At 44.9% G+C, this 252,573-nt stretch overlaps 4 protein-coding genes and 1 non-coding gene across 7 annotated transcripts; 2 read left to right on the top strand and 3 right to left on the bottom strand.

Moving 5' to 3' along the window:
• Nucleotides 1-6,430: 6,430 nt before the first annotated feature.
• On the top strand, nt 6,431-54,039 carry Rab5a (RAB5A, member RAS oncogene family). Of its 2 annotated transcripts, none has more exons than XM_045136047.1 (6): nt 6,431-6,569; nt 12,499-12,749; nt 37,508-37,659; nt 38,186-38,308; nt 40,924-41,017; nt 52,171-54,039. In XM_045136047.1, exons 2-6 carry the CDS (start codon nt 12,587-12,589, stop codon nt 52,284-52,286), a joined length of 648 nt encoding a protein of 215 aa, XP_044991982.1. In that variant the 5' UTR covers nt 6,431-6,569; nt 12,499-12,586; the 3' UTR covers nt 52,287-54,039. The 2 variants fall into 2 exon arrangements, with proteins under 2 accessions (XP_044991982.1, XP_044991983.1); XM_045136048.1 differs by lacking the exon at nt 6,431-6,569 and adding an exon at nt 9,264-9,357.
• Pp2d1 (protein phosphatase 2C like domain containing 1) lies at nt 53,206-58,547 on the bottom strand (the record flags this gene model as incomplete). The annotated part of the gene is made up of 2 exons (XM_004661260.2): nt 53,206-54,501; nt 57,626-58,547. Coding segments are annotated over 2 exons (1,659 nt in total), but the record flags the coding sequence as incomplete, so codon positions are not given.
• Nucleotides 58,548-77,974: 19,427 nt separating this feature from the next.
• Kat2b (lysine acetyltransferase 2B) lies at nt 77,975-183,594 on the top strand. The gene is made up of 18 exons (XM_045136024.1): nt 77,975-78,327; nt 104,285-104,411; nt 120,481-120,626; nt 131,098-131,190; nt 134,766-134,947; nt 148,710-148,901; nt 154,391-154,497; nt 158,801-158,926; nt 159,732-159,868; nt 164,763-164,971; nt 166,671-166,797; nt 172,157-172,267; nt 174,108-174,251; nt 175,507-175,621; nt 178,719-178,755; nt 178,978-179,038; nt 179,128-179,212; nt 181,717-183,594. The coding sequence occupies exons 1-18, from the start codon at nt 78,013-78,015 to the stop codon at nt 181,908-181,910; spliced, it is 2,508 nt and encodes an 835-aa protein (XP_044991959.1). The 5' UTR covers nt 77,975-78,012; the 3' UTR covers nt 181,911-183,594.
• On the bottom strand, nt 153,038-153,165 carry LOC123455445. Its single transcript, XR_006633917.1, has one exon. It is a non-coding gene; the product is annotated as a small nucleolar RNA SNORA33 (small nucleolar RNA).
• A 4,915-nt stretch (nt 183,595-188,509) lies between the features above and the next one.
• On the bottom strand, nt 188,510-211,058 carry Sgo1 (shugoshin 1). Of its 2 annotated transcripts, none has more exons than XM_045136174.1 (10): nt 210,974-211,058; nt 205,394-205,542; nt 205,117-205,313; nt 201,118-201,194; nt 198,429-198,487; nt 196,090-196,896; nt 193,308-193,491; nt 191,457-191,515; nt 189,794-189,983; nt 188,510-189,413 (listed from the first exon to the last, which is right to left on the bottom strand). In XM_045136174.1, the coding sequence occupies exons 2-10, from the start codon at nt 205,533-205,535 to the stop codon at nt 189,296-189,298; spliced, it is 1,833 nt and encodes a 610-aa protein (XP_044992109.1). In that variant the 5' UTR covers nt 205,536-205,542; nt 210,974-211,058; the 3' UTR covers nt 188,510-189,295. The 2 variants fall into 2 exon arrangements, with proteins under 2 accessions (XP_044992109.1, XP_044992110.1); XM_045136175.1 differs by having other exon boundaries at nt 210,934-210,981.
• Nucleotides 211,059-252,573: the final 41,515 nt, after the last annotated feature.

Raw genomic sequence — 252,573 nt, 5'->3', positions numbered from 1 at the left:
GTTGTTGTTGTTGTTTATTTGTCATTGCTGTTGTTTTCTGGTTTATTAAGTATAAAGTTTGTGTGGAAACATCCTATGTTAGTACCATCATTTCCTTCCTCCCTGCCCCCACTCCCCTGGAGGCCCTCCTCAGGGGGATTGCTGGTGTTCTCTGTGGGGCCGTGGGTGATGAGTTGTGAGAGCAGCAGTCAGTCCTTGTCCTTGGGGGGTGGGGACAAAGAAGGCAGGGTTTTCCTTTGATGTCAATGAGTCCTATTCATTCTGTAGCTTGTTTAACAAATTCTATTACCTAGTAGGATTCATATTTGACAATAAAATATAATTGCCACCGGGCGTGGTGGTGCATGCCTTTGATCCCAGCACTCGGGAGGCAGAGGTAGGAGGATTACCATGAGTTCGAGGCCACTCTGAGACTACATAGTGAGTTCCAGGTCAGACTGGGCTACAGTAAAATCCTACCTTGAAAAACCACTATATATATATATATAGTTACCAGCCCTCTTCCAGCTATTTGGGATTAGGGGGAAAAAAAAACGGGCATGTTGTAAGTGGCAGCTCAATAGCAAAGCTTTACTGAGGCACTGGCTATTCTTTAAAATTGCTATTAAAGGGCTGGAGAGATGGCTCAGCAATTAAGGTGCTTGCTTGCAAAGTCTTATGGCTTGGTTTCAATTCCTCAGTACCCACATAAAGCCAGATACAAAAAGTGGCAATGCATCTAGAGTTCACTTACAGTGGCTTATCTCCTCTTCTCTTCTTTTTCTCTTCTCTCTCGCTTCTTACAAATAAATAAAATTGCCATTAAACAGAGAATCTAAGCATGTGGAAATCCCCGAGTTTAATTCCTAACAACAACTCCCAAAAAACTACCATGAGATCTCTGGAAGTGGTAGACATTAGGTCAGCACACTCCCAGGTAGACATTATGACTAAATTGTCTATGTATATTCATGAAGGTGAATTAAAAGACACAATCACTATACAGAAATGAAGGAGGAAGCAATATGCAAGAATGATGAAATACAGAACTCATAGCAATTCATAAATTTCAACATCCATTATGAAGATGAGGTCTTAAACATTCATCATTCTAAACATAATTACATTCACAAATATTTTTGGAGTTCCTGAGTATAACAAACAAAGCTCTTCTGTGAGGGACTAAAGGTTCTGCTCTTTAAAAACTTTGTAATCAGGGCTAGAGAGATGGCTTAGCAGTTAAGTTGCTTGCCTGCAAAGACTAAGGACCCAGTTTCATTACCCCAGTACCCACATAAGCCAGATGCACATGGTGGCACATGTGTCTGGAGTTCATTTACAGTGGCTAGAGGTCCTGGTATGCCCATATTCTTTCTCTCTCTAACAAACAAATAAAAATGAAATAAACATTATTTAAAAAATCTTTGTGGGGGTGGGGAGGGAGGGAATTACCATGGGATATATTTTATAATCATGGAAAATGTTAATAAAAATTTTTAATTAAAAACATTTAAAAAATAAATAAATAAAAAATCTTTGGTGGGCTGGAGAGATGGCTTAGCGGTTAAGCGCTTGCCTGTGAAGCCTAAGGACCCCGGTTCGACTCACCAGGACCCACGTTAGCCAGATGCATAAGGGAGCGCATGCGTCTGGAGTTCGGTTTGCAGTGGCTGGAGGCCCTGGCGCGCCCATTCTCTCTCCTTCTCTCTATCTGCCTCTTTCTGTCCCTCTCTGTCTCTCTCAAATAAATAAAAATAAATAAATAAAAATCTTTGGGGCTAGAGAGATGGCTTAGTGGTTAAGGCATTTGCCTGCAAAGCCAAAGGACCCAGGTTCTATCCCCCAGGACCCACATTAGCCAGATGCACAAGGGGGTGCATGCGTCTGGAGTTCGTTTGCAGTGGCTGGAGACTCTGCCGTGCCCATTCTCTCTCTCTCTCTCAAATAAATAAATAAAAATAAAGCATTTAAAAAATCTTTGTAATCAAAAGGGAATGAAAGGCTAGGGAAAAGCTAACTATAAAATATGGCAGACAGACCATGTGTCGTGGTGCACGCCTTTAATCCCAGCACTTGGGAGGCAGAAGTAGTAGGATTGCTGTGAGTTCAAGGCCACCCTGAGGATATATAGTGAATTCCAGGTCATCCTGGGCTAGAGTGAGACCCTACCTCAAGAAACCAAATATATATATAGCAGACAGAGCTGGAGAGATAGCTCACAGTTTAAGGCACTTGCCTGTGAAGGCTGAGGACCCAGGTTCAATTCCCCAGTACCCATATGCAGCCTGATGTACAAGGTGGTGCATGCATCTGGAGTTTGTTTGCAGTGGGTAAAGGCCTTAGTTCACTCATTCTCTCACTCTCCCCCCACTCCTCATACATAAATTACATACATTTTTATTATTTATTTATTTACTTATTTATTTTTGAAGGAGGGAAAGAGGCAGAGTGACAGAGAGAATGGGCGGCACACCAGGGCTTCAGATGTGTGCACCCCCTTATACATCTAGCTTATGTGGGTACTGGGGAATCGAATCGAGGTCCTTTGGCTTTGCAGGTAAGTGACTTAACTGCTAAGCCATCTCCCCAGCCCCCTAAAAATCATTTTTAAATGTGTTGTAGTTAAGTTTCTCCAATCTCGGTAACTGAGGAATTATGTTAGTCACTAAGTGGAAGCCAGTTTGGTTTGGGGCCTGTTGTTGACATGACAAGCTGATGTGACATATCCTATTTCCTGATTCCTAGTGGGACAGTCCCCAGCTAGGAACATGACTAGTATATGGTAATGGAACAAGCCCCTGGGATAAAATGCCACAGACACCACTTTGTGTGACACATCTCTCTTCTGGAAACTGTTGATCTGAAAGGCTGGCTGTTCATCTTCATTGCACAATGTTGAATAAGCAACCACGTGAAACCTTAGCCCAGGTTTACCTCAGAGAAACAGGGCTACAAATTGTTATAAATTATAAGTTTATAACTGCAAATTGAAAAGTAGCCCTTCTTTAGAGGGAAATTTAACATCCTTATATTAAATTACTTTTGTTGTTTTGTTTGTTTTTGTTTTTCGAGGTAGGTTCTCACTCTAGCCCAGGCTGACCTGGAATTCACTATGTAGTCCCAGGGTGGCCTTGAACTCACAGCAATCCTCCTACCTTTGCTTCTCAAATGCTGGGATGAAAGGGGGTAACAACACCTGGCTTAAATGACTATGTTTGGTTTGTTTTGGTTGATTTGGAGTATGTATGGTGGGGAGGCTAGCCACAGAAGTAGGTTTCAAAGTGGGTACAGCATGGAGGGCTGTCGCAGAAAACTTTTCCTCTGGGGAGATGTTCCCACATGTATAACAACCAAAAGATAGAGAGAATGGGCCTACCAGGGTCTCTAGCCACTGCAAATGAATTCTAGACACATGCGCCACCATGGGCATCTGGCTTAGGTGGGTATTAGGGAATCCATCCTTGATCCTTAGGTTTCACAGGCAAGCGCCTTAACTGCTAAACCAATTCTCCAGCCTGCAAACATGTCTTAGGCTCAGATGGCAAATCAAAATACAATTATAGCAATACCACTTCAGTGAACCAATGAGTTTATTGGGGATCACTTACAGAGCTTGGAGAGGGGTTAGTTATAGGATCTGGGGACCCCCTGAGCAGCCACTTTGATGGAGTTCTGTGTGTCAAGGTTACTCCTTGAAGCCAGGTATGGTGGCACATGCCTTTAAATCCCAGCACTGGAGAGGCAGAGGTAGGAGGATCACCGTGAGTTTGAGGCCACCCTGAGACTACATAGTGAATTCCAGGTCATCCTGGACTAGAGTGAGACCCTACATTGAAAAACAAAACAAAACAAAACAAAACAAAACAAAACAAAACAAAACACTCCTCCTTGGATGCTTGGACTTAGATTGTATGGGGACTCCAGAGCAGCTGCACCACAAGAAGTCTCATCCCTCTCTCCATGACAACTTCCCTGTAGTCACATCCAGAAGCTTCTAGTCCATGTCCAGGAGTATGAGACCACAGAGCAGACCTTCAATGGGGCTCACTCGACCAGGATTACCCACATGGATGCTCCTCCCTCAGCCTCCAGGTGAGGACTTACTTACAGAGCATGAGACCCCCTCCCAAAGAAGCCACCTCAGCGGAGATCATTGTTCCTTGAACTTCTGCCCTCTTATATAATCTACATTTCCCTGAGGCCACAAGACCTCCTAAGCTTTTGTACAGCGGCACCTGAGACCTCAGATATCTGATGACCCTCCTCATACCTTTTCTCATGAGTTGTCCCAACTGCTTTTTTAATATCAAAATATATTTTATTCTGGACCTCTTGCAGATCTGATTCAAATTATAGTCATCAAAGCAATACAATACAAAGGGAAACCGCAAAGTCAAAAGCTGTGCCTGGAAGGATTGAAGGTCATGGGGACAAATCATTGTGTGGTTAACATGGTTCAGGACAGCATAGATCAGCTCTATTGGTGTTCCTCACATAAGAATCATGAAGACTGAACAGGAAGGTTCTTAACATGTACAGAAAACTGTCGTGGGCTGGCTTTTATACTTTTGCAACAGTTTAAAAGTTACTGGATAACTAAAGAAACGATACAGACATTTTAATCCAGTGCTATAGGTAGGCTCACAGAATTAGACCCAAAGAATTTGTAAAAATCAAAATGAAAACATTATATAGTCCAAGTCAGGAGAACACAAAATTACTTCTGTATTTAAGATTCACACAGCTACAAAATGCAGTCTGCCTTTTGATAAAGCTGGCAATAACTGGTCACTGCTTTCAATGTGGCGAAATACAAGGGCTGAACATTTTGGGTTGCCTGCTTTAAAAAAAGCGAAAATTATATCCAATATTTATTTATTTATTTGCAAGCAGGGGTGGGGCAGAGAATGGGCAGGCAGGGCTTCTAGCTGCTGCACATGACCTCTGTGGGTACTAGAGGATCAAATTCGGGTCGTTTCGTTTGGCAGTGCCTTAACCGCTGAGCCATCTCTCCAGCCCAATGAATTGCCTTTCAGTGGCATCTGAAGAATTCTTGTTCCCAATCCAGCTGCAGGACAGAATCTAGCTACATCACTACCCAGGCAGTGACCTCCTCCGCCAAGTTACTCAACATCTTCCGCCTCAAATTCTTTACCTGTAAAACAGGTAGGGCCATTCATTCATCCCACAAGCATGATCCGCTCTTGGCTGGCAGGCACTGTGAACATACTGGTTTCCAGTGCTGCGGAGGATCACTTTTAGGAGTTATGATGTCAGGAGACAGGCTCGCCAGCACATTTCGGGATGAAAAACTGCTAAAGCAGTTAAGTACATCCCTCAAAGGGAAATTCTAATTCAAAGCTAGTTTGGGGAATTACCCTATGAAAATCAGATAAACTCCCAATAAATGAAAATTATTTGTAGTTTCACTGCCCCAGGGAAGCCTGAGAGGTGGAGATGAAGACTGGCTCCTCTGGGGCTGGAAAGGATGACTCAGCCATTCCAGGGGCTTACTTGCAAAGCCTGCCAGCCACGGGTTCGATCCCCCAGTACCCGGGTAAAGACGGATGCACAAAGTGATGCATGTACCTGAAGTTCCTTTGCAGGGGCAAAAGGCCCTGACATGCCCATAGTCTCTCTCTTTCTCTGTTGGGAAATAAACTAAAGTGAAACAAGAATTTTAAAATACTGTATGTATTTGTGTGAGATGGAGGGAAGGGAGGGAGGAGATGATAGAGCCAGGGCCTCTAGCCTTTGCAAACAAACTCCAGATACATGCACCACCTTGTAGATTTGGCCTTCGAACCAATTGGACTTCGAAGCGACGTCCTTGGGCTTTGCAAGAAACTGCTAAGCGATCACTCCAGCTCCCAAATAATTTTTTTTTTTAAAGACTGGCTGCTCTCTATCGACACGCCCATCCCCTGGCGACACGTGGGGGGCATCGCAACTGTCACTCTAAATCCTCAGAAGCTCCTTGTGCGGCGCAGCCGGGTGGCGGGAGCGTGGGACAGCGCACCTCCCCAGGTCACACCCCGCGCGCCCCTCAGCAAGCCCCTCCGCCCGGATAACAATGGCGCCGGCCGAGGGGCGGGCCCTCGTGACGTCACGCCCCACGTCCCCATCCGGCCCGCCCCCTGGGAAGGGAGCGAATGGAGCGGGCGGGCGTGTCGGGCGCCGGCCGGAAGTGACGTCGCCGCGCAGTTCGGTCCGTGCAGCGACGTGGCCGACGCCGCGACGCCGGAAGTGGTTGCGGAGCGCTGGGAGTGGAGTGTTTGTGTTTTGGTTCGGGAAGGGAAGGAAGGGAGCCGGCGGGCCGGCGTGAAGGGGAGGAGGCGGAGGAGGGAGGAGGAGGAGGAGGAAGAACCGGTGGGAACTCCGACGGCGGCGGCGGAGGAGGAGAAAAGGAAGGAGGAGGAAGGCGGAGCGGACGGAGGCGGAGACGGAGCCCGGCAGGGGCGGGCACCACGGTCGGAAGCCCGCGCCGCCGGCCAGAGCGAGAGGGGAGCGGCGAGGAGGTGACGCCGCAGCCGCAGCTCGCCCGCCCGCCCGTCCGTCCGTCCTCGGGGCTCCGGGCGGCTCGGGCGCAGGTAAGCCCCGTCCTGCCCCGGCGCCGGGCGGGCCGCGTGCCTGCCTGCCTCTCCGCAGCGCTGTCCCTGGCCGGCCCGCGGACGGAGCGGTCGCCCTCGGGCTCGGACCCCGGTGACTCATCCCACCGGGATCGGCGGGGACTCGAGCCGCGGAAGCGACGGCTGTCAGCCTCTTCCCTTCTCAAGATGGCGCCGTGGGAAGAAACCCTCGGAGGCCGCCGGTGGTGTCTGGCCCGCGTCCTGGGGATGGCCGGGGCCAAAGCCAGGCCTGGGGATCGGGAGCGGGGCACGATGGACCCCGGGTGTGTGTGTGCTGGGGGGAGGGGGGTCCGGTGAGCATCGCTGCCCATGCATCCCGGAAGCTGACCCTCGGGGTGCTCCACGCACGGGCACCCTCCCTCCGGTTTCTCTTCCCACCTCTCCCCCGGACCTAGGGCAGGTGTGCTTTGGGGAGCTCCGCCTCCCTCTCCGGACTTGCAGAGCCGGAGAATGCAAACAGTGGGAGGTTCGTTCAAACTTGGTGGTTCATCCACCTCTGGGGGTGGTGAGGAAGCCGGGGTGTTCAAAGAGAAGTCCTGGTAACGAGGGCGCGGAACTCCCTGCGTGGGGAGAGACCGGCGCAAGAGGGGAGGGTGTTCCCTGCAGACCTTGGAGAAGTTGAAAGCATAGTTGGCTTGTATTTTTGGTCCGACTGGAGTGGAATGCAAAGGCTGAATCGGTTGCCTGACACCTAAGAAAAAAAAACACATCCCTGGGAATACACAACACTGCCCATCATCTTTTAAAACAATATATATTTTCTCTATTTTTTTGTAAACAGAAAAAGAATGGGGGGGGGGGGAACGGCAGAGCTTCTTGCCACTGTAAACAAACTTCCGGATGCATGTGCTACTTTCTGCCTATGGCTTAAGTAGTTAATAAATCGAGCCCTGGCCGTCAGGCTTTGCAGGCAAGCGCCTTTGACCTTTGAGCCATCTCTACAGCCCATCTATTTTTTCCCCTTAACATAAAACCTGAACTTGTAGCGTTGGTGTAAGCACAGTAGACCTGGAACAAGCAAGTTTAGAGCCTAAAGGACTTTAGAATACTCCTTATTTTCAAGATTAAAATTTTTTATTTAAGCCAGGCATGATGGCGCATGCCTTTAATCCCAGCACTCGGGTGGAAGAGGCAGGAGGATCGCCGAGAGTTCAAGGCCACCCTGAGACTACATAGTGAATTCCTGGTCAGCTTGAGCTGGAGTGAGACCCTACCTCGTAAAAAAAAAAAAAAAAAAAAAAAAAAAAAAAAATTATGCAGAGTTGAGTTTGGCAGAAAGAGACGTAAGTTTCAATAAGTAATGAGTACAGATAATTGCATGTAATTTTTTTCTCCTTTTTTGTGCAAGGGATTAAGTTGAACCCACTGCTACTGATTACAAATTAGGAGCCCTACTGCGCTACCCCTCCCCCAGCCCTTGTATATAATTTTAAAAATTTTTGTTTATTTTTATTTATTTACTTGAGAGCGATAGACAGAAAGAAAGAGGCAGGTAGAGAGAGAGAATGGGCGCCCCAGGGCCTCCAGCCAGTGCAAACGAACTTCGGATGCATGCGCCACCTTGTGCATCTGTGGGTCCTGGGGAATCGAGCCTGAAACTGAGGTCCTTAGGCCTCACAGGCAAGCACTTAATGGCTAAGCCATCTCTCCAGCTCCTTGTATGTAATTTTTAATCTTAGTGTTATGTTGTTTCTTTATAATTTGACACATTTCCTGTTTGCCATCTTTGTTCGTAATGATTTATTAGCTTTAAAATCATAAAAGGGGTTGGGTGTTATCCCAGCACTCTGGAGGCTGAGGCAGGAGGATTGCCAATACCAGCCCAGGAAGGCTACATAGTAAGGCCCTGTTTCAAACCAAAAAGAAGCAGGCCCAGGCCTACGATCCCAACATGGAAGTTAGCACTCACTTGGACTAAAAGACACTCAAAAAAACAAAAGAAATGAAATATCCACGGCAAAGCTAAATCAGAATTCTGGGTGGTTTTCATGCTTCTCCTCCCTCGGCCTCTTCAGTTTCCTCCCTCAGTGCACCACAACCTACTTGGTTGTTTTTATTTATTTATTTATTTTGTGGAAATCTGATGATTGCCCTCAAGTTTTGGACAGTCTACAGAAATTGAGAGTAAGTTGTCCTCCATAAGTCATCTATTGTTTTTGTGGCTAACAGACAGTTTAAAGTGTTAAAGTATGTGTCTGGTCTGTTCTCAAGCATTTTCTTTATTATTTGAGAGAAAGAGGCAGGTAGGTAGAGAATGGGTGTGCCACTTTGTGCCTCTGGCTTTATGTGGATACTGGGGTATAGAACCTGGGTCCTTGGGTTTTGTAGGTAAGCCCCTTAGCTCCTCAGCCCTGCTCATGTATTTTCTGTTGGTATAACTATCTGTTGTTGCTTAAGCATTAGCTCATCAATGGGCACTTTAATTGCTACTGTGTACTCAGTAGGCACTGTGTTAGAGATTATTTACATATGTCACTTAATTCTCATCCACAGCTATGCATGTTATTGTTTTATTATGGAAATAGGAATTTGGAAATTAAAGAATTTCTCCAGCAGAAACTGGCCTAGCCAAGATTAGATTCTGAAATCTGTTTTGTTTTGTGGGGTGAGGTGAAATGGTAGTTCTTTTGTTTGTTTTGAAACAGGATCTTGCTATGTAACCCTGACCAGCCTCCTGCTCACACTATAGCCCAGGCTGGACGTAAGTCACAGCACGCCTTCTACCTTGACCTCAGGAAGTGCTGGAATTGTAAGCACTTGGGACTGGATGGATAATAGGGGTTTTGATTGATGGGTGGATTAATTTTTTTTCTAATTTATGAGAGAGAGAATGATGAACTCCGAATGCTTGTGCCACCATCTGCATCTGGCTTACATGGTGTGGTGGTTTGTTTCGGGTGTCCCCCATAAACTTAAGTATTCTGAATGCTAGATTCCCAGCTGATGGCGATTTGTGAATGAACACCTCCTGGAGGCAGTGTATTGTTGGGGTCAAGCTTATGGGTGTTGTCAGTGTTTGTCTCACACTCCTGTTGTTGTCTACCTGATGTTGGCAAGGAGGTAATGTCCACCGTCTTCATGCTGTCATTTTCCCCTGCCATCATGGAGCTTCTCCTTGAGTCTGTAAGCCAAAATAGACCTTTCCCCCACAAGCTGGGGAATCTAACCTAGCTCCTTAGGCTTCTCAGGAAAGTGCCCTAACTGCTAAGCCATCTCTCCAACCCTCATTTTGTGTTTGTTTTTGGTTTTTGGGTTGTTTTTTGTTTTTTGTTTTTTGTTTTTTTTTTTTTTTTTTTTTGAGGTAGGGTTTCACTCTGGCCTAGGCTGACCTGGAATTCACTATATAGTCTCAGGGTGGCCTTGAACTTACGGTGATCCTCCTATCTCTGCCTCCCGAGTGCTGGGATTACAGGTGTGTGCCACCACGCCCAGCTTTCATTTGGGTTTTGAGGTAGGGTCTCAAGACTAAGCTGACCTGGAACTCACTCAATAGCGCCAGGCTGTCCTGTAACTCTCGGGGGTTCTCTGTTTCAGCCTCCAGGTGTCTGGGATTAAAGGCGCGACTTTATGCCCGACTTTAGTGTGTTCTAATAACCACTGGGGTTTGTTCATGTGTTATTTTGAGATAGGGTCTGTTTAGCTGGTGCTGGCCTCAAGGACCTCACAGTCCTCCTCCCTCCACTTTCCAGGAGCTGCAGTCACAGGCTTGCCACTGTATCAGCTCTATAGTTTGATAAAAGGTGGGAGTGAACCATTAAGATTGTCTTGTGAGTAAACTGAAAAATAAAGTGCTTCAAATATTTACTGATTGCGTTGAGCCTGACAGCTCACGCTGGCTGTGCTGGGCGACTCCAGTCCCAGTGCTACCCGGCTCTGAATGGAGGAGGAGGAACATCACCAGCCTAGTACTTAGAGCCAGGATTGCTGCTCAGGCTAGCTTTATCCACATGTGCTGTTTAACAGAAAACAATAGCATATGTGTTGTTGGTCCAAAAACTACAGAAATTTTGTGTAAGGGAGTAAATCATTCTACAGCCCATCAAAGAATCTTGTATCAACTAGATAATGAAACTGGAAGACTAAATATATCTGTTGTTTGCGCTGGAGAGATGGCTTAGGACCCCAGTTCAAGGCTCGATTCTCAGGACCCACGTAAACCAGATGTACAAAGGGGCACATGCATCTGGAGTTCATTTGTAGTGGCTGGAAGCCCTGTCACACCTATTCTATCCCTTTCTCCCTCCTCCCTCCCTCCCTCTCCTTCCCTCTCCCTCTCTCTCCCTCCCTGTCTGTCATTCTCAAATAAATAAACAAACAAGAAATTTTTTAAAAATCGGTTGCTCCAAAACGTATTGTTTCACAGCGGCCTTCAGATACTAAACTGCAGGCTTGGTTCTCTAGAGCTTGCCATTTACTAACAACTTTGCTCAGAGCAAGTTCAACCCAAGTAGTGTGACTTAAGAGTTAGAGGGGTTTTGTTTGTTTGTTTTTAATTTTATTGATTTATTTTTGGTTTTTCAAGGTTGGCTCTCACTCTAGCTCAGGCTGACCTGGAATTCACTATGTCATCTCAGGGTGGCCTCGAACTCAACGGTGATCCTCCTACCTCTGCATGGTGGGATTAAAGGCGTGCACCACCATGCCCAGCAAAGCCTAAATTCTTAAGTCAACTACCAGGTTACCTGGGCTTGAAACTCAGGTGTCACATGTCTGTCAGTTACTGTATGTCCTCGGTCATGTTTTCTGTGTCTGTCCTCATTCATAAGAATTATTGTAGTGCTTTTTCTTGTTGAGTGGTGGGGTTAAGTGTATTGCATACCTGGTACAGAGACAAGTCTTTGACGGCGCTCCTCTCTGCTAGGCGAGCATTCTTCTAGTGGGCTGTGTTGCTAGTCTTTAATGAAGGTTAGTTGGGGAGGGGCATGTTTTGCCAACTGTTCTAGGCTGGCCTTAATTTCTTGCCTCTGCCTCGTCAAGCACTGGCATTAAAGGTGTGAAACACTATGTCTCATGTAGCCTTTTTTTTTTTTAAATTGATTTTTTGGTTAGTATACAAGGAAATGGATTTCACTGTGACATTTTCATACATGTGTATCATTATACTATGTTCTTATTTGTCCTCCCACTGCTCCCCTCCCCCAAAATAGGCCCCCCTTCTGCTTTTATTACATGTTCCACTACTCTCTTTGTCATTTCTGTTTTCCCTTTCAATCCTCTGTTGTTTCCTTTTTAAAAAAAAAATTATTTATTTAATAGAGAATGGGCACACTAGGGCCTCCAGCCACTACAAAGAATTCCAGACACATGCACCACCTGTGCATCTGACTTACATGGGTACTGGGGAATCAAACCTGAGTCCTTAGGCTTTGCAGGCAAGTGCTTTAACCACCAAGGCCTTTCTCCAGCCTTCTAAGTTTCTTTTTGAAGGTTTGCATTAAAAAAAAATTCATGCAAAGAGGACTGGGGATTTCTCAGTGGTTAAGGTATTTGCCTTTAAAGCCTAACAACCCAGGTTTGATTCCTCAGTACTCATGTAAAGCCAGATGCACAAGGTGGTACATTCACCTGAAGTTTGTTAGGCTTTGCTAGAAGCCCTGGCATGCCCATATACTCATTTATTCACCCTACCTCCCTCTCTCCTCTCTTTCTCTCCTTCACCCCCCCCATCTGTATCTCTCTGCTTGCAAATGAATAAAGAGCCCTAAAAATTATAGCATGATTTTAGACTTAACTCCTATGCCCTTAAGTTACTTCCGTAAAAAGGCAATGAAATAAAATAAATAACATTAGATTTTCAGTTGAGATTATAATTGCATAATATGCTATGGACACAGCTTACTGATGTGACTAATACTGGATTGCCTTGATTTAATTTACTGTTTCTTTACAGGTGTCCTTTCCTCCAGAAAGAAAAATCGACACTTTGCACCCTGGAAGTTCATTCAGGAGTTTGACATTAGGGACTTTCAAATTTGGACATGGCTAATCGGGGAGCAACAAGACCCAACGGGCCAAATACTGGAAATAAAATATGCCAGTTTAAGCTGGTGCTTCTGGGAGAGTCTGCTGTCGGCAAGTCAAGCCTAGTGCTCCGATTCGTGAAAGGCCAGTTTCATGAATTTCAAGAGAGCACCATTGGGGGTGAGCTTCTCTTCCTTGTCATCACTGAATTGAGTTATACATTAATACATACTCTGATTTTGTGGCTAGGAATAACTAAATTAGATCAGATGAGGAAGAATATGCTTTCAGAAGGCTTCAGATTTAAAAACTACTTTGTGTGTTTTAAGGTTTGTTTTGGCTTTTTGAGGTAGGTCCTCATTGTAGCTCAGGGTGGCCTTGAACTCACGGTGATCCTCCTACCTTTGCCTCCTGAGTGCTGGGATTAAAGATGTGCACCACCATGCCCAGCCCTCCTTTTTCTTCTTTTTTTAAAAAATATTTTACTTATTTATTTGAGAGAGAGAATGGGTGCACCAGGGCCTCCAGCCACTGCAAACAAACTCCACATGCATGTGCCCTCTTGTGCATCTGGCTTATGTGGGGGGTCCTTAGGCTTCAGAGACAAATGCCCTAGCCACTAAGCCATTTCTTCAGTCCCTGGCCCTTCTTTTTAATGTGTGTGTGTGTGTGTGTGTGTGTGTGTGTGTGTGTGTGTGTGTCTGTCTGTCTGTCTGTCTGTCTGTCTGTCTTTTGCTCAGATGTGGAAATGGGCAGTGCCAGAGCCCCTTTCCTCTGCTAATAAACACCAGACACTTGAGTGACTGTTGTGGGTGGTTGGGGAATTGAACCCAGGTCCCCAGGTTTGCAAGCAAGTGCTTACAACAGTTAAGCAATCTTCCCATGCCCCTCTGTGCTTTTTAAAATATTTTATTTATTTACTTATTTGAGAGGTAGGGACAGATAGACAGAATGGGCATGCCATAGCCTCCAGCCACAGAAAACAAACTACAGATGCATGTGCTTCAGGCTTATGTGGGTAGTGGGGAATCAAACCTGGATCTTTAGGTTTCATAGGCAAGTGCCTTAACCGCATAGCCATCTCTCCAGCCCCTGTGTTTTGTTTTTGAAGCAGGCTTCAAAAGTAGCCCAGGCTTGTATTCAGTTCCTAAGCCTCTTGCAGCCACCTCCTGATTTCTGGAACTATGGGTGTATATCACCATCCCTGATGTTTGCAGCATTGATGATGGAACTTAGGCCTCCTGTACACTGGGCAAAGACGACCACCTGAGCCATACCCCCAGTCCTCAGAAAAGTTCCTTTAACATGATCTTTGAGCCCTCTGTTCTAGATCCAGTGCCCACTAGTTTGTGCTCTCAGTCAGCTGCATTCACATTTGTTTGCCTCTTTTTTTGAAGAAATATTTTATTTATTAAAGAGAATTAGCATATAGAGAATTGAACATGCCACTGCGAACAAACTACAGACACATGTGCCATCCTGTGCATCTGGCTTATGTGGGTCCTGGGGAATTAAACCGGGGTCCTTTGGCTTTGCAGGCAAATGGCTCAACCATTAAGCCATTGCTCCAGCCCCACTTGTTTAACTCTTAAATGAGAATTAAATGATCTACATAAAATTTTTCCTGATGTCTGGCAGGAAATAAAATGCTTGTTAAGTATTAGCTAATGGAAACAGCTTTTTGCTGAGTCACTTTTATCACTAGCTACTTTTGTGCTTTCATGGGGTAAGGAATGATGAGTTTGACAATTTACAAATTTTTAGCATTTGGAAGTTTTAAAAACCTGTAGGCCCAGACTTAATTTGGATGATTGTTTCTTACCAGAGTTTGCAGTAACAAGCTACAGGTGATCATGCCTGTAATCTTAGCAATTAAATGAAGGCTTGTCGGGCGTGGTGGCGCATGCCTTTAATCCCAGCACTTGGGAGGCAGAGGTAGGAGGATTGCCGTGAGTTCTAGGCCACCCTGAGACTACAGAGTTAATTCCAGGTCAGCCTGGGCTAGAGTGAGACCCTACCTTGAAAAACTAAAAAAAAAAAAGAAAGAAAGGAAGGCTTGAACATGCACCTGGAGTTCATTTGCAGTGGTTTGAGGGCCTGGCCTGCCCATTCTCTCTTTCTGCCTGCCTCTTTCTCTCAAATAAATGAAATAAAAATTTTAACATATATGTTTAAAAAGAGAGAGAGAAATGAAGGCTTGAGCCAAGTGTGGTGGCACCCGCCTTTAATCCCAGCACTTGGGAGGCAGAGGTAGGAGGACCACTGTGAGTTCCAGGCCACCCTGAGACTATAGTGAATTCCACGTTAGCCTGGGCTAGAGTGAGACCCTACCTCCAAAAAAAAAAAAAAAAAATTGAAGGCTTGGGCTGGGGTTAGGCTTACTGGTTAAGGCGTTTGTCTGTGAAGCCTAAGGACCCTAGTTTGATTCCCCAGGACCCATGTAAGCCAGATGCATAAGACGGCGCATGCATCTGGAGTTCGTTTGCAGTGGCTGGAGGCCCTGGCACATCCATTCTCTCTCTCTCTGCCTCCCCCCCACAAATAAGTCAATAAAATATTTTCTAAAAAATGAAGGCTTGAGCCACCTTGTGCATCTGGCTTATGTGGGTCCTGGGGAATTGGACCCCAGGTCCTTAGGCTTTGCAGGCAAGCACCTTTAACCACTTAAGCTATCTCTCCAGCCTGTAAGTTTACTTAAAAAAAAAAAATCTGTTTAATCCCAGCACTCAGGTGGCAGAGGTAGGAGGATTGCCATGAGTTCAAGGCCACTCTGAGATAACAGAGTTAATTCTAGGTCAGCCTGGAGCAGAGTGAGACCCTACCTCGAAAAACCAAAAAAAAAAATCTGTCTCTGTGTGTGTGTGTGTGTGTGTGTGTGTGTATGTGTGTGTGTCTATATATATACATACACACACACACACACACACATATTTATTTATTTATTTGAGAGAGAATGTGGGCACACCGGGGACCTCTAGCCATCACAAGCAATCTCCAGACACAAGTTCCACCTTGTGTATCTAGCTTTACTTGGGTACTGTAGACCTGAGTCCTTAGGCTTGGCAAGCAAGTGCCTTAGCCACCAAGCCATTTCTCCAGCCCTTAAAGTTTACTTTTTTAAGGTTAACTTTTAAACAAAGAGGAGGCCAGACATGGTGATGCACACCTTTTATCCCAGAATTTGGGAGGCAAATGTAGGAGGATGGTTCTGAGTATAAGGCCACCTTGAGATTACATAAGGAATTCCAGGATTCTAGGTTAGCCTGGGCTAGAGGAGACCCTACTTAGGGGAAAAATAGAAGAAGAAGAAGGCTTGCTGGGTTAATCCCAGTTCTTGGAAGGCTGAGGTAGGATCACTGAGTTCCAGGTCAGCCCTTACCTTTAAAAATTATATTCAGGGCTGGAGAGTTGGCTTTGTGGTTAAGGCGCTTGCCTTCAAAGCCAAGGACCCAAGTTTGATTCCCCAGGACCCACATAAAGCCAGATGCACAATGTGGCACATGTGTCTGGAGTTCATTTGCTGTGGTTGGAGGCCCTGGCACACCCATATATATTCGTTCTCTCTCTATATATGTTTATTCCTTTCTCTCTCAAATAAATAAAGGAAAAATATTTTTAAAAAAAAATTTAAGATGAAGCCAAGCATGGAGTCACACTCCTTTAATCCCAAACTTGGGAGACAGGTAGGAGGAGGATCCCTGTGAGTTCAAGGCCATCATCCTGAGATTCCATAGTAAATTCCAGGTCAGCCTGGGATAGGGTGAAACCCTACCTTGAAAAAACAAAAAAAGGGGGACTGGAGAGACAGCTTAGCAGTTAAGCGCTCGCCTGTGAAGCCTATGGACCCCGGTTCGAAGCTCAATTCCCCAGGTCCCACGTTAGCCAGATGCACAAGGGGGCGCATGTGTCTGGAGTTCGTTTGCAGTGGTTGGAAGCCCTGGCGCGCTCATTCTCTCTCTCTCCCTCTTATCTGTCTTTGTCTGTGTCTGTCGCTCTGAAATAAATAAATAAATAAATAAATAAATAAATAAATAAAATGAACAAATATATTTTAAAAAAGAAAAAGAAAAACCAAAAAAAAAAGATGTTCCCAGAGAAATTGCTTAGGACTTACAGGCACTTGTGTGCAAAGCCTAAGGACACAGGTTGGATTCCCCAAGACCCACATAAAGCCAGAGGCAGGAGGTATAGTATGTGCATCTGGAGCTCATTTGCAGGGGCTAAGGTCCCAGTATACCCATTCTCTCTTCTTCTTTCATAAATAAGTAAAATACCTTTAAAAATTAAGAATAGAGTCTGGAGGAATGGCTACAAGAAACCCAGTCTCAAAAATGGGTGGATTGCTGGCCTTAGTGTCTCACATCTTTGTAATAGAGTCTGAGGTAGGAGTTCAAAGCCAACCTGAGTTTACATAGTGAATTCCAGATTAACCTGTGCTAGAGTAAGACCCTACCTCAATGGGAAAAATTAAAGGAAAGATGGCTGTTGGCTCAGATAGGAAAGTCTTTTCAGGCCTAGAGAGATGGCTCAGCAGTTAAGGCTCTTGCCTGCAAAGTCTTAATGGCCTGGGTTTGAGTCACCAGTACCCATGCAAAGCCAGGTGCACAAAGTGGCATGTGCATCTGGAGTTTGCAGTGCATAGAGGCCCTGGTGCACATATTCTTAATCATATTTTCTCTCTCTGTGTCTGTCTTTTTTTGTTTGCATGTATGTATGTATGTATGTATATAAATTTTTTTACTTTTTCGAGGTAGGGTCTCACTATGGTCCAGTCTGACCTGGAATTAACTGTGTGGTCTCAGGGAGGCCTCAAACTCACGGTGATCCTCCTACCTGTGCCTTCTGAGTGCTGGGATTAAAGGCATGCACCACCACACCCAGCTCTAAATTCTTTTTTTTTTATTATTATTTCTTTATGAAAAGAAGAAAGCAAGCCCTTTTGCCTTGTAAGCATGAAGACCCGAGTTTGGGTCTCCCACCATCCATGTACAAGTTGAGGAGGGAACACTCCTGTAGCCCTAGTGTTCAGAAGGCAGAAGCAGGTAGATTCCTGGGGCAGCCAGCTAAGCCAGACAAGCCACAGTGGTGACGAGTCCTTGTCTCAGATAAGGTGAACCCTGATTGAGGGGGACATCTGACATCCACCTCAGGCCTCCATACACGTGTAGCACATGTATACATACGTGTGTGGATGCCACTTAACCAGTCCCTCTCCCACTGCCCGGAAACAAACAAACAGTAACAGCAGGGCATGGTGGTACACACCTTTAATCCCAGTACTTTGGAGGATGGCTGTGAGTTTGAGGCCAGCCCGACACTACGTAGTGAATTCCAGGTCAGCTGGGGCTAGGACAAGACCTTACCTTGAAAAACCAAATTAAATGAATAAATTACAGCAAGAAATGAGATTTAAAAAAAAAAAAAAAAACTGTTTTGGTTTTTCAAGCTGGGGTTTCACCTCTAGTCCAGGCTGACCTGGAATTCACTATATAGTCTCAGGTTGGCCTTGAACTCACAGCGATCCTCCTACCTTGGCTTCCAGAGTGACGGGATTAATGGTGTGCACTACCATGCCCGGCTAAATACTACAGTTGATAATGTACAATTGAAAAGTACTAAGATTGCTGGGGGGAGGGCTTAGCATTTATTTGCCATTTGTGTGTGTGTGTGTGTGTTTCTGGTTCTACCTGCGCTCTCTTCTGTTAACTAGTATTTTAGTATTGCTTGTTTTTTCTAGGTTCCTTTTATGTGTGCTTTTCCTTTTCTTCAGCATGGAGGATTCTATCAAGTATTTTCTGTAGAGCTGGTTTTGTCTTCAAATACTCCTTTACCCTGCTTTTGTCATGGAATGTCTTTATTTCTCCATCTATTTGAATGGATAACTTTGCAGGATAAAGTAACCTTGGTTGACAGTTGTTATCTTTCAGAACTTAGAATATATCACTCCAAGCCCTTCTGGCTTTAAAAGTATGTGTTGAATAATCTGCTGTAATCCTGATGGGCTTGCTTTTGTAGGTAACTTGATTTTTCTCTCTAACTGCTTTCAATATTGTTTCTTTGGTGTGTGTGTTTGGAAGTTTGATTATAATATGGCGAGGAGAGGTTCTTTCTGGGTTTTGTCTGGCTGGGGTTCTAAAGGCTTCCTGTATCTGCATTGGCACCTCTTTCCCAATTTGGGGGAAATTTTCTTCTATGATTTTGTTGAAGACGCCTACTATGCCTCTGGTGTGGAGTTCTTCTACTATGCCCTGAATTCTTATATTGGATCTTTTCATAGTGTCCCGAATATCTTGAAATTCCCACTCATACTTTTCTATAAGTTTGTCTTTCTCTTTGTTGTACTGCATTAGGTCTGCCACCTGGTCTTCTAGCTTAGATATTCTGTCCTCTCCCTCATCCATCCTACTGGTGAGATTTTCTACAGAGTTTTTTGTTTCATTAACTGTGTTCTTCATTGCTAGTAATTCTGACTGGTTTTTCTTTATTATTTCTATTTCCTTATTTATGTCTTGTATTGCCTTCTTTATTTCATGAAATTGGTGTCCTGCATCTTCTTTGATTCCTTTGATTTCCTCTTTAAGTTCCTCTTTGACTCCTTTGATTTGTTCTCTGACTTCTTTGAACATATTTACAATCATTCTTTTGAACTCTTTCTCAGGCATTTCCTCTTATTCTTTCTCACTGGAGGACATTTCTGATGCATTAATACTTTTAGGTGGGTTTATATCGTCTTGCTTTTTAGTGTTTCTTGTGTTATAATATATATATTTTTGCATCTTGGATTAAGTTAATGCTTGGATTTTCTAGCTAGCTGTGTATTCTTAGCTGTATCAATTGATTTGATGTAATATATTTTCAGGGTAGGACTAAACACTCTACACATTCAATCAAAAACAGCCCCAAGTATGTATGCAAGAGTAGTTATTATAACGACCAGACCCTCTATCAACAAAGAGGTTAAGATTTCTGGTCTGTTGAGGGATCCAAGTCAGCTTGCGACCAAGTGAGACCCTTCCCTGGTGCAATCCCAGTTACCTTGGATGATTTTGGTCTCAGTCAAGTTGCTGCCTGGGCCGTCGGGCTGCTATTCTGATTTCTGGAGCTGGGCACTTGCTTTTCCTGCGGGGCAAACCGAGCCTGGCAAGTGTGGCCCTGCAGATCAGCACCCCTACTGGAACTGCTGCTGCTCAAGCTGCCCCTGCTGGGACTGTAGCCACTGCTGCTGAAGGTGTTGCTGCTGGACCCACCGCTGCTGCTGCTGTAGCTGCCACTGCTGGAGCCACCACTGCTGCTGAAGCTGCTGCTGCTGTGTAGGGCTTGGCATTTATAAAGGCACTTGATTGCAAATCCTGCTTGCTTGGGTTCAGTGCCCCAGCACCCAGATCACAAAGTGGTGCATATATCTGGAGTTTGTTTGCACCAGCAAAAGGCCCTGGCTCTGTCTCAAATAAATTAAAAAATTACAAAAACAAAAAAGGCAGTTGGATTTAAAAAGAGCTGAAAGTATACCTCTTAAATGCTCTCCCAATTAAAAATGGTGTAAGAGGTAGTGGATATGTTACGTGTTTTTGAGGCATTGTCTTGCTTTAGCCCAGGCTGACCTCAAACTCATGGCCATCTTTCCCCAGACACCCAACTGAGATTGCAGACACAAGCCGCAATGCCATTGATTTTTTTCATTTCTTGTGGCAAGAATCTTTTTTTTTTTTTTTTTTTTTGAGTGACAGGCACAGGGAGAAAGACAGATAGAGGGAGGGAGAGAGAATGGGCTGGGCGCGCCAGGGCTTCCAGCCTCTGCAAACGAACTCCAGACGCGTGCGCCCCCTTGTGCATCTGGCTAACGTGGGACCTGGGGAACCGAGCCTCGAATCGGGGTCCTTAGGCTTCACAGGCAAGCGCTTAACCGCTAAGCCGTCTCTCCAGCCCCGGCAAGAATCTTAACTGTGGTCTCTACTGGCCTTGAACGCACTGTGCGCTCTTTCTGGCCTCAGGCTCCTGTTTCATCCTCACAAGTGCTGGGGTTATAGGCGTACACTAATGTACTAGACTTAATTGTCTAATTAAATTCAGTGTTGACTGGTATGTGATACAGTGTAGATGAATGCTTCCAGACACCACTGATGTCACAAATATTTAACTTTTATCAGTTATGCCTTACATCTAGGGATGGAAATAAATTTTCTTGCTAAGCAAAAACAATGCCACACAGAAAATTTAAGTTTTGACTTTCTGCTTTTGAGACAAGGTGTCTGTATCCTGGGCTGGAAACTCAGAGCAGTCCTCCTGCCCTCCGGCCTCAGCCTTCCAGGTGCTGGGATTACAGGGTTGAGCCACCTCTCCAGCCCCACTCATGGGCTCTATGCAGCATTTTCCCTGGTCTCACCTAGATGTGAGCATGACTACATGTAAGTGACAACTGCATAGGTGAAGAGACAAAGGCAAACATTTCAAGGAGTTTGCCTGTTTTGTTTTTTTTTAATTTTTAAAAATTTATTTGACAGAGAAAGAGGGAGAGAGAGAGAATGGGTGCAGCAGGCAGGGCCTCCAGCCACTGCAAAAGAGCTCCAGACGCATGTGCTACCTTGTACATATGGCTTATGTGGGTACTGGGGAATCAAACCTGGGTCCATAGGCTTCACAGGCCAGCATCTTAACTGCTAAGTCATCTATCCATCCCTTGACCTACTCAGTTCTTCTCTTAGAGATCTCTTTGTTGTGTATTCTTCAAGGTTGCTGTTATTAAAATTGAAAAGCCTTTTATACCCTTTTTACAAAATTTTGTTTGTTTTTTCTGAGGTATGGGTTCTCTCTGGTCCAGGGTGGCCTTGAACTCGCGGCAGTCCTCCTACCCCTGCCTCCTGAGAGCCGGGATTAAAGGCTTGTGCCGCCATGCCTGGCATCCTGTTTACAGAATTTGAAACATCAGCCCTATTATAATTTTTCTTTACTTTTAATTCTCCTGCAGTCTTCTATTGCTGCACAACAAAATGAACCCAGAACTCAGAGACTGAAACTACTTTTTATCTTCATGGCTTTTATTTTTTGTTGGTGGTAAGATTTCTCTCTACTTAGTTTAGTAACTTGTGATTCATCTATTCATGATTTTTTTTCCCAGCCCCTTCCTGTACCCTGGTGGTGCTGGTGTATCAAGCCCAAGGCCTGGGCAAATTTGACAAACTCCACCCTGAGCAGTGTCCCCAGCCCTGTCGCTCTTCTTTGTTGGTTAGATACGAATTTAATAGTGGACGTCATCTTAGCATTTTTCTTCCTTAGCTAATGTCTGTAATAGTTTTTACATAAGGTTATAGAATCAGAAGTAGGGTTTGTTTGTTTATTTATTCTATTCTACAGAGAAAGAGGGAGAGAGAATGGGCACGCCAGGGCTTCCAGCCACTGGTAACAAACTCCAGACAGGTGCACCCCCTTGTGCATCTGGCTAACGTGGGTCCTGGGGAATTGAACCTGGGTTCTTTGGCTTTGTAGGCAAGCGCCTTAGCTGCTAAGCCATCCCTCCAGCCCCAGAAGTACTTCTGTTCATAACTGATACCTAAGGGAATCCATTCTTCCAAGCTTTTCTCCCTCAGGGCTCTTCTAACTTGCGCTGCTTGACATAGACAATTTGGTCGTGTCTGCTTGTTTTGAGTACAAGGTCTCATTGTGCAGCCTAGGCTGGCTTGGAACTCAGCCTTCTCCCACTGCTGCCATTGCAGGTGTGCGCGCCATTGCAGCAGCAGCGCCCTGTGTCCACCGCGGTGCTGCAGTCCCAGCGCACGGGGACAAGCTCTGGGCCAGCACCGCTGCGTCAGGAGATCTTGTCTAGAACAGACAAAAATGAAGGTCTTCCCCTTCTGCCTTAGCTATGTAGTCTCAGGCTGGCCTCACACTCACAGTGATCCGCCTGCCTAGGCCTCCTGAGTGCTGGGACTAAAGGCATGCACCATCATGCCCGACTTTATTGTTCTTTTTTCAATATTTTATAGAATAAACTTTTTTATTTAAAATTCACATAATCCCCTCCCATCACCCTTCACTGAAATCTCACTTCTATTTCCTCCTTACTCTATATTGATGGGTCTTTCCCCCTTCTCTGTCATCCTGTTGGTGGGTTCAGTGTGACGGTCTTGGTAGATATGATAGCTGCTGTGGTGTCATGAATACAACCACCACTATTGTCAGGACTTTGAAACTTACCTCAAGCATGAAGGATTCTTTTTCAAGGTCAGTAACGTCTTAAAGGTCTGGAAAATGTATTGTGGACGTGTGCATCTTGGTGGGGCAGAGGGTTGGGTGTCCTTTAGAAGACAGCCACAGTACTACCTGTGGTGGTTTGAGTCAGACGTGCCCCATAAACTGTGCCCATAAACCGTCTGCTTTGAATGCTTGATTCCCTAGCTGATGGCAGTTTAGGAGGTGGAGCCTTGCTGGAAGAGGTGAGGTGAGTTGTTCGTGTGCACTTGGGATGTTAGGACCAGTTCCCCTGTGCTAGAGCTTGGTTATTCTCCTGCTGCTGTTGACAAGGAGGTGATGCCTAGCCTCTGTTCTACCGGCATCCGTCTTACCTGCCATCATGGAGCTTCTGCTTGAGTCTGTAAGCCAATTTTAAATTTTTATTTGCAAGCAGAGAGAATGAATGGGTGTGCCAGGGCCTCCAGCCACTGCAAATGAACTCTAGACATATACCCCATTTTGTGCATCTGGCTTTATGTGGGTACTGTGGAATTGAAGCTGGGTTATTAGGAACTACCTCCCCACCCTGTTTTATGTATAAATTATATATATATGTTTTTTGAGGTAGGGTCTCACTGGTCTAGCCGGGTTGACCTGAAATTTACTCTGTAGTGTCAGGGTTGCCTTGAGCTCACAGTGATCCTCCTGCCTCTGCCTCCTGAGTGCTGGGACTAAAGGCTTGTGGCACCACACCTGGCTTGTTTTATATTTTTTATTTGAGGTGGAGGAAGAGAAAGAGGCAGACTGAAAGAGAGTGGGTATGGACACATCACGGCCTTCTGCCACAGCAAACAGAACTCCAAGCACATGTGCCACTTCATCCATCTGGCTTTACATGGATACTGGGGAATTGAACCCAGACCAGCAAGCTTTTGTAAGCAAGTGCCTTTAACCACTGAACTATCTCTCCAGCATCATATTCCTATTTTTAAATTCTTGCCGGGCATGGAGGCATATGCCTTTAATCCCAGCACTCAGGAGGTAGGGGTAGGAGTGAATTCCATGTCATCCTGGGCTGACCCTACTTGAAAAATAATAATAATAATAATAATCTTTTGTTTGTTGTGGCACACACCTTTAATCCTAGCACTTGGGAGGCAGAGGTAGAAGGATTGCTATGAGTTCGAGGCCACCCTGAGATAACAGCAAATTCCAGGTTAGCCTGAGCTAGAGCAAGACGCTACCTTGAAAAACCAAAAAAGGAAATCTTTTGTTTTGGTTTGTCAAGGGAGGGTCTGTCTCTAGCCCAGGCTGGTCTTGAATGAACTCATGGCAGTCCTCCTACCTGTGCCTCCTGGGCTGGGATTTGTGGCGTGCATCATCATGCCCAAATTAAAAAAAAAAGAAATTCTTGCTGGACACGGTTGCGCACACCTTTAATCCCAGCACTGGTGAAGCAGAGATAGGTGGATCACTTTGAGTTCGAGGCCACTCTGAGAATAAAGTGAATTCCAGGTCAGCCTGGGCTAGAATGAAACTCTGACTTAAGAAAGGGGGGGCTGGAGAGATGGCCTGGTAGTTAAGCGCTTGCCTGTGAAGCCTAAGGACCCCGGTTTGAGGCTCGATTCCCCAGAACCCACATTAGCCAGATGCACAAGGGGGTCCTTGGCGCACCCATTCTCACTCTCTTATCTGCCTCTTTCTCTGTCTGTTGCTCTCAAATAAAAAGAAATAATAAAATTTTTAAAAATTCTTGTACTGTGAACAAAGTCTTTCTAAGGGCTGTGCTGAAGTAACTACTGGCTTCTAGCCCTGAAAGCTCAAATCATAGTTTGGTTTCTTTTGGTAGTTATTTTTGGCAGGGCATTGGCTAGCCTGGAGCTATGTAGATGAGGCTAGCCTAGAATTTGGAGCAATCCCCCTCCCTGTTCCTCCTGAGTGCTGGATTATGGGTCTGTGCCACCACTATCATCACCCATCCAGATAGTGATTGTGGCACTGTATAGTTCTGTGTGTGTCGTCTTCTGAGCTTGGCTGTGGAGGCCAGAGCAGTATATTGAGTTTCCTCCTATATCTGTCCTCTGCTACATTTCCCTGAGACAGTCTTGCTGAACCTGGAGCTTGTATCAGATTCCCATTACAGTGGCCACAGGGATCCTCCTGTCTCCAGCTCCTTCTGCGCTGGGGTTACAGACTGCTTACATGCATACAGGGGACAAATCCAGGTCCTCATGCCTGCATAGTAAGCCAAAGAGTACCTGGTTTTTTGTTGTTGTTTTAGGTAGGATCTTGCTGTAGCCCAGGCTGACCTAGAATTCAGTATGATGTTGTGGTGTCCTTGAACTCAAGGTGATCCTCCTACCTCTGCCTTCTAAGTGCTGGGATTAAAGGTGTGCGCCAACACGCCCGGCTAAACAGTGACTTGAGACTGCATGTGCTCACTGCTCACATAGTGACGTTGAGTACATCTGGTGGTTTGAATAGATGGCCCCCAATATATTTAGTTCTTTGTTGTTTGTAGTTTGCATCTGTAGCCACCTGGCTGGAGGCAGTGTCACTGGGTGGATCTTAAAGTGTGGTGGGTTTCAGATTTCAATCTAAAGATTTGCAAAATGTGCCTAGCTGGAGTTTCTGAAGTGTGTTGTGCCCTGTGGCTTTTGGCTTGTGCTTCTCTTTCTGCTTGGGCCTGTGAAGGCAGGCCAGCTTCTTCTGCCATTATGGAATTTCCCCTGGATCTGTAAGCTTCCATAAATATAACTCCCTCCATAGCTGTGCCTGGTCTGGAAGTTCATCTCATTGAACCTGAATCTGTCTGCTGCAACATCCATGCGTGTGCTTGCAGTACATGGTGTGTTTGTGTTCACACAGGGAGGTGGGTTGTCCGTGGGTGTGCTCACAGCATCTTTCTAGTGTAGCTGTGTTCCCATGAGGATATGATACGTCTGTGGTTGTGCCCACGATACCTGTGTGGTCATGTGCACACAGTGACGTGGAGACGTCTGTGGGTGGGTTCGCAGTGCCTAGTGTAGTCATGCTCAGTGACCAGGGCTGTCTTGGGTTCTGGCTAGGTGACTCCTTTACGGTAGTTGAGCCCTTTTGAAGGGTAGCTTTGCGGTTGGGTTTAATGGTGCACACTGGTCATCCAGCATTGCAGAAGCTGGGCCAGGAGGATAGCAGATCCCTTGAAGCCAACCTGGTTTGCATAACTCCAGAAGGAAGTGCAAGGTCTTGTTCCCTCCCCTAGAACATGTGACGGTCCTGTTAGTGTGTGTGCTTTTTTCTTTTTAATTTTATTTTTATTTATTTATTTATAAAAAGAGAATGGGCACACCAGGGCCTCCAGCCACTGCAAACAAACTCCAGATGCATGTGCCACCTTGTGCATCTGGTTTACATGGGTTCTGGGAATAATTACTCTGTCAGCATTCCCTCTGTCTCTAAATTTGACTATGAAATATACAGTATCTGTGCATTTGTGACTGGCTGCCACCCATTTATTTATATGAGAAAGAGGCAAACACAGAGAGTGAGGATGGGCATGCCAGGGCCTCCTGCCACTCCAAATGAACTCCATATGCATGTGCCACTTAGTGCCCCTCGCACTTTATCTAAAATTACATTTTTAAACTTTGTGTGGTGATGCACATCTTTAATCCCAGCACTGAGGAGGCAGAGGTAGGAGGTTTACCCTGAATTCAAGGCCACCCTGAGACTACATAGTGAATTCCGGGTAAACTGGACTAGAGTGAAACCCTATCTTGAAAAACAAAACAAAATTTATATTTTTTTAATGAGCTGACCAAAAAGTAGGATAGTATTAGGTTTGTTTGGTTAATCCTCCCTCCCTATGCCTTGACTTTTATCCTCATTTATGCGTTTTCACCCCATATTATTTTTTTTAATTAATTTTTTTGAGAGAAGGAGGCAGAGTGGGATGGGTGGGGGCGTGAGAGAACGGGAGCGCCAGGGCCTCCAGCCGCTGCAGATGGACTCCAGACACACGCGCCACTTGATGCATCTGGCTTACATGGGTCCTGGGGAATCGAAGTTGGGTCCTTTGGCTTAACTTCTGGGCCAACTCCAGCATGGTTTTTTTGCCTTCAATTTATGTTTTTTGGTGGTTGGTGTTTTTTTTGTTGTTTCAGGTTTGGTGCTGGGATTAAAGGTGTGCTTGTTTGTTTTTATTTCTCGAGGTAGAGTTTCACTCTGTCCCTAGGTGGCCTTGAGTTCATGGCAGTCCTCCTGTTTTGGCATCCCAAGTGCTGAGATTAACCGTGCTAGCCTTTGTGTTCTGTTTTTGCCATGCTGGGGGATGCTCCCAGGGCCTTGTGCATAATTAGTGAGCACTCTACCACCAAGCTATGTCTCAGCCCTTCTTTCTAAGATCAAGTGATACTTTGCTATGGGAAGACAGTACATTTGTTTGATCTCTTCATTCGTCTACTTGGGATCCTTGGGTTGCGTCTAGCTGTTGTGAGTAGCAGTGCCTGAACCCTGGAAAAAGCATTGTGTGAGGTTCTGTTTAACCCCGCAGTGGTCTGTGGGAGCTTGTGGTCACTCTGCAGTACCGGAGATCGAGACGGAGCCCGTGGAAAGCACCGGGTGCCGCAGGGCTGCCTGTCTTCAGCCCGCTCCCCTCTCGCAGCAGCTGCGCAGGGTGCAGTGTCTCCTCACCAGTACTCAGAGTTGTTGGTTTGGGTTGGTGTGATTTTTTTTTTTTTTTTTGAGGCAAAGTCTCTGTTTGTAGCCATATTATATTTTTCCCAGTAGTAGAAAGCTTTGTTATCCTTGCCATTAGTCTTCAGAAAGCCCATTCTAGAGCTGGCTTGGTGGCATGGCACAGGCCTGTAATCCCAGCTACTTGGAGAAGCCAAGACAGGAGATCTGCAAGTTCAAGGACTGCCTGGGTACTGAAAGATCTGTTTGTGTGAGGTTAATGCAGTGAATTCCCAATGCCTTCATCTTTCTGCTTACATACTTTCATGTCTCTGTTTTGAAGATACGTTTCACCATGTTACGCAGGTTGGCCTGGTGCTCCTGCTTCAGCACAGGAAGCTTCAGTGTAAATGAAGGGAGTGCGCCACTGTTTGTGGCTGGTAAAGGTGTTTGTGAGAGGACAGAAGATTGAGGGCGGATGATGCATATTTTAAAAATATTATTTATTTATTTATTTATTTGGTTTTGTGAGGTAGGGTCTCACTCTGGCCCAGGCTGACCTAGAATTCACTATGTAGTCGCAGGGTGGCCTCAGACTCACAGCGATCCTCCTACCTCTGCCTCCCGAGTGCTGGGATTAAAGGCGTGCACCACCACACCCAGCCTTTATTTTATTTTTTTTTATTTGAGAGCGATAAAGAGGCAGATAGGGAGAGAGAATGGGTGTGCCAGGGCCTCCAGCCAGTGCAAATGAACTCCACATATATGTACCACCTTTGCATATGGCTTACATGGGTCCTTGGGGAATCAAACTTTTGGGTCTTTTGGCTTTATAGGCAAGTGCCTTAACCACTAAGCAATCTCTCCAACCCTCAGGTTTTTTTGTGTGTTTTTTGTTTTTATTTTTATTTATTTATTTTTTCAAGGTACAATCTCACCTAGCTCAGGCTGACATGGAATTAGTCTCAGGGTGGCCTTGGATTCATGGCAATCCTCCTACCTCTTCCTTCCATGTGGTGGGATTAAAAGTATACACCACCATGCACAGCTATTTTTTTTAAGAATTTTTTTAATTATCTATTTATTTAGAAAGAGAGTTAGAGAGAATGTACATGCCAGGGCCTCCAGCCACTGCAAATGAACTCCAGACACATGTGCCACTTTGTGCATCTAATTTTATGTGGATATTGGAAGAGTGAATCCAGGTTGTCAGGCTTTGCAAGCAAACGCCTTTAACCTCTGAGTGGTTTGATTTTTTGTTTGTTTGTTTTTATTTGTTTATTTGACAGAGACAGAGGCAGATAGATAGAAAATGGGCATGCCAGGGCCTCCAGCCATTGCAAATGAACTCCAGATGCATGCGCCCCTTGTGCATCTGGCTTACGCAGGTCCTGGGGAATCGAGCCTCGACCTGGGGTCCCTAGGCTTCACAGGCAAGCACTCAAACACTAAGCCATCTCTCCAGCCTGGATTGATTTTTTTTTTTTTATTGATAATTTCCATGATTATAAACAGTATCACATGGTAATTCCCCCCTCACACTTTCCCCTTTGAAACTCACTCTCCATCATATCCCCTCCCCCTCTCAGTCTCTATTTTTAGCACATTGTAAGGAGTCCTCCCCCTCCTTTGCCTCTTACATTCTTCCCAGCACCTCTTCCGCAATGGACCCTGAGCCTCAAAAAGTGTGATAGAGATGTTTCAGTGCTGAGCACTCCTCTGTCACTACTACTTCTCAGTACCATGGTGCCTTCTGAGTCATCCCAAGGTCACTGCCATCAGAAAAGAGAAGGTTCTCTAACCAAGTAAGAGTAGCAGTAAGTGCTTACTGGGCAGTTTGGTGAGCATAATATATACTTTAGCTAGACACCAGTTGACGTTGCATGTCTAGGGCTCATGACTACCCCTGTTATAGGTTTTCAGTATCAGGGATGTATCCCTCCCAGGGAGTGGCCTTCAGTCCAGTTAGTTTCCCCCATAACAATCGTGCCACTGTTGCACCCGTTGGCTCATTTGGCCTGGCTAGCCACATATAAGGCTTCCAGTGTCCTGGTGGTTTCTCTGTCTCCCATTGAACTGCACGCAGCATGGCTTTTTCCAGCTTTCTGTCAGCTGGTCTACATGGAGGAGGTTATCAGCTCAGTTCCAACAGGATTTCTCAGTGGCCTTGCAGCCCAAGTATGTAGTCTTCAGCAGTAGGGTCTTACCATCGATTCCTGGTGGGAACCAAGGGCCTCAGCAGTGGCCTGTAATGTTTTGGGGGCATCAGGGACCTCCCTAGCCAACAACTCACTAGGTTTCCCTCCCTGGCACAGAAAATTTTCTAGTAACAGTCAATGGCTCCTGGGTGTTACGTTGTCCAAAAACGTAGGTTTCCATATGACTTACTTATATCCTCTTAGAATTTGGTTAGCCCTCCCTCCACCTTTCCTTTACTCATGTTCTTCCCCTGATCTCACTTAGTACTTTTCACCACCATTAATCTTTCCTACTTAAGATAGATGTATATTTGAGACAAGGTTTCCAACTCCGGATTTTTTTACGTTAACTTCCCAAGTGCTAGGATTATAGACCTGGACATCACACCAGCTTATATGAGCTTTCTACATGGTAAAGGTATTGAACCTTGGTATTCACTGTAGACGTTCTCCACAATGTGGTCACTTCTGTTTTGTGGATGTAGCACATGCTTTGGAAACTTGAAATTTTTTGTGGGGGTGTGTAGCTTTTCAAGTTGGCGTCTCTCTCTAGCCCCAGGCTATCCTGGAATTCACTATGTACTCTCAGGGTGGCTTCAATCTCATTACAATCCTGACTGCTGGGTTTAAAGGTATGCACCATCATGCCTGGTTGTTTGGTCAGTTCTGATAAAGTGACTTTTCTCTCTAGTTTATACATAACTCAGAAGTGTGGAGATGTAGCTTAGTAGCAAATTCTAGCCTAACATGAATAAAGCCTCAGGTTCTAGCCTGAGCTTTGCAAATGACAAGCCAGCCTGGGGGTAGGTTAAAGTATAGCAGCAGAGATTACTGTTTTCTGTGAATCCTTAGGTTGATGTCATCCATTTGAATACTTTCCACTCCTGGAAATATTACAGTGTCTTCTCACTAGTACTGGACCTTTGGTATTTGCAGACCGAACATTTCAGCTGACCCTGGGGTCTGGACACTTGTTTGTAGGTTTGCTAAGAATCAGAGGTTACTCCCTTGCAGCCAGGCTTGCAGATGGAGGCTTTCAGTATAGCTCAAAGAGGGAGTGGAGACAGGCTGCGCTTGTATCTCCACACAGTAACTCTTGGGTGACAAAAGCCGGTACTTCCTTTATTGTTTGTTTGTTTGTTTTGTTTTGCCTTTGAAGGTAGGGTCTTGCTCTAGCCCAGGCTGACATGGAATGTACTATCTCAGGTTGGTCTCAAACTCACAATGATCCTCCTACCCCTACCTCTTGCATGCTGGGATTAAAGGCTTCCCACACCCCACCCAGCAACATAAGCTGTGTTTTTGTGAACTGTAGGCCCCAAAAGAAAAACTAGACTGGTGATGGAAGTAAAGAGAAAACAGTCTAAGAAGGGGATGGTTCCTGTCACAGAATAGTTGTTTGGATAAATTCCATTGGTTTTGCAGATTCAGTTAAGTTTGTGGTTGATTGTTATGGCTTTGAGTGGTAGATTTTATTTTTAAATATTAAAAAAGATTATTAATAATACAGTTTTAGGAGCAATAAGAATTTGAAGACACTATTTCAGTTTCAGTTGTATGGCAATGAATTTTAGGGGAGTATTTAAAACTTGAACCGGTGTGGTGACTGACACACACCTGTGACCCCAGCATTCAGGAGGCTGTAGCAGGAGGTAAAGGCGGCCTCAGCTGTCCAGCAAGTTTGAGGCAGGTATGGCTACCTAAGACTGTCTCAGAGAGAGGGAGGAAATGGTAGCAAACAGAATAAAATTTTGATAACCTCACAGAATGATCTTAAGCTGTATTGTACAGATCAGCAGTTTATTTGGGGCATTCTGAGTCTTATCTGTCCTTTTCATGCTTGCTACAGCATTTTTTTTTTTTCTTTTTGCTTTGCAGGCAAGTACCTTAACCCGTGAGCCATCTCTCCAGCCCTTATTTATTTATTTATTTATTTATTGATTTGTTTTCTGATGTAGGGTCAGACTGACCTGGAATTCACAGGTGGCCTCCTACCTCTGCCTCCCAAGTGCTGGGATTAAAGGTGTGTACCACCGTGCCCAGCCAGCCCTCATTATATTTTATTATTTTTTTAAATTTTTTATTAGCATTTTCCATGATTATTAAAAAAAAATCCCATGGTAATTCCCCCCCTCCCCCCCCCACTTTTTTATTTTATTTTTCTAGAGAGAGTGAGTTGGTGCACCAGAGCCTCAGCCACTGCAGTTGAACTCCAGACGCTTGTGCCACGTAGTGGGCATATGCAACTTTGGTGTGACTGGCTTATGTAGGATATGGAGAGTCAAACATGGGGGTCCTTAGGCTTCGCAGGCAAGCACCTTAACTGCTAAAACATCCCTCCAGCCCTTTTTCAATTTAATTTTTTGTTTTTGGTTTTTCGAGGTAGAGTTTCATACTAGCCCAGGCTGACCTAGAATTCACTGTGAAGTCTCCATGGCCTTGAACTCATGGCAGTCCTCCTACTTCTGCCTCCCTAGTGCTGGGATTAAAGGCCTGCACCACCACGCCCAACTATTTATTTTTATATATTGTTATACTTCATTCCCTGGGTATCTAACATTGGTCATTTTATCCTTCAAACTGTTGAGAACACATGAACAATAGTACAATATTCTCAGGTTTAAAATATGAGTATTGGGCTGGTGAGATGGCTTCACATTTAAGGTGTTTGCCTACAAAGCCAGAGGACCTTGGTTTGAGTCCCCAGGACATAAGCCAGATGTACAAGGTTGTACATGCTTCCGTAGTGAGTTTGTGTTGGCTGTAGGCCCTGGAGTGCCCATTCTCATCCTCCCTCCCTCCCTCCCCCTTTCTCTCTCTAATACATTAAGTTTTAAAAGTTTTTAAATATTTATTATTTATTTATTAGAGAGAGGGGTCACACCAGGACCCCTAGCCGTTGCAAATGAACTTTAGAAGCATACACCACCATGTGCATCTGGCTTACTTGGGTTCTGAGGAGTAGAACCTGAGTCCTTAGGCTTTGCAGGCAAGTGCCTTAACCACTGAGCCATCTTTCTAGCCCTATTATAATGTATTTAAGTATATCCTGCTACTTACCCATTTGGAATATCACTTAATCAAAATGCTTGCAAAAAGTAATTCAGATTGTATGTAGGTTATTTTTCAGATGTGAAATATTTGCATATACAGTAATGACATATCTTGGCATTGAGACCCAGATGTAAACACTAAACTCAATTGTGCTTCATAGACACCTCACAGATACAGCCTGAAGGTGAATGTTATGTTGTTTTGTTTGTTTTTTTGAGGAAGTCTTACTCTAGCTCAGGCTGACCCTGGATCTCACTCTAACCCGGGCTGACCTCAAAGCCACAGCAGTGATTGTGCCTCAGCTCCCAAATGCTGGGCTTAAAGGGACCACACCTGGCTTCACGGTGCTGTATTTTCTATTATGGAAAATGTTGATGCTTGTAAATTTTATTTACTATTTATTTCTGGAGGTAGGGTCTCCCTCTAGCCCAGGCTGACCTACAATTCATTATGTAGTCTCAGGGTGGCCTCGAACTCACAGCGATCCTCCTACCTCTGCCTCCTTAGTGCTGGGATTAAAGGCATGGGCAACCACACTAGTTTTTTTGTGGTTTGTTAGGGTTTCATGTAACTGAATCTGAACTTGAACTCTTCATCTTCCTCCCTCCACCTCCCAAGTACTGAGATTACAAGTAGGCACCTGTGTGTGGGGAGGGGAGGGGAAGCAGGGAGAAGTACATTTTGTTTTGGTTTTTCAAGGTAGGGTCACTCTAGCACAGGCTGACCTGGAATTCACTCGGTGTACTCAGGGTAGCCTTGAACTCACGGGGATCCTTCTTCCTCTTCCTCCCAAGTTCTGGGATTAAAGGCATGAGCCACCACACCTGGCGATACTTCTATTTATTTTTTAACTTTATGTTTTATTTATTAGAGAGCAACAGAGAGAGAGAGAGAGAGAGAATGGGCACGCTAGGGCCTCTAGCCACTGCAAGTGAACTCCAGACGCGTGCGCCCCCTTGTGCATCTGGCTAACGTGGGACCTGGGGAATCGAATGTCAAACTGGGGCCTTTGGCTTCACAGGCAAGCGCTCAACCGCTAAGCCAGCGCTCCAGCCCAGTACTTGTATATGTTAAACAGCACTGGGTGATTGATTGCTTGGCAAGTGTCCTACTGTGGACCTATTCTTCTAGCCCTAGCTGAACTCCCTGAACATTTTATGAACCAGGATTTACATTTGTTGCTGGTTATAGAGAAGAGGAGCTGATAATCACTTCTCAGGTAACTGCAGCATAGGAAAAGTATAAGGTAAGCAAATGTTGTGGCTGATACCTGTAATCCCAACATGCAGGAAGCTGAGTCAGGAGTATTGCCTTCAGTTCCAGGCCAACCTGGGTTATGGGTAGACGGTCTCAAAACAATAGCAAAAGCAAGTAGCAACAATAGTCAAAACCAAGAGGGCTATAGCTCATTTGCCAGACATCTGCCTAGCATGTGTAAGACTTCAGATTCAATCCCAAGCACTGCCCAGAGAGAGAACATTTCAGGGGCTCAAGTGGGCTGGGATGAGAGGACTCTGAGTGTAGGGAATTTGGAAGCATCAACATTGCCTTTTTTTTTTTTTTTTTTTAAGTTTCATATGTATATGTGAATTCCAGGTCAGCCTGGGCTAGAGTGAGACCCTACTTTGAAAAAGACTGGGTATTGACTCATTCCCTTTGATAATTTTTCTAAATATAAGTTATTTTTCTTTCAGTCTATTGGTATAATAGTTTTGTATTTGCAAAAGAAGTTGTTGGGTTATTGTTCTACGTATACTTAAAAAGATAAGTGATCTTTTATTACTGTTTTAACTGGATTGAGCATTAGACCACATATTCATTAAAGAAACAATTATTTCTGCAGGTATATAGTTGATTTGAAGAAGTATAGACGAATTTATGTATCGAATACTTGATGGCTGGTTTTAAATCTATTTTATTGTTTACTTGAGAGTGAAACAGGCAGAGTGAGAGGGAGAGAGAATGGGCGCAGCAGGGCTTGCAGCCACTGCAAATGAAACACCTTAGTTAGCTCAGGTTTCCCTGAGACTTGCACCAATCCTCCTGCCTCAGTCATGAGTGTTGAGAAGATGACACGTGCAGGCTCCATGCCTGGCTCTGGGTTAGGGTATGGGTTTTTTATTTTATTTTATTTTATTTTATTTTCTGGCATTGTCTCAAACTCACAGTGATGCTTCTACTTGAGAGAGAGGAAGAGGCAAATAGAGAGAATGGGTGGATCAGGGCCTCCAGCTACTGCAAACAAACTCCAGACATATGTACCACTTTGATCTGGCTTACGTGGGTACTGGGAAATCAAACCTGGGTCCTTAGGCTTTACAGGCAACCACCTTAATGTTATTTTATTTATTTGAGAGCGAAAGAGGCAGAAAGAGAAAATGGGCGTGCCAGGGCCTCCAGCCACTGCAAATGAACTCCAGATGCATTGCCCCTTTGTACTGGGGTCCTCAGGCTTCACAGGCTTAAGCCATCTCACCAGCCCAGATTTTGGCTTCGTGGGGCAGGATCTCACTCTGCCCAGGCTAGCCAGTAACTCAGGGCTATTCTGCCGAATTTGGGGTGACAGGCATGAGTGTGCTTTGTGGTGATTCGTAATACCGGAAGTGCTGTCTGCCGCTCTGTGTAGACTCGGAGCACGACTGTAAGCAGCAGCTGGAGGTAAGGCAGGGGGAGCATAAATCTAAGGTCACACTTGGCTTCACGGGGAGCTTGAGGGCCCGCAGGGGCTGAGTAAGACTCAGAAGACAAGGGTTTGGGCTGGAGAGGTGGCTCAGCACCTAAAGGCACTTGCTTGCAAAGTCTACTGGCTCAGGTTCAATTCCTCAGGACCCATGTAAAGCCACATGCACAAAGTGGCACATGCATTTGGAGTTTTTTCCCCAGGCTGACCTGGAACTCTTGGTGATCCTCCTACCTCTACCTCCCAAGTGCTGGGATTAAAGGTGTTCACCACCACACCCGGCACCTACAAAATATTTTTTTTTTGAATGAGAGAATGAATATTGAAACTCTTTAGCAGCTATATTGAAGTATTATTATTATTATCACCAAATTAAAGTATAAATATTTTAAAAGCTATTAAGAAATTTCAATTTGCTAGTGATAAGCTGGGACTAAATCACTAATGTTGTCAGTTAAAAAACATGTCTTAGCCATGCATGGTGGCATACGCCTTTAATCCCAGCACTTGGGAGGTAGAGGTAGGAGGATCGCCATGAGTTCAAGGCCACCCTGATTTCACATAGAGAGTTCTAGGTTAGCCTGGGCTGCAGTGAGATCCTACCTTGAAAAACCAAACAATAATAATAATGTTCTAAATATGTACTGTTGCCTGGGTATCTGTAGATGGCTAGATCCAGGGTCTATCCTGAAAAGAAGCAGAGATGGGCTGTAGAGACAGCTTAGTGGTTAAGGTGCTTGCCTGCCAAGCCTAATGACCTGGGTTTGATTTTCTAGTGCCCACATGAAGCCGGATTCACAGTGCCACGTGCACTTGGAGTAAGTCTGTACTCTCTGTTGTTGTCGTGGCCCAGCCCCGCCTCCTAAGGTAGGGTTTCCCTGTAGTCCAGGCTGACCTGGAATTCACTATGTAGTCTGAGTGGCCGTGAACTCACAAGGATTCTCCTGCCTCTGCCACCCACATGCTGGGATTAAAGGCATGTGCCGGTTTGCACTCTTGCCTATGTATCTATAGAGTTGGGTCTAGAGACCCTCCTGCCCCTACCTTCCGCAAAGAAGCAAATATTTTCTTAGATTTTTATTTATTTATTTGAGACGGGTTGGAGAGAGCGACTGAAAATGGGTGCACCAGGGCTCTAGTTACTGCAAATGAACTCCAGATGCATGCACACCATGTTCATCTGACTTACATGGGATTTGGAGAATTGAACCTGGGTCCTGAGGCTTCATAAGCATGTGCCTTAACCTCTAATAAACCATCTCCAGCCCCTCCCATATATTTTTAAGTATCTAGATAATTTACAATGCCTAAAACAATGGAAATACTGTGTAATAGCAATGTTGTATTTTTAGCTAAGAATAGGGCCAGAGATGGCTCATTGGTTAAAGGCAATTGCTTACAAAGCCTGATGGCCTGGGTTCAGTTCCCCAGTACCCACATAAAGCCAGACACACAAATTGGTGAATTTGTATGAAGTTTGTTTGTAGTAGCAAGAGGCCCTGGGGTGCCCTTTCTCTCTCTTTCATTCCCCCTCCCTTTCTCTCTAATAAATAAATGGTTAATAATAACAAGGACGAAAGTGCGCGCACACACACATTTTGTTACAGAATTTTTTTTTCCAGTTACTTAAATCTATGCTTGCTTGAACTCGGGATACAGAACACTGGATATATTGTGGTTCCTTCCCTGCTCATTGATAGAGGGTGCAGTGTGTGTATGTGTACACATGCATGCTCTTCCTATGTTGTAAAACAATTTGGAAATTGATAAACTTAATATTATAACCAATTTTGGTGTGTACTGGGATTGAACTTGGGGCCTGGTATGCACACTAGGCAAACATTTCCACTGAGCCACACACCCAGCCACATAAGAAACTTTAAAATGTGACTTAAGAGCTGAGCCATCTCCAGCAGTAAAGGTACTTGCATGCAAAGCCAAAGCACCTAGGTTTGCTTCCACACAACCCATATAAAGCCAGACTCACAAGGTGGCACAAACCTATGGAGTTTGTTTGCAGTGGCTACATAAGAAAGAATGTATTTACCTAGTCTTGAAGCACAGTGTGCAATACTTACAGTCTGTATAAGCACTGGCATGCAGTATTATCAAGTGTACCAGGGGTTTTCTATAGTACAGAAACGGGAGAATGATAAACTTATTGCAGATACTCTCTTTTTCAGCTGCTTTTCTAACCCAAACTGTCTGTCTTGATGACACAACAGTCAAGTTTGAAATATGGGACACAGCTGGCCAAGAACGGTACCACAGCCTCGCACCAATGTACTACAGGGGAGCACAGGCCGCCATTGTTGTCTATGACGTCACAAACGAGGTGGGTGCAGAAGCCCCTCTACCTGAAGCCCCTCTGAACAGTTACCACAAGCGTTCAGAGTTGAGGCCAGTCCTATATACTCTTTTTTTATCAAAGCTTTTTAAAGCTTAGAGAGACTTACCAATTAGTCTAAATAAGTTTAATTTATTAGATTAAGAGAAGGAAAGGGGAGAGAGATGAAGAGTTCTTGCTCTTGGGAAGGCAGGAGAGGGCAAAGCCCCTCTACTTAGACTTTCGTGAATGAAAAGATAGGTGAAAGGGTCTCATGATACAGTCCTAAGCATTTCCCTTCCACAGGGTCCGCTGCAAACAAACTCCAGAACACACAGCCACTTTGTCTACCTGTCTTTACATGGATGCTAGGGAATTGAACTATAGCTAGCAGGCTTTGCAAGCAAGTGCTATTAGCCACTGAGCCATCTCTTCAGCCCCCATGGGGTCAGTTTTGAAGTCTTAAAGCTTATCCCATAGAAATGCCTCCTGGCTCTTTTGAGCTTGTGCCAAATTCCTTTTCCTTGTTTGACAGGAGTCCTTTGCGAGAGCAAAAAACTGGGTTAAAGAACTTCAAAGGCAAGCAAGCCCTAACATTGTAATAGCTTTATCTGGAAACAAGGCTGACCTAGCAAATAAAAGAGCTGTTGACTTCCAGGTATGTTGAATTTATCTTTCACTTGAAAGTGCACATTCTTTTTAATTTAATTTTTTTTTTAATGACAACTGCCATAATTACATTAACCCGTGGTAATTCCCTCCCTCCCTCCCACTTTTCCCTTTGCAACTAACTCCACTCTCCATCAAATCAGTCTTTTATTTTAATGCTATCTTTTTCTGCTGTTATTACAGTCTTGTGTAGGTAGTGTCAGGCACTGTGAAGTCACGGATATCCAGGCCTTTTTATGTGTGGAGGAGCACGTTGTAAGCAGTCCTACCCTTCCTTAGGCTCATACGTTCTTTCCACCACTTCTTCCGTAATAGACCCTGAGCCTTGGAAGGTGTGATGGAGATGTTTCAGTGCTGAGCACTCCTCTACTACTCAGCACCATGGTGCCTTCTGATTCATCCCAAGGTTACCACCATCTGAAAAAAGAAAGTGCATATTTTTTGTAAATAATTTTTGCCTTTTTGTTGTTGTTTGGTTTTCCAAGGTAGGTTCTCTATGTAGCTCAGGGTGGTCTGGAACATCAATCTCCTACCTCTGCCTCCGGAGTGAATACTGAGGTTAAAGGTGTGTGCCACCATGCTGGATGTTTTTTCTTGTTTTTGAAACAGTCCTAAATTCTGATCTTCTGCCTCCATCTCCCAAGTGCTGGAGTTACAGACACACACAAGCACACCCACCTGAAGCTGAATTTTTAACGCTTTTATTACAGTGTATAAGCTAAATAAAAAGATTTGTTGCCAGGATGGTGGTACACGTCTTTAATCCCAGCACTTGGGAGGCAGTGGTAGGAGGAACGCCGTGAGTTCAAGGCCACCCTGAGACTACAGAGTGAATTCCAGGTCAGCCTGAGCTAGAGTGAGACCCTACCTTGAAAAACCAAAGGAAAAGAAAAAAAAAGTTTTTGTTGACCTACCATTAGAAAATAATTGTTCACAGGCTTGAGTCAGGGTTTGTCGAGTATGCACAAAGCCCTGGGTTGGGTTCAAATCTACGTACCTCATAAACTAGGCATAACAGCACATGCCTTTAATTTCAGCAGAAGGGAGGTGGAGACAGGAAGGTCATGAGTTTAAAACATAGCAAGTTTAAGGCCAGCCTGGGCTACATGAGATGTTGTCTTATCTCACCACCACCACCCCCCAAAAAATCCACAAATAGTACAGAAATGTGTAAGTCAGAGTCATTGCCCTGTCCCTTCCAGCCCTCTACAGCCATGCAGACAGCCTAGAAAGGACGTTACTTCCTGCCCTTCCTTCTGTGCATCTGCCAGTACCTGGCAGCACTCACGCACACCCGCTTGCCTTTGTGTCCTTGCACGTGCGCCGAGCCAGGCGTGGTGCTGCACACCTTTAACCCCAGCACTCAGGAGGCTGAGGTAGGAGGACTGCTGTGAGGTTAAGGCCAGCCCGGAGCTGAAGTGTAAAAGAAAAGTCAAGGCCTACTACGCAAGGACTCTGCTGGCTGAGATAGGTCTAGATCCCCACCAAATACATCTTATTATTATACTTTTTACTTTATTTATTTATATAAGAGACACACACAGAGAGAATGGGTGCACCAGGGTATCTAGCCTTTGCAAACAAACTCCAAATGCTTGCGTCACCTTGTACATCTAGCTTTCGTGGGCCCTGGGGAATTGAACTTGGGTTATTTGGCTTTGCTGGCAAGTGCTTTAACCGCTAAGCCATCTCTCCAGCCCCTACTTTTTTAAATTGCCTCTGTTCTCATACTCAGGAAGATCCAGCTATGGTCAGGCGTATCTAATATCAGCAATGGTGTGATCTCTCTCTGGTGACAGTAGAGGAACTGAGAGTAAGGGCTACTGTAACTTTCAATAGTAAGCTGAGCATGGTGTACATGTGACTGCAACTGGTCATTCTGTGGCATGTGATGTGTACTATGTTAGGCTGCCCAAAACAGTTAATTTCCCAGGCATAAAGTGATAAAGTGAGAATTGCACTTAAAATCAAATGCAGTGCTCTGTCCTAAAACAGGTCAACGCAGCCTCTCTTTCATTGCCCGATGAGAAAAGAACTTGCTTGGTACTAGAACAGCTGTAAAGTGTGATAGAAACAGCAGGCAGTGATACAGTTTCCATTATTCTGTGGAATTTCACAGATGAACATGAGAGTGTCATTCAGTAGTTGCGTCCATGTTAGACATTTAATTTGTCTTCATTGCAGATAAAATGGACATAAGTAAATTTTCCATTGAGATGAAGGATTTTTATTTACAATATCCCTGACCTATAACTCAGTATTTGAAAGTAGATTTATATATTTATTTTCCAGGGTCGGGTTTCACTCTTGCTCAGGCTGACCTGGAATTGAACTCATGATTCTCCTACCTCTGCCTCCCAAGTGCTGGGATTAAAGGCGTGTACCACCAGGCCAGCTTGAAAGTACATTTAATCTTAGGTGAAGACCACAGTAATGCAAGACATGCAAGTGATAAGGCAAAGATCCCTTGGTGACTTAACCATGCCCTGCTTCTACCTTTGCTGAGGGTGTTTCATGCCCATTGGTGATAGATAACCAGTACCCTTTTTGTGAAGTAGACAGTGATCTATGTGCACGTATAAATCTCATTGTTTTGATACACAGGAAGCACAGTCGTACGCCGATGACAACAGTTTGTTATTCATGGAGACGTCAGCGAAGACGTCAGTGAATGTAAATGAAATATTCATGGCAATAGGTAAGATTAACACTTTTTTTTTTTCAATTAATTAACAGACAGGAGGGCCTCTCTGCAATGGCCTTCCTTTTGCTGTGGTCCTGAGGGTTGAGCCCAGGCGCTTGTGCCTACAACACACTCCATCCCTATGAACTACACTCCCAGTTTACAGATTGGTCTTCATTAGTGAACGTGACTATTTATGTTGTAATCCCAGCAAGTGATCGGGTTTTCCAACTTATCCACTGCCTGCTTTCTCTGTGCAGCTGCCCCTGTCTGGAGCTGTTGTAAAGTGCCAAGGCTTGGGATATGATGCCTTTTCCTTTGCTTTTGTTCCTTGGCTGGGAAATGAGCAGCCCTTTCTGTCTTCCCTAAGCATTCACCTGCTACTATAACTCTCACAGTTCAAGGGAACAACAAATCCAACAGGCACCTCTCTTCACAGTCTTTCACACATTGTCTCTGGCCCTGGAAATTGGTCCCAGTTCACTGAGCTATATAGCTCAGTGTGTAAGTCTGTTTGTCAAGGGTTTGGGTTTGCTTAGTTGTTTTGTGGGAGTGGGGAGTTACTCGGCTTTTTATAGTAGGGCTGTGCTGTGCATCCAGGCTGGCCTCAAACTGGAAAGTTCTCCCTGCCATAGACTGTTTTCACTGATGATGACTTCTGTCTCCCATAGGGCTGCATTCAGTGCACTTTTTCCATCTTTCACTTGGCTAGTCTGTAGGGATAAGATTTTCAGCTCAGCACCAGCTTGGTTTCTCAGTGCTTGCCACTCATGCATGTGAAGTCTTCAGCTATAATAGAGTCTTACCATCTCTTTCTCATGGGAAACCAAGGGCCTTGGCAACTACCTGTAATGGTGTGGAGGCAACAGGGGCCTCCCTGGTCAACAACTCACTAGAAGGTATCCCATCCCAGGCACTGAAAATTTTCTAGTAGCAATATATGGCTTCTGGATGTGCCATTATCCAAAAAAGTAGGCTTTCCTATGTATCATTCAGAATATCTGGAATTTTGATTGAACCTCCCCCCCACCCTTCTCTTAACTTAGTCCCTTCCCCTGGCCTCACTTAGGCCATTCCACTCCCTATAATCTGTTCTGCTACTAACATATATACAATACCATCCCCTAAAGTCCTTACCTCTCCTCCCTTCCTCATAGCCTTTTTCTAGCTTACTGGCTTCTGCTACTGATCTTTGGTTCCAGCTCATATACAAGTCTTAAACATTCGTAGCTAGGATCCACATATGAGGGAGAGAACATGGGATGTTTGGCTTTCGGGGCCTGGGTTACCTCACTTAATATAATCCTTTCAGATCCATCCATCTCCCTGCAAATTTCATTTTTCTTTACTGTTGAATAAAACTCCATTGTGTAAATGTACCACATGTTTATTATCCATTCATCTGTGGAAGGACATCTAGGCTGATTCCATTTCCTAGCTATTGTGATTAGAGCAGCAGTAAACATGGTTGTGCAAGTATCTCTAAGGTAGTGAGAAGAGTTATTAGGATATTCGTCTAGGAGTATTGCAGCTGGATCATGTAGTAAATCTATTTTTAGCTGTCTCAAGAAACTCCACACTGATTTACACAATGGCTGGACCAGATTGCTTTCCCACCTACAGTGTAGAAGGGTTTCCCCTTTTTCCTCATCCTCACCAACGTTTATTGTCATTTGTTTTCTTGATGATAGCCATTCTGACAAGAGTGAGATGGAATCTCAGAGTAGTTTTAATTTTTGCATTTCCCTGATGGCTAAGGATGTAGAACACATTTTTAGATATTTATATGCCATCTGTATTTTCTTCCTTTGTCTATTAGGTCCATTGCTCATTTCTTTAATTGGGTTGCTTCGTATTCTGTTTTTTGAGTTCTTTTTGTATTCTGGATATTAATCCTCTTTCAGATGTGTAGCTGGCAAAGATGTTCTCCCATTCTGTAGGTTGTCTCTTTGCTCTATTCACAATGTCCTGTGCTGTGCACAAACTTTGTCATTTTATGAGATCTCTTTGGCTGTTTAGTGGTTTTATTTTCTGAGCAATTTGGGGTGATACACAGAAGGTCATTGCCTCTGCTAATATGTGGAAGGGTTTTCCCTACCTTTTCCTCTAGCAGTTTGAGAGTTTCAGGTCTATTATTAATGTCTCTGATCCATTTGGACTTAATTCTTCTGCATGGAGAAGGACAAGAATCTATCTTCCTCCTTCTACATGTAGGGATATTCTTGTTGAAGAGGCTGCTTTTAATCCCATGAATATTTTTTGGCATTTTTGTCAAAAATCAGATGGCTGTGGCTGCCTGGCTTAAATCTGGAACCTCTGTTCTCTTCCATTGATGTATGTGTCTGTCTTTGTGCTAATACCATGCTGTTTTTGTTACTATGGCTTTGTAAGATTATTAAAATTGAGTATGGTGATGCCACCAGCCCTATTTTTGTGCTTCCAAATGTACTTGAGGATTGTTTTTTGTATTTCTGTGAAGAATGTCATTGGAATTTTAATGGGAATTGCATTAAATGTATAGATTGTTAAAATGGAAGTGAGGCTTTGTATGAGACTGTCAGCTGTTTTAAGAAAACCTGTCTACAACAGTAAATGAAGACAGCACTGTATATATGTAATACAGTGAAACAAAAACAATTCTGGTCTTCATAAAAATGATACAAAGGGGTTTTCCTGTGTCTGCAATTTAAACTCCTTGACTCTGACTTTTGTGTTTCACCCCAAGTTTAAAAAAATAAACAAGATTTTTTTTTAAATTTTTTTTAAAATTTATTTGAGAGAGAGAGAGAGGGAGAGAAAGGAAGAGAATGGGAATGCCAGGGCCTCTGGCCACTGCAAATGAACGAACTTCAGACGCATGTACCACCTTGTGCATCTGACTTATGTGGGTTCTGGGGAATCGAACTGAGGTACTTTGGCTTTTCAGGCAAACGCTTTAACTGCTAAACCATCTCTCCAGCCCAACAAGATATTTTTTAAAGAAAAAAAAAAAAGATTGACATTTTCACAATATTGATTCTTCCAATTCACAACATGGGATGTCTTTCCATTTCCTTGTGTTTTCTGCAACTTCTTTCTTGAGTGTTTTAAAGTTCTCATTGTAGAGATCCTTCACTATCTGGATTAGGTTTATTCCAAAGTACTTTATTTTTGTTTGAGGTAATTGTGAATGGGAGAGATTGCCTGATTTCATCCTTTGCATGGTGATTGTTAGTATATAAGAAAGCTACTGGGCTGGAGAGATAGCTTAGTGGTTGAGCGCTTGCCTACGAAGCCTAAGGACCACGGTTTGAGGCTCGATTCCCCAGGACCCACGTTAGCCCGATGCACAAGGGGGTACACATGTCTGGAGTTCGTTTGCAGTGGCTGGAAGCCCTGGCGCGCCCATTCTCTCTCTATCTGCCTTTCTCTCTCTGTCGCTCTGCCTCTTTCTGTCTGTCACTCTCAAATAAATAAATGAAAATAAACAAAAATTTAAAAAGAAAAGAAAAGAAAAGAAAGCTACTGTTGTCTGTGTGTTTATTTTGTATGTTGCTCTGTTGCTGAAAGTGTTTATTGGCTCTAACAGTTTGCTGTATAATCTTTAGGGTCCTTTATGTATAGAATCATATCATCTGCAAATAATAACTTGATCTCTTCCTTTCCAATTTGTATCCCTTTTATGACTTTATGCCTTATTGCTATAGCTAGGATTTCCAGTACTATATTAAATGAAGCTGGGGACAGTGGACACCCTGACTTGCTCTTGAATTTAGTGGAAAAGTTTCAAATTTTTCCCCATTTAGTATTACGTAGGCTGTAGGCTTGTCATAAATAGCCTTTATGATATTGAGATATATTCCTTCTATTCCCAGTTTTTGTAGTACTTTTGCCAGGAAAGGATATTGAGTTTTGTCAAATTCCTTTTCTGCATCTATTGAGATGATCATATTTTTTTTTCTTTCAGTCCATTTATATAGTGTATTACATTTATTGATTTGCGTATGTTGAACCATCCCTGCATCTCTGGGATAAAGCTTATTTGGTTGGGTTGAATAATCTTTCTGATAAATTCTTACATTCTGTTTGCCAATATTTTGTTGAGAATTTTGCATCTATCTATATTCATGAGGGAGATTGGTCTATAATTTTCTTTTTTTATTGTCTTTGTCTGGTTTTGGTATCAGGGTGATGCTGGCTTCATAGAAGGAGTTAGGTATAATTCCTTCCTTTTCTATTTTATAGAAAAGTTTGAGAAGCAGTACTATTAGTTCTTCCATGAAGGTGTGGTAAAATTTACTAGTGAATCCATCTTAGCCTGGACTTTTTTTGGTTGGGAGAATTTTTATAACTGCTTGGATCTCTGTACTTGTTATGGGTCTATTTAAATGGTTTGTCTCATCCTGATTTAATTTTGGCAGGTCATATGAATCAAGGAAATCATTCATTTATTTCAGATTTTCAAACTTATAGGCATACATATTCTTAAAATATGTCCTTAAGATTTTCTTTGGTGTCTATTGTAATGGTGCCTTTTATCTCTGATTTTATTTTTGTCTCTTCTCTCTTTATTCTGGTCAGATTTGCTAAGGGATTATAAAAATTGTTTGTCCTTTCAAAGAATCAACTCTTTGTTTCATTGACTCTTTGGATTTTTTTTTTTCTGTTTCATTAATTTCTGCACTAATCTTTATTATTTCTTCCCACCTACTGATTTTTGGTTTGCCTTGTTCTTTTTCCGGCACCGGTAAAGCAGTAAATTGTTTCCTTGTGAACTAATTTTCTCTCTCTTTCTCTCTTTTTGGTTTTGGTTTTGCAAAGTAAAGTTTCACTCTAGTCCAGGCTGACCTGGAATTCACTGTGTGTAGCCCCAGGGTGGCCTTGAACTCATGGTGATCCTCCTATTTCTGCCTCCTGAGTCCTGGGATTAAAGGCATGCGCCACCACACCTGGCTCTTTCTTTATTTTCTTTCTTTCTCTTTTTTTATTGTTGTTGCTGCTTATTTTTATTTATTTATTTGAGAGCAACAGACAGAGAAAGAGGCAGAGAGAGAGAATGGGCACACCAGGGCTTCCGTCCACTGCAAATGAACTCCAGAGCCCCCTTATGTATCTGACTGACGTGGGTCCTGGGAAATCAAGCCTCGAACCAGGGTCGTTAGGCTTCACAGGCAAGCAATTAACCACTAAGCCATCTCTCCAGCCCTCTTTCTCCTTTTTTTGATTACTTTGTTCTTTTATTTATTTGGGGGGGGGGATAGAATGGGCATACCAGGGCCTTCACCCACTGCATGTGCCAGCTTGTGCATCTGGCTTATGTGGATCCTGAGAAATCAAACCTGGGTTCTTTGGTTTCGCAGGCAAATGCCTTAACCACTAAGTAATTCCTCCAACAGTCTAATTTCTTTTTTCTTTTTTTTTTCCAATCCAAACAGCTACAACCAATTTATGACAACCATTTATTTGCATTTATTTTATTTTATTTTGTATATTTATTTATTTGACAGAGAATGAATGGGCGCGCCAGGGCCTCTAGCCACAGCAAATGAACTCTGGGCACATGTGCCCCTTGTGCATCTGGCTAACATAGGTTCTGGATTGAACCAGGGGTCCTTTGGCTTTGCAGACAAATGCCTTAACTGCTAAGCCATCCCTCTCCAGCCCTCTTAATATCTTAATATAGGCACTTAAAGTTATAAATTTCCCTCTTAGGACTGCCTTCATTTTGTCCCAATGGTTTTGGTATATTGTATTCTCATCATTTGATTCTATGAATTCATTGATTTCCTTTTTGATTTCTTTAATGACCCATGCATTGTTTAATAGTGGACTGTTTAGTCTTCATGAATTTCTGTATGCTCTGTAATTTTTGTTGTTGATTTGTAGTTGAATCCCATTGTAATCAGATAGTGTCCAAAGGATTATTTCAGTTTTCCTATAATTTGTTAAGATTTGCTTGGTGTCCTAATATATGGTCTAGCTGAGAAAATGTATATTTACAGCATTTGGGTGGAATTTTCTGTAGATACCTGCTAGGTCCATTTGTTCCATGACATCATTTAATCCAGGTGTCTCACTGTTCATTTTTTGCCGGGATGAGCTGTCAGTTGATGAGAGTGGGTTATTGAAGTCACCCAGTACAATTGTGTTCATTATCTGTGACCTGTGTGTTTGTTGGGAGCCCCCATGTTAGGTGCATATTGTTTAGGATTGTAATGTTTTCCTGTTAGAGTGTTTGTTTAATCAGTATAGACCTTCTTTATCTTTTCTCACTAATGTTGAAGTCTATCCTGTCAGATATTAGGATAGTTACCCCTCTTGTTCCCTAGGCCTATTTGCTTGAAATACCATTTTCCATTCTTTCACCCTAAGACAGTGTCTATTTTTTATTGAGATGTCAGTGTCTGGTGGCAACAAACAGCAGTGCCTTTTAATCCAGTCTGCAAGCCTATGTCTTTTGGTTGGAGCATTGAGGCCATTGATTAAGAATTATTATTGAAAGATATGTATTTATTCTCACCATTCTTCTTTTGTAGTACATTCTGTTTCTCTTTACTGTCTTGTTTTAACTGTTCTTTCTTTTTTTATTAGTTTTATTTATTTGAGAGTAACAGAGAGAGAGAGGGAGATAGAGAGGGAGAATAGGCACACCAGCTCCTCCAGCCACTGCAAACGAACTCCAGACACATGCGCCCCCTTATGCATCTGGCTAACATGGGTCCAGGGGAATCAAGCCTCGAACCGGGGTCCTCGGGCTTCATAGGCAAGCGCTTAACCACTAAGCCATCTCTCCAGCCCTAAACTGTTATTTGAGTATGGTTTATTTTATCCTCTTTCCTTTTGTGTGTGCTTTGCTTTCTCTTCAGCCTGAAGGATTCCTTCAAGTATTTTCTCTAGAGCTGGCTTAGTTGACATAAATTCCTTTAACCTGTTTTTGTTGTGGAATATCCTTATTTTTCCTTCACTTTGGAGAGATAGCTTTGAGGAAAAAGTATTCTTGGTTGACAATTGTTACCTTTTAACTTGGAATACATTATTCCAAGCCCTTCTGGATTTTAAAGTTTGTGTTGAGCAATCTGCTGTGATCTTGATGGGCTTGACTGTATAGCTGACTTGTTTTTTCTCTTTAACTGCTTTCAATATATTTTCTTTGGTTTGTGTGTTTAGTATTTTATTTATAACATGGCAAGGGGAAGTTCTTTCCAGGTTTTGTCTGTTTTGTGTTCTAAAAGCTTCTTGTATCTGCATTGGCATTTCTTTCCCAATTTGGGGAAACTTTTCTTCTTTGATTTTGTTGAAAAAGCCTCTGGCTTGAAATTCTTCGCCTACCCTGAATTCTTAAGTTAGATCTTTTCATAGTGTCCCAAACATCTTGAAATTCCCATTTATACCTTCCTATTAGCTTGTTTTACTCTTTGTTGGACTGTGTTAGATCTGCCATCTGGTCTTCTAGTTTAGATATTCTATTCTCTCCTTCATCAATTCTACTGGTGAGACTTTCCACAGAGTTTATTTGACTAGCTGGGTTTTTCAGAGCTAGAATTTCTGCCTGCAGTATTTTCTATTTCCTTACTCATGTCTTTTAATGACCTCATTTCATTAAGCTGAGTATAGGGATTGAAACAAACAGGTAACATTATAAAGCCAAAATATTGCCGGGCATGGTGGTGCACGCCTTTAATCCCAGCACTGGGGAGGCAGAGGTAGGATCACTGAGAGTACGAGGTCACCCTGAGACAACAGTGAATTCCAGGTCAGCCTGTGCTAAAGTGAGACCCTATCTCAGAAAACAATAATAATAATAGCAACAGAGGAAAAAGACAAAGGTCCTATGAATCTGAAAACATTAAAGGCAACAATAGTCAGCCCCCAAATATAGCTTGAGAATGGTAAAGCCAACCAAGAAAATGTAACCCATAACTGCCCTGACATGGAAAGAGAGATTAGCACTTCCAGTGCAGGCCTACATACCTACTTTGTTGTCAGTCGTCCTCATTACCTTTTGGGGTGGCTTACAATCTCACCAATGCTGAGTGCCCACCTTGATCCCTCTGTGTTGTGCTGTGGCACTGGAGCTCTGATCAGCTGTGCTGGATGCCCTGCCGCCCGGAGCTGAGTGTGTTCTCTGGGAAGCCGAGGTTCTGTCAGTTGGGGGATGGGAGAGTGCAGGAAGCCTGGAGTTGCACTGGAACTGCTCAGCTTATCCTCTTGCCTGTGTCCGGCTGTCTCCTCTTCAGATTTCTTGACTTTGTAAGGTGGCTGATGATGTTGGAAAATCCCCTTGTTTGCTCTCTGCTCCTGCAGCTGGGTGCCAGACAGGCACAGATCGGGTTCAGGTCTGCAAGCTCCTCTGTGGGATTTTGGCTAATTTCCTCCTTTCTGATAGACCCTACTCTCTCCTGCTTTTCCACTATGGCCAATAGAAACCTATATACCTTCCTTGTTTTTATTTTTATTTATTTTTTGTTTTGTTTTTCAAGTTAGGGTCTCTCTCTAGCCCAGGCTGACCTGAAATTCACTCTGTATTCTCAGGGAGGCCTTGAACTCAGGGCGATCCTCCTACCTGTGCCTCCCTAGTGCTGGGATTAAAGATGTGGGCCACCACGCCCTGCTAATTTTTACTTAAAAAAAAAAATTTGAGGGGACTGGAGAGATGGCTTAGCAGTTAAGGTGTTTGTCTGCAAAGCCAAAGGATCCCAGTTTAACTCTCCAGGAACCACATTAGCCAGATGCACTAAGGAGCACATGCATCTGGAATTAATTTGCCGTGGCCAGAGGCCCGGTCACTTCCATTCTCTCCTTCCTTCTCTGCCCTCCCAATCAATAAAAATAAAATTTAAAAAAATATTCGAGGACTGGAGAGATGGCTTAGCAGTTAAATGCTTACCTGCAAAGTCAGAGGACCCAAGTTTGACTCCCCAGGACCCATGTAAGCCTGGTGCACCCATTCTCTCTCCCCCTGCCTATTTCTGTATCTCTCTCTCAAATAAATAAAAATTTAAAAATATTAAAAATATTTGAGAGGGGCCGGGCGTGGTGGTGCATGTCTTTAATCCTAGCACTCGGGAGGCAGAGGTAGGAAGATTGCCGTGAGTTCGAGGCTACCCTGAGACTACATAGTGAATTCCAGGTCAGCCTGAGCTAGAGCAAGACCCCACCTCAAAGACAAAAAGAAAAAACAATATTCAAGAGGGGCAGAGAGAGAGAATGGGCACACGAAAGCTTCCAGATGCATGTGCCACAATGTGCATCTGGCTTACGTGGGTTCTGGGGAATTGAACCTGGTTCCTTTGGCTTTGCAGGCTAATCCATCTCTCCAGCCATCCCACCCCTCTTTTTTGAGATTGGGTCTCACTCTTGCCCAGGCTGACCTGGAACTCACAGTGATCCTCCTACCTCTGCCTCCCAAGTGCTGGGATTAAAGGCATGTGCCAACGTGCCTGGCAGTGATCTTAAATTTGAGATCCTTCTACCATCTAGACCTCTCAAATGCTGAGAGTAGAGAGTCACCACACCATTTATGTGGTACTGGGAAAAAAGTGGGACACCTCCTGCATGCTTGGTGAGCACCCTGTCACCTGTGCTACATTTGTAGCCCTGAAGTTAGTAAGACTTCTTCTAGGCCGCGTCATGAGCTCCACAGCCTGGACTAGAGTGAGGCCATGCCTCAAACCACCCTCCCTCCAGGAAAAAGAAATCAAACACTTGGCAGCTTTTCCTGGTATATTCAAATTGTCATTTTCCTACTCCATGGGGCCAGCATGGTCTGGGACTGAGCTGGCAACTCGCATCTATGTTATGGGTATGCTGACCCATGTCCAAGGCTCTTCCTGCTTCAGCGTCCCAAGTGCTTGAGTACAGGTGTTACAGACAGCTCATGGGAGGGAAGGGTTTCTTTCAGGCTAACAGAATCCAGGAAATGCATCAATGGCAAAAAAATAAAAAGTTTTAAAGAAAGATCCAAGCAGAGAGAAAAACCACAGCAAGCAAACACCAGCAGCAGCAACTGTGATCCTCCAAGCGCTCCAGCTGCTCTGAACATATCTAGTAGGGCTGGACTCCAAGAGGATCACTGAGTTCAAGGCCAGCCTGGGACTAAGAGTGAATGCCAAGTCAGCCTAAGCTAGATGAGACCCTACCTCAAAAAAAAAAAAAAAAGACTGGCTTTCTGGGGCCGTGCATTCAAACACCATGACAGACATGTACATTGCAACTCCAGCTAGCCTGCAGTTTAATTCATGAGAGTTTTAAGGCTTCCCTAGGCTGAGGATGTAGCTGTGTGCAGCATGTTTAGGGACCTGTGTTGTGAGCCAGTCCCGAAAACAAAAGATGACTCCAGATGTTGGTTAAAAGGTGGGTTGTGACTGCGCTAGACCCCTGGTGCGCACGCGCAAGTCCCAACTGCTCTGCCAGCAGCAGCAAAGCTCTGGTGCGAAGGCGGTCACAGTCACATGCACCTGCTGAGTCAGGGCTGCCCTGAAGGCCGTCAGCAGGGAAGCCCCTCTTCAGCACGAGCGTGCCCGTGCTCTTAGGCTCATGTAATACTGTAGTGCTCTCTCCCCTCAAGTTGAATTCAGCATTGCTCAGCAGAATACATCCAGCATGGAAGTCTTTAGTGGGGTGCGTGTTCCACAGATTAGCCTCTTTTGCTCTGTAGAACTTAGAAGTAAAGCCAGAAACGGTGAGGGGCTTTGGCCATATTTGATAAGCCACACTTACTTGACTCAAATGACATTGGGAACAATTTTCAGTACTAGGGCTCTCAAGTCATGCTTGTGCAGCAAGAATTTTATCTACAAGCAGGAGATGGGTAAGCAGTTAAAGGTGCTTGCTTGCAAGGCCTATTGGCCTTGGTTTGATTCCCCAACACTCACGTAAAACCAGATGCACTTAAAGCACAATTTGTTAAGGGCTTTACGAAAAGAATCGTGTATAAATGGGTTTGTTCTCACTGTATGTCTACACCTGGTCCTTCTAAACGCATATTCAGAATGTAGACTCCTTTACTACAGCAACCAAGGTTTAGTGTTTGCTTGTCTGTTTTGGCATTTAGTAGATGAAAAACATTTGAAAAAATAAATATAGTGATGTGCATGCCACATGAGGAACACCCCCAGTGAAAATGAAGCAGGTAGATGACAGTGATCTGTGTCAGTGAGAGGGTAATAGTTTACTGTGTGATTTCTCAGCTAAGAAGCTGCCGAAGAATGAGCCACAGAACCCCGGAGCCAGTTCTGCCCGGGGGAGAGGAGTGGACCTCAGTGAGCCCGCACAGCCCGCCAGGACCCAGTGCTGCAGTAACTGAGCTGCCCTCCCCGCGGAACTGCCGCCACTCCGCCTCCCGCGAGAGCGAGCGAGACACAGCCGTGGAGTTGGAGCGCTTAGCTGGCCCAGTATGACTTCCAAAAGAACAGACTTCTGATAGTCAAGTTTCTAATACAGAATTATTTTAAGTGTTTTGAACTTAATTTTTAATAACATGCATGTGTCCCTCCAACTAATGTTTCAGCAGTAGCAAGGGGAAATGAGAACTGTGTGTACTTGTTTCATGGGACGTTTGAGGGGATCATTCTCACCATTAGGGATAAGAACCGTGACCGTCTGGACCCACAGTTAACCACCCAGTTTCTCCAAAGTGGTACGGTAGTCATTTGTGAGAGGTCTGGAAATTGTTAGAAGACTCTAAAAATATTTATGCTTAGCTGCAGTATTCAAGCAAATGATAATTTCTTCAATTATCTAAAATGTACATTCCACATTTTATTAAGCCCCAGGAAAACAGTCCCACATCTCCCAGAAAGAAGGAATATTAGTGGCTTCTAAATTATACTCAGTACTGTTATTTTTTTTTAAGTGGGGTAAAAAAGTAAAATGTAACCCCATCATGTTTTAGGAATAAGATAACTGATGAATGCATTTTAATAGTGTCCCCTTCATGTGAGCTCTTCCACAAAACAATGAAATCAGCCAGGTGCGTGTGATTTCTAGTGAATCACTGTGGGCCATTACCCAGGCCTGTCGTTCAGGGGCAACGAGGGGCTCTTGTTCACTTGACACGATGTAGTCAGTGCACTAACAATTATGTCCATTCAAACTTGATTATTTTACATATGATCGATCCTCTGCTGTACTGTAAATAGGGTACTGCCTGTAGTCTCCATATGTTTATTATTTTTCTGTAATATTTAAGAATTGCTTAAAAGTATACAAAATGTACAGTTACTAAACAGCTAATGGTTTCTTTCTCTTCCCTCTGTGGAAGAAAGGAGCTTCAGTTGTTCCTACACAGCTAGAACCCTAACAATGTACCTGTAATTTGTAACATAAGTATTACAATGTCAGTAACAATCTTGCAGCCTTGTTTCTCAAAGTCCATTTTATTTTGATCAGTATATTGCACTAATTCTTTTAGGTTCATTCTGTGAAACTCTGCCGTGTGTGGGAGGAGATTGGCTCTACTTAAGTGTTGAACTGCTAACAGACCGTGGAGCTCTACAGTAACCCAGAACAAGGGGGGAAACAGTTCACCGTGTTTAGTTTTATACTGAGGTGCTCAGGTTGGAATAAAGTGGTATAAAAAGCAGCACTGGGTTCTCTCTCTTTTTAAGGGGTTGGGGACATAAAGCAGTGAAAGTAACATACCTGATACATAAAGCCTGTGGTCTGCTTTTGTATTTTCTTTACCTTCTTAAAAATATCTACATAGTGCTGTTATGTCCCCTTGACAGCTGGTTCATTGAGAGATTGTTCTAGCATCATGTTTTGGGCTGAGTAATTCAAGTTTCAATTTTGTGTCAGCTGCTGATACTCAGTGCCACTGAGAAATATCACGGTGACGGTGATGTTGTCTCTGGAGCCAGCTTCCAGAGCCGCAGTGACAAGTTCACGGCTCACATACTCGGCCGCGCCTTCGTAGAAACTTGAATCACGTGGCTCTTGCACACCATCTGTACTTGTGGGTATGTTGGGCTCTTTTTCACTGGAAGGTTCAGAATGAGCTCTTTTTGATGGAGATGTCTCTGTGTTTTTAGGGTAATAAAAGCAATATTCAGAATGTCTTGAATTTTTCATGAACTGTGTCATTGACCTGCATTCTTTAGACTCAGGTTTGTACTGAAACAGCACGTGGATCTGGGTCCCATCCTGTGGACCACCTCCTGAGAGAAGCACATTCTCTTTGTATGTCTGAAACAGTGTCATTGCCAGTGCAGTGACTTCCTTTACTTCAAAAACTTCCCAAAGTCCATTCGTAGCCAAGATTAGAAATTGGCACAGATTGTCTATGGGGACAGAAATGGTGGAAGGTGCTGGGATGACGGACTTCTTCAGTGTGGGGTCTCCGTGAAATCCAAGCCCCCGTGTGGTTTTGATGTACCCTTCCAGGAATCCAGTCGGTTCATCAGAACTAATCGTCACTCCATTCTCAAGGACCCTCTTCCTTTCGTTGACATTTCGTGTTGTATGTTCTTTGGTTAGACAAAAGCTTTTTCCATTTCTGCATAAGACCACTTGCACGTCACCTAAGTGATTATTTTTATAAAAAATGAAAAGTTTTATCCTAGGTACGTAACCAGGTGCATCAGAGTATGCCTTTCACTAATTCTTATTTTGGTTTTAGGGTCTCAGTCTAGCCCAGGCTGGCCTGGAGCTCACAGCAGTTGTTGACCTTGAATTCACTATGTAGTCTCAGGCTGGCCTAAAACTCTCACTGATGCACCTACTTCTGACTTCCCAGTGCTGGGATTAAAGGTGTACACCACCATGCCAGGTTACATTTTTTAAAAACAATGACTATTTATTTGTAAGCAAGAGAGACAGAATGGGCATGCCAGGGCCATTTGTTCCACTACCCATGCATGTGCCACTTTTTGCACCTGGGTTTACATAGATACTGGGGAATCTGATTAGGGCCATTAGATTTTGCAAGCAAGCACCTTCAACCACTGAGCTCTCTCTCTAGCCCTAAGTCTGTATTTTTAAAAAATATTTTTGTGCCAGGCATGGTGGCTCACAGTTTTAATCCCAGCACTTAGGAGGCAGAGGTAGGAGGATTGCCATGAGTTCAAGGCCACCCTGAGTCTACATAGTGAATTCTAGGTCAGTCTGGGCTGGAGTGAGACCTTATTCAACCTCACCCCTGCTCCCTCCCCCCAATCAGAAAAGAAAAATTGAGAGCTTGAGAGATGGCTTAGCAATTAAGCGCTTGCCTATGCAGCCTAAGGACCACGGTTCGAGGCTTGATTCCCCAGGACCCATGTTAGCCAGATACACAAGTGGATGCATGCATCTGGAGTTCATTTGCAGCAGCTGGAGGCCCTGTTGTGCCCATTCTATCCCTTTCTGTCTCCCCCCCCCCCCCCCGCTTTCCTCTGACTGCCTGTCGCTCTCAAATAAATAAAAATTTTTAAAAAACTTTTTTTTGTTTGTTTGTTTTTCTGAGGTAGTTTCTCACTCTGGTCCAGGCTGACCTGGAACTCACTATGGAGTCTCAGGGTGGCCTTGAACTCATGATCCTCCTACCTCTGCCGCCTGAGTGTTGGGATTAAAGGTGTGCGCCACCACACCTGGCTAATAATTTTTTTTTAAGTTGAGAGACATCCCAAATTACTTCAAAGAAAACCTATAAAACAACTACATGGAGGAAGACCTATTATGAACAGAAGGAGACGACAGAACAGCAAAGTAGGAAGACCATAAAGCAAGATTTTAACCTGCTGTAAGAACAAAATCTGACTCTTTGGAATTCTACACCAGTGTAACATTTGTTTCCAAAACTAGGAACTTAAATGTTAAGAACTAGTCAGGGGACTCAGTTGTTAAAAGTGCTTGCTTGCAAAGCGTGCCAGCCTGAGTTCAGGGCTCCAGCCACATACTGTAGGGAAGATCTCATTAGCAGTTCAAGGGTAACAGACAGCAACCATTACAGTCAGAGATTTCAATATAACCAAACTTGCCTGCAATCCTAGCACTTAGGAGACAAGACAGTAATGTTGCCTGAGTTTAGGACCAGCCTAGGCTACACCTAACCTTGCCTCAAGAAAAGAGGGGGAGGTGAAGAGATGATTTAACTGTTAAGGCATTTGCCTGCAAAGCCAAATGACCCCTCGCATGCTCATTCTCTCCCTCCACCCCCCTCTGCAAATACATAAAAGTTATTTTTAAAAAGGGGAGGGAGCTGTTGTACATGCCTTTAATCCCAGCACTCAGGAGGCAGAGAGGAGGGGGAGGCAGAGGTAGGAGTATGGCCATGAGTTTGAGGCCACCCTGAGACTACATAGCTAATTCCAGGTCAGCCTGGGCCAGAGTGAACCCCTACCTCGAAAAAAACAAGGGGTGTGGCTGGAGAGATGGTTAGTGGTTAAGGCATTTGCCTCCAAAGCCAAAAGGACCCCTTTTCGATTCTCCAGGACCCATGTAAGCCAGATGAACAAGGTGGCGATGCATCTGGAGTTACTTTACAGCACCTGGGGACCCTGGTGCACCCACTCTCTCCCTCTCTCAAAAAAAATTTTTTTTTAGGGGGTAGGTACATTGTTCAGTGCTTAAAAGCACTTGCTTGGAAAAGCCTGACAGCCAGGGTTCAATTCCCCAGTATTCACATAGAGCCAGATACGCACTGATGCATGAATCGAGTTCATTTGTAGCAGTGAGAGCCCCTGGTGTACCCATTCTCATTTTCTCAGTGTTCTTTTTCGCAAACAAAATATTTTTGGAATTTTTATTTGTGTGTGTGTGCGCGCGCGTGCGCCAAGGTGTCTTACTGCTAAAAATGAACACCCATTGAGCTTTACAGCTTTATATGGAATTGAACCTGGGTGTGCCCATTCTTTTTCTCTGACTCTACTTCTGGTAGTAAAGAAATATACTAAAAATCAGGGTTGAGTGGGGTGGTGCACACCTTTAATCCCAGCTGCTGTGAGTTCAAGGCCACCCTGAGACTTCATAGTGAATTCCAGGTCACCCTGGACTAAACTGAGACCCTATCAAAAAAATCAGGGCTGGCAAGATGGCTTGGTGTTTAAGGTGCTTGCCTGCAAAACCTAAGCACCCCTGTTCAATTCCCCAAAACCCACATAAGCCAGAGATGCACAATGGTGATTCATGCATCTGCAATTCGTTTGCAGTGGCTAGAAGCCCTGGTGTGCCCATTCTCTCCCCTTCCCACCATAAATAGGAATAAGATAGTTATAAATAATAGGCCAGGCATGGTGGCATACACCTTTAATCCCAGCACTTGGGAAGCAGAGGTAAGCAGATCACTGTGAGTTCAAGGCCCATGTGAGACTAGAGTGCCATGACCCTACCTAAAAAAAAAATATATATATATATATTTTTTTTTTTAATTAAATATATAAACTGTAGTGGTTTTGTTTTGTTTTTTGAGGTAGGGTCTCACTCTATCCCAGGCTCACTTGGAATTCACTCTGCAGTTTCAGGCTGCCTTTGAGCTCACAGCAATCTTCCTACCCTTGCCTCTCAAGTGCTGGGATTAAAGGTGTGAGCCACCAAGTCTGGCCCAAGTGTAGTTTTTTGTATCTTAAACTCAATGAAATTTTTAGGCATTAATAATCATTAAATAGTGGGCCATTACATGATTTGGAAGCCTGAGAGGTTTTCTGCCAGGAATCAAAACAACATACATACCAGTGTTGGCAACATGTAGCACTCCAGAAACTTCCCATGGCTTGTTGTGGAAAGCAAATCTCTGGGACCCCAGGCTGTTAGTTTCTGTCCCACCATGGTTTTTGATGCTACCCTCCAACATACAAGTGACCACAGAGCAGCCACTCCACCGAACCCTGGAAACTTCATTCCTCCCGAGCTCTAGGAGCCTGTCCATTCTCCAGTAGGCTTTGGCAAAGGCTTTGTGGATATCCTCAAACTTGTGTCCTTGGTTCTTCTTGATCTTAGGTGTAGAGAAGAAGGCATCTTCCTTGGAGGTGTACTCTTCCTGGAACATAATGTGAAAGGAATTGATCATGTGTTGTTCCTTGGCTGTCATTTGGTAGGAAGGGTCACATCTGGTCAGCTGATGGAGAAACAAAACCGGGAGCTCCTTGGAAGCCATGTCTGCCGCCGTGTCACCGCGGTGCCCATCAAACAAGCCAAAGAAACACACATTGGGCTTATTGCCAAAATCATTCACAATAGTGAATTTATCATTCATGTCAACTTTCCAGGTAGAATTCCTGTTTCCTGAGGTAGCTATCCCTTTAATTAACAGGTGACTAACTTTAGGTAAATATGTGGAGGTCCCATCAAGATTATCCAAAATCTTATAGTACACTGGCTTTTGCTTCTTCCAAAGTACTTCATAGGCATAATTAATTTTCTGGAGGGTCCTTTCAGAGAACATAAGAAAGGACAGGAGCCTAGAAACTATAAGCTGTCTCTGAGCAGCAATTTCAAAAGAACGGGGTTTCTTTTTGCCCATCCATTCCAGGCCCAGGGTCGCCAAAGCTCTGTGCTGCTTTTTATGGAAGAAAGAACGTGTTAAGTGAATTTCTTGTTGGCACACAGAACATGGAAAGGAGACCCTGTAGTCACAGAGCCGCTGCTCACCGGCGTCATCACTGTCACTTGAAGTTGCTGACTTTATCTTGGTAAAATGCTTTTTCCTGTTTAGAGATTGGATACTCTCATCTGAATGAATTGATTTTCGGGTATACATTTGTTTTGATTTCCAAACCACTCTGCAAGGAAGATAAAAGACACTTGCTGGTCAGAAATGATTCACAGCTAGGTTGGTAGCTCACACCTTTAATCCCAGAACGTGGGAGGCAGTGGTAAGTGAATCGCTGTGAGTTCGAGGCCAGCCTAGGACTACAGAGTAAGTTCCATATCAGCCTGGGCTAGAATGAGACCCTATCTCAAAAATAAAAGGGCTGGAAAGATGGCCTAGCAGTTAAGGATCTTGCCTGTAAAGCCTAAGGACCCAGCTTCAATTCCCCAGTATTCATATAAGTCAGAGGCACAAGGTGGTACATGTGTTGAGTTGATTTACAGTGGCTGGAGGCCCTTGGCATGTCTATTCTCTCCCTCTCCAATAAGTAAATAAATATTTAAAATAAATAAATAGGGCTGGAGAGATGGCTTAACAGTTAAGGCATTTGCCTACAAAGCCAAAGGATCACAGTTTAATTCTGCAGGACCCACATAAGCCAGATGCACAAAGGGGCACATGCTTTCAGAATTCATCTGCAGTGGCTGGAGGCCCAGTAAATTTGTGTGTGTGTGTGTGTGTGTGTGTGTAACTAAAATAAAATAAGGAAACAGGCTGGAGAGATGGCTTGACAGTTAAAGCATTTGCCTGGGAAGCCTAGGTCTTATTTCAATTCCCCAGAACCCATATAAGCCAGATATACAAGGTGGTGCATGCATCTGGAGTTCTTTTGAAGTGGCTAGAGGTCCTAGTGTGCCCATTCTCTATTTGCCTTTGTTTCTTTCAAATAAAAATAATAAAATATTTTTAAAAAGAAAAGAAAAAATAAAAATAAAAGGGAGATGATTCACAACCCTTCAAGGAAGCTGTTGACACTTAGATGGACTTTTGAAAATCTCATAGAGGGGCTAGGAGATGGATCAGCATGAAAAGCACTTAGGAACTTGCTCTGCAGAGCTTGCTGGTCCAGGTTCAGTTTCCCAGGGCCCAAATAAAGTCAGATGCACAATGTGGCACATGCACCTAGAGTTCATTTGCAGGGGTAAGAGACCCTGGCATACCCCCACAAACTCTCTCAAATAACTAATTTTTTTAAATTTAGGCCAGGCGAGATGGTGCACACCTTTAATCCTAGCACTAGGAGGGCAGAGGTAGGAAAGGTCAATGTGCATTTGAGACCAACCTGGGAATATAGAGTGGATTCCAGGTCAGCCTGGGCTAGAGTGAGACCCTACCTCAAAATAAACAAAATAAAAAATTAGCCAGGTGTGGCACATGCACCCACCCCCAGCACTTGGGAGGCAGAGGTAGGATTGTTGTGAGTTTGAGGCCACTCTTGAGAATATATAGTGAATTCCAGGTCAGCCTAGGCTAGAGCAAGACCCTACCTCAAAAAAAAAAAAAATAAAAATAAAAAAATAAACAAAGTCAGCTTGATATTTGAACAAATTATCAGAAAAAAATCATATTTTAGCCCAGGTGTGATTATAAGTATTTTAATCCTACAATTTTTTGCGGGGGGGATTCGAGGTAAAATTTCTAGCCCAGGCTGACTTGGAATTCACAATGTAGTCTTAGAGTGGCCTTGAACTCACGGAGATCCTCCTCTCTGCCTCCCGAGTGCTGGGATTAAAGGTGTGCACCACCATGCCTGGCAAGTTGTTTTGAATACCTTAAAATTGCCGGCCATGTTGGCTCAGACGTGCCACCTCAGCGCTTGGAGACTGAAGCAGGTGAAGTTCTACGAGATCCAGGCCGACCCAGGCTATGGGGTGAGATGGTGTCTGGAAAAAAGCAAATACCGTAACGCGTCATTAATGTCCATGTTCCTTTAGAAGTGGGAACTTTCTCCGTTGCTGCTTTATCCCATGTTCAGAGCCTTCAGCCGCAGCCCTGAAGTCCTGGAGGGGCGGTGAGAAGCTTCTGCAGCTCACCTAGAATGCTAACTACCTCACCAGGAACCTCAGTCATAAATCCCTTTGTGATTCAGAAAGGCTTCAAGCAGTGGGTCTTAAACTATTAACAAACTTCCCTTTGAATTTTTTTAAAATTTTTATTAACATTTTCCATGATTATAAAATATATCCCATGGATGAATTTTTTTTTTTTTTTTTTTGGTTTGTTTGTTTTTCAAGGTAGGGTCTCACTCTAGCCTAGGCTGACCTGGAATTCACTCTGAAGTCCCATGCTGGACTCAAACTTTCGGTGATCCTCCAACCTCTGCCTCCCAAGTGCTAGGATGAAAGACGTGTGCCACCATGCCCAGCAGAGTGTATTTATTTAATACATGGTGTTTCTTTTAGAAATCCCAAACTGGCGCATGCCAGTTCTCTCCAATTCTCTCTGTGTCTGTCTCTCTCCGCTTGCAAATAAATAAAAATAGGTTTCTTAAAAAAAAAGCCAGGCATGGTGGCACACGCCTTTAATCTCAGCACTCAGGAGGCAGAGGTAGGAGGATCGCTGTAAATTTGTGGCCATCCTGAGACTACATAGTTAATTCCAGGTCAGCCTGTACCAGAGTGAGACCCTACCTTGAAAAACCAAAAAAGACATCACAACCAGGTGTAGTGACGCGCGCCTTTAATCCCAGCACCTGGGAGGCAGAGGTAGGAAGATCACATGAGTTCAAGGCCATCCTGAGACTACAGAGTGAATTCCATTTCAGCCTGGGCTAGAGTGAGACCTACTTCTAAAAACCAAAAGAAAAAGAAAAAGAAAAAAAAAAAAAGACCTCGCTTTGTATAAGATTTTCTGGTCTCCACTCCCCATAGCACTGGGGTCACAAACATGCATGGCCTCTCCCAGCTGTTTACATAGGGCCTAAAAATTCAAACTAATGTAATGTCAAGGCCTCTTCAGAGGCCCTAATTGTGAACCCCAGTTCTTAGGCTTCGCAAGGAAACACCTTAAGCACTGAGCCATCTCTCCAGCTCCAAAGCAAGATCTTAATCAGTGATGCTTTCTTTTTTGTGATTGTTGTTTGTGGTTTTTTTGAGGTGGGGTCTTACCCTAGCCCAGGATGACCTGGAATTCACTATGTAGTCTCAGGGTGGCCTTGAACTCATGCTGATCCTCCTACCTCTGCCTCCCAAGTACTGGGATAAAAGACATGTACCACCACACCCAGAAAGAAGCCCAATAATTCTAACCAGCAACAAGTCTCTGGAGTTCCAATTCCACCCCTCCAGCTAGGCTACTCACAGTCCTGGAAAACTTCATCTGTGGAGGGCAGCTCTCCTTAGCAGCCATCTCATGATCCGGCTTCTCCACTGGGTCTCCACTGCATCCCATGGTCCATCTTCACAGCTCCATTGGGTCTCGATGCAGGCAATCCTGCTTCACGCTGCCCATGGCTGTTTCCAAAACACAAGACCATGTTGCACATTCAATGATCATCTCTTTCCTGCATTCAGCATTCAGGCCCCTTCAAAAGACTGCATTTTTGGATGTGAGGGCGATCTGGCCACAATATCTGTCACCCCATTGATCGCCAGGGTTAACGGAGCTGATCTGGCTGGCTGGGCGGGTGTCCCCTTCCTCCCTCGCCGCTCCATGTGCATCCCTCCCAAAGCTGCATCATTCGAAGAGTACAACCTTCCCCGAATAGAGGAGAGCCAGGCTTCGGTCAAGGGTATACTAGTGACTGTGCTCCCCTACTAGAACCTCCAAACAAGCTCTCAAAAGACTGCAGTCCTTCTGTTTTCCAATGCAGGTCATCTGGTCCAGTCGCAATGGTTATAATCTCTCATACAATTACAGCTGAATGGGCAGAAGTTCAGACCAAATATTTCATGTCTGTGCTATATCCCTCTGCTCACTCCAGTCCATTTCTATGCAATGCAACCCTGCACAAGTTCTCAGGACACAGGCATAACAGCAAGCCTCTCACACAAACTGCTTCTAGCCCAGTCCAGGCAAAGCTCTTTCTCACCCTTATAAGCCAAACCTCACAGTCCATAGTTCTTACTGCATTCAAGTCTTTCAACTCTGGCCAGAATAGTCCATCAAGCTGTTACTTACAGCACTGCAAGGTGTCTCTTAGGCCAAGATTGTAAATTCTCCCACATTCCTTTTGAAAATCAGCTCTAAGCCTGGCGTGGTGGCGCACGCCTTTAATCCCAGCACTCGGGAGGCATTGGTAGGAGGATCACAGTGAGTTCGAGGCCACCCTGAGATTACATAGTGAATTCCAGGTCAGCCTGAGCTAGAGTGAAACCCTACCTCGAAAAACCAAAAAAAAAAAAAAAAAAGAAGAAAGAAAAAAGAAAATCAGCTCCAAAAGGCTAAAGCCACACAGTCAGGTGTCTAGCAGCAATCTCACTCATCTGGTACCAACTTTACTGCTGCAGTCAGGTTTGCATTGCTGGCAGAAATCACCCGACCAAGAGCAGCTTGTGAGAACAAAGGGTTTATTTTGGCTTACAGACTTGAGGGGAAGCTCCATGATGGCAGGGGGAAATGATGGTATGAGCAGAGGGTGGACATCACCTCCTGGTCAACATCAGATGGACAACAGCAACAGGAGAGTGTTTCAAACACTGTCAAGGGGAAATTGGCTATAATATCCAAAAGCCTGCTCCTAAAAATACACTGCCTCCAGGAGGTGTTAATTCCCAAATCTCCGTCAGCTGGGAACCTAGCATTCACAATACCTAACTTTATGGGGTACACCTGAATCAAGCCACCACATGGATGGATCTGGAAAAGATTATATTTAGTAAGGTAACCCAGGCCCAGAAAGCCAAGTGCTGCATGTTATCTCTCATATGTGGATCCTAAATGTTTAGACTTGTATGTGAGTTGGAATAAAACGGTAGCAGAGGCCAGTAAGCTAGAAAGGGGATATGGAGGAGGGAGGACTCAAGGGATGGTATTGTATCTATGTGAGTAGATGAACAGATTACTGGGGGTGGAAAGGCCTAAGTAAGGTCAGGGGAAGAGATTGAGTAAATGAAGGGTGGGGAGAGGGTTAATCAAAACCTAAGAGGGCATAAATAAGTCATCTGGAGACCTACTTTTTAGGACAACGGTGCAGAAGCCATAGATTGTTAATAGAAAAATTTCAGTCCAGGAATGAAATACCTTCCAGTGTATTGGCCAGGGAGGTCCCTGATGCCCCCCAAACATTACAGGTTACTGTCAAGGCTCTTGGTTTCCCACCAGGAATAGATGGTAAAACCCTATTGCTGAAAACTACATGCTGATATCCAAATACCAGAGAGACTAGTTGAGAGGGGGCAGGGATATGGTGGAGAGTGGATTTGTGAAGGGGAAAGTAAAGAAGGGTGTGGGGCCTTCAGAGGCCCTGTCGCGAGGCCTAGTGGAACTTCCTGAGCTAGCGAAAGTTTGGCGGCCTGTCTCCGGCCAGCTAGGACTCAGCAGGGCGCCAGATGGCCTCTGGCCTGCTGCTTCTGCAGAAAAGTTAGAGTTCCCGCGCGCTTAAGAACCAATCATTTCCAACGTCCTGATATGCAGTTGGCCCTTACACCTCACCCTTTCCTGAGATCCCCGCCTTCGTTCTCAACGCTATATAAGCACCTGCCTGTGACAATAAGGTGAGATCCTGCTTCGACAAGTCTCCCGACTCAGTGTGTTTCTCTCCGGTGACGAGGAGGGGGCCGGGGGTCGACACTCACCATCCCAGGGAGAGACCGGCGGGACCCGCTCTCCTACAGCCCTACCTGCCCGAGGACCTGGCAGGGGAAGATGTAATTATGATATCTACAATTATGGAAGTTGTCAATAAGAAAAGTTTAAAAAAAAAAAAAAGGCTGGAGAGAGATGGTTTAGCAGTTAAGGTACTTGTCTGCAAAGCCAAAGGACCCAGGTTCAATTCCCCCGGACCCATGGAAAGCCAGATGCCCAGGGTGGCCCTAGCAGCTGGAGTTCATCTGCAGCAGCTAGAGGTCCTAGCATGCCCATTTGCTCCCTCTCTTTCTCTCTCCCTCCCTCCCTCTGTCTCTCATGTAAATTAAAAAAAAAAAAAAAAAAAAAAAGCCAGGCCTGGTGGCGAACGCCTTTAATCCCAGCACTCAGGAGGCAGAGGTGGGAGGATCAGCATGAGTCAAAGGCCACCCTGAGACTGCATAGTGAGTACTAGGTCAGCCTGGACTAGAGTGAAACCCTACCTCCGGAAAAAAAAAAAAAAATCTGTAAACCTAAAACTGTCCCTAGATAATCTTTATTAGTAAAATATGGGGCTGGACAAATGAGCCAACGGGTGTAATAGTAGCACGTCTGTTATAGGGAAACCAACTGCCCTCTAATTTGATGGGAGGCCTGCTTCATGGGAGGGAATACATCCCTGATACTGAAAACCTACAATGGGGTAGTCATGAGCCCTAGGGGTGTAATGTCTGCTGATGTCTGGCTAAATGTATATACTATGCTTATAAAACTGCCCAGTAAGCACTTCTCTTAATGTTCATACCCATATATTAATGCTACTCTCACTTTTGATTAGGGAACCTTCTCCTTTCAGATGGGAGTGACCTTGGGATGACTCAGAAGGCACCATGATGCTGAGAAGTGACAGAGGAGTGCTCAGCACTGAAATATCTCAATCACACCTTCCATGGCTCAGGGTCTATTGCAGAAGAGGTGGTGGAAAGAATGTAAGAGCCAAAGGAAGGGTAGGACTCCTTACAACATGCTCCTCCAGACACAAAATGGCCTGGATATCCATGACCTCACAGTGCCTGACACTACCTACACAAGACCATCATAAGAGGAGGGAAAGATTATAACATCAAAATAAAAGAGAGGTGGGGAGGGAGGGCATTACCATGGGATACTTTTTATAATCATGGAAAATGTTAATAAAAATTGAGAAAAAAATAAAAGACTGATTGAGAGGGGGAGGCAATATGATGGAGAGTGGAGTTTCAAAGGGGAGAGTGGGGGTAGGGAGCGCATTACCATGGGATATTGCTTACAATCATGGAAGTTGTTAGTTATAAAAACTTAAAAATTTTTTAAACTATGGTGCTGGAAAGATGGCTCAGCAATTAAGGCTCTTGCCTATGAGACCTAAGGACCCAGGTTCAATTCTCCGGGACCCATGTAAGCCAGATGCACAAGATGGTGTATGTGTCTGGAGTTTGTTTACCTTGGCTAGAGGCCCTGGTGCAGCCATTGTCTTTCTCTCTCGTAAATAAATTAAAATTTAAAAATATTTTTTAAAGTAAAATAAAAATATGGACATGTGTGTTTGTGTAAATGCAATCATTCTAGGAAAACAGCTTCCTGGAAGTGCATTCAGTAACTGGCCTTCCCCTGATTTATGTGTCAGATAGTTGCAAATATCAGACATTGCAAAAAAAAAAAAAAAAAAAAACAAAAAAAAAGGCCCAGTGTGGGGGCACACGACTTTAATCCCAGCACTTGGGAGGCAGAGGTAGGAGGCTCACCATCTATGAGTTTGAGGCTACCCTGAAACTTCATAGTGAATCCCAGGTCAGCCTGGACTAGAGTGAAACCCTGCCTGAAAAAAAAAAAAAAAAAAAAAAAAAAGAAAGAAAGAAAGAAAGAAAGAAAAAAAGGTAGAAAACACACTACTATCTTGGGGAATACCAAAATAAGTGTTCCCTTCCTTGTTTGCATCAGAAATCATTTTGTGGCCGGCCTTCCTTCCTTCCTTCCTTCCTTCCTTCCTTCCTTCCTTTCTTTCTTTCTTTCTTTTCTCCATTTTTCGATCTAGGATCTTCTTGGAGCCAAGGCTGACCTGGAATTCACTTTGTAGTCTCAGGATGGCCTTGAATTCATGGTGATCCTCCTGAGTAATCATTTTGTGTTTGTGAGCACCTGCAAGGTAGGCCTTAGATGGAAAGCTCAAGGGGCAGGTGTCTTTGCTGCATGAGGCCAGCATGGTAGGGAAGACAGACCCACAGACAGAAGTTAGGCTAAAAGGGCATCTCTCCACTCAGCCAGTGAGGAGACCTCATGGAGTGGCCATGGCCAAGGCAGACACACACACACACACACACACACACACACACACACACAGATATACTTCTAGAAAACAGTCTCACTACTTACCATGTGCTAGAACTTTCTGAAAACATACACTCACATTGTCTCCCACCCACACACCCACTCTGCCAGAAGGCATGAGTAGCTCACTTTCTCCACAGTTGCAGAGGGTGAGTTAATATGATCACAGGAAGTGGCAGAGTTGTTATATTGACCAGCAAAATGAGTTTCTGTTTTATTTTTGATTGTTTTTTTGTTTTTCAAGGTAGGGTCTCATTCTAACCAAGGCTGACCTGGAATTCACTATGTAGTCTCAGGGTGGCCTTGAACTCACAGCAATCCTCTACCTCTTCTTTTCTTTTCTTTTCTTTTTTTTTTTTCTTTTTGGTTTTTCAAGGTAGGGTCTCACTCTAGCCCAGGCTGACCTGGAATTCACTATGGAGTCTCAGGGTGGCCTCGAACTCACGGCGATCCTCCTACCTCTGCCTCCCGAGGGCTGGGATTAAAGGCGTGCGCCACCACGCCCGGCTCTCCTACCTCTTCTTCTCAAGTGCTGGGATTGAAGGCACATACAACCACGCCCATCTAATGAGTGACTTTTCTATATATTTTTTTTCCGAGATAGGACCTTACTGTAGCTCAGGGTAAACTAGAATTTACTATGTAGTCTGTGGGTGGCCTTGAACTCATGGTGATCTTCCTGCATCTGCCTCCCCAGTGCTGGGATTAAAGGCATGTGCCACCACACCTGGCTGACTTTTTTTATTATGCTAAGGACAGAGGTATAAGTCAATTCATAGCCCAGTGTGGTGGTGCACACCTTTAATCCCAGAATTTGGGAGACTGAGGTAGAAAGGTTGCTGTGAGTTCTAGGCCAGCCTGGGCTACAGTGAGAATCTGCCTCAAAAAAAAAAGGATCCCCTCAGGGAGGGGTTGGAGTGATGGCTTAGTGATTAAGGCACTTGCCTGTGAAGCCAAAGGACCCAGCTTCGATTCCCCAGGGCCCATGTAAGCCAGATGCACAAAGTGGTACAAGTGTCTGTGGAGTTTGTTTCCATTGGCTGAAGGCCCATTCTCTCCCTCCCTCTCTCTCAATCTCTCTCTCTACCTCTCTTTCTCTCTTGCTCACTGTCTCTCAAATAAACAAATATTTTTTAAAAATACTCTTCCCTTCAGGCTTCTATGTTGGGGGTGGGGCTTCATGCATGCATTTTTACCCTCCAGTGCAAACCAGCTAGTCTTTCCTGCTTTTCCAAAAGTGAAGGTTGTCAACATTGGAAAAGTCATTCCAAACTGGATGTGGTGATGCATACCTTAGATCCAGCACCGAGGAAGCAGAGAAAGGAGAATTTCTTCCAATTAAAGACCAGCCTGGGCTACAGAATGAGTCCCTAACCGCCCCCCACAAAAAAAGATGGGCTGGAGGGATGGCTTAGCAGTTAAGGTGTTTGCCTGCAAAGCCAAAGGACCCAGGTTTGATTCCCCAGGACCCACGTTAACCAGATGCACAAGGGGGCGCATGCATCTGGAGTTCGTTTGCTGTGGCTGGAGGTCTTGGGGCGCCCATTCTCTCCCTCTTTCTCTGTCTCTCTGTCAAATTAATTAATTTAAATAAATTTTAAAAATTAATTTAAAACAACAAAAAAAATCAGGGGCTGGAGAGATGGCTTAGCAATTAAGGCACTTGCCTGTGAAGCCAAAGAATCCCTAGGTTCAATTCCCCAGGACCCACATAAGCCAGATGTACTAGGTGGCACATGCGTCTGGAGTTTGTTTGCAGTGGCTGGAGGCCCTGGCATGCCCATTCACCCTCTCACTGTCTGCCTCTTTTTCTCTCTCTCTCAAATTAAAAAAATAAAAAAAAAAAAAAGAAAGAAATCAGGTGGTGGTGCATTCCTTTAATCCCAAAGAGGATTGCCGTGAGTTCAGAGCAAACTTGAGACTACATAGTGAATTCTAGATCAGCTTGGGCTAGAGCAAGACCCTACCTCAGAAAACCAAGAAGAAAGAAAGAAAGAAAGAAAGAAAGAAAGAAAGAAAGAAAGAAAGAAAGAAAGAAAGAAAGAAAGAAAGAAAGAAAGAAAGAAGACAAAAACAAGCCAGATATGGTGGCACACACCTTTTTTTTGGGGGGGGGTGTCTATTTTTTATTTATTTATTTGAGAGCGACAGACACAGAGAGAAAGACAGACAGAGGGAGAGAGAGAGAATGGGTGCGCCAGGGCTTCCAGCCATTGCAAACGAACTCCAGACGCGTACGCCCCCTTGTGCATCTGGCTAACGTGGGACCTGGGGAACTGAGCCTCGAACCAGGGTCCTTAGGCTTCACAGGCAAGCGCTTAACCACTAAGCCATCTCTCTAGCCCGGTGGCACACACCTTTAATCCCAATATTTAAGAGGCAGAGGTAAGAGGATCACCGTGAGTTTGAGGCCAGCCTGAGACTACATAGTGAATTCCAGATACAATTTTTTTCAAGGTAGGCTCTCTCTCTAGGCCAACTGACCTGGAATGAACTGTATATTCTCAGGCTGGCCTCGAACTCACGGTGATCCTCCTACCTCTGCCTCCCAAGTGTTTGGATTAAAGGCACATGCCACCGAGCATTACAGTATATTTTAAAAATTGTTTTTACTTATCTCTTCTTGTTCCTAATTAATTAACCTTGAACATGGGCACAAATGAGTCGAACATACAGACTCTGCCTTTCCCGCTGTCAAGCATCCACAGGCGGTCTTGGGATGTATCCTCCATGGGTGAGGGAAGGGAACTCAGGGTGCCCTGAGGATCCAGCTACCATGCAGTACTGATGTTGTTTTTTGTTGTTCTTGTATTTTCGAAGTAGATTTACTCTAGCCAAGGCTGGCTTTGAATTCACAGTAATCCCCCCAGTAGCTGGGACTAAAGTCATGCACCAAAACTCTACCTTGGGCATCTAGCTTATGTGGGTCCTGGAAAATTGAATCTGGGTCCTTAGGCTTCGGAGGCAAGTGCCTTAACCACCGAGTTATCTCTCCAGCCTCATTATCATTTCCTCTCCTTCTTCTTGTTTATTTATTTATTTTGGTTTTTGAGGTAGGGTCTCATTCTAACTCAGGCTGACCTGGAATTCACTATGTAGTTGCAGGGTGGTCTCGAACTCTCTGCAGTCCTCCTGCCTCTGCCTCCCAAGTGCTGGGATTGAAGGAAGGCATACACCAACATCTAATATTGGCTAATATTGTTTGTTTGTTTTTTTTCTTTTTCCTTTTTTCTTCTTTTGAGGTAGGGTTTCAATCTAGCTCAGGCTGACCTGGATTTCACTATGTAGACTCAGGGTAGCCTTGAACTCATGGTGATCCTCCTACCTGTGCCTCCCAAGTGCTGAGATTAAAAGTTTTGGAAACAAGCATCTTAACCACTAAGCCATCTCTCCAGCCCTAAAAGAATAAAATTTGTCTCTTTTTTTCTTTTATAAAGGAGAAAGGTCTTATTTCAGCTTACAGTTCAAGGCACTGTTTCATCATAAGGATGGTATTGTTGATGACACTGCATTATCTTATGTAGTTTTTTATATTATTTATTTGAGGGGAGGAGAGTGGGTCTGCCAGGACCTTTAGCCACTGCAAGCGAACTCTAGATGCATTTACCACCTGGTGCATCTGGCTTACATGGGTCCTGGGGAATTGAACTTGGGTCCTTTGGCTTTGTAGGCAAGTGCCTTAACCACTAAGCCATTTCTGCAGCCCTATGTAGTTTTTTGTTTCTGTTTTTGTTTTTTGAGGTAGGGTCTCACTCTAGTTCAGGCTGACCTGGAATTCACTATGTCATCTCAGGGTGATCTTGATGAACTCAGTGCGATCCTTCTACCACTGCCTCCCAAGTGCTGGGATTAAAGGTGTGAGGCAAGTTTTTTTTTTAAAAAAAAAAAACTAATTTATTTGCAAGGGGAGAGAGAATGAGGGAAGAATGAGAATGGTTGGGCACCCCAGGGCCTCTAGCTGCTGCAAATGAACTCTAAATACACGCACCACTATATGCATCCGGCTTAATGTGAGTACTGGGGAATTGAACCCAGGCAAGCGCCTTCACTACTGAGCCATCTCTCCAGCCCATCTAATGTAGTCTTACAAAGCTGTTTAGATTTTTCCTCTATTCGTGGAACCCTCATGGGGCACCTCCTGCATTTCACGTTCCCATCCCTGCACATGTAAACCTGAGGGTGACATGATCAGTTATCTCATGTTCTTGGCCAGCCTGCCACATGCGCGCACCCTGCGCTGATTCCCGGGACTCCTCACGGCCGTGAACCGGAACACAAAGAAAAGACAGAAAGGGCAGCTCAGCGCTCTGGGAGCGAGCGCTTCATTATGCAAGATCCTCGTGCATTCCCGCTCAGAGAGAGTGAGGCTTGACAAGTTAATTCATCTGTCTTTTCTCTTACCTAAGTGCATCTGCCACTCAAATTCTTCCAGCGTGGCAAAGCCAGCCTCTTACCCCAACATTGAGCATTCTAGCACTACACATTTTGTTTTAAAGATCTAGGGCAAGAAGAGAGAGAGAGAGAGAGGTGTCTGTCTGAGGCAGGATGGTGAGCATCTAGAATGAACATCAAGTGACAGACAACCCCACACCCACCCATCTTCCAGTGTTTGTAACAAGAGGCACACTCTTTTTTTTTTATTAACAACTTCCATGCTTCCATGATTGTAAACAATATCCCATGGTAATGCCCTCCCCCACACTTTCCCCTTTGAAACTCTGCTCTCCATCACATCCCCTCCCCCTCTCAATCAGTCTCTCTTTTATTTTGATGTCATGATCTTTTCCTCCCATTATGATGGTATTGTCTAGATAGTGTCAGGCACTGTGAGGTCATGGAGATCCAGGCCATTTTGTGTCTGGAGGAACACTTTGTAAGGAGTCCTACCCTTCCTTTGGCTCTTACATTCTTTCCACCACCTTTTCCCCAATGGACCCTGAGCCTTGGAAGATGTGATAGAGATACTGCAATGCTGAGCACTCCTGTCACTTCTTCCCAACACCATGGTGCCTCAAACAACAACAAAAAAATTGGAGCAGGATATGCTTGTTGAAGGGTTAATAGCCTTCCCTGAAAACTAAAGGGAACTAAAGAGTTAATAACTCTCCCTAAAGCCCACAGGCAATAAAGAAGCAACAGAGGTATTCAACCTCATTAAGTTTGACCCCTTTCCTGACTGATGTACTCCCTTTAGCTAGATGGCCTTGAAGGACCAGAGACCATCTGAGCATCCTCCATGAGACAATCCTGGCTGAAGAAACCCATTCTGAACAAGGACACAAACAGCTACACATCCCTGGTACAGTCTCTTTTTCTTAGATCCTCCTTATATAAGTTTGAACCCCAGCCTGGCTCAGGGCTTCAGCCTTCATCCCACAGAATGAATACATAGCCTGTCCTTGGAGGTCAAGTCCGGTGTTCTCTTTAGCTTTTCTCACTACACTTTCCTTACACTTGGAATCTGAGTACTTGTCAGGCTGAGACAGGAAGATGGCCATGAACTTAAGGCCACCCTGGACTACAAAGTGAGACCTTATCTCAAAAACAAACAGGGTTTGGGTTTCTGTGTGGATGGCTCAGAGGTTAGAGGCACTTGCTTTCAAAGTCTACTGGCCTGGGTTCACCTCCCCAGTATCCAGGTCAAGCCAGATGCACGTGGGTCTGGAGTACCACTTTTGCAATGGCACGATGCCCTGATGAGTCAGTCTGTCCTCACTCTTTCTTAAATAAGTGAATCTAAAATAAGCCAGGCATGGTGAGGCACATCTATAATCCCAGCACTTGGGAGGCTGAAGTAGGAGGGTCACTGAGTTTGAGGCCAGCCTGAGACTACATAGTGAATTCCAGACCAACCTGGGGTAGAGTGAGACCCTACCTGGAAGAAAAAAAAAACCCCAGCCGAACATGCTGGTGCACATCTTTAGTCCCAGCACTTGGGAGGCAGAGGTAGGAGGATCGTCATGAGTTTGAGACCAGCCTGAGACCACATAGGGAATTCCAGGTCAGCCTGGCCGAGAGTGATACCCTACCTTAAAAAAAAAAAAAAATTAAAAAATAAAATAAAGAGGGCCCCCAGTCTCTGCAAACAAAACAAACTCCAGATGAATGTGCCACCTTGTGCATCTGCCTCACATGGTGAAGGGTTAACAGCCTTCCCAGAAAACGAGAGGGAGCGACAGGGTTAATAACTGTCCCTAAGACTAGCAGGCCATAAAGAAGCCTCAGCGGCCGGAGCGCTCCCCTGACTGATAGATAACCTCGCTTAGCTCAGAAAACCTTGAAGGAACAGAAATGGTCCAAGGGAGCCTCCTACCAGAGACAACCGTGGCTGAAGAAGCCTGTTCTGAACAAGGACACGAGCAGCTGCGAGGTCCTTATCCACTGCACCTGCTGCAGCCTGTTTGTCTTAGGCTCCTCCGTATAAGTCTGAACCCCAGCCTGGCTCAGGGCTTCAGCCTTCATCCCACGGGAAGGCTGCTGTTCCTCAATGTTCCTCTCAATAAACAGTCTGTCTGCAGAGATCAAGTCTGATGTTCTCTTTGGCTTTTTTCTTACACTTTCTTTACACATGGGTACTGAGGAATTGAACCTGGGTCCATTGGCTTTGCGGTAAGTGCCTTAACTGCTAAACTATTTCTTCCAGCCTCCTCTCCCACTGTTTTTGTTTTTGTTTTTTGAGATTAGGGTCTCATTCTAGACCAGGCTGACCTGGAATTCACTATGGAGTCTCAGGGTTGCCTCGAACTCATGGCAATCCTCCTTCCTCTGCCTCCTGAATGCTTGGATTAAAGGCGTGCACCACCGCACCCGACACCTTTTACAACTTTTGTTTGGATTTTCCTGCGCTTGGAGAGGGGACAGATGCACATCTATGAGTGTTGGGTTTTGTCAGATAAGAGTAAGAACAGGGGCTGGATGGATGGCTTAATGGTTAAGGAGTTTGCCTGCAAAGCCAAAGGGTCCTGGTTTGAGTCACCAGGACCCACGTAAGCCAGATGCACACGGGGAGTACGTGTGTGGAGTTCATCTGCAGTGGTTAGAGGCCCTGGAGCCCCCATTCTCTTTCTTGCTCGCTTTCTCTCTCTCTCTCCCCCTCTCTCTCTGTGTCTGCCTCTTTCCCTCTTACCTTCCCAAGTAAATAAATAAAAATAATTTTAAAAAGGTAAGAACAGGCAGCTGTCTTGTGAGATAAGGTTCAGCAGTCACAGAACTCTTGTTAGCTACCATCAGAGGATTCTCCCCTGCTGCAGTTTCAGAGGAGGGAAGGGCAAAATCTTTCGCTTCACTAAAAGTCTGATGTACATTTACATTTCTTTTTTTTTTTAATTTTTTATTTATTTATTTGAGAGTGACAGACAGAGAGAAAGACAGATAGAGGGAGAGAGAGAGAATAGGCGCGCCAGGGCTTCCAGCCTCTGCAAACGAACTCCAGACGCGTGCACCCCCTTGTGCATCTGGCTAACGTGGGACCTGGGGAACCGAGCCTCGAACCGGGGTCCTTAGGCTTCACAGGCAAGCGCTTAACCACTAAGCCATCTCTCCAGCCCAACATTTACATTTCTTATAGATACATTGATTATACTCTATCTAAACTAATATTATCTAGAAACATTAGATATATGGTATTTCTTCAATAGTTTCCTTCCTTTTGAAGTCTTGTCTTTAACCTTTATAAATCCGTCTTTTTGTTCACTGGACCATAGTAAGTCTTCACAGCTGAGAGGTGTAGTGGTTATAAGCCTAGTTAGGAGGTTCAAAATGTAAGGCCAAATAATAACTTCTTTTTTCATGTTTTTATTTATTTGCAAGCAGAGGGAGATTGAAGAGAGTGACAGGCAGAATGGGCATGCCACGTCCTCCAGCCACTGCAAGCGAGCTCCAGACGCGTGTGCCACTTTGTGCATTTGGCTCTTATATGGGTACTGGGGAACTGAACCTAGGTCCTTTGACTTAGCCAGCAGGCATCTTAAATGCTGAGCCATTCCTCCAGCCCCCAAATAATTATTTTAATATTTTTGTTTTTGTTTTTTGAGGGAGGGTCTCACTCTAGCCCAGGCTGACCTGGAATTCACTATGTAATTTCAGGGTGGCTTTGAACTCAAGACAATTATCCTACTTCTGCCTCCCAAGTACTGGGATTAAAGGTGTGTGCCACCACACCCAGCCTAAAATGTTAATATTTTTGTTAGTCATCTGATCAGGGGCATAGACTAGTTAGCCCAAAGCCAATAGCTGTCAAGGCATATTTACATTTTCTCTTTTTTTTTTTTGTTGTTGTTGGTTTGTTTGTTTTTCTCACTCTAATCAGGCTGACCTGGAATTCACTATGTAGTATCAGGTGGCCTCAAACTCATGGGTGATCCTCCGACCTCTACCTCCCAAGTGCTGGGATTAATGGCATGCGCCCCACACCTGGCTGTTATTTTTTATTTCTTGTTCTTGGAAATTTTATTTTCAATGTGGCAAAATTGGGCCTGAGGGCATAGTAGCATTCAAGTTTAGTTCCAGTCTCCTAGAGCTCCCTGACTGGGCGTGGTGGCGTACACCATTAAGCCCAGCGCTGAGGAGGCAGAGGTAGGAGGATCACAGTGAGTTTGAGGCCACCCTGAGACTAACTCGGGTCAGCCTGAGCTAGTGTGAGATCCTATCTCAGAAAAACAAACAAGCAAACAAAAAAGAGCTCCCTGAATTCAAGGTCAGCCTAGGGTAGAAAGAGACCCTGTCTAGAAACAAACAAACAAAGTAGGTAATGGGTTCCATGATCCTAAATTTGACTTTTTTTTTTTAAATTTTTTATTTATTTATTTGAGAGTGACAGACACAGAGAGAAAGACATATAGAGGGAGAGAGAAAGAATGGGCGCGCCAGGGCTTCCAGCCTCTGCAAACGAACTCTAGACGTGTGCGCCCCCTTGTGCATCTGGCTAACGTGGGACCTAGGGAACCGAGCCTCGAACCGGGGTCCTTAGGCTTCACAGGCAAGCGCTTAACCGCTAAGCCATCTCTCCAGCCCGTAAATTTGACTTTTTGACTTCGGTTTACTGACGTGCAGTTTAGGTTTACATGGAAACAAAAGGTTACATTGCCGGGCGTGGTGGCCCGTACCTTTAGGTAGGAGGACTGCTCTCAGTTCCAGGCCACCCTGAGATTACACAGTGAATTCTTCCAGGTCCGCCTGAGCGAGAGTGAGACCCAATTTGAAAAACAAACAATGAACAAAACAAAACAAACAAGGGCTATGTGCACATGCCTTTAATCCCAGCCCTGGGAGGCCAAGTTCAAGGCCATCCTGTCATCTAGGAGACCCTACCTCGAAAAATCAAAAAAACAAACAAAAAACAAAAAAGGTTATATGCATATTATGCATAATTAAGCGAGCTCTTGTTCCAGCCTCCAGGGTGCTAGGCTTGCAGGTATGCAACACCATGTCAGGGACTCTTCATTTTATTATAATTTTTTTGGGGGGTCTTGTTTTTTGAGGGAGGGTCTTGCTCTAGGCCTGGTTGACCTGGAATTCACTATGTAGTCTTAGTCAAACTCACAGGAATCTTCCTACATAGACTTCCCGAGTACTGGGATTAAAGGCATGGCACACCAAGCCTGCTGTATCATTTTTATTAATTTAATTACTTACTGTGGTCTGGAGACATGTTGTTACCATGAACCCTGGCTGGTCTGGAACTGTAGTAGGTTAGCCTTGAAATTTTTGGTGATGTTTCTGTCTCTGTTTTCTGAGTGCTGGACAGTGCCAAGCTATATATATGTTTGGTTTATCCTTATAGAGTCTCACTCTAGCCCAGGCTGACCTGGGATTCACTATGCAGTCTCAGGGTGGCCTCGAACTCACGGTGCTCCACCTACCTCTACCACGATGCCTGGCTTAGGTATATCGATCTATCTATCTATATCTATCTATCTATCTCTCTCTATATATTTTATTTATTTGAGAGAGCCACTGCAAGCAAACAAACTCTAGACACATGCGCCACCTTGTGCCTCTTGCTTATGTGGGTACTGGGGAATCGAACCCAGGTCCTTTGGCTTTGCTGGCAAACATCTTAACAGCTAAGGCGTCTCTTCAGCCAGCCTGTCTGTCTGCCTTTCTTTTTTTTCTTTACCCCTTTATCTCCCCAGTCTTTCCTTCCTTCCTTCCTTTCTTCCTCCTCCCTCCTTTCTTTCTTTCTTAGATTTTCCAACTAGTGTTTCTCTCTAGCCGAGGCTGACCTGGAATTCACTCTGTAGTCCCAGGCTGGTTTCGAACTCACAGTGATCCTCCTACCTCTGCCAATAGAGCGCTGGAATTAAGGGCGTGAGCCACCAGCCAGGCTTCCTATTTTGAAAGCTGCTTAACATGAAAGAAAATGGCAACAGACTTTGTAATCCTACTACCCCGAGGCCATCCCTGCGGACAAACTTGAATCTAACTTTTCCCAGTGCGGCCGAGTCCTCCTTTGGACAATACTTTAAGTCTGTCGCTCTTTCCCCAACACCACTTTCCTATAAAAATTATAGAAACCCTCGCAGAGTTTTTGTTCTTTCACAGAGAGACTTTCCTTCTTTTTAAGCAGATTCGGTCCCCACATTGCTAGGGAGAAGAGGAAGAGGACAGAACCTTGGCTGTTTTCAAAGCCAAAGTTTGCCAAGTCGTGAGCGCCACGGCCCAACAACATCACGCCATGAGCAACAAAGAAAAGCACTGGCACGGATGGCTCTTTTTAAAAAATAAAAAATAAATAAAAATAAATATAATTCCTTTCCTCGGGCTCCCGCTAGGGTGGCTGGAGGAGGAAGTTGGGTCGGCTGGCTTGCAGGGGGTGGGTGGAAGCGTCGAGGGACCCGAGGCTGCGGTGCTAAGGCCCACCCTAGCCTGGGGGTGGGGGTGGAGGGCGCGCAGTGGCCACAGGGGCGCCCCGCGGTGGCCGGCAGGTGCCTGGGTTCCCCAGGGTGGTGTGGGGACCCCGCTGCAGCCAGGGTGTCACCGTGATCGGCCAGGCCCCCTGGCGGACGGGAGGACGGACGGGCTCGGGGAAAGGCCGTGGGGCTCCGGCGCAGGAGGAGGAGGAGGAGGAGGAGGAGGATGTCCGCGCGCCCCGGAGCCCCGGGCAGCGGAGGGCGCGCGCGGTGGCGGTGGCGGTGGCGGTGGCTCGGGGCGCGGAGCCGCTAGTGTCCTTGCTGTCCCCTCCCTCCTGCCAGCGACCCGCCCGCCCTCCCGGGGCCGAGCTATAGCGGCGGGGCTTAAGGGGGGGTGGGGGGCGGGGAGGGTGGGCGGAGGACCGGTGGGGGGAGGGGAGGGTCTCGAGCTCGGGCGCCCTCCGGGACAGTGTGTGTGGGGGGGAGGGACCCTGGTGGCGGTGGTGGTGCCCGACACTCGGGGTGGCATGGCCGAGGTTGGTGGAGCCGGGACACCCGTGCCACCACCACCCCCACCACCACCACCCCAGCACGGTTCCCCGGGGGTCGTGGCCACCGCTGCTGCCACCACCGCCGCCGCCGCCGCCGCCGCCGCCGCTGCCGCTGCTGCAGCCGCCGGGGGCTCAGCTGCCTGCGGACCAGCGACCGCGGTGGCGGCGGCGGGGACAGCCGAAGGACCGGGAGGTGGCGGCTCGGCCAGGATCGCCGTGAAGAAGGCGCAACTGCGCTCCGCTCCGCGGGCCAAGAAACTGGAGAAACTCGGGGTGTACTCTGCTTGCAAGGTACGGCTGGGCAACAGGGCCTAACCGAGGACCCCCACCCACTCTCCCTCTCTCCCTCCTTGTCCCGGTCCCCTCCCCATCCCGTCCCCTCCCTTCCCCCTCCCGCCCCACCTCCCCGTCTCCCGCCTGGGGCCGCTGCACCGCGGAAGTACAGCGGAGCCCGCGCGCAATGTCGCCGCTGCTCCCCGGGGGCAGCGTCCCCTGGGCTCAGGGCTCAAGGCCCTGTCCCATCCCCCCAACCCCAACACCCTTTGCAAGGACTGAGCCTCGGGCACCCTACACACACACACACACACACACACACACACACTCACACACACACTCACACACACACACTCACACACACACACAGCCTGGGGCTCTGGAGCCTGCCCCAGGACTTTGACCCCCAGGAGTAGAACTCTACTCAGCGGAGATGGTGGACCGGGCTTGGAAAGCAGCTTTTTTTTTTTTTTTTTATAATGGGAGGGGGTGGAGGAGGATGTGCATCTGAGTTGTCCCCATGGGCCTCGAACTCTCCGCTGTGCATGTCTCGGATGCGGTCGGTTCAGGAGTTGAGAGGAATCAAAAGTCCCAGAAACCGAAGTGGGGTAGGAGCGCGCGGCATGTCAAGTTAGGTGGGCAAAGTCCGAGGCCAGGGGGTCCCCTCCGTGGCGCCTGGCGGGTCCTGGAAGTACGGTGACAACCCTGTCATTATTGCATTATTACTTGTTTAGTGCAAACGCCAGTCCCAGCTGCTTGGGGTGTGTAAACAGGCTTTGGCAAGGTGACAGCCCAGCGTGGCCAGGGCTAGTAGTGAGTTTGAGGACACCGTTTCTTCTCACCCTAACTCTTCCCCCTGGTTCCAGGCATCCTGTACCCTCCCCCCTCCCAGCTGCAAGATGCACTTGTTGGAGGGGAGGGGGCTGAGCTCTCAAGGCCCCGGGGTCAGACGGGCCCTGACGCTGTCAGCGGTGGCTTTGTTTTGACAGGGTGACAGCTGAGGGGGCGGGGACTTGGCCTCCTCACTGCGGCCTGTGGCTGAGTCCGGAAAGGGAATGCACTCACCCTCACCTCCAGGCTGCTGCAAACAGGTCAGGTTCCCTGCTTGCAAGCGTGCACCCCGCCCCCCTGCTTCCCAGGGGGCGGGTGATGACTCCTACTGGACAGCAGCATCCCTCCCTGGTGGTTGTGTCTGCACATGACCCGCGCTCGCCCTTCCGTACCATCGCCTCCTGGGTGCGTGGTGTGTCCTGCTGGATGACATCAAGACTGTGGTCCCCAAACTTCAGCGCACTGGGGAGTGCTGGGCTGGTTGCTTCTGAGAAAGTCCCCCCATATCCATATCCCAGGGAGTCCACAGTACTTCTTAACATGTAGTGTGACCCTAGTTCGGACCTGCACAGCCGAGATCGTGACTGACAGTTGTCACATGGCGTTTACCAGAAAGGAGATAAGAGTGTGCATCCAAGGGTCGGTTTCCGAGGGCGACGGGCTAATGTGAAGACCACCAGAGAGTACGGTAAACGCAGGGGAGAGCTGACCACAGGCCCAAGAGCAAGTTCAAGGACTTACTGGATGGTTCTTCAGCTACAGTGGGCTGGCTCCTCTGAGAACTCTTGTCTTGCTGTGGCTTTTAGATTTTAAGGGGAAAAAGCCAGTTAAAACGTGATGCACATATAATAGTTCTGCTTAGAAAAAGCTGTACGTGTAAATACATAGACTCCAGGCCGTTTACAGCTGTGTGCTTGGGACCTTCTGACCAGCGCCTTCTCCTGCCTTCTGGGGCTGTGATAGCTGAAAGCTTCTCTCAAGTTTTGTTCTGAAACCGTGCAAACGCATGCCCTGCCTTGACAGTTTTTCTTTGCTTTCCTTCCTCTCTCCTTCCCTTCATTTTGACAGTACAGCCCAGGCTGTCCCTGACCTCATGACCCTCCTGCCTGGCTCCTTAGTTGGGATCATAGACCATTGCAGCCGCCTGCAACATGTGTTGACAACTTCTTTTGATCTTTTATATTTTCCTTTTTTATTTCAAGGAGAGAGGAGAGGAGAATGGGTACACCAGGGCCTTTAGCCACTGCACACCAATTTCATGCACCACTTTGTGCATCTGGCTGTACATGGGTAGTGGGGGATTGAACCCAGGTTGCTAGGCTTTGTAGGCAAGCACTTTAACCACAGAGTCAACTCTCCAGCCCTCAGATCTTTTAAATTTAACTTAATGTTTCCTCGCCGCCCCCCAAGATAGGGTCTCACTCTAGCTCAGACTGACCTAGAACTCACTCTGGAGTCCCAGGCTGGCCTCAAACTCACAGTGACCCTCCTGCCTCTACCTCCCTTCCGTGAGCTGGGATTAAAGGCGGGGGCCACCACTCCTAGCTTGGAGCGCTGCTGGGCTTCATTCTGTGCAAAGGAAAGGAGACTGTCATTAAAGTTCTTTTTTCCCCACCGCTGTCGGGTGTCTCTGGAAGTATGAATTTTGTTTTGCTGAGGCACAGGGCTTTGCTGGGTAACCCTAGTTCACCTGGAACTCATGACCTGCGCGCTGGGATTAGGCACGGCTCAGGTTTTGTTTTCTTCATTTTTAAAAAAATATTTTATTTTTGTATTTTATTTATTTGACAGAGAGAAAGAGGGAGAAAGAGAGAGAGAGAGAATGAGTGCACCAGGGCTCCAGCCCCTGTAAACGAACTCCAGATGCATATGCCCCCTTGTGTATTTGTCTTACGTGGGTCCTGAGGAATTGAACCTGGGTCCTATGGCTTTGCTGAGAAATGCCTTAACCACCAAGCCATCCCTCCAGTCCAAGGGTCAGGCTTTTTTTTTTTTTTTTTTTTTTTTGGTTTTTTGAGGTAGGGTCTCACTCTAGCTCAGGCTGACCTGGAATTCACTATGTAGTCTCAGGGTGGTCTTGAACTCATGGTGATGCTCAGTGCTGGGATTAAAGGCATGCTCCACCACACCTGGCAAGGGTCGGGTTTTTTTTAATTGACTGATCTGTTCAATAAGCATTTCAAGGGATCCCACTTGGTTGTTGCTAGCTAGCCTTTTGTTAAGTGCTGGGGTTATGACACCAGTCACTGTCTGTTCTGGAATTGACTGAGCCTGTGGGGTGTGTGTGTGTGTGTGTGTGTGTGTGTGTGTGTGTGTGTGCATGTTTTTATGTAGGCTTGTGTTGGGGTTCTAGGGAGAAAGTTAGTGAACCAGTTTCAGTGCAGTTCGGGAAACCCTTGTAATAGTTAGGGACCTGGTACTGGGCAGCTCTGGGCTGGAGCTGGGGGATGGGGGTGATTTCCTGAGGAACTGTCACCCACTGTTAAGGACTCTTGGCTGGCTGGGGTGGGGAGGGGCGGGGCTTCTTAAAAGGGGAGAGAAACTGAAAGCTGTTCTGAAAAGCTTGGAGCTGGGCCAGCCCAAACCAGGCCTCCTTAGCCTAGGGGCCATGGGGTTGGGGGAGGGGTAGATGTGGCCCTGATGGGTCCTAGGGAATCCAGGACACCATCTGGAAGGGACAGTGATCTCAGATTTCCACCTCCCTTTTAGTAAACTGGGCTTCATTGGGCCTGACAAGGTTGCGAGGGCAGAATCTGTGGTATTTTCTCTGCTCTTAAAACGAGCAGACCCCCGAAGGACAGACGGCTCTCTGTCTTAGCCTCAGGCCCATTGGCCACTTGGAGAAAAGTTGGGATAAAGGGGGGGGCTGGGCATGGGGGAGAGAAGTTGGGGGCAAACTTGTTTTGCAGGCTCCAGTGGGGTGTTTTTTGACCTGTGTCCTGGCAAGGTTGCGTCAGTCACTTGGCATATATGACAGTTCAGAGCGATCATAAAAGCGCAGGTCTGAAGGTGGTACCTGCGTCCGTGCCCGCAACTTCTCACAGGGCCACAGGCCTTGGGAAGCACGGCCAGTGCCGGCGCCTGGCGGACACTGCTTCTTGGCCACCTCAGGGCCTTAGTGTATGCTGGTCACTGGGACATGAACTCCTCTCTCTACTTATTTGTTTGTTTGTTTGTTTTTCAAGGTAGGATCTCGTTCTAACCCAGGCTGACCTGGAATGCACTATGTAGTCTCAGGGCGGCCTTGAACTCACAGTGATTCTCCTACCTCTGCCTCTAGAGTGTTGGGATTAAAGGCACGCTCCTCCCTCCACTTTAAAATATTTTTTTTGTTCATTTTTTTAAAATCTATTTATTTATTTATTTGAGAGCGACAGACACAGGGAGAAAGACAGATAGAGGGAGAGAGAATGGGCGCGCCAGGGCTTCCAGCCTCTGCAAACAAACTCCAGACGCGTGCGCCCCCCTGTGCATCTGGCTAATGTGGGACCTGGGGAACCGAGCCTCGAACCGGGGTCCTTAGGCTTCACAGGCAAGCGCTTAACCGCTAAGCCATCTCTCTAGCCCTCCCTCCACTTTTATTTTTTTTTTGTTTTTTATTTTTTTGGTTTTTCGAGGTAGGGTCTCACTCTGGTCCAGGCTGACCTGGAATTAACTCTGTAGTCTCAGGATGGCCTTGAACTCATGGCGATCCTCCTACCTCTGCCTCCCGAGTGCTGGGATTAAAGGCGTGCACCACCACACCCGGCCCTCCCTCCACTTTTAAAACAAACCCACCACTCCCAGGGGCTGGAGAGATGTGTCAGCGATTAAGGCGCTTGCCTGCAAAGCTTAATGACCCATGTTCGATTCCCCGGTAACCACGTAAAGACAGATGAACAAGGTGGCGCTTGCATCCAGAGTTACTTTGCGGTGTCTGGAGGCCCTGTTGCACCCATTCTGTCTCTGTCTGCCTCTCTCTCACTAATAAATAAATAAAATGAACTCTGCAGCCTGGGGATGTAGTTCAGCATTTGTCAAGCTGAGGTTCTAGTTTGGCTTGTGCCAAGTGTGCTCAGTATGTGCGTCGCGTGAGCCCATTAGGAGTGACCCGGGGTTGGGGGGCTGTCTCAGTCGTTTTGCAGGTGCTTGCTTGCAGAGCCTGCCAGCACATGCTCAATTCCCCAACCACCCACGTACAGCTGGCAAGTAACCCTGGCATGTGCACACACACAAATTCAAATCATTTATTTTTAAATGAAATTGCCTAAGTTCAGATAGGTGCTGTGGCTCATGCACTTGGGAGGCTGAAGTAGGAGGATTGCTGTGAGTTTGATGCCAGCCTAGGCTACAAAATGAGTTCCAGTTCAGTTTGGGCTAAAGTGAGACCCTGCCTCAAAAAAAAGGGGGGGGGTCTCGACAGATGGCTTAGTGGTTAAGCGCTTGCCTGTGAAGCCTAAGGACTCCAGTTTGAGGCTTTATTCCCCAGGACCCACATAAGCCAGATGCACAAGGGGGTGCACGCATCTGGAGTTCGTTTGCAGTGGCTGGAAGCCCTGCACGCCCATTCTCTCCCTGCCTTTCTCTCTGTGCCTGTCACTCTCAAATAAATAAATAAAAATAAACAAAAAATTATTTTAAAAAATCCAGGGGCTGGAGAGCTGTCTCAGTGGCTAAGTCACTTGCCTGTAAAACCTAAGGACCCTGGTTCAATTCCCCAGTACCTATGTAAAGCCAGATGCACAAAGTGGCCTGTGTATCTGAAGTTTATTCGCAGTAGCTAGAGGCCCTGGCATGCCCATTCTCTTATCTCTCCTTGCCAAAACAAAAAAACCCTGACCCATCAACACCTGTGGGAAACAACCCAGAAATGACCAATATGAAAAATCCTGCTCATTTGTGGAGGCACCCAAGGTAAGAAAGAGCCTACAGTGACTCTCCTAACAGCGGGTGACTTCTTCCGTCTTCTGGCCTGCAGTCTATTCACTCACTTAAAAACCATACCATGCAATCTATTCAGCTATTTTACACACATATAGATCACACTTCAGTGCCCACTAGCAATCCCTGCATTCAGAAGGTGGAACCAGGAAGAGCTTCAATTCCAGTTTATACTTTATTTATTTATTTATTTTGAGGTAGGGTCTCACTCTGGTCCAGGCTGACCTAGAATTAACTATATAGTCTCAGGGTGGCCTGGAACTCATGGCGATCCTCCTACCTCTGCCTCCCGAGTGCTGGGATTAAAGGCGTGCGCCACCACTTCTGGCCTTCCAGTTTACACTTTAAAAAGGCCCTGAGTTCAATTCCCCAGTACTTACCTAAAGCCAGATGCATAAATGGGTGCATGCCTCTGGAGTTTGTTTTTAGTGGCAGAAGGTTCTGGCGTGCCCATGTTCACACGGTGACACACATTCTGTCTCCCTGTGCCTCTCTCAAATAAATAAATAAATAAATATATTTAGCTGAGTGTGGTGGTGCCAGCACTCAGAAGGCAGAGGTAGGAGGATCACCATGAGTTCGAGGCCACCCTGCGATTACATAGTGAATTCCAGGTCAGCCTGGGCTAGAGTGAGACCCTACTTTGAAAAAAATAATTTAGCCTATATATTTTTTATTTTTATTTTTAATTTTTTTATTAACAACTTCCATGATTATAAAAAATTCCCCATGGTAATACCCTCCCTCCCCCCACTTACCCCTTTGAAACTAATTTAGCCTATATTTAACACATGTCTAATTCCAGCACTCAGGAGGCAGAGGTAGAATTGTCATGAGTTCAAGATCAGCCTGGGCTAGAGTGAGACCCTACCTCAAAAAAAAGAAAGTACATTAAAAGGGGTTGGGGTAGGTGTGTGGCATGAACTCTGCCCAGAAGGGTAGAGACAGGAGGATCGGAAGTTCAATGTCATCCTCAGCTCCATAATGAGCCCGAAGCCAGTTGGGGCTACATGAGATTCTGCCTCAAAAAGAAAAAAGAAAGAGAAAAACAAGGTGAGAAAAATGGATCTGCAGTTGAGAGCACATGCTTGATGCTTGCAAGCCCCCCTGCCCAGGTGTCTGGGGTTCGGAGGCTCCACTCCTCCAGCACCCAATGAGCCTAACAAGCTCACAACAGCGACAGGAGGCACCAGGAGAATCCAAGCATGCAGGCCCGCTAAGTTGGTGATGTGGCCATTGTCTGCAGTGGCCAGTGACCCTATCTCCAAGGCAGAGGACACGTACACACCACTGTGCATGCACACAAACAAGTAAATAAATGTTTAAAAATCACATAATTACACCTCACACACAAATATGCAAGAAAAAGTTGAGTTATTTTATTTTACTTTGAATTTTTTTTTTACAATATTTATTTATGAGAGAGAGAATGGGTGTGCCAGGACCTTCAGCCACTGCAGATGAACTCCAGATAAATGCATAGGCAGGTGCCTTTAGCCATCCCTCTCACCTGGGTCAGAATTTTTTTTTCTTTTCCCCTCAAGGTAGGGTCCTGCTATATCCCAGGCTGACCTGGAATTCACAATGTAGTCTCACACTGGCCTCAAACTCACAACGATCCTCCTACCTCAGCCTCCTGAGTACTGGGATTCAAGGTGTGCGACACCAAGCCTGGCAAAACCAGGGCTTCTTGAATGCCAGGCAAGCCCTCTGCCAACTGAGCCACACCCCTAGCCTGCTCCTCCTCCATTCTTTATTTTTATTTATTTATTTGTGAGCGACAGAGAGAGAAAGAGGCAGATAGAGAATGGGCACGATAGGGCCTCCAGCCACTGCAAACAAACTCCAGATGCACGTGCCCCCTTGTGCATCTGGCTAACGTGGGTCCTGGGGAATGGAGCCTCACTCAAACCGGGGTACTTAGGCTTCACAGGCAAGCGCTTAACCACTAAGCCATCTCTCCAGCCCCTCCTCCTCCATTATTTTATTTATCTTTTCCTCTTGTTTGTCCAGGTAAGGTCTCACTCACTCTAGCCCAGGGTGACCTGACCTGGAATTCTCTATGTAGTATTAGGGAGGCCTCAAACTCACTGTGACCCTCCTATCTCTGCCTCCCTGAGATTAAAGGAGTGTGCCGCCACGCCCAACATTTTTGCTTGTTTGTTTGTCTTTTTCTTGAGACTGTCTCAGTAGCCCTCACTGATCTCCAACTTTCCATGGCCCCCCTGCCTTTGCCTCCCAGGTGCTGGGATTACAGGCTTGCACCACCACACCTGGCTTAAAGGATTATTCTCCAGCTACACAAGTCTACAGCACACAGTTATTCCATAGGTGATGACGCCTCTGAAACCCAGAAAGTAACTAGAGCGCCTAACCCTCCCCCCACCCTGCAAGTGTCTTTTGGCAGCTTGGGAACAAAAAGCCCGAGGAAAAACAAATCCAAATTAAATTCTGTGTTCTCATAAAGTTTCCAGGAAGATGCAACTTGAAGCTTGCCAGAAAAAAAAAAAACAAAACACAACAACCAACCTTCAGCTAACAGTCTGTAGTTTTCTGTACCCGTGAGGCCGGTTTCCAGGGTAAAGCAGCAGGATCTGTGGAGGACTGGTGTGTTTCTGGAAGTGAGTTTGCAGATACCTTTAATTTAATTTACTTAAGAGATACAGTGACCATGGCCATGTCAGGACCTCCTTCCATGGCAAATGAACTCGACATGTACCACTTCTTTCTTTTCACGGTAGGGTCTCGCTCAAGCTCTGGCTGACCGGGAATTAACTATGTAGTCTCAGGACAGCCTAGAACTCTCCGCGATCCTCCTACCTCTGCCTCCCAAGGGCTGGGATTAAAGGCGTGCGCCACCACGCCTGGCTCCTTTAATTGTTTGTTTGGGTCTCACTCTAGCCCAGGCTGACCTGGAATTCACTATGTAGTTTCGGGCTGACCTCGAACTCACAGCCATCCTCCTACCTCTGCCTCCTGAGCGTCACCACAACCAGCCATCATCATCATCATTATTTTATTATGATTATTAATGGACAATGTTGTAGCTTTTTATTATTATTTTTTTAATCTGAATCCCAGGTTGTCCTGGGACTTACCATCTTGTCTCAGCCTCCTGAGAGCTGACATGCATGTGTCATCCACCCCCCCCCCCGCCCCCCAGTGGATTTCAATTAGGCTCTTGAAAGAATGGGTGGGGATTTGCATCATGCAGGTGTGCTCGGAGGGACCCTTGAGGCAGGAATGTGCACAAGATCTCACGAAGTGCTTGGCCAAGCAGATGTGGAAAGGAATGGAATGAGGGGGGTGGGTGCTTGCCTGTGACGTCACAGCTGCTGGAATGTACAGCCTGCAGTTCCTTCTCCTTGCAGGCCCTGGTGGCGAGTCCTTAAATGGTAAATGCCACGTGAAGTCCTGCTGCCACTGCCCCTGGAGGGCTTCTGGTCACCCTTTGTGTTCCACGAGCCGTGTGGACCAAGGGGGTGGGAGTGGCAGTGTTTGCACATAAAGTTTAGGCAACATTACTTCTGCCATGTTGGCTCAGAAAATTCTAGAAAGGTCCTCAGAGTTGATTCTGAGCCCTGGGAAGGGCAGTGAGAAACACCTGCCACTCCACACTTTTCCCATTACACTAAAAGCTACTATAGGGTTGGAGAGCTGGCTTAGCAGTTAAGGTGATTGCCTGTGAAGCCTAAGGACCCAGGTTCAGTTCCACAGTTGCCAAGTAAGCCAGATGCACGAGGTGTTGCATGCATCTGGAATTCATTTGCAGTGGCCAGAGGCCCTGGTGCACCCATTCTCTATCTGCCTCTTTCTCAGTATCTCAAATAAATAAATATTTTTTTAAAGGAAGCTAGTCAGGCTGGAGAGATGGTTTAGCTGTTAAATCGCTTGCCTGTGAAGCCCAAGGACACAGGTTCCATTCCCCAGTACCCATATATGCCAGATGCACAAGGTGGCACATGGATGTGGAGTTCTTTTGCAGTATCTAGAGCCCCTGGTGCACCCATTCTCTCTCTCAAATAAATAAAAAAGTTTTTTAAGAAGCTGGTATAATATGAGCTTACATAATGGGACCATGTGGACCATCCACCTGTCAGTTAATCTCCCATAATTGATGCATTGAACCAAGTGAGATTTTCATTGCTGAACTCTGAAGTCAGAGTGCGCATGTGAGCCGTCGTTCTGGAGAGCTTTACCTGTTTCCATTCCTCACTTAACAGTACATGTTCACCTCCAACTCGCTAGGTTCTGAAACTGGCCTTGAACTCCCTCCCTATCCTCCTGCCTCCTCATCCCAAGTGCAGGCACCACTATGCCCAGTATACATGGTGCAGGGGATTACACCCAGGGCTTTTATTTATTTGTTTGCAAGGAGAGTGCGTAAGGTTGAGCATGGGTGCACCTGGGCCTCCTGACGTCACACGTCACGTGTCAGGAGCGCCACCTGTGCATCTGGTTTACGGGGACACTAGGGAGTCAAACCCAGGTTAGGTTTTGTAAGCAAGCACCTTAACCACTGAGCAATCTCCCCAGCTCAGGGTTGGTTTATTAATTTTTTTCTTTTGAGGTAACGTCTTGCTCTAGCTCAGGCTGACCTGGAATTCACTATGTAGCTGCTGGGTGGCCCTGAACTCAAGGTGGTCCTCTACCTCTGCCTCCTGAGTGCTGGGATTAAAGGCAAACACTGAGGCCTCTAGCCCCTGTAATCGAACTTCCAATGCTTGCGCGACTTTGTGTACTTGCGTCACCTTGTGTGTCTGGCTTAAGTGGGTCCTGGAGAGTGGAACATGGGCCCTTAGGTTTTTAAGGCAAGCACCTTAACCACTAAGCCATCTCTCCAGCCCATGGGTCTTTTTTTTTTAAAGATTTATTTATTTATTAGAGATGGGTGGGGGGAGAGAGAAACAGAGAATGGTCATGACAGGGCCTCCAGCCACTGCAAACGAACTCCAGATGCATGAACCACCATGTGCATCTGGCTTACATGGGACCTGGAGAATCAAACCTTGGTCCTTCGGCTTTGCAGGCTAAGCCATCTCTTCAGCCTGAGTCTTTTTTTTTTTTTTTTTTATACGGTGTCTCATATCCCAGGATGGCCTTAAACTTGCTTTATTATGATTGTTCATTAAATCTTATTTTGGGAAAATAGTGACTAATGTCCTTCTCTTTTCCCTCTGAATGAACTCTGCCTAGTTTCAGGGGGAGGTGTACTAAAGTTATGCCTTGGGGACAATCAGGACACTATGGGTTTGAGATGTACCTACTAGTAAATTTCACTGGCCTATCAGTGCCCATCTGTTGCCATTGTGTGGCTTGCTGCAGCCCTCTGGGAGGTTTGCATGGTATGCAGGAGATTCAGAAGGACAGGGAACAGACCCTAGGACTGTCACAGTCACTGTCACAGTGATGGATGGTGGCTGTGCTAATTTGCATCCTCTCTAACAAGCTGGTGTTGAAACTGCCTGGCATAATGCCAGGCAAGCCGAGGTCAGCATTCCTTGAAATAATGAAGTGAGTCATGGAGCCTAGGCTTTGCACAACGCTACTGGACCGAGTACCCGAGCCTCCTGGCCTCTGACGAACATTTGTGGGTTTGGTCAGGCCCCTGCCGGAGCTGTGTGTATGGCAGGAAGCAAAGCCACAAGGTGCCCTTCTTCTTGCTGGGGAAACAGACACTTGAGGGAAGAGAAAAATTAAAGTGAAGCTGGCATGGTGGTGCAGGCTTTTTAACTGAGCATTCAGTAGGCAGAGGTAGGAGGATTGTCATGAATTTGAGGCCACCCTGAGACTATATAGTGAATTCAAGGTCAGTCTGGTCTAGAGCCAAGACCACTACCTCAAAAAACCAAAAACATTAAAAAAATGTTAAAAAAAAAGAAAGTAAATAATCAAGTGTAAGGTCCTTGTAGAGAGAAAACGTCCGGCGTCAGGAGCAGGTGTCCACCGAGACGGCGCACAGGGGTGTGAACTGAACGAAAACCAACTTGCGCCTGCATGTGTGGTCACATGAACTCATTACCTATACTGAAATTCCAAAAAATAATTTTTATTTATTTATTAGAGTCAGAGAAAAATAGGAAGGGAGAAAGAGAAAATAGGCACACCAGGGCTTCGAGCCACTGCAAACAAACTCCAGATGCGTGCGCCCCCTTATGCATCTGGCTAATGTGGGTCCTGGGGAATCAAACATGGGTCCTTTGGCTTTGCAGGCAAGTGACTTAATCACTAAGCCATCCCTCCAGTCCCCCCCCACTTTTTTTTAAAAACTTGAAAAATTTTTTTCATTTACTAGAGAGTCAAGACAGACAGAGAATGGATGCTCCAGGGCCTCTAGCCACTGCAAACTAACTCTAGACACATGCACCACCTTGTGCATCTGGCTTACTTGGGTTCTGGGGAATCGAACCAGGTTCCTTAGGTTTCACAGGCCTTAACTATTAAGCCATTTTCCCAGCACCCCCCTTTTTCCCCCAACATGTCTTTGTTTGCAAGGAGAAAGAGAGACAGACAGAGAAAGGGCCAACGCACTGCTTTGTACATGTGAACTCGGGTCCTTTGGCTTCGTAGGCCTTAACCGCTAAGCCATCTCTCCAGCCCTGGAATGGGTTTCTTATTTATTTTTTTCTTGTCAATTTTTTTTTATTAACAACTTCCATGATTATAAAAAATTCCCCATGGTAATGCCCCCCTCCCACTTTCCCCTTTGAAACTCCATTCTCTATCATATCCCCTCCCCCTCTCAATCAGTCTCTCTTTTATTTTGATGTCAGCATCTTTTCCTCCTCTTATGATGGTCTTGTGTAGGTAGTGTCAGGCACTACGAGGTCATGGATATCCAGGCCATTTTGTGTCTGGAGGGAGCACGTTGTAAAGAGTCCTACCCTTCCTTTGGCTCTTACATTCTTTCCACCACCTCTTCTGCAATAGACCCTGAGCCTTGGAAGGTGTGATAGAGATATTGCAGTACTGAGCACTCCAGTCACTTTTTTCCAGCACCATGATACCTTCTGAGTCATCCCAAGGTTACTGCCATATGAAAAGAGAAGATTCTTTACCAAAAGTGAGAGTAGCATTAATATAAGGGTATGAACAGGAAGAGAAGTGCTTACTGGGCAATTTGACAAGTATAGTATATAGATTTAGTCAGACAGCAGCAGACGTTACACCCCTAGGGCTCATGACTACCCCTGTTTTGGGATCTATTCCCTCCCATGGAGTGGGCCTCCAGTCCAATTAGGGGGCAGCTGGTTTTCACCATGACAGACGTGCCACTATTGCACCCGTTGGCTCATTTGGCCTGGCTGGCCAAATATAAGGCTTGCAAAGTCTGCTGTTGAGTGTCCTCACTGGTGATTTCCTCTCTCTCCCATTGAATTGCATGCAGAATGGTTTCTTCCAGCTTTCTGTCAGCTGGTCTACATGGAGGAGGTTATCAGCTCAGCTCTACCAGGATTTCAGTGGTCTTGTAGCCCAAGTATGTGGAGTCTTCAGCAATAGGGTTTTATTTTTTTAATTTTTTTTGTCTTTTTTTATTAATTTATTTGAGAGCAACAGACAGAAAGAGAGAGAGAGAGAGAAAGAGAGAGAGAAAGAGAGAGCATCGGGCCCTCCAGCTACTGCAAAAGAACTGCAGATGCATGCACCACCTTGTGCATCTGACTTATGTGGGTACTGGGGAATCAAGCCTTGAACCAGGGTCCTTAGGCTTCATAGGCAAGTGCTTAACCGCTAAGCCATCTCCAGCGGGTTTTATTTTTTATTTTGGTTTTTCATGGTAGGGTCTCACTCTAGCCCAGACTAACCTGGAATTTACTATGTAGTCTCAGGGTGGCTTCAAACTCTTCGCAATCCTCCTACCTCTGCCTCCCAAGTGCTGGGATTAAAGGTGTGCGCCACCACGCTTGGCTTTGGAATGGGTTTTATAACTGTGAATTATAGATAGTGACATACCAGCCTTTTCCCTTCTTTTACCACATTATTACTCAGGCTGCCAGGCGTTGAGTTTGCCTGGGGGTGTAGTGACAGATGGGTCTTTATTGGGTAGAGCATTCTGGTAGTGGAAGCAAAAGGTAAACAAGAGAATAACAGAATGTGGGAAGTGTTACACACAGAAGAGAAACAGAGCAGCTAATGAGGGTGCCTGGGGAATTCCTTCTGACCCATGCCCAGCGCTGGCGGAGGTCTAGACGAAAGCTCAGGGAGAGTAAGGGTGCAAGGAGCAGGGGCGCAAAGCCCCTGTGTCCAGGAATGGCTGGAAGTCACTCGGTAGGCAGAGGTAGGAGGAGCGCCGTGAGCTTAAGGCCACCCTGAGACTACATAGTGAATTCCAGGCCAGCCTTGGTTAGAGACCTTACCTTTAAAAAACAAACAAACAAATAAAAAAAAGAGGGCTGGAGAAATGGCATAACACTTAAAGGTACCTGATTGCAAAGCCAGAAGGCCTGGATTTGATTCCTCAGTGCCCACATAAGGCCAGATGCACAAAGTGCCAAAATGCATCTGCAGTTGTTGGTAGTGGCAAGAGGTTCTGGGCCCCCATTCTCATTTTTAATTTCTTTGCTTGACAATAAATAAATAAAATTAAAAAAATAAAAATGAAAGAAAGATGGCCTGGAACATTTTTCTTCTCTCTCTCTCTCTTTTTGGTTTATTACTATTTATTTATTTGTGAGCAACAGACAGAGAGAGAAGGAGTCAGAGAGAGAGTATGGGTGCATTAGGGCCTCCAGCCACTGCAAACAAAGCCAGACGCATGCGCCCCCTTGTGCATCTGGCATATGTGGGTCCTGGGGAATTGAACCGGAGTCCTTAGGCTTTGCAGGCCTTAACTGCTAAGCCATTTCCCCAGCCCTGTTCTCTCTCTTTTTAAAATAAATATTTATTTGCAAGTAGAGAGAGAGAGAATGAGCAAACCAGGGCCTCCAGGTGCTGCAAATAAACTCCAGATGCATGCGCTACTTTGTGCATCTGGCTTTTACATGGGTACTGGGGAATCAAACCCTGGGCGGAACCAACTCTCCAGTTCACCAACATTGAACTCTTGATCTTCCTGTGTTTGCCTCCCAAGTGCTGCGTGACAAGTGGCTGCCTCCATTTCCAGCTCTGTGCCCCTGCACCTTAAGATACTTTATACCAGAGAATTCGAGTGTGGGCCTGGCTCCTTGCGCTTAGCTAGCCGGGTGAACTCAGCCACACCCTCTGTGGGCACTGAGTTATTCACCCCGTCTCAGCCAGGGTGTTGGGAAGGAAGATGACTTCAGCAGAAATCAGCTTGGACAAAATAATAATGATGATAATCAAAGCTCCACATTGTTTTTAAAGAGAGATTGGGAGTGGACTGCTGTGAGTGGGTATCAGGTCCAGGGGTGGGAGGGAAGTTTCAAGGGGAGAGGGGAGGAAGTTCTTCCAACCCTGACAGAGCCTGCAGGGCCTTGGCAGTGAGAGTGAGCCGGAGAGGCTCTGAAGGAAGAGTCAGAGGCCTGTGGGCGGTGGTGCATGCTGGGAGAAGGGTCATGGGATGAAGGGCTAAGGGAGTTGACAGGGAGGTACTTGGTGCCCAGGCTAGAGAGCTGGTGTGGGCAGTGGGGAATGTGGGCTGCCACGCAGGTCGGGCTGGTTATGTGGCTTTGAGAGTCATCGGCCCAGATATTCACTGATACCATGAGAACGTGAGCTGTCCGCAGAAACCACACGTCAGGCTTTATTTTGCTCTGCTCATCCCTCTTGAGCTGGTTCCAGAACAGCAGGCCAAAGGAGCCTGGCATTCAGGCAGTCAGCTGGGTGTCAGAGTGGCCCTGTGCCAACAATAGCTGGAGGTGGCTTTCTACTGTGTTGAACACTGGGCAGACTTCTATGGCATCGTTGCCCATCAAGTTTGAGAATGTGTGTGCAATTAAAAGAGATTTTTTTTTTTTCCTTTTTAAAATGTATTGATTGGAGAGACAGAGAGGAAGGGAGGAGGAGAGGGGGAGAGGGAGAATGAAGATGGATGCACCAGAGCCTCTGACTACTGCAAATGAACTCCAGACCGAATGTGCCCTCATGACCTTGTGCATCTGGCTTGCATGGGTTCTGAGGAATCGAACCTGGGTCCTTAGGCTTTATAGGCAAGCTCCTTAATTGCTAAGCCACCTCTTCAGCCTGAAATCTATTTTAAAACAATTATTATTTTTTATTTATTTGAGGAAGAGAGGGAGAGAAAGAGATAGATAGATAGATAGATAGATAGATAGATAGATAGAATGCCAGGGCCTCTGGTTGCTGTAAACGAACTCCAGATGTATGTGCCACCTTCTGCATCTGGTTTACATAGGTTCTGGGGAATCGAACCTGGGTCCTTAGGCTTTGCAGGCAAGTTCCTTTATTGCTAAGCCATCACTCTAGCGTCTACCCCTCCCAATTATTTATTTGCAAGGAGTGCGAGAGAAAATGATCACTCTAGGGCTTCTTGTCACTATAAACAAATTTTAAGTTCTTTTTTTTTTTTAAATATTTTTTTAAAAATTTTTATTTATTTATTTATTTATTTGAGAGTGACAGACACAGAGAGAAAGACAGATAGAGGGAGAGAGAGAGAATGGGCGCGCCAGGGCTTCCAGCCTCTGCAAACGAACTCCAGACGCGTGCGCCCCCTTGTGCATCTGGCTAACGTGGGACCTGGGGAAACGAGCCTCGAACCAGGGTCCTTAGGCTTCACAGGCAAGCGCTTAACCGCTAAGCCATCTCTCCAGCCCAGTTCTTTTCTTTTTGTTTTTGTTTTTCAAGGTAGGGTCTTCTAGCTCAGGCTGACCTAGAATTCACTATGAGATCTCAGGTGGTCTTGAAGTTGATCCTCCTACCTTTGTCTTCCGAGTGGTGGGATTAAAGGTGTGCACCACCACACCCGGCTATAAACAAACTCTAGACGTGCATTTTGTGCATCTGGCTTTTCATGGCTACTAGGGAATTGAACCCAGGCTGTCAGACTTTGAAAGCAAGTTTCTTTAACTGCCGAACCATCTTTCCAGCCCCAGGAAATCCTCTTGAAGCCTGGATGTAGTGTGATACACTTGGAATCCCAGTACTTGGGAGCCAGAGACAGGAGGATTGCTGTGAGTCTGAGGACAGCCTAGGGTACAATGTGAGGCACAAGTTGGAGGCCAGCCTGGGCTCCCTGAGACCCTGTTGAGGTGGTTGGAGCGGTCTTGTATTTAATGTTCTGGGGCACCAGCTTCTAAGTTCTGGCGTCTCTCAGGCCCCCCTGGTAGAGCTTTGGGTGTGGTTCAGGAGAGGTGGCTCAGATGTAATGAATCTTGCCAAATCCTAGGCTGGTTTGGTAGCTGCTGGAGTTACTCCTGGCTGCCTCTGGTTGTGGGCCTTCCATTCTGCCAGACATAATTACCAAATTGTTTTCCATAGGCAGGGAGGGAGGGGTATATTTGTTCCTCATTCATCTTGAGTTGTAAGGACTTATATAGATAGGAATGTCAAGACAATGAGCTCTGTTTTTCTTTCTTTTATATAATGTTACTTTATTTTTTATTTACTTATTAGGCAGAGAGAGGGAGAAAGAATGGGCACGCCAGGGCCTCCAGCCACTGCAAACAAACTCCAGATGCATGCGCCCCCTTGTGCATCTGGCTGACGTGGGTCCTGGGGAGTCAAGTCAAATTGAGGTCTTTTGACTTTGCAGGCAAACACCTTAACCACCCTTTTTGTTTGTTTGTTTGTTTGTTTTTATTTATTCATTTGAAAGTGACAGACAGAGAAAGAGGGAGAGAGAGAGAGAGAAAATGGTTGTGCCAGGATCTCTAGCCACTGCAAACAAACTCGACACGTGCGCCCCCTTGTGCATCTGGCTAACATGGGTCCTGGGGAACTGAGCCTCAAACCGGGGTCCTTAGGCTTCACAGGCAAGCACTTAACCACTAAGCCATCTCTCCAGCCCTTAACCACCTTTTTTTTTTTTTTTTTTTTTTTTGGTTTTTCTAGGTAAAGTCTCACTGTAGCCCAGGCTAGTCTGGTGGAATTCACTATGTAGTCTCAGGGTGGGCTCAAACTCACAGCGATCCTCCTACCTCTGCCTCCCCAGGGCTGGGATTAAAGGCATGTACCAACACACCTGGCCTGTTTTTTTTAAATATATTTTTTATTTTTATTTATTTGAGAGAGAAAGAGAGAGAGAGAAGTAGATAGATAGACAGACAGACTAGAGAGAATGGGTACTCCAGGGCCTTCAGCTGCTGCAAACAAACTCCAGACGTATGGACCACTTTGTGCATCTGGCTTACATGGGTCCTTTGGTTTTTCAAGGAACATGCCTCAACCACTAAGCCATTCCTCCAGCACTCTTTTTCTTTAATATGTTTTTATTAATTTATTGGCAAGTGGGGGGGGTGAAGAGTGAGAGAGAGAGATTAAGAATTGGAACGCCAGGGCCTCTAACTGCTGCAAATGAGCTCCAGATGCATGTGCCACTGTGCATTTGGGAAATGGAACCTGGGTTGGAATTGAACCTGGGTCATTAGGTTTTGCTCTAGCTCATTCCCCCTTTCCCCTTTTATTTATTTATTTGTAAGCAGACAGAGACAAAGAGACACATAGAGAATGGGAACACCAGGGTCCCCAAATGCTGCAAACGTACTCCAGATGCAAATATTACATATTTCACATAATACCCCACTGTGTGTATGTGCCAGGTTTTATTTATCATTTGTGTGTTATTTCCACCTTTTGGCTATTGTTCTAAATAAAGCTGTTAAACATGGGTGTTCAAGTATCTCAACTTCTTGATATAAATCCCCCCCCCCACTGAGGCTTGAACCCAGGGCCTCATGCATGACAGGCAAGCACTATATTGTTGACCCCTTCCCCACTTTTATTTTTCTGGGTGTATAAAAGTAGTGGAGTTGTTGGACCATATGGCAATCTTATTATTAGTATTAAAAATTATCTTATTTAGGGGCTGAAGAGATGGCTTAGCAGTTAAGGTATTTGCCTGCAAAACCAAAGGACCTTGGTTTGACTCCCCAGGACCCATGTAAGCCAGATGCTCAAGGGGACATGCATATGGAGTTCATTTGCAGTGGCTGGAGACCCTGGTATGCCCATTCTCTCTCTCTCTCTGCTTCTTTCTCTCTCTCTCTCTCTCTCAAATAAATAAAAATAAAGTTTAAATAAATGTTATTTATTCGAGAGAGAGAGGTAGATAATAGAGAATGGGCACACCAGAGCCTCCAGCCCCTGCAAACAACCTGCAGACACATGTGCCCACCTCGTGCATCTGGCTTTTCATGGGTAGTGGGGAATGGAACCTGCATTGTTTGACTTTGCCAACAAACACCTTAACTGTTAAGCCATGGCTCCAGCCTCCTCATTGTTAGTTTTGGGGGGACTGTTTTTCACAGCAGCTATACCATGCCATATTCCCACCTGTCGTGCATGAGGGTTCCAATTTCTCTTCTTTCTCTTCTCTTCTCTTCTCTTCTCTTCTCTTCTCTTCTCTTCTCTTCTCTTCTCTTCTCTTCTCTTCTCTTCTCTTCTCTTCACTTCTCTTCTCTTCTCCCCTCCCCTCCCTTCCCCTCCCCCCTCCCCCCTCCCCTCCCTTCCCCTCCCCCCTCCCCCTCTCCTCCCCTCCCCTTCTCTCCCCTCCTCTTTCTTTCCTTTTCTTTTATATTTTGAGAGAGAGAGAGAGAATGGGTGCACCAGGACCTTTAGCCTGCTGTGAATGAACTCCAGACATGTGTGCCCCCTTATGTACATGTGTGATATTGCATGCTTATGACACTGTGTGTCTGGCTATCTGGGACCTGGAGATTCAAGTCATCTTTCTAGCCTTTCAGCCCAGGGTTCCAATTGCTTTTTTGTTTTTGGTTTTTCAAAGTAGGGTCTATAGCTCAGGCGGACCTGAATTCACTATGTAGTCTCAGGGTGGCCTCAAACTCATGGTGATTCTCCTACCTCTGCCTCCCGTTTGCTGGGATTAAAGACACACACCACCACACCCGGCGAGTTCCAGTTTCTATGCATCCTTGCCAACAGTTTTTTCTTTTCCCTTGTAGCCGTGCTAATGAGCGTCAAGGGCATGTTATTATAGTTTTGGTTTGCTTGTCCATAATGATTGATGCTGAGCATGTTTTCCTGTTTTGATTGTCTGTTGGTATACATTTGGAGAAATTTCTTTTTAAGGCCTGTATACTTTCCTTCATCGCCCCCCCCCCGCCCTCCCCCTCCCACCTCCATTTCTCTCCTAGAAGACAGAATCTCATGTAACCCAGACTGCTCTTGAACTCACTATAAAGCCTTTGCTCTCTGCGTCCCAAATAGTGCTGCCAGGACCGGTCCGATTTATAGCTTTAATTCTTTGGTAGAATTTGATTTTGTTTTTTCAAGGTAGGGTCTCACTGCAGCTTAGGCTGACCTGGACTGGACTCTGTAGCTCAGCCAGCATTTTCTGCCACATGCTCTGAGCTGCAGACAGCAAGCCTTCTGGGCTGGCCTCAAACTCAAGATGAACTTCCTACCTCTGCCTCCCAAGCACTGGGACTAAAGGTGTGCGCCACCATGCCTGACATGAACCATTCTGAATTCATTAAAAATTAGTTATTATATTTTATTTGTAAGCAGAAGGTGGGGAGAAGAGAGAGAATGGTATACCAGGGCCTCTAGCCACTGCAAATAAACTCTAGTTTCAAGCACTACTTTGTGCATCTGGCTTTACATGGGTATTGGGGAGTTGCCCAGGCTTGCAAGCCCAGGTTGTTAGGCTTTGCAGGCAAGCATGTTAACCATTGAGCAATCTCTGCAGCCCTTGAATTAATTTTTAAATTATTTTTATTTTTTTATTTTTTTGAGAAAGAAGTATGTAGAAAGAGAGAGAATGGGCATGTGAGGACCTTCAGCTGCTGCAACCAACTCCCAATACATGCGCCACCTTATTCATTTTGGCTTACATGGATCCTGTGGAATTGAATCTGGGTCCTTTGGCTTTGCAGGCAAGCAACTTAACTGCTAAGCCAACTGTCCAGCCCTAATTTTTTTTTTTTCCCAAGGGGGGATTCAATTGTATTTATTCTTCTTATACAGAATGAGAGAAGTCAAAACTTGTACCAAACTCCAGAGAAAAGGGTTTGACTGAATAGATTTGGCTGTGTATTTTCTGCATGTACTGAACATTCTGAATTAAGAATAAACACACATGTGCCATTACAAATGTAGAAATAATTTTTTAAAGAAGTTAAAGTATGAGCACATAAATGATTGTGTTGTGAAAATGATCTTTGCCAATCACCCATTTTCCCAATAAAATTAATCTACTGTTTCCTTTCCCCAACAGCTTGTATCTTTCCATAAAAGTTGTACTTCCAGAAGTTTCTTTCTAATTACATCATGAGAACAGGACTCGCAGTTAGGGATGCCTCCCATCCCCGCGCACACGGCTCTCCTGCCATCTCGGAGAGCAGCTCCAGGACGGAAGCTTCGCTCTCTCAGTGCTTCCCGCATAGGCTGCAGTCAGCGCAGAGATGCCCTCCTGTCCTGAACCCTAGCGTGAGACATTGCCTGCCAACCACATAGTCTTAAAAGAATTACACATAGGTCTTGACTATTTATTTGCTATACGAAAATTTATTTCCTGATAAAATGAATTTTTGTCAGAAAAAAAAAAAAAAACTTACTGAGGGCTGGAGAGATGGCTTCGCGGTTAAGCACTTGCCTGTGAAGCCTAAGGACCCTGGTTCGAGGCTCGATTCTCCAGGGCCCACGTTAGCCAGATGCACAAGGGGGCACATGCATCTGGAGTTCATTTGCAGTGGCCGGAGGCCCTGGTGCGCCCATTCTCTCTCTCTCTCTCCCTCTTTCTCTCTCTGTCACTCTCAAATAAATAAATAAGAATGGACAACAACAAAAAAATCTTACTGAAAAAAATTCTTGAAATCATCTATTTAATTTTGCCTTTTCTGTGACAAAATTTGGGGGTGAGATGGTGAAATTTATTGATGAGTTTCAGGCTATTCTGATACTTGTCTTATAATAACAAATATACATAGCACCTGTTATGAACTTTGACAGGGTGTCCTTGCTTGTAATAATACTCAAGGACCATTAAAGCTCGCTGCAAAGGCTGAGGATATAGCTCAGTACAAGGTGCCTGCCTAGCATGTACAAAGTCTTGCCAGCCTTAAATTTTTGTATTTATTTGCAAAGAGAGAGGGAGAGGGAGATGGGCACAGCAGGACCTCCAGTTGCTGCAAACAAACTCTGCAGACACATGAACCACTTTGCGCATCTGGCTTTATGTGGGTACCAGGGAATTCCCCAGCCCTTATGTTTAACTTTCAAACTGCCACCAGCTTACATAGCATGTGTAGCAAGACTGTGTGCCTGTGATCCCAGTTGCCAGGAAACTGAGGCAGGAGGATTGTGAGTTTGAAGTCAGCTTGGGCCACATCATGAGCAAAATAAGAGCTAGGGGTGTTTCTCAGTGGTCAAGTGCTCCTCAGCTCTTGCTCCTCTAGTCTGGAATCTGGGTGTGACCACTGACCTCTTCCCTTTGGACCTTTCTTCGGCATACTCTAAAGAGAATCATTGCACCCTCTCTTTTCATCTACCCTGAGATTTTTTTTTTCTTAAAGATTTTACTTTATTTATTAATTAGAGACAGAGAAAGGAGGGGAGAGAGAGAGAGAGAATGAGAATGGGCGTGCCAGGGCCTCCAGCCGCTGCAAACGAACTCCAGGCACATGTACCCCTTGTGCATCTGGCTACTGTGGGACCTGGAGAATCAAACCGGGGTCCTTAGGCTTCATAGGCATGTGCCTTAACCGCTAAGCCATCTCTCTAGCCCTGGGATTCTTATTATCTATTTATTTATTTGTAAGCAGAGAGATACAGACAGACACACAGAGAAACTATAGCCATACTGGGGCCTCTAGCCACTGCAAACAATCTCCATATGCATGCGCCATGTTTTAAATTATTATTGTTTGTTTTGTTTTTGTTCTTTTGCATCTGACTGTACCTGGCTACCGGGGACTCAAACCCTGGTCCTTAGGCTTTGCAGGCAAGCGCCTTAACCGCTGAGCCAGCTCTCCGGCCTCCGCCCTGGGATTCTGTTAGGAGGAAACCGTTTTTACCTGAGACTCTGGACAACGTTGCTGTGGCTTTTTGCTGCTCTGGCAGCTTGCTCTGGGGAGGTGACGTCACCTGGCCAGACTGCTGCTCCTTGGGCCCAGGTTGCTTGCTGCTGCCTTAATTGGGTTGGCACCAGACTCCCTCCAAGGTCGTCCTTCAGCTGGTGCTTCGTTAAGGCTGCAAGGCTGGCCCGCCGGGAGCTCCCTGAGACGGCGGCTGCCATGCCTCGTTACCAAGAAGCACGGGAGAGGCGTTTTGAAGGAGACCTCTTATCTCAAAGAGCCGCTGGCTGGCCAGTCTGGAGCATTTTGGGGGGTGGGGTGGGGGAGATGAAGGGCGGGCAAGGTGGGAGGGCACGCTGTCTGCGGCTTTTGCTGGTGGACAAGGACAATGGTACGCCACCCCCCCCCCCCCCCGTGGTGGGGACGGGGCTTGACAAGTGCCTTTGCACCTGCTAGGCAAACACTGTCACTGGGTTATGTTCTCGCAGCCGTCCTGGGTGTTTCTTAAGTTTTATTTATCTGAGAGAGAGACAGAGTAAGTACGGGCTTGCCAGGGCCGCCTCTTGCTGCAAACAAACTCCAGATGTGTGCACCACTTTGTGCGTCTGGCTGTACGTGGGTACTGGGGAATTGAACTCTGATCGTTAGGTTTTGTAGGCAAGTGCCTTAATCACTGCGACATCTGGCCAGCCCTCATGATTATTTCTTTAATTTACTTTTTTTATTATTGAAAACTTCCATAATTATAGACAATAAACCATGATAATTCCCTCCCTCCCCCACTTTCCCCTTCACAACTCTACTCTCCATCATATAACCCTCCCTCTCTCAATCAGTCTCTCTCTTATTTCCAAGTCATCATCTTTTCCTCCTATTATAGTGGTCTGTGTAGGTAATGCCATGCACTGTGAGGTCATGGATATCCAGGCCATTCTGGATCTGGAAGAGTGCATCATAAGGAGTCCTACCCTTCCTTTGGCTCTTACATTCTTCCTATCACCTCTTCCATAATGGACCCTGAGCCTCAGAAGGTGTGATAGAGATACTCAGTGCTGAGCACTCCTGTCACTTCTCAGCACCATGATGCCTTCTGAGGCATCTGAAGGTCACTGCCATCTGAAAAGAAAAGCTTTTCTAACAAAAAGTGAGAGTAGCATTACTACATGGGTATGACCATTAAGAGAAGTGCTTACTGGGCAGTTTGGTGAGCATTTGGCCAGACGCCAGCAGGTGTTACACCCCTTGGGCTCACGATTTCCCGCTTCATACATTTTCAGAATCAGGCATGCATTCCCTCCCGTGGAGCGGGCCTCCAGTCCAATGATTATTTCTTTTTTTAAAAAAATTATTTATTTATTTGAGAGAGACAGAGAAAGAAAGAAAGAAGAGAAAACGAGCAAGCCAGGGCCTCCAGCCACTGCAAATGAACTCCAGATGCATGGGCCCCTCTTGTGTATCTGGCTTACATAGGTCCTGGAGAATCAAACTGTTATCCTTTGGCTTTGCAGGCAAACGCCTTCGCCTCTAAGCATCTCTCCCGCCCGCAGTGATCATTTCTTAAAGCACCCACTTCCCTCTTTAGCTGGGTGGGCAGTAAGGTCCTCATGTTAGCAGCTCTGTAGCCTTGGTGTTCATGGGACTGCTTTCCACGTCCTGCCCAGAAGAGCCCCCAAGCCCATGAGCAGTGTCGCCCGTGGATCATGGGGTAGGTGTGGTGTTCTTACCCACTTAGGGATGATGAAGCCATTCCGTGCCTGAACTATTAGGGTGTGTGAAGACTGGGAGTTTGGGGTAGAGTCTCTGCCTTCGGGTACAGTCATAGCCCATAGAGTTATAGTGAGAGACTACGTAATGAAATCCTCTCCATTTCTCTCTCTCTCTCTTTAAGATTTATTTACTTATTTATTAGAGAGAGAGAGAGAGAGATACAGACAGAGAGACAGAGAGAATGAGAATGGGCACACCAGGGCCTCCAGCCACTGCAAATGAACTCCAAACGCATGTGCCACCATGTGCATCTGGCTTATGTGGGACCTGGAGAATAGAACCTGGGTCCTTAGGCTTCGTGGGCATGCACCATAACTGCTAAGCCATCACTCCAGCCCTCTCTCTCTCTTTCTTTTAAATTTTATTTGAGAGAGAGAGAATGGGAGTGCCAGGGCCTTCAGCCACTGCAAACTCCAGACGTATGCACCACCACCTTGTGCATCAGGCTTACGTGGATCCTAAGGAATAGAACCTGGGTCCTTTGACTTTGCACCAAGTGCCTTAACTTCTAAGCCATCTCCCCAGCCCCTTTTTTTAATTAATTTTTTTAAATTTATTTTTAGTTTTCGAGGTAGGGTCTCACTCTAGCCCAGACTGACCTATTCACTGTGGAGTCTCAGGGTGGCTTTGAACTCACAGAAATCCTCCTACCTCTGCCTCCCAAGTGCTGGGATTAAAGGCACGCGCTACCACACCCAGCTCGCCAGCCCTTTTATGTTTTTAATCAAGGTTGGGTCTTACTGTAGCCCAGGCTGACCTGGAACTCACTCAGTAGTCTCAGGCTGGCCTTGAACTCATAGTGATCCTCCCACCCTTGCTGGGATTAAAGGCATATGCCCAGCAATTTTTATTATTTTTAAAATATTTTATTTATTTGAGAGAGAGAGAATAGGTGTGCCACAGCCTCTTGCCACTGCAAACGAACTCCAAATGCATTTGCTACCTTTTGCTTCTGGCTTTATGGTGGTACTGTGGAATCAAACTCGGGCCATTAGGCTTTGTAGGCAAGCGCCTTAACCACTGAGCCATCTCTCCAGCCCCAGTTTTGTTTCTTTTTACATATATAGTCCAGGCATAGTTGTAAATGCCTTTTATCCCAGCAGTTAGGAGGAAGAAATAGGATTGCTATATGAAGCCAGCCTGGGACTACAGAGTGTGTTCCAAGAGTGACACCCTACCTCAAAAAAATCAAACAAAGAATCTTTTCCATATATGAACAATTCCACCGTTAGACACTGTGTATGTGACGTGTAACTGTCATGTAACTAGTGTGCATCATTCTCCTGCACAAGGCTTGTTTGTGGCTGCCTGTTAACATGTCGGTTTCTCTATTTTCTTTTTAGGCTGAGGAATCCTGCAAATGTAACGGCTGGAAGAACCCCAACCCCTCTCCCACTCCCCCCAGAGCTGACCTTCAGCAGATCATCGTCAGCCTGACAGAATCCTGCCGGAGCTGTAGCCATGCCCTTGGTGAGTTCCTGAGCTCTCAGATCTTCCAGGGAGCTAGCAAGCTCACGGAGCCCGGACAGCCTTCACTGTGTTCTGGGCATGAACTCAACTTGGATGAAACGTGCTTACCCTGGAGGGCTTCACTGGGGAGGCCTTCCTTCTTCCAGAGCTGGGTGCCCAGGCTGTGCCGTGGGGTAAACGTGGCAGAGGTGCTGTTTGGGATAGAGGATGTGTAGTGTGTTCTGTTGGGTGGCTGAGGGGCCTTGACCCAAGGGTTGACACCTTCGCTAACTTGATGTATGCTTCCTTCCTTCTGTACTTTAATTGTTGATTTTGAAAGATGTAGAGAAGAGAGAATGGGCACACCAGGGCCTCTGGCCACTGCAAAAAAAAAAACAAAAAAAAACACCCAACTCCAGACATATGTGCCACCTTGTGCATCTGGCTTACATGGGCCCTGGGGAATTGAGCCTGGGTCCTTTGGCTTTGTGGGAAAGTGCCTTAACCACTAAGCCATTTCTCTAGCCCTAGAGATATAGTTTTTAAAATATTTTTAAATTTTTATTTATTTATTTATTTGAAGGAGAGAGAAAGAGAGGCAGAGAAAGGGAGAGGAATGGGCACTCCAGGGCCTCCAGCCATTGCAAACAAACTCCAGACATATGTACCACCTTGTGCATCTGGCTTATGTGGGTCCTGGAAAATCAAACCTGAGTCCTTTGGCTTTGGAGGCAAATGCCTTAAACTGCTAAGCCATTGCTCTAGCTTAAGGTGTAGTTAAAAATAATTATTATTATTATTTATTTGCAAGGAGAGAGAGAGAAAAAAAATTGGTGTACCAGGGCCTTCAGACACTGCAGATGAACTCCAGATGCATGTACCACCTTGTGCATCTGGCTTATGTGGGTCCTGGGGAATCATATTTGGGTCCTTTGCCATTGCAGGCAAACGCCTTAACTGCTAAGCCATCCATCCCTCCAGCCCAAGGTGTTCTTTTTTTTTTTTTTTCTTGCTCTTACCCAGGCTGACCTGGAATTCACTGTGAAGTCTCAGGATGGCCTCACACTCACGGCAATCCTCCTACCTCTGCCTCCTGAGGGCTGGGATTAAAGGTGTGCACCACCACACTGGGCATGAGGTATATTTTTTAAAAAATATATTTTTATGTATTTGCAAGGAGAAAGTGAGAGAGAGAGAGAATGGGTGCACCAGGGTCGTCAGCCACTGTAAATGATCTCCAGATGCATGAACCACTTTGTACATCTGGCTTTATGTGGGTACTGGGGAATCAAACCCAGGTTGTTAAGCTTTGTAGGAAAGTGTCTTAACTGCTGAGCCATCTCTCCAGCCCCTTAAAGGTATATTTTGTGAAGGGCCTAGATACATTACCTGCACTTTTTTTTTTAACCTGTACTTTTGTCCTTCTTTTACACTGGTGCCAAAGGCGAGAGGCCCAGCTTACTGTTCAGCATGGCAGCGACAGTGCCAGGCCGAGTGTGCTCTCTGGGGTCCTGCCCTGCTCTTTCCATGACCGTGTGAAAGGGAGATGGCTTCTTGAACACTCATCCTTCTCTGAGACTTTCCTACAGTTTATTTTTTTTTCAAGGTAGCCTAGGCTGACCTGGAATTTACTGTATTGTCTCAGACTGGTCTTGAACTCATGGAGATCCTCCTACTTTAGCCTCCTGAGTGCTGAGATTAAAGGCATGTGCTGCTACACCTGGCTTCCTACAGGTTTAAATGATACAGCCCACCTCCATGACTGCATGGTGGTTTGTTGGGTGGGAAGTTTTGTTCTGTACTTAGAATACAGATAAGTGTATTCTAACTCTGCAGCTTGTCAAAGGAAACAACCCAGACCTCACCAAAGAGATAAACAAAGGAATAAATACAACATTGTGCTGTTTGATCTGGATATAAAATGACTAATCTGTGATTAAAAGAAAAATCTTGCCAGGAGTGGTGGTGTACATCTTTAATCCCAGCACTCCGAAGGCAGAGGTAGGAGGATCTCCATGAGTTCAAGGCCACCCTGAGACTGCATAGTGAATTCCAGGTCAGCCTGGGTTAAGGTGAGAGCCTACCTCAAAAAAAACAAACAACAACAAAAAATCTTTTGGGGCTGGAGAGATGGCTTAGCAGTTAAGGCACGCAAAGCCTAAGGATCCAAATTCCATTCCTCAGTACCCACATAAGCCAGAGGCACAAGGGTTGCACATATGTCTGGAGTTTGTTTGCAGTGGGTGGAGACCTTTGTGCACTCATTCCCTCCTTCCCTCTCTCTTTGCCTTTCTCTCTTTCTTAAAACAAGTAAATAAATAAAATATGAGTTAAAAAATATAAATTGGGCTGGAGCGATGGCTTAGTGGTTAAAGTGTTTTCCCACAAAGCCAAAGGACCCAGGTTTGGTTCTCCAGGACCCATGTAAAGCAGATGCAAAGTGGCACAGGTGTCTGGAGTTTGTTTGCAATGACTAGAGGCCTTGGTGTGTCCATTCTTTCTCTCTATCTGCCTCTTTCTCTCTCTCAAATAAAGAAATTAAAATTTTTTTAAATTTTTTATTTATTTATTTGAGAGCGTCAGACACAGAGAGAAAGACAGAGAGAGGGAGAGAGAGAGAATGGGCGCGCCAGGGCTTCTAGCCTCTGCAAACGAACTCCAGATGCGTGCGCCCCCTTGTGCATCTGGCTAACGTGGGACGTGGGGAACCAAGCCTCGAACCAGGGTCCTTAGGCTTCACAGGCAAATGCTTAACCGCTAAGCCATCTCTCCAGCCCAAGAAATTAAATTTAAAAAATTTTAAATGGTAAATCTTTTCATTGCAAACAACATTTTGAGGGGGAGTCCTGGGGGGAGGGGGTCCTTGCTAGCATGCAGGAGGCCCTGGGTTCTGTCTCAAGCACCACAGTGGGGCACCTTCAGGAAGAGGAGACTCGAGGATCAGAACTCCAGTCATCATCCCCCACTTGAAACCCTGTCTCAAGATAAAAAAAAAATGAGGGGCTGGAGAGATGGCTCAATGGTTAAGCTACTATCCTGCGAAGCCTGGGTTTGATTCCCCAGGACCCATGTAAAGCCAGATGTGCAAGGTGGCACATGAGTCTGTAGTCTGTTTGCAGTGGCTGAAGGCCATTCTTTCTCTCTCTTCTATCTCTTTGTTCTTGAAAATAAATAAACATGCATTTTTAAAAATGAGGTCTCTCTCTGGGTTGCTTGCTTGTAGTGGCCTCAGAGTTATCACTCAAGACAGCCTCGTGCCTCAGCCTCCGTAGCAGCAGGAACTTAGAGAACTGCTGACTCTGGTAGTTGGGCTGCCTGTCCCAGGCTGACCCGGAACTCTGTGGCCATAGGCTGGCCTTGAACTCATTACATTATTTATTTGAGAGCGAGAAGGAGAGAGATAATGGGCACTCCAGGCCCTCCTGTGCTGCCAAGCATCTGGCTTTACTGGGGAATTGAAATGTCTTTAACCTCTGAGCCATCTCTCCAGCGCCCCTCCCCCCTCCCCCCTTTTTCCCCTTTTTCCTTTTTTTGTTATTTCAGGGTGGGATCTAGCCAGTAGTAGTTGGCCTTTTTAGCCCAGGCTGATCTGGAATTCACTGTGTAGTCTCAGGATGGCCTTGAACTCACCAGTACTTCTCCCTCAGCCTCCTAAATGTTGGGGTTACAGGTGGGCATCATCACACCCAGCTTTCTTTTTAAACCTATGACTTAAAAAAAAAAGGCAGTACAAAGGGGAAAAAATTCCAAAAGTTAGGGAGGTATCATTGTTTATGATTCGTCAATTGTACAATCATCTCTTGAATGAATAGACTTTATGCCCTTTAGAATCGCCTCGGGGAATATGATGCAATAAACAACAAGCTCAAGAAATCCTTCAGAACTGGGCATGGTGGTGCATACCTTTAACCCCAGCACTCGGGAGGCAGAGGTAGGAGGATCACTGTGAGTTCAAGGCCACCCTGAGACTCCATAGTGAATTCCAGGTCAGCTTGGGCTAGAGTGAGACCCTACCTCGAAAAAAAAAAAGAAATCCTTCAGCCTGGGCTTGAACTGTCAACTGGATTGATTGGGAAATCCTATTACACCCATCAGTTAATATTTAAAATCAAAATCTTTCTTTGAGAGCCTCCCAGAGGGTACTTGACTGGTAGAAGTTGCCGAAACCATGTGACAAAGAGCAGCTGCCTCTCTTCCCTGGTGTTTTTTTTCCCCTGTTTCTGTTTTTCACGGTAGGGTCTCACTCTAACCCAGGCTGACCTGGAATTCACTATGTAGTCTCAGACTGGCCTTGAACTCACAGCCATCCTACCTCTGGCTCCTGAGTGCTGGGATTAAAGGTATGGTAGGGTTATCCTCTTTTATCCCCTCGCCCCAGTTCCCTTTCCCCTGGGCGCCCTCCTCAGTGGGGTTATGATAATCGCATGTTGGCCTCAGTCATCCCTTTGGGGTAAGAGGTAAGGTGAGGACCATGCCTTATCGTATTTCTACTCACTCGGTGGCTCTTAGAATCGTTCTATATGTTTTGTTTTGTTTTGTTTTTGCTCTGGCCTTGAAATTGTGGCCATCCTTTTGCGTTAGCCTCCTAAGGGCTGAGGTTACAGGCATGTCCCACCATGTCTAACTCATGTGGCTATTAAACATATTTATAGCCGGGCGTGGTGGCGCAGCCTGTAATCCCAGCACTCGGGAGGCAGAGGTAGGAGGATCGCTGTGACTCCAAGGCCACCCTGAGACTCCATAGTGAATTCCAGGTCAGCCTGGGCTAGAGGAAGACCCTACCTGGAAAAACAAAAACAAAAAAACAACAAAAAATGTGTTTGCAATAATTTAAGATATTCTTAACATATTACTGAAAAATAAAGCCAGCTTTGGGGGCTAGGGAGTGTTAGTCATTGGTAGAGCACTTTTAGCATAGGCAAGATGTATGTGACGTAGTCCGCCTTTCCCCAATGCCACCTGACAAGAATAAAGAACACGAGGCTGGAGAGATGGTTCAGTGCTTATGGTACTTGCCGTCAAAGCCTAGCGATCTGGGTTTAATTCCCCAGTACCCACACATGCACAAGGTGGCAGATGCGTCTGGAGTTTGTTTATAGTGGCTGGTAGCACTGGTGTGCCCATTCTTTTTCTCACCTCTGCCTATCAAATAAACAAATAAATGAAAGGAAATGAAAAAAAAAATCCAAACAGCTTAGGTCATATGGTAGCTTAACTGGAGTTTCTATATTTTAGGTCTAAATTATAGGATGTGTCAGACTGATTTAAATTCTGGTTGTATAAACACTAGCTGTGGGTACGGACACATTCCTTAATCTATCTACATCTCTGCCTTTTCACCTCTGTAATGATCTACCTCACAGGATCCTTGTGAGGGTCAGAGGAAGAGGCCCAATTTTAGTTTTATTTATTAATTGATTGATTCATTGCAAGCAGAGATAGAGAGGAGAGACAGAGAGAATGGGTACGCCAGGGCCTCCAGTCACTGCGAACCAACTCCAGATGCATGTGCCACTTTGTGCATCTGACTTACATGGGTACAGGGGAATTGAACTTGGGTTGTTAGGCTTCATAGGTAAGTGCCTTAGCGCTAAGTCATCTCTTGAGCCTTTTTTTTTTTTTTTTAGTTTTTTTCAGGTAGGGCCTCATTCTAGCCCAGACTGACTTGGAATTTACTATGTAGTCTCAGGCTGGCCTCGAACTCACAGTAATCCTACCTACCTCTGCCTCCCCAGTGCTGGGATTAAAGATGTGTGCCACTATGCTTGGCCTTTTATTTATTTGTGGGGGGAGGGCAAAGAAAGACAATGGGCCTCCACACACACCATTTGCACTGCAAACAAACTCCAGATGCACACACCTCTTAGTGCATCTGGCTTTATGTGGGTACTGGGGACTCGAACCAAGTAGGCTTTGCAAGTAAGTTTCTAACCACTGAGCAACCTCCCCAGGCCCCCGCATCAGCATTTTAGAAGCACGTCTGGGGCCTCACTGTGCTGTCGGCTCTTATTCTCAGTACAGTAGGACGCCGTCACAGTTCCTTCCCTGCCAGCCTCACATAAAGAACTCGGTGAGAAAGCAGTCCCTGGAAGCTGAAAAGACGTCTCTGTTTAGTTTGGAGGTTTTGTCTGTGATGTGCCCAAGGGAGGATCCACCCTCAGAGAACGTGTGCACACAAAATGCCGGAGCATGGAGTCAGCAGAGTTTGCACTTTTATGAGCACAGCTCCGTTTTGTTTGTTTATTTTTTAAAAACATTTTACTTTTATGTATTTATTTGACAGAGAAAGAGGGAGAGAGAGAGAGAGAAAGGGCTCGCCAGGGCCTCTAGCCACTGCAAACGAACTCCAGATGTGTGCACCCCTTGTGCATCTGGCTAACGTGGGTGCTGGGGAATCGAACCTGGGTCCTGTAGTTTTGCAGGGAAATGTCTTAACTGCTAAGCCATCGCTCCAGCCCTGTTTGTTTATTTTAGTTTTTTTGAGGAAGGGTCTCACACTATCCCAGGCTGACCTGGAATTCACTCTATTCTCAGGGTTCCCTCAAACTCACAATGATCCTCTGCCTCCCAAATGCTGGGATTTAAAGATGTTGGCCACCACACCAGGGTTTTTTTCTTTCTTTTCTTTTCTTTTCTTTTTTTTTGGTTTTTCAAGGTAGGGTCTCACTCGGGTCCAGGCTGACCTGGAATTAACTCTGTAGTCTCAGGGTGGCCTTGAACTCATGGTGATCCTCCTACCTCTGCCTCCCGAGTGCTGGGATTAAAGGCGTGCGCCACCACGCCCGGCTCTTTTCTTTTCTTTTCTTTTTTTTTTTTTTTTTTGTCATTGCTGAGTTTATAAATCAGTTTTGTTTTTTTTCCTTTTCAAATTTTTTTTTATTAACAATTTCCATGATTATAAAAAATATCCCATGGTAATGCCCTCTCCCCCACTTTGAAACTCCATTCTCTATCATAACCCTGCCCCCTCTCACTCAGTCTCTCTTTTATTTTGATGTCATGATTTTTTCCTCTTATTAGATGGTCTTGTATCAGACACTGTGAGGTTAGGTTATCCAGGCCATTTTGTGTTTGGGGGGAGCATGTTGTAAGAAGTCCTACCCTTCCTTTGGCTCTTACATTCTTTCTGCCACCTCTTCCGCAATAGACCCTGAGCCTTGGAAGGTGTGATAGAGATATTGCAGTACTCAGCACTCCGGTCACTTCTTTCCAGCACCATGATGCCTTCTGAATCATCCCAAGGTCACTGCCATCTGAAAAGAGAAGATTCTTTACCAAAAGTGAGAGTAGCATTAATATAAGAAAAGAACATTAAGAGAAGTGCTGACTGGGCAGTTTGGTAAACATAGTATATACATTTAGCCAGACAGCAGCAGACGTTACACTCCTAGGGCTCATGACTACCTCTGTTTTAAGTTTTCAGTATCAGGGATGTATTCCCTCCCATGGAGCGGACCTCCAGTCCAATTAGAGGGCAGTTGGTTTCCACCAACACCAGGGTTTTTGTTGTTGTTATTATTTATTTATTTTTTCAAGGTAGGGTCTCATTCTAGCTCAGCCTGACCTGGAATTCACTATGTAGTCTCAGGGTGGCCTTGAACTCATGGCGATCCTCCTATCTCTGCTTCCCAAGTGCCACGATTAAAGACGTGCGCCTCCACATCTGGCTTTTTTGTTTTTTATTTATTTATTTATTTATTTATTTATTTTTAATTTTTATTAGCATTTTCCATGATTACAAAAAAAATCCCGTGTTAATTCCCTCCCCTCCCACTTTCTCCTTTGAAATTCCATTCTCCATCATATTACCTCCCCATAACAATCATTGTATTTACATATATACAATATCAACCTTATTTTTTTGTTTTTGAGGTAGGGTTTCACTCTATCTTAGTCTGACTCTGTAGTCTCAGGCTGGCCTCGAATTCAGAACAATCCTCTTACCTCTGCCTCCCAAGTGCTGGGATTAAAGGTGTGTAGCACCATGTTTGGCTTTTTTTTTAAATTGTTGTTGTTAAAGTGGGGTTTTATGCTGTCCTATAGTTCCAGGCTGGCCTCGAACTCACAGCGATCCTCCTACTTCTGCCTCCCGAGTGCTGGGATGAAAGACGTGCTAGGCTGGAGAGATGACTTAGTGGTTAAGGCACTTGCCTGCAAAGCCTAAGGACCTGGGTTTGATTCCCCAGTGCCCACATAAAGCCAGGTGCACAAGGTGGTGCATATGTCTGGAGTTAGTTTGCAGTGGCTAAAGGCTCTAATGTGCCCTTTCTCATTCTTTGTGTCTCTCAAATAATCTTTATTTATTTATTTATTTGAGAGCGACAGACACAGAGAGAAAGACAGATAGAGGGGGAGAGAGAGAATGGGCACGCCAGGGCTTCCAGCCTCTGCAAACGAACTCCAGACGCGTGCGCCCCCTTGTGCATCTGGCTAACGTGGGACCTGGGGAACCGAGCCTCGAACCGGGGTCCTTAGGCTTCACAGGCAAGCGCTTAACCTCTAAGCCATCTCTCCAGCCCATCTCAATTTTTAAAAATTTTTTAAAAAATTTTTTAAAGTTTTAAAACTATATATATATATTTTTTAAAAAGGCATGTGCCACCACTCCTAGTTTATTTCTTTATTTGAAGCAGGATCTCACTGTAGCCCAGACTGATGTGGAACTTGCTGTGTAGCTCAGGCTGGCCTCACAGCAATCCTCCTACCTCTGTCTCCCTGTTGCTGGGATTCAAGGTGTGTGCCACCACACCTGAGCAGCTTGTTTGGAAAATACACCCTTGTAGGGTCGGTGAGTGTAGTGGTTTGAATTTTCGGCCCCCATAAACTCATGTGTTCTGCATGCTCGGTCCTCAGCTGAGGGCAGTTTGGAAGTTGGAGCCTTGGTGGTGGTCTGTTGCTGGGGGCGGGCTTATGGGCGTTATAGCCAGCTCCCCTTGCTAGTGTGTGGCTCACTCTCCTGCTGCAGTTGCCCCCTCGTGTTGGCCAGGTGGTAGTGTCCACCCTCTGCCCAGGCCATCGTCTCCCCTGCCCTCATGGAGCTTCCCCTCGGGTCTATCAGCCAAAATAAACCCCTTCCTCCCACAAGCGGCTTTTGGTCTAGTGTTTGTCCTAGCAAAAAGAAGGTGCAACAGTGATACAACAGGAATGTAGGGCGTCTTTGAGAGCGATGGTTCCCCTCTCTACCTTAGAGTGGGCTTCTTACGGAGGCGTTCGAGTTCAGGATACTCGGGTTCACACACCGCTTACGCCGCGTCCATAGTCTCCAAGTTCTTGTCTGTGAGTTTCATACATGAAATCCACCGGCCGCCCAGGGTGATGTTTAGAAAAAGCTAAGACACAGAAGGCAGACCTTCTCTATAGTATAAGGGGCCCTAGAAATGGAATACTGGGGAAGAAAGCAAAGCAGAGAGCTCCTGGTTCCGAGGGGGCCTGCGAAGCGGTAATAAGGCTTTCTCCTGGACAAGGGATGAACTGGTTAGTCCAGTTCCTATGACAGGTTTCTGTGTACCTAGTACTTACAGCCTTGCATTTCTAGGAAAGGGAACCCTTTCAGGGAAAAAGAAAGTAAGGGAAAACAACATCAATAAAAACAACAGACCCAAGCTGGGCGTGATGGCGCACGCCTTTAATCCCAGCACTCAGGAGGCTGAGGTAGGAGGATTGCCATGAGTTCGAGGCCATCCTGAGACTCCATAGTGAATTCCAGGTCAGCCTGAGCAAGAGTAAGACCCTATCTCGAAAAACCAAAAAAACAAAACAAAACAAAACCAAAACAAAATAGACCCTCTAGCAGGGTGGAGGCTTATAGGAGGGCACCACTAGGGAAAAGAGATAAGAAAAAGCTGGGGGCTGGAGAGAAAACTCACAGGTCTGCAAAGTATTACCAACCTTGGTTCGTTTCCCCAGTACCCATGTGAAGCCAGATGCACAAAGTGGCACATGCATCTGGAGTTTGTTTAAGCAGCTAGAGGCCCTGGCATGCCCATTCTCTCTCTCTCTCTCCAAGGTGTGGTGGTGTGCGCCTTTAAGTCCAGCACAGGTAGGAGAGTTGCTGAGTTCAAGACCAGCCTGAGACTACATAGTGAATTCCACGTCAAACTGGGCTAGAGTGAGTCACTACCTCGAAACTCCTCTCCCCCTACAAAAAACCCCAAAGTTATAAGGGAAATATTGAACACCTCCCCCTCACAGGATCAAGAACATTTCTCCTCTTCAGCCAAGAGAAAAAATACTGTTCATTTTCAGGTCCTGTGACTCGAAACTGTCTAGCCAATCGCTAGCAGCTCATCTTCAGTGACACAGCTTGGTTGGTAGAGCGCCTGTGTAGCGTGCACGAGGCCCTGGGTTTGACTCCCCAGCACCCGTAACACTGGCCGTGGAAGTGCTTGCCTGTAATTCCAGCGCTCGCTCGGGAGGTCGGAGGCAAGAGGACACAGCAAAGCCAAGCTGAGCTACATGAGACCCTATCTCAAAAAGAGAAAGAAAATTATAACATAGTATAGGAAAAGAATGTTTTTAAGTTTTTGTTCTGTTTTGTTTCTTTGTCTCTGTGTATCCCAGACTGGCCTCAAATTTGTGATCCTCCTGCCTCAGCTTGCAGAATGCTGGCATTACAAGTGTGCGCCATCACATCTGGCTCTAAAAAAACTTTAAAAAAATTATGTATTTATTAGAGAAAGAGGGGAAGAGAGAGGAGAGAGAGAATGGGTGCACCAGTGCCTCTAGCCACTGCAAATGAACTCAAGACACATGTGCCACCTTGTGCATCTGGTTTACATGGGTACTGGGGAATTGAACCTGTGTCCTTTGGCTTTGCATACATCGGCCTTAATTACTAATCCATCTCTCCAGCCCGTAAATAGTTTTTTGAGAGTGATTATGTCTTCTTCTTCTTCTTCTTCTACTTATTTATGTTTTTTAGTTTTTCAAGGTAGATCTCACTCTAGCTCAGGCTGACGTGAAATTCACTAAGTAGTCTCAGGGTGGCCTCAAACTCAGTGATCCTCCTACCTCTGCCTCTGCCTTCCAAGTGCTGGATTAAAGGCGAGTGCCACCACGCTTGGCTTCATCTTCCTCTTTTTCCTGCTTCAAAATAAATGTCATCATGGGGGGGAGGACTGGAGAGATGGTTCAGTGGTTAAAGGCCTTGGCTTATAAAGCCTCATGGCCTGGGTTCAATTCCCAAGTACTCACATAAAGCTAGATGTACAAAGCAGTGCATGTGTCTGGACTTAGCAGTGGCAAGAGACCCTGGTGTTTCCATTCTCTCTCTCTTAAACAAACAAATAAATAAAAATGTCATCACGGAAAGTTTCAAACACACATAAAAGTGGACAGACTAGATTAACAAGCTGCTATAACTATCACCCAACTTTAATCATCATTAGCATTTGCCAGTTTTGTCTTATCTAATGTCCACCACTCCTTGCTATCCCTTCATCACTTTCTCCAGAGTATTTCAAGTAAGTTCCAGGACTTTTATCTTAGTCATACAGATTACCTGTGCATGTCTATGTGTTTGTGCATGCTAGGACTTGAACATGCGGCCCCATGCATGTTAAACAAGTGCTCTATCATTGAGTTATATCCTCAGCCACCCTCACTTTTTTTTTTTTTTCCCCAAGGGTCTCACTCTAGTCCGGATTGACCTGGAACTCACTTTGTAGTCCCAGGCTGACCTTGAACTCCACAGAGATCCTCTTATCTCTGCTTCCCAAGTGCTGGGATTAAAGTCTTTTTTTTTTTTTGTTTGCATATTTTTGTTTTTTTGAGGTAGGGTCTCGCTGTAGCTCAGGCTGACCTGGAATTCACTATGTAGTCTCAGGGTGGCCTTGAACTCACAGCGATCCTCCTACCTCTGCCTCCCGAGTGCCACCATGTCCGGCTTGTTTTTGTGGCAGGGTCTCACTCTAGCCCAACCTAACTTGAAACTTTCTCTGTAGCTCTTGGCCCAGCCCTATTAGAAAATGCTTATTTAAACCAGGTATAGTGGTGCACGCCTTTAATCCCAACACTCAGGAGGCAGAGGTAGGAGGATCACTGTGAGTTCCAGGCCACCCTGAGACTACATAGTGAATTCCAGGTCAGCCGGGATCAGAGTGAGACCCAGCCTCGAAAAACAAAAAAAAAAAAAAAAAAAAAAAGAAAGAAAAGAAAAGGTTTATTTACTATTTATTTGAGTGGGGGTCCTCTTACCTCAGCCAGCTAGCCCTAGGGCTCTCCACCTCTGCCTTCTGAGTGCTGCGGTTACAGATGCATAGTCCACACCCACCTTTACATGTGTGCTGGGAGCCTAACCCAGGTCTTCATGCTTGAGGGCTAAGTGGTATGGAGCCATCTCCTCAGTCCTCTGCCCTTTTATCTATTAAGTATTTGAGATAGGAGCTCACCGAGTTGCCCAGGCTGGTTTTGAACTCCCAATCCTTCTGCCTCAGCCTGTAATTACAGATGTCAGGTGACATCTTTTTTATTTATTTTTATTTTTTATGCTTTTGGTTTTTCAAGGTAAGGTCTTAACTCTAGGCCAGGCTGACCTGGAATTCACTGTGTAGTCTCAGGGTAGCCTTGGAGTCACAGCGATCCTCCTACCTCTGCCTCCTGAGTGCTGGGATTAAAGGCATGCGCCACCACATCAAGATAGACATTTAAAAAAAAATTACATATTTGTTGGGCTAGAGGGATGGCTTAGTGGTTAAGGCGTTTGCCTGTGAAGCCTAAGGACCCAGGTTCGATTTTCCAGAATCCACATAAAGCCAGATGTGCCACGGTAGCGCATGCATCTGGAATTTGTTTGCAATGGCTTGAGCCTCACTCTCTCTCTCTCAAATAAATAAATAAATATTTAAAATGCTTTCATCTATTTACATGTGTGAGAGAGAAACAGAGAGAAAGTGCATAGGTGTTCCGAAGGGCAGGTGCTTTTGCTTTCCCCTGCACAGCCCATAAGCATTTGCACAGGCTGCGACAGGGTAAAGCTAAGCACCTACAGACCTTTTAAGACAGTAAGAGACGTCAACATCCTAAAACAGAACTGCCAGGACCCGGAGGCCCTTTCCAGTGGGCGGCACCATGAAAACAGACTGCTCCCAGGCCGCCGCGCAGATCAGCCAAGCACAGGCAAGGGCAGTCGCTAACTTCCGCAGACTGCTTGAGTTACTGAGCAGGAGCCCGGCGGGGGGAGAGGGGAAGGGGATTCTCCCACTCTGTGGGTATCCTGATGCCATGTTCACGAGGGGTGTTAGGAAAACACACATCACTGCTTAAAATAGCAGTGCCCCAGCCCTGCTTGGCAGGCTCCTAAACCTGAGGCCAGCCAGAATTACATAGTACGCTGTAAGATGCTGCTGTCTCAAACAAAACAAAACAAAACAAAACAAAACAAAAAACCCGAAAATCAAAAAACAACAAAAACATAGCACACACACTTTTAAAAAAAATTTTTAAATTTTTATTAGCATTTTCCATGATTATAAAAAAAATCCCATGTTAATTCCCTCCCTTCCCCCCACACTTTCTCCTTTGAAATTCCATTCTCCATCATATTACCTCCCCATTTTTTTTTTTTTTTTGCCTTTACAGCTATCCTTATTTAATGAAAACTTCTTAAATATTTAAGCTCAAATATCTTGGAAATTTTTAGAATTATAAGAACAAAAACAATATAGTACACACCATAATATCTTAAGATAAAGTTGAAAGATTTGGAGTATGCAGTCATTTTTAATTTTAACCAAATAGATAATTTCATATTACATTGAGTGCCAAGTCTATCCACTCATTATTGATAAAGTTTTTAGAAATATTTTCTATAAAATTGCAGTATTTGACTGAGAACTAAACCATTATAACATTTCTTCAGGTTCAGACTTCCCAACAATATCCCCAATATTATTTTGATAAACTTGAAAAATACAGAAAGTATAAAAAATAAGACAAGATAACCATATACCACAACTGAGAATTAGCCAGGATCTTTATATATTTACCTGCAGTCTTTATGAGAACTGGATGTTTATATAAGAAGCTGACACCCCCTTCCCACCCACCTCCCTCATCTATTTCACTCCCTTCTCCAAACTTCACAGGCCACCACTAAACGGAGTTTGGTCTGTATCCTTCTGACTCATCTCAGAAACATTTACATATTGTAGCACACACTCCTTTAATCCCAGCACTCAGGAGGGTAGGAGGATTGTTGTGAGTTCGAGGCCACCCTGAGACTACATAGTGAATTCCAGGTCAGCCTGGGCTAGAGCGAGACCCTACCTCGAAAAACAAAAACAAAATAAAACAAAGAAAAAACCCCAACATCAAAGCAAAACAAAAAAACAAAGAAACAAACAGAAGTAGGAATTAATTACAGGAACCTAAATAACGGTTGGGAGCTGGCCCAGTGGCTGAAGGCACTTAGTCAAAGCCTGACTGGGGGTCATTCCCCAGTACCTACACAAAGACAGATGCATAAAATGGTGCATGCATCTGGAGTTTGCCATGGCAGGAGGTCCTGGAGGGCCCATTCTCTCTCTCCTTTTCTTTATCACCTCTATCTCCAAATAAAAAAGTAAAAAAAAAAAAAAACAACAGAGCGCAAATAATTTGCATCAGAGTAAAATCATGCATGTGTGTGTAAACACGAAAGTAATGCTCACAGGGCTCGGTTGGGCACGCCTTCAATCCCAGCACTTGGGAGGCAGAGGTAGGAAGATTACCATGAGTTCAAGGCCACCCTGAGACTACATAGCGAATTTCAGGTCAGCCAGGGCCAGAGCCAGACCCTACTTGAAAAAAACAAAACAACAAAACCCAACAAAACATGAAACAGGACCGAAGAGACAGATCAGCAGTTAAGGCACTTACCTGCAAAGCCAAAGGACACCAGCTGTATTCCCCGGTACCCTTGTAAAGCCAGATGCGCAAAGTGGCACATGCATCTGGAGTTTGATTGCAGTGGCTGGTGGCCCTGGTACACCCATTCTCTCCCTCTGTTTCTGCTTGCAAATTAATAAAAGCATGCAACAAAAAAATTACACAAATAAAATATTAGAATAAGGATTTTGTCATTGACAATTTGGTTGTATTCCTTTCTATAACATACCTAAAATTAGACTTATTTTAGGTTTAATGTTGGTCGGGTCACTTTTTAGTCTTCTATGAGGTCAGTTAGAAGCCTTTGGGGGACAGCTCTCATTCTGGAGAGAACTAGGCCAAACTATTTATGCCAGCTATTTGCAGAGATATGGAATGGCAAGGTTTTTTTAAATATAGTTTTATTTATTTGAGAGATAGAGAAAGAGCGGGAGAGAATGGGCACGCCAGGGCCTCCAGGCACATGTGCCACCTTGTGCATCTGGCTTATGTGCATCCTGGGGAATAAAACCTGAGATGTCAGCCTTTCCAGACAAGTGCCTTAACTGCTGAGCCATCTATCTAGCCCAGGAATGGCCAGGCTTTTTTTTTTTTTTTAGTTTTTTAAAAAGTATATTTTATTCAGTCAGTAGTGCTGGCGCACACCTTTAATCCCAGCACTTGGGAGGCAGTGGCAGAGGGACAGCTGTGAGTTCGAGGCCACCCTGAGACTACATAGTGAATTCCAGGTCAGTCTAGTCTACAGTGAGACCTTACCTCAAAAAATAACAACAACAAATTTAATTATTTATTTACAAATAGGCATATATATATGGAGAGAGAGAGAGAATGGGTGCTCCAGGGCTTTTAACCACTGCAAAGGAACTCTAGAAACGTCCACCACCTTGTGCATCTAGCTTATATGGGCACTGGTAAATCAAACCCAAGTCATTAGGCTTTGCAGACAAGCACTTTAACCACTGAGCCATTTCTCCAGCCCACTGAACTTCCTGTTTTATTTATTTATTTTGTTTTCTTGAGGTAAGGTCTCACTCTTGCCTAGGCTGACCTGGAATTCACTATGTAGTCTCAGGGTGGCCTCGAACTCACAGCGATCCTCCTACCTCTGCCTCCCGAGTGCTGGGATTAAAGGTGTGCGCCACCACGCCGGGCTTGAACTTTCTGTTTTAAATCAGGGCAGGTTTGCGTCTTTCTGGTGTCCTCACACATATTTGTCTCACCTTAGCTGCTCATGTCTCCCACCTGGAGAATGTTTCAGAAGAAGAGATGAACAGACTCCTGGGAATTGTGCTCGATGTGGAGTATCTCTTTACCTGTGTCCACAAAGAGGAAGACGCAGATACCAAACAGGTTTATTTCTATCTTTTCAAGGTGAGATTTTTCTAAAAATATATGCATATTTTTTTTGTGTTAGGGTCTTATCTGGCTTTATGTGGGTACTGGGGAATCTAACCTGGGCCTTCAGGCTATACAAGCAAGTGCTTTTAAACACTGAGCCATCTCTCCAGTTTGAGAAATTTCTTTCTTTTTTTTTTCTTTTTTTTTTTTTTGAGGTCGGTCTGGCTCTAGCCCAGGCTGACCTGGAATTCACTATGTAGTCTTAGGGTGGCCTTGAACTCATGGCAATACTCCTGCCTCTACCTTCTGAGTGTTGGGATTACAGGTGTGCGCCACCACCACGCCTGGATGAAATTAGATTTGTTTCTTTTTTGCTCTTTTTTTTTATATTTAAAAGTTATTTATTTATTTTGGTTTTTCAAGGTAGGGTCTCCCTCTAGCCCAGGCTGACCTGGAATTACTATGTAGTCTCAGGCTGGCCTTGAACTCACTGTGATCCTCCTACCTCAGCCTCCCAACTGCTGGGATTAAAGGTGTGTGCCACCACACCCAGTTTAACTTTTTTTGCTTTTCAAGGTAGGGTCTCACTCTAGTCCAGGCTACTATGCAGAGGATGGCCTCGAACTCATGGGTGATCCTCCTACCTTTGCCTCTCAGGTGCTGGGATTAAATATGTGCTCTGCCACACTTGGCTAAAATTAGATGTTGTGGGGGGAGCAGTTTCAAGGTAGGGTCTTGCTCTAGCTCAGGCTGACCTGGAATTCACTATTTGTCTCAGGGTGGCCTCAAACTCATGACAATCCTCCTACCTATGCCTCCCGAGTGCTATGAAATTAAGGTTTTTAAATATTTATTTATTTATTTTTGCTTTTTCAAGGTAGGGGCTTGCTCTAGCTCAGGCTGACCTGGAATTCACTCTGAATTCTGAGGGTGGCCTCGAACTCTTGGCAGTCCTCCTACCTCTGCTGGGACTAATAGCAGGCACCACCATGCCTAGCTATTTTTTGATGTTTATTTATTCACTGGAGAGAGAGGCAGAGAGCTAGAGAGAGACGGAGAGAATGGGTGAGCCAGGGCCTCCAGCTACTGCAAACGCACTGGAGGTGCATGTGTCACGTGTGTATTTGGTTTTATGTGGGGCCTGGGAGGATTGAACCTGGGTCCTTCGGCTTTGCAGGCAAGCACCTTAACCGCTAAGCCATCCCTTCAGCTCTGAATTTAGATTTTTTTTTTTCCCCCTGCGGTAGGGTCTCACTCTAGTGCAGGCTGACCTAGAATTCACTCTGTAGTCTCAGAGTGTCCTTGAACTCACGGTGATCCTCCTACCCCTGCCTCCTGAGTGCTGGGATTAAAGGTGTGTGTCACCATGCCTGGCTCTGAATTTAGATTTTTTAAAGTATAGTTTTTTAAAATTTATTTGAGAGAGAGAGAGAAAGAGACTGAGAGAAAGAGAGAATGGGTGTGTCAGGATCTCTAGCCATTGCAAATGAACTCCAGACACCTGTGTCCCCTTGAACATCTGGCTTACGTGGGTCATGGGGAATTGAACTGGGGTCCTTTGGCTTTGCAGCAAATGTCTTAACTGCTAAGCCATCTCTCATCCCCCTTGAATTTAGATTTAAATTTTTTAAAAAATATTTTATTTCTATTTATTTTCTTGAGAGAAAGAGAAAGAATGGGCTTCCAGCCACTGAAAACGACCTCCAGACACATGGGCCACCTTGTGCATCTGGCTTACGTGGGTCCTGGGGAATCAAACCCGGGTCCTTTGGCTTTGCAGGCAAGCGCCTTAACCGCTAAGCCATCTCTCCAGCCCAAATTTAGATTTTTTAAGTGTGGGATACTCTGCTTCCCAAGTGCTGGGATTCAAGGGGTTGTGCCATCATGCCCTGCCTAAATATCTATTTTGGTTTCACGAGATAGGGTCTCACTCTAGTTCAAGCTAACCTGGCATTTACTATGTAATCTCAGGGTGGCCTCGAACTCTTGGTGATCCTCCTACCCTTGCCTCCCGAGTGCTGAGATTAAAGATGTGCACTACAAAGCCTGGCTAAAAATTTTTTTTTTTTTTTTTTTTTTTTTGGTTTTTCGAGGTAGGGTCTCACTGTAGCCCAGGCTGACCTGGAATTCACTATGGAGTCTCAGGGTGGCCTCGAATTTATGGCAATCCTCCTACCTCTGCCTCCCGAGTGCTGGGATTAAAGGCGTGCGCCACCACACCTGGCTTAAAAATATTTTTTAATATTTTTGTCTTTTTTTTTTTTTTTCAAGGTAGGGTTTTGCTTTAGTGCAGACAGACCTGAGATTCACTTTATGTAGTCTCAAGGTAGCCTTGGTCTCACGGCAATCTTCCTATCTCTGCCTCTTAAATGCTGGGAATAAAGGCATGTGCCACCATGTCCGGCTCCAAAAATATTTATTTATTTGCAAGCAGAGAGAGAGAGACAGAAAGAAGAGACTGAGAGGGAGGGAGAGAGAGAGAGAGAGTATGGGCACACCAGTGCCTCTAACCACTGCAGATGAGCTCCAGATGTATGCACCATCTTTTGCAACTGGCTTATGTGGGTTCTAGGGAATCGAACTTGGGTCCTTAGGCTTCTCAGGCAAATGCTTTAACCACTAAGTCATTTCTCAGCTCGAGCGAGTTTTTTTTTTTTTTTTTTTTTTAAGAGAGAGAGAGGGGGAGCTGGGCGTGGTGGCACACGCCTTTAATCCCAGCACTCGGGAGGCAGAGGTAGGAGGATCACCGAGAGTTCAAGGCCACCCTGAGACTACATAGTGAATTCCAGGTCAGCCTGAGCCAGAGTGAGACCCTACCTCAAAAAAAAAAAAAAAAAAAAAAAAAAAAAGAGAGAGAGGGGGAGCCGGGCATGGTGGTGCATGCCTTCAATCCCAGCACTTGGGAGGCAGAGGTAGGAGGATGGCTGTGAGTTCAAGGCCACCCTGAGACTACAGAGTGAATTCCAGGTCAGCCTGGGCTAGAGTAAGACCCTACCTCAAAAAAACAAACAAAAAAAAAAAATCAAAAAACCAAAAGAGAGAGAGGGAGAGGGGAAGGGGAGAGACAGAGAGAGAGAACTGGTGTGCTAGGGTCTTAGCCACTTCAATCAAACTCCAGACACATGTGCCGTCTTTGGGCACGATCCCTTTGTACATCTTGCTTTACGTGGGTTCTGGAGAGTCAAACCTGTGTCCTTAGGCTTTGCAGGCAAGTGCCTTACCCACTAAGCCATCTCTCCAGCCCAGAGAATTTTTTGTTTGTTTTTCCGAAGTAGGGTTTTTCTCTAGCCCAGATTGAGCTGGAATTCACCTTGTACTCTCAGGATGGCCTGGAAATCACGGCAGTCCTCCCACCTCTGCCTCCCAAGTGCTGGGATCCAAGGCGTGCCCCACCACACCAGGCCCAGACATTCTTTTCAAAATATTTTTATTTATAAGCTGGGTGTGGTGGCACACACCTTTGATCCCAGCACTTGGGAGGCAAAGGTAGGAGGATCACCATGAGTTCAAGGCCACCCTGAAACTACATAGTGGATTCCAGGTCAACCTGAGCTAGGGTGAGACCCTACCTCGAAAAAAAACTTAATGAGAGAATGGGCATGCCAGGGCCTCTAGCCACTGTAAACAAACTCCAGATGCATGTGCCACATTGTGCAACTGGCTTTATGTGGTACTGGGGATTTGAACCCGGTACATCAGGCTTTTTGAACAAATGTCTTTAACCACTCGTGTGATTTTATTTTATTTTATTTTATTTTAATTTTTTTTTAAATTTTATTTATTTTAATTTTTTTTAATTAATTATTTTTTTATTTGAGAGTGACAGACACAGAGAGAAAGACAGGTAGAGGGAGAGAGAGAGAATGGGCGCGCCAGGGCTTCCAGCCTCTGCAAACGAACTCCAGACGCGTGCGCCCCCTTGTGCATCTGGCTAACGTGGGACCTGGGGAACCGAGCCTTGAACCAGGGTCCTTAGGCTTCACAGGCAAGTGCTTAACCGCTAAGCCATCTCTCCAGCCCATTTTATTTTATTTTTATCGTATTTATTTATTTTAGAGAGAGAAAGGGGTAGACAGAAAGAGTGAACACGGTCATGCTGGGGCCTCCTGCCACTGCAAATGAACTGCAGACCTACATGCCAATTTGTGCATCTGGCTCTATGTGGGTACTGTGGCTTGGCAAGCAAGTGACTTGTTTTATGTTTTTGTGTTTTGTTTTTTTAAGGGATGGTCTCACTCTAGCCTAGGCTGTTATGGAATTCACTATGTAGTCTCAGGGTAGTCTTAAACTCAGGGCAATCCTGTCTCTGCCTCCCAAGTGCTGGAATCAAAGGTGTGCACCGCCACACCCGGCTCAGTAAGAAAGTGCCTTTAACTGCTAAGCCGTTTCTCCAGCCTGAGAAATTAGACTTTTTAAGTTGGGGTACTGTGTGGGGAACTGCATTCTCACAGCTGTTAGCAAGCACTGGACTACTCTGGTGACAGCTTGTTGACATGCTGAGAGGCCTGAGTCATCCCTGTTGAACCCTGGCAGTCTCCTGCTATTTAGAGATTCTTTGGAAAAACACCTTAGTCTGAGGAAGCAAGACTGGCCTGGCTGTGCTGTTATTTCCCTTGGACATGGGCTCGCTGGTGGCTCCCATCGTCCTGTCGGAGGTGAAGGGGTTGTCAGGCTTTCCGTCCTGTGGCTGCTGTGGCTCCCAGCCAGACAGGCCACGGGCAAGCAGTGCCCTGCTTCACAGCACAGGCTTCTCCTCCTCTTACCTCCCTTGTCCCTAAGCAACAGTGGAGATAGTAGCTTCTGGAATCATAATCCAAAGTATTCAGTGCTCTCTTCTACTCCAGTTATTTCTCATTTTTCCCTCCCTCTTTCTCTCTCTCTTTTATTTTCTCACGTTAGCCTAGGCTGACCTGGATTCACTATGCAGCCTCAGGGTGGCCCAAAGTCACCATAACCCTCCTACCTCAGCCTCCCGAGTGCTGGGATTAAAGGCGTGCACCACCATGTCCATTTTATTTCTTGTTTCTCTTTAGACAGCATCTTGCTGTGTGGCTCTGGCTGGTCTGGAACTGTCCATCCTCCTGCCTCCACCTCTTTGAGGGCTGAGATTATGGCTCCACACCACTGTGCCCAGCTGTAGTCATTCTTTGGTAAAGGAGTCCTATATTATCCAGTCCTTAACTTGTTTTTTAAATTTTTTAATTGCGACCTATGGGTTGGGGGAAGACAGGAGTGGGGGAAGTGGGGATGGGCAATCCTACCTCTGCCCTCGAGGGCTGTAATTACAGTTGTGTGCCGCCATGCCTGGCCCTAAGTGGCCTTACAGATTTTTAAAAAATATTTTATTTTTATTTATTTAAGTTTATTATTTTATTTATTTATTTGAGAGGAAGAGAGAGAGTCAGCCTGGCATGGTGACGCACGCCTTTAATCCCAGCACTCAGGAGGCAGAGGTAGGAGGATCGCCGTGAGTTCGAAGCCACCTTGAGACTACATAGTGAATTCCAGGTCAGCCTAGGCCATGAGACCCTACCTTGGAAAAAGAGAGAGAGAGAGAGAGACAAAGAGGCAGGTAGAGAAAGAGAAAGAGAGAATGGGTGCGCCAAGGCCTCCAGCTACTGCAAACGAACTCCAGACACATGCACCCTCGGTGCATCTAGCTAATATGGGTCCTGGGGAATTGAACCTGTGTCCTTTGGCTTTGCAGGCAAAAGCCTTAACCACTAAGCCATCCCTCCAGCCCCAGATTTTTAAAATTATTTATTTATTTATTTTAGAGAGCGATAAGAGACAGAGAGGGAGAGAAAAAAATATGGGCATGCCATTGCATTGCCTTTAGCCTCTGCAAACAAACTCCAAATGCATGTACCACCTTGTGTATCTGGCTTACATGGGTCCTGGGGAATTGAAACCTGGGTCCTTGGGCTTTACAGGCCAGTGTCTTCATCACTAAGCTCTCACTAGCCCTATAGAATGTATTTAAATTTAAAAAAAAAATTATTTGAGAGAGAAAGGGAGAAGGAGAGAATGCGTGAGCCAGGGCCTCTAGCCGCTACAAGGAACAAACTCCAGACACATGCACCACCATGGGCATCTGGCTTTTTGTGGCTAGTTGCTTTGAGGCAAGTGCTTTAACAAGTATGCCATCTCCAGCCCATCTTTTTGTTGTTTTGTTTTTCAAGGTAGGGTCTCACTCTAACCAGACTGACCTGGAACTCAACATGTAGTCACAGGGTGGCCTTGAACTCATGGTGATCCTCCTACCTCTGCCTCCCAAGTGCTGGGATTAAAGGTGTGAGCCACAATGCCTGGCTCTCCAGCCCATCTTATGGAATGAAAAAAAAATGGAGCTTGAAAAATATGGGCTAGAGCAACACTCTACAATAATAATAATTATTATTATTTCTGGGGCTGGAGAGATGGCTCAACAGTCAAGGGCGCTTGCTTGCAGTGCCTAATGGCCCAGGTTCGATTCTCCAGTACTCCTGTAAAGGCAGCTGCACAAAGTGGCGCATGCATCTGGAGTTCATTTGCAGTGGCTGGAAACTATAGCACACCCATACTCTTTCTGTGTCTCTGAAATAAAAACTTACTTCTTGGGCTGGAGAGATGGCTTAGCGGTTAAGCGCTTGCCTGTGAAGCCTAAGGACCCCAGTTCGAGGCTCGGTTCCCCAGGTCCCACGTTAGCCAGATGCACAAGGGGGCGCACGCGTCTGGAGTTCGTTTGCAGAGGCTGGAAGCCCTGGCGCGCCCATTCTCTCTCTCTCCCTCTATCTGTCTTTCTCTCTGTGTCTGTCGCTCTCAAATAAATAAATAAATAAATAAATAAATAACTTACTTCTTTTTTTTTTTTTTGGTTTTTCGCGGTAGGGTTTCACTCTAGTCCAGGCTGACCTGGAATTCACTATGTAGTCTCAGGGGGGCCTCGAACTCACGGCGATCCTCCTACCTCTGCCTCCCTTGTGCTGGGCTTAAGGGCGTGGGCCCCCACGCCCGGCTTCGTACATTTTTAAAAAGAGAATCTCAGCACCCCTCCAGGCTTCAGGGAACGTCGAGGAAGAGGGGATGGGAAGGATGTGAGCGTGGAGGGTGAGGAGCCGCGCTGGGAGCAGCGTGCAGGGCGTGGCTGTGACCATGGCAACTGGTGAACTGACCAGCCCCTGGGATTGGACCAGCCTCCCTCACCGTGTGGGGCGGGGCTCGTGTCGCTCCCCCCCCCCCAGGAGCTGATGGCAGTTAATGGTTGCCAGGGCCTGGGGGGCTCATTTCCTTCCGAGGTGCAGCCGCTGGTAAGTTGCCTGCAGGGTAAATAAGTCCCGCTTGCTCGAGACCCTCCTGAAGCTCAGTGGACACATGCACGCACATGCACTCATCAAAGTAGAGTGGGCCAAGTTGGGAACCAGGGTTTATTGGAAGTGAGAGAGGGGACAGGAAAAGGTAATGGGAGGTGAAAACGAGCAAAATGCATTATATACATGTATACAACTGTCAAAAGACAAAATTAAGAAAACCCTAAAACAATTGCTTGGTTTTTCTTTGGTTTTGATTTTTGAAGTAGGGTCTCCAAACTGACCTGGAATTCACTATGTAGTCTCAGACTGGCCTTGAACTCATGGTGATCCTCTTACGTCTGCCTCCCAAGTGCTGGGATTAAAGGCATGCACCACCATGCCCGGTCTAAAACAATTTTTAAGCAAGGGCCTTAAAAAAATATTTGGTTTATGTATTTGCCAGAGAGAAGTGGGGAATGAGAGAAAAAGGGGGAGGTCCTCCTGCCACTACCTATGAAATTCAGACACATGCGGCACTTTGTGCATATGACTTTTTGTGGGTACTGGGGACTCAAACTTGAGTCAAGCCAGGACAAGAGGCTTTGCTACAAAGTGTCTTTAATCAGTGAGCCGTCTTCCCAACCCTGAAAGCTCTTTGAAAAAAAGTTTTTGTTTGTTGTTTTGAGGTAGGGGTTTCACTGTACCCCAGGCTGACCTGGAACTCACTATGTAGTCTCAGGGTGGCCTTGAACTCTCGGTGATCCTCCTACCTTTGCCTCCCCAGTGCTAGGATTAAAGGCTTGAGCCACCACACCTGGCCCCAAAGGCATTATTTATTTATTTTTTGTTTTTTTTGCAGTAGGGTCTCACTCTGGCCCAGGCTGACCTGGAATTCACTATGTAGTCTCAGAGAGACCTAGAACTCATGGCGATCCTCCTACCTTTGCCTCCTGAGTGCTGGGATTAAAGACATGCACCACCATGCCTGGCAAAAGGCATTTAAAAGAAAGTATTAGTTTTTAATTTATTTGAAGAGAGAGACAGAAGTATATAGTGTGTGTGTGTGTGTGTGTGTGTGTGTGTGTGTGTGTGTGTGTGTGTTGGCATGCCAGGGCCTCCTGCTGCTGCAAATAAACTCTGGACACATTTGCCACTTTACACATCTGGCTTTATGTGGGTCCTAGGGAATTGATCCTGAGTTATTAGGCTTTGCAGCCAAGTAAGTGCCTTAGTCTCTGAGCCATCTCTCCAGTCTGATTTTAATGTAGGTATAAATGCCGGTGGGTTAGGGATGTAGCTCAGTGGTAAAGTGCTTGCCTAGATTTTAAGGCCAGGAGAGGGGAAGGTTAGGGAAAGCTCCAGGAAGAGATAGAGAGAAGAGGTGGAGAAGGGGGTGGGGAGGAGTGAGGAGCAGCAGTGAAGGGAAAGAGAGAGATAAGAAAATGACAGATGTAGGGCTGGAGAAATGGCTCAGTGGTTAAGGTGCTTGCCTGCAAAGCCCGGGGAAGTGGGTTCAATTCCCCAGTACCCACATAAAACCAGATGTACTAGGCGGTGCATGAATGTGGAGTTTGTGTGTAGTGGCTCGAGGCCCAGGCACACACATAATGTCTCTGTCTTCCTCTCTCAAGTCAATAAATAATAAAATATTTTAAAAAATGACAGTTGTGGCCAGGGAAGGTGGGGCATGCCGTTAATCACAGGACTCAGGAGGCCAAGGTAGGAGGATCGCTGTGAATTTGAGGCCAACCTGAGACTCCATAGTGAATTCCAGTTCAACCTGGACTAAGGTGAGACCCTTCCTCAGAAATCAGTCAAACAAACAGATGACAGTGGTATGGGTTTGGGCTTCACTAGAGAGAGTCCTCAGAAAATAGCTTATTTTTAAAATTTAATTTTTTTTCATTTATTTATTTGGGAGACACTGAGAGAGAGAGAGAGAGAGAGATTGAGACAGAGACACAGAGAAAGCTATTGAGTTAATGTTTTTTTTTTTTTGAGGTAGGGTCTCACTCTAGCCGAGGCTGACCAGGAACTCATTATGTAGTCTCAGGGTGGCCTTGAACTCATGGCGATCCTACTTCTGTCTTCCAAGTGCTGGGACTAAAGACGTGAGCCACCACCACCACATCTGGCTTTTAAAGATTTTTTAGTTGAATATTTTATTTATTTGAGAGAGAAAGAGAGAGAGAGACAATGGCGCACCAAGGACTCCAGCCACTGTAAATGAACTCCATATGCATGTGCCACCTTGTGCATCTGGCTCATGTGGGTCCTGGGGAATTGAACCTGGGTCCTAAGGCTTTATAGACAAGTGTCTTAATGGCTAAGCCACCTCTCAAGCTGGAAATTAATTTTTTTCAAGATAAGAGTCTTGCTGTAGCCCAGGCTGACTTGGAATTCACTATGTATGCTCAGGGTGGCCTTGAACTCATGGCAACCCTCCTACGTCTGCCTCCCAAGTGCTGGGATTAAAGGTGTGCACCACCACACTTCTGAGATTGATTTTTTTTTAATATTTATTTATTTATTTGGCAGAGAGAGAGAGAGAGAGAGACAGAGAGAGAGAGAGAGAGAGAGAGAGAGAGAGAGAGAGAGAGAATGTGAGTGGGTGCACCAGGGCCTCCAGCCACTGCAAACAAACTCCAAATGCATGTGCCCCATTGTGCATCTGGCTAACATGTGTCCTGGGGAATTGAGCCTGGGTCCTTTGGTTTTGCAGGCAAACACCTTAACCACTAAGCCATCCCTCCAGCCCTGAGATTGATTTTTTTTTTTTAAATGAAATGCCAGGTATGATGGTACATACCTATTATACAAGCATTTGGGAAGCTGAGGCAGGAGGATTGCTCTGAGTTCCAGATCAGCCTGGGCTAGAGTGAGACCCTGACTTGGAACATAACAACAATAAAATCCCAAACAAAAAATAAACCAGAAGCCAAATATAAGAACCAAAACACATGCAGCACCATAAAGAATAAAAACCAAACCAAGAGGCTGGAGAGAGATGACTCAGCAGTTAAGGCGCTTGTTTGCAAAGCCTAATGGCCCAAGTTCGATTCCCTAGTATACATGTAAAGCCAGGTACACTAAGTACTGCATGTGTTTGGAGTTTATTTGCAGTGGCAGGAGGCCCTGACACACCCATTCTCTCTCTCTCTCTGCTTGCAAATAAATAAATAAAAATGTTAAAAAAAGAACAAACCGAACTAAAAGAAATTCTTTCTTTTCAGCTCTTGAGAAAGTCTATTTTACAAAGAGGAAAACCTGTGGTAGAAGGGTCCTTGGAGAAGAAGCCTCCGTTTGAAAAGCCCAGTATTGAGCAGGTAGGTAAAAAGAGCTCTTTCTTTAAAAAAAAAAAATTCTTACTTGAGAGAGAGGGGGGGGGGGAGAGAGAAAGGGAGGGAGTGAGGATTGGCATGCCAGGGCATCTTTCCACTGCACATGAACTCCAGATGCACGCATCATTTCATGCATCTGGCTTTACAGGGGTACTGTGGAACTGAATGTGGGTCATTAGGCATTGCAAGCAAGTGTCTTTATTCACTGAGCCATCTCCCCAGATTCATAAAGGGATCTCTCTCTGTCTCTGTCTTTGTGAGTTTAAGGCTGAAGGATCCCCATCTCTGCAGTGCTGGGAATTGAACCCAGGGCCTTGCCCATGCCTCACTAGTATTACTGAGCTTCCCCTCCTCCCAGTCTGAAGAGCTCTTAATCAATCCTCCTCCTCTCTCTACCCCCATTCCCAACTGTGAGATGTTCCCTAAGTCTGTAGAAATTGTCTTGGGCCCCTTGGATTCTAAGTGCTTTGATAGTTAATAAATAATCTAGGGCTGAAGAGATGGCTCAGAGGTTAAGGAGCTTGCCTGCAAAACCTAACAACCCAGGTTTGATTCCCCAGTACCCTTGTAAAGCAGATGCAGAAAGTGGAGCATGTATATGGCGCGTGGCAGCGGAGGCTACAGCCCCTGGTGCGCCCATCTCGCTCTCTCTGTCTGCAAATAAATATATCAAAATACTGAAAAAAAATCTAGCCTTTGTCTTTTGGATTTGTAGACTTAGAATTTATTCTGTGTTTGGGGAAGAAAAAAAAAATGTAGTTAAAAACATAAAATGTGCTTTCAAAAAATGTTATTTATTCATTTTTATGGGAAAGAGACAAGCATAGAGTATGATAGAAATTGAGAGAGAATGAGCATTCCAGGGCCTCTAGCTGCTGAAAACATGAAAACAAACTACGGTTTCATGTGTGATTTTTGCATAAAATAAACTGAAGAATTGAACCTGGATTCTTTTTTTAAAATTTTTTTTGGTCTATTTTTATTTATTTATTTGAGAGTGACAGAGAGAAGAAGAGGGAGAGGGAGAGGGAGAGAGAGAGAGAGAATGGGTGCGCCAGGGCCTCCAGCTACTGCAAATTCGAACTCCAGACACGTGTGCCCCCTTGTGCATCTGGGGTTACCCAGATGGGTAACCTGGGGAATTGAGCCTCGAACTGGGATCCTTAGGTTTCATAGGCAAGCGCTTAACCGCTAAGCCATCTCCACAACCCAAACCTGGGTTCTTAAGCTTTGCAGGCAAGCACCTTAACCAGTAAGCAATATATCCAGCTTTTTTTTTCTTTTTTGGTTTTTTGAGGTAGGGTCTCACTCTAGGCCAGGCTCACATGGAATTCACTATGTAGTCTTAGGGTGGCCTCAAACTCACAGTGATCCACCTACCTCTGCTTCCCAAATGCTGGGATTAAAAGTTGTGCACCACTTCACCCAGTTATTTATTTATTTTTTTCCAGTTATTTTTTTGAGGCAAGGTGTCACTCTAGCCCAGGCTGACCTGGAAGTCTCTCTGTAGTCCCAGGTTGGCCTCAAGCTTAACAGCAATCTTCTTACCTCCTCCGCCTCCCGAGTGCTGGGATTAAAGGTGTGTACCAGCATACCAGGCAAAATGTGCATTTTTTTTCTTTTTAAAATCAATGTGCTGCAGAGATGGCTTAGTGGCCTTTGTCCATGTGTCTGACACCATATGGAAAACCTTGTTGAACGGGGCATGGTGGCACATGTCTTTAATCCCAGCACTCAAGAAGCAGAGGTAGGAGGATTGCCATGAGTTTGCAACCATCATGAGACTACACAGTGAATTCCAGGTCAGCCTGAGCTAGAGTGAGACTCTACCTTGAAAAAAAAAGGCTTGTTGCAGTAAGAAATTTGAATACTGATGGGACACAGAGAGAGAAAAGAGAGATTAACCAGAGACTGTGCCTAAAGTTGACTTCTGCATCATGATGGCTCCTGGAATTAAGCCATTTCTACTCAGAATCTGCTAAGAATGAAGACATCTTCTTTTATGAAGTACTGTTCCTATCTACTATCCCATCACCTTAATTTCTATTTCCATTTGTTTATTTGAGAGAGATAGAGGGAGAATGGTTGTGCCAGGGCCTCTAGATGCTGCAGATGAACTCCAGATGCATTGGTCACTTTGTGCATCTGGCTGTACTTGGGTACTGGGGAATTGTACCCATGTTGTTAGGCTTTTCAGGCAAATGCCTAAACTGCTGAGCCCTCTCTTCAGCCCCAAAACCATGTTCTATTTTTTTTTTAATTTTTATTTATTTATTTATTTGAGAGCGACAGACACAGAGAGAAAGACAGATAGAGGGAGAGAGAGAGAATGGGCGCGCCAGGGCTTCCAGCCTCTGCAAACGAACTCCAGACGTGTGCGCCCCCTTGTGCATCTGGCTAACGTGGGACCTGGGGAACCGAGCCTTGAACCGGGGTCCTTAGTCTTCACAGGCAAGCGCTTAACCGCTAAGCCATCTCTCCAGCCCCAATTTTTTTAATTTAATTTACTTATTTGCAAGCAGAGATAGATAAAGAGAGAGTGATTGGAGAGAGAGAGACAGACAGAGAGAGAATGGTCATGTCATGGCCTCTAGCCACTTCAAACACACTCTAGATGCATGAGTCCCTTGTGCATCTGGCTTACATGAGTCCTGGGGAATCGAATCTATGTCCTTGGCTTCACAGGCAAATGCCTTAACTGCTAAGCCATTTCTCTAGCCCTATTTTTTTTTTTTCTTTTTGTGGTAAAGTTTCACTGTAGCTCATGGTGGTTCTGAACTCTTGACGATCCTCCTACCTCTGCCTCCTGAGTGCTGGGATTAAAGGCATGTGCCACTATACCTGGCTCCAAAAACCACATTCTGTATATGCTACTTGACCAAGAGTACAGAAGGAATCCTGATAAGCAGCCATCCTCCCCAACCCCCCCTTTTTTTCTGAGGCAAGGTTTCCTTCTAGCCCAGGCTGACCAGGATTTCACTATGTAGTCTCATGGTGGCCTGGAATTCATGGCAGTCCTCCTAACTCTGCCTCCTGAATGCTGGGATTAAAGGCATGCATCATCATTCCAGACCCCCCCACCTTTTTTTTAGAGCAAGAGAGAGAAAGAGAGACTTGGCATGCCAGGACCTCAGCCACTGCAACTGGACTCCAGATGCTTGCGCCACCTAGTGGGCGTGTGTGATGCTGTGTTTGCCTCACCTTTGTGCATGTGCCTTACGTGAGATCTAGGGAGTTGAACATGGGTCCTTAGGCTTCACAGGCAAGCACCTTAACTGCCAAGCCATCTCTTCAGCCCATCCCTTCTTGTTTAAGGGCTTTTGACCTTTTTTCTTTAATGCTTCAGGGTTGAGGCAGGCAGAGACCATAGCTGACAGCTTTTCTGTTATTTTTTGTTCTCTGTGACATGAAGCAAGACTCCCCACAGGGTGTGGCTGTTTTTCTTTTGAAGGAAAGAGGAGGAGACCTGTTTGCGATTCAGGAATGTGTGCTGGGGACTTGGTTCTGGTTTAAAGTTGCTCCCAAGGCTGCTTGGATCACTTGTCATTCTTCCTTTCCAGGGAGTGAATAACTTTGTACAGTACAAATTTAGTCACCTGCCACCCAAAGAGAGGCAGACAATCGTGGAGCTGGCCAAGATGTTCCTCAACCGCATCAACTATTGGCACCTGGAGGCTCCGTCCCAGCGACGGCTCCGCTCTCCCAACGATGACATTTCTGGATACAAAGAGAACTACACAAGGTAATCCAATGATGAGCTAACGCCTTTGGCTCCGTCCAGCTCCAGACATGAAATTGCTACTTGCCCTTGCAGTAGAAGCTCGGCCCGGTTATTATAGAGAGTTTGTCTGGGTGACCTACAATCTCCTACTTTCCATGAGCACCACAGTGTTCCAGAGGACGAGGGGCCATGCAGGCTTGTTGTTGTAGTTACCTTTTTACCTTTTTTTTTTTTTTTTTGGTTTTCTGAGGTAGGGTCTCACTCTAGCTGAGACTGACCTGGAATTGACTATGTAGTCTCAGGGTGGCCTTGAAGTCATGGTAATCCTTTTACCTCTGCCTCCCAAGTGCTGGGATTAACAGCGTGCGCCACCACACCCAATCAGCATTTTCTTTCTCTTTTTTTTTACTTTAGCAATATTTTCATTTATTTATTTATTAGCAGAGAGGGGGAGAGAGAGAGAGAAAGAGAGAGGGAGGGATGAGAATGAGAATGGGTACACTAGGACTTTTTTTTTTTTTGGTTTTTCGAGGTGGGGTCTCACTCTAGCCCAGGCTGACCTGGAATTCACTATGGAGTCTCAGGGTGGCCTTGAACTCATGGCAATCCTCCTACCTCTGCCTCCCGAGTGCTGGGTTTAAAGGCATGTGCCACCACGCCTGGCACTCTAGGATTTCTTTTTTCTTTTTTTTTTTTGGTTTTTTGAGGTAGGGTCTCACTGTAGCCCAGGCTGACCTGGAATTCACTATGGAGTCTCAGGGTGGCCTTGAACTCATAGCAATCCTCCTACCTCTGCCTCCCGAGTGCTGAGATTAAAGGCATGCGCCACCACGCCTGGCTCTCTAGGACTTCTTACCACTGCATATAAACTCCAAATGCATACTCCACTTTGTGCATCTCATTTTACATGGGTACTGGGGAATTGAACCTGGGTCATCAGGCTTTATAAGCAAGTACCTTTAGCCACTGAGCTATCTCTCCAGCACCTATTAAAAATTTTTTTTTATTGACAACTTCCATGATTATAAGAAGTATCCCTTGTTAATTCCCTCCCTCCCCCACTTTTCCCTTTGAAACTCCACTCTCCATCATCATATCCCCTCCCCCTGTCAATCAGTCTCTTTTATTTTGATGTCATGATCTTTTCTTCCTATTATGATGGCCTTGTGTAGGTAGTGTCAGGCATGGTGAGGTCATGGATATCCAGGCCATTTTGTGTCTGGAGGAGCACATTGTAAGGAGTCCTGCCCTTCCTTTGGCTCTTACATTCTTTCCTCCACCTCTTCCACAATGGACCCTGAGCCATGGAAGGTGTGATTGAGATATTTCAGTGCTGAGCGCTCCTCTGTCACTTCTCAGCACAATGGTGCCTTCTAAGTCATCCCAAGGTCACTGCCATCAGAAAAGAGAAGATTCTCTAGTCAAAAGTGAGTGAACATTAACATATGGGTATGAACATTAAGAGAAGTGTTTACTGGGCACTTTGATGAGCATAATATATACTTTAGCTAGACAGCAGCAGACATTACACTCTAGGGCTCATGACTACCCCATTGTAGTTTTTCAGTATCAGGGATGTATTCTATCACATGGAGCAGGTCTCTAGTCAAATTAGAGGGCGGTTGGTTTCCCCCATAACAGACATGCCACTATTGCACCCATTAGCTCATTTGGCCTGGCTGGCCAAATATAAGGCTTGCAGTGTCCACTTCACTGGTGATTTCTCTCTCTCTCATTGAACTGTGTCCAGCATGGCTTTCTGTTAGCTGGTCTACATGGAGGAGGTTTTCAGCTTAGCTCCAGCAGGGTTTCTCAGTGACCTTACAGCCCAAGTGTGTGGAGTCTTCAGAAATATGGTCTTACCATCTATTCCTGGTGGGAAACCAAGGGCCTCGGCAATGGCCTATAATGTTTGGAGGGCATCAGGGACCTCCCTGGCCAACAACTCGGTGGAGGTATCCCATCACCGGCACTGAAAATTTTCTTTTTCTTTATTATTTTTTCAAAAAATTTCATTAACAACTTACATGATTATAAAAAATATCCCATGGTAATACCCTCCCTCCCCTCACTTTCCCCTTTGAAACTCTAAAAAATTTCTAGTAACAATCTATGGCTCCTGTGTGTTTCATTGTCCAAAAAAGTAGGTTTCCATCTGACTTATTTATATCCTCTTAGATATTGATTAGCCTTCCCTCCATCTTTCCTTACTCAATCTGTTCCCCTGACCTCACTTAGACCTTTTCACCCCCATTATCTGTTCTTCTACTTACATATATGCAATACCATCCTATTAAGTCCCCCTCCCTCCCTTTCTATTCCCTTTATTATCTCTTTGCTTGCTTACTGGCCTGTGCCACTGAGTTTTCTTCCTGCTTACACAGATGTCCAGTTATTTGTAGCTAGGATCCACATATGAGAGAGAACATGTGACGCTTGGCTTTCTGGGCCTGGGTTACCTCACTTAGTATAATCCTTTCCAGATTCATCCATTTTCCTGCAAATTTCATAACTTCATTTTTCTTTATTACTGAGTAGAACTCCATTGGATAAATGTGCCGCATCTTCATTATCCACTCATCAGTTGAGGGACATTTAGGCTGGTTCCATTTCCCAGCTATTGTGTATTGAGTGGCAATAAACAGGGTTGAACAAGTATCTCTAAGATAGTGAGACAAGTCCTTAGAATATATGCCTAGGAGTGGTATAGCTGGGTCACATGGTAAATCTATTTTTAGCTGTCTCAGGTACCTCCACACTGATTTCCATAATGGCTGGACCAGATTGCATTCCCACCAATAGTGTAGAAGGATTCCTCTTTTTCCGCATCCTTGACAGTATTTATGGCCGTTTGTTTTCATGATGGTAGCCTATCTGACAGGAGTGAGATGGAATCTCAATGACTAGGGATGTAGAACATTTTTTAGATGCTTATATGCCATCAGTATTTTTCTTTCTTTCTTTTTTTTTCTTTTTTTGTTTTTTGAGTTAGGGTTTCACTCTAGCCCAGGCTGACCTGCAATTCACTATGTAGTCTCAGGGCAGCCTTGAACTCATGGCGATCCTCCTACCTCTGCCTCCCGAGTGCTGGGATTAAAGGCGTGTGCCACCACGCCCAGCTAAGTATTTCTTCTTTTGAGAACTCTCTATTTATTTCCATAGCACATTTTTAAAAATTTATTTATTTATTTATTTGAGAGCGACAGACACAGAGAGAAAGACAGATAGAGGGAGAGAGAGAGAATGGGCGCGCCAGGGCTTCCAGCCTCTGCAAACAAACTCCAGACACGTGCGCCCCCTTGTGCATCTGGCTAACGTGGGACCTGGGGAACCGAACCTCGAACCGGGGTCCTTAGGCTTCACAGGCAAGCGCTTAACCGCTAAGCCATCTCTCCAGCCCAATAGCACATTTTTTTTGATACTTTTAAATTTTTTGTTTATTTTTATTTATTTATTTGAGAGTGACAGACAGAGAGAGAAAGAGGCAGAGAGAGAGAGGATAGGGAGAGAGAGAGAGAATGGGCGTGCCAGGGCCTCCAACCACTGCAAATGAACTCCAGACACGTGCACCCCCTTGTGCATCTGGCTAACATGGGTCCTGGGGAATCGAGCCTTGAACCCGGGTCCTTAGGCTTCACAGGCAAGCATTTAACTGCTAAGCCATCTCTCCAGCCCTGGATGATACTTTTAATGGGTTCTTTGAGGATTTAAAAAAAAAAATGTTTTTATTTATTTATTTGAGAGAAAGCGGCAGAGAGAGAGATGGGCACGCCAGGGCCTCCAGCCATTGCCCCAATAGCACATTTTTAATTGGGCTGTTTGATTTCTTATTATTTATTTTTTTCAGTTCTTTGTATATCATAGATATTAATTCTCTATCAGATATATAGCTAGCAAAGTTGTTTTTTTTCCCCCATTCTGTAGGTTGCCTCTTTGCTCTATTCACAGTGTCTTTTGCTATACAAAATGTTTGTAATTCATTAGGTCCCAGCAATTAATCTGTGTTTTATTGCCTGAGCAACTGGGGTTATATTCAGAAAGTCCTTGCCAAGACCAATATGTTGAAGGGTTTCCCCTACCTTTTCCTCTGGCAGTTTCAGAGTTTCAGGTCTGATGTTAAGGGCTTTGATCCATGTGTGCATGGAGAGAGATAAGGATCTATTTTTATCCTTCTACAGATACATAACCAGTTTTCCCAGCACTGTTTGCTGAAGAGTTTGTCTTTTCTCTAATGAGTATTTTTGTCAAAGATCAGGTGGCTGTAGCTACCTGGACTTACATCTGGGTCCTCTGTTCTGTTCCAGTAATCTACATGTCTGCTTTTGTGCCAGTACCATGCTATTTTTGTTACTATGGCTCTGTGGTATAGGTTAAAATCAGGTATGGTAATACCACCAGCCTTATTTTTGTTGCTCAAAGTTGTTTTAGATATTTGAGGTTTTTTATGCTTCCAAATGAATTTCTGTATTGTTTTTTCTATTTATGTGAAGAATGCCATTGGAATTTTGATGGGGATTGCATTAAATGTGTAGATTGCTTTTGGTAAGATTGCCATTTTCATAATATTGATTCTTCCAATCCAAGAACAAGGGTTGTCTTTCCATTTTCTAGTGTCTTCTGCAATGTCTCACTTGAGTGTTTTAAAGTTTTTATTGTAGAGATCCTTCACTTCCTTTGTTAGGCTTATTCCAAGGTACTTTATTATTATTATTATTATTATTATTTTGATGCAATTATGAATGGGAGTGATTCTCTGATTTCATCCTCTGTGTGTTTGTCATTAGCACATAGAAGGCTACTGATTTCTGTGTGTTTATTTTGTATCCTGTTACATGGCTGTAGGTGTTTATCAGCTCTAACATTTTGTCTAGCACCATTTTTTAACTTTCTAAAATTTATTTGAGAGAGAATGCCCATGTCAGGGCCTTCAGCTACTGCAAATGAACTCCAGAAACATTTACCACCTTGTGCATCTGGCTTACATGGGTCCTGGGGAATCAAACCAGAGATGTTAGGTTTCTAAGGCAAGCACCTTAACCACTAAGCTATTTCTCCAGCCATTTATTTATTTATTTATTGTGGTATTGGGAATTGAATCTGGTGACTTGCAAATGGTAGGCAGCTGGTCTACCACTGAGTTAACCCTTTACTCCAAAAGTTTCTATTTTTATTTATTTATTCATTTTCTTTTGTTTTTTTTTCAAGGTAGGGCCTCACTCTAGCCCAGGCTGACCTGGAACTCACTCTGTAATCTCAGGCTGGCCTCAAACTCCTAGAGATCCTCCTGCCTCTGCCTCCTGAGTACTGGGATTAAAGATGTGGGCCACCATACCCAGCCAGGTTTTTATTTTTATTATCGATTATACACAGAAATGATGGTATTTTGGTCATACTGTATCCAATAAGGTATTAGTGACATTAACACCACTATGATTTTTTTTAAATATTGAAGCTAATTACTTTATTATTTATTTATATTTTATTTTTAGTTTTTTTTTTAAACTAGAGTCATCAACCCAAGTGACAATCTTTTAAAATATTTTATTTATTTATTAGTTTGTCTATTTGAGAGAGAGAATGCATGAACCAGGCCCTCTATCCACTGCAAATGAACTCCAGATGCATGCACCACCATATGCGTCTGGCTTACGTGGGTACTGGGAATTGAACCTGTATCCTTAGGCTTTGTAGGCAAGTACCTTAACTACTAAGCCAGCTCTCCAGCCCCCTATTTTTTTTTTAGTTTTTAGTTTTTTTTTGGGGGGGTAGCATTTCACTGTAGCCCAGGTTGACCTGGAGTTCACTATGTAGTCTCGGGGTAGCCTCAAACTCATGGCGATCCTCCTACCTCTGCCTCCCAAGTGCTGGGATTAAAGGCCTTTGTCACCATGCTCAGCCTGAGTTATTTTTTCTTTTTTTTTGAGGTTCGTTTCAGTTTTAGTTCCGTCTCATACAGTTGTTTAGTTTTTATTCTTGTGTTTTCTCCGCTATTCTTACACATATGAAGATGCGACATTAGTTTCTGCAACAAAACCTAGAACTAAAGGAGGGAGAACAAAACCAAACCAAAACAAAACAAAACAGAACAAAACAATAATCCCTGGCTATAGATTTTACCCACACCAATGAGAAAAATCATTACTTTTGTTCAAAATTACTGTAAATATTGATTCTTTTAAGGGTTGGCCTTTCCTTCTTCACCAGTCTGACATGGTTGTCTCATGATCTTCTTGATTAATTCCAACATATTGATTAGCATTGCAGCAGAAAGCAACAGTGACATGAAAAGAGGTTTACAGGATGCCCTGCTAGCTCAGTCAGCGGAACACAAGACTGTTGTGAGAGAGGTAAATACCCAGTGATGCGGACAGAGCAACTAAGCAGGGATGTAATGCTTGAGGCCAAGCGTCCCTGTCTGGCTATAGAGTTGAGCTGGACAGAGATTGTTGGAAACACTTGCTCTGGGCAGGGGGAAAGGACAGGATAGCACTTCATAGCTATCCTGTAACAATGGGCCCAGCCTGCCAACCTGAGTTACTTTTAGTAAAGGTCCTGCTGAAGGTGAGCACCAGCGGAATTACCTGAACCATCAGCCAGTAGCATTCAGCTGCTATGTCAATGAGATGTCACTTGGAGACACCATCATTTCATGTTTGACTTGGTTATTATTTGTGGGGCAGTGTGCCCCTGCCAGGTGTGGTCACTAGACAACTTCAACTTCAGGCTGTCAAGTTTTGTCTTACACCTTGTTTGAGGTAGGGTCTCTCTCCTCCCCAGCTGTATTAGCCAGGCTCGCTGGCCTGGAAGCTCTAGCATTCCCTCGGGGCCACCTCCTGTGTTACCTGTAGGGCATGTGGGGATTACAGATCACTTGCTGCTGTGTCTGGCTTTATATGAGCTCTAGAGGTGTAAGCTCAGGTTGTCAGGTTATACAGTAAGCATTTTTAAAGTTTATTGATGACTTCCATAATTATAGACAATAAACCATGGTAATTCCCCTCCCCCTCACTTTCCCCTTTATAACTCCAATCTCCATTATACCCCTTCCCCCCTCTTGATCAGTGTCTTTTTTATTTTGATGTCATGATCTTTTCCTCCTATTGTGATGGTCCTGTAGTGTCAGGCACTGCGTGGTATTGATATCCAGGTCATTTTGTGTCTGGAGGAGCACATTGTAAGGAGTCCTACCCTTCCTTTGGCTCTTACTTTCCTCTTGCCACCTCTTCCACAATGGACCCTGGGTCTTGGAAGGTGTGATAGAGATGCTTCAGTGCTGAGCACTCCTCTGTCACTTCTCAGCACCATGGTGCCTTTGAGTCATCCCAGAGGTCACTGCCACCTGGAAAGAGAAGCTTCTCTAACCAAAAGTGAGAGTGGCATTAACATATAGGTATGAACATTAAGAAAAGTGCTTACTGGGAAGTTTGGTGAGCATAGTTTATACATTTAGCCAGACACCAGCAGATGTTACACTCCTAAGGTTCATGACTTCTTCCCCCATCATAGGTTTTCAGTATCAGGCATGTGTTCCCTCCCATGGAACAGGCCTCCAGTCCAGTTGGAGAGCTGTTGGTTTCCCCCATAACAGACATACCACTATTTCACCCATTGGTCCATTTGGCCTGGGTGGCCAAACTTAAGGCTTTCAGTGTCCACTGTTCTTTATCTCCTGTGCTGATTTTTCTCTCTCCCATGGAACTGCATGCAGCGTAGTTTTTTTTTTTTTCTTTTTCAGCTTTCTGTCAGTTGGTCTACACGGAGGAGGTTTTCAGCTCAGCTCTAGCAGGATTTCTCAGTGACCTTGCAGCCCAAGTATGTAGAGTTTTCAGCAATAGGGTCTTACCATCTATTCATGGTGGTAAAGCAAGAGCTTTGGCAATGGCCTGTAACATTTTAGGGGACATCAGGGACCTCCTTGGCCAACAACTCACTGGAAGGTATCCCATCCCTGGCACTGAAAATTTTCTCGTAACAATTTATCACTCTGGGTGTGCCATTGTCCAGAAAAGTAGGTGTGTTAGTTTGAATAGAAGGGCCCCCAATATATTCAGTGTTTTATTAGTTTGTAGTTTGAATCTGTAGCCACCTGGCTGGAGATATACAAAGTGTGCCTAGCTGGAGTTCCTAAAGTGTGCTGTGTGATGTGGCTCTTGGCTTGTGGCTTTTCTCTCTCCGCTTGGACCTGTGAAGGCAGGCCAGCTTCTTCTGCCATGATGGAACTTCCCCTGGATCTATAAGCTTTAATAAATCCCTTCCTCCTTAACAGTGCCTGGTCTGGAAGTTCATCTCAGCAAACCTGAAGCTGTCTGCTACAGTAGGTTTCATATGACTAACTTATACCCTCGTATATTTTGATTTGCCCTTCCCCCACCTTTCCTTTACTCAATCTCTTGCTCTAACCTCACTTAGGCCTGCCTAAGTTCTTGTACTTACATATATACAATACCATCCCCTTAAATCCCTCCTTCCTCCCTTCCTTTCTATTCCCTTTATATACCCTTTATAGCTTTACAGTAAACAGGTTTTTAAAAAGTTTTATTTATTTGTTTGCAAGGAGAGAGAGAGAAGAGAAACAGACAGCTGGAATAGGCACGCTAGGGCCTCCAGCCTTCGCAAAGGAGCTCCATATCCAGGCACCTCTTTGTGCCTCTGTCTTTTTTTTTTCTCAATTTTTATTAACATTTTCCATGATTATAAAAAATATCCCATGGTAATACCCTCCCCCCCACTTTTCCCTTTGAAATTCCATTCTCCATCATATCCCCTCCCCATCTCAATCAGTCTCTCTTTTATTTTGATGTCATGATCTTTTCCTCCTCTTATGATGGTCTTGTGTAGGTAGTGTCAGGCACTGTGAGGTCATGGATAGCCAGGCCATTTTGTGTCTGGGTGAGCATGTACATCTGTCTTTATGTCACTAGGCTTTGCAGGCAAGTGCCTTAACCATTGAGCCATCTCTTTAGCCCTCATTACTTAAAAAAAAAAAAACCAAACATTTCTGTATTTATTTCAGAGAAAGAGAGAGAGAAGGAGAGAGAGAATAGGCAAGCCAAGGTCTCTTGCCACTGCAAACAAATTCCAGACACATGCACCATTTTGTGCCTTTCTTGTGGGTACTAGGGATTCAAACCTAGTCCATCAGGCTTTGCAAGTGAGCACCTTTCACTGCTAAGCCATCTCTCTAGCCTCCTTTCTGTCTTTCTCTCTCTCTCTTTCTTTCTCTCTCTCTTTCTGTTTTTATTTTATTTATTTATTTATTTTTTCCTGGACCTGGAATTCACTCTGTAGTCTCAGGGTGGCCTTGAACTCATGGCAATCCTCTTACCTCTACCTCCGGAGTTCTGGGATTAAAGGCGTGCACCACCACATCCAACCTTATTTCATTTTTAAAAAATATTTTATTTTTATTTATTTATTAGAGAGAGAGAGAGAGAGAGAATGGATGTGCCAGGGCATCCAGTCACTGCAGAATGAACTCCAGACATGCGCCACCTTGTGCATCTGGCTTACATTGGTCCTGGGGAATTGAACCTGGGTCCTTTGGCTTAGCAGGCAAGCACCTTAACTGCTATGCCATCTCTCCAGCCTCTTCATATCATTGCTTTTTAGGAGACTTGAAGTCAGTCATTTATGTCTTTTTTTTTTTTTTTTTTTTTTTTTTTTTTTGCAGCAGGTTCTCACTCTAGCCCAGGATGACGTGGAACTCTCTGTAGCCCAGGCTAGCCTCCAATTAAGGGCACTTCTACCTCAGTCTCCTGAGAGCTAGTATTACAGGCGTGAGCCACCAGACCCAGCACCCTAAAATCTATTTCTTTCTCGGAGGAGTGCATGTGCTCACACATTCCTACTTTCTTCCTTCTGTCATTTATGCAAGAATCCTATAGTTTACTAAAGCAGCGTCACTACACATCATAGTGATCCAGTCTCCTTATCATACACTACTCACTGATTATAGCCTAAAAATGGATCTTTGATAACTGGACAGCCTAAAATGAAGTCTGAGTGATGACTCCCAGAGGAAATGAATAGAGTTCTATTATTTGAAAACTTGCTAGATAATAGCAATCTGGGTTTCTTCCTCTATCCTAGAAAGATTGAAAGACCTGTTATATAGTTTTATATAAAATTCTATGATTTTGTGATAATATTTATGACCTGTCATCTCTGTAGCAGAAACACCATCAGTTTTAGAGTTCTAGGTATTTGGAAATGGTCTTATTGTATGTCAGCCATGTCCCACAGATACTGATGTGACACACATGTGTGACTGTACCTTTGAGGCACTTGCCTGCAAAGCCTAGTGACCTGGGTTTAATTCCCGTGTGCTCATTTAAAGCCAGATGCACAAAGTGGTGCATGTTTCTGGAGTTCATTTGCAGTGGCTGGAGACCCTGGTGCACCCATTCTCTATCTCTGTGTCAGTGTCTGCTTGCAAATAAATAAATTATAATTTTTTTAAATAGTAAAGAAGCTAGACATGGTGACACATGCCTTTATTTATTTTTAACTTATTTATTTGTATATGTGTGGGGGTTCACTAGGATCCCTTTCTGTCGCAAATTGAGGTCAGATACATGCACTGCCTTTGCATTTGGCTACATGAGTATTGAGGGACTAAACCCAGCTTGACAGACTTTGCAAGCAAGTGCCTTTAACTCCTGGACTGTCTCCTCATCCTGGCGCCTGCCTTTAATCCCAGCACTTAGAAAACAGGCAAGAGGACTGTGAGTGAAATGCCAGCCTGGAGAGACTATCTCAAACACATGCCACACACACAAAGTAAGCAAGAAAGGAAAAAAGAATAGCTGTAAGAAATTAATTTTTTTAAATTAATTTTTGTTTATTTTAATTTATTTATTTGGGGGAGAAAGGGAGAGAGAGAATGGGCGCATCAGGGCCTCCAGCCACTCCAAATGAACTCCAGATGCACGCGGCCCCTTGTGCATCTGGCTAACGTGGGTCCTGGGGAATTGAGCCTCAAACCGGGGTCCTTAGGCTTCACAGGCAAGCCCTTAACTGCTAAGCCATCTCTTAAGCCTGAAATCAAAATTTTTTAAATTTATTTTGAGAGAAGGAGGCAGATAGGATGGGTACATTAGGGCCTCCAGCCACTGCAAACAAACTCCAGACAACTATGCCACCTTGTGCAACTGGCTTTACGTGAGTATTGGGGAATTGAACCTGGGTCCTTTGGCTTTGCAAGGAAGACTAACTACTAAGCCATCTCTCCAGCCTTGGTCTTTTATTATTTATTTATTTATTTTGAGGTAGGGTCTTGCTGTAGCCTAGGCTGACCTGGAATTCACTATGTAGTCTCAGGGTGGCCTTGAACTCATGGCGATCCTCCTACCTCTGCCTCCCAAGTGCTGGGATTAAAGGTGTGTGCCACCATGCTCGGCTAGTAATTAATTTTTAATCAGTATGTCAATATATTACCATCTATCCATGTTATCAGTGTGGAAAATTATTAGCAGCATATGTGTCACCTCTGTGCGTGCGTGCGTGTGTGCGTGTGCGTGTGTGCGTGTGCGTGTTTGTGCCCATCCCAGTATTGAAGATAGAAACCAGGGCCTGGAGCTTGCTAGGTAAGCCCTCTACCACTGACCAAAGTTTTCTATCCCTAAGAACATATTTTTACTTTTTTCTAGTCTTCCAAACCCAGTTTTTGTTTTATGGTTACAATATATCTTTTTTTTTTTTTCTGGTTTCTCGAGGTAGGGTCTCATTCTAGTCTAGGCTGACCTGGCATTCACTCTATATTCTCAGGGTGGCCTCGAACTCACAGCGATCCTCCTACTCTTGCTTCCCGAGTGCTGAGATTAAAGATGTGAGCCACCATAGCCGGGCGTGGTGGTGCATGCCTCTAATCCCAGCATTCGGGAGGCAGAGGTAGGAGGATCACTGAGAGTTCGAGCCCACCCTGAGACTACAGAGTGAATTTCAGGTCAGCCTGAGCCAGAGTGAGACCCTACCTTGAAAAACCAAAAAAAAAAAAAAAGATGTGCGCCACCATACCCGTTGGTTTTTTTTTGATTTGAGGTGGGGTCTCACTCTAGCTCAGGCTGACCAGGCCAGACAGCAGCAGATGTTACACCCCTAGGGCTCATGACTACCCCTGCTTTTAAGTTTTCAGTATCAGTAGCCCATTTTTTTTTTTAGGTCATGTTTTGCTTTAGTCCAGGCTAAGCTTGAATTCACTATATAGTGTCAGTGTGGCCTCAAACTCACAGCAATCTGCCTATGTCAAAATATTTTATTTATTTATTTGAGAGAGTGGGAGAAGGAGAGAGAGAGAGAGGGAGAGGGAGAGGGAATGGGTGTGCTAGGGCTTCTACCAAAGCAGATGAACTCCAGACCCATGCGTCGCCATGTGCATGCATCAGGCTTATGTGGGTTCTGGGAATCAAGCTTGAGTCCTTAGGCTTTGTAGGCAAGTGCCTTAACCGCTAAGCCATCTCTCCAACCCTACTTATTTTATTTATTTATTTATTATTTGCAAGTAGAGACAGAGGCAGAGAGAAGGAGGGGAATGGATGTACCAGGGCCTCTAGCCACTGCAAACAAACTCCAGACACATGCGTCACTTTAACACTTGACTGTATATGGGTACTAAGGAATCAAAACTGGTCATCAGGTTTTTCAGGCAAGCACCTTAACCACTGAACTGTCTCTCTAGCCTCCTCTTTCTCTTTTATTGCTGCAGAGGAATGTGAGCAAACTCTGTTCCTCCCACATGGGAGACCAACAATAGACCAGAGAACGAACTCCACCCAAGTCGAGCCTAGTGAGCCAGTGAGTGTATTAGTAAGAGGCAGACAGAGAGGGAGAAGGGAAGAATGCCTGCACCATGCCCTCCAGCTGCTGCAAAGGAACTCCAGGCCCTTGTGCCACCTTGTGCATCTGGCTTATGTGGGTCCTGGGGAATTGAACCTGTGTCCTTTGGCTAAGCCATCTCTCCAACCCCCTTCTTTGTCTTTCAAGGTAGGATCTTACTTTACATTGACTGACCTGGAACTCACTCTGTAGCCCCAGGTTAGCCTTGAACTCATGGCATTTTCCATCCTCTGCTGAGATTAAAGGTTTAGGGTTTCTCTCTTTTATTCCCCCTTCTTTTTGAAATAAGGTAGCCCAGGATGACCTTGTGCTTGTGGCAATCCTCCTTTCTCTGCCTTTAAAGTGTTGGGATTATAGTTGTGTGCCATTTTACACACACACACACACGCACACACATTTTTTGAGGTAGGGTCTCAATGTAAGCTCAGGCTGACCTACAATTTACCAGTCTCAGGGTGGCCTCAAATTCACAGCCATCCCCCTACCTCTGCCTCCTGAGTGCTGGGATTAAAGGCGTGCACCACCACACCCAGCTTTAAGCCGCTGCTTGTGAGCCATCAGCTTGCATTGCACTGCACATCTTTACATGTGCCTTGTGGAGTAGAGGCTCCCGTGGCGTAGCCAAGGCCCTCTGTCCCTGCCAAATAGGTAAGGAATCACGTAGTACTTTCCCAAAGTCACGTAAGGCAGTTTGGTGGCAAAGCAGAGCTTAGATTCAAGGACCTCCCGATGTGACGGCAGAATCCGGTGATGAGCACACGTGTGCTGTGGGGCAGGCGGGGCTGGCTGTGCCCACTCCTGTCTCACTACGTGGTATTCGTGTGACCTGCTCATCATCTCGTCATCACGGGCCCGGTTTCGTCTGCCGTGTCAGAGTCGTTGACATTGGCTGTTTCAGATGAACTGGAGGCTTGTGGGATGTTGATGGCACTTGTCTCTCCCATTTCAGGTGGCTGTGTTACTGCAACGTGCCACAGTTCTGTGACAGCCTACCTCGGTACGAAACCACCAAGGTATTTGGGAGAACGTTGCTTCGCTCTGTCTTCACCATTATGAGACGACAACTTCTGGAACAAGCCAGACAGGAGAAGGACAAACTGCCTCTTGAGAAACGAACTCTAATCCTCACACATTTCCCAAAGTAAGCCCGAGCCCTCGTGGGGCTCTGCTTGATGCCATCTCTCCTGAGGTTGCTCCAAGCATGAAAGTGACGGCCAGGCTCCAGAAGTGGGGACGACAGAGAGGGCGTCCTGGGGAGGAGGACAAGGACCTCAGCGCCTGGGAGAGCCTTCTTGGCTGTTGGCCCTTTCTTGGGTGTCTGTGTGTAACTGTGGTTACTTTGTGCATCTGGCTTGGTGAGGGTACTGGGGAATTGAACTTGGCCTAGCATGCTTTGAAAGCAAACACCTTTAACCACTGAGCCATCTCTCCAGCCCACATCCTTTTATTTATTTATTTTATTTTTTAATTTTTTGTTCATTTTTATTTATTTATTTGAAAGTGACAGAGAGAGAAAGAGGCAGAGAGAGAGAGAGAGAGAATGGGCACGCCAGGGCCTCCAGCCACTGCAAACGAACTCCAGACACGAGCGCCCCCTTGTGCATCTGGCTAACGTGGGTCCTGGGGACTCGAGCCTCGAACCGGGGTCCTTAGGCTTCACAGGCAAGTGCTTAACCGCTAAGCCATCTCTCCAGCCTTAATTTTGGTTTCTCAGTCAGCCCAGGCTGACCTGGAATTCACTATGTAGTCTCAGGGTATCCTTGAGCAGTGATCCTCCTACCTCTGCCTACCAAGTGCTGAGGTTAAAGGCGTGCGCCACCTCGCCGGCTCCTTTTATTTTTAAAAAATATTTGTACTTATTTACTTCAGAGAGACAGAGAGCGAGTGGGTGCACCAGGGCCTTTTGCCACTGCAGACAAACTCCAGAAACATGTGCCATTTTGTGCATCTGGCTTTACATGGATACTGGGGAACCCTACCTGGACCTGTAGGCTTTGCAAGCAAGTGCCTTTAACCCCTGAGCAATCTCTTCAGCCCCTCACATCCTTTTATATTTTCATAAGAAGATTAGAACATTAAGTAGAACCGTGACAGCTCTACTCTAGGGAGCAGGATTGAAGGCATTAGGCTGTTTTTTTTTCTTTTTGTAAATTACACACACACACACACACGTATATATTTGTAAGCAGATAGAGAAAATGGATGCACCAGGGCCTCTAGCCACTGCAAATGAACTCCAGATTCATGTGGCACTTTATGCATCTGGCTTTATGTGGGTACTGAGGAATTGAACCCGGGTCATTGGGCTTTGCAGGCAAGCGCCTTAAGCACTGAGCCATCTCTCCAGCTCCACGGCTGTGCTTTGAAGGCTGTCCTAGAAGAGGTTATGGCTCCAGTGCGCGCTCGCATGTTCCCGCCCTTCCCTGGCCCGAGCTCCTTTCCCAGGTGTCAGCGGGCTTCACACCTGTTCCTGAGGCACTTGCCGCCAGCGGGACTTTGGTTTCAGCCGGTAGTTTCTCTTATCAAGGGGTAGGGGCCTTCCCTCCAGCACCCACACTGCTGTGGTGCTCAAGGGGCAGTTTGGATTATTTCGCACAGTAGCTTTTTTTCTTCCATAGCCAATTCATTTTGCTCCTTGAAGACACTTGCTAATCCCGGTGCATTTTCTCCCTTCGGCCGCTAGTTCTGCACGCCTGTCCCTGGAGCTCAGAGGTCAGCGTGCTCCCTTTGGCTCTGTTGCTGACGGCAGGGGAGGCTCCCTCCCCCTCCCCCGGCTCCTTCAATCCCGTTACGGGCACGGGCACGGGCACGGGCACGGGCACGGGCACGGGCGCGGCTCACACGCCTGCGGTGTCGGCGCTGCGCAGGCTTGGGCTGCGTGTGTCGCAGGGGGAACTGGGACCAGTTTGTGGGCACCAGCAAGTCCTGTGACACCCCTGTGTGTTTCCTCTTGTCTTTCCCTTTCTTCCACTGGCTTTATTTTATTTATTTATTTTATTTTTTTGGCGTTTTTTCGAGATAGAGCCTCACTCTAGCCCAAGCTGACCTGGAATTCACTATGTAGTCCCAGGGTGCGCCCGGACTCACGGCCACCCTCCTACCTCTGCCTCCCGAGTGCTGGGATGAAAGGCGTGCGCCACCACGCCTGGATCCTTTATTTTATTTATTTTGTTTTTTCTGAGGTAGGGCGTGGCTGTAGCCCAAGCTGACCTGGAATTCACTATGTAGTCTCCGGCTGGCCTTGAACTCATGGTGATCCTCCAACCTCTCCCTCCTGAGTGTTGGGATTAAAGGCATGCACCCCCACATCCGGCTATTTGTTTATTTTTCGATATGTTATTTATTTATTTGAGATAGAGACAGATATAGAAAGAGACACATAATTGAGAGACAGAGAGAATGGGCACACCAGGGCCTCTAGACACTACAAGTGAATACCAGATGCATGCGCCACACTGTACGTCTGGCCCTAGATGCACTGGGGAGTCGAACTTGAGTTGTTTGGCTTTGCATACAAGTCCTTAACCACTGAGCCATCTCTCCAGTCCTCCCACCTTCCCCTTTTTAACTTTTGTGGTATATTGAGGATTGAATTTACAGCTTTATGCATGCTAGTCAAGTGCTCTTGTTTTTTTTTTTTTTCCAAGGAAGGGTCTCACTCTGGTTCAGGCTGACGTTGAACTCACTCTGTATTCTGAGGCTGGCCTTGAATTCACAGTGATCCTCCTTCCTCTGCCTTCTGAGCACTGAGATTAAGTGGCCTGTGTTACCATGTCTGACCTAGCCATTAAAAATTTAAAAAAAAAATTTATTTGCAAGGGGAGAGAAAGAGAAAGAGAGTGAGAAAATGAATGAGAATGGGTGCTCTAGACTGGAATGCCACTCCAAATAAACTCCAGACACATGGGCCACTTGTGCATCAGGCTTCAGCTCAGCCTCCTTTTTATTTTTCATTTTTAGCTTTTCATTTTATTTTATTTATTTAAGAATGAAAGAGACAGATGAGCGAGAGAGAGAAAGAATGGGTGCAACCAGGGCCTGCAGCTGCTGCACATGAACTCCAGATGCGTGCACCACTTTGTACATCTGGCTTTACTGGGGAATTGAACCCTGGGTTGTTAAGCTTTTTAGGCATGTGCCTTGACCTTTGAGCAATCTCTCCAGCTCCCAGTATTTTTTATCATTCTAAAAGTGATAAATGAACACACTGAAAAAGTTTAATTTAGAAAAAATTAAGCAAAATGTTACCCATACCCTTATGACTGATTTTTGTTTGTTTGTTTTGTTTTTCGAGGTAAGGTCTTGCTCTGACCTAGGCTGACCTGGAATTCACTATGGAATCTCAGGGTGGCCTCGAACTCATGGCGCTCCTCTACCTCTGCCTCCCAAGTGCTGGGATTAAAGGCCTGCACCACCATGTCCGGCTACTGAATTTTTTATTTTATTCCTTAGTCAGTAACTTGCTGTGTCCCCCAGGATGACTTCAAATTTACAATTTTCCTGCCACAGCCTCTAGAGTGCTGGGATTCTGAAAGTACTTTGAGATATTTCTGCTGCTTCTCCCAGTATTAGAGGGGAAAGCCTTGGTGAGACCGGTTATCTGTAATTCTGCTGGTCTCCAAAACTTGAGGGCCAGTTGCCTTATAGCATGGCGGGACAGTAGGTTAGTTGTTAATACTAGCCCCAGTTCTGCTCCCACCACATACAGTAGCTGTGGGATTTGGACCACTTCTTTTTTTTTTCCGAGGTAGTGTCTCACTCTAGCTCAGGCTGACCTGGAATTCACTATGGAGTCTCAGGGTGGCCTCGAACTCATGGTGATCCTCCTACCTCTGCCTCGCTAGTGCTGGGATTAAAGGTGTGTGCCACCACACCCGGCAAACATTTTGTTTATTTTTAGTGTATTTTTATTTATTTATTTGAGAGTGACAGAGAGAGCAAGAGGCAGTTAGAGGGAGAGAGAGAGAATGGGCACACCAGGTTCTCCAGCCACTGCAAACAAACTCCAGACGTGTGCGCCCCCTTGTGCATCTGGCTAACGTGGATCCTGGGGAACCGAGCCTTGAACCGGGGTCCTTAGGCTTCACAGGCAAGCGTTTAACTGCTAAGCCATTTCTCCAGCTCTGGACCACTTCTTAAGGATCTCTCTACCTTAAGGTTTCTCTTTTGCCTTTTTTGTTTTCATGCAATTTATTAACTTTTCCCAGTTTCATTAAGCTTAGAATAAGTTACAGTAAAATTATAATTAAGTCTTATGAAAGCGCTTTGACATTAGGGTATTGTAGCCATTTACAGGCACCTTAATGACCTCAGTTGTCCCTAAGTCTCACTAAATGGCATCACTGTGGCTAGCTCTTTCTAAATTTCTGCAGAAACATTCAGCTAAGCAGATTAATTGGCTGCTTTTAGTTTTTTTTTTAATATATTTTATTTTTATTTATTTGAGAGAGACAGAGAGAGAGGAGGGGAGAGAATGAGCATTCCGGTGCATGTAGCCACTGTGAATGAACTCCAGACACTGTACCCGTGTGTCCATCTGGCTTTACATGGGCACTGGGGAATGGAACCTGTGTGTTTAGGCTTCACAGGCAAGTGCCTTAACTACTAAGCCATCTCTCCAGCCCACTTTTAGTTTATTTTTTTGTTTGTTTTTGTTTTTGTTTTTCAAGGTAGGGTCTTGCTCTAGCCCAGGCTGACCTGGAATTCACTATGTAGTTTCAGGGTGGCCTCGAACTCATGGCAACACTCTTACCTCTGCCTCTTAAAGGCATGCACCACCACACCTAGCTACTTTTAGGGTTTTAAAAAAATATTTTATTTTTATTTATTTATTTGGGATCAAAACATCTTTTTAATATTTTATTTATTTATTAGAGAGAGAGAGAGAGTGAAAGAGGCAGATGGAGAGAGATGGAGAGAGCCTCTAGCCTCTGCAAACAAATTTCAGATGCATGCATCACCTTGTGCATCTGGATTTTACATGGTTACTGGGGAATTGAAACTAGGTCCTTAGGCTTCACTGTGATCTCTAGCTCTTTATTTATTCATTTGAGAGAGGGGCGGGGTGTGGGGGGGGGGAGGCAGTTAGAGAGAGAAGGGAGCGCCAGGGCCTCCAGCCACTGCACATGAACTCCAGACACACAGGCCATCTTGTGTATCTGGCTTTACGTGGGTACTGGAGAATTGAACCCTGATCACTAGGCTTTGTAAACAAGCACCTTTAACTGTTGGGCCATCTCTCTAGCCTTATTTACTTATTTTCAATTTTTTTTTCTTCTTGTTCTAGCCCAGGCTGACCTGAAATTTACTTTGTAGTCTCAGGGTGGCCTCGAACTCATAATAGTCCTCCTACCTTTGCCTCCCAAGTATTGGGATTAAAGGTGTGTGTTTATTTATTTTTAAAATATTTTTTATTAGAGAGAGAGAGGGAATGTGTATGGATACTCTGGGGCTTTCTGCCACTGTGAATGAACTTTAGATGCATGCACCACTTCGTGTACCTGGCTTTACATGGGGCTGGGGAATCTAACCCAGGCCTGTAGGCTTTGCAAGCAAGCAGGTGCCTTTAACTGCTGAGCCATCTCTCCAACCCTGTTTTATTTTTATTACTCCTTTTATTTTTGTGGCCAGGTTTCTGTCCATGTTGGAAGAAGAAGTGTATAGTCAAAACTCTCCCATCTGGGATCAGGATTTTCTCTCAGCCTCTTCCAGAACCAGCCAGCTAGGAATCCAAACAGGTACAATGCTTTTTAAAATGTATAATTTATTTATTTATTTGTGAAAGAGAAAGAATGGGCACACCAGGGCCTTTAGCTGCTGCAAGCAAACTTCAGACTTACGTGCCACATTGTGCATCTGACTTTATGTGGGTACTGGGAAATTGAACTGGGTTCACTGGGCGTTGTGAACATGCGCTTTTAACCACTGAGCCCCGGGGACATAGCTTTTTACAGAACTCCGAGAGTGGTGAGGAGGGCCATGCTGGAGTGCCGGTGGTAGCTCTCTATTTATTTATTTTCCATCAAGAAATAGAATATCCCAGCCCTCGGGAGGCAGAGGTAGGAGGATCGCCATGAGTTCAAGGCCACCCTGAGACTCCATAGTGAATTCCAGGTCAGCCTGGGCTAGAGTGAGACTCTACCTCGAAAACCAAAAAAAAAAAAAAAAAAAAAAAAAGAAAAAAGAAATAGAATACAAGCCAGGTGTGGTGGGGCAGGCCATTAATCTCAGCACTCGGGGAGGCAGAGATAGGAGGATTGCTGTGAGTTTGAGGTCACCCTAAGACTACATAGTGAATTCTGGTACAGCCTGGGCAAGACCCTACCATGAAAACAAACAAACAAAAAACCAAACCAACAACAAAACCCAAACAACAAGAGAAATGGCAGCAAATCCTTTGATAAATCCTGTGCCCACTTCCATTAAATGGGAAGAAATTGGGTCCAAACAGGTCCTGTGATGATGTCTCCTATTGATGAATGGTGCAGACTCAGTTGTTAAAGCTCAGTCCCTGCAGGAAGCTTAGCAGACACAGTACAACTTGATGGGAGGTAAAATGTCAGGCACTTAGCTCTGTAGTAATTCTGGCTTATCTTAATAGTCAATGGCTAGATACACCCAGGAAAAAAGGCTCAGTTAAGTTTATTTATTTTTTATTTATTTGCCAGGACTACCCAACAAAATCCCCCCCCCCTTTTGTTGTTTTTTCAACGTAGGGTCTCACTCTAGTCCAGGCTGGCCTCAGACTCACGACGATTGTCCTACCTTTGCCTCTCAAGTGCTGCGTTAAAGGCATGCACTATCATGCCCGGCTTATTTTTTTAATTTTTTAAAAATATTTTTTGGTTACTTTTCTTTATTTATTTGAGAGCGACAGAGAGAGAGAGAGAGAGAAAGAGAGAGAATGGGTGCGCCACTGCAAATGAACTCCAGATGTGTGCGCCCCCTTGTACATCTGGCTAACGTGGGTCCTGGGGAATCGAGCCTCGAACTGGGGTCCTCAGGCTTTGCAGGCAAGCATTTTAACCACTGTGCCTTCTCTCCAGCCCCAGAAGGCTCATTTGAATCATACTTATTTAGTATGTTTTGCAGTTGAAGATGAAACCATGATGCTAAGGTGATAATCAAGGGTGATTGGGACTTTTGTTTTAATAATAAATACATTTGGAGCTGGGTTTGGTGGCACATACCTTTAATCCCAGCACTTGGGAGGCAGAAGTAGGAGGATCACCATGAGTTGGAGGCTACCCTGAGACTACATAGTGAATTCCAGGTCAGCCTGGGCTAGATACATGTACCACCTTGTGTATCTGCCTTATGTGGGTACTGGGAATTGAATCTGAGTCCTTAGGCTTTGCAGGCAAGTGTCGTAAGCACTAAGCTATTTCTCCAGCTCCTTGTCTTTGATTTTTATGTATTTACTTATATATATTTATTTTGACATTTTTGTTTACTTATTTGGGAGGGACAGAGAGAAAGAAGCTCATAGAGAGACACAGTCACAGAGAGAAAATGGGTGTGCCAGACCTCTTGCTACTGTAAACGAACTCCCGATGTATGAGCCAATTTGAGCATCTGGCTTTACTTGGGTACTGGGGCGTTGAGCCCAGGCTGGTAGGCTTTGCAGACAGCACCTTTAACCCCTGAGCATCTCTCCAGTTTCACAGTGTGGATTTTCATCTGTGATATATGTCTTTCCCAGCAGGTGGCTACTGAGATAATGGTAGGTTGGGAGTGCAGGGACGTGTCCCTGGTCTCAGGATGGAAACTACTTCTCAGTGGGGCCAGGGCTTCCATGCTGACGTCACCTAGTAGCCTCTGTTGGCCTGTAGAAAGGGACAATGATGCCTTTTGATGTCATAGTGATCCTATCTCCCAAGGCAGTCTGAATTCTTGCCTTTGATACTAGGAAGGCGAAGAACTTTAGCCAAAAACAATTCCTAAACTTTGATCATGTGTTTTCATGGCACTGTAGCTCATCCCCAGTATGGGGGCTTCTGGCTGTCCCCCCCAGCAGCGGTCATTTTACTCTTGTTTGAAATAATTGAGGCTCTGGGCTGGAGAGATGGCTCAGCACTTAAGGTCTGAAAAGCTTAAAGACCCATGTTGGATTCCCCAGTACCCGCGTAAAGCCAGATGCACAGAGTGGCACATGCAGCTGGAGTTTGTTTACAGTAGTTGGAGGCCCTGGTATGCCCACCTTCTCTTTCTTTCTTCTCTCTATCTCCTCTGCTTGCAAATAAATAAATAAAAATTTGAAAAAGAAAATAATTGAGGCACAGAGACTAAACCTATGGCTCAGTGGTTAAAAGTGCTTGCCTGCAAAGCCTGTTGGCACAGGTTCGATTCCCCAGCACCCATGTAAAACCCAGTGCAGAGCGCTGCATGCATACCTGTACTGATGTACACACACAATTTTTTTTTGAGGTAGGGTATCACTGTATCTAGTCCAGGCTGACCTGGAATTCATTCTTTAGTCTCAGACTGGCATCGAACTCACAGATATCCTCCTACTTCTGCCTCCTGAGTGCTAGAATTAAAGGTATGCACCACCACACCTGGCTCAAATAAATTAATTTAATTAAAAAAATTGAAGTCTACTTTGCAAGTTGTAAAGTTCACTTTTTAGAGTACTATGAGCAGGGACAAGCAAACAGTTGTCCAGCCTCCACATTGGATCTTCCCTTAACGAGTAGTGATGGCTGACAAATGGCGATATTTTACACCAACCACTCTTCTGTTTTTACATTTGTTGGCATTTATGAAGTAGCTTTGTCATCTTATTTAATCACACATTATTTTATCACTACAGATTCAGGTACCTCTTTTTTTTTTGTTGTTTTTTTGAGTTAGGGTCTTGCTCTAGTCCAAGCTGACCTGGAATTCACTGTGTAGTCTCAGGCTGGCCTCAAACTCACAGTGATCCTCCTACCTCTGCCTCCCAAGTGCTGGGATTAAAGGTGTGCGCCACCTTGCCCAGTTCTCAGATCCCTCTTGGTTCTAGTTAATGGGTCAATGCATTACTGTATTGTCTGTTTTTGAAATATATTTTTGTTGTTTTTTTCTAAAATTTTATTTATTTATAAGTGGAGAAGAGAGACAAGGCCAGATGTGGTGGCACATGCCTTTAACCCCAGCACTTGGGAGGCAGAGGAAGAAATATTGCTTTGTGTTTGAGACTACCCTGAGACTACATAGTGAATTCTCTAGATCAGCCTGAGCTAGAGTGAGACCCTATTTCAACCCCCCCCACCAAAAAAAAGGAGCAAAGAGAGACAGACAAAAAGTGAGCACCAGGGCCTCTAGCCAGTGCACACGAATTCCAGTTGTAGGTGCCACTCTGTGCATCTGGCTGGACATGGGTACTTGGGAGCCCAGCCCATCTCCTTAGGCTTTGCAAACAAGTGCCTTAATTGTTGAATCATTGCTTCAACCATCTCCACCCCCTCCTTTTTTCCCCCTGAGGTAGGGTCTCACTGTAGCCCAGGCTGACCTGGAATTCACTCTGTAGTATCATGGGGGCCTTAAACTCATGGCCATCTTCCTACAGCTGCCTTTACAGTGCTGGCATTAAAGGCATGCACCATCATGCCCAGCTTAAAAAATATTTATTTGCAATGAGAGAGAGAGAGAGAGAGAGAGCGCACCAGAGCCTCTAGCAGCTGCAAACGAGATCCAGATGCACGTGCCACTTTGTTCATCTGGCTTTACTTGGGGACTGGGGATTTGAACCTGGGCCACCAGCCTTTTCAAGCAAGCACCTTTAACTTTTTTTTTAAAGCTTTTGAAAATTGTGTATTTATTTGTGGGGGTCCAGGGGATGGGGAAAGAATGGTTGTGCCAGGACCTCTAGCCACAACAAATAAGTTCCAGATGCATGCACCACCTTGTGCATCTGGCTTATGTGGGTCCTGGGGAATTGAACCTGGGTTCTTTGGCTTTGCGGGCAAATGGCTTAACCACTAAGCCATCTCTCCATCCCTGCACCTGTGACTTTTGAGCCATCTCTCCAACCCACTTTCTTTTCTTTCTCTTGGACAGTGATCAGTCCGCCTCCTGTGGCTGGAGCAGTTTCATATAATTCAAACTCCTCTTCCCTTGAGCAGCCCAATGGAGGCAGCCCAAGTCCTGGCTGCAAAGCGACTTCTGGGCTGGAGGTGAATCCAGGTAAGCTCTTGTAGGGGTCGGAGCACTGTGACTCATGCTCGGGGCCCTGCTGTGTGTGGAGCCCAGAGATGGACTTGGACCCACAGCAGATGTATATCTCCAGGACTTCAAGGGCTACAAGTCACTCTGCATTAGGCTTAGGCTATTTTGCTTTTGGTTTTTCAAGGTAGGGTGTCACTCTAACCCAGGTTGACCTGCCTCCTGAATGCTGGGGTTAAGGGTGTCCACCACCATGCCCAGCTAGGCCTAGGCTTTAGGCAGTATCAGTTAGCTGTTATCCTGGAACACACCAATCAGAAACATAGTCCCTAAACTATGACCACATCCTGTGGTAGCACCCAGTGATGTGTGCTCACCTAGTTAGCGGGCTTAAAACCTAATTTCAGGCTGGAGAGATGGCTCAGTGGTTAAGGTGCTTGCCAGCAAAGCCTAATGCCCTTGGTTCGATTCCCCAGTACCCAAGTAAAGCAAGATGCATAGTGGCACATGAATCTGGAGTTCGTTTGCAGCAGCTAGAGGCCCTGGTACACCTGTTTTTTCTTTTTTTCTCTCTCTCCTCCCTCTCTGTCTTTCTCTGCTTGTAAATAAATAAGTACAAATAGTAAAGAAAGAACACAGTTATTGCTGGGTGTGGTGACACACACCTTTAATCCCAGCACTGGGGAGGCAGAGGTAGGAGGATCACTGTGAGTTCAAGGCCAGCCTGAGACTACGTAGTGAATTCCAGGTCAGCCTAGGCCACAGTGAGACCCTGCATTGGGGGAAAAAACAACTCTGTTCTTGCCTTTTCTTTTCATCATCACAGGTGAAAAGAGGAAAATGAATGGCTCTCACGCTCCGGAGGAGGTCAAGAGACCCCGAGTGATGGGGGATATTCCTATGGAATTGATCAATGAGGTCATGTCCACCATCACAGACCCTGCAGCGATGCTTGGACCAGAGGTCAGCAGGGTCAACTGGGCAGGCAGCTTGCAGGCCCTTTTGGTCTTCTGTCTACATTGGGGCTCAGAAATGAGGGGTGGGATGCTGAGAACCAGCACCCTGCTCCAGTTGTGCATAATCAGTAGGTCACTAAGGGGAGGGCAGGAATGGTTGGCCATCTCTCTTCTTGGATAGCACACCACAGGGCTACATACTGTATAGGCCCATGGGTTTCTCATGTTGGAGAGGGGACTCAGTGGTTAAAGGTGATTGCTTGCAAAGCTTAAAGACCCGGGTTCAACTCTCCAGTACCCAGGAGTGGTGGAACCCATGCCTTTAATCCTAGCACTTGGGAGGCAGACGTAGGAGGATCGCTCTGAGTTTGAGATCAGCCTGAGACTACATAGTGAATTCCAGGTAAGCCTGGGCTAGAGCAAGACCCTACCTTGAAAAACCAACCAACCAACCAACAAATAGAACCATGTAAAGCCAGATACAGGAAGTGGTGTATGCATTTGGAGTTCATTTCCAGTGGCAAGAGGCCCTGGCATGCCCATTCTCTCTGTTTTCCCCTTCTATTTATAAAATAAAATGTTTAAAAATATTTTTAAAAAGAGAGAGCTAAGGGCTGGAGAGATAGCTTAGTGGTTAAGGCATTTGCCTGAAAAGCCAAAGGACCCAGGTTCAATTCCCCAGGACCTATGGGCACATACATCTAGAGTTTGCTAGAAGTGGCTGGAGGCCCTGGCATGTCCATTCTCTCCCCCCACCTTCCCCTCTTTCTCTGTCAAATAAATAAATAAAAATAAAAATGAAAAAAGAGAGCTAAAACGGTGGTGCAACCCTTTAATTCCAGCACTCAGGAGGCAGAGGTAGGAGGATCACTATGAGTTCAAGGCCATCCGGGCTAGAGTAAGACCCTACCTCAAAAAAGAAAAAAGCAAAAGACAAACAGAAAAAGAGTTAAAACCAGATCCCATAACATTTCATTTCTGCCTGTGTTTGTATTAATCTTACAAGCAGGCACAGTCACAATGCAATTAGTACACTTAGAAAATTTAGTACATTGTTTTCGTTTTTTAAAGTTATTTTATTTTAGAGAAAGAGAGAAAGAATTGGTGTGCCAGGGCCTCAGCCGCTGTAATTGAACTCCAGATGCTTGCACCACCTAGTGGGCATATTCAACCTTGCACTTGCCTCACATTTGAGTGTATGACTTACCTGTGATCTGGAGAGTCGAACATGGGTTCTTGGGCTTAGCAGGCACATGCCTTAACCACCAAGCCATCTCTCCAACCCCAATGTTTTATTTATTTATTTATTTATTTATTTTTTGTCTTTCAAGGTAGGGTCTCACTCTAGCCCAGGCTGACCTGGAATTCACTATGGAGTCTCAGGGTGGCTTTGAACTCATGGTGATTCTCTTATCTCTGCCTCCCAAGTACTAGGTTTAACTCACCATACCTGGCCAGTGTTTTATTTATTATTTTATTTACTTATTTTTTGTTTTTCAAAGTAGGGTCTCACTCTATTTTTTTTAATTAATTTATTTATTTGAGAGCGACAGACACAGAGAGAAAGACAGATAGAGGGAGAGAGAGAGAATGGGCGCGCCAGAGCTTCCAGCCTCTGCAAACGAACTCCAGACGCGTGCGCCCCCTTGTGCATCTGGCTAACGTGGGACCTGGGGAACCGAGCCTCGAACCGGGGTCCTTAGGCTTCACAGGCAAGCGCTTAACCGCTAAGCCATCTCTCCAGCCCAGGGACTCACTCTAGCTCAGGCTGTCCTGGAATTCACTATGGAGTTTCAGGGTGGCCTTGAACTTATGACGATCCTCCTACCTCTGCCTCCCAAGTACTGGGACTAAAGGAGTGTGGCATCATGCCCTGCTCAGTATTTTTTTCTTTTCTGTTTTTTTAGTGTTTTTTAAAAAATATTTTTGTTTATTATTTGAAAGCAGAGAGAGACAGTCAACATGGGCACACCAGGGCCTCTTGCTGCTGCAGGCAAACTCCAGATGCATGAGCCACTTTGTGCATCTGGCATTGTGTGGTGCTGGGGAATGGAATCCAGGCCATCAGGCTTTGCAAACAAGCGACTTAAACTGCTGAGCCATCTTTCCAGCCCAGCTACAGTGTTTTCTAATAGACCTCTGGCAAACTGATAATCAGCTGAATCTGGTCTTAAAACTCTTGGCTCAAGCGATGCTTCTGTCTCAGCCTCTAGGCCTCTGGGCATATTGATGTGTTCCACCAGCTTGGGCTTGTGACTGAATCCTTAGGGCAATATTGTATGAGGCTGCCATTGGCCACAACAGCAAACTGGAGTAATCGAGGTACAGAATGTGTACCTTGTAAAACAAAGTATTTATCACCTGAATAGGTTTGCTGATGCTTGCCCTAATATACGACCTGTGTCCAAATTCCCCATCTTAGCAAATTATGTTTATAACATTCATTGCTATTGTTGAAGAACAGAGGATTGCATTTTGTTTCATTTTGTTTTTGACATAGGGTTTCACTGTGACCTGGAATTTACTATGTAGTCTCAGGGTGGCCTCAAACTCATGGTGACCCTCCTACCTTTGCCTCCTGAGTGCTGGGATCAAAGGTGTGTGCCACCACGCCTGGCAGCCCTCCTCTTTTTAAGATATGGTCTCATGTAGAGCCCATGTTGGCCTTGAACTTGTTATGTAGCTGAGGATTACCTTGGCCTCCAGATCTGCCCACCTCCACCACTCATGCCAGGTTAATGCAATGCTGGAATTGAACTCAGGGCTTCACACACACCAGGCAAATGCTCCATCAGCTGAGTTACGTCCCAGCCCCCTTCGTGTCCTTTATTTACTTTTTGCTGTGCTGGGGATTGTACCCGGGGCCTTGGCATGCTGGGAAAACACCTTACCACTGAGCTACAGTCCCAACATCCTTGTCTCCTTTAACCTAAAACAATTCTTTTCCTTTTTTTTTTTTTAATCTTTCCATGGTGGGCTCTCCCTGTAGCCCAGGCTGACCTGGAATTCATAGTCTGAGGCTGGCTTGGAACTCACAGTGATCCTCCTAACGAAGCTGGGATTAAAGGCGTGCGCCACCACGCCCGGTTACCCATGCCTGGCTACCTAAAACAGTCCTCTAGGCCATTTTGCACTTTAGGTCATTTTTCATCTCTTGCAGCGCTATTGTTGTTGGCAAGTCCTGCTGCTCAGTTTTGTACAGCATTTGTCCATTCGGGTTTGTGTAATTGCTTACTGGTTACTAGACAAGTCCAAGCCAAACATTTTTGTTAAAAGTGCTTCTGGCCGGGCGTGGTGGCGCACGCCTTTAATCCCAGCACTCGGGAGGCAGAGGTAGGAGGATTGCCATGAGTTCAAGGCCACCTTGAGATGACAGAGTTAATTCCAGGTCAGCCTGGACCAGAGTGAGACCCTACCTCGAAAAACTAAAAAAACAAAACAAAACAAAACAAAACAAAAAAAAGGTACTTCTGAAGCCGGGCATGGTGGCGCACGCCTTTAGTCGCAGCACTTGGGAGTTCGAGGCCACCCTGAGACTCCATAGTGAATTCCAGGTCAGCCTGAGCTAGAGTGAGACGCTACCTCGAAAACCACCACCACCAACTAAAGTACTTCTGGGGCTGGAGAGATGGCTCAGTGGTTAAGGCGTTTGCCTGCAAAACTACAAGACCCAGGTTTGATTCTCCATACCCACGTAAGCCAGATGCACAAGGTGGAAGATGTGTCTGGAGTTCGTTTGCAGCAGCTAGAGGTCCTTGCATGCCCATTCTCTCTCTCTCAAATAAATAAAAATAAAAATTCATTAAAAATTAGTTAAAAGTATTTCTAGCATCTTACTGCATAGCATCAGAGAACAAAGGATTAAGGCATTTCTCAGAACTCCCAGGACATGAAGATGGGGCCTGGATAGCATTTTATAAACAACTTTTCAATCTCTTTGGTGTGGTTTTACAAGATTTACAAGATTAACTCTGCTCTGTTTCCTCAGGCATTTATTTTATGGTGTGGAGGGTAATTCAGAGACACTAAATGTTGCAATCAACAGATCTCATTAAATTGTTCTCACCATTTCCTTTTGGACTATCGAGTCTATGGGAACATAAGATTACAGTTCCTTCCAAAAAATTGTTTAAAAAATTTATTTATACTTTTTTTTTTTTTTTTTTTTTGGTATTTCGAGGTAGGGTCTTTCTCTAGCCCAGACTGACTTGGAATTCACTATGTCTCAGGCTGGCCTCAGACTCACAACAATCTTCCTACCTCTCTGTCTCCTGAGTGTTGAGATTAAAGGTGTGTGTCACCACGCCTAGCATGAAGTGGTTTTTTTTTTTCTTTTTCTTTTTCTTCTTCTTCTGGCTTTTCGAGGCTGATCTGGCATTCACTATGTAGTCTCTAGATGGCCTCAAACTCAAGGCAGTCCTCCTACCTCTGCCTTCAGAGTACTAGGATTAAAGGTGTCCATCACCATGCTGGGCTGAGATTTCTTTTCTTTTCTTTCCTTTTTTTTTTTTTTTTGGTTTCTCGAGGTAGAGTCTCACTCTAGCTCAGACTGACCTGGAATTCAGTATGTAGTCTCAGGGTGGCCTTGAACTCACAGCGATCCTCCTACCTCCCTACCTCTGCCTTCCAAGTGCTGGGATTATAGGTGTGCGCCACCATACCCGGCTCTCCAACTGAGATTTCTTTGTTCTGTTTTATTTGTTTTTCTCTGCTAAAAGTCTTCATAACTTGTGGGGTGGGAGTGGGCATGAATATGTGGGTGCCCTTGTGCACCTGCGTTTGGGGCCCTGAAGCCCACCATCCTGTATCTTACTTAGAACCCAGAACATTGGTGGGTCCCAGCCCACTGCCTTAGGAGAAGCACCCCATGTAATATTGTCCCTCCATCTCCTGCATCCCAGACCAACTTCCTGTCTGCACACTCGGCCAGAGACGAGGCGGCGAGGCTGGAGGAGCGCAGGGGCGTGATTGAGTTCCACGTGCTGGGCAACTCCCTGAGCCAGAAGCCCAACCAGAAGATCCTCATGTGGTTGGTTGGCCTGCAGAACGTCTTCTCCCACCAGCTGCCCCGGATGCCCAAAGAGTACATTACCCGGCTGGTCTTTGACCCGTAGGTTCAGTACCTCTTCCTTAATCTCTTTTATTTATTTTATTTATTGAGAGAGAGGCAGACAGAGAATGGGCGCACCAGGGCCTCTAGCCACTGCAAATGAACTCTAGATGATTGCGCCACCTTTACCTGGCTTTACTTGTGTACTGGAGAATAGAATTTGGGTCCTTTGGCTTTTCAGACATGCTTCTTAACCTCTTAGCTATCTCTCCAGATCCTTAATCCCTTTTTGCAAACAAAGGTATTGAACTGCTGAGCCACTTTCCCAGTCGTATTTTAATTCCTTCCCTCCCTTCTTTTCTTCTTCCTTTCCTCCTTTTCTTATATATGCATTTATTCATTTTTTTATTTGTGAAGCAGGGAGGGGGAGAGAGAGAGAGAGAGAGGGAGCATATGTGTACTCCAGGGTCTCTTGCACTTCAAACAATGGACTCATCTGCCACTGTGCACATCTGGTCTTATGTGGATACTGGGGAATCAAACCTGGGTTCTTAGGCTTGGCAGGCAAGTGCCTTAACCGCTAAGCCATCTCTCCCGCCTCAGCTCAGCAATTTAAATGAATTGTGCTCCAAGCACGTGATGCCTCCGAGCTATGCTTTGCAGAGAGGAGGTCTCAGAAGGCTCCATGACACAGGGCTTGAGCAGCCGTTCCCGTGGATTTTAGGTTTTCTTCCGTAACCGTTTCTTTGATGTTTCTGAATGAGAAACCTCTTCAGAGATATGTGCCCTGTTGGCCCGTGACTTTGACCTCTCCTTCTGGCCATCCCCACCGTGGCTCCCTGGGCATTGGTATGCCAGCTCTGGTGCCCCTCTGCAGACTGCTCAGACCCTTCCAAGGGGGCGCACGCTTTGTCCCGAGGCCTGTCTGACGAAGGCTTGTCCAGCCAGGTTTGCTCCGAAGGACCTGGGGAGCGCTGCTGTAGCAAGCTCGTGCCTGCGGAGGAAGTTCCCCAGTAGCCCAACATGCTTCCCTTGCACACCCTGTTCTTGTTGGTTACTTAGGAACACCTTCAAAAGTGTATCTGAGGGCTGGAGGGACAGCTTAGTGGTTACGGCGTTTGCCTGCAAAGCCAAAGGACCCAGGTTCAATTCCCCAGGACCCACGTTAGCCAGATGCACAAGGGGGTGCACGCGTCTCGAGTTTGTTTGCAGTGGCTGGAGGCCCTGTGTGCCCATTCTCTCTCTGTCTCTCTGAATCTTTCCCTCTTTCAAATAAATGAATAATAAATTGTTTTTAAATTTATTTATTTGAGAGCGACAGACACAGAGAGAAAGACAGATAGAGAGAGAGAGAGAATGGGCGCGCCAGGGCTTCCAGCCTCTGCAAACGAACTTCAGACGCGTGCGCTCCCTTGTGCATCTGGCTAACGTGGGACCTGGGAAACTGAGCCTTGAACCAGGGTCGTTAGGCTTCACAGGCAAGCGCTTAACAGCTAAGCCATCTCTCCAGCCCAATAAATTTTTTTTAAAAAAAGTTTATTTGGGCCGGGCATGGTGATGCATGCCTTTAATCCCAGCACTCAGGAGGCCTATATAGGAGGATCACCTTGAACTCGAGACCAGCCATAGACTAGATAGTGAATTCCAGATCAGCTTGGGCTAGAGCGAGACCCTACCTTGAAACACAGAAAAAAACAAAGAAACAAAAAAGCTACATTTATGTAGCCAACAAAGGTAAAACTCTGACTTACTCTTTCAGGAAACACAAAACCCTCGCTTTAATCAAAGACGGCCGTGTCATTGGTGGTATTTGTTTCCGGATGTTCCCATCGCAGGGATTCACAGAAATTGTTTTCTGCGCTGTGACCTCCAACGAGCAAGTAAAGGTAAGCGAATCGGGGTGTTGGAAGATGCGCCGAGAACAGGGCCTCTAGGTGAAGCTGTGGACCAGGACAATCGCCCTGCCGTGTGTCCAGAGCGCGGACTGTCTGGAAGTCCTCTCTGTGCACATGAGGCAGAGGCTGGCCTGTGTACCCACGGGGAGGGCCACATCCAGGCTTTGCTGGACGTTCAGGCGAAGTATAGGGGCCACTATATAGCCCACGTCACCCAAGTGTAATGTAGGGACACACACTCTTTTTTTTGGCAGCACCGAAAAAGATGTGTTTGGTGTGGATTTTGAGGATAATTTAGGCAGCTTACATGTCAGAAAGATTCTTAAAACTTGTCCCTAAAGATGAAAAGTGATCATTTAAATACATTCCATAAGGGAAATCATGAAAAATTTCACTGAGAAATTTCTCCTTCCCCTCCTCCTTTCTCTCCTCCCCTTCCTCCTTCTCTCTCCTTTTATTTTCCAGATAAGGTCTCACTGTAGTCCAGGCTGACCTGGAACTCGCTCTGTACTCCAAGGCTGGCCTTGAACTCACCGTGATCCTCCTGTGTCAGTCTCTAGAGTGAGACCCTACCTCAAAAAACAAAAACAGAAAACAAAACAAAAACAAAAAGCAAGTGAAAATATGATCAATTTTTTTTTTTTTTTTGAGGTAGGGACTCATTCTAGTCCAGGCTGAGCTGGAATTCACTATGTAGTCTCAGGGTGGCATTGAACTCATGGCAATTCTCCTACCTCTGCCTCCTAGATGCTGGAATAAAGGCCTGCTTAGATTAATTTTTGTGTGTGTGCATCTGGCTGATGTGGGTACTGGGGAATCCAACCTACGTCACTAGGCTTTGTAGACAAGTGCCTTAACCACTAAGCCATCACTCCAGCCCAGTCCCACAATTATTTTTTTTAAATTTTAATTTATTTGCGAGGCACAGACAGAAGGAAGCAGAGGGGGGAAAGCATGGGAGTACCTGGCCCTCCTGCCACTCAAACGAACTCCAGTACACGCGCCACCTAATGCACTGGCTTTACGCGGGCCTGAGGAGTTGAATCTGGACAAAAAAGCTTTGGAAACAAGTGCCTTCAACCGCTGAGCCATCTCTCTAGTCTTAAAATACACTTTGCTTCTCCCTCCCTCACTCTCCACCCCTTTTCCCTCTCTCCTTCCGTTTCTCTCTCTAACTGAACTCCTGATCCTTTTGCCTCCCTCGCCCAAGTGCTGATGTCACAGGCCATGCCACCACTCCTGTCCCTTTTGCCTTACCGTTCCTGGCCCTATTTTGATTAATTATCGAGGCAGGGTCTCTGTCTGTGGCCAGGCTGGCCATCATCTCTGTCCCCTTGCTTCGCCCTTCTGTGCACTGGGCGCGTAGGTGTGAGCCACCATGCCCTGCTCCTGGTAGTGTGACTCTGGCCACTGCTGGATGTGTCTAATCGCATAAAGCCCCGGGGAAGCTCTTGGACTTGACTCTCTGCATCCTGGGCGAGGGTAACCCTACAGTCTAACCTTTGTAATTCCATCAGGGGAAGGGGAAGACATGTCCTTTTTCCTTATTTCTTTCTTGAAAAAAATTCTTTTTAGCTGGGCGTGGAGGTGTACGCCTTTAATCCCAGCACTCGGGAGGTAGAGGTAGGAGGATGGCTGTGAGTTCAAGGCCACCCTGAGACTCCATAGTGAATTCTAGGCTAGCCTAGGCTAGAGTGAAACCCTACCTTGAAAAAAAAAGCATAATTTTTAAAATATTATTTACTTTTGTTAAATAATAATTTTTATTTATTTATTCGTTTGACAGAGAAAGAGGGAGAGTGAGAGAATGGGCATGGCAGGGCCCCCACCCGCTGCAAAAGAACTCCAGATGCGTGCACCCCTTGTGCATCTGGCTACTGGGTCCTGGGGGATCAAACCTGGGTCCTTTGCAGGCAAATGTCTTAACCACTAAGCCATCCCTCCATCCCTCTCCCCTTTTTCTTAAAGAATTTTTTATTATATGCAAAAAAAAACCATTTATTCCCTTTTTCTTTTTTTGTTTCCAAAGGTAGGGTCTCACCCTGGCCCAGACTGACCTGGATTTCACTATGTAGTCTCAGGCTGGCCTCAAACTCATGGCAATCCTCGTACCTCTGCCTCCCAAGTGCTGGGATTAAAGGCATGTGCCACCACGCTCTGCTTTTAATTTTATTTAGTTTTAAAGAGAGGGGCTGGAGAATGGTTGTACCAGGGCCTCTTGCTTTTGCAAACAAACTTCAGATGCTTGTTCCACTTTTTGCATCTGGCATTTTTGCATTTGTATGGAGACTGGGGAATCAAACCTGGGCCCTTAGGTTTTGCAGGCAAGTGCCTTAAAACTGCTAAGCCATCTCTCCAGCCCAAATTTATTTTATTTATTTGAGAAAGAGGGAGGGAGAGAAGGGGGAGAGAGAGAGAGAGAGAGAGGGAGAGAGGGAGGGAGGGAGGGAGAGGGAGAGAGAGTGTTGCCCTGCAAACAAACAAACTCCGGACACACGTGCCACCTTGTGCATGTGGTTTACAAGGATCCTGAGAAATTGCACCTGGGTTCTTTCTTTGGCTTTGTAGGCCAAGTGCCTTACTACTAAGCCATCTCGCCAGTCCAGGATCTTTTTCTTTTCAAATTTATTTTGTGAGAGAGAAAGAGAGAAGCATATATAGAGGCAAACAAACTCCAGACACAATGTGCAACCTTGTGCATCTGGCTTATGTGGGTCCTAGGGAATCGAACCTGGGTCCTTTGGCTTTGTAGGCAAGTGTCTTAACCTCTAAGCCATTTCTTCAGCCCAGGATATTTTTTCTTTTTCCTTTCTTTATTTCTTTTTTTGTATTTGTTTTGTTTTGTTTTTTCAAGGCAGGGTCTCACTCTAGCCCAGGCTGACCTGGAACTCACTCCGTAGCCCCAGCTGATCTCGAACTCACAACAATCTTCTACCTCTGCCAGCTGCCCCCCCAACCCCAAGCGCTGGGATTAAAGGCATGTACCACTAGTTTAGGATCTTAGTTAAAGGAAACTTTTCTGTCTGATTGTAGAGAGAAGGCTTAGAAAACAGGGCATTTGATTATAATTCTTATAGAAGTTTTGCTTTTAACGATCGCTGTACCGAGCACCAAAAGGTTGACTAAGGTTGACTTGGACGCTTTTAGGGATACCAGAGGGAGACTGAAGGTGTTTCATATGAATGGGGTACCTTGTTTTATTACTCCCCAGAAGGGGATGCTTTTTCTCTCCAAACCATGTAATTTCTAAAGGCTTGAAGGAAGGTGGCCAGACATCACAAACTTGGTAGGAAGAACTAGGTTAAAAAAAAATCATTTCCCATAAGTGAACTGAAATTATAATTTTAGAAAATTAATGTATTAGGTATGACATTGCATGCCTATAATCCTGGCTCTCATGAAGGTGAAGAAGGGGATCGAGAGCCCAAGGCAGTCAGGGCTTGTTTGTAGTGAGTTTGAAGCCAGCTATGTAGTGAGACCATAACTCAAAAAAATAAATAAAATACAAATAAAAATAAAATAAGATATGATAAAGAAAAGAGAAAAGAAAATGAAGATTAGTTCGAATGTCCTTCTAGGGGGCTGGAGCATAGATGGTTTAGTGGTTAAAGGCACTTGCTAGCAAAGCCGGACGGAATAGGTTTGATTCCCCAGTACCCACATAAACCCAGTGCACGAAGTAGTGCGTGTGTCTGGAATCTGTAGAAGCTAGAGGCTCTGGTGTACACATTCTCATTCTCCCTTTTTCTCTGTTTCTGCTTCAAATAAAGAAATAAAAATTTTTAAAAATATATATCTAAACATTTTCAAGAATCAGGCTTGTGCAATGCCCCCGTGAATGCTTTATTTGAAAAATCTCAGAGAGATCCTTACCGGGCTTTAGAATGTCTAGTTATCTCATATAAATATATATTTTGGCTTTTCAAGGTGGGGCTTTCTTGTTGTCTCATATAAATAAATATTTTGGTTGGGTGTGGTGGCACACACCTTTAATCCCAGCGAGGCAGAAGTAGGAGGATCGCTACAAGTTCAAGGCCACCCTCAGACTACCTAGTAAATTTCAGGTCAGCCTGAGCTAGAGCAAAACCCTACCTCGAAAAATAAAAAAACTAACTAACTAAATAAATATATTTGGCTTTTCAAGGTGGGGGCTTGCAATAGCCCAGGCTAACCTGCAATTCACTATGCAGTCTCAGGCTGGCCTCGAACTACTGGTGATCCTCCTACCTCAACCTCCTGAGTGTTTGGCCGTCATACCTGCTTTACCACAAACTTTTACTTAATATCAACAAAGAATTTTAAGGAATGAGATAGTGTTGGTATACTATTTTCAAAGAATCCAGTTTTTAAAATTTGTTTGTTTGGTTTTTAAATGATGATTTTTATCTTGAATCAAGAAGTTTGAATTTTCAGCTGGGCAACCATGCCTCAAAATATATTTAAAAAAACCTAATATTTTTGTTTTGTCTTTATTTATTTATTTTGAGGTACAGTGTCACTCTAGCCCGGGCTGACATGGAATTCACTATGTAGTTTCAGGCTGATGTCAAACTCACAGAGATCCTCCTACATCTGCATTCCAAGTGCTGGAATTAAAGACATGTGTCACCACACCTGTTTTTTTTTTGTTTTTCTTTTTGGTTGTTGTTTAAAGAAACCAATATTTTTGAGCTTTTTAGTTTGGGAGTTTCTTTTCTTTCTTTTTTTTTTTTTTAGAGTTTATAAATGCAAGAAACAGTTGCTAGTGTTCTGTCTCCTTCAGGAAAGATAAAATATATCAAAACATGTGCCTCCAAAGTTTCTTTTTTTAAATTTCTTTTCTAAAATTATTTTTATTTATCGAGAGAGACAGAGTCAGACAGAGGGAGAGAGAAGGAGAGAGAGAATGGGCATGCCAGTGCATCCAGCCACTGCAAATGAATTCCAGAAGCAAGTACCATCTTGTGTGACTGGCTTATGTGGGTCCTGGGGAATCGAACTTAGGTCCTTTGGCTTGGCAAGTGTCTTAACCACTAAGCCATCTCTCCAGTCCCTTGATACCATTTCTTGTCACATATGTAGGGATTTCCTTAGTGCGGAACTCAGTATGTCTTTTTTTTCGTTTGTTTGTTTATTTTTATTTATTTATTTGAGAGCGACAGACAGAGGCAAAGAGAGAGAGAGTGGGCACAACAGGGCCTCCAACCACTGCAAACGAACTCCGGACATGTGCACTCCCTTGTGCATCTGGCTAACGTGGGTCCTGGGGAATCGAGCCTTGAACCGGGGTCCTTAGGCTTCATAGGCAAGCGCTTCACTTCTAAGCCATCTCTCCAGCCCATATGTAAGTCTTATCTTAACCTCCACCCAGGGCTATGGAACCCATCTGATGAATCATCTGAAAGAGTATCACATAAAGCACGGCATCTTGAACTTCCTCACCTACGCAGACGAGTACGCCATTGGGTACTTCAAGAAACAGGTAGGTTTCCAACACATAGCACTGTTCCTCTAAAAATGCCTTCAGGTAGCCTTCACCAAAACAAATGACTTTTCCTTTATTATTATTGCTTTTTTTGAGGTAGGGTTTCCCTCTAGCTCAGGCTGACCTGGAATTCACTATGTAGACTCAGGGTGGCCTTGAACTCACAGTGATTCTCCTACCTCTGTCCCCCAAGTGCTGGGGGATTAAAGGCATGTGCCACCATGCCCGGCCTTCTTCCTTCTTCTTCTTCTTTCTTTCTTTCTTTCTTTTTATAAGAGAGGGAGAAAATTGGTGTGCCAAGGCCTCTAGCCACTGCAAACAACTCCAGACGCGTGTGCCACGTTGCGCACATGTGTGACCTTGTGCATCACGTGGGTACTGGGGAATTGAACCAGGGTCCTTAGGCTTCGCAGGCAAGCACCTTAACCACTAAGCCATCTCTCCAGCCTTTATATAAATGTATACTTTATTTGTTTATTTGCAAGCAGACAGAGATAGAGAGGGAGAGAGAATGGGCACACCAGGGCCTCTAGCCACTGAAAATGAACTCCAGAAGCATGTGCCACATTGTGCATCTGGTTTTATGTGGGTGCTGGGGATCGAACCTAGGTCATTAGGCTTCACAGGCAAGTGCCTTACCATTGAGCTATCTCTCAAGCCCCAAACAAGTGTCTTTTCCCCTCTATGCTTCCTGCTTGCAATAAGGATGCACATTTACTTTGTACCACACCAGAGCTAAGCTTCAGACTGGAAGAGAGGGTATAACAGCTAGGTATGTGCCTTGAGTGAACAAATGACTCTCATCTCTCTGTAAGTGAAGGCTGGTATTGCATCTAAGTTTCTCTCTTTTTTATATATACTTTTATTGATTTGCAAACAGAGAAATATGGAAAAAAGAGAGACAGAGAGAAAGGGTACACCAGGGCCTCCAGCCACTGCAAGAGAACTAACTACAGATGCATGCAGCACTTTGTGCATCTGGCTTTACGTGGGTGCCAGGGAATCAAACTCAGGTTGTTAGGCTTTGCAAGCAAGTGCCTTAACCACTGATCAACCTCTCTAGCTCTGCATGCAAACATCTCAAATCACTGTTCTCAGATGAAGGGGGGGCCTGGCACTGGCCATGCACAACTTTCCCATGACAAAGGAAGGTGGATTTTGTTTTGGCAGGGTGTTTATGTATGACAAGGTTCACAAAGAGGGCTCAGAGAGATGACTCAGTGGTTAAAGGCACTTGCTTGCAAAGCCTGATGGCCCATGTTCAGCCCTAGTACCTTTGTAAAGCCAGATTTACAAATTTGCAAGTGTCTAGAGCTCATTGGCCCTACCTTTCTATGTCTCTGTCTCTTAAATAAATAAATGGAGTTGTAGAGATGGATTAGTGGTTAAGGTGCTTGCCTGCAAAGCCTAAAAACCCTGGTTCAGTTCCCCAGTACCTGTGGGAGCCAGCTGTACAAGGTGGTGCATGCATCTGGAGTTCATTTGCAGTGTCTAGAGGCCCTAGTGCACCCATTCTCCCTCTGCATCTGTCTTAAATAAATACATAATGTTAATTGTAAAAAGAAATAAATAAATTTTTGAGGTAGGGTTTCACTCTAGCTCATGCTGACCTGGAGTTTACCATGTAGCCTCAGGGTGGCTTCGAATTTACGGTGATCCTCCTACCTTGTCCCATAAGTGCTGGGATTAAAGGCGTGTGCCACCACACCTGGCTACAAATAAAAGTTTTGAAGAAAGATACATGGACTGGGCTCACCCAGGGCCCAGTGTGTAGTGAGCACTGCGTATACAGTGCCCACACTCATTATCTGGCTGAGTGAACTGATTTGCTCTGCAGGGTTTCTCCAAAGAAATTAAAATACCTAAGACCAAATACGTTGGCTACATCAAGGACTATGAAGGAGCCACACTCATGGGATGTGAGCTGAATCCTCAGATTCCGTACACAGAGTTCTCAGTCATCATTAAGAAGCAGAAGGAGGTAAGCTGCTCCATTCATGGTCTCCTGGCCAGGCCCGCGCTGATTGGGCATTTTGATTTGACTGCTTCCCGCGTGCGCAGGTCCAGTGGATGCCACAATCTCGCTACACTGTGGGGTCGTCTGTTTCCTTTCTAGATTTCTATTCCTGAGAGTGTCAGTACTTTTATTTTAATTACTCATTTATTTGTTTGAGAGTATGGGAGAGAAAGAGGGAGAGGGAGAGAGAGAGAAAGAGAGAGAGAGAGAGAAGGGGCATGCCAAGGCCTCCAGCCCCTGCAAACGAACTCCAGATGCATGTTACACCTTGTGCATCTGGCTTAACTGGGTCTTGGGGAATTGAACCAAGGGCCTTTGGCTTTGCAGGCAGATGCTTTAACTGCTAAGCCAGCTCTCCAGCCCTAGCCCTTTATTGTATTAAAAACAAAGCAAAAAAGAAAAAAAAAAACAAACCCTTTTATTTAGAGATGGAAGCGAGTAAAGTGGTGCCCACACCTTTAATCGCAGCACTCGGGAGGCAGACGTAGGAGGATTGTCGTGAGTTCAAGGCCACCCTGAAACTATATAGTGAATTCCAGGTCAGCCTGGGCTAGAGTAAGACTCTACCTTGAAAAACAAAAACAAAAACAAACAAACAAACAAAAATCCACAGAGGGGAATGGAAAAACAATGCCTCAGCAGTTAAGGTGCTTCTTGCCTGCAGAGTCTAATAGCCGGGTTTCATTCCCCAGTACCCATGCAATGCCAGATGCACACAGTAACACATACATCTGGAGTTCATTTGCAGTGGCAGGAGGCCGATTCCCCCCACCCTACTTTTTAAAAAAATTTTATTTGAGAGAGAGAGGTAGAGGTAGAGGCACACCAGAGCTTCTAGCCACTGCAAATGAACTCCTCATGTATGCGCCACCTTGTACATCTAGCTTTATATGAGTACTGGGGAATCAAACCTGGGTCCTTTGGCTTTGCTGGCAAGTGCCGTAATTGCTAAGCCATCTTTCCAGCCCTCCCTCTTTTTCATTGTTTTGGTTTCTTGAGGTAGGTTCTCACTCCCGCCCAGGCTGACCTCTAATTCACTGTGTCGTCCCAGGCTGGCCTTGAACTTACAGTGATCCTCCTACCTCTGTCTCCCAAGTGCAGGGATTAAAGGCGTGCACCACCACACCTGACTGAACGTCGTCTCTGTAGCTTGGCTAACTTGTACTGGAATCAGCGCACGGGCTCCTTGGTTGACACATTTTCTTCTTCTGCTTTACAGATCATTAAAAAGCTGATAGAAAGGAAACAGGCCCAGATTCGCAAAGTCTACCCTGGACTTTCATGTTTTAAAGACGGAGTTCGACAGATTCCTATAGAATGCATTCCTGGAATTAGTATGTATAGACGTTTTTTAAAAAAGCAAAATCTTTTGGTAATCCTATGAGTGGAAAGAACGAGAGTGCAGTCATTTGAGAAGCTTCGGCGATTCCTGTCTCCGCCAGGAGGCAGCGAGCTGGGTGTGGTGGCGCTCCCTTCTAATCCCAGCACCTGCGAAGCCGAGGCAGGAGAATGTTGAGTTCGAGACCAGCCTGGTCTAGATTGAGACACAATCGGGGTAGGGGAGGGGTGAGGGCGGGGGTGGGGCACAGGAGTAGATTCTGTTCCTTTTTTTCATCCTTCAAACAGACCAGAGGTGCCTTCTTTTACAGCTGTATTAAGAAGAGCCGGGCACTGTGCAGAACTAGGCACTAGAAAGATGTAAAAAGGTGAAACACCAGAACTTCACGTTTACAAGTTCGGAAATTTTTTAGTGGTTTTCCTGTGGTTGTTGAGTTTTGACACTAAATTAACCATCAAAGACAGTGTTTTAGTCTGGCTCTGTTTTCCTTCAAGACACCTTGACAGCCTGTCTTCCTACCGTAAAATCTGTGCTTGAATCTTAATTATTTGCCATCTATAATGGCAGTCATATCATTTGCTTTAAATTCCTTTTTTAAAAATTATTTATTTGTAAGGAGGAGAGAGAAAGAGAGAGAATGAATGAGTATACCAGGGACCCCGCCACTCAAACATACTCTCTAGCTGTATGTAACACTGTGCACCTGGCGTTATGTGGGCACTGGGGAGCCAATCTGGGGCCAGCAGGCTTTGCAAGCAAGCTTCTTTAACTTCTGAGCCATCTCTCCAGCCCTGCTGCAAATTTCTGAGTTCACGGCAGTTTTTCAGGTGTTCTTCCTTATGTCCCAGATGAGCTGGCTTAAAAATATTTTGTTTATTATTTATTTGCAAGGACAGAGAAAGAGAAGGAAAAAGAGAGAGAGAGAGAGAGAGAGGTTGAGAGGTTACAATAGGGCCTCTTGCTACTGCAAAAAAACTCCAGATGCATGTGCCACTTTGTGCATCTGGCCTTATGTGGGCACTGGGGAATTGAATGTGGGCCACCAGGTTTCACAAGCCAGCATCTTTGACCACTGAGTAATCTGTCCAGCCCCATTTTTGCTTTTTATAGGTCAAAAGCTATTGAATATCATTTGGTATTTTTATTTGACTTGAATTCAAGTTCTTATATTAGAGACTCAATACAAAAATGCATGTAAGCCAACTGAAATGTTCCAGAACACAGTAAGGTGCACTTCACTGCACCTATCTTACTAAACCGCCAGATGACTCATCCTGCGTACGGATGCTCTCACATCAGGAAGGCCTGCTGGTGCCGGGCATTCTTATCTGTCTTTCTCTAAACCACCTAATTTCTATAGTTCTGCTTCACAGATAGGTAAACTGAGGGGGAGAGGGTAAATCACCACTAAAAAAGTCACTTTTAAGGTGAGAAGACATCAAATCCAGACCCTTCAGATTACACCTCCACATAAACCATCTCACACTGCTTTCATGGTGTTTGTAAAAAATAATAAATAAATAAAAAAGACACTGATACATTTTTCTGAGCTAAAATATCAACTTCACTTGTATGTAATGATCAGCAGATATCTTCAGTTTAAAAGATGCAGCTTTGTTGTTTTTCTGAAGGGATGGCATCTCTGCTTTCACAAACATTCACAGGCATCCCTAGGTAGAGCTCAGAGGAGGAGCATCTGCCTCAGGGCTGGTGTGAGGTCCTGTGTTCAATTCTCAATGCTGAAAAAAACCTAATATATAAAATTTAAAAAAACCCACAGCATGCTAATTTGTCAGCCTTGTGTTTTATTTTTATTTTTTAAAATTTTGTTCATTTATTTATTTGCAAGGAAAGAGAGAGAGAGAGAGAGAGAGAGAGAGAGAATGGGTGTGCCAGGGCCTCTAGCCACTGCAAACAAACTCCAGATGCATGTGCCACCTTGTGCATCTGGCTTTATGTGTGTACTGGAGAATTGAATCTGAGGTCTTGGGCTTTGCATGCAACTTCCTTAACCACTGTGTCATTTCTCCAGCCCACGTTTAAAAATTGTTTTAAAATTCATTTTTATTTATTTGAGAGGAAGGGAGGAGGGAGGGAGGGGGAGAAAGAGAGAGAGAGAGAGAGAATATGTGCATGCTAAGGCTTCTAGCTGATACAGATGAATTCCAGATGCTTCAGGCCTACATGGGTCCTAGGGAATCAACCTGTGTCCTTTGGTTTTTCAGGCAAGCTCCTTACTGCTAAGCCATCTCTCTAGCCCTTTTAAAAATATTTTTATTCACCAGGCATGGTGGTTCATGCCTTTAAGCCCAGAACTTGGGAGGCAGAGGTAGGATTGTTGAGTTTAAGGCTAGCTTGAGACTACAGAGTGAATTCCAGGTCAGCCTGGGCTAGAATGAAACCCTACCTCGAAAAAAAAAATTTTTTTTTTTCTCAAGGTAGGGTCTCAGACTAGCCCAGGCTGACCTGGCCTGGAACTCTTGGCGATCCTCCTACCTCTGCCTCCTGAGTGCTGAAAGTAAAGGCGTGTGCCACCATGCCAGGCAAAAAAAAAAAAAAAAAAAAAAAAAAATTCTAGCCCAGGCTGACCTGGAATTCACTAGGTAGTCTCAGGGTGGCCTTGGACTCATTGCGATCCTCCTATTTCTGCCTCCCGAGTGCTGGGATTGAAGGTGTGTACCACCATGCCCAGCCTAAAAAAAAAAAAAAACAAAAACCCATTTTATTCATTTATTTGAGAGAGAGAGAGAGAGAGAATATGAATGTGCCAGGGCCTCTTGCCGCTGCAAGTGAGCTCCAGACACATGTGCCACTTTGCGCATCTGGCTTTACGTGAGTGCTGGGAATCGAACCCAGCTCACCAAACTTTGTAAGCAAGTGCCTTAACTGCTGAGCCGTCTCCTGAGCCCGGGCAGTGTTTTCCGTTGTGAGCTGTATATATGAAAGCAAGTGGTTGCCATTCATTTCAGTGTGTTTCCCCCACTCGACCTTTCTAGAGTCTGTCATTTATTAGACTTCTGATAAATAATAAGTATGTTCTTCTCTTGACCAAAAGCAGTTCTCATTTAGTGTTTAATTTTGTTGACATATAGGAGAGACAGGCTGGAAACCGAGCGGAAAAGAGAAAAGGTAAGATGGGCCGAGGATGCTCACGGAAGCGCTCTCTCTTCCTCCCCCAGCATCTCAGAGTGCGAGGGCCGAGCGGTCGGCGTCCGCAGAGAGAGCAGCGTGGTGGGGTCAGAGCTCTAGGTCTGGACTGGTGGCAGGTTCTGGCTTGTGGAGCGTGAGTAGGAGCGAGGGCCAGGGCTGAGCCCTAACCTGGGCTCCCTGTTGTCTGTTCTTTTCAAACAGAGAATCCAAAGACCCTGACCATCTTTACAGCACTTTCAAGAACATCCTGCAGCAGGTGAAGGTGGGTGCTCTCCCCACAAGCAGAGACTTTGAAACGGCATGTCACGTGGACTTCCCATGACAGATGCTTTCCTCTTCTCTTTGCCCCAGAACCACCAAAATGCCTGGCCCTTCATGGAACCCGTGAAGAGAACAGAAGCTCCTGGATATTATGAAGTTATAAGATTCCCCATGGGTAATGTCATTAACATTTTATTTTTTTATTAATTTCAATTTTATTTTATTTACTTATTTATTTGAGAGAGAGAGAGAGAGGCAGACACAGAAAGAGTGAGTATGGGCATGCCAGGGCCTCCAACCACTGCAAATAAACTCTAGACGTGTGTGTCACCTTGTGCATCTGGCTTACATGGGTAGGTAGTGTGGAATCGAACCTGAGTCCTTTGGCTTTGCAGGCAAACACCTTAACCACTAAGCCATCTCTCCAGCCCTCATTCTTTTTGTTTGTTTATTTACCATTTGACTTTGTTTTTTTTTTTTTTTTCAAGGTAAGGTCTTATTCTAGCTCAGGCTGACCTGGAATTCACCTTGCAATCTCAGGGTGGCCTTGAACTCACAGTGATTCTCCTACCTCTGCCTCTTGAGCTAAAGGCATGTGCCACCATGCCTGGTCTTAACTTGTTTTTTAAAAATATTCTATTTTTCTTTATGTATTTGGGAGAGAGAGAGAATGCCAGGGTTTTCAGCCACTGCAAACGAACTCCAAATGCATGCGTCCCCTTGTGCATCTGGCTTACATGGGTCCTGGAAAATTGAACCTGGGTCCTTTGGCTTTGCAGGCAAGCGCCTTAACCACTAAGCCATTTCTCCAGTCCCCTATTTAACTTGTTTTAATGTTTCTTTATAAATGGTGAGAAACTTGTGTTTCATTCTTTTTTACACGTTACCTCTTTTTCCCTCCCTCTACAGTATTATAAACGGCCGTCGGGCAGTGTGCTCTAAGCAGAGGGCATGTGGGTAGAAGGGCTGTAAACGCCTTGTTTACTTAGAAGCATATTGTAGTGGTTTCATTTTTTTCCTCAAATAGGAACTTCTTGGTCTGCCCAGTCACACGGGTGAGTTATTTTGGGAGGATCTAGAACTCTATTAACACATTTTTAGATACTTTTCCCCCCTCTTCTATTGTAATTGCAGGAAAAATCCGAGTTATCCTTAGAAATGTGATGATGAGTACCTGAGATAGACTTTAACCCGGAGGTTTATAAAAAATTGTGTATTTATTTACTTTTTATTTGAGAGGGACAGACAGAGAGAGAAAGAGGCAGATAGAGAGAGAGGGAGAATGGGCGCACCAGGACCTCCAGACACTGCAAACGACGTGTGCCCCCTTGTGCATCTGGCTAACGTGGGTTCTGGGGAATCGAGCCTCGAACCAGAGTCCTTAGGCTTCACAGGCAAGCGCTTAACCACTAAGCCATCTCTCCAGCTCCCCCCCCCAGAGATTTTTTTAAATGAATTTATTTTACTTATTTGAGAGAGAGAAAATGGGTGCACCAGGGCCTTTAGCAAATGGACTTTAGCATATGAACTCCAGACGCATGCACCACCTTGTGCACTTGGCTTATGTGGGTCCTGGAGAATTGAACCTGGGTCCTTTGGCTTCACAGGTAAATGCCTTAACCACTAAGCCATCTCTCCAGCCCAGAGATATATTTTTATCCTTTGGTGATTTATTGAGGATTTGTGATTTTTTAAGCTTAAAAAATTATTTATGGGCTGGAGAGATGGCTTAGCGGTTAAGCGCTTGCCTGTGAAGCCTAAGGACCCCAGTTCGAGGCTCAATTCCCCAGGACCCACGTTAGTCAGATGCACAAGGGGGCGTATGTGTCTGGAGTTCATTTGCAGTGGCTGGAAGCCCTGGCGTGCCCATTCTCTCTCTCTGTCGCTCTCAAATAAATAAATAAAAATAAAAAAATTTTAAAAATTATTTATTTACTTATTTCAGAGAGACAGTGAGAAAATGGGTGTGCCAGGGCCGAGAGCCACTGCAAACAAACTCCAGATGCATGTGCTACTTTGTGCATCTGACTTTACATTGGTACTGGAGGATTGAACCTGGGTCCCCCGGCTTTGCAGGCGAGTTTCTTAACTACTAAGCCATCTCTCCAGCCTGGATTTGTGATTTTTTGTTGTTCTTGTTGTTGTTGTTGTTTTGAGGTAGGGTCTCACTCTAGCCCAGGCTGACCTGGAATTCACTATGGAGTCTAAGGGTGGCCTCGAAATCATGGCAATCCTCCTACCTCTGCCTCCCGAGTGCTGGGATTAAAGGCGTGTGCCACCATGCCCAGCCCTGGTTTGTGATTTTGATGCAAATGAATGTGTTCCCATTTGGGGATATTGTACAATTTTATAAAGTTATAATAATGGTACCCTTTGGAAACATTTGGTAATATACTAAGAATTTAGTGGGATATCGCTAAAATAGATACATAAATAAAAATCAAGAAAATTCAGAGTTAAAGATGACTCATGGGCTGGAGATAATGGCTTAGTGGTTAAGGTGCTTGCCTACAATGCTCAAAGACCCATGCTCATTGCCCCAGATCCCACGTAAGCCAGACACACAAGGTGGTGTACCCATCTGGAATTCGATTGCAGTGGCTGGAGGCCCTTCTGCTCCAGTTCTCTCTTTCTTTCATGAAAAGAAAGGATTACTCATGTTTTCTCCTTCCTGTGCAGATCTGAAGACCATGAGCGAACGTCTCAAGAACAGGTACTACGTGTCTAAGAAGCTGTTCATGGCAGACTTACAGCGTGTGTTCACCAACTGCAAGGAATACAACCCCCCTGAGAGCGAGTACTACAAGTGTGCCAGTACCCTGGAGAAGTTCTTCTTCAGCAAGATCAAGGAGGCTGGGTTAATTGACAAGTGATCCCCCCCGCCCCCCCGCTTCTTAGAAACACATCATCCGTGTGCCTGACCAAGGTGGCATCATTTTCTTTCTTTTTCTTTAAAGAATTGGGCATAATGTGTTGAAGAGACTCAATGTTTTAGCACTTTGGAAAAAGAAAACCCTCCTTTCAGTCTTTCAGATCCGTATTTAAATGGAAGTTGTAGAACATTCTTATTTCACAGAGTAGATCTTAGTCTACTCACTCCCTTCATGTACATTTCCTATGGCATGCCCCGTAGCCAGCTGTCCCTCAGTAGATGACCAGCGTTTTCCCTAACAACCTTACATGAGAACATTGCACAGAGTACCTAAGATTTGGGGGGAATCTAGACAATTCTCAAACCGTGAATGTTTCCATTTTGTTTTCCTCTAATGGAATGTGAAAGTTTATTTGTATTTTATTCTGAAGGACTTGAAGGAAGGGATGCGTGAGAAGCCTGTAAGGGGCGAGGTGTGTGAGGATGTCTCGCTGTAGACTTTTTATAGTTATATTTTTCAAACACTCATCTAGTGAGGTGCTTGGAGCAGCTGTGAACAGTGCAGTTTCCCCCACAAGCAGCTGCCTTGGCTCCTGTGGAGAAGGGAATTCCATAATGTAAACTTTTTATAGGCATCTGGGCTGTTGATCATACTGTCCACCTACCCCACACTTGCAAGTGCGTAACCACTGTTTGAATCTTTCTTGACACAAGTGTGTGGTGTTACTTATGCAGGCCATAAGTTCCAAAAAAGAGAAATCATTTTCCAGGCCACCAAGGCAGAAACTTGAAAACACTTGGGATAGAGTCAACATGCTTTAATAGGAACAGACATGTGGTCTGTATTTGTATCCATTGGGTGTTCTAGAATATATTAATTGTTTTTGGTGAATTAAATTCCCACTGGGTTTTATTGTCAGTATTTTAACACCTAAGTTGCTGCATAGGTCCAGGGTTATATCCCACTAAAATCCACCATATAGTCTTATTAACTAACCTGTCTTAGGGCTCCAGCCTAAGTGCACGGATTTATTTCCTGATAACACTACATAGAGAAGTGGGACATCTTCCAGACCCGGACTCCGGAAAAGCAGCTCCTATCCACCCATACCAACGAGGGCCATTTTGACGGTCTTGACACTAATTTTTATGACGCAAATTTCTAAACTGATTTTTGTACTGGACAAAGGTTTTAAAACTAGGTTTCACGTATGTTTTCTATCAGCATAAATCAAAATGGGTCACTAAAAGTCATTCAAGACAACTGCCAGAGATAGTCTGTGGGAAGGAAAAATAGAACCTCCCAGCGGTTCTCTTCAAATAGGAGTTGTTTCTGACATGCAAGAGCTGTTTGGGCTGAAAAGACCTCAGCTTCTGTAAGTGTAAGAGCTCCTTGCATGGTGTCTAGACTTCATGAAGAATGATACAGTTTGTATTAAGTACTTTGGACTGGCTTTAAACAGCCATGTCCTGGATTTGCCGAAGTGTCTCTCCGGCTTGGTATCCTGTGAAAGTTTGTTATTTTCGGGGTAGACATTCTTATAGAATATTGTCTTAAAAAAATCAGATGGTCTCTTCTATATTGAAAGCATTTTTATGTTTTCTAATTTAAAATTTAATATTTTCTTATAGATACCGTGCAATAAAGCTGAAGTAGAATGTGTGGTTTTTTGCAAATGCTTTAACAGCTGATAAGATTTTACATTTGTAAAATTAATATATTGTACTGGTACAAAATAGTTTTAAATTATATTTTGAAAAACTTCAATGTGTTGGTGTGATTTCTTCTAATAGCCTGAGGTTAACAAGATAGCGTATGATGTGGTTGGGCCATCAACAGTACTCTTAAAAAGATATTTATTTGAAAAAGAGAGAGAGAGGGAGGGAGGCAGATAGAATGGGCACACCAGGGCGTCTAGCCACTGCAAGTGAGCTGCAAATGCATGCTCCACCTTGTGCATCTGGCTCATGTGGGTTCTGGGGAATTCAATCTGGACTTTTAGGCTTTGCAGGGAACCTCCTTAACTGCTAAGCCATCTCTCCAGACCTCAATGGTACTTTTTTAAATAAAAAATTAATTTTTTAAAAATGTATTTATTTACTTGACAAAGACAGAGGGGGAGAGAGAATGGGCATGCCAGGGCCTCCAGCCTCTGCAAATGAACTCAAGACACGTGTGACCCCTTGTGCATCTGGCTTATGTGGGTCCTAGGGAATCAAACCCGGGTCCTTTGGTTTTGCAGGCAAAGGCCCTAACCGCTAAGCCGTCTCTCCAGCCCTTAATAAAAAAAAATATTTATTTTACAAAGAGAGAATGGGCATGCCAGGGCCTCCAGCAGCTGCAAATGAACTTCAGATGCATGTACTACCAGTGCATCTGGCTTATGTGGGTCCTGGGGAATTGAACCTGAGTGCTTTGGCTTTATAGGCAAATGTCTTAACTGCTAAGCCATCCCTCTAGCCCCTTGATGGTATTCTCTCTCCCCCTCTCTCTCCCTCTCCCTCTCTCTCTCTCTCTCTCTCTCTCTCTCTCTCTCTCTCTCTCTCTCTTCAAGGTAGGGTCTCACTCTAGCTTGGGCTGACCTGGAATTCATTATGTAGTCTTAGGGAGGCCTTGAACTCATGGACATCCCCCTACCTCTGTCTGAGAGCTGTGATTAAAGGCCTGTGTGTGTCACCACGCCCAGATGTCTTTGATGGTACACTTTTTTTTTTTTTTTTCCAAGTAGTTGTTTCACTCTAGCTCAGGCTGACCTAGAATAATTCACTATGTAGTCTCAGGGTGGCTTCAAACTCACGGCGATCCTCCTACCTCTGCCTCCTGAGTGCTGGGATTAAAGACGAGTGCCACCACGTCTGGCTTCTGGCCTGTCCTTGATGGTACTCTCTTGGTCTGAAGTCTAGCCTGTCACATATTAGGATAGTGGCCCATACTTATTTTCTAGGCCCATTTGCTTGAAACACTGTTTTCCAACCTTTCACCCTAAGATTGTATCCATCCTTTGTAGAAAGGTGAGTTTCTTGGAGGCAACAAATTGAAGGATCCTGCTGTTTAACCCAGTCTGCAAACCTATGTCTTTTGGTTGGGGGCATTGAGGCTGTTGATATTGAGTTATTATTGAAAGGTATGTATTTTGCCATTTTTTTCATTTTTTGTAGTTCTTCCAGTTTTACCTTTGCTCTGTTGTATTAACTAGTATTTGCATAAGGTTTTTTTCAGGTTCCTTATATGTGTGCTTTTTTTTCTCGTCAGCATGGAGGATCCTTTCAAGTATTTTCTGTAGAGCTGGTTTGATCTTCATATCTTCCTTTAGCCTGCTTTTGCTCTGGCATGTCCTTATTTCTCCATCTATTTGAATAGATAGCTTTGCAGGATAAAGTAACTTGGTTGAAAGTTATCTGTGTGTTGCCCCACATCCTTAATCCTATCAGCTGGGAGGGTGAGATTTCTAGTCTGTAGAGGGTTCCAGCTGGGGACCAAGCGGTCAGAACACGAGTCTATGGAGGACATCTGATTGAAACCTCCATGTTCCCCAGGTTTTGCAGTTACGGTTGCAGTTACCTTCTGTTCGCTGGGATGAAACTCCTGACTGAAAGCAGCTGGAGGGAGGGTGGTGCTTGTTTTGGTTTAGTCTTGAGGGGACACTCCATGATGGCAGGGAAAGCCCGGCATTAGCACAGGCTGGACCTCATCTCTGCCACGTCAGGTGGACACAGCAGAAGAGTGCCAAATATGGCAAGGGGAAGCTGGCTAAAACTCCCATAAGCCCACCCCCATCACATCTCCTCCAGGAGGCTCCAATTCCCAAATTGCCACCAGCTGGGGACCTAGCATTCAGAACATGAGTTCATGAGGGACACCTGCATCACAATCATATTTTACAAAGGTTGTGTTAAGCCGGGCGTGGTGGCACATACCTTTAATCACAGCACTTTGGAGGCAGAGATAGGATCACCGTGAGTTCAAGGCCACTCTGAGACTACATAGTTAATTCCAGGTAAGCCTGGACCAGAGTGAGACCCTACCTCAAAAAAAAAAAACCAAAAAAGGTTGTTTATAAGAATAAAGTGATCAACATTTTTCTAGGTAGTTATGGAATCTAAAAAGCAGACACAAGATTAGCCATCTTAATATAGATTAACCATCTATAAATGCTCATCACACCACTTTTTTTTTTTTTTTTTTTACTATGCAGTCTTGGGATAGCTTGAAACTCATGGTGGTCCTCCTACCTGTTTCTTGAGTGCTAGGATTGAAGGTGTGTGCCTTGCATTTTAAGTAGATTCTATGGACTGTGCATGGAAAGTTACTGGTAGCAATCATTGTTCCACATACATATTAAGAAATTAAAATTTATTTATTTATTTACTTGACAGAGGGAAAGAGAGGAAGAGGCAGATAGAAAATGGGCATGCTAGAGCCTCCAGCCACTGCAATCTCCAGATGCATGTGCCACCTTGTGCATCTGGCTTATATGGGTACTGGGGAATCAAACCTGGGTCCTTAGGCTTTGCAAGCAAGTGCCTTAACCACTAAGCTGTCTGTCCAACCTCCAATTTTTTAAAATTTATTTTTTCACGGTTTTTAGAGTCTCACCCTAGCCCAGGCTGACCTGGAATCCCCCTGTAGTCCCAGGCTGGCCTCAAACTCAGAGATCCTCCTACCTGTGCCTCCTGAGAGCTGTGATTAAAGGTGTACACCACCACATCTGGCTCTCCTAGTTTTTAAATATTTATTTACAGAAGCAGAGAGAAAAAAAAGTGAATGAACAGGGGCCACTTGCCACTGTACAAACTCCAAACACATGTGTACTTTGTGCATTTGGCTTAACATAGGTACTGGGGAACTGAACCAGGCTATAAGGCTTTGTAAGCAAGTTCTAGTTCTCCATCCCCACATTTCTATGTGTGTAAAATGGGGACAAATTTGTTACCTCTCCTTTTGGTTTTGGCTTTTTAAAGTAGGTTGGGACTCACTGTAGCCCAAGCTGACCTGGAATTCACTATGTAGTCGCAAGCTGGCCTCAAACTCAGTGATCTGCCTACCTCTGCTTCCCAAGTGCTGGGAATAAAGGTGTGTGCCACCATGCCCAGCATTTTTAAAAATTTATTTATTTATTTGAGAGAGAAAGAGACTGAGTGAGAGGGGGTAGGGGAGAATGGGCATGCCAGGGCCTTCAGCCACTGCATACGAACTCCAGATGCATGTGCTCCCTTGTGCATCTGGCTTCTGTGGGTCCTGGGGAATCGAACTTGGGTGTTTTGGCTTTGCAGGCAAGTGCCTTAACCACTAAGCCATCTCACCAGCCCATGCCCAGCATTTTTAAGTTATTTTTTTTTCCATGTACCTCCCTGTAAAATCACTACTCTTGAACACTCTTCATGGTACCATAAAATAGTGTGATTAAAGGCAGTTTCAAAACTGAAGTCTAGTACTGGAGAAGCAATGTACCACGTGGAACTGACAGGTAAGAGATAATGGGAGGTTGGGGTGTAAGTTGATGCACTGGAGGGTTTAGTCAGATAGGGTTGGCAGTGGCCCAGCAGAGCAACAGAACCTTCACTGCAGTTCTAACTTGTAAAATAAGGAAAACATGGCAACAAGCTGTTGGTCTAGAGGCACTGGTTAGGAACAGTTTATTCACGTAACACTGTACATCAGTGGGAACACAGCCACAAGCACAGTAAATCTCAAACTCTGGTGGGCTGTAAAAGGATGCGCACAGTACGTACAACATGGTGCGTCGAACATGTTCAAATACGAAGCAGCTGCAAGGTCTATGGACAACACTATAGGAAGAACACAGGCATTAAAAAGATGGGAAGATCTCATAATTTTAGCATAATGTGCGGGACGTGCGGGAAGAGGAATCAGAATCACATGTACAAAATAAGCCAGCGAGGGACCCATAGCAGAAACTGTCAAACTTACAGTGCCCCTGCCTCAGCCCCCCGAGTGCTGCAGTTGTAAATGGCTTTGGCAAACTCATGTCAACACCAAACTTAGCTTTCAGAGTGTCCCTAAGCAGGCAGCTCACTGGCCTTGGCCCATGGTATCCCAGAGCTGCTTTGACTGCAGTCTGCACGATGGTGATTACAAACTCTGGCTTCTGAGACTGGAGATCTCCATTTACTCTTAGAGTAGCCACTCTCTAGCCCCATGAAAGTCAGCAGGCATAAAAGGAGTGTTTGCCGGGTGTGCACAAGGCGCTGGGGTCAATTCCCAGTGCTATGCAAAGGAGTGGCTGGGAAGATGCTGGAGCAACAGCAGGATGCCCAGATCTGAGAGGAGCCGCTTTCTGGCTGATCAGCAATGCAGAAGATAAACCAGGAAAATCTCAAGTCAAGATTAGAAGAGTCTTCTAGGAAACTTTTTTCTTTGTGGTGCTGGGGATCTAACCCTAAGCCCTGCTCATGGGAGGCTGGCACTCTACCACCGAGCCCCAGATCAGAATGTTTGATCTTGGACCTGGAGGCTGCCCAGTAAAAATCTAGATAATGTTAGCACGGAGGTGACAGCTTCTTGGAAGGGGTACAGGACAGGAAATCTCCAAGAATGAGAAAGGACGGTAGACAGATTACCTGACAGACAGGAAGAAATCACAGTGGCACGTTTACAAATTTTATTGTTCTTTAAAATTGGTCACTTAGAGAGGTGTGCACGAGTAGACAGCCACTTCTCATTGGTAGACCAGAAACAGAAGACTTACTATTTACACTTTCAACATCTGAGAGTTCTGACCACTCCCCTAAAGTCCATGAAACAATAATTTATGATTTTGCTGAGGAATCACTGTGAAAAAGCACTTAAGACTTCATATCTAGCCATGTACCGAGTCCTTGGGCCTAAGCAAGCAGCTTCTCTAGTCACAGTCCACACGTTTTATCTGCAGATCTAAACACAGGTGGCATAAAGGACTCCCAAACCCCATATGGTGTGCGTCTATGCTGAAAGTCCAGGACTTGCATCCTATCTTTAAAAGTTCTTTTTTTCTACTTAAGGGAAAAGTAAAGCCAGGTGGCCATGTCAATGTCAGAATGTTGGTACCAGGGCATATTTTGGATAAAATGCATGTGTCCAGGCAGCATAAGAAATGCTGGGTGTGGTGGTGCACGTCTTTAGTTCTAGCACTCAGGAGGCAGAGGTAGGAGGATTGCCGAGTTCGAGATCACCCTGAGACCACATAGTGAATTCCAGGTCAGCGGGGCTAGAATGAGACCCTACCTCCAAAAACCAAAACCAAACAAACAAATGCCAACAGTTCCACAACACAGTTGTGCACAACACTGGGATTTATGGTCCACGGCAGTGAGCATACCCCTTCGCACACTGTCTCTCAGGACACAGGTTCACAGGGTCAACTTCGACAGCATCTTATAAAGGGTTCACTGGGATTGCTTTGTACTTTTTTTTCTTTTAGAATGTCTGGAGTCCTTTTTCTGCTTGAAAATAGGAGAATTCAGGAAACACAAGTCTGTGAAAGGGTCTCCTCTTCTTAGTTTCCTGCAAGAGTGAATGAGAGATCTCAGGCGCCATTATGAGCACCAGCTTCAGTGTTCAGTCACAATTTTAAATGTCAAGGAAGGCTCATTCTTAATATTTATTTATTTAAAAGACACGGGAGTGGGGGAGAGGGAGGATGTGGGTGTGCCAGGGCTTCCTGCCACTGTAAAAAAAACTCTAGACTCATGTGCCACTTAGTGCATCTGGCTTTACATGGGTATGGGGGGAATCAAACCTGGGACATCAGGCATTGAAAATAAGAGCCTTTAATTGCCAAGCCAGCCCTCCAGCCTGGAAGGCTCATTCTTGAACAAACCTCAGCATGTCTGCCCACCCCCCACCAGGCCATGACAATGGAGCCTCACAAATAGAATACTCACGAAGCCAGGGTTGGCTCCTTGTAGCTCAGGATGGTGGTGCACCTACGCTTGGGCAGAGACGTGGGGGGGCTCTCTTTGTTCCTCTGTGGAGAAAGGGAAAGCTTCCTGGTTTTCACTGTAGGACGTAAGAGGTTATTGGTGACATCTTTCAGTATATGACGAGGTGACTGGTGAGCTTCAGGAGGTGTGCCTATAAAAACACAAAAACAACTTCTATTGAATATGGTTCCAGGAGGGGAGGAGAAACTCACAGGAACGAAACTGTACTCAAGCTGGGCATGGTGGCGCACACCTTTAGTTCCAGCACTCGGGAGGAAGAGGTGAAGGGGATCGCTGGGAGTTTGAGGCCATCCAGAGACTACAAACAAAACACAAGCAAGGGGGAAGATAAGGACCAATAGGCGTGGATGTCTTTGTTTTGGTTTTACCAGATAGGGCCTCATCTAGCCTAGGCTGAGCCGGAATTTATTCTATAGTTTACAGATGGTCTCACAGCCATCCTCCTCCCTCTGTCTCCTGATTAAAGGCATGCACCACCACACACCTCGCTAAGCCTATCTTCTGATCTTAACATGCATGTGTACACACACACACACACACACACACACACACACACACACACAAAAGTTAAATTCCAAGAAAAAAGTTAACTAGGCAGTGATTTTTTTCCCCCCTGAGGTCAGATTTCACTGTAGCCCAGCTGACCTAGAATTTACTATGTAGTCTCAGGGTGGGAACTCATGATGATCCTCCTACCTCTGCCTTCCAAGTGCTGGGATTAAAGGTGTGCACCACCACGCCTGGCTTGATTTTTTTTTTTTTTAATTGACAGCTTCCATACTTATAGACAATTAACCATGATAATTCCCTCCCCTCCCCTCACCCACTTTCCCCTTCACAAATCTATACCCCATCATATCTCCTCCCTCTCTCCATCAGACACTCTTTTATTTGGATGTCACCATCTTTTCCTCCTATTATGAGGGCTGGGCAGTGATTTTATATTAAGCATCCACATGCTCCAAGCGTACCTGGGTTTCAAATAGTCTTTTCTCACCATAAACAAATTTACATATTTGTAAGTAGAGAGAGGGACAGACAGACAGAATTATAGAGAGAAGGAATGGGCACGCCATGGCCTTTTGGCATTGCAAACCAACTCCAGATGCGTGTGGCACTTTGTGCATCTGGCTTTACATGGGTAATGAGGAATAAAATGTGGTAGTCAGGCTTTGCAAGCAAAAGCCTTTAACTGCTGAGCCATCTTTCTAAGCTTGAGACCTTTCATTCAACCTGTACCCCATCCTCCTGTTACGGATTAGAATCCTATCTTCATGACACGTGATACACATGTGCTCCAAGCAGGTCGGAGCAACACTATTGACAATTGCATCCTGTGCCCCCCACTCCTAAACCACTCACTGCCCCCAGGGAGACAGCAGGAGCGCCTCCACCCTCCCCAGGGCAACAGAGAACACAGTGTGAGTACCAGGAGTGATGGCTGGCTGGGACTGCAGGAAAGCTAGCCTGTCCCCTATTCATGGGGTTGGAGGGAGCGGACGGACAGACTCCTCCGTAGGTTTTTATCTGTGCACTAAGTCCTCTTTTGGATGTGAGATACTGCATTTAATAATTTAGGTTGGTTTTTTTTTTTCCAACTTACCTTCTGTTTGGAATGATTCTATTTGTTCTGGAAGATGAGTTTCTTGAACAGGGTCTTGCCTTAGAGAAGAACAATGGAAATAAAATTCATTTATCAATTAGGTAGGAAACCCACAAATTGATTGTTTTCTCAACTTATAAGCGCTTAAGCTTTTTTGAACATTAATTTACTTAATTAATTTGAGAGGGGGAGGGGCAAGCAGAGAGAGAATGGGCACACCAGAGCTTCTAGCCACTGCAATCAAACTCCAGACGCATGCACCACCTTAGGCATCTGGTTTATGTGGGTCCTGGGGAGTAAAAGCTGGATCCTTTGGCTTTGCAAGCCAGTGCCTTACCTGCTTCGCCATCTCTCCAGCTCCAGCTCTTTCTCCTTCATGGCTATCGCCTCACAATCCCACTCCACACCCACACATTTGTGCTGTGTGCCAGAACCCAAATGCTGATGCTGATTATGTGCAGCCTGGTTTCAGCTTCCACTAGGCAAACGGATCAAGTCCTACCTGAAACATGCCCTAATTCAATCCCACTTAACTAGAGGAACAACCCATCAAAGCTGGCTGGAAATACAGTTTTGTCACTCAACTCCAGGAGTCTGTTTGATGATTAGCAGAGCTGTGAGTTATTGGAACTGCATGCTTTAATAGTTTTAATGACTGAACTCTTCTGAAATTATTTCATTATCTTTAAGCCAGTGTGGTGGTGCACACCTTTAATCCCAGCACTCGGGAGGCAGAGGTAGGAGGATCACCATGAGTTCGAGGCCACCCTGAGCTGTATAGTGAAATTAAGGTCAGCCTGAGCTAGAGTGAGACCTTATCTCAAAAAACCCAAAATCATTCCTTATGCTTCAAACCTGTTACTGGTAGGTTTGTTCTAATGGCAATTATATTTGCATGCTCTGTAGAGTATTTTCTGCTCTATCCAAAATGAAATACGGATGCCAGGTATGGTGGCTCGCTCATGCCTTTAATGCCAGCACTCAGGAGGCAGAGGTAGGAAGATTGCTGAGTTTAACACCATCCTGAGACTACATAGTGAATTCCAGGTCAGCCTGGGCTAGACTACCTTGAAAAATCAACCAACCAAACACTCTATGAACAGCACTTACCTGCAAAGCCAAAGGACCCAGGTTCAATTATTCAGACCATGTAAAGCCAGATGCGCCTGGAATTTGTTTATAGTGCAGGAGGCCCTGGCATGCCCATCTCACTCTTTGCCTCTTTCTCTCTGTCTTAAATAAACACTCACACACTCTCTCCTGCTACCTCTTTCTCTGTCTTAAAATGGTTGTTTATTAGAATTAGGTGGTGAAATGAAAACCTTGAGGTTTTCATTTTTCTAGGAAGTAGTTATTGAATCTAAAAGACAGACACAAGATTAGACAGAGAGAGGGGGAGAGAGAATGGGCATACCAGAATCTCTAGCCACTGCAAATGAACTCTAGATGCATGTGCCACCCTGTGCATCTGGCTTATGTGGGATCTGGAGAATTGAACCTGGGTCCTTAAGCTTTGCAGGCAAGTGCCTTAACCATTAAGCCATCTCTCCACCCAGTTTTTCCTATTTTTTTTTTAATTTATTTGGAAGGACAGACAGAGAGAGGCAGAGAATGGGTGCAACTAGGGCCTCTAGCCATTGCAAACAAACTCCACACGCACACGCCACTTAGTGCATCTGGCTTTATGTGGGTACTGGGGAAATCGAACCCTGGCTATCAGGCTTTGCAAGTAAGCACCTTTAACTACTGAGCCATCTCCCTCAGCTGGAAGGCTCATTCTTGTACAGAAGTTGGTATCTTTGGCCCCTCTGCCCAGCCATGTCACGACAGGGCCCCACGTGGAACACTCACGAAGCCAGGCCGGGCTCCTCACAGCTCACGATGGCAGCGCACCTAGGCTTGCGCAGAGGCGTCAGGTTCTCTCCATTCCTTTTTGGAGAAAGGGAAAGCTTCCTGATTTCCACTGTAGAAAACGAGAGGCCCTTGGCGATGTTGCTCAGTGTACGAGGTGACTGGTGAGCATCTGGAGGTGTGCCTATGAAGACACAAAGAATGTCTCTTGAATCTGGTTCGAAACAGGGGAGCAGATCCCAGGAACGAGACTGCACTCAGCTACATGTTCTTGGGTCTGTGTTCACGCATGTCGGCATGCACATGGGGCAGCCAGAGGACAATGCTGGGAGTTGCTCGCTTGGATCATCCATGTTTTCTGAAACAAGGTCTCTCACTGGTCTGGAATTTAACAACTGGGCAGGCTGGCTGGCAGCAAGCCCTAAGGATCTGCCTGTGCCACCAGCACTGGGGTTATGAGCACACACCACCGTAGGTTCTAGGGATCAGGCTCAGGTCGTCATTCCTCATGCTGTACTGACTGAGGTGACCTCCCAAGTGCCTCAATGATATATTCTAAAGGCACAGGTACCTGACACTTTACCAAACACACACAAACATATTTTAGTTTTTCAAGGTAGGGTCTCACTGTAGCCAGGCTTACCTGGAGTTCACTATGTAGTCTCAGGCTGGCCTTGAACTCACAGCAATCCTCCTAAATGCTGGAATTAAAGGTGTGCACCACCATGCCTAGCAGCACATACATTTTTAAAACTTTTTTTCCCCCATTCAAGCTAGACAATGTTGAAATACTAATCATGGTGGACATGAAATACTGACAGATAGCAACAGAGCTTTTGCAATAGCGTGGGTATGATCATTCTGAGATTTTAGTCACACCTGCCATATTTACCATCATGCTTCCTGCACCCAACACCAAAGTTTCGGATCAGTGGGCTTCTAGTACAGGTATAAAGCAACCTCGCTTATTTCTATTAGATCAGAATTCTTGAGCATAGCATGTGAACTCAGGATGAAGCGTGTTCCCACTGGTAATGTGAGCACGTTAAAGGTCAACAATGTCTTTCCCATCACAAATGTTCAAACTCTTCTCCTTTGGTGCTACATCTCTGTTGAGAGGCAGGCAGGCAGCAGAGTGAGAACACTGCCAGAAAATACTCTCAAGCAGCGTTGCAAGCAAATCCCGGGGCTGGAAAGATGGCTCAGTGGGGAAAGCACTTCTGGTAAAGGCTTGATGACTCCACAATCCATGTGGAACTGGATGTGTCTTGTGAACATTTGTAATCAGGACAGTAGTTGAGTGGGGAGTGGTGGTGCACACCTTTAATCCCAGCACTCGGGGAGGCAAGAGGATCGCCATGAGTTTAAGGCCACCCTGAGACTAAACAGTGAATTCCAGGGCAGTCTGGGCTAGAGACCCCACCTTGAGAAAAAAAACAAAACAAGATGGAAGTAGAGATGGGAGAATGCCAAGGCTTGCGTGCCAGCCAGTGGTGAGTGCCACGGCTTCAAAAACAAGGGCACGGTCACATTTTTTAAATTTTAATTTATTTGAGAGAGAAAGAGGCAGAGAGAGAGAGAGTGGCCAAGAGAGAATGGACAATAAGCATACCAGGGCCTCCAGCTGTGTGCACCCCCTTGTGCATCTGGCTAACGTAGGTCCTGGGGAATTGAGCCTCAAACAGGGGTCCTCAGGCTTCACAGGCAAGTGCTTAACCGCTAAGCCATCTCTTCAGCCCACAGTCACACTTTTAATCAGATAGAAAGATCACTGTGAGTTCAAGACCACCCTGAGACAATGCAGCAAATTCCAGGTCTAGCCTGGGCTAGAGTGGGACTCTACCTCAAAAAACAAAAACAAAAAACGGTAGAAGATGAGGACCAACATGAGGATGCCTTCTGATCTCCATATGTGTATGCACGCATGCACCTCCCCGCCCCCAAAAAAGAAAATCCCAAGAAAAACAGTTAACTGGGTAGTGATTTTATATTAGGCATCTATATGCTCCAAGGGTCCCTGGGTTTCAAACAGTCTTCTGTCAGCATGAAAAATTTTATTTATTTGGAAGCAGAAAGGGGAACAGAGAATTATAGAGAGAAGGAATGGCCACACCAGGGCCTCTTGTCAATGCAAACAAACTCTAGATGCATGTGCCACTTTGTGTATCTGGCCTTATGTGGGTACTGGGAATCAAATCCACACACAAGTGGCCTGTAGCAAACTTTACAAACAAGTGCCTTTAACCACTGAGCCATGTCTCCAGCTCCGAGACCTTTTGCTCAACCTGAAACCGTCCCTGCACCCCACCCCCACACTGCAAGGTTTTGCTTACTGATAAGAATCCTAGCTCGGGCTGGAGAGATGGCTTAGCGGTTAAGCGCTTGCCTGTGAAGCCTAAGGACCCCGGTTCGAGGCTCGGTTCCCCAGGTCCCACGTTAGCCAGATGCACAAGGGGGTGCACGCGTCTGGAGTTCGTTTGCAGAGGCTGGAAGCCCTGGCGCGCCCAATCTCTCTCTCTCCCTCTATCTGTCTTTCTCTCTGTGTGTGTCGTTCTCAAATAAAGAAAGAAAGAAAGAATCCTAGCTCCATGACAACTGATACTCTTTGATAGAGTGACATTTGCTCCAAGTAGGTGGGCGCGACACTACTGCCGATTGCTTCCTGTGACCTGCACTACTTAACCCTCGATGCCCCCAGGGAGACAGCGGTGGGTCCCTCCCCTCCCCAGTGCAGAATACAGAATGCAGCGCTGGAGTGATGACTGGCTGCCACGTCACATACCCTCAGGGGTCCGGCTCGACGGAGGTGGCCCCTGCCCAGCCTTGTCATCCATGCGCTGCGGTCCCCTTTTGGATCTGGGCCTGGTCACGGGTCTGTCCGCTTTGCTGGCGAAGTCCTCAGTGTACTTGCGGGACGGCACGTAGAGGTCGTCGGTGTCATCCTCGGAAGTGCTGGTCTCAGAGTCACTTCTGTCACCCTCACTGCCGCTGGTGCCCCCAGCAGAGTCGCTGTCCACTTTCTGGCGGAAGGGGGTGAGATGGACGCCCTCTTCCAGGTTGAAGTTGTAGGCATCACAGGAGCGGGCGGCGCGGCCCGCCCGCGGTCGCAGTCTCGGTCGCGGAGGGAGCGCGTCTTGCTCAGATTCCCTGCAGTTCCCTTTTGTCTTTGACTTCCTCCTCCTCTTCTTCCCAGCTCCCTTTCTTCTTCCCTGTGTGTTTGTATGCCTGCTTCTCTGCGGCTCTGATGCAGATTCTAGAACAATTTCCTTTGCTTTAGGAAGCGTTCCTGGCTGAGCGGGTCTAGGGGATAAGTTAACGGAGTCCTTGCTCCAGCGATAAACATTCTGTTTTACTTTGTCAGGTATGTGCACCATGGGGTCTCCACGTCCAATTCTTTCCAGTTCCGAAGATTGCCCAGCCAGATGGCTGGCCCCACAGTCCTCCACGGCACTGGACTGACTTAAACCCCCGACGTGTTTCTTCGGGCGACGCAGAGATATGGTTCTAGGCAAGACATCCTCAGCAGACATGACTTCATCTGAATCAAAGTCTCTAACCAGTGTGTCTGCAGAAATGATAGGACTTGGCTCTGCAAATTAAGAAAGAAAGGAAAAGTCTCACATTTTGTAAATCTCCATTTCAAGAATCTCAGAATTCACAGGGGGCTGGAGAGATACCTCAGCTATTAAAGGTGCAAGCTTGCAAAGTCTGATAGCCCAGGGCTCGATTCCACAGTATCCAAAAAGGTGAAGTATGGTACAGAATTCATTTGCAGTAACAAGAGGCCCTGGCATGCCCACTTCCTATTTCTCTCTGCTTGCACATAAATAAAAATATGTATTTTTTTAAAAGTTGCAGAGGCCAAGAGTTGTGCACACCTTTCATCCTAGCACTTGGGAGGCAGAGGTAGGTAGGAGGATCATTGAGTTTGAGGCCAACTTGAGACTACATAGTGAGTTTCAGGTCAGCCTAGACTAGAGTGAAACTCTACCTCAAAAAACAAACAACAACAACAAAAAACCCCAAAATAAATAAATAAATAAATAAATAAAAATCGTAAAGAACAAAGAAGATTATACTCCTAAGCTGTTGTGAAGGACGCCCAACATAGAGCTTAGCACCCAGCAGCCCACACTGCTGCCATAAGTAAAGTGAAGTCCTCGATAGAGGATGTGGCACAAGGGGCAGATGCCGTGCTGAGCTTGTTGATTTTATTTTATTTTATTTTTTTAAACAATATTCCTTTTATTTTTTATTTTTTTAATTTTTTTTGTTTATTTATTTATTTGAGAGCAACAGACAGAGAGAGAAAGAGGCAGACAGACAGAGAGAGAGAGAGAATGGGCGTGCCAGGGGCTCCAGCCACTGCAAACGAACTCCAGACGCGTGCGCCCCCTTGTGCATCTGGCTAACGTGGGTCCTCGGGAATCGAGCCTCAAACCGGGGTCCTTAGGCTTCACAGGCAAGCGCTTAACCACTAAGCCATCTCTCCAGCCCCTGATTTTATTTTTGAGGCAGGGTCTCACTCTACTCCAGGCTGGCGATGAACTCACAGCTCTGCCTCTACTTCTGCTGGGATGAAAGGTACGCACCATCATGGCCCACAATTTTTTTTTTTTTTTTTTTTTGAGACAATGTCTGGTTACAGACATTGCATGTGCAGGAAGTGGCACATGCATATGGAGTTCATCTGCAGTGGCAGGAGGCCTTGGTGACCCATACATGCTCTATGCATTCTTGGTCTCTTCCTCTCAAACTAATTATATATATAATCTATTTCAAGAGAGAGAGAGATCACGCGTGCACATGTGAAAGAAAGACAAAGAGGGAGAATAGGAGTGCAGGGCCTCTGAGACAATGTCTGGCTACAGACATCCAGACTGGTTTTTAACTCTTGGACTTCTTGCTTCACCCTCCTTACTGCTGGAATGATGGGTGGGCGCCATTATTCCTGGCTTGGATGGATACAGTCTATATTAGTCTATATAAACCAAGTTACTTTGATCAGAATACCCAATGAGCATATCTAAAGGTAAAATAAGAAATTTTAATGCCATCACTTGCTATAAGAGATATTGCCCTTAACATTTTTGTCCCCTCAACACTCCCCGGCCCACTTACCTTCTATTTGAAATGACTGTACTTGTTCTGAAAGGTGAGTTTCTTGAAGAGGACCTTGCCTTAGAGAAGAAAAATGGAAATATTTTCATTTATCACCTATGTAGGAAACAAACTGTATGCTTTCCTAACTTATAAGTTCTCTTTTTTGTCTATCAATCCACAATTCCAGTGCAGAAACCTCAAAACATTTATGCTGACTACATGAAGCCTGATTTTTACAGCGGGTTTCAACTCCCACTAGAAAAAAAATGTATCAAAATTGGATAGTTCTACCAGAAACATGTCCTAATTCAATCCCACCTAACTGGAGGAACAGCCCACTGAAGCTGACTAGAAACACCATTTTGTCACTCAATTCCAGGAGTCTGTTTGATCATTAGCAGAGCTGTGACTTGTTGGAACTGCATGCTTTGATAGTGTTAATGACTGAACTCCTCTGAAATTATTTTGTTATCTTTAAAAATATCATTTTTTAGGTTCCAAATTTATGACTGGTATGTTTATTCTAATTCTAATTGTATGCTCTGTAGAGCATTTTCCAGAAGCATGAAGTGGCATATGCATATGGAGTTCACCTGCAGTGGCAGGAGGCCTTGATGCACCCATACATACTCTTGGTCTCTTTTTCTCAAACAAATTATATATATAATTTATTTCAAGAGAGAGAGAACGGGAGTGCAGGGCCTTGAGCTGCTGCAAACAAACTCCAGACATATGCACCACCATATGCATCTGGCTTACCTGGCTCCTGGGGAATCAAACCTGGGTCCTTTGGCTTTGTAGGAAAGTGCTTTAACTGCTAAGCCATCACTCCAGCCCCGATAAACATTTAAAAATAAAAGATCTGTGCATTTTTGCCATTTATATATATATATATATATATATATATATATATATATAAATATAATTTATTTATTTATTTATTTATTTATTTATTTATTTTTGGTTTTTCAAGGTAGGGTCTCACTCTGGTCCAGGCTGACCTGGAATTAACTCTGTAGTCTCAGGGTGGCCTCGAACTCATGGCGATCCTCCTACCTCTGCCTCCCGAGTGCTGGGATTAAAGGCGTGCGCCACCACGCCCGGCATTTTTGCCATTTATAATTAAGTACTAGATTCATAAGCAAACAAAATGCACTTGATCCAAAAATAGCCAGGCGTGGGGGCTCATGCCTTTAATCCCAGTGCTCGGGAGGTTAAGATAGGAGGATCACTGGTAACATGTAATCAAGATGCACATGGTGGCACATATGTCCGGAGTTCATTTGCAATGGCAGGAGGCCCGGGCATGCTCCTTCTCTATTTGCCTCTCCTTCCCCCCTCAAATAAATTAAAAAAAGGGGGGGGGGGTAAGGGAAGAAGGGTGTGTGTGTCTGATGGCAAAAGGAAGTGAATCAGTAGATAGAAATAGAGGTTTCTTTAAAAATATTTTATTTTTATTTAGCTATTTGACAGAGAGAAAGGAGAGAGAGAGAGAAAATGGACACGCCAGGGCCTCCAGCCACTGCAAACAAACTCCAGATGCATGCGCCACCTTGTGCATCTGGCTAACGTGGGTCCTTGGGAATTCAACCTGGGTCCCTTGGCTTTGCGGCAAATGCCTTAACCACTAAGCCATCTAACTGCTAAGCCATCCCTCCAGCCCAGAAATAGAGGTTTTAAAGGTGGTGCTTCCTTATACATTTTTGCCTAACTGGGATTATTTTTAGGCTAGCAAAATATTTTAATAATGAGCATTTCCTATAATAAAAACACAACATAAAGAAAATTTGTTTTAAAGGAAATAGTGTTAAGGGCTGGAGGGATGGCTTAGCAGTTAAGGCATTTCCAGGTTTGATTCCCCAGGACCCACTTTAGCCAGATGCTCATGGTGGCACATGCATCTGGAGCTTGTTTGCAGTGGCTAGAGGCCCTGGTGCACCCATTCTCTCTCTGTGTGTCAAATAAATAGTGTTAAAATTTCGGTAAAGTTTTGGATTCCCACACATCAAAGAAGCACTAAAGTATAAGGAAACCTTGACTATGTACCATAGAATCCTGACACATTAACTTTTCTTAAGTGGGGAGGGCTGGAAAGATGGCTATATAACTAAGATGCTTGCTGGAAAAGCCAAAATACCCAGATTCAATTCCCCAGTACCCAGGTAAAGCTAGGTGCTCAAGGTGGCTTGGGCATCTGGTGTTTGTTTGCAGTGGCCAGAGGCCCTGGCACACCCACTCTTTTTTTCTCTCTCAAATACAAACAGATATTTTAAATGTGCCCACTCTCTGTCTCTTCCTCTCTCTCACACACAAACAAATAAATAAATACAAATATTAAAAAACAATTCTTGGGCTGGAGAGATGGCTTAGCGGTTAAAGTGCTTGCCTGCAAAGCCAAGGGACCCAGGTTCAACTCCCCAGGACCCATGTAAGCCAGATGCACAGGGGAGGCATATGCATCTGGAGTTGGTTTACAGTGGCTAGAGGCCCTGGTGCGCCCATTCTCTCTACCTGCCTATTTCTGTATCTCTATCTCAAATAAATAAATAACAATAAAATATTTTTTAAAAAATCTTAAGTGTATTCTCAGTAGGAAAAGCTTGGACTCTAAATATCGGATTCAATTACGACATCAATTTCCTTCCACAAAAAGATCCCAGAGGTAAATCTTTGCAGTCTGAACAATCATCAATAACACATCACTCACGATAAGTCACTCCCAGGTGATTCCCTGCTGTTGCCGTCAACACTGGGGTCCATTCCTGGGAGACATGCTTCCTGGTGCTGCTCATGTATCAAAACGAAAGGAAACACTATTACAAGGAGTACTGCTGTGCCCTCCACATGGGAACAATAACATAGCTGCCTGTCTTTTTTCTGTTGTTTTTTTTTTTTTTTCCTTTGAGGTAGGGACTCATTCTAGCCCAGGCTGGCCTTGAACTCACAGCCATCTTCCTACCTCAGGCTTCTGAATGCTGAAATTAAAGATGTGCACCACCAGGTGTAACAATAACACACGTGATGGTGGATCTATTGTGGCGCCATGTAGTTTTAGGAATTGGTACTTTAACTGCTAAAAACTAGATCAAATACTGCCCCATTATACCTACATCCTAGTGTGTGAAGAGAAAATGAAAAATAAAAACGAGTGAAAGGAAGCATGGGAACTATGCATGGCTTTTCTCAGTAGTACAGAGTTAGGAGATCACCACAACAAGTCAAGACATGATGCTTGCCAGGACTCCAGCAACTGCCAGGGAGGTGAAGCCTACTGGAGGCCGTGAGCTAGGAACAGCATGTGTTATCCAAGGGGTCTGCGGCATGAGAGGGTGAGGCCCTGCCTCTGCATTTCTGCATAGGTGTTGTCATTTTCACCACTTTGCACATCAGAAAAAGACATAAATCATGTGCAACGGTTTGATAGAGATGGAGGTGAGGCATTGAGGGGGAAGGAAGCCTTTTAAAGTTTGGTCAGATGGGCTGGAGTGATGGCTCAGAGGTAAAAGGTTCCAAACCCTGACAGCCTGGGTTCGATTCCCTAGTATCCACGTAAAGCCAGAGACACAAATGATGCATGCATCGGGAGCTCGTTTACAGTAGTTAGAGGCCCTGGTGTGCCCTTACTCAATCTCTGTCTGCCTTTACTCTGTCTCACATAAATTGGTCAGTAGGCTGCTTTATCAACATACTTAAGAATTTAAGGAGGTTACACAGAGCAGCGAATACCAGGGAAATCCAAGGTCCTTTAGCACGACAAGAAAAGGAGGCCTAGCATGAGAAGAGTCACTATGGCCAGGGCTCAGGAGACATCACAGGGGAAATAGCCTGGGCTAGAGTGACATCCTACCTCAAAAAAAAAAACAACAACAAAATAACAAAGCAAAAATAAAAAAAGGATTAATTAACAGAGGGAGACAGAATCGTACAAAGAGTTTGGTAGTGGGAAAACAAAGAATGCTTTCTGAACATTTATGTGGAGAAAGTTACCATTAGCTCTGTGTGCGTGTTCAGGTCTTGGGTCACTGACGTGAAGTCACCAGCAGGAAAGAGTTACAGAACTAGGAGAGCACAACACGCATCTGACGGCATTTATCAAGAAAGCAGCTGCCAGCAAAGGAGCTGACGTGCAGCAGGAGGGCGGACAGAAATCCTGGAGGTGGTGCAAGGACGGAGGGGAGGGAAAGAGAGGGCGGGGGGCGTCTGGCCACTAAACTTCAGACAGACGCCCCACTTTGTGCATCTGGCTTTGCAAAGGTATATGGGAATTGAACGTGGGCCAGTGGAATTTGCAAGGAAATGCCTTTTACGGCTGAGCCATCTCTGCAGCCCCAAGATCATAAAGAAACAGAAGTGACTGCTGGCTTTGGCAGCAAGGACATTTGAGCGATCTTGACATCCAGGAATAAGAAAATGTTAGAGAAAAAACCTACATGCTTGGTTTGAGACATGAATGGAAGCTGGGAAGTGAGTAGGGGGGGGGGGAGAGAGAGAGAGAGCTTGTGTGTGTATGAGTGTGTATTTTAAGATCTGCTGTGAAAGGAAACAAGAGTAACAGGTCAGAAACATGACCAGGAGTGGTTTCACATTTTCTTTGGCTCTAGGGCAAGAGAACCTAAAGCACTCAGGCTGTTGATCCAGCGGACAAGGGAGAGAGAAATACCCAGGATTCTAATCCCAAAGGGGAGAGAAGCAAGAAACCGCGGTGGGCGGAGGGCTCGGCTCTCGCAGGAACAGCTCTACTTCGGGACAGCACTGTGACAAAGGGACAGGAAACACAAGCGTGGAGACGCAGAGTTGTAGACTCTGCAGTGGCAAGATAAGGGGTCCAGTCAGATTCCAAAGAAGGCATTCTCAGTTCTTTGTGAAACTTAATGAAAACCAAAATGTTATTTTTTGAAGTAGGGTCTCACTTCTGGCATTTATTCTGTCGTCCCAGCCTGGCCTCAAATCCACAGCAATCCTCCTACCTCTGCCTCCCGAATGCTGGGATTAACGGTGTGCCACCATTCCCAGTCCATACTGACTTAGAATGACAAGGCTAAAACCATTCTTAGAAATACATAACCTGAGGGCTGCAGAGAAGGCTCAGTGGTTAAGGCACTTGCCTGCAAAGTCTAATGACACAGGTTCGACTCCCCAGTACCCATACAAAGCCCAATGCACAAAGTAGTACATGCATCTGGAATTCTTTTGCTCATTCTCTCTGCTTGCAAATAAGTAAACAAAAAAAATACATAATCAGAACTAAATTCTTTTTTTTTTTATTTTTTTATTTTATTTTTTTAATTTTTATTTATTTATTTATTTATTTGAGAGCGACAGACACAGAGAGAAAGACAGATAGAGGGAGAGAGAGAGAATGGGCGCGCCAGGGCTTCCAGCCTCTGCAAACGAACTCCAGACGCGTGCGCCCCCTTGTGCATCTGGCTAACGTGGGACCTGGGGAACCGAGCCTCGAACCGGGGTCCTTAGGCTTCACAGGCAAGCACTTAACCGCTAAGCCATCTCTCCAGCCCCAGAACTAAATTCTTAGAAAAGTTTTCAATTTGATATCAAATAGCTAATGCTTGAACGTGGTAATCAAGGTAAATAACAAAGAAAAGAATGTTTAATGACACAGTAATATAATTTAAACAATTCATTATAAAGCCCAGAGAGATGGCTCAGCAACTAATAACCAATTTTATCAAATACACAAATATATCGATCATTTTAAAAGACCCACAGAAAATAATTTTCTGTTCACTATGTTTTAGATTAAATATTATGTGCACATTAATTATATGTGACTTCAGCAAAAACTCTGAAGTGTACAAAATGATTCATATACCTTTTTCCTTCTACTAACTGACTGAGCAGGGAAAAGGAAAAATTAGATGTCATTTTGAAGAAAAACATGTTTACTCTCAATCTTAGAGCAAAGGGAAGAAATCATAGCCAGGCTTAAAAAAAAAGAAAGCCGGGTGTGGTGGCGCACGCCTTTAATCCCAGCACTTGGGAGGCAGAGGTAGGAGGATCCTGTGAGTTGAAGGCCACCCTGAGACTCCATAGTGAATTCCAGGTCAGCGAGACCCTACCTCAAAAGACCAAAGAAAGAAAGAAAGAAAGAATTTGCCAGGCGTGGCAGCAAACGCCTTTAATCCCAGTACCTGGGAGACTGAGGTAAGAGGATTGCTGTAAGTTGCAGGCTAGCTTGAGACTACAGAGTGAATTCTGGTTCAACCTGGCGTAGAGTGAGACCCACTTTGAAAAATCAAAATTATTTAAAAAAAAAAAAGGGCTGGAGAGAAGTTAAGGTGCTTGCTTGAGGACCAGGTTCCATCCCTCAGTTTCCACGTAAACCAGATGCACAAGGTGGTACATGCACCTGGAGTTCATTTGTGAGGGATGGAGGCCATGGTGCACCCATTCTCACTCTCTCTCTCTTCATGTCTCTTTCAAGTAAATAAATAAAACAAAAATTGATGGAGCTGGTCCTGGTGGCAAACACCTTTAATCCCAGCACTTGGGAGGCACAGGTAGCAGGATTGCTGTCTGTTCAAAGCCATCCCGAAATGAGACTTCTATATCACCCTGGGCTACAGGGAGGCCTTAGGTAGGAAAAACAAACAATCCCCCAAACTAAAAAATGTTGACTGATCTGAAGTACTTATTCATGGCTTAATTTCTCCCTTCCACCGAGAACTCAGCTTTGTGATGAAAATACCTGTGCAGTGCCTTTAGCCTGCTGTGAGGTGAGCTTCTCTTTCAGCGCGGACAGCTGACAGGTGAGGAGGTAACACTCTCTTCTCAGTTGCAGGATGGTGTCTTGGGCCTCCCTCACTTTGGACTTTTCACTTTCCAAAGCTAAAACCAATAACCTATTGTTGTTCTGGTAATTTGCCAGCTGTGCCGAAGTGCTAGCTGTAAGGAGATAAAAGAAAACCTTCAGCCATGAACTCTAAATCTAAGAGATGAAATCAAAGGACAGAAGAACTCCTTACTGGGTCCTTGGCCTGGTGCAGATATAAAGGACTTGCGTCTGCCAAGCTCTGCCAAGTTTTTATTCCTCTTCTCTTTCATTCGCTTCTTTATGTCTTCAAGACTATCTTGAAAGGACTTTTTCTGGCACCTTTCCTTCGCCATCTTCTTTCTGAAAATTTAAAATGCTACAAATTATTATTTTTTTTTTGAGAGAATGGTAGAGAGAGATTGGGTGAACCGCATGCGCTCCTTTGTGGCATATGTGCAACATTGCACACTTGCATCATTGCATCTGGCTACATGGGACCTGCAGATTTGAACATGAGTTCTCAGGTTTTGCAGGCAAGTGCCTTAGCCACTAAGCCATTTCTCCAGCCTTATTTATTTATTTATTTATTTATTTATTTATTTATTTATTTATTTATATGAGAGGAAGTGAGTGAGAGAGAATGGGCATACCAGGGTCTCTTGCTACTGAAAATGAATTCCAGACATATGCACCATCTGTGCATCTAGCTTTATATGAGTACTGGGGAATCAAACCCAGGTCATTACACTTTGCAGGCAAATGCCTTAACTACTGAGCCATTCCTCCAGCCCCACAAAATAATTTTCTTTCAAATAATAACATCAAATATAAAGATTGCCAGGTGTGGTGGCACACACCTTTAATCCCAGACTCAGGAGGCAGAGGTAGGAGGATCACTTTGAGTTCGAGGCCCTGAGACTACATTGTGAATTCCAAGTTAGCCTGAGCTAGAGTGAGAACCTACCTCAGAAAACCAAATAAATAAATAAAGACTTTATTGTAGATGTATTTCAAAGTAGGTAGCTAATTATCCTAGGGTATTAGTTATTTTCTTCTTCTTCTTCTTCTTTATTTTTTAAGGTTGTTCTGAGGTAGGATCTAGCCCAGGCTGACCTAGAATTCACTCTGTAGTCTCACGGTGGCCTCAAACTCACGGTGATCCTCCTACCTTGGCCTCCCCAATGCTGGGATTAAAGGCATGTGTCACCATACCCAGCCTCCCCCTGCCCTGCCCCACGTAGGGTCTCGCTCTGGCCCAGGCTGACCTGGAATTCACTATGTAGTCTCAGGTTGGCCTTGTACTCAGTGATCCTCCTACCTTGGCCTGCCAAGTTTGGGATTAAAGTTGTGTCCACCTTGTCCAGCAAGTTATTTTCTCATTACTCTGACCAAATGCCAGCCCAGAACTTAAGGAGGAAAGGTCTGTTTCAGCTTACAGTCTGCAGTTACACTCCATCACGGGGAGGTATGGCAGCAGGAGAAAGACTGCTGGTCACATCCAGGGCTCGGTGAGCAAACAGCCAGCTTTCTCCTTTTGCTCTGTCTAGGAGGACTTCGGCCCAGCCAATGGTGTGGCCTCCAGTTAGGGTGGGTCCTACCTAAACCCAATCATCTAGAAAACCACACACATTTCTAGAGATCTGTTTCCATAGTGATTTAAAATCCTGCCCAGTTGACAGCCACAGATGAACAATCACAACTGGTAATGGATTAGATTCTGCAACTTTAAAATGTCATTCATATGTGGCAATTTTTTTTTCTTTTTTAAAAAATATTTGATTTATTGACTTATTTGAGAGAAACAGAGAAAAAGGCAATGAGAGAGTATGGGCGTGCCAGGACTTCCTGCCACTGTAAATGAACTCCAGATGCATGTTCCACTTAGTGCATCTAGCTTTACATAGTTACTGGGGAACTGAGCCTAGACTGTTACTCCTTGCAAGCAAACTCTTTAATGCTGAGCCCTTTCCAGCAACCACCTCACCCCGATTTTTTTTCTTTGACTACTTTATGAAATGCTGATTTTTCAACCTACAGATTATAGAACATGCTACCTACTTTTTTTTTTTTTTGAGGTAAGGTATTGCTCTAGCCCAGGCTGACCTGGAATTCACTATGTAATCTCAGGCTGGCCTCAAACTCACAATCCTCCTAATTCTGCCTCCCAAGGGCTGGGATTAAAGGTGTGCCCCACCATGCCTGGCTACCTACTTGTTTTTCCAACAAACATATATTGGGGGTGTACCATATTCTAGGCACTATGAGAAATACTTATTACATTGCTTTTCTGAAACGATTTTGTTATTCAGGCTAGTCTTGAACTCATGGACACAAATAATCTCCCTGCCTCAGCTTCCTAAGAGCTGTGACTGCAGGCGTGTGCCACACTTGGCTTCTGATATATAAATAAATATATACAAATAAATAAATTAAATTAAAAAAAAATGTAAGGTCTTGATCTAGCCTAGGCTGACCAGAATTCATTCGGTAGTCTCAGGGTGGCCTCAAACTCAAGGCGATCCTATCTGCTTTCTGAGTGCTGGGATGAAAGGCGTGCACCACCATGCCCGGCTTAAGCATGAGTCTTAATACAATTAAAAGTAATATATAGCTGGGCATGGTGGTGCACGCCTTTCATCCCAAGGCTCAAGAGGCAGAGGTAGGAGGATCGCTGTAAATTTGAGGCCAGTATGAGACTACATAGTGAATTCCACTGGGCTAGTGTAAGACCCTACCCCCACCCCCCAAATGTAATATACAGCCAGGCATGGTGGCACATGCCTTCAATCTCAGCACTTGGGAGGCAGGGGTAGGAGGATGGCTGTGAGTTCGAGGCTACCCTGAATGAGACCAAACAGTGAGTTCCAAGTCAGCCTGGGCTAGAGCAGACCCTACCTCAAAAAAACAATCAACCAACCAAACCAACAAAAAAAGCAATATGCTATGAAGTATATTAAAACAAGTGTGCTTAACTTAAAAAGCTAGCATGGCGATATAGCACTTTGGAGTTAGAGGCAGGAGGATTGATGCAAGTTCAAGACTAGCTGGGGCTGGAGAGGTTGCTTAGTGGTCAAGGCTTTTGCCTGCAAAGCTAAAGGATCCCCATTTGACGCTCCAAGACCCACGTAAGTCAGATGCACAAGGAGGTGCATACATCTGGAGTTCATTTGTAGTGGCTGGAGGCCCTGGTATGCCCATTCTTTCTATCTCTCTCTCTCTCTCTCTCAAAAAAAAAAAAAAAAAAAGACTAGCCTGGTCTACATAGTGAGTTCCAGGATGGCCAAAGCAAGATCCCGTCTCAAAAAAATAAATAATAATCCCAACACTGAGAAGGCAGAAACAGGTAGGAGGACTCCTATGAGTTTGAGGCCAGCCTTGAACTACAGAGTGAGTTCCAGATCAGCCTGGGCTAGAGTGAGACTCGACCTCAAAACAACAACAAAAATAATAACTACAGCAACAATAATATAATGAAAATAAGCAAAAATTGATCTAAAGTACTTATTCCCAAGAAACTCAGCTTTATAATGCAAATAACCGAACAATGTCTTTAGTTTGCTGTGAAACAAGTTTCTCTTACAGTGCATGCAGTGGACACATAAGATAATAACATTCTTTTCAGCTGTTGGAAAGCAGACATGCTTCGACCTGTTTCAGAACATGTGAACTACTTTTCCTGAACAATTTCTGTCCCAGACTGCACCTTGCAGATCTTAAGACTATGAATTACTACTGCCCAGAACAAGCTAATGCACAGTTTACACCACAAAGGATTAGCTTCCTGTCCTCTTAGTCAAATATCTTCTTAAACCTTAGATCTTCAGTATTTTCACCAACATTTACTTTCCTCTATGCAGTATTTGGGATCTTAGATACCGCCAATCTCAGATAAATATTTCTACCAATATATACACAACATACTGGGGGATTAGAACAAGTGCATTTAAAAAAATAGTTGGTGGGTTTTATAAGACAGCTTTATCCCAACTACACTACTGAAGTTTGAACTGGAGGTGTTTGAGGCACGCTGATAAAATGACTGACAGTACATATGTGTGTACTGTGGGACTGTTTATTTTTTTGCATTGTTTTTCAAGGTAGGGTCTCACTGACGCTCAGGCCAACCCTGAATTCACTATGTGGTCTCAGGTGGCCCTCCTACTTCTGCCTTCTGAGCGCTGGGATTAAAGACATGTTCCACCAAGCCTGGCTGAGATTATTATTATTATTTTTTATTTTAAACAAAGAAAGATTTATCTTTATTTTATTTATTTGAGAGTGACAGAGAAAGAAGGGGAGAGAGAGACAAAGAGAATGGGTACGCCAGGGCCTCCAGCCACTGCAAACGAATTCCAGATGCATGTGCCAACTTGTGCATCTGGATTAAGTGGTTCCTGGGGAATCAAGCCTCCTTAGGCTTCACAGGCAAGCACTTAACCGCTAAGCCATCTCTCCAACCCCTCAGAGTAGTCTTAATGCTTCCTCTCTCTTCTTTGAGATGGTGGTGTAAAGATGTAACATCTAGTGCTATAGCAGCTTCTTGGGCCATGAAGCAAGAAGCATGGAGACAAAAGGTGTATGTATGTGGTGATCGTGGGAGGGAAGGAGGTGGAAACAGACTGGGGTCATAAACTTTTGTTGTTTTTTTGGCTTAGATTATTTTTGAAACAACATCATATCTAAAAATTCATGAAAGTGATTGGAGAGATGGCTCAGTGGTTTAAAGTGCTTGCCTGCAAAACCTAATGACCTGGGTTAAATTCTCCAGTACACACATAAAGCCAGATGCACAAAGTGGTGCATGCATCTGAGGTGCATTTGCAGTGGCTACAGGCCCTGGTGCACTCTGTCTCTATGTAAAGATAAATAAAAATTAAAAGAAAAAAATAATAAAAATTCATGACAGTCAGCCAGGCACAGTTGCATAAGCTTTGAATCTCAGCACTCAGGAGACAGAGGTAGGAGGATCATGGTGAGTTCAAGTCCAGCCAGAACTACATAGTGAATTCCACGTCAGCCTGGGCTAGAGTGAGACCCTACCTCGGAAAACAAAACAAACAAAATTCATGACGTAGTTGCTACCTAAAAGCACTACTTCCGGTGGAGGCCAGTGTGTGTGTGTGTGGAGGGGGCATTAACAAATGAAGACAGAGGGGTCATGGTGCTAGGGTGGTCTCGGGGTACAGGGCATCTGGGTGAAAGGGCAGGCTGATATATCAGTTTCTCTACCAGTCCTCCACAGTCACCACCTCTTTTTAAAATAAAAAAAAGGTACATATATATATATATGTATGCATTTATGTGTATTTGCGAGGAGAGGTAAACAAAGGGGGTGGGGAACGTCAGAGCCTCTTGCCAATGCAAAAGAACTCCAGTTGCATGCACCCCTTTGTGCGTCTGGCTTTACGTAGGCGCTGGAGACTCGAACCCAGAGAAAGCCGACTTTGCAAGCAAGCGCCTCTAACCACTGAACATCATCTCCCTTGGCCCCGTTTGAAAAACTTTTGACTGAAAACCTGCAAAAGTCTACACAACGCACCCGACCCCTACTCCTCTCCTCCTCCCAGCCCCCTCCCGCACGGAACCCTTCGTTCCACGTCCGAAGCGATGCCGGGGACACAAAGGGCCAGAGGCCCATCGCACAGTGCTCAGCCGGCCTCCGTGACAGGCTCTGCGGCCCTCGGGGAGGTACGGACCCGTCGCCTTACACCGGAAGCGGACCGACCCTCCCCGGCCGCATCCCCTCGGTACCTGGGCCTGTTCGGCTGCCCCTGCCGCTGGCCGTCCTCACCTCCAGCGCCTCCGCTCGCACCTCCCGCCGCCACATTCGAAATCCGCCGCGGCGCCCGTCCATTGGCTGGCTGCGGTGACGTCACGCCTCCTCCACCACCTTCTTCCCAGAGACACTTGCGCGCGCCCACTTCCTGGCCGGGCGCAGTCACGTGACGCAAAGCGCGCCCCGCCCCCTCCGCTCTAAACAACAACAACAAAAGAAGAGCAAACCGGAAGAGCGTCTTCCTCTACGGCCGGGCGGCGCTCGCGAGCGCCCCCTGGCGAGGAGCCAGCCACCTGCCGCCTGCGCACAGAGGCAGCTGCTGGGGAGGTGACGGGACGCTGAAGGTGTGAGGGTTTCGCCGGCCTCTTTGCTCTTGGCCGGGCTAACTCTCAGGAAAGTGCTGCTGATCTCCCTGGGTGCCCCACACTGCCCGCGCATGGAGCTGGTTGCAATCTAAAAGGAAGAAACAGGGCTGGAGAGATGGCTTAGCGGTTAAGACACTTGCCTGCGAAGCATAAGGACCCGGGTTCTACTCCCGCGTACCCACGTAAGCCAGGCCCACAGCGGGGCACCTGCGTCTGGAGTTCTTGCGCAGTGGCTAGAGGCCCTGGGGCGCCCACTCCAGAGAGCTCATTCGTTTCTTCCTGTATCTCAAACGAAACATTAAAAAAAATAGAAACACGAAATGACAGTGATGTCACGTACCTTCTTGGGCTGCAGCTGTTCCTCAGGACACCCAGGGAGAGAGGGCATCCTACCTACGTCAGCGGCGACAGGCCAGGGAATGCAGTATCTATAAGGATGTAAGGCATTTTGGCTCTTTTTTAAAAGTATTTTGGTTTTTTTTTTTCCAGGTAGTCTCGAATTCGCAGTGATCTCTTACCTCTGCCTTGCGATTGCTGGGATTAAATGAAGTATTTTTTTGGGGAGGGGGAAACACCTGTCAAGGTTGGAGACCTGGGCTTAAGAAGAATGCTGGGTAAAGTGCAGCTATTTGGGATACAGATCAATCAAAGTGCTTTGTAACTTTTGGTCAGGACATACAAAAGGACAGAGGCATCAATGGATCCTACAATGAGGAATATGGAGTCCATAAAACTTCAGTAACCTGCTACCAATCTCATCCATGACAGACATCAGCAATGAGACAGAACTTCGGTCTTGTTAAAAAAGTTATTTATTTTTTGATTTTCTCTTTTTAAAAAGATTTTATTTTTATTTACTTATTAGAGACAGAGAGGAGGAAGAGGAGGGGAGAGAGAGTGAGGGAGGGAGGGAGGGAAGGGGAGGGAGAGAGAGAGAAAATGGGTATGCCAGGGCCTCTATCCACTGCAAAAGAACTCCAGATGCATGTGCCACCATGTGCAACTGGCTTACGTGGGACCTGGGGAATTGAACCTGGGTCCATAGGCTTTTCAGGCATACACCTTAACCTCTAAGCCATCATCCCAGCCCATATTTTTTGTGTTTTTGAGGTAGGGTCTCACTCACGCTCAGGATGACCTGGAATTCACTATGTCTTCTCAGGGCGTCCTCAAACTCAGGGCAATCCTTCTACTTCTGCCTCCCTCTCGACTGCTGGGATTAAAGGCTTGTACCACCACACCTGCCTAAAAATATTTTTATGGATTTATTTGCGAGAGAGAGAGATAGACAAGAAAGTGAATATGGGCATGCCAAGGCCTCCTACCACTTCAAACAAACTTCAGATGCATTCACCACTTTGTGATTTACATGGATACTGGGGAAATCAAACCTGTGCTTTGCAAGCAAGCACTTTTAACTGCTGAGCCATTTCTCCAGCCCTGTAATTGGATTTTTTTTTCCAAGGCAAGCCCAACAGACTGGCCTTTTTGTGTATGAGAGAGAGAGGGGTTGGTGAGGGGAGAAAGAGAAAGAGAAAGAATTGGTATGCCAGGACCTCCAGCCACTGTACTTGAACTCCTGACGTGTGCACCACCTAGTGTGCATGTGCGACCTTGTGTGTCTGGTTATGTGGAATCTGGAGAGTTGAACATGAGACCTTGGGCTTCGCAGACAAGCGCCTTAACCACTAAGCCATCTCTCCAGCCCAGCTTATTTCTTCCATTGTGTTTTTTTAAATTTTCTCCAAGATAAAGTCTCACTCTAGTGCAGGCTGACCTGGAATTCTTTGTGTAATCTCAGGCTGGTTTCCAACTCCCAGCAATCTTCCTACCTTTGCCTCCTGAGTGCTGGGATTAAGTTGTACATCACCACACGCAGCTCTCATAACTTATTTCTAATGACCTATTGGGCGTGAATGTATGTTCATTAAAGGTGTGTATTTTCAGCCCTAGACATTATCCATCTGGTATCAGACTTCAATGTTCTGAGGGCACAAAGATGTTAGTAGTATGTCACAGCAAATGAGAAGATAAAGGCTGGAGAGATGGCCCAATGATTAAGGCACTTGCTTGCAAATCCCGACAGCCTGTGTTTGATTCCCTAGTACCCACATAAAGCCAGATGACAAAGAGGAGCCATGTGACTGGAATTTGTTTGCAGCAGCAAGAGGATCTGGCGCTCCCAGTCTCTCTCTATCTCTCCTTCTCTCCTTGTAAATAAATAAAAAATATATTTTTTAAAAAGCTGAACTTGGAGTCTGCTCTTGACATAATGCTATCAGGCACAAGATTAAGTAATAAAACAATAGCCATTAAAGGGTTTGGATAAGTGGGATAAACAGAGCTCATATTTCACATGTGGGAATAAACAAAGCAAAAGATAACTGTGGGAATATCCAAACATCAATCTTAATATGGTGTTTCTTGAACTATAGCTAATGCAAAAGCCGTGGGGGAGGCAGAGTCCTGGGATGTTACTCTCAGAGAGTCAAATTCCGTTTTCCCTGTTGGTACTGAAGCTGTAACCTAGGGCCTTGAACATGCCAGGAAAACACTTTCCTACTAAGCTCATCCTCAGCCCCAGGAAGTGTTTATTTAGACGGGTAATGCTGATGGTGAGAGTTCATGGGCCACACTTTGAGTGAGGCCAGAATCCAGGAATACAGCAACAGCATGATCAAATGTTCTAAATTCTTTACCCAGAGTCTTGCACATAATAGGCAAACGCTGTACCCCTGAACTACATCTGTAGACTTTGGATTCTTGAGACAGAGTCCCACCATGGAGGTCACTCTTGCCTTGAACATTTGATCCTTCTGCCTCTGCCTCCTAAGCAAGTGTACTGTGCTTGGATTTGAAAGAGTTAATTATTTGGAGCTGGAGAGCTGGCTCAATGGCTAAGGCACTGGACTGCAAAGCCTAAGGACCCTAGTTCTTTCCCCCAGTACCCATGTAAGCCATGCACAAGGTGTGGCATATGCATCTGGAGTTTTCTTGCAGTGGCTAGTGGCCTTGGTGTACTCATTCTCTCTATATCAAATAAATTAATAAAATATTAAAAAATAATTATTTGCACAGATGTGTGTGTGCAAGTGTGCATGGGTGTGCCAGAGTCTCTTGCCAGGGCAATCAAATATCTGTGTGGTTTTATGTGCATGGCTGGGAAATTGAACCTGGACTGTCAGACTTTGCAAGTAAGCATGTTTAACCACTAAACCAATTCTCCAGCCCAAGTTTTTTGTTTTTCTTTCATTTGTTGTTTTTTAAATATTTATTTATTTGCAAACAAAGAGACAGAGAGAATGGGTGTGACATGGCCTCTTACCACTGGGAATAAACTCCAAATACATGAGCCACTATGTGTACCTAGTTTTGTGTGGATACTAGGGAATCAAACCCGGATCATCAGGCATTGCAAGTACCTTAACCACTGAGGAATCTCCCCAGCCCTCTTATCTATTTATTTTTTTATCAGTTATTTTTTATTCTTTTCAAAAATTTTTATTTTTAAAGAGGAAGGGAGGGAAGGAGGGAGAGAGGGAGGGAGGGGGGAGGGAGGGAGGGAGGGAGGGAGGGAGGGAGAGAGAGAGAGAGAGAGAGAGAGAGAGAGAGAGAGAGAGGGAGAGAGAGAGGGAGGGAGGAAGAAAATGGGCATGCCAGGGCCTCCAGCCACTGCAAACGAACTCCAGATGCCTGCACCACCTTGTGCATCTGGCTTACATGGGTTCTGGAGATTCGAACTGTGATCCTTTGGCTTTGCAGGAAGATGCCTTCACCGCTAAGCCATCTCTCCAGCCCTTTATTCTTTTTAAAAAATTTTTATTTTTTTAATTGACAACTTCCATAGTTGTGGACAATAATCTATGGTAATTTCCTCCCTCCACCCACTTTCCCCTTTGAAACTGCATTCTCCATCATAACCTTGTCCCTCTCAATCAATGTGTCTTTTATTTTGATGTCATCATCTTTTCCTCCTATTGTGATGGACTTGTGTAGGTAATGTCAGGCACTGCAAGGTCATGGATATCCAGGCCATTTTGTGTCTGGAAGAGCACCTTGTAAGGAGTCCTACTCTTCCTTTGGCTCTTACATTCTTTCTGCCACTTCTTTCTCAATGGACCTTGAGCCTTGCAAGGTGTGATAGAGATATTTCAGTGCTGAGCACTCCTCTGTCACTTTTTCTCAGCACCATGGTACCTTCTGAGTCATCCCAAGGTCACTGCCATCTGAAAAAGAGAAGTTTCTCTAACCAAAAGTGAGAGTAACATTAATATATGGGTATGAACATTAAGAGAAGTGCTTACTAGGCAGTTTGGTGAGCATAGTATATGCATTTATCCAGACACCAGCAGACATTACACCCCTAGGGCTCATGACTAGCCCTGTTGTAAGTTTTCAGTATCAGGGATGTATTCCCTCCCATGGAGTGTGCCTCCAGTCCAATTAGAGTGGCTGGTTTCTCCCATAACAGACATGCCACTATTGCACCCATTGGTTCATTTTGCATGGCTGGCCAAATTTAAGGTTTTCAGTGTCCACTGCTGAGTATCTCCATTGGTGATTTCTCTCTCTCCCTTTGAATTACACCCAGTGTAGCTTTTATCCAGTTTTCTGTCAGCTCGTCTACAGGGAGGAGGTTTTCAGTTCAGCTCCAACAGGATTTTCAGAGACCTTGCAGCCCAAGTATGAGTCTTTAGCAATAGGGTCTTACCATCTATTCCTGGTTGGAAAACTAGAGCCATGATGATGGTCTGTAATGTTTGGGGACATTAGGAACCTCCCTGTCCAACAACTGATTGGAATGTATCCCGCCATGGCACTGAAAATTTTCTACTAACAATCAATGACTTCTGGGTATTTCATTGTCCAAAAAAGTAAGCTTCCATATGACTTACTTATAACCTCTTAGATTTTTTTTTTTTTAAATGGTAGGTGTTGCAGTCCGGTTCGCATTGCTGGTAGACATCACCCAACTAAGAGCAGCTTCTGGGAAAAAGAGTTTTATTTTGCTTTTTTTTTTTTTTTAATTAGTTGCTAACTTGTTTTTTGTTTGTTTTTGTTGCAGTCCAGCTCGCATTGCTGGAAGAAATCAACCAACCAAGAGCAGCTTCTGGGTAAAAGAGATTTCCTTTGGCTTACAGGCTTGAGGGGAAGCTCCACGATGGCAGGGGAAAATGGCATGAGCAGAGGGTGGACATCACCCCCTGGCCAACATAAGGTGGACCATAGCAACAGGCAAGTGTGCCAAACACTGGCATGGGGAAACTGGCTTTAATACCCATAAGCCAGCCCCCAACAATACACTCCCTCCAGGAGGCGTTAATTCCCAAATCTCCATCAGCTGGGAACCTAGCATTCAGAACACCTAAGTTTATGGGGGACACCTGAATCAAACCACCACATTCCGCCCCTGGCCCCCATAAACTGATATCCATGCATGATATAAAACACAATGCATTCAGTCTGACTTTAAAAGTCCCCATAGTTTTTTTTATCGATCCCAATGATGTTCATACATCCCCATAGTCCAAGATCTTTTAACTGAGCCATAATGCCAAAATATAACCTCAAAAAACCCATAATGGCACAGAATAAATATTCACACTGCAAAGGATAGCATTGGGCAAAGCAAAGAAACATTCAATCAATACAAGATTTAAAACAACCAGGGCAAACATCAAACTGTAGCTTCAAGTCCAGCAACTCTAGCCAGTGACAAATCTTCAAGTCCAATAATTCTAACCAGCAACAAGTCTCTGGCGTTCCAATTCCACCCCTCCAGCTAGGCTACTCACAGTCCTGGGAAACTTCATTGGGGCCGGCAGCTCCTTGGCAGCCATCTCATGGTCCCAGCATCTCCACTGGGTCTCCACTGCAATCCACGGTTCATCCTCATGGCCCCATGGGGTCTCCATGCAGGCTACCAGCAAACCCGCTTCACACTGCCCATGGCCATTTCCAAAACACAAGACCGTGTTGCAAACTCAATCAATGACCCTCTTTCCAGCATTTCTTATACTCCACGATACCAGGTAGGGTGCCAATTTGTTAATCCAGGGGGGAATAAAGCAGACTTTGAAGAACAGGACACTCCTTGAGCACCCAGGCCCCTTCAAACGAGTCTACATTCTTCTTGTTGCCCCAGCGCAGATCAGCTAGCCCAGTCTCATAGGTTATAATCTCTCAGTCGCAGCTGAACGGACAGCAGTTCACCTAAAGCTTTTTCTTTCTGTGCCGTATTCCTCTGCTCACACCAGTTCATTTCTACGCAAAGCAACCCTGCACAACTTCTCAGGACATGGGCATAAGAGCAAGCTTCTCACACAAACTGCTAGCCCAGTCCAGGCAAAGCTCTTTCTCACCCTCATAAGCCAAACCTCACAGTCCGTAGTTCTTAGTGCATGCAGGACTTGCAGCTCAGACCAGAACAGTCCATCAAGCTGTATTTACAAGCACTGCAAGGCGTCCCTTAGGCAAAGGTTTCAAATCCTCCCACATTCCTCTTGAAAATCAGCTCCAAAAGGCCAAAGCCACACAGTCAGGTGTCCAGCAGCAGCTTCTGGGAAAAAGTTATTTTGGCTATGTAGTCTCAGGGTGGCCTCGAACTCTTGATGATACTCCTACCTCTGCCTCTCAAATGCTGGGATTAAAGGTGTGCACCACCATGCCCAGCACCGCTTAGATTTTCATTAGCCCTCCCTCCACCTTTCCTTTACTAAGTCTCTTCCCCTGACCTCACTTAGGTCTTTTCACCCCCATTAATCTGTTCTTCTACTTACACGTATACAATACTATCCTATTAAGTGCCCCTGCTTCCCTTTCTATTCCTTTTATATCTCCTTCCTAGCTTACTGGCCTCTGCTACTGAGTTTTATTACTACTCACATAGAAGTTTAATCATTTGTAATGAGGATCCACATATGAGAGAGAACATGTGACATTTGGCTTTCTGGGCCTGGGTTGCCTCACTAAGTATAATGTTTTCCAGATCCACCAATTTTCCTTCAAATTTCATTATTATATATTTTAACCACTGAGTATAATTCCATTGTGTAAATGTACCACATCTTCATTATCCACTCATCACTTGAGGGACATCTAAGCTGGTTCCATTCCTAGCTATTGTGAATAATAGCAATAAACATGGTTGAGTAAGTATCTCTAAGGTAATGAGATAGGATATATGCCTAGTAGTGGTATAGCTGGGTCTTATGGTAAATCTATTTTTAGCTGTCTTAGCAAAATCCACACTGATTTCCACAATGTCTGGACTAGATTGCATTCCCACCAACAGTGCAACCTTGCCAGCATTTATGGCCATTTGTTTTCATGATGGTAGCCAATCTGACAGGAGTGAGATGGAATCTCAATGTAGGTTTTTTTTTTTTTTTTGGTTTTCTAAGGTAGGGTCTTACTCTAGCTCAGGCTGACCCGGAATTCACTATGGAGTCTCAGGGTGGCCTCGAACTCTCGGCGATCCTCCTACTTCTGCCTCCCGAGTGCTGGGATTAAAGGCATGCACCACCACGCCTAGCTTTCAATGTAGTTTTAATCTGCATTTCCCTGATGGTTAGGGTTGTAGAACATTTTTTTTTAGATGTTTATATGATATCTGTATTTCCTCTTTTGAGAACTCTCTATTTAGTTCCATAGCCCATTTTTTTAATTGGGTTGTTTGATTTCTTATTATTTAGTTTTTTGAGTTCTTTATATATTCTGGATATTACTCCTCTGTCAGATGTACAGCTGGCAAAGATTTTCTCCCATTCTGTAGGTTGCCCTATGCACAGTGTCCTTTGCTGTACAAAAGCTTTGTAATTTCATGAGATCTCAGTAGTTGATTAGTGGTTTTTATTTCCTGAACAATTGGTGTTATATTGAGAAAGTCTTTGCCAACACCAATATGTTGAAGGGTTTCCTCTACTTTTTCCTGTAGCAGTTTCAGATTTTCTGGTCTGATATTGAGGTCATTGATCCATTTGGTCTTAATTTTTGGGCATGGAGGGAGATAAGGATCTATTTTCATCCTTCTACAGAAACACATTTAGTTTTTCCAGCATCATTTGCTAAAAGAGGCTGTCTTTTCTCCAATAAGTATTTTTGGCATTTTTGTTGAAGGTCAGGTAGCTGTAGCTACCTGAACTTACATCTCGGTCCTCTATTCTGTTCCATTGATCATGTCTGTTTTTGTGCCAGTACCATGCTGGTTTTGTTACTATGGCTCTGTAGTGTAGGTTAAAGTCAGGTATGGTGATACCACCAGCCTTATTTTTGTTGCTCAAAACTGTTTTAGGTATTCAAGGCTTTTTGTGATTCCAAATGAATTTTTGGATTGTTTTTTCTATTTCCATGAAGAATGCTATTGGAATTTGGACAGAGATTGCATTCAATGTATAGATTGCTTTTGGTAAGAGTGCCATTTTCACAATATTGATTCTTCCAATCTAAGAACATGGGATGTTTTTCGATTTCCTAGTGTCTTCTGTAATTTATTGCTTGAGTGTTTTAAAGTTTTCATTGTAGAGATCCTTCACTTTCTTGGTTACGTTTATTCCAAGGTACTTTATTATTATTATTATTTTGATGCAATTGTGAATGAGAGTGATTCTTTGACTTCATCCTCTGTGTTTTTGTTGTTAGCATATAGGAAGACTACTGATTTCTGTGTGTTTATTTTGTATCCTGCTACATGGATGTAAGTATTTATCAGCTTTAACAGTTTGCTGGTACAGTCTTTAGGGTCCTTTATAATGAGAACTTGATCTCTTCCTTTCCAATTTGTATCCCTTTTATGTTTGTCTCTTGCCTTATTGCTATGACTAAGACTTCCAGTATTATATTAAATAAAAGTGGAGATAGTGGACATCCTTGTCTTGCTCCTGATTTTAGTGGAAAAGCTTCAAGTTTTTCTCCATTTAGTATTATGTTGGCTGTAGGTTTGTCATAAATAGCCTTTACTATGTTGAGATTTATTTGTTGTTTGTTTTGAGGTAGGGTCTGACTCCTGGTCCTGGCTGACCTGGAATTCACTATGTAGTCTCAGGGTGGCCTCGAACTAATAGCAATCGTCCTACCTCTGCCTCCCAAGTGCTGGGCTTAAAGGCACGCGCCACCATGCCTGGTGGGAGAATTTTTTTATAATTGTTTGGACCTCCATACGTATTATAGGTCTATTTAAGTGGTTAATCTCGTCATTATTTAATTTAGGTAGGTCATATGAATCAAAGAAATCACTCATTTCTTTCAGAATTTCAAGCTTAGTGGAGTATATGTTGTTCTAGTATGCCCCTGTAATGGTTTTGAATTTCTGCGATAGCTATTGTGATGGTGCCTTATTCCTCTCTAATTTTATTAAATTTTAAATTAAATTAATTTTTAATTAATTTGTCTCTTTCTTTTGGCCAGATTTGCTAAAAGTTTATCAATCTTGTTTATCCTTTCAAAGAACTAACTCTTTGTTTCATTGATTCTTTGGATTTTTATTTTTTCATTTCTATTTCATTGATTACTGCCTGAATCTTTATTATTTCTTCTCATCTGCTGTTTTTTGGTTTGCCTTGTTCTTCTTTTTTCTAAGGCCTTAAAGTGAAGCATTAAGTTTTTTACTTGCGACCGTTCTAATTTCTTAATATAGGCACTTAAAGCTATAAATTTCCCTCTTAGTACTGCCTTTATTGTGTCCCAAAGGTTTTGATATATTGTGTTCTCATTATCATTTGATTCTATGAATTTTTTGATTTCCTTCTTAATTTCTTCACTGACCCATTCATCATTTAGTAGTGCATTGCTTAGTTTCCATGATATTGTGTGTGCTCTATAGCTTTTCTTGCAGTTTGATTCCATTGCGATCAGATAAGTGCAAGGAATTATTTCAATTTTCCAATATTTGTTAAGATTTGCTTTGTGTCTTAATCTATGATCTATTTTAGAGTATGTTCTATGTGCTGCTGAAAAGAATGTGTATTCCACAGCATTTGGATGAAATGTTCTATATATATTTGTTAGGTCCTTTTGTTCTATGACCTTCTTGAATCCAGATGAATTTCTGTTTATTTTTTGCCAGGATGACCTGTCAATTGATGAGAGTGGGGTGTTGAAGTCACCCATTACAACTGTGTTTTGTGTTTTCTGTGTCCTTAGTCCTAATAGCATTTGTTTGATGAAATTGGGAGCCCCCATGTTAGGTGCATGTATATTTAGGATTGTAATGTCCTCCTGTTGGAGTGTTCCTTTAGTCAGTATAAAGTGACCTTCCTTATCTTTCCTAACTAATGTTGGTCTGAAGTCTATCGTGGCAGATATTAGGATAGTGACATCTGCTTCTTTTCTAGGCCCATTGCTTGAAACACCCTTTTCCAACTTTCCACCCTAAGATACTGTCCATATTTTGTAGAAAGGTGATTTTCTTGGAGGCAGTAGTTTGAGGGATTTTGCTTTTAAATCCAGCATGCAAACTTGTGTCTCTTATTTGGGGCATTAGTGCTATTTATATTAAGAGTTATTATTGAAAGGTATGTATTTATTTTTGCCATTTTTCTTGTTTTATAGTTCTGGTTTTACCTTTGCTCTCTTGTATTAACTAGTATTTGAGTATAGCTTGTTTTTTTCCAGGTTCCTTATATGTGTGATTTTCTTTCTTTTCAGCCTGGAGGATCCTTTCAAGTATTTTCTGTAGAGCTGGTTTTGTCTTCAAATATTCCTTTAGCTTGCTTTTGTTGTGGAATGTCCTTATTTTCCCATCTATTTGAGTGGATAGCTTTGCAGGATAAAGTAACCTTGGTTGACAGGTGTTATCTTTTAGAACTTGGAATACATCACTCCAAGCCCTTCTGGCTTTTAAAGTTTGTGTTGAGTAATCTGCTGTAATCCTTATGGGCTTGCCTTTGTAGGTAACTTGCTTTTTCTCTCTAACTTCTCTCAATATATTTTCTTTGATTTGTGTATTTGGTAGTTTAATTATAATATGGCGAGGAGAGGTTCTTTCCAGGTTTTGTCTGTTTGGTGTTCTAAAGGCTTCCTGTATCTGCATTGGCATCTCTTTCCCAATTTGGGAGAATTTTTCTTCTATGATTCTGTTGAAAACACCTACTATTCCTTTGGAGTGAAACACTTATTCTACTATACCTTGAATTCTTACGTTTGATCTTTTCATAGTGTCCTGAAAATCTTGAAATTCCCATTCATTACTTCCTATTAGTTTGTCTTTCTCTTTGTTGGACTGTATTAGATTTGCCATCTGGTCTTCTAGTTTAAATATTCTGTTCTGTCCTTCATCCATTCTACTGGTGAAGATTTCTACAGAGTTCTTAGTTTACTTATTGTGTTTTCATTGCTAGTATTTTTTAAAAATATTTTTATTTATTTGAGAGTGACAGACAAAGAGAGAGAGAGAATGGGCATGCCAGGGCCTCCAGCCACTGCAAACGAACTCCAGATGCGTGTGCCCCTTTGTGCATCTGGCTTATGTGGGTCCTGGGGAATTGAGCCTTGAACCAGGGTCCTTAGGCTTCACAGGCAAGTGCTTAACCACTAAGCCATCTCTCCAGCCCTCATTGCTAGTATTTTTGACTGAATTTTCTTTATTATTTTTAGTTCCTTATTCATGTCTTGTATTGTTTATTTTGTTAATTTGGTTTCCTGTGTCTTCTTTGATTCCTTTGGCTTCTAATTTTATAGTTATTTGTTTATTTGAGAGAGAGAAAGAGGGAGAGAGAGAATGGGCATGCCAGGGCCTCCAGCCACTGTAAACGAACTCCAGACACATTCACCACCTTGTGCATCTGGTTTATGTGGGTCCTGGGGAATTGAACCTCAGTCCTTTGGCTTTGTAGGCAAGTGCCTTAACCACTAAGCTATCTCTTCATCCCTCCTTTGATTTCCTCTTTGATATCTTTGCACATATTTATCATTATTTTTATTTATTTATTTATTTTGCAGTAGGGTCTTACTATGACCCAGGCTAACCTGGAATTCACTATGTTGTCTCAGGCTGGCCTCAAACTCATGGTGATCCTCCTACCTCTGCCTCCCAAGTGCTGGGATTAAAGGCGTGCACCACCACACCCGGCTCTATATAATTATTCTTTTGAAATCCTTCTCAGGCATCTCCTCCAAATCACTCTCACTGGAGGTCATTTATGATGGATTTATAATATTTGCTGGATTTATATTATCTTGATTTTTTGTGTTTCTTGTATTATAATGTAGAGATTTTTGAATCTTGGAATAATTTAATGTTTGGGGTTTCTAATTATCTGCAACATTATTAGATGTATCAATCAATCTGACATTATACATCTTTCTTATATTCTTTTTTGGTTTTTCGAGGTAGAGTTTCACTCTAGTCCAGGCTGACCTAGAATTTGCTATGTAATCTCAGGGGGGGCTCGAACTCATGGTGATTTTCCTACCTGTGCCTCCTAAGTGCTGGGATTAAAGGCATGCGCCACCACGCCCGGCTTGCCATTATGTATCTTCATGGTAGGAACTTAAGTTGCTAGGTGTGGCTCTTAAAAGACTCTCAGAGTAACCAGAAAAGTGACCCTAGGTGTTGGTTTGCTTGCTGAGAGTATTTTAGTAGACTAGGTAGAAGAAAATTCTAAACTTTAATACACATTCAATGTGTATTTTTTTTTTTTTTTGAGGTAGGATGTCACTCTAGCTCAGGCTGTCCTGGAACTCACTTTGTAGTCCCAAGCTGGCCTCAAACTCACAGCAATCCTCCTACTTCTGCCTCCTGATTGCTGGGATCAAAGGCATATGCCACCATGCCCAGCAATTTTTTTCATTGAGAATTTTTAATCATGAACATATTGTCATTTGTTTGTAATACCTTACTATTACCTTATTTTGTCCTCCCCTATCCTGCCTCCATTTCAAGAAACCTCCTCTTACTTTTCAAAAATTTTATTTATTTGAGAAGAGAGAAAGATAGAGAATGGATGTGCCAGGGCCTCTAGCCACTGCAAACAAATTCAAGATGCATGTGCCACTTTGTGCATTTGGCTTTACATGGATACTGGCGAATCGAACCTGGGTTCTTAGGCTTTGCAAGCAAGTGCTGTAATCACTGAGCAATCTCTCCAGCCCCTTCTATTCACAACTACTCCATCTTCCATATTCATGTCTCTTTCTCTTTTCCTCTCTTCTGCATCCATGTCAAAATATTGATGTGAGAGGGCTGGAGAGATGGCTCAGCCATTAAGGTGCTTGCTACAAAGCATAAGGACCCACCCAGGTTTGATTCCCCAGGACCACGTAAGCCAGATGCACAAGGTGGAGCATGTGTCTGCAGTTCATTTGCAGTGGTTGGAGGCCCTGGAACACCCATTCACTCTCTTGCACGTGCGCTGTGTCTCTCTGCTTGAAAATAAATAAATAAAATATTTTACAACTTGATGGGTTCACTATTGTGCAGTGACTTTAGGGCATTGGTAAGAATATTACTGAAATGATGGTTCAAGGACTCCAAGGTGGCCAGGGTAGAAAACCAGAACAAAATGGGTACATCAACAGCACTGAGGGCCTGGAAGAAACTTCTCTATGCCTGAGCTTGATATCGATGAAGCATTAGGGGCTCTAGCCAGTGTAGAAGAACTCCAGACATATGGGTCACCATGTACGTCTGGGCTCTGGGGAGTCGAACCTATGTCCTTAGGCTTGGGAGGCGAGTGCCTTAACTGCTAAACCATCTCTCCGGCCCTCCCCCTCCCACCAGCATTTATATGGTGGTGTGATGGTTAAGTTTTGTTGTCAACTTGATCTGATCTGTTTAGGAAGCTATAGACATTCCTTTTGTGTGGGGGTGCGGGGTTCGAGGTAGGGTCTCACTTTAGTTCAGGGTGACCTGGAATTCACTATGTAGTATCAGGGTGGCCTTGAACTCACAACAACGATCTTCCTACCTCTGCCTCCCAAGTGCTGGGATTAAAGGTGTGTTACCACGCCGGGCTAGACATTCCTCTTGGGTGTCTGAGGTTGCTTCCAGGAAGGGCTGACTAAAGGAGGAAGACCTTCCCGCAGAGCAGGCGGCCCTCCTGGTTGGGGGCTTTCTGGAAGTTGCTCTGGGGGAAGAGAGCCCCTCCCTTCCGCCTGGCTCTGGTGCTGCGGGCTGGTGATGCCTTCACCCGTGCCAGCATCTCTCCTGCGCGGCTCTCCTTCATGGGCATTGGAACCAGCTAGGGCCGCTCGCCCCTGCAAAGAATTCTGGACACATGTGCCAGTTTGTGCGTCTGGCTGTATATGGATACTAGGGAATTGAACCTAGGCCAGAAGGCTTTGTAAGCAAGTGTCTTTAACCACTGAGCCATCTCCCCAGCCCCTTCCCACGTTGTAGAAAGCAAGCACCATTGTGTGACCGTTTCCCCGAGGCACAGCTACGAACCACAGAGGGCACCGACGACAAGGGAGACAACTGCACCCACTCTGCCTTGATGAACCAGGGGGTTCGCTAGTGGCCTGGGTGAGCAGGGACGACGAAAGAGTGATTACAAACCTGAAGTAAACGCCTTTCTTCCCCAGCAACCACGAACTGCCTACACGTTCTCAAGGAGGGCCAGGGCCTCATGAGCTCCTGCTCCCGTTAATGAGCCCAGTCTTGTGCAGGCCTTCTATGCGTATCAAGGGCTGCGCGCGTTGGTGCACACCTTTCATCCCAGCACTCTGGAGGCAGAGCTAGGAGGATCACTGGGAGTTGAAGGCCAGTCTGGGACTACAGAGTGAGGTCCTATCTCAAACAAATGTGCAACAACCACCACAAAGTTCAAAAAGGCAATGGCTATGTCACACTTGAGGATAGCATCCCTGTGCAAGAAACCAGATACCTCTATTTGGGAGGGAATTCCTACCTGGTACTGAAAACTTGACCAAAAGCCTATGGCTGGGGAGGTCATAAGCCCTAGGGGAAACTGCTACTGTTGTCTGGCTAAGTGGATATATTATGACCCCCGAAATACTTACGCTTATGCCCATATATTAATTAAATGTCGGAGGAAGCTGGGTGTAGTGGCAAACGCCTTTAATCCCAGCGCTTGGGAGGCAGAGGTAGGTGGAATACTGTGAGTTCAAGGCCACCCTGAGACTACATAGCAAATTACAGGTCAGCCCATGCTAGAAAGTGAGAACTTACCTCAACAAACAAACAAACAAACAAACAAAACTGTAGGGAGCTAAAGAGATGGCTTTTAGCGGTTAAGGTGCTTACCTGCTAAGTCAAAGGACCCAAGTTTGATTTCCCAGATGTACAAGGTGGTGCATGTGTCTGGACTTCCTTTGCAGTGGCTGGAGGCCCTGGTGTGCCCATTCTCTATCTCTTTCTCAAATAAATAAATAAAATAAAATATTAAAAACAATTAAATGTTGGGGCATAGTGGTTAAGGCCCTTGCCTGCAAAGCCAAAGGATTCAGGTTTAATTCCCCAGAACCTACATAAGCCAGATGCATAACGTGGCATATGCAACTACAGTTCCTTTCACTGGCTAGAGGCCCTGGTGCACACATTCTTTCTCAAATAAAGAAATAAAAATAAAATATTAAAAAATTAAATGTCGGACTGGAGAGAAGGCTCAGCTGTTGTTAAAGGCACTTGCTTGCAAAGCCTGGAGGCCTGGGCTCGATCCCCTGGTACCCATGTAAAGCCAGATCTGCAAAGTAGCACATGCATCTGGAGTTCATCTGCAGTGGCAGGAGGCCCTGGCATGCTCATTCTCATCCTCTTTATGAGACTCTTTCTCTCTGTCTCTCTCATATAAATAAACAAAATATTAAAAAATTCAATGCTTATATTCTGTGATATTGTAGTGGAAAAGAAGCTAAAAATTGGACTGATGCACTAAGTCACTGTAAGAGTTAACTGCTGAGGAGCCGAACTTATCTGTCAGCAGCTGAAGGAATCGCAAAGACAGAACCATCTAGGAGGGGACCCAGGGGGGCGATAAGAGGGAAGGACCATTTAGACTAAAATAGGGCAAAACAGAGCTCACGGTTAGGGTGACCCGCCTGCATGATTCATATGCATGTTGACTCATAGGTATTTTGAAAATTGATTCACAGGTGTTTTGAAAATTAGTTTTGAGGCACACAGACTGCACAAGCTAAGTGTCACGTCCTGCTTCTGCAAACCGGCTGCCCGCGTGCCCGCTCACCCCTCCCTCGGCAATGAACACTGTAAAATGAATCTCAGCTCAACACCGAAGTCACTTTGGGGAGGGGTCCCAACTTCCGTCCCGGGAATAAACCCCTCTACTTTCATTCATGCTGGCATTGGAGGGATCTTCTCAGAAAAGTTCCGCAACCAGATCATAGAGCTTACTGTCTTCTGGTTCCTTATGTGGAGCCTTGCTGGCTGGTAGGCCACAAGGTTCTGGTCAGCTATCCCACACTGGTCTCTGGCTCCTGAGAGTCCCACACTGGTCTCTGGCTCCTGAGAGTCCTGCCTCAGCTTCCTGAATGCCAGGGTCATATGGTTTGTATATCAAGTTGATGCATCAGAGAAAGCATAGCTATTGATAAGAAACAAGTATCTTTTGCTTTTTTTAAAAAATTATTTACGTATTTATTTATTTTGGAAAAAGTCTAGTTAACAAAGGAACTCTGTCCATGAGCAAGCTTTCTAGCGTGCTGGCATTGCACAGGCTTGCATTTGAGTTTCCCCACTTCCACACATACCACACGAGAACATACGCACTCACCCACATGCACACACAGAAGCATAAACAGACTCACCCACATGCACACACATGATCGTACACACACTCACCTACATGCAGAAATACCACATATGAACATGCATATAGGTACACACTCTCACCTGTATGCACACACATTACTGAAGTTTAACTGAACCACTTGAAAATTAAGTTGAAGGTATAATAATTTGTAACTGTCTGGCATTTAGGACATATTTGTGTGTATATATATATATATATTTTTTTTTTAAACTTTCTGCCAGGCGTGGTGGCACACACCTTTTTTTTTTTTAAATATTTTATTTATTTATTTGAGAGCGACAGAGACAGAGAGAAAGACAGATAGAGGGAGAGAGAGAGAATGGGAGCGCCAGGGCTTCCAGCCTCTGCAAACGAACTCCAGACTCGTGCGCCCCCTTGTGCATCTGGCTAACGTGGGACCTGGGGAACCGAGCCTCGAACCGGGGTCCTTAGGCTTCACAGGCGAGCGCTTAACCGCTAAACCATCTCTCCAGCCCTATATTTTTATTTTTATTTTATTTATTTATTTATTTTTTTGGCTTTTCGAGGTAGGGTCTCACTCTGGTCCAGGCTGACCTGGAATTAACTCTGTCATCTCAGGGTGGCCTTGAACTCATGGCGATCCTCCTACCTCTGCCTCCCGAGTGCTGGGATTAAAGGCGTGCGCCTCCACGCCCGGCTATTTTTATTTTTTTGAGGTAGGGTCTTGGTCTAGCCCAGCTGAACTGGAAATCACTATGTAGTCTCAGGATGGCCTTGAACTTATGGCAATCCTTTTACCGCTGCCTCCCAAGTGCTGGGATTAAAGGTGTGAGCCACCATGCTCGGTATGTATACATACATACATATATATATATATATATATATATATATATATATATATATATATATCTGTATGTATGTTCTCTATATTTGTTTTTAAAATATTTTATTTGCAGAGAGAGAGAGAGAGAGAGAGAGAGAGAGAGAGAGAGAGAGAGAGAGGAGAGACAGAAAGAGAATGGGCACAATAGAGCCTCTAGACACTACAAACAAACTCCAGATGCATGCGCCACCTTGTGCATTTGGCTTTATGTGGGTACTGGGGAATTGAACCCAGGTAGTTAGGCTTTGCAGGCAAGTGCCTTAACTGCTGAGCCATCTTTGCAGCCCCTTCTAAATTTGCACATATGTAGTACATGAAAATAAAAATTATGAAACTGGCACTTATTAAACATCACCATTGCTCAGATTTTCTTTCTAGGTTCAGGATTCAGCTGACGTCCATGATCATGTGTCTCCCCTGCAGCTTAGAACAGTGTCTAAGAGTTCTTCATTGCCTTTCATGTCCTCAACATGGGAGAGAAGACGCCCCCTACACTGCAGCATCTCTCTTCATTTGGGCTTGTCTGATGGCTCCCTATGATTGACATATTTTGTTAGGAATTGACTGTTTTTGTTTTTAGTATGTATTTTTCAAAATATTTTATTTATTTTTAACTTATTTATGAGAGAGAGAGAGAGAGAGAGAGAGAGAGAGAGAGAGAGAGCTGCAAAAATAAGCAGGGAGAGAGAGAATGGGCATACCAGGGTCTCTGGCCACTGCAAACAAACTCCAGAGACATGTGCCTCTTGTGCATCTGGCTTATGTGGGTCCTGGGGAATAGAACCTGAGTCCTTTGGCTTTGCAGGCAAGTGCCTTAACTGCTAAGCCATCTCTCCAGCCCCACACTTGGCTTCTAAAAGTATTTTTGTTTACTTGTGTATGTGTGAGACAGTGAAGGGAAGACAGAGATTGAGACTGTGGACACACCAGGGCCTCTTGCCACTGCAAATGAACTCCAGACAGGCACTACTTGCCTCTGACTTTACATGAATACTGGGGAATCGAACCTTGATCCTTAGGCTTTGCAAGGCAATCACCTTTAGCCAGTGAGCCATCTTTCCAGCCCAGAATTTTGTATGTCTTTATGTATGTATAAAATTACATAAGACATGTTTGTCACAAATGAGAATGGCTATCTGAATTCGTTTAGAGTGGTCCTGCTAATTAAGTAGGGGGGTGGGAACAGTAGCTGGAGATCTGATTTTACATGCAATCAGAAGAAATGTGCCAAGTACTTCATCACCAATTCAAATAGTGAGGAAAACTGGAAAAAGCCCTCGGAAGTAATTAGCTATGCAGAAGGTTGAAACAGTTGCAAAATGTCAGTTATAAATGGCTCCTTTTTTCCCCTCCCACATGGGACCTGAACAGGCTTCATCAATAAATCCCAGAAGACTTTTTAATATTTAGAAAAAAATTGGGCGGGAGAGATGACTTAGTGGTTAAGGCGTTTGCCTGCAAATCCAAAGGATCCCAGTTGGACTCTCCAGGACCTACTTAAGCCAGATGCACAAGGGGGCACATGCACGGGAGTTCATTTGCAGGGGCTAGAGGCCCTGACACGCCCATTCCCTCTTTCTCTCTCTCTCTCTTTCAAATAAATAAATAAAATAAAGTTAATTTTTTTTTTTTTAGAGAGACAGACAGAAAGAGAATTGGCACGCCAGGGCCTTAGCCACGGAATGGAATGCCAGACGCTTGCGCCACCTAGTGGGCATGTGTGACATTTCATTTGCCTCACCTTTGTGCATCTGTCTAACATGGGATCTGGGTTCTTAGGCTTGGCAGGCAAGTGCTTTAACCGCTAAGCTATCTCTTCAGCCCAAAAGATGTTTTAAAAAAAATACATAGAGAGAATGTGCACATCAGGGCTTCTAGCCATGCATCTGGCTTTATGTAGATACTGGGGAATCGAACCTGGGTACTTTGGTTTTGCAGGCAAGCGCCTTAACCACTAAGTCATCTCTCCAGCCTGACTTTTTTTTTTTTTTTTTACGAGGTAGGATCTGGCTGTAGCCCAGGCTGACCTGGAATTCACTCCGTAGTCTCAGGCTGGCCTTGAATTTACAGCGATCCTCCTACCTTGGTCTGCTGAGTGCTGGGATTAAAGGCGTGTATGCCACCATGCAGGGCCCAGAAGACTTTGAGGCAAGTCTCAGCGTGCAGGAGTTGTAAGACTGCGAGCTCGGCTTCCTCCTACAAGGAAGTGGCTAGCTTTTTGGAAGGTTAGATGTTTTTACTTTTGGAAGAGCCTTCTTGGAATTCTGCCACGTACACTTTCTGGCCTTCATGGTTTCCTCATGAAAAGTGTGAGGGACTGTGCCTGTTACTCATTTCTCTCTCATGGGCGTTGTAAAGCACATGCACAAAGTCCATTTACCCACAATCCTGTGCTGTGAGCGACAGGGCAATGGGCCCCCCTGGTCCCATAATGTGCTCTTGGTCTCTTTCACCTTCGGGTAATGGAATGTCTTATTTTCTCCTAACCTCCTATTGGGAATATTCATTTGCTACTGTTCAGACAGCCCTTTGGAAAAATTTATCATAGGGGCTGGAGAGATGGCTTAGTGGTTGCCTGCTAAGCTTAAGGACCCAGCTTCGACTCCCCAGGCCCCACATAAGCCAGATGCACATGGTGGTGAATGTGTCTGGAGTTTGTTTGCAGTGGTTGGAGGATCTGGCCCACCCATTCTCTGTTTGTATCTGCCTCTTTCTCCCGCTCTCACATAATATACAAAAATAAAATTAAAAAATTATTGGGCTGGAGAGATGTCTTATCTGTTAAGGCACATGCCTGTGAAGCCTAAGGACCCGGGGTTTGATTCTCCAGGTTCCATGTAAGCCAGATGAACATGGTGGCACATGTGTTTAGACTTTGTTTGCAGTGGCTAGGGACCCTGGTGTGCCCATTCTCACTCTCTCTCTCCCCACTGTCTCAAATAAATAAATAAATAAGTAAAAAAATCTTAAAAAATATTATCATAGGACCCTGGACTAGAGAACTCACTGTCAAGGCCTGGCTGCTATAAGGCCGCCTTTCCAGTGCATATTGGCAATGGATCTGAAGTTCTGTGTTTGTTGGGGTCAAGGATGTGAAAGGCTAGACTATTGGATGTTTTTTTTATTTTCTATATTTCTTTTGAGGTAAATCTACAATCATTATAGATTTCTGTAGGTAGGTGGGAGAAATTTTACCTTCTCATTCTTTTATTTCATTTTATTTTTATGAGAGAGAATGAATCGACACACCAGGGCCTCCAGCCTTTGCAGTAAAATTCCAGATGCATGTGCACTTGTGTGCGTCTAGCTTATGTGGGATCTTGAGAGTCGATCATGGGTCCTTAGGCTTGGCAGGCAGGCGCCTTAACTGCTAAACCACCTCTCCAGTCCTCCTCCTCCTTCTCCTCCTTTTTGAGGCAAGCCCAACAGACTAAGCTTTATTTTTAATTTTTTTTTTTATTTTTATTTGAGAGAACTTATTCAAGACAGAGAGAGAAAGAGAGAGAGAGAGAGACAGACAGACAGACAGACAGAGACACAGAGAGAATTGGCGTGCCAGGGCCTCCAGCCACTGAAGTTGAACTCCAGATTCACTTGCCACATTTTGTGCATGTGCAACCATGCGCGCATGCATCACCTTGTGCGACTGGCTTATGTAGGACCTGGAGAGTTGAACATGAGTCCTTAGGCTTCACAGGCTTTAACTTCTAAGCCATCTCTCCAGCCCTCCTCATTCCTTTTTTTTTTTTTTTTAATATTTATTTAAGGCTGGAGAAATGTCTCAGTGTTAAGGAGCTACCTGCAAAGCCTAAGGACCTGGGTTTGATTCCCCAGTATCCATGTAAAGCCAGATGCATAAAGTGTTGCATGTGTCTGGAGTTCCTTTGCTGTGGCTAGAGGACCTGGCATGCCCATTCTCTCTGTCTCTCCCTGTCTATCTCTCTGCTTGCCAATAAACACATAACTTTTTTGGGGGAGGGTTTAAGTTAGGGTATCACTCTATTAAGAAAATGTGGCTCTGTCTGGCAGATACGAGTGCTTGCAAATTTTGGTCTCCTAGCTTTCATTTTCTCAGTGGTGTCTCATTTCTCCACTTGGTTCAGGGGATTGAATGCCTGCAATTTTCTAGTCGACTGAACCCATTTATTCTCTAGTCAGTAAAGCTATATATATATATTTAGTGCAGTGGCATTTTATTTCTATAGTTGAGTAAAGTGTTTTTCTTTTAAATTATAAATTATCTTTTTATTTCTGTCTCTTTTGAGATATGGTCTCATGTAGCCCAGGCTACCCTAAGTAGCCAAGGATGACATTGAACTCCTGATCTTCCTGCCTTCACAGCCTCAGTGCTGTGATTATAGGGGTGTGCCATCATGCTGGGCTTTTAAAAATGAATTATTTTGGGCTGGAGAGATGGTTCAGCAGTTAAGGCACTTGCCTGCAAAGCCTAAAATCCTGGGTTCAAGTCCCAGGTACTCATGTAAAGCCAGATGCACAAAATGGCACATGCCTCTGGAGCTCAGTTGCAGTGGCTAGAGGCTTTGGCTCACCCATTCTCTCCCTCTCCCCCTCTCTGTCTCCCTCAGTGTTTCCATCTGCTTGCAAATATATTAAAAAAAAAAAATAGGGCCAGGTGTGGTGGCACATGCCTTTAATCCCAGCATTCGGGAGGTAAAGGTAGGAGCATAGCCATGAGTTTGAGGCCACCATGAAGCTACATAGTGAATTCCAAGTCAGCCTGGGCTAGAGTGAGACCCTACCTCAAAAACCAAAAACCAAACAAACAATCAAACAAAAAAACAGGGCTGAAGAGATGGCTCAGCAGTTACGCTGCTTGCCTGCAAAGCCTAAGGACCCCAGTTTGATTTCCTAGTACCCACCTAAAGCCAGACGCATAAAATGGTGCATGCATCTGGAGTTCATTTGCAGCATCTGGAGGCCTTGGCGAGCCCATTTTGTCTGTGTTTTCTTTGCTTGCAAATAAATAAATGAAAAACAAACAAACAATAACAAAACACATGGAGGCACCTCCTCCCAAGAGCGGTCCTGGTGGCTGTATCTGCTGCCGATTTTGCAGAAATCTGTAGCTCCTTTTCTCACCTCCATGGGGTCTTGGCAAACAGTGTCTTCCCTGTGAGGGTGCCCCTGCAGTCATCCAGCTTGAAACTTTCGCGCCTTCTGCACACCCACAGTGCTCTCCTGTGCTTAAATTTTCTTCATAGCCCATAATGTCATGTGTTGAATCATATGTTATATAGTTTTTTATGAGAGAGAGAGAATTGGTGTGCCAGGGCCTCAGCCATTGAAATCAAACTATAGATGTTTGCGCCACCTAGTGGGCACATGTGACCTTGCACTTGACTCACTTGTGTGTCTGGCTTAAGTGGAATCTGGAAACTTAAACATCGGTCCCTAGGCTTTGCAGGCAAGCGTCTTAACTGCTAAGCCATCTCTCCAGCTCTATGTTATTTTTATTATTTTTCTTTTTTTCAGGCAGGGTCTCATTGTAGCCCATGCTGACTTGGAATTTACCATGTAGTCTCAGGCTGGACTAGGACTCACAGTGATCCTCCTACCTCTGCCTCCTGAGTGCTGGGATTAATGGCATGTGCCACCACACCTGTCTTTATGTGTTTATGTTCATTGGAATACAAACATCACAGAAGTAGGTTTTTTTTTTTCTACATCATTTGTAACATTATCTGACACTTAGTTAAGTAATAGCAAATATTTGTTGAGTGAATGAATGAATGAATGAATGAATGAAATATTTTGTTCAAGTCAATATTTAATTAGGCAATTATATTTCCTCCTTTCTTTCCTCCCTTCTTTCTTCCCTCCCTTCTTTTTCTTCCTTCCTTCCCTCCCTTTCTCCTTTCCTTCCTTCCTCACCCACCTCGCCCCCATTTTTTCTTTTTTTTTTTTTTTTTTGGCAAGGTTTCATGTAGCACAGGCTGACCTCAAACTTAAACTCAATATGTTGCTTTGAACTCCTGATCCTTCTGACTCCACCTTTCAAATGCTGAATTACAGGCATGAACCACCACACTCAGGCTACAGTTCTTTTTTCTTTTCTTTTCTGTTTGTTTTGTTTTGTTTTGTTTTGTTTTGTTTTGTTTTGTTTTGTTTTGAGATAAGGTCTCACTCTAGCCCAGGCTGACCTGGGTGAAATTCACCATGTAGTCTCAGACTGGCCTCTAACTCATGGCAACTATCCTACCTCTGCCTTCCAAGTGCTGGGATTAAAGGCATGTGTCACTGCGTCCAGTTTATTTTCTTTTAAAAACAATTTTATTTATTTACTTGTAAGAAGAAATAGAAGAGAGACAGGCAGAGACAATAGGTGCTCCAGGCCTCCACTCACTGCAAACAAACTCTAGACATATGCACCACCTTGTGCATCTGCCTTTATATGGGTATTGGGAACTTGAACCTGGGTCATTGGGCTTTGCAGGCAAATGCCTTAACTGCTGAGCAATCTCTTCAACCCATCTTTTTTCTTTATTTTGTAAATTTTTAAATTCATTTTAAAAATATTTTATTTATTTGTATGAAAGAGAGAGAGTAAGTACGGGCATGCCAGGGCCTTCTGCCTCTGTAAACAAACTCCAGATGCATGTGCCACTTAACTCATCTGGCTGTACGTGAGTACTGGGCAGTCTTTGCTTGCAAGTGCCCGGGGAACTGAACCTAGGCCAGAAGGCTTTGCAAACATATGCCTCCAGCTACTGAAGTATAGCCTCATCCCCCACTTCTTTTTTCTTATTTTTTTATATAAATTTATTTTATTTGATAAAATTTAATACATTCGGGGTGGAGAGATGGCTTAGCGGTTAAGCGCTTGCCTGTGAAGCCTAAGGACCCCGGTTCGAGGCTCGGTTCCTCAGGTCCCACATTAGCCAGATGCACAAGGGGGCGCACGCGTCTGGAGTTCGTTTGCAGAGGCTGGAAGCCCTGGCGCGCCCATTCTCTCTCTCTCCCTCTATCTGTCTTTCTCTCTGTGTCTGTTGCTCTCAAATAAATAAAAAATAAAAAATTTAAAAAGATGTTAAAAAAATTTAATACATTTATGCTATGAAAATTTGTATATTTAGAGTTGTATGTAATAGAGAAAATTTGATAGCAACTGTGGTAGTTTGTATGTAAAATGTTCCTCATAGACTCATACTATTTTTTAAATGTTTTATTAAATCTTTTATTTATTTATTTGAGAGGGAAAGACATATATGTATATAGAGATATCTATATTTCTTTCTTTCTATCTATCTATCTATCTATCTATCTATCTATCTATCTATCTATCTATCTATCTGTCATCTATCTATCTATCTATCTATTGAGAGAAGAGGCATACCAGGTCCTTTAGCCACTGCAAATGAACTCTAGATTCATGCACTACCTTGTGCATCTGGCTTACATGGGTCCAGAGGAATGGGACCTGGGTCCTTTGGTTTTGCAGGCAAGAATTTTAGCCACTAAGCTATCTTGCCAGCCCGTCTCATGCTTTTTTATTTAAAAAAAACTTGTTTATTTATACGTGTTTGTGTCAGAGATAGACAGACGCACACAAACACACATGGGGAGAGAGAAGAGCGAGAGCGAGAGAGAGAGAGAGAGAGTGAGGTGTATGGGCATGCCAGGGTCTCTTATCACTGCAAATGAACTCCAGGTGCATGTGCTACTTTGTGTATCTGGCTTTACATGGGTGCTGGAGAACTGAATTTAGGCTTTCAGGCTTTGCAAGCAAGCACCTTTAGCCACTGAGCCATCTTCCAAGCCAAATTTACATGTTTGAATACTTGGTCCTCAATTGGTGGCAGTGGTTGGGAAATTCATGGAGCCTTTAGGAAGTGGATCCTTGGTGGAGGAGGTGTGCTGCAGTCTTTGGGAAGTGGAGCCTTGGTGGAGAGGTGTGCTGCAGTCCTTAGGAAGTGGAGCCTTGGTGGAGGAGATGTGCCATAGTTTTTGTCCCAGCCACAAGAAATACAGCAACTGAGCTGTGTGGGGTGGTGCACGCCTTTAATACCAGCACTTGGGAGGCAGAGGTAGGAGGATTGTTGTGAGTTTGAAGCCACTCTGCGACTACATAAGTCAGCCTGGACTAGAGTGAGACCCTACCCCAAAAAACAAACAAACAAACAAACAAACAAACAAACAAACAAACAAACAAACACAGAGATACAGCAACTGAAAATTTAACAATGGAGCACTGGATACAAATAAGATAATACATTCATACTTTGGAACATTATACATTTATATAAAACAATGTTACACATTATAACCCTCATTAAATAAAAATACAGGGACAGAATAGCTTGTATTGTATGAGATTATTCTTTTAAAACTTTATTTTTTTAAAAAATTGTTATTAACATTTTCCATGATTATAAAATATATCCCATGGTAATTCCCTCCCTCCCCACCCCCACACTTTCCCATTTGAAATTCCATTCTCCATCATATTACCTCCCCATTACAATCATTGTAATTACATATGTACAATATCAACCTATTAAGTATCCTCCTCCCTTCCTTTCTCTTACCTTTATGTCTCCTTTTTAACTTACTGGCCTCTACTACTAAGTATTTTCATTCTCACACAAAAGCCCAATCATCTGTAGCTAGGATCCACATATGAGAGAGAACATGTGGTGCTTGGCTTTCTGGGCCTGGGTTACCTCACTTAGTATAATCCTTTCCAGGTCCATCTATTTTTCTGCAAATTTCATAACTTCATTTTTCTTTACTGCTGAGTAGAACTCCATTGTATAAATGTGCCACATCTTCATTATCCACTCATCAGTTGAGGGACATCTAGGCTGGTTCCATTTCCCAGCTATTATAAATTGAGCAGCAATAAACATGGTTGAGCACGTACTTCTAAGGAAATGAGATGAGTCCTTTGGATATATGCCTAGGAGTGCTATAGCTGGGTTATATGGTAGATCAATCTCTAGCTGCTTTAGGAACCTCCACACTGTTTTCCACAATGGCTGGACCAGATTGCATTCCCACCAGCAGTGCAGAAGGGTTCCTTTTTTTCCACTTCCCCGCCAACATTTATGATCATTTGTTTTCATGATGGTGGCCAATCTGACAGGAGTGAGATGGAATCTCAATGTAGTTTTAATCTGCATTTCCCTGATGACTAGTGACGTAGAACACTTTTTTAGATGCTTATATGCCATTCGTATTTCTTCCTTTGAGAATGCTCTATTTAGCTCCATAGCCCATTTTTTGATTGGCTTGTTTGATTCCTTATTATTTAACTTTTTGAGTTCTTTGTATATCCTAGATATTAATCCTCTATCAGATATATAGCTGGCGAAGATTTTTTCCCATTCTGTAGGTTGCCTCTTTGCTTTAAAACTTTATTTTTATTTATTTATTTATTTATTTGAGAGCGACAGACACACAGAGAGAAAGACAGATAGAGGGAGAGAGAGAGAATGGGCGCGCCAGGGCTTCCAGCCTCTGCAAACGAACTCCAGATGCATGCGCCCCCTTGTGCATCTGGCTAACGTGGGACCTGGGGAACCGAGCCTCGAACCGGGGTCCTTAGGCTTCACAGGCAAGTGCTTAACCGCTAAGCCATCTCTCCAGCCCTAAAACTTTATTTTTGAGGCAAGTCCAACAGACTGGCCTTTTTTATTTTTATGAGAGTGCAGGCATGCATGTGCACATACGAGACAGGGAGAGAGACAGAGAGAGAGAGAGACAGAGAGAGACAGAGAGAGACAGAGAGAGAGAGAGAGAGACAGAGAGAGAATTGGCACACCAGGGTCTCCAGACACTATAATCGAACTTCTCATGCATATACCACCTTGTGCATGCATCATCTTGTGCATCTGGCTTACATGGGATCTGGAGAGTCAAACATGGGTCCTCACGCCCTGCAGGCAAGTGCCTTAACCACTAAGCAATCTTTCCATCTCTCTTTTAAAGCTTTTTGTTGACAATTTCCATAAGTACAGGAAATAAACCATGAATATTTCCCTCCCACCACCTGCACTTCCCTCTCCCAAATCCTTCCTCCACTGAATCCTTTCTTCTTTCCAATTAGTCTCTTGATCATTTTGATGCTTTTGTGTGGTGGTTTGATTCAGGTGTCCCCCATAAACTAAAGTGCTCTGAATGCTAGGTTCCCAAATGATAGAGATTTGGGAATTAATGCCTCCTGGAGGCAATGTATTGTTGGGGGGTGGGCTTATAAGTGTTATAGCCAGTTTCCCCTTGCCAGTGTTTGGCACACTCTCCTGTTCCTGTTGTCCTCCTGATGTTGGGCAGGAGGTAGTGTCCACCCTCTGCCCATGCCATCATTTCCCCCCTGCCATTATGGAGCTTCCCCTCAAGTCTGTGAGTGAAAATAGCATTTTTTTCCCCACAAACTGCTCTTGGTCAGGTGATTTCTGCCAGCAATGTGAACCTGACTGCAATAATAATGTTGATACCAAGAATGGTGTTTCTGCTAGACACTTGACTGTGTGGCTTTGGCCTTTTGGACCTGATTTTCAAGAGGAATGTGGAAGGATTTGAAACCTTGGCATAAGAGACACTTGCGGTGTTGTAAGTACGGGTCAGAGTTGAAATACCTGAATGCAGTAGGAACTATGGACTGTGAGGGCAAGAAAGAGCTTTGTCTGGACTAGGCTAGAAGCAGTTTGTGTGAGAGGCTTTCTGTTATGCCCATGTCCTGAGAAGTTGTGCAGAGTTGCATTGCATAGAAACAATGTGTGTGCAGAGGGATATGGCACAGAAAGAAATCTTTAGGCTTAAACTGCTGCCTGTTCAGTTGCAATTGTATGAGAGATTATAACCTTTGAGGTTGGGCCAGCTGATCTGCACTGGGGCAACAGGAAGAGTGTAGACTCTTGAAGGGGCCTGAGTGCTGAAGAAGTGTCCTATTCTTCAAAGTCTGCTTTATCCGCCCCCTCCCCCCCAGATTAACAAATTGGCACCATACCTGGTATTGTGGAGTACAAGAAATACAGGAAAGAGAGGGTCCTTGAGTTTGCTATGCAGTCTTGTGTTTTGGAAATGGCCATGGGTAGTGTGAATCAGGGTTGCTGGATGCCTGCATGGAGACCCGATGGAGCCATGAAGATGAACTGTGGGTTGCAGTGGAGACCCAGTGGAGATGCTAGGACCATGAGACAGCTGCTAAGGAAAGCTGCTAACCCCAGATGAAGTTTTCCAGGACTGTGAGTAGCCTAGCTGGAGGGGCATAATTGGAATTCCAGAGACTTGATGCTGGTTAGAATTATCGAACTTGGAGACTTGTCACTGACTAGAGTCAATTGGACTTGGAACTACAGAGTTTGAGGCCGTGATGGCCTAGATTCGATTCCCCAGTATCCACGGAAAGTCCGATGCACAAAAGTGGCACATACATCTGGAGTTCATTTGTAATGGCAGAAGGCCCTGGCATGCCCATTCTCTCTTACTCTCTGTCTCTCAAATACATAAATAACCATATCAAAAAATGTTCCTGATGAATTTTTGCTTATTGGCTATATTTTTAAAGAATTAGGTGGCTATTCAAAATATATAAACTTTGCTAGTCTTTCCCTCTTTCCTCCTTCCTTTCATTTTCTTTTCTATTCTTTTTCCCATTGTAAGGTCTTGCTCTAGCCCAGGTTGATCTAGAATTCACTATGTAGTCTTAGGGTGGCCTTGAACTCATGGCGATCCTCATACCTGTGCCCCCCAAGTGCTGGAATTAAAGGCATGCGCCACCACTCCCAGCTTCCCCTTCTCCTCCTCCTCCTTCTTTTGACTCAGGTCTCACTATGTAGTCCAGGGTGGCCTGAAATCCACTTTGTAGCCCTTGCTTGCAACAATCTTCCTGGGTGCTGGGCTTACAACTGTGCACCATCAAACCTGGCAAGCTTTTCTACTTTCCAAAACTCACAAACAGACTGGGTTGGGAGATGGCTCAGTGGCATTGCTGGCGTGGATTCAATTCCCCAGTACCCACCTAAATCCAGAAGCACAAAGTTGTGCATGTGCCTGGAGTTCATTTGCAGAGGCAAGAGGCCCTAACATGCCCACATTCAATCTTTCTGGTTTTTTTCTTTTTCTTTTTTCTCTCTCTCTCCCTTTTTTTCCTTTTCTAATAAATAGATTAGCAATGGGCTGGAGAAATGGCTCAGCATTTAGGTGCTCACCTGTGAAGCCTAAGAATCTTGGTTCAATTCTCCAATATCAATGTAAAGCAAGATTCACAGGTGGTACATGCGTATTGAGTTTGTTTGCTGTGGCTGGAGGACCTGGTGCACTCATTCTCTCTGTCTCTCTCTCCCTCAACTAACTAAATAAATAAAATATTTAACAAACAGCAAATAGATGAGTAAAAATAGTTAAAAAGTAGAATGACAAGGTGGAAGATAGAATGCTAGAAGTCTAAATGCGGCTCATTTTTAAATTACACATGGGTGGAGGGAAGATTCCGTAAGCTGAAGTGGGCTTGCTGATTGTTACACCTGCTGAGCTAGCAACAGCACGAAGCGGCCACCGTGGGGCGCTAGACAACCGTGCAATGCCAACCTATGCTGGCAGTGCTTAAGGAAATGTTTCAGAGTAACATTTAAAACTGATGCCACCCCATTGCCAAATATAGGAGAATCTGTATTATATTTTATTTATTACTATTCCCAGGCATCTGTAAAGGCTAAACTTGCTGGGCATAATATTCTACAGTCTTGGGGGCTGGAGGGGTGGCTCAGTGGTTGAAGGTGCTTGCTTGCCACACCTGATGGCTGGGGTTTGATTATCAAGTATCAAGTAAAGCCAGATGCACAAGGTAGTGCATGCGTCCAGAGTTTACAGTGGCAGGAGGCCCTGGTGCACCCACTCTCTCTCTCTTACATAAATAAATAAATAAGAAAATATTAAAATTTCTGAAGCCATGCATGGTGGTGCATACCTTCAATCCCAACACTTGGGAGGCAGAGGTCGGAGAATTGCTGTGTGTTTGAGGCCAGTCTGAGACTACATAGTGAATTCCAGGTCATCTTCCGCTAGAGTGAGGAGTGAGACCCTACCCTAAAAACCAGAAAAAGAAAGAAAGAAAGAAAGAAGGAAGGAAGGAAGGAAGGAAGGAAAGAAAAGGGGCTAGTTAGAAAGAAGAAGGGGGCTAGAGGGGTGGCTTAGAGTTTAAGGCATTCACCTACAAAGCCAAAGGACCCAGGTTCGATTCCCCAATATCCATGTTAGCCAGATGTGCAAGGGGACACACACCTCTGGAGTTTGTTTGCAGTGCCTGGAGGCTCTGGCTTGCCGATTCTCTCTCTCTCCCTCTTTCTCTGTCAAATAAATGAATAAATAAATAAATTTAAAAAAAAGAAAGGGCTGGAGAGATGGCGTAGCGGTTAAGCACTTGTCTATGAAGCCTAAGGACCCCAGTTGGAGACTCGATTCCCCAGGACCCACGTTAGCCAGATGCACAAGGGGGTGCATGCATCTGAACTTTGTTTGCAGTGACTGGAGGCCCTTGCGTGCCCATTCTCTCTCTCTCTGCCCTTCTTTCAGTGTCTGTTGCTCTCAAATAAATAAATAAATAACAAATGAACAAAAAAACATTAAAAAAAAAAGAAAGAGATTCAGTGAAGGGATATGTGGACGGAGGACAAGAGAGAGCAGTGTGAGGGGTGAGGATCAGGGTACATTGTGTGTGTGGATGGAAGTTGTACATAAACAATTTTGTTTTTCAAGGTAGGGTCTCGCTCTGGCCCGGGCTGATCTGGAATTCACTATGTGGTCTCAGGCTGGCCTCGAACTCACAACAATCCTCCTACCTCTGCCTCCCACTTGCTGGGATTAAAGGCGTGCACCACTATGCCAGGTTGATAAAGAGTTTTTTTTTTTTTTTGAGAGAGAGAGAGAGAAAGAGAGGGAGAGAGAGAGAGAGAGAGAGAGAGAGAGAGAGAGAGAGAGAGAGAGGGAGAAAGAGAGAGAGGGAGAGAGGGAAGGGATAGGGCCTCTTGCAACTGCAAATGAACTCCAGACGAATGCACCACTTTGTGCATCTGGCTTTATGTGGGTCCTGGAGAATTGGGTGTAGACATGCAGGCTTTGCAAGTTTACAAGACTTTGCCAGCCGCTGCGCCATCCCCTGCCTCAACACTGTCTCTTGCTACTGGGTCATCCCCCTGCCTCAACACCGTCTCTTGCCGCTGCGCCATCCCCCTGCCTCAACACTGTCTCTTGCCGCTGCACCATCTCCCTGCCTCAACATCATTCCTTTGCCTTCTGTGCCTCAACTTCCCCTTTTGCTACAAGAGGAGAATACTAATAAGGCCTGAAGATTTAATGAGATAATACAAAATAATTAGGGCTGGAGAGATGACTTAGCAGTTAAGGTGCTTGCCTGCAAAGTCTAAGGACCCATATTGACTCTCCAGATCCCACTTAAGCCAGACACACAAAGGTGAGGCCCACCCAAGGTCGCACATGCCCACTAGGTGGCGCAAGTGTTTGGAGTTAGATTGCAGTGGCTGAGGCCCTGGTGGGCCAATTCTGTCTTTCCCTCTCACTTGCTCTCTCTCTAAAATAAAATAAAATAAATCTTCAAAAAGTTGATGGCCTGGAGAGATGGCTTAGTGGTTAAGGCACTTGCCTGCAAGGCCAAAGGACCCAGGTTTGATTCCCCAGGACTCACATAAGCCAGCTGCATAAAGTGGCACGTGTCTGGAGTTGGTTTGCAGCAGTTGGAGGCCATGGGCACCCATTCTCTATCTGCCTCTCTCTGTCTCTGATTCTTTCTCTTGCTCTCTCTCAATTAAGTAAATAAATAAGAATAAAATATTAAAAATATTTTTAAAATTGAACAGTGAAATCAGAGGGTATTGAGAACTCAACACTAAAATAGACTTATAATAATAACCTGTCGCCCATGGCTCAGGGAACTTTCTGGAAGAGGGGGCAGAAAGAATATTAGAGCCATGGAGTGGGAAGGTAAACCCTGAGGCATTGTCCTCCCCCATCACAGGGACTGGCTGATGCATTCATGACCTTACAGTGACTACTGATAACTTCAACTGAGTCCTCAGTGGCACGGGAAAGAAGAGAAGGAGTGAGTGTAACTCAATGAGAACATGACCAATTATTTATTTATTAATTGAGAGAGAGAGAGAGAGAGAGAGGCAGATAGTGAAAGACTGGGTGCTCCAGACGCATTGCCACCTTGTGCATCCGGTTTATGTGGGTACTGGGGAGTTGAATCTGGGTCCTTAGGCTTTGAAGGCAAACACCTTAACGACTAAGCCACCTCTCCAGTCCCAATATGTTCTTGTAACAAAGTTCGCAATTAAAAAACACCCATACAATTTAAAGGTGGCACACACCTGTAATTCCAGCACTTGGGAGCTGCTTCAGGATCATGTGTGAGGCCAGCTTGAGCTAAGGCTTTGCTTCAAAAGAAGCATTTTTTAAAAATTATTTATTTGACAGAGAAAGAGGGAGAGGGAGAAAGAGAGAGAGAGAGAATGGGCATGCCAGGTCTTCCAGCCACTGCAAACAAACTCCATATGTATGCACCACCTTGTGCATCTGGCTTACCTGGGTCCTGGGGAATCAAAATTGGATAAAAGAAGCATTTTTAAGCCAGGCGTGGTGGTGCACACCTTTAATCCCAGCTCTCAGGAGGCAGAGGTAGGAGGATTGCTATGAGTTTGAGGGCACCCTGAGACTACATGGTGAATTCAAGGTCAGTCTGGGCTAGAGTGAGACCCTACATAGAAAAAAAAAAAAGTGTTTTTGTTTTGCCTTACTTAAAAAAAGATACATATAGCCTTTGGTTAGGGATTTTTTTTTTTTAAATTTTTATTTATTTATTTGAGAGCAACAGACACAGAGAGAAAGACAGAGAGAGGGAGAGAGAGAGAATGGGCGCGCCAGGGCTTCCAGCCTCTGCAAACGAACTCCAGACGCGTGCGCCCCCTTGTGCATCTGGCTAACGTGGGTCCTGGGGAATCGAGCCTCAAACCGGGGTCCTTAGGCTTCACAGGCAAGCGCTTAACCGCTAAGCCATCTCTCCAGCCCGGGATTTTTTTTAAGTATATTAGTGAATGTGTTCATTGAAATATAATAATTGCAATTTAAAACGTATTCTAGTTAAAAAAAATGAAAACATTTTCCAGGAAAATAAAATCTAAAAAGCTTGCCTCATATTTATATTTTATGTTGACATAAAATATATTGCTACAAGGTGGAAGGAGTTCTTAGTCCAGGTATGCTCTATAGATGTTATGAATTTTCAAGACCTAATATACTATTTATGTTATAAAATTATTAATATTGTGTAGCTCAGCAGAAACAATAATATAACATAATGAGAAGAGTTGCATCTCTGCTCCTGATACTCTTAATAAACACATTATTCATTTCTTTATTCAATTTAACTGCAAATAGCTATATTGAAAACATTGCCACAGGGTACATTTCTATTTTAGGGTGACAGGAAAATAACTCCTGAGGAGACTCACAAGTGTGAAATGAAATATAAATTATTGTATAGTCGATGGAAAAAATGTGAAGAGTTCTGATGGCTGTGAATAGCTGTGTTTCCCAAAGGAATAAACATTAGCGGCTGTAATTAGATCTTAATAGCTCATGAGAGCTGGCTCTAGAGTGAGATATGAACCCCTGACAGCGCATGATGGCCGAGTTCCCGGTCAACCACGGAGGATGGATTGGCATGTATGTGCCCCTCAAAGGCGGGGCATTCCCTAACCATCAGCTAAGCCTTTCATCAGTGCCAACATGATAGCAAGCCACTCTTATAATTAGGTCAACTTGTATTTGATCTTGACAATGTCTCATCATGTAGAAGCTTTGAGACAGGATGGTGTCCATGTTATCTCTGACTCATTTCATAAACGGAACGGAAACAAATGAATGAGAGAACAGCTTTCCTCTCCAGAGGTTTCTTTTCATTTGCTGGAGGGGCTTTCAGAACATGATCTTCTTCCATTTCTTGGGCACAGTTCTGGAGTTCATTTACTGCATTTCTCCAGAGGAGTGTGTAAGAACACCTGCCGCTGGGTGTGGTGGCGCATGCCCTTAGCCCCAGCACTCGGGAGGCAGAGGTAGGAGGATCGCTGTGAGTTCGAGGCCACCCTGAGACTACATAGTGAATTCTAGGTCAGCTTGGGCTAGAGTGAGACCCTACCTCAAGAAAAAAAAAAAAAAAAGCCAAAAGAATACCTGCACACACATCCTTAGGTATTTAAGACTTCGTTGTACATTGAAACATTTACTTTCGTTAAAAAATTGTCTAGGGGGCTGGAGAGATGGCTTAGCAGTTAAGCACTTGCTTGTGAAGCCTAAGGACCCCGGTTTGAGGCGTGATTCATCAGGACCCACATTAGCCAGATGCACAAGGGGGTGCACGCATCTGGGGTTCGTTTGCAGTGGCTGGAGGCCCTGGCGCGCCCATTCTCTCTCTATCTGCCTCTTTCTCTGTCTGTCACTCTCAAATAAATAAAAATAACAACAACAAATTTTTTTTTTTAAATTGTCTAGGGCTTTGGACGAACAGTGTTGCAGTTACTTTCTAGCTGTTGAGATAAAATACCTGACCCAAAGGAGCTGATGGGAGGAAAGTTTAATTTATTAATTTATTTGGGGGAGGGAGAGGGAGCGCCAGGCCTCCAGCCACTGCAAATGAACTCCAGACACATGTGCCACCTTGTGCATCTGGCTTTATGTGGGTACTGGGAACTGAACCTCAGTCCTTAGGTTCATAGGCAAGGGCCTTCACAGCTGAGCCATCTCTCCACTCCTGAAGGAAAGTTTTTCTTTTGTCTTAGAGTCTCAAGGGGAAGCCCCATGGTGGCAGGGGAAAGCATGGCACGAACAGAGGCTGGATGTTACCTCTGTCACAGCAGGTGGGCAACAACAGCTAAGCTCTGGCAATGGGGAACTGGTTATAACACTGCGAGCCCACCCTCACCCAAACACCTCCTCCAGCAAGGCTCCACCTCACATGTGTTTGTGGGGGACATCTGGTTCAAGCCACCACAAACAGGTCATATTTATTGACATGCCAAACACCAAATTTTCTGGAGCTTTAAGACATTTTTCTTTTTTTTTTTTTTTCCTGATAATTCTGTAGGGAAAGCTCAGTAAGACTCATAGGTAGGCAAATCTGTTCCTTGGGTTTGCCCTCAGTGTGATGTTTTTAGATCCATCTAGCAGTCCTGGCCGAGGCTGACTAGTGGAGAATAGAGTTTGTGGAGGTTTGTGATGAGTTTGCCACTGGACTCGAGTCAGCTTTCTTATGATACCTTTTCAGAGCCTGTTAATTTCTTCAGAGCACAGATTCAGACTTGGACACCAACTGTGAAGGTTACATCCAGTTGATGAGGCAAGCAAGAGGGGTCAGGAGAGATGGCTTAGTGGTTAAGGTTAAGGCCTTTACCTGCAAACCCTAAGGACTCAGGTTCAATTCCCCAGCACCCATGTGTGTTAGTTTGAATAGATAGCCCCCAATATCTTCAGTGTTTAGTTATTTATTTTCTCAATTTTTATTAACGTTTTCCACGATTGTAAAAAGTATCCCATGGTAATACCCTTCCTCCCCCCCCCCACTTTCCCCTTTGAAATTCCATTCTCCATCATATCCCCTCCCCATCTCAATCAGTCTCTCTTTTATTTTGATGTCATGATCTTTTCCTCCTCTTATGATGGTCTTGTGTAGGTAGTGTCAGGCACTATGAGGTCATGGATATCCAGGCCATTTTGTGTCTGGAAGGAGCACGTTGTAAGGAGTCTTACCCTTCCTTTGGCTCTTACATTCTTTCCGCCACCTCTTCCACATTAGACCCTGAGCCTTGGAAGGTGTGATCGAGATGTTACTCAGTACTCCAGTCACTTCTTTCCACCACTATGATACCTTCTGAGTCATCCCAAAGTCACTGCCATCTGAAAAGAGAAGATTCTCTAACCCAAGTGAGAGTAGTGTTAATATAAGGGTATTAATATAAGGGTATAAATATTGAGAAGGGCTTACTGGGCAGTTTGATAAGCATAGTATATACATTTTTCCAGACATCAGCAGATGTTACACCCCTAGGGCTCATGATTACCCCTATTTCAAGTTATAATCAGTGTTTTATTAGTTTGTAGTTTGCATCTGGAGCCACCTGGCTGGAGGCAGTGTCACTGGGCGGATCTTAAGGGGTGGTGGTGGGCTTGAGATTTCAATCTAAAGATGTGCAAAGCACAAGGGGGTGCACGCATCTGGAGTTCGTTTGCAATGGCTGGAGGCCCTGGCATGCCCATTCTCTTTCTCTCTCTCCCTCTTTCTCTGTCACTTTCAAATAAATAAATAAACATAAAACAAAAAAAAATTTAAAGATGTGCAAAGTGTGCCTAGCTGGAGTTCCTGAAGTGTGTTGTGCTGTGTGACTCTTGGCCTGTGGTTCTCTCTGTGTGTCTGGACCTGTGAAGGCAGGCCAGCTTCTTCTGCCATTATGGAACTTCCCCTGGATCTGTAAGCTTCAATAAATCCCTTCCTCCATAACCATGCCTGGTCTGGAAGCTCATCTCAGTGAACCTGAAGCTGTGTGCTAGACCATGTAAGCCAGATACACAAGGTAGCACATACATCTAGAGTTTATTTGCAGTGGCTAGAGGCTCTGGTGCACCCACACTCTCTCTCGGCCTCTTTCTCTCTCAAATAAATAAATAAAATATTTGTTTAAATTAAAAAAATATTTACTTGAGAGAGAAAGAGGCAGAAAGAGAGAGATTGTGCATTTAACTTCTGAGTCATCTGTTTAGCCCTAGATATATGGGTTTTGCACCAACTCTACCATTATTCAATGCTAGCAGGGAGCCAGGTGTGGTGATGCTAGTCTTTAATCCCACCACTTAGGAGGCAGAGATGGGAGGATGGCCATGAGTTCGAGGCCAGCCTGGGACTACAGAGTGAGTTACAGGTCTGCCTTGGCTAGAGTGAGACCCTACCATGAAAAATCAAACACAAAAACTGTGCTGGTTTGATTCAGGTGTCCCCCATAAACAGGTGTTCTGAATGCTAGGTTCCCAGCTGATGGATATTTGGGAATTAATGCCTCCTGGAGGGAGTGTATTGTTGAGGGCGGGCTTATGGGTGTTATAGCCAGTTTTCCCATGCCAGTGTTTGGCACACCCTCCTGTTGCTGTGGTCTATCTTCTGTTGGCCAGGGGGTGATGTCCACCCTCTGCTCATGCCATCATTTTCCCCTGTCATCGTGGAGCTTCCCCTCGAGCCTGTAAACCAAAGTAAATCTCTTTTTCCCAGAAGCTGCTCTTGGTTGGTTGATTTCTTCCAGCAATGCGAGCTGGACTGCAACAAAAACAAACAAAAAACAAGCTAGCAACTAATTAAAAAAAAACAACAAAAACAAAGCACAGTTTAGTTCTTAACAATCTGGAGACTGAGTAGGATAAGAAGCTTAGAGCCAGCTGGGGCGTGGTGGCGCACGCCTTTAATCCCAGCACTTGGGAGGCAGAGGTAGGTGGATTGATGTGAGTTTGAGGCCAGCCTGAGAGTACATAGTGAATTCCAAGTTAGTCTAGGCTAGAGTGAGACCCAATAGATTGACTTTTTTATTTTTTTTTTGAGGTAGGGTTTCACTCTAGCCTAGGCTGACCTAGAATTCACTATGTAATCTCTTGGTGTCTTCAAACTCACAGTGATCCTCCGACCTCTTCCTCCTAAATGCTGGGATTAAAGGCATTGCACCACCACACCTAACTTAGATTGACTTTTATTAAAGCTGCCTGGCTAGAGGAGGTGTCACTGTGGGTGGATCCTGGGGTCCAGCCCTAAGGTGTTACTGGGGGCAGATCTGAATTCCAGCCTAAGGTATGCAGAGTGCCTGAGCTCTGCCTGGGGTTCCCGGAGTGTGCTTGCTTGAGGTGCTGCTGGTGGCACATGCTGAGAAGTACCTGAAGCCATTTAGCCCAGCACACACGTGCTCTCACGCCATCTTGTTGCGTGCAACTCCCAGGTGGTTTCTAAAATTAATGCACTTGACGCTGGGGAGATGATTTCGTGGTTAAGGCACTTGCCTGCAAAACGTAAGGACCCAGGTTCGACTCCCCAGTTCCCATGGAAAGCCAGCTGCACGAGGTGGCACAGGTGTCTGGAGTTTGTTTGCAAGGGCTCGAGGCCCTCACATGCCTGTTCTCTCGCTCTAGCTTTCTCTTTCTCTCAAATAAAAAAATAAAATAAAAAATTAATGCAGCTGTATTTTAGTTGCATCTGAAGAAATGATATAATGATTTGGTGCCACGCTGGAAGGGGGAAATGAGTGAGGAGCTGAGCCCAGCTGGCCAGCGTTGAGCCCTCCTCGCTCAGATCCGCAGTGTCCGCACTGCTGGTGGGTGAGGGAACAGCTGCGGGTCGTGACAAATCACACTTTCGATTCCACGTCTGCGTTGAGCTCCAGGCGCTGCTTGGTGAACAAAATTGCCCTGTGCTGCAGTCTTGGGTTTTAAAAAGCTACTCAAAACAATTAAGATGCTCTACAAATAAAAATGGTGCTTGAAAGCTTTTGAAGAATAGAGGATGTGGTTGATCACTGATTTTCTGTTTCTTAAAGGATTTTTTTTTTTTTTTGAGGTAGGCTCTCTCTCTGGCCTAGGCTGCTAGAATTCAGTACGTAGTCTCAGGTTGGCCTCAAATTCACAACATATATACATAGAGAAAGGCAGATGTGATAATACCTGGAAACTCTGTCTCCACTGGGAGTGATCAGCACTAAATGAGACAGCTCTGTCACCTCTTTCAAGGCTCAGGGTCCGTTGCGGAGGAGGTAGCGGAGAGAACGCGTGAGTTGAAGGGGAGGAGAGCTGACTGCTGTCACCAGACACAGCGGCCTTGGTTTCTATGACCTCACAGTGGCTGATGCCACCTGCATAAGATCTGCAGCATAGTAAGAAAAAACGATGACATCAGAACAGAAGAAAGAGGCTGGGCGTGGGGGGCGCACGCCTTTAATCCCAGCACTCAGGAGGCAGAGGTAGGAGGATCGCCATGAGTGTGAGTTTGAGGCCAGCCTGAGACTCCATAGTGAATTCCAGGTCAGCCTGGGCTAGAGTGAGACCCTGTCTTGAGGGAAAAAAAAGAAGAAGAAAGGAGTTGGAAAGAAGAAGGGATTTAGTGGAGAGGGGTTTTGGGAGGGGGAAGAGGGATTGTGGTAGGAAGGGATTATGATAATTGTATATTGTTTATATTTTTAGAAGTTGTCAACAATAAGTTAAGAAAACACAACCTGTCTCCACTTGCAATGAAATTCTGCATTACTGTACTATGACTCCTCACGTAGACTTATGGGCACAAAAAGAAAAGATCATATCGGTCACAGCAAAGCACAGAATTGAGAATGAGGGCTAGAGATTGCTTAGTGGTTCAAGGTGCTTGCTTGTAAAGCCTGATGGCCTGGGTTTGATTCCCCAGGGCCCACACAAAGCCAGATGTACAAAGTGGTGCATGCGTCTGAAGTTCGTTTGCAGTGGAAAAAGCCCTGGTATCCCTATTCTCTGTCTTTCTCACTCTCAAATAAATAAATAAGTGAACAAATAAATGAATTAATAAGTATATATTACCTTTATTATATATCATATATAATAATATATATAATTGATAATGAATCAGCTAACAATGGAATTAAGTAAATAAATCAATTTAGGACTAAAGTGGAAGATATTGACCAGTTGCTAGGAACATATAGTGTAGTAATTTCTTTTTTTAAAAAAATATATTTATTTATTTATTTGAGGGGGGGAATAAAGAGGAGAATGGTGCACCAGAGCCTCCAGCCAATGCAGACTCCAAACACATGTGCCCCCTTGTGCATCTGACTTACATAGTGTGGTGGTGGGTTTTTGATTTCAATCTAAAGATATGCAAAGTGTGCCTAGCCAGAGTTCCTGAAGTGTGCTGTGGCTTTTGACCTTTAGGCTTGTGCTTCTCTCTGCTTGGGCCTGTGAAGGCAGGCCAGCTTCTTCTGACATTATGGAACTTCCCCTGGATCTGTAAGCTTCAATAAATCCCTTCCTCCATAACTGTGCCTGGTCTGGAAGTTCATCTCAGCGAACCTGAAGCTGTCTGCTCCACATAGGTACCAGGGAATAGAATATGGATCCTTAGACTTTGCAGGCAAGTGCTTTAACCCCTGAGCAATCTCTCCAGCCTTATTGTAGTAATTTCCAAGATTGAGGTAAATTGCTCACAAGCATTTCCTCTCAAACCAATAGAGTCTACCTGTAGCCTACAGGTTATATTAACATTGCAGTGTGGGACCTTGGAATGAAGTTTCTTTCCTCTTACCTCCCATGAAACCAAACAGAAACAACACACAGGATGCTATCTTATTAGCTCAGCAGTGGCTGGCCATGGTTAAGTTTGGCCTCAGAGTCCTTGGGCTCAAATGTGGTAGAAGAAAGTTCACAAAGAAACCAGGCGCAGATGCTGCTCTAAAACACAGCTTCCGTTGTCCAAGCTTTGCCAGGGAGACAGCGTGAGCTGAGGCTCCTCCCTGTCTGCGCAGCCGCGCCTGCTCCTGTGTTACCTGCTCAGTGCGGCCACAGACACAAACACCCCAACAAGCAGCCTCCTCTTCTACGTTTGTCCTTTTTTTTTTTTGAATATTTTATTTTTATTTACTTGTTTATGAGGGAGAG

Source organism: Jaculus jaculus, chromosome 16 (assembly GCF_020740685.1).
Source record: "Jaculus jaculus isolate mJacJac1 chromosome 16, mJacJac1.mat.Y.cur, whole genome shotgun sequence".
Classification (NCBI taxonomy): domain Eukaryota; kingdom Metazoa; phylum Chordata; class Mammalia; order Rodentia; family Dipodidae; genus Jaculus; species Jaculus jaculus.
Note: the sequence above shows the minus strand (reverse complement) of the source record. Positions and strands in the feature narration are given on the sequence as shown.

Bases quoted from the DNA above. Each gene is read 5' to 3' on its own strand.
- Rab5a (XM_045136047.1), top strand. From the start codon at position 12,587: ATGGCTAATCGGGGAGCAACAAGACCCAACGGGCCAAATACTGGAAAT. The intron at 37,660-38,185 runs GTGGGTGCAGAA...CTTGTTTGACAG, and splicing joins TCTATGACGTCACAAACGAG to GAGTCCTTTGCGAGAGCAAA. The intron at 38,309-40,923 runs GTATGTTGAATT...TTTGATACACAG, and splicing joins AAAGAGCTGTTGACTTCCAG to GAAGCACAGTCGTACGCCGA.
- Kat2b (XM_045136024.1), top strand. From the start codon at position 78,013: ATGGCCGAGGTTGGTGGAGCCGGGACACCCGTGCCACCACCACCCCCA. The intron at 131,191-134,765 runs GTAGGTAAAAAG...CTTCCTTTCCAG, and splicing joins AAAAGCCCAGTATTGAGCAG to GGAGTGAATAACTTTGTACA. The intron at 166,798-172,156 runs GTAAGCGAATCG...ACCTCCACCCAG, and splicing joins CCTCCAACGAGCAAGTAAAG to GGCTATGGAACCCATCTGAT.
- Sgo1 (XM_045136174.1), bottom strand. From the start codon at position 205,535: ATGGCGAAGGAAAGGTGCCAGAAAAAGTCCTTTCAAGATAGTCTTGAA. The intron at 198,488-201,117 runs GTGAGTGATGTG...TTCTTCTCTAAG, and splicing joins TCACCTGGGAGTGACTTATC to GCAAGGTCCTCTTCAAGAAA. The intron at 189,414-189,793 runs GTGAGTATTCTA...TCACTCTTGCAG, and splicing joins AAGGAGCCAACCCTGGCTTC to GAAACTAAGAAGAGGAGACC.